At 41.7% G+C, this 288,358-nt stretch overlaps 8 protein-coding genes and 1 long non-coding RNA gene across 16 annotated transcripts; 5 read left to right on the top strand and 4 right to left on the bottom strand.

Moving 5' to 3' along the window:
* Positions 1–14,369: 14,369 nt before the first annotated feature.
* tmem161a (transmembrane protein 161A) lies at positions 14,370–20,089 on the top strand. Its single transcript, XM_028587171.1, has 11 exons — positions 14,370–14,536; positions 15,114–15,217; positions 15,321–15,404; positions 15,658–15,749; positions 15,967–16,123; positions 16,438–16,653; positions 17,280–17,423; positions 17,899–18,012; positions 18,161–18,335; positions 18,467–18,563; positions 19,268–20,089. Exons 1-11 carry the CDS (start codon positions 14,534–14,536, stop codon positions 19,570–19,572), a joined length of 1,491 nt encoding a protein of 496 aa, XP_028442972.1. The 5' UTR covers positions 14,370–14,533; the 3' UTR covers positions 19,573–20,089.
* A 5,627-nt stretch (positions 20,090–25,716) lies between these two features.
* On the bottom strand, positions 25,717–43,229 carry mef2b (myocyte enhancer factor 2b). 3 transcript variants are annotated; one of them, XM_028586785.1, is made up of 9 exons: positions 43,146–43,229; positions 33,615–33,695; positions 31,942–32,145; positions 31,255–31,383; positions 30,840–31,029; positions 29,381–29,529; positions 27,764–27,878; positions 27,041–27,152; positions 25,717–26,152 (listed from the first exon to the last, which is right to left on the bottom strand). In XM_028586785.1, exons 2-9 carry the CDS (start codon positions 33,666–33,668, stop codon positions 25,840–25,842), a joined length of 1,266 nt encoding a protein of 421 aa, XP_028442586.1. In that variant the 5' UTR covers positions 33,669–33,695; positions 43,146–43,229; the 3' UTR covers positions 25,717–25,839. The 3 variants fall into 3 exon arrangements, with proteins under 3 accessions (XP_028442586.1, XP_028442587.1, XP_028442585.1); XM_028586786.1 differs by lacking the exon at positions 43,146–43,229 and adding an exon at positions 42,908–43,128; XM_028586784.1 differs by lacking the exon at positions 43,146–43,229 and adding an exon at positions 37,481–37,637.
* On the top strand, positions 42,445–46,919 carry tmem221 (transmembrane protein 221). Its single transcript, XM_028586787.1, has 3 exons — positions 42,445–43,052; positions 44,517–44,602; positions 45,760–46,919. The coding sequence occupies exons 1-3, from the start codon at positions 42,742–42,744 to the stop codon at positions 46,284–46,286; spliced, it is 924 nt and encodes a 307-aa protein (XP_028442588.1). The 5' UTR covers positions 42,445–42,741; the 3' UTR covers positions 46,287–46,919.
* borcs8 (BLOC-1 related complex subunit 8) lies at positions 44,407–50,002 on the bottom strand. 3 transcript variants are annotated; one of them, XM_028586795.1, is made up of 6 exons: positions 49,658–50,002; positions 49,324–49,476; positions 48,068–48,132; positions 47,857–47,964; positions 46,948–47,039; positions 44,407–45,237 (listed from the first exon to the last, which is right to left on the bottom strand). In XM_028586795.1, exons 2-5 carry the CDS (start codon positions 49,411–49,413, stop codon positions 46,958–46,960), a joined length of 345 nt encoding a protein of 114 aa, XP_028442596.1. In that variant the 5' UTR covers positions 49,414–49,476; positions 49,658–50,002; the 3' UTR covers positions 44,407–45,237; positions 46,948–46,957. The 3 variants fall into 3 exon arrangements, with proteins under 3 accessions (XP_028442596.1, XP_028442594.1, XP_028442597.1); XM_028586793.1 differs by having other exon boundaries at positions 49,324–49,436; positions 49,658–49,993; XM_028586796.1 differs by lacking the exons at positions 44,407–45,237; positions 46,948–47,039 and having other exon boundaries at positions 47,853–47,964; positions 49,324–49,436; positions 49,658–49,995.
* Positions 49,323–52,093, top strand: rfxank (regulatory factor X-associated ankyrin-containing protein). 3 transcript variants are annotated; one of them, XM_028586790.1, is made up of 9 exons: positions 49,323–49,622; positions 50,181–50,285; positions 50,439–50,579; positions 50,683–50,748; positions 50,854–50,954; positions 51,041–51,166; positions 51,323–51,389; positions 51,479–51,559; positions 51,667–52,093. In XM_028586790.1, exons 2-9 carry the CDS (start codon positions 50,183–50,185, stop codon positions 51,717–51,719), a joined length of 738 nt encoding a protein of 245 aa, XP_028442591.1. In that variant the 5' UTR covers positions 49,323–49,622; positions 50,181–50,182; the 3' UTR covers positions 51,720–52,093. The 3 variants fall into 3 exon arrangements, with proteins under 3 accessions (XP_028442591.1, XP_028442589.1, XP_028442592.1); XM_028586788.1 differs by lacking the exon at positions 49,323–49,622 and adding an exon at positions 49,698–50,071; XM_028586791.1 differs by lacking the exon at positions 49,323–49,622 and adding an exon at positions 49,705–50,071 and having other exon boundaries at positions 50,469–50,579.
* Positions 52,094–52,281: 188 nt separating this feature from the next.
* nr2c2ap (nuclear receptor 2C2-associated protein) lies at positions 52,282–55,285 on the bottom strand. The gene is made up of 5 exons (XM_028586792.1): positions 55,158–55,285; positions 54,890–54,980; positions 53,611–53,716; positions 53,380–53,447; positions 52,282–52,425 (listed from the first exon to the last, which is right to left on the bottom strand). Exons 1-5 carry the CDS (start codon positions 55,193–55,195, stop codon positions 52,303–52,305), a joined length of 426 nt encoding a protein of 141 aa, XP_028442593.1. The 5' UTR covers positions 55,196–55,285; the 3' UTR covers positions 52,282–52,302.
* Positions 55,275–64,191, top strand: LOC114561090 (uncharacterized). 2 transcript variants are annotated; one of them, XR_003693311.1, is made up of 3 exons: positions 55,275–55,358; positions 55,466–55,547; positions 64,072–64,191. It is a non-coding gene; the product is annotated as an uncharacterized LOC114561090 (long non-coding RNA). The 2 variants fall into 2 exon arrangements; XR_003693312.1 differs by having other exon boundaries at positions 55,466–55,591.
* A 72,690-nt stretch (positions 64,192–136,881) lies between these two features.
* On the top strand, positions 136,882–265,503 carry ncanb (neurocan b). The gene is made up of 16 exons (XM_028587686.1): positions 136,882–136,964; positions 139,146–139,228; positions 152,283–152,512; positions 152,664–152,832; positions 161,593–161,767; positions 165,080–165,207; positions 169,073–169,366; positions 170,329–171,201; positions 178,108–179,310; positions 197,814–197,930; positions 229,226–229,339; positions 243,833–243,991; positions 247,902–247,984; positions 248,417–248,561; positions 257,719–257,901; positions 259,208–265,503. The coding sequence occupies exons 1-16, from the start codon at positions 136,882–136,884 to the stop codon at positions 259,336–259,338; spliced, it is 4,170 nt and encodes a 1,389-aa protein (XP_028443487.1). The 3' UTR covers positions 259,339–265,503.
* A 10,404-nt stretch (positions 265,504–275,907) lies between these two features.
* hapln4 (hyaluronan and proteoglycan link protein 4) lies at positions 275,908–285,078 on the bottom strand. The gene is made up of 7 exons (XM_028588032.1): positions 284,994–285,078; positions 283,552–283,684; positions 280,565–280,754; positions 280,086–280,258; positions 279,774–279,889; positions 279,175–279,361; positions 275,908–277,218 (listed from the first exon to the last, which is right to left on the bottom strand). The coding sequence occupies exons 1-7, from the start codon at positions 284,994–284,996 to the stop codon at positions 276,827–276,829; spliced, it is 1,194 nt and encodes a 397-aa protein (XP_028443833.1). The 5' UTR covers positions 284,997–285,078; the 3' UTR covers positions 275,908–276,826.
* Positions 285,079–288,358: the final 3,280 nt, after the last annotated feature.

Genomic DNA, 288,358 nt, shown 5'->3' with positions numbered 1-288,358 from the left:
GTTTTAATTAGGAACTTCAGAGAGTCTAATGGAAACAATGCAAAGACTGACTGAAGCATGACGGTACTCTCATTTGGACTACATCACAGCGACATTCCTGTATTAGAAGCCTATGCTGTGTTAGCGAATCGCCTTTAGCTGTACATGTTAAATGGAGCCCTATACAATTCACACTGTATGCTAAAACTGTATTAAAAAATTATGAATTTTATTTAGAATTATAGGTGCTCGTTATTTCAGACGCGAAATAACGAACCTCTTATCATAGCTTATTATGTGTGTGTTTGTGTGTGTGTGTGTGTGTGTGTGTGTGTGTGTGTGTGTGTGTGTGTGTGTGTGTGTGTGTGTGTGTGTGTGTGTGTGTGTGTGTGTCCTGTTTCTACTTGAATTTTAATCAGCCAGTTTTTTGTAGGCCTGCGAATAAAGCTGCTTCCTATGCGGAGGAAATATTTCAGGATAAAAAAAAATAAATAGGAGATGATCATAGGCTTTCTTAATAGCAGACACATAGGACATATTTTTCATCTTTTCAAATAATAAGAACCCCCATCCTCAATAATGTCATAATTACTAAGGCTACCTGCAGTCCACCCTTGTTTGAGAATCTAAAAATAGGACAGAAATCTCACTTTTTCAAATTATCTAAACTTCCAATGCATGCCGTAGCCTACTACTGTAAATAAGACTGACTAGCTAAAGCAGTTCAAATGTGTTTAAATTAAGTAGAAAGATAAGTAGATTTTTTTAAAGGTGTGTGTGTGTGTGTGTGTGTGTGTGTGTGTGTGTGTGTGTGTGTGTGTGTGTGTGTGTGTGTGCGCGTGCGTGTGTGTGTACTGTATCTACATTAAACCTGATTGACTCTGAGCTCTGCCTTTCATCAGCCTCACGTGAATTCTTCTGAACACGCCCCCCGACTACGTCACGTCCTGACAGTAAGGTGTGCACGAGCTGAACATACTGACTTAGAGTTTTCTATTCTATTCTCTATTCTATTACAGTCTGTGCGTATCGTGTTCACGGTCTTCTTCCTTGCTCACATTTGTCTTAGAAATCTCAAAATCGAAAATCAAACGTCAGATACCCAATAATGAATTCACCTGCCATATTCTTTTGTTTATGCTGGTTGTCAAACACGCGTAATTCACGTCGGAAAAGAAAGGATTCTTTCTTTCTGTCTTAGCAAAACTTCAAAACAAAATCTGAAAAGAGCAAAGATGCACGAGCAGGGACTAAAGCATGATTGGAAAACATGTTTTCATTTTAAATGTGTGCAAACTGTGGACTCCATTAAAGAAAACTGTAGAGACTCGAGTTCAGCACCTCCAGAGAAAATTACAGTCACTGTCCATGGTGCTGAAACGAATGAAAATGAGTCACGGCTCTGTTTTGCAATCGAAAGGTGAAAAGTTAAACACTGACATAGTTTGGGGGTTTTAAAGCAGAGATAAAAACCTAGTAGAATATAATCAAATGTAATAATATACATTTTTGAAATTAAAACTGAGTAACCGTATCAAAAGTGAACAAATATTTGTTTCATATTCTGATCGGAGTCCCAACCTCAGAATTCAACAGAAACAGAACCGATTACCTAATGTAACAGTTTCCCGTTTTTTTTTTTTTTTTTTATGAAAGAATGAAATAAATGAGACTGAGAATATTGATCTCAACAGATCTCAACAGACTTCAAGAAGCAAAAATATTGATTGCGATATTGTTTTCTTTTCCTGCAGTGGCATATATATATATATATATATATATATATATATATATATATATATATATATATATATATATATGATCAGAAGCATAAACACGATTTAACTCTAATAACATTATATCTAAATATCAGATGTATATCAGTAGAATTTTTCATCTGATGATATTAGTTGATACGTTGATTTAAGTTATTATGTTTATAGCGAAACTGTGTGAAAAAAACTCAAGTTAATTTAAGTTAAATCTCATGAAACAGCTAAATCCCCTTAGAATGAATATAGAGACTAATAGCCCAGTGCTGGTAATTCAGTTTAGAGTAGGCCTACACCTGTTGCACTATAGAAAGAAAGAAAGAAAGAGAGAAAGAAAGAAAGAAAGAAAGAAAGAAAGAGAAAAAGAGAGTGAGAAAGAAAGAAAGAAAGTGTATCTTTTAATTCTGTCTACATTTATTTTGCTTTTCAATTAAATTAAACTATTATAATGAAACACATTTATTTATTAAAATATTACCGTTAAATATAATACAAAATATCAGGTATTCAGGCCTAAATATGCAATGATTTGACGTAGGCTCACTATTAATTTTGATTTTGGGGGGCAAAAAAGATATGGAAATGTAACTCAATGAAAAACACTCCCGTAAGTGTCTTATCTCTCCCTTTAGAACAGGGCTGACGAAATAAACGTTAACACCAAAAGGCGAATAAAAGTGACTTTGTGTGTTTCAAAGAATTTGATGGCTCTCTATTGTAGTAAACTGCAAGGGCCTGATTCATTAATTTCACACTGTAGCTCCGGAGAAGATTGTCCCACAAACAAGTGACCAAACCTAAACAATTAAAAAAAAAGAATGAAAAAGAAAAAGAAAAAAAATCGCCCAAAGAAAGAAAGAAAAAAAGTCAACATCAAGTTCAACAACGTGCTGGTGCTCATTAGCATCACAATGCTGTCTGGGAGCTCACAAGTCTTCTTAACAAGAGGCTCTGGCGTCAAGTCCCTCCACCTCCCAGCCAAGGGGACATTTTCCCAGGCTCTGCTAACAATCACACAACTGTTTGCTTTATAATCGCCAGCTCTGGGGCCACTCAGCCCGCCTCATCACCACGCTCAATGGATGCTCCCGCTAATATGGGATGGAACAGCCTGCTGCCACTCATTACTTCAGGCTTCACTTTATAAGAAAGTGACATTTTCTGTTTCACTTTAACCATATTGTTAATGCAATGTAATATTATTCATTTTACATTATTTTCGTAATGTCTTATGACTTATTTCACTACTACTTTATATTATTAATAACGACATCATTAGTATAGGCCTATAGCAAATAGCCCAGCATGCACCTTTCTAATAGCCTAAATGTTCAAATCATAAATCCAAGAATTAAGCATTCGAAAGTCATACTTACAAGCCAGAAACTTTGAATAAATCCCGCACCTCCGGATCAAGTCCATTCAGTATTTTAACACGAGTTTGTACCAGCATCTCTCGAGTGTTAAGCGCCAGAAGTCCAGGGAGAAACCCAAACGTTGCACGCCTTCACTGACTGAGATTAAACCTGCGCAATGAGTTGATCCAACCCACAGAAGTGTTTTGTTTTTTTTAAACACTGGCGTTACTTTTGCTTCAGGGAACAAGGGCCAACCCGAGGCCGAGGCTATACTGCTGCCAGCATCTCCTCCTGCATCCCAACATCTCCTCGGATGGCAGTGTGCGTGCGGAGCTGCTGCGTCGCGTCGCTGGTCCCCTCCTCTCTCTCTGCCCCCCCCCCCCCTTCCCACTTCTCTCTCTCTCTCTCTCTCTCGCTCACACACACACACACACACACACACACACACACACACACTACACACACCGGCTGCTATGGACGACGTGTACAGAAACCAAAACACATTTCGCACCGCTTATGCATTGACCATTGTGAATTGGTGTCCATTGTTCGGTTTGAAGGACGCGTCTCCCTCTTCAGTTGCACCCAGCATCGTTTTTGGCAGCATTTGATAGACGTGTTGAGCGACGTGCAGCTCACGGCTGCAGCCTCTGTGGCTGCACGTCGGTGCAGCAAAAGGGTGCCGGAAGGCACCACTGAGGACCTTTAGGAGACAGATCCAGCAGACCCAAAATGCTGAGATCTTTCGGGTGGGGGTGGGGGGGGAGAAGGCATGAAAAAGGCTTTAGCTCGACGCCACGGAATGTAAAAGCACATCAGAGTGGCAGAGGGTGTTGGTCACGAATGTGCCATAGAAGCTACCTAGACTCCTCATCCCCGGCACACTCCATCCTCCCCCGGTCAAGCTGCACACTGAGGTCCCGATGGCACCGGGCAGAGAGTCAGTTTTGGGGCAGTGAAGCCGGCAGGAGAGAGACCTCGACTGAGCAGTGATCTCCAAACCTGCACCTTGCTAGACTGAAGCACCTGAACCAACAGCTTGCAGGAAGACCGAGCCACAAGGAGCCTTTAAGCAGCCGAAACGACTGTAGATTTAAATACTGTAGTGTCCTTACGTTTCTGAGCAGGCTGCAGGGCAGGGGGAAAGTGCGTAAAAGAGAAAGGATTTGTGAGAGGTGGAGACGATCGAAGCGCAGCACGCAGCAGCGGAGAGTGGTGCTGTTGCCGCAGCCTCAGCAGCGCCAGGAGAAGCAGATGCTTCCCCGGAGCTCCTGCAGGTCACGTTGCTTGTACGTGGTGCGACGTCTGCTTCCTTTCTGTGCGTAACGGGGCGCACGGTGGACATTCGTGTGCCAAATGTCAACCATGAACAGAGTGAAAACTACTGAATTAAGTCAGTAAAATCCGAACTATAAATTGCGCGTGCACACAGAGGAGAGTCGCCGCTGCGTGAAACAAAACTAGCCCTCGAAATAAGCGTAATCGTTTACGTGCTGACGTCAGGCGCCGGGATTGGTTATTCCAAATAATGATGTTATCCAATGCGCCTGTGTGTGGGATCCACGGTACAGGCTCGCTTGTTCGTGGGCTCTCAACATTTTAAGTCTACTTCACTAGCGCTGACACTGCTGCATTTATAGGCAGATTATTTTGTTGCATTGTTTTTTTTTTTTAAAGAAATACAAATAAATGTCTCTAAAAGGCATTTTGAATTTCCAAATAAATAAATCTGTGTGTGTGTGTGTGTGTGTGTGTGTGTGTATATGTGTTTGTGTGTGACCTGATGTCAATTTAGCAGAAGTCAGAATTTTGTGAAAACTAGACCATGATAATATTTATGTAAGGAACATTATTCTTCATCACTTCGAAGTCCGAAAAGATTTTTTTGGTGCAAATAATGATTGTAAAAATAAAACCTAACAGACCATCTACGATTAAATGTACACACAGTTTGTCTTTATTCTACTTTCTTTAATTCAACGTTTTAAAGCTAAGAAAACCGTATTATTATTATTATTATTATTATTATTATTATTATTATTATTATTATTATTATTATTATTATTGTTATTTTATTTTGTTACCGGTACAATACAACAATATTAGGCCTACAGTCTTCACGATTAGTTGGTGTAGAATCCAGTCTCACACATGAAATTAATAAATAAAGTTATATACTGCCCTTCACATTCAAACAGCTCTGGGAAGTAGGATGAGCTGAGCTGACAAAACTTTTCTGAATCACCACACAAAGCATATTATGGGAAGTAACGGCAAAATATTCAGTGTCCTCTAGAAACTCCACATCGCAGAAAGCTGTAAGACAAGAATGGCTGCGTAAACATCGAGTAACAGCGACACCTATTGGCTGAAAGGCAGCACTGAGGCTCAGGCCTGTGTAGGTCTGACTGGCCTAAATCCACAACCACGCATCTCCATTAAACGGCATCAAACATCATAACAACACTATTATAGAAACACAGCATCTACATTGATGCAGCGGGATCTATTAAAACTCTCCACCTTTGCAGATAAAGTGTTCGAGCATCTGATGCAGGAAGTGACAGGCCTTTCAAACTAAAAGAAATGCTGATAGATTAGAAACATCTCAAGCGATAATTAGTGTATAGCCTAATGATAGTGAGGGGTAGAAAGATTAATATTGTATTGTCATCTAGGTCCCTACATAAGTAGATATTATCGAAAAAAATAGCCCCGTTGGCCCAAGATGCAGAATAAAAGAAATCATTCTAATTGTACAACTTTGTTGGAAAAACAAAATGTGATTCATCTTGAAATAACGACGGACATGGAGAAGTAAGTCTGTGAGAGTAGGCCTACACTGTGTCATCAACATATTATTAAAAACAGCAAGGCTATGATCAGTGATAGTCGCTCTCAGAGCTGTAAAATCATAGAATATGTGATAATAGTATGGGTTGTTTTAGATTTATAAACATAGAGGAGGAATTGTTGTGTCTTTTTTTTGCTTGTGTTTTTATGGCTTCAGCAGGACAGCGTTTCTATTTATGAAAGTAATGGCACAGGAATACAGGGGTAGACCCTAAACACATTCCTCAAAGACTCTAATTATTGACGTTCACACTGATTGTGTTTAAGTTTAACATAGAAATCATGTCGATATGATTTTAGATTTATAGCAGCATAAAGCTAAAACAAATCCTGAGTTACTGAAAGAAAGGTGCATTCTTATCATATTATAATTCGGATTTATTTAGCCTATTAATATATAAAACTACACGTCTGGACATTTCTGGAATTAATACGTAAATAGATAGGCTACTGGGTTGTGCGGAGGTATGTAGCCGAATGAAATAATAGCCTGCTACAGTAAAGAATGCATCCCAGGAATGCATTGTTCTGTATAAAATACATTACAATAATAATTGTAAGTATTAGACTATATTTTGGTGTTTAAAGGCAGTAAAACGCAGAGATCAGCCAAATACACGGTGCCGACCAAACAATTAAAGCTAATTCAGCGCAATTGGACTTAATAAAGACCACTGAGGCTCATTACCTTCTGAATTACTGTAATATTATTATTTCTTGTTGTTGGATTTTTGCTTTTATTTGTAGAAAGCTGAGGTAAGACTTTTAAGGTTTACAAAACAATACAACTGTTTATAGCATATATATATTTTATTCAATAAATCAATGCGTTTATTTTTTTCATTCAGTAACTTATTAAGTCCCACTTACAGGAATTGTAATTTTCATTGATGTGACAAAATATTTCTAGAAGAATGTTTGATACTTTAAATTTCTAAATTTCTAGAAGAACGATCTTCTGATTATCTGTAACCTTTTTCATGAGAACAGATAGGCTACTGCTTTCAATCATGTTCTTTCTCACACATAATTTACATTTTTTATATGTATTTAAATAAATAAGTTGCCATTGTAACACAACACACACACACAAACACACACTGCTCAGAACATTTCGAATCCTAATTTTAATCCTAAATCTCCCAGTTCAAACATGCTTCCACCTTAAATTCATTAATTTCTTTCAAATTGGTATGATTTGCGTGACCACACCGAGCCCTGTTGGCTTCACTTATTAATAACTGACCAATTCAAGTGGCCACTTCTGGGAATTGTAATGGCCGCTCTTCAAAGAGGCTTGACCTGCCACAGGGACATAGAGATGTCAGAGGTCACTCATGAAGACCATGCAGGGAGCAAATATATGCCATGCCCCCAAATTAGCAGCAGTTAATTGTAACAAGTTATTATTTTGTGACGATGGAGGTTGCTTGTAGTGGTGGTGGTGGTATTACAAAGGATTTTAAATACTCAAATCCACAACAAATAAACACTAACAATTGTGAGCTATTAGACAAAATCCACAGATGTGTATTATGCAGCTACAGTAGTGTCTTGTAACACGTCTGGAGGAAATGACCGCCCATGATTTGAACAGCATATCAAGATAAGCAACAGCAAGGTGCCTAAACTCTCACAGCTCTCTTAAATCTATTTCTGAATGTCTTGGTATTTATGCTAGTGGAGCAACATGATACAGATATGTTGATTTAAGAAGTTAAAGCCATATTTTGTTTTTCTAGTTAAAGAGCATAGCAGCATGATGGGAGCATTTTCCCTTGAGAATAAAAATGCATTTCTTATGCAAGGCAATTTCATAAAAAATGGCAACAAATATAACAACAAATGTATTGTTTTCAGATGATATCTTCAATAGTCATTTGGCCATTGCAAATCCAATTCCCACAAAAGCTAATGAAGGAGACAGTTGGACTCTCAAACAGGTGAGTAAGGAGAATCTCATACTGTCAGCTTGCCATATATAAGCACCTAACAGCCTGCTGCATTATAGGCTGACAGCATGGCCACACACAACAAGTATACTGTACTGTAGATAGGCTACGCTCAGCAGCAATGATCAGCAAAGGCTTTGAGCGGAGCAACACCTCACTGTATCATCAAGGAATCAGCTAGACAACCTCCAGACTCATAAAAGTCATCAGAGATGTTGCCATGAAGCAAATGTCTTACATATTCAGGCGGAAGCTAGAGACAAACTGTACGCGCCATCATCATTCCCAAATCAACAATAAGGCTCACATTCATGAACAGACTAGCAAAACCGATAAGCACGAGGGATCTGCAAAATGGACAAAATTGAGTGAATTTTGTATGGCGATTAACAGCACCATTTTCAATCACAAAAAAATTAAACTTTAAAATGAATTTTAAAAATACATTCAACACTGTTCCAACTGAAGAAAACTTACAATGCAGCAGCTTCTTCTGATGCTCAGAGAGAGAGAGAGAGAGAGAGAGAGAGAGAGAGAGAGAGAGAGAGAGAGAGATGTTGGTTCATTCTCCGCCATGTGAAAACAGACTGGTGTTCTTACTGCTTTCCTGGTTTAATTGGGAACAGGCTGAAGTTTATGCTAATGAGCGCTGACATCAGTCTTAACAGCCTCCACTCCATAAAGGAGAGGAGCAAAGGGCCAAAGTCGCGCCTCTTTTCCCAGGCAATTCCGCCGGTCAAGTTCAAGCGCAGCGCCAGTGCGCACCGATTGTCATTCAAAACACGTGAATGCACAGAGCCAATTCATTGGGGGAGGTGGGAGGCCGGTTCCACTGTAGGCCTGCAAACACATTTACACACAGCTTATCAATGGTAATCGGTTTATCAATTCTCAAGAAGAAGAGTTCACAAAGAAGGTGGTGTTTTTTTTTTTATTCAAACAATTTTACAAGACAAAATGAGAACATTTTACAATTTCACTTTACAATATCTGGAGCAAAAAAACAGTTTGGACTGTTAATAAATGAATGAATGTATGCATGTTTATATGCGTTTTTAAAACTTGACAAATGCAAAACTACACAATCATTTCTATCCTGGGGGCTTTTTTTTTACTTTTCTTGAAAAGGTGCTTTTGAAAATTCAGTGAACAGCTTTTATTTTATAGATGGACACTTTGGTGCGGCCTGTTCTCAGAAATCCTCTCCTGGGCGTGCACTGCAGTGTCAAAAACATGAGGAGCAGATCAGCAGATGAGTCGAGTCATGTAAAAGCCATTATGTCATATATTTCCGTTAAATGAATAAATATATACACCCATCAATCACAGAGGAGGATATGTAGGCTAGATGAAGAAATAAAAAATGGATGAGTTAGAGATTTTAAATACAAATCAGTGAGAGCTTGTGTAAAGGGGCTGCAATTCAGTGATGAAAAGATGTCTAATATTTGGTTCATTTAGTGTTAATGATCATTTGTGCAAACATATTTTCATTTGACACAGAAAGGTAAAAGAAAATAGTGTAAAAATAAAGCCTATTGCCTAATTCTTTAAGTGCCAAATGACACTAGTGTATGTATTTGTGTGTGCATGTACATCATCCATCTGTGCATGCTGGATCATCCATGGCATCATCTATAATGCTAGAACGCTTAGTGAAATAAAATAAGCAGCATACATTTGGGTAATTACGGTGTAAGTGTGCAACGATTCATGTCGTCCAAATCCAGAATCTGTGTGAGGACGAGCCAAAGTAACGGCTTAACACATCACAGCAGTCAGCTAGAGCTAATTCCCTTCTGTTTGAATCCGTACCCAGAAAATAGACGAGCCATGCAGTGAGTGAATATGCAGATATGAAGCCTGTATGCAGATAGGCTTCAAATGGATGTGTGTTTTCATGTTTTTAAATCCACATCCTGCAGTTATACTGTAATGTAGGCCATTACAGAGGAAGGACTGTATCTGCAGCTGTGACACTACAAAAATGGCTTTAGGTGAATAACTCTTTTATTTATTTTTTAAAGGTATTGTTGTGGAATGACTTATTTTTTAAACAGGCCTTTGTCACTGAAGACATTTCAGCATGTCACCGTAGAAAAAGCACACGTATAAATGATCAAGTGAATAATGGCTGAATTCCAATTGGTTACTTCAGATGGAGAGACCTGGAGTCATTGTTAATGTTATAGAGTCTAAATATCTGCTGTAAAAAAAAATAAAATAAAAAAAGGCCTATATGAAATTATAGCAACATCTTATTTTAAAAACATGAGACTTCAACACTGAGGTTCTTGCCTTTTTCTTTTACAGTAGAAACTTGGACTGCAAGTTTAAACCAACAGTATAAAGTTCTTATTATTACTGTAATCAGCAAGACATGACACATGCTGAATGTTGGATTAGAAAGACAAGCGTCTGTCTGGCCCCATCATATCTGACACTTGTGACCCTGATATTTGGTTTGGTTCCAATCATAAACGTGATCAGGTTGAAGGATGGTGCATCACCTTTCCGGACTCTTTTCCTCTCTTCCTTATACAGTACAGGCTGTGTCTATGTAATTAACAGTCATGGGTCCCACTACTACATAAATCCCTGTGACAAAGCAGATCTGTCCCTCCATAGCTGGTTCCCACAGTTATCCCCCCACACTGCAGCAGTTAGGAAAAAGACAAAAAGCAAAAGAGCGGGGAAAATGAAGGGAGACAGGAGGAGGGGATAAGACACGGTGGTGGTGGTGGTGGTGGTGGGAGTTTCCTTTGACGGGGCACCATTGCAGCATTTGCATATATTCAGATCAGCCAATGAATACCACGCATGGGGGCAAACAAAGACGAGCCAATGGGAGGGCTGCATCCCTGCTGCGGGCTCCGAAGCAGCCGCTGGGGTCCCAGCAGCACCCTGGGAGAGACACAGGGAAGTGGTGTGGGAACCGAGAGGCCCCCCGAGCTGAGCAGAGGGAGGGGAGCCACTTGTAGCCCGTGGGGAATTAGCATTTTATTTGTGTCCATTTACCTCAGTAATTTCTGCCCCGCCACTTCAGCCACAGATGGCTAACATGGCAGGGGGATTAGCATTTGTGTCAAAGATGATGATTATGGAAGTGTTTTTCCACCCAGACAGAGACATTTCTTCTCACAGTGTGAGATGACGGAGACGTTGAACACAGGGTACAGAATACTGAACCGGTTTCTGTATATTTTTGCTGCTTATGATTAAAAAAAGTACATGTCGGATGATGTTATGGCAATGAATGAAACGGCTCTCTTGATGTTGCACTATCCGCCTGTAAAGAGGTCATACAATTCTCAAATGCTCTGGTTTGCCACATCAGTCCATACATACGGTGTACATTTGTATCTTCAGCAGCAGCAAGAGATGGAGAAACAAGCACCTTTATGTCTTTAAAAGGTAATGTGGACAAAATAAGATCCTAATTAAAATGTGATCGCTCCATTTCCCCTCGCTCAGAATGTCACAAACTAATTGCCTTTGGGTATAGACTGCAGTTAGATCAGCAAGACTCATAAGGATCAAACAACCACACAGAGTTTGATATTGAGTTGAACAACTAATTTGATGTGATTTATGTTTACAGATGCCTGCCCACTGGCGCATACATGCCCACCAGAGATGGTGTTGCTTCATCGCACAAAGCGAAATGTCATGCTCTTGTGCGCAAATTCACGGGGCAAAGGATCACACACACCTTCAGCAGAAGGGGTGTCCCCAATTAGCAAGAAGTGGGAATTCAATCAACTTCCGCAGACCACCCAAATAACATGAACGCACATGCTAAACACAGATTTGAATGTGGTGAATGGTTGTTGGTAAAAGATCTTTTGGAAGGCGTGCGGCTGGAAACACTCCGCACTGTTGGAGGCACACGGGCCTCCGCTTTATAGAGGATGAGCTGCCATTATAATGCATGTACAGGCCAGTGTGTGTGTGTGTGTGTGTGTGTAGACAATCATTCTCATCCTGAGTGACCAAGCATACCACACACGGAGGATGCATCAGTGCACCCAAGAGCTGTCATCCTTGTAGCACAATATTCCCCAAACACCTTGTGGTTTATAAGAAGGCTCAGAGATCATACAACATAGTATAGCAACACATTACAAACATACAGTATAAACTTTGTATACAGGTTTGAAGACAACGATCGTATTTCCTTATTTTTATTCATCTAAATGGAAAAATAAAACTTAAGTTCATGATTACATCAAATCCCACTGCGTCCTCTCTCACCCTCCCTGGCTTCTGTGTGTTTTAATGCCAGAGAGTGGAGAGAGGAGCATATCTGAGACTTTAAGCTTCTACATTTGCATAATGTTTGTTTTTTAATTCAATGAAATGTTAAGATACATGATGGTGGAAGCATGAAACACGGAGATTATCATTAGGAGGATCTCACAGAGGTGTTAAGGGGTATTGATGTAGAACAAGGAACTAAGACGGATAACATTTTACATTTTAATTAGAGATGAGGAGGGAGTGTAAGCATGGTGGTTTAATTAAAACTGCTCAGCTGGCTACATTAAAAGGCTACATATAAAATCTTTCACGATTTTTTTATTTGGAAGGGAATTATGTCTTAACTTGTACATTTGTCTGCCTAATATTTTTCAGATAAAACTTGGTATGTGAGCATCGGAAATAAAATAATATTGAGGCTGAGAAAGGCTGCTGAGAGCAGTGAGCTTTTAGATTAGGGTGACCAAACGTCCTCTTTTGCCCGGACATGTCCACTTTTTACCTACTGTGCGGGGCGTCCGGGGGGGTTTTATAAATTCATTAAAATGTCCGGTTTTCACTGTTTTTCATGGGACCATTAAGCGTGTACTTAAATTGACTGGCACTTTGCTCAACACAATACTTCGGTAGGCTACTTTGTTGTGTGACGTAATTCCCGAGAGGCTGCCTTGTGAGCGGCTCTGCGACGCGCACATACACAGGGACCAGGGCAGACAGACAGGGACCAGGGCAGACAGACAGGGACCAGGGCAGACAGCGGAGCAGCATTACACACAAAATGCCGAAGCGTTTCCTGCTAAAGATTTCCCACTGTGGTCAGAAAACACAGGGGAGACACTTTTTTTCTCTCACTATGACTCTAGAGTCGGGACTCGCTCCCTGTCACTCTCACTTCTCCCCCGCTCTATATCACCCACCCCCCCCCACACACACACACACACACACGCCGTCTCGACGCACACACTAGCGCACAAGTATAAACATCAGTCCACTTACAACCATAAAACAAGACTAGTGCAGCTTCACAGTTGAACTGCAAAAAAAATGTCCCACATACCGTTTTCAGTGTCTTTATTATTTATCTTATTACATTGAAAAGGTATTAAGAGATATTTTGTTGGCTGGATTTTCTAACACAGAAGAGGTCATATTTAGACCATTATTTCATATTATTTATTTATTTTAAAAGAGAGCTATTATTTTGTTACATGTTGTTACAGATTTTATTTTATTACAGAAGTTATTTTTGCACAACTGAGGCATAATAAAGCATGTTAATTAACCTCTGAGAATCACCACTGTCTGGATTTGTCTCGAGGCCAGGCCGAGTGTCCTCTTTTTTGAAAATCAAAATATGGTAACCCTATTTTAGATGCCCCTGTTGTTTGTGTTCATTTGTTGGACGTTTAAACAATTTCAATACAGCGGTTGGGCCTAGGTTTGGTTTTCACACACATTGAGTTAGTCAAATGCTGTTTCCTTCATTTATATTTATATTAATCTTGGAAATAAGCATTATTATGAAAAAGTTATGGGGCTTTCCAAAAAATAGAAATGATTGCAGTAGTATTAATACACTAATGCCAATTAAAATCACATTTGGTTGTCATTACTTAAGATGAATATTGTGTATGCATCTTTAGGACAGACGGCACAAGGATACTACTGTCTTTTACTGCCTATGTTTTAAATAATCAAATAGATTTAATTATTTTGAGAGAACACTGACTATAAACAAAAATGTAGATTCAATGAGTTCTTTTCTCTCAAAAAAGTGCAGAAAAGTTTTTTTTCATAAAAAGTAGGCCCTACTATTAGTTACTATTGACACATGGACGCAATAACAGGAACAGCAATAACCTACTACACGAAATCAAAAAGTGAAATTATGAACTATTACTATTACTGCGTCACAGGCTATTGCGTAGTTTACAATGTTATCTTACCTTGTGTTTTTTATTTTAAATAGGCCTAAATAATTTCGAAAAGTCACTGCACCAGTCCAATAAACGTGTGAAACATGTCTCGCGGTAATTAAAAAATAATGACAAGTACTTCGGTCATGCTAATGTCATCTATGTAATGTAATAAGAGAACGGGCTAATGTAGGCTACTTTACTTCCCATATCTGAGCAGCAGTTGTGCTCATAGATGTCTATGGTTGTGCTGGTAGAAATCAAAAGTCGTCCAATTTACAAAGCTTTCGAGGAGCAACTGAAGGCAGCGCGACTCCACTACCACATCCGGGACATGCAGCAGTTTCACATGTCAGATGGTTCAGCTATCAAGACTTTCATGCATGTGAAGAAGCTCCGGCATCTATTCTGGTTTTAACCACGTCTTTCTTTCGACAAAAGAGATGGTAAGTTAATTCACACACCAGTACACTGGCATGTGGTTATCAGCCTGCTGGTAAATTCGCCAGCGAGCTAATTTTGCTTGTATGGTGCCTATAAGAGCTAGCTAGTGTGCTAATGCTAGCTAGCTAGCTAACGTTTGCAGCAGCACTGACAGGTGGTGAAGTTAAGCTAAATTTAGCACGATAGCCATTTGCTAACTTTCATTCATTTTGCAGGAGCTTTCAACACATTATATGTTAAGGTTGTTGGACTTAGTTGTTATCGGTAGTTTTTTTTAGCATTTAACGTTTGACTTAGCTAGCTTCTTCTGCAGCCTGTGATATGTGGACAAACTTACCTTTCGTGTAAATTAGCTCAAACTAACGTTACCTATTCTTGAAACTTTCTTGGGTCTTGTAAGTCGAGTCAAAATGAAATGCTGTCTTGACTGACCGTCACAGTTGTGGGGAAGGCACACGTACTATCTGACCGTCTCTGACGCATTAACCTACTAAAGCATTACGCTACATGTTTTCGTATCCAAAGATGTGTTTTATAGTTGGATTTCATACTTAAACGTGTGTGTGTTTTCTCTTGCAGGCGCTGATGGGAATTCAGCTGGTGGTCAGCTTGCTGGCTGCCAGCATTATGCAGAGGATGGCTCCACACTGGTCATTTGCACGCTGGCTAATCTGCAATGGCAGGTATTATACTTTATCACCCTTACAATCAGGTTGTACATTATACACATACTGTGCTCGGCACTGTATGCATACATGTGCTTGTCGTTTTTTTCTTCTTCTTCAGTTTGTTCCGGTTCAAACACCCGTCAGAAGGAGAGCTGTGTGCATTGGCTGGGAAGCAGATGCCTAAACAGACCAGGAGAGACAGGTGGGAGTTGGGGGAGGGTCTGATGATTCAGAAAGGAGATACAGCAAAGTAATGTAATGCAGTCTGCAGGAAGAAATTGCCTTGAACAAATATAACTCATAGGTCTTTCACTCTCTGAAATAGGTTTACCCTTTGTTGCCAGTGCTGTACTTCACTTCTGAGCAAAAAAAGTGTCTTATCCAGACAAGCTGGCCTTTGTTTCTGTCTTTTTTCTTCTCAGTAACAGATTTTTTCTTCTTTGTTTGATTTCTAGGAGACAGAATGGGGAGAGCAAGCCTCTCACTGTGCCTAAAGACATTGACCTTCACCTGGAGAAAACTCCAATCAACGCTATTGACGCTCTTGGTAAAATAAACACTCCTTTTTTATCTTTATCACAGTGACATTGTGCAAGTACAAACACTGCTCAAGCTCAGGTATTGACTCACAATGCATATACAGTATTAACATTATAGTACTTGCCTTAAAAACAGTGTATGGATCACAGTTTTAATTAACAGGTAGAGCACAAAATAATCTTCTGAGCCTACCATTGTTTTTTCCATCTTGTTTCTACTTTCAGTGCTACGTTTTTTCCTGGAGTACCAGTGGCTGATAGATTTTGCAGTCTATGCAACAGGTGTCTTCCTGTTCACTGAGTGTTACTACAGTGTTGTGGATGCCAGCAAAGAGGTCAATATCGGAGCCATCTGGTGTGTCTTGACTGTTCTCTTCAGTCTGTATCCTTCAACTGTAACGTCACTTTGTCATGACGTATAAGTCTGTAACCATCATTACGGATTGATACTACAAAACACAATTAACTTGTTCTAGAGCTGCAGTCTCTAATGTTTTGCATGAACGATTAACAAACCCGATGAAGCATCAAGTCTACATCTTATTATTAGGATGTGTGCTAGTGGTAACACTTTATATTAAAAAGACTTTGGCTATTTTTAAACCAGTTAATAAAGATAAAGTGGCCTAGTATATGGGGATTGGACTGGATGGTAACCTTTTCCTCGTTAGCTTTAATTTAACCCACAACCCCCAGAAAGACCCTTCACACTCTGATGAGCCACTACTTCCGCTCTGAAGAGGGCGGCGAGCGCTCGGTGTGCCTTGCCTTTGGCTTCCTGTCTCTGCTCGTGGCCATGCTGGTGCTGGTGGTCAGAGAGGACTACCTGGAGTTCGGCCTGGAGTCGGGCTTTTCCAACCTCTTTGACAACTTGGAAGTCTTTGCCAAACAGCAGGGCTACGCTGACTGGTCGTAAGTATTCTGTCCCTGCAAAGACAACTTAATGACTACGACACCACCTTGGTTAAAGTGATGGTTCGGAGTAATTTCACCCTAGGGTCCTTTGCACCATGACCTCGAGCCAAACAACCCCCTAGAAGCTTTTTTTCACCTGGGTCGAACATTGGTCGAGTTAGCGTTATCAGCTGAATAGCTTAGTGCAGGCGCTAATGGATCCAAGAGTGTATCTTGTACATTACCCGACTTATAATGCCTGAAATGATCCCAAACTTCTACACTAGTACACATAGGTTATGTACTCATAAAACGATGGATTGGAAAGTTTGTAAGTACACCAGAAGTTTATTTAAATAACACTTGCCTGCTGGCTTCTGCTCTCTGCTGCTACTGCTACCAGCAGTCAGACGAGTGCTTAGGGACGTCTACAAATTACAACAATGAAAAGAGATACAACTAAAATATTTTTTATACTTTTCGGTGTGTGGCTCGAGGTCGTGGTGCAAAGGACCCTAGGGTGAAATTACTCCGAACCATCACTTTAAGTACTATGCATGAGCCAGTAACAGACTTTTACTTGACAAATATCTGTGCTCGACGCAGCTACATTCGGTTGTTGTTGTTGTTTTGACTCCCTCCAGAATCCCAGTGACCAAGCTGACAGTGAAGCTCGTTCTGGCTGCTATCTGTTCTTACATTGGGGCTCTCCTGGCCTTCCCCGGCCTGCGAATGGCTCAGACTCATCTAGACGCTGTACAGATGAACTCCGACCGACCGCTCATCCAGTAAGAACTGATGCGTTTACTACCACAGCCAGCAATGTACTCCATGTCTTATTGAACACCTATATTATAGGGCTGTGCAATTAATCGAAATGTAATCGTGATTATGATTTCGGCTCCCAATGATCACAAAAACAGAATAATCGAGTAAAAGAATTCTTTAGCTCATTAGGTTTTGCAAGTAAACTCTTATTTTCTCTTGTGTTCTGAATGAAAAAATAAAGTTTAAATAGGAAAAGTATTAAAGCAAATTTTACAGTTATGTTTTTTTTTTTTTTTTTGTTGATTTATTTAACTTTTTCCACTGTTTAAGTTCAGTAATTGCAACATCATTCCAGAAGTCAACGAGTAATCGTGTTAAATTATCGTGATTTCAATATTGACCGAAATAATCGTGATTATATTTTTCCCGTAATTGAGCAGCCCCACAATATTGGCAGTATTTCACTCTCTTAGATGTCTTTATTGTTTCCTGCAGGATTCTGCTGCATATGAGTTTCCTGTCTCCAGTCATTGTGCTGGTTCTGTGGGTGAAACCCATTGCACGGGACTTCCTGGCCAATGCACCTATGGGGAAGAACTCTGTCACACTGTGAGTGCACATACATATTTGCTTATTTTGTCCGTTCCAGCCCCTACTCTCAGTTCTCAAGACCGAAACAATGGGCACTAATGCAAGATGGCCTCCAAATGGCACATTTGACTTTTTTTGTGATCCCCTCCTAATGTCACGCTTGCAGAGTTTCCAGTGAAACATTTGACAGCATGCGCCTGTGGATCATCGTGGCGTTGTGTGTGCTGCGGCTAGCACTGACTCGTTACCACCTGCAGGCCTACCTCAATCTGGCTCAGAAGTGGGTGGAGCAGATGAAGAAGGAGGCGGGGCGTATCGCTGCTATTGACATTCAGAGGAAGGTCAGATATTTGAACAATGGCGGGTTAACCTTTTGAGTTCAGTAGTTTTTACATAAAGTGAAGGTTTACCTGCCCGTGGAAAGGTAACTGCACGTGACGTGTAAACTGACAATAAATGTGCTGTTTTTCAGGTCACACGTATCTTTTGCTACCTGACTGTAATTACTCTGCAGTATCTGGTTCCTGTTTTTCTCATCCTGTTCTCCACGCTGGCACTCAAGGCACTAGGTGAGTAAAATACTATACCATCATAAACGCTGCATGTGAGGAAGAAGCCACACTTGATCTTTGTGTGTTTGTACTTTTCCCCCAATGGCTCAAATGTAGATTTATGGGAATAGTTTGACATTTTCGGAAATGTGTTTTATTCTCTTGTGGAGCGTTAGGTGAGAAGATCGATACCGCTCTCATATCTGTTTAAATATGACTCTACAGGGAGGAGCCGGCTAGCTTAGCTTACCGTACAGCCTGGAAATGGGGAAACGGCTACTGCTTCTATCCAAAAATAGTCCAGCACGTAACCCCCTGTAATTACACTTCAGATTAAACAAACAAGATACAACATGTGAATAAGTGAGCTTTAGAGGTTCTAGTAGAGTTTGTTACCTATGCACAGAGCCAGGCTATCTTCTTCTAACCTGGATAGCTTACTAGCTGCTGGCTGTCGTCACATATTAACAAGACAAATATGAGAGTGGTAAAGCATATTTCCCAAGATGTCGAACCATTCCTGTAATATCCCATTGAGACATTTGCAGCTACAGTGGAGTTACATAGTAGAAACATCCATAGTAAGTCAAGGAATATCAAGTTTTTGCCTCGGTCAAACATAACAAGTAATGGTTTTCTTTTGAGCGCCTACTTACTTACTTTTTCCTCCCAAGTTGAGTGGTAAAATCCAAATATTGACTGATCTCTACCAATCCTAACAGGGGACTTTTCCTGGGTGGCCGGTGCGCAGCAGACCCCCGGGGTAACACCAGCACTGGTGATGCCCACAGCAGCGCCCGTGTTGCCCGGGGGTCTCGACGAAGATGACGAGGGCATGGAGGATATGGAGGAGGACATCCAGGCCACAGTGGCACACCTAACCGAGGCCTTCACAGCGCTGCGGTCCGTCCTCACTCCACTTTTCTTCCGAGGTTTCTTCGCCTTCCTGACGTGGTGGGTGGCTGCCTGCCAGGTCATCAGCTCTCTGTTTGGAATCTACTTCCACCAGTACCTGATGCAGAACTAACACGGTTCTACTATCCTTTGCAACAGCATAACAACAGATAAAGGGGACATTTCATTAAAAACGCGCAAATGCAGACAGAATGCACCTCGGTCAAGGTTTGTTGAGAGGAGACAGGTTATGGACACGGTCTGTTGCAATATTGGCTTGTTGCCCTTAGGGCTTTTTGTGGCCAGGAGGCTACTGGTATAAACAACACAAATACAGAGAGAACTACTGGGGTCTGTTTTACAAAGCAAGTTCAACTTAGTCTGGCTCTCTTTGGGTTACCCGGCTTCACCGAGTCTTTACATTGGCGGCCTTTGATAACCAGTGCCACAAAGCTGGTTTTCACTCTGGGTTAACTGATCCAGCTACGGGTGTGTTCACGTGAAAGAGGCACAGCTTTTGATTGCATGCAACATCCAAAGAACCGTGAGAGGATTACGTAATATGACACGGAACAACTCACAGGGAAATTAGGTTATTGTGCTAGTCAAAGGTGATACTCAGTGTACAAGTAGAATAAGATTAAAAAAAATAAAAAAAAAAAGCTTTAGAAATAAGAGGACCTATTTCTAAGTGTAATGCTGTGTTCCCACTGCTGTTTTGCACGACTTCTTGCCGACAGACTGAATTCAGACTTTTTACAAATCTGCATCACAGTGTAATTTCTATCCGTTTATTGCAACTAACAGGAGCAGGTTAGCTGTGCAGCATATAGATTACCATGGTGGTCTACCTTGACTGAAAGTGAGCCAGCTTTGTGATACCGGAGAACGACTTAAGCCCAAAGATATCCAGCTAACCCACTTATCTCGCTTCATGATACAGGCCCCCTGGTCATCGTCCAGCTGTTTGACTGGAACATTTTCCTGCAACTTTTCAGATGTTTCTATGCCAATGTTACCTGAACTGTTCTTAATAGAACATTTATTAAGTGGTACCAAGGTAGGTATTAGTACTTACTGCCTGTGTAGATAAGACTTTTTATTTTTTATTTTTGTGAGGGACTCTTTGTCCCCCTTAAAGAACCGATTCAAGAGTGCTAAATGGTTTGTTATCTTTTTCTGCTGAAAGCTTTTGATTGAAAACGTGTAGTAAAGCTTCTGATCCATCCTATTAAATTAAACGCCGCTGAACGTGAATCCTAACTGTGTTTTTGTGGCTGCGTATCGGCCAAGAACCGGAGAGATTTTGCTTTTTATCTAAGGAGTTTCCTTCAGTGCCTGGGAGCTCAGGGATTTTGAGTCCATTTTAAAATGTCCTTTCTCCCTAATCATGCCGTATTTAGACTGCCGTATGTTTTAGCTTTTATTTTCAAACACTACTCACTGGCAGCATTTTTAGTTGCAGTATCTTAATTAGCTCACAGTTTATTTTGCTGTTTTTATTGCCAATTAGTCATGTACATGTCAGATTTAGCAAAGCCTACTTTTGTGTCAGTGGATTTTATTTATTTATTTATGATACATCGACTAAAATAACGTTTGTTATTTTAAAAATGAGAGAGATGATGTAATTCTGTTTGTGGCCGTTTCTGATTTTAAGTGGTTTTTTTTTTTTTTTTTTTTTAGATAGTATATTTGAATTGAATGCTCTGAAATCCTTGTATTGTGAACTTTATATATGGAAAGTGTTACTTTTCTTCTGAATGCATGGTGTGCAAACTTTTGGCTGTAATCTGACATTTTTGTTTGTGGTGCTCCATAAAACATTTATTTTCCGTCTCGTGTCAGTTTGATGTTTCCATTTAATACTGCTTTCCCTCAAGGAGCGTGGGAGATACTGCCGATTAAAACTTTTCCTTTTAAAAAGTCGGTGCTCCAATTGACAAAGCTGTCGTGCATGACAATGGAGTGTCTCTCTGCTCTGCTGGGTCCTGATCTCTGACCCCCCCAACCTCCTGAAAAGATCATTCTTTAATCACCGATAATTACTATGAACCTGATGCCCCTCAAGAGTCGGGGAAGAACTAGCGTTTGTGGATGCTCAACTTGGCCACAAGAACTGTGATTTATCTGAACATCTTCCAAATCCTCTCCATTTGTCAGTGTAGCCTAAACTAGATTTGTAAGATCTATGAAATCAAAACCTTCGTGCCAGTTGTGTAACAGTTCAGGAATGTAACCTATCGTCAGAGCGAGGCTGGAAAGGCTCTTTGTCTGACAGTTGTCATCATTTATTGCTGATATCATTTGACCAAACTCCATGTCCAATCAAAAGCCACAGAGGTTCTCTTATTTAGGGAGAGAGACGGCCGCCTTGCTGTCTTTTAATGTGCACTGGGACATACTTCACTGGAGGCGAAGCCAAGTGAAGACATTTGGGAGGGTAACGGTTACCAATCTGACATCCCGTATATTATGGCTGTTTAAAGATTTATCATTGGGATGTTCTGTATCAATAGTATTACATTCTTTAAAGAACAATTCGATGCAAAAATATTTCTGTTATTGTTAGAAACCTTTAATCGAGGTGAACAATTTGGGCTTTGTACGTTGATCTGGAGCTCTGTGCCTCTCTGAGGCTGTGACAGGCCTGTGGGAGGCCTTATGAACTGGAAGGTGACAAGGTTGACATATCTATATAATCACATTCATTATGTGTGTCTGTGCTGGAGGCCTCAGGCCCCCTCAGTCTGAGCCATGGACTGCAGCGGGCCAAGTTAGGCAGCCATGGTTGGCTGTGGTTGCTATAGAAACCAGGATATGTGTGTGTGTGTGTGTGTGTGTGTGTGTGTGTGCAGGACATGGCCTACAGACTGGGGCCAGCCTAGTCTCAGGGGAGCAGACCAGACATGACCCCAGTGAGAGCCTCTTTTCATTTAGGGAGGAGAGACGACAGAGGTGGACTCACAGAAAACGTTGTGGCACAGTTGCTGTGAGACAACCAGCTGTGGAAATGGACCTCTTTGTGGCAGATGTATTTTATTTGCAGACATGAAGGTTTCCAGGCCTTTAAAGTGGTCCCTTCTTGTTCCTCTCATTTGGTGGCTGCATGGTGAGCTGCCCGACAGGGGCCAGACATGATAATGAGAGAGTGTGTGTGTTGAAAAGATGGAACAGAGGTGAATAAGACTAAATCAATGGACACATGAAAGCTTGATAGCCACAGCGGACAGCATTTTATCTGTCTTCAGATTCAATGTACATGAAAAAAAAAATATGGTCACGTTTTTTTAAAAAGTAAATTCCCTTTGTAGAAAAAAAAAAAAAAAAAAAAACAGCAGGGCAAGGCAAAGGTACAAACCAAACCGTTTTTATTCAAAAGGAATCACAACAAATCTGTCTTTGTTCCATTAGTAAAGCATTCGGCAAACATGTAAAAACTCAACCCCAAAAACATCAGAATACTGATCATTTGGTTCTTCATGCTGATATTACAGTAATCCACATACAAAAAAGAGCTAATTCCACAGCAGCACCTGACTTGAAGACCTGCACCGAGAATCTCTGCAGGGCTCGTCACGCGTGCATTAGTTGCACGTCTTCAGGGTGAACCCCTGAACCTAACCTGTGTATTGTCAAAGAAAATTCATCAGATAATGAATCACCAATAAGTTCAGCCTGGGCTTCCCTGCGCTGCACTCTCTCATTCAAATCCAAATTTTGTGACATAAGGATGACCCCATGTGGACAACAAGTGGAAATTCATCCAAACGCAAAATCCGAGTATATCGTCGTTTGCACACAACAACCAAAAATCGAATATGCCAAATTAAAACACGCATAAATCCAGTGCACAAAAATACAGTGCAAAGTACATTTACAGATATAATGAAAACCAAACATTCCTCAATAATAAATTAATTTGTGTTTTATTTTTTTTTATTTTATTAAATAGCCTATCTTATGAATATTTAGACTCATTCATTACACAGTGTTTCATATATTTCTAAATATCATAAGACAATAATGGCATTAAAGCTCAATAATATCTGCAATATGCAGTTACTAATTTAAGCCCTTCATTAAAAATAATAATAATATGGAAACCATTTTTATATTACTTAAATCAAATTAGACCCAATATAGACAAACATATAATGTCTTTGGCTGTTGCAGCTTTTGATTGCAATGCATAGGGCAATATTTATACACTTTGGTCTTTAGTTAAAGTAGAATGCCATATCTGTGTTGATGGGGTAAAGTAAAAATATGAAACCAGCAATTTTTGGAGGAATAATACAACTAAAGCTTAGCGTATCCACAGCTACAGTCTTACAAACAAACAGAAATAAGCCATTTTTACACTTCCCAAAGAAAACACCATCCAAGTCCCTGAGAGACACTGATGCCCAAAATTGTAAAGGATAGGTTTATATTTTATCTTAAGTCTTAAAACAATACCAACATGTAGGGCTGGGCGATATGGAGAAAATCAGATATCACGATATTATTGACCAAATACCTCAATGTCGATTTTGTGATGATATTGTAGCGTTGACAGTTGGTGTTTTAACAAAATATTTTACAATTACATTTTAGATAAATAATCATATATCTAGATATCTAGTCTCATATCATGATATCGATATAATATCGATATATTGCCCAGCCTTACCCACATGTCCATATGAACATTTAAACAGAGATCCCTAATGTGATTGTAATGTACAGTAAGAGACGAGGGACACAATTCACAGTCCTCCTCCTGCGTAAAATATGCATTCTTAACTGACTCTGGAGCTTTTGTGGGGCGTCAGCAATCTGAGACAAATCAAGTGGACATCTTGCAAAGTTACAGTATTTTTAGTACGACACTCCCTCTCTGTGTTCCTCTGTAACTTGGACTTGCTTCTGTATGACATTCTGCTCTGCAAATAAATTGGACTTGACTGTCCCTCCACCAATGCAATGAAACACTGTGCGACAAACACATAGAAGGAATTTTGTAAGATAACTTTGACTTATTCAGACTACTGAAGCCTCCTGTTAGCCAAATTTTTTTAGTCCATATCCTTGACGTTCCACCTCCGGGATTGCTCCCGTACGGCAGGAAATTCCGCCGGGTGCGTGCATTTTCCGTTTCCTTCTGCTATCTTTGTGATGGAATTTTAAATTCAGTGGATTAATGAGGACTATTATTGACTGCTTCTCAGATCTCTGCATGGATAAATTGACACATGTAGCTAGTTTTCTCTCGCTTCTCAACTATTTTGCGGCGGCTCTGTGCGGAGTTTAGCGCCGCCCATGACGATTCTGATTGGTTTAAAGAAATGCCAATAAACCAGAGCACGTTTTCCTCCCATCCCCGAACGCTATGTGGAGTAGCCAGACCCTCCTTCAGCGCGCTTTGAAGGAGGGCCTGGCAACGCGAGACTACCGAATTTTAAAGAGTGTAGAATTTATCCCCCATTTCTTATATTCATCATTATGGAAGTATCTTTTCACTGCCGGTATGGACAGTATGAGCGATTTCAGTAAACTAAAACTATTTCAGTGTGCTTCATTGGCATGTAAGAATTGTTTTAAGACAGACTCGAAAGAAATGTGAATTCATCCTTTAAAATGTCTCAGTGTATTTCAAAAAAAGGCCAAAGCTCCAGTGACGGGTGAACTGGTTTTATGTGGGGAGACCGTGTCAGTGATTTTGGGCCAAAGGCTAAAACATTAAAGCTTATATAACAGCAGGGACATAAGGTGTAAAGGTTTACTGTACACAGAGACTAAGTGGTTTATTCTGGTTGGTGTGATGAGTCATTTTCCATCTGCTTTTCACTGTAACATTTTTTTTTTACCATTTTACAGCTATTTTCCAATTTTCACACCAAAACCTCAGTCAAAACACTGAAGACCGTTTGGCAAGTCGAATATGTGCTTGGACGGTTTTACAGCTTTGGAGAAATGCAGCTGGTCCCGCTGTGCTGCTGTAGCTAACGTCAACAAAGTCACAGAAAAAAAAAATTTCAAATTGTATTTTTGATTCACGTTAGCTCCACACAGAAACCTTAACCTAACCAAACAAAAACCAAATGTCTGTATGCATCTGTCTCCTCAAGGGATCAATCGATTGATGCAGAGAACATTCTCCATCGCCCAGGAGAGACCAGCTCCGTGTGAGGAGACAAAGAGAGGCATTCCTCTCTGGGATGATGGGGACAAATCAACCCCATCTCACTATCTTCTGTGTGTGTGTGTGTGTGTGTGTGTGTGTGTGTGTGTGTGTGTGTGTGTGTGTGTGTGTGTGTGTGTGTGTGTGTGTGTGTGTGTGTGTAAGAGAGGACTGGTTTTGATGGAAGATAGATAGCTGATTAAATGGGAGATGGTGTTAGACTGCAGCAGCCAGCTATCTCTGCCACCCATCACTTATCTCTAACTGCCTGAGCGGCTGCCCTCCTTCCTCTTCGTCTTGCGGGTAGCCGGCTTTGGGAAACTCCTTCGTCTCATTGGCTGGACGGGCTTCTGGAGGAGTCCGGCGAGCCAAATCAGGGTTGCTCATTGGGGAGTGCTGCCGGAGGTGGTGTAGAGGAGGGGAGGTGGGCGAGGACATGTACTCCGGAGAGTTACGCTCCAATTTGATGCTGAGGTTGAGGGAGGGCAGATGTGGTGAGGCTGAGGAGCAAGACTGAGAGGGGAAGGAGCACCCTCCACTGGACATCCTGGAAACAACAAGACAGAAGAAATGTCCAATTATGTCTTAGGTGTATCGGGTGCAGCTTGATGAAAAGTTTGATGTAGTTAAAATCAATGTGCAAATGTGGCATTATGGATTAAACAGTGACAACGCTTTCTTCCATATAAACAACATGAAGTCAAATCCAGTAGAGGAACCAGCTGTAACCCAAGAAAACACAAGAATTTGTGATTCCATATTTTATGAAAATAGCTCAAAACGTCCATTGGCAGTTCACCTTCCCAACTAAACACAATCTTTCCACACTTATCATTTTCTGTATATCTTTAAATTTTTTATTATGTATTTAGATATTTATTTTCCTTTCCAATTATTATCATTATTATTATTATTATAATTCCTTTCTCTAATTTTTTTGTTTTTACTTAATATTCCATTAACTTTTGTTTTATTTCTTTGTAATTTATTTTATCATATTTTAGCATTAGTTTCAAAATAATATTTTTTCATTGTTTTTATTTTCTTATTTTACAGCATTTTCTTATTATTTTGTATCTATTTATTTTTTACTTTATTTATTAAATTTTTTTTATTCTTACTGTTTATCATATTATTTTGCGTTCCAGATGCTGACAGCTGTTGTCAATGAGTACTTTATTGTGTTCTAAAGCCACACACAGTATATGGTTGCCTTGGGCTGAAGATTACCATCAGATTGAGGATATGTGTGTAAATGTGATGTTTGTTAGTGCTCTTTTGCTCCTGATGAAGATCTGATTGATCAAATGGAATAAATAAGAGTGAATACATAAATCCTTGCCAGAGCCAAGAAGAGTGTGCAGATACAACTTTCTGCAATGATTCCATACTTTATCCTCATAGAGCTACCATATTACACAATAAATATCCTTACCCTGGGTTTATATGAGGCCCATGGGGCTCCTGAGGCAGATGTGCTGGCTGCCAGGGGTTCATTGTCCCTCGTTGTAGACTTACTGAGTGATAAAAACCAGGTGGGCTGTACTCTGGAAAGAAACATATAAATTAAAAGATGAAAAAAAAGAGGACACATAGATAGATTTTATTAAACCAGAATCAGTGAATGGTAGATTATCTTCACAATAAGAGGCTAGTTCAACATTTCAGGAGTTAGATGAGAAGATCAATACTACTCTCATGTCTGTGCTGTAAGCATTAAGATACATTCAGCAGCCGGTTAGCTTAGCTTATAGCTTAGCATAAAGACTGGAACCAGGGGGGGAACAGCTAGCCTGGACTCTAAATCTCACTAATTTACACGTTACATCTTAAAATGTTTAATCCATACGATAGGGAGATATGTGCAGGACTATTTATTTTATTTTATTGTATTTGGACGGGTGTAGTAACTTCCTGAAATGTTGACATCACTGTGACGTTGTCAGGCAACCAGTCGAGGTCACAGCGGCCCAAAAAATAGTGCAGCACAAAACCCCCTCTGAAAAACCACAACTTGTCGTTTTTGTACATGTGCTGTTTACAGTCTTTGTCGCTTGACTTTTAACACTTTTAGACATGAGAGCGGAATCAATCCTCTCATCTAACTCTCAGCAAGAAAGCAAGCCACCGTCGAACAGATGAAACACGGCAGACGTACCAGGGGCTCCAGGAGAGGGGAGGCCGTAGCCTCCCAAACTGTGCCCCAGCAGCCCTGCCTTGCTCATGGCTACCATGGAGCTGCTGCTGTGCAGGCCCTGGTACAAGACACCCCTCTGAGGAACAGGGAAGGAGAAATCAGTCAAACCGTTGTATTTAGGGCTGGGTATTGTTCAAACATTTCTGGTACCGATACCAATACCGTGACTTCAATATTGGTTCCTAAACAATGCTTTTTCCGATACCAATTTTATAAAACAAAACAAAATTACAACATAACATATTACGATACAAATCTTTTTATTTATTTTTCAGCTCCTACTGCGTGAGCCCGTCTCTGAGTTTTTCCCTGTGTGTCTCTACAAATTGTAACCAGTGGTGGAATGTAACTAAGTACATTTACTCAAGTACTGAACTTAGGTACAGTTTTTTTAGGTACTTGTACTTTACTTGAGTCTTTTATTTTCATGCCACTTTCTCCTACTACTCCACCACATTTCAGAGAGAAATATTGTACTTTTTACTCCACTACATTCATCTGACAGCTTTAGTTACAAGTTACTTTACAAATTAAGATTTCTGCACATAACACACATGTTGTTTAAAAAATAAGATGTTTCGTTATAAATTAAACTACCCAAAAATATAACGGCCTACAAGTCTGGCTGAAATGAGTAGACCATTAAACACTTAGTTGATGGACAGAACTGTTCGGATTGTTTCCAGTTTCTAAAATGTGAGGATTTTTTCTGCATTGAGTACTTTTACTTTTTCTATGCAGGACTTTTACTTGTAACAGAGTATTTTTACAGTGTGGTTTTAGTACTTTTACTTAAGTAGAGGATCTGAATACTTCTTTGACACCACTGCGTGTAACGTTAGACAGCCAATCAGCAGCATTATTAGATGTTGGTAAGAAGCATGCTGCATGCTGATTGGCTCACTGACGCAGATGACATTTACTCCTTAGGGATTCAACTTTGGTATTGAATGACGAGGCATTTTTCGATACTTTAGAGCAGGGGACTTCGACGTTTTTTAAGCCAAGGACCCCTTAACTGAAATAGTGACGGATCAGGGACCCCCAACTACATATATAATGAAGTTGCATATTAATCTGGTCCTACAATAACTTTTAGGGCAGCCTAAAGCATTTATAGATACCTTTTTTTGCATAGAATACTAAGCTATTCAAATAGCCTTAATATTTTTGGCATGATTTTATAAATAATGTTTTAATTAGTGACTACATTATTGGCAGTAAGCCTATCATCACTGGGGATTTATATTTGCTAATAATATGTTGGAATCATGTTAAGACGTATTTTTGAATGTTGAAAAAACTTTAAAAAATTAACAATAATTTGGAGGCCACCCTGCAGTGACTCTGAGGACCCCCTAGGGGTCCCGGAGCCCCTGTTGAAGATCCATGCTTTAGAGGCAAATTCGGTCGGTGCCTAAAAAGTTCGGATTGAAATTCGGTACCCAGCCCTAGTTGTAGTTGTAGTGATATAGAGTGACATCACGGCATGCATAAAATATGTACTGTATATCATATGTGTGAGAATTGTGACTCTCTGACACATTTAAGTGCAGCTCACACTGAGTAGTAACTTACAGCAGAGTTGTGGTTAGCACGTGTGGCCCCCATGCCCTGGTTAGCAGCCTCTCCCCGCAGGTTCTCACTGCCCAGGCTCAGAGGAGGAGGGCTTTTCATCTCCAGAGCTCGATTCAGGTTGCCGTGGGAAAACACGGAGTAGCCGATACCTACACAGCGAAAGAAAGGAGCAGGAAGTGAAAAGAGATGTGAGCTTGTTTCACTCACAGAGGGATAATTTATTCTCTGTGATATATTCTTCTGCTCGCTCCGTTTCTACCACAAGTGTGATAAAAATGAACTTCTTCTTTTAGTTTGATCTTTGAGGTGGTATCTGATCTTTAAGAACAATGTGCAGCTCTAGTTTACAAGTTCAAATTTGTAATATATTATCAGTGTATCGATGCCCTGAAGGAATCCATTTTGAACTAATCGCAAATGTCCGTGTCATTTATTAGAAAACGATGAACTTTACATCTAAAACACTACTGCTGTCAGTGAACAGTGTCTATTAATGACATCACAGTGCACACAAATAGTTAAAGAGCGTAAAAAATAAGAGGTTGACATGACTGGCAGGTGTGATAAATTCTGCACAGAAACCACAGAACTGCTTACAGCTGCTGTTACACTGGTAGAGGGCCAGTTTCACAAAACGCACCAATTGCATGTGTGGATTAGTATGCGGACACATGCACACACACACACACACACACACACACACACACACACACACACACACACACACACACACACACACACACACACACACACACACACACACACACACACACACACACTTCCTGTGAGTTCACAGCCAGCTGCATGAGAAGGTTGATAGTACACATGCATTTTAGAGCAAGCATTTAGCAAGACTAAGTGTTAAATAATTTAATCTTGCTAAATCTATTTTAAGGCAGAACAACGCTCATTGCTTAAAATGGTAACAAATGGTCATTTTCTGTCAAACATTCTCAATGTTGTGAACTGCTAATGTATTTGATGCCATTATATTTAAAAAAATAAATACATTTTTTTTTTTCAATTTAGTGGAAAGTTTAATGCCAGCAATCATTTTCTCATAGTGAGAGTCACATTTCTCAAATTATGCACATTTCATTTTGTAATGTAACTCTTTTTTTTTGGCGTAGAGTCATGTAGAAGTCAAATTATGGTACTGCAAATTAGTATAAAGTATGATAAACACATTGAGGTAATGTGATAGTTTGGTTCACTATTAAAATTAACTGCGGTTTCTCATAATAAGGGCCATTTCTGGCTGCAATTATGGCATAAAATATACAGTAATACACACATATACATTCTAACGATATGTATAGGTTACTCCCCATAGTATGTTCTGTCCCTTTGTTATCTGCTGGTCTTGAACAGACATGTGAAATGTCCTGCAAATCTTTCACTTTGTGAATAAAATTATTCTGGTAATGTTTCATACAGTATAGGAGCCACTTCTGCTCACCTGAGTGTGGAGACATGAACGCAGTGTGTGCGTGTTGTGCAGCAGGACTGGCAGAGCCGGGTCTGGAGCTCAGAGATTTAAAGCCTGGAGGTCTGTGGGACGCCATGTTGGATCCAGAGGAGTTGGGGAAGCCGTTCTCACATCCTGCAGACACCAGGAACTGGGCCTCCGGTGAGAGGAGCGACGGAGCCTGGAGAATAACAATCCATGTATAATAACAACATAAGAATTCAAGTTCAGAAACAGTCAGAAAGTGTCAATATCATATTATGTCTCTGGACCTTTCAGTCATTGTAAGCTGTTTCAATTCATTTAAATTGTGAGAATTAGGAGAATCCACATTAAAACACAGCCCGGAATGTATGTGTGTGTGGGTGTGGTGAATGTGCAATAGCAGAAGTGTGCGTGGACTGACATAGAAGCGTTGGCGAGCCACAGAGAGATCCATGCCCTCGCTGAGAGGATATTTGTCTGCAGCCACCTGCATGCTCTCCTCACTGTCCAGCTCAGAGCCGTCGAGATTGAGGCCTTTCCTACGCAGAGTCTGATGCAGAACAGAAGGCACGTTGAAAATGACCCACAACGATAGCATTAAGATTTGGAAAAGCAACATATGAAGGGTTTTCATCCAAAATACATGGCATGAAAATTTCACTTTATGAGGTTTTTTAACATTAATATGAGTTCCCCCAGCCTGCCTATGGTCCCCCAGTGGCTAGAAATGGCGATAGGTGTAAACCGAGCCCTGGGTATCCTGCTCTGCCTTTGAGAAAATGAAAGCTCAGAAGGGCCGATCTGAACCTTCTCCTTATGAGGTCATAAGGAGCAAGGTTACCTCCCCTTTCTCTGCTTTGCCTGCCTAGAGAATTTGGCCCACCCATGAGAAAGAGAGAGACATCATATTTTGGGAAAGAGACTTCAGATACAGTATTTAGGGGACCACTAAGGTCTACATAAAAGCATCCAAAGAGCACCACTTCATGGGACCTTTAAAGTTTGCAACCCTGAATTTCATGTTAATGCTTCCTGAAACAATTGACTATTTTGTTCATATTAAATCATGCTTCACTGTCATTTCCTTCCACAGCAGCTTGGACCGTACCTCCAGTATGTCCGTGTTGGTGCGACTCTCGTGTGGCTCGCTGTACTCTGTGTACTTGAGCAACACTTTGTCCATGTCTGTGCTAGCGTACTGGAACAGACGGTTGGTGCTGTTGAAGATGATGAGGGCGATCTCACAGTCACACAGCACGCTCAGCTCGTACGCCTTCTTCATCAGACCAAACTTACGCTTGGTGAAGGTCACCTAAAAACACACACACACACAGAGAGGTTTGTGTCATCATGCCTTTAACTACAGCCAGTTACTGATGAGTGAGAAGAATATAGACATCATAGTATTTCTATCAATCTAAAAGTCAAATATGTGAAAATGTTTCAGTGTGAACTCAAATATTCTTGCAGAAATGAAAACATTTTGGGCCAGTTTGGATTAGTTGCCATATAATCAGGGTAAAATGCTAAAGGTAGGATTGTGAAAAAAAATGTCTTGTGCAAAACACACAAATCCAAACTGATCGCTTCAAATACTTACGGTGTTGACAGTCAGGTATGTTTTATATATATATATAAAGCCTAAAATCACAAGTTTGTTTCAGAAGACTTTACAATCTGTACAGCATACAACACTTTATATCCTCCTGACACACTCAATTCAGATAAGGAAAAAGTCCCAAAAAACAAAACTTATCACCAAAAAAAAAAAAAAACATTCAATCCTGAAGCTCAGATATGAGAACCAAATAGTATTTGCCAGCACTCGGAGCACAGTTTAATACGTTTTTCTTCTTGTCTCCACTGACTCCTTGTGTGTGTTTGATGTGTGTGTTATTTTTTTCATACACACTGATTAACATATTAATAGGTTACGAGCATGATGTGAACATCTCGGTTACATTGCAGCATCGCACTGACATTATCTCAGTCTGTGGTGAAAATGTATGTAACTTCTGGCTGTAAGTTAAAGTCAACATCACACTATCAGATTCATCTTCCATCAAACGGATAGAAAAAAACTTCCTCTACTGTACTGTCAAATAAATCTTCTTTTTAGACTTCAAACCATATGTCCTCCTGCCACGTCGCTCTGTTAGAGTGCTCGGTCTATTTTGTTCAGTGTGAAAGAGCATAAGTGCCGTTACTAACCTTTTGGCACTGAACAAAAATAAAATTTTTACGGTTAGATCTTTCTGATTTTCTTAAATTTACGGCAAACTTTTAAGCTTTAACTCTCAATTTTCTCTACCTCTCTATTATTTACACCTCTGTGGCTCCAATTTGGCCCTTGATATGCAAGTGAGAAAATGAAGCATGCATACTGCAATTATTGTAAAATGTAACTATGATCGGACTACTGTCTCTTATCATTCAGTATTAAGAAATTATTCCTATACACATTAGCCCCTGATGCTACTGTATGTCCTTGCTGCCCAATGCATAAAACGCATTGTTATGTACAAATCAGTACAACTATCACATTGTGTGTGTTGTGTGCGTCCAAATTACTGAACTCTCAACCTTGTCTATATAGTATGACAATTTTAGGCCATGTTTTGCTGCATCTCCTGAACTCTCTTTGCACTAAACATGAGGTACTAATGTGTATGCATTTACAGCATGTCCGAACAAGCCTTAAAATGAAACTGTGCAAAAATGACTGAGGCAAACCTGCTGTATTAAAAAAAGGTTAGGGTAAATAAATGAAACATTGCCCACCTGTCGGTTCCTCTGGTCCAGAATACGAGAAATTTGTATTTTCTTTCTTCCCATTTTTTCTGCCGTCTGACACTCTGACACCTGTAAAATAATATATAACAATGTTACAGTGCAACACAATATGTGTGGGTTATTGGCATTCAAAATGTTGCAGTGAGCATCAACAAATACATGTGATATATATGATTTTCTTCTATATTTAAAAAAAAAAAAAAGTGATGTTAAAAATATTTCTTTTGTGTAACATTTGTACGCAGTGGCCACTGAACTAATGGTATATTATTGTGTATATATGCGTCTACATTTTACTATAACAACAGCACAAATATTCAATAATACTTCTCTTCACGCTCATATAATTCTGGTGGGAAAATGTTTGGTTTAAGTGACTCAAGTCCCTTTCCCTTTGGCAAGGGCAGGGTTTTTATTTTTAAAACCATGAGGCGATGCGGTCTAAAGTTAGAGCGGCCCTTGCCGGGCCAGCAGTCCACACGGTCTGACACCCCCACAGTCTGGGTTACCCCCGGGCCAGAAGCTCAGTGCTCGACTGCACCGCATGGCCCCAAGAGACGGGGTTAAAAATACAACCGATAGCTCCTTTTAAAGGTTCAGCAGGCAATAGCTAAAACCAAACAGTAAAAGGAAAACGGTGTGTTTTTGAAAGATGGCTGAAGCTAAAAGCCACCCACTCCTCTCTCATGCACAGCCAGGTCAGAAAAAAAAGCAAGCAGAAGGCTTGGATGGATTGGGGTTGGCTTGGTCCATTTTTGTGATACACACAAGCTGTTTGTTTTTTTGAAAGCCTGTCCCTAACAGAGATGGACACTGGAGAAATGTGAAATCACACCATTGTTTTTACTGACATTCTTTGCATTATGGGTGACAGCCATGAAGTGACTTTGATGCAAACTCATAAAACACTGAATAAAAAACGCATATGTTAATTTGCCGTATATTATTTCCATTTTACACACTTTGACTCCTCTGACCTGACCATACAGTGCTTCTCCACAGCCCGGAGCAGTTTTCACTGGTTTTTCCCCTTTATACTGGACATGTATTGGACTTTTCTATATTTAGTCCCCTGTCCCTCCTGAGCGGATATGGCGCCTGTGTTCCCACGACCCCTAAAGTTCCCTCAACGTAAGCTTGGCACAAAGGCATCTGGGGCATTTCTGGAGGAATCCACCTCTTTTTTTTTTGCCCTTATTATTACCTTATAAAGTCCTGCGATATCCACTGCACTGAATATGCTGCAGATATACCTCAACCTCACCTCAACAGCTATAGATGAACCCGTCATTGTCGTCATCTCGGCGGTAAAACAGGACAAACTGCAGATGAATAGCCTACGCTTACAAGTACAGGGACCGCAAAACCAGTACTGGTCTGTTGACTAACACCTCCAGCCACACCGCATAAAATTGAACTCGCACTACGTCAAGCTGCGCTGTCTCTCAGAAGTGAGACCATTTATCCTCATATCGAGGCCTGCTAATGGCGAGAAGAGAGGGAAGTGGGACATGTGTTCTAAACAGGGCAGAAAGATCTTTATCTCAGGGGTTTTACAGAAAGTTCCTCTCCTCTCAGATATAACCAAAGGAGGACTATCACAGCCGATCTGTTAAAACACACGACTAGCTGGGTATATATAGCTACGCCTCCACTCGAACTGGTGGAGTTAGCTACAGAACTCTATGTGGTTTAGTTTGTCGAAGGCCTAAAGGCCCAGACAGGCAGTAAAGGCCCGGCTGTGCCTCACACATCAGCTAATTCTGGATGTTTTCCCGCACGACAATTGCAGTTTGAGGTCTGTGAATGCACCAGAACACATCTACTGCCTGTGACCATTCATCTCTAAGCTCAACTCCTGAACCGCCAAACGTGGAAATTAAATGAAATAGCAGATTTTTTTTTAAACCTCTCAGCTAGTATCAAAAGCATATGAATGACATGAATGTAAAAACAGAATTGCTGTGTGTCCTGTGACAGTGCAGTGATTGCACACATGCACACTTGCCCCTGGGTCTCAGGCTTCTATAGGGATAGAGGACACCTTTGTCAGACGCCTTCCCAGAGGCGAGACAGTGGAAAAAACTGAGCACAGACACACAGCAGCACTCAGCATGCTCTCTGGCATACCCTGGGCGCTTCTGGCTAAACACTGGGGGCATCACTGGGACAACAATGCACATGCAAACTAAAAGCTTGTGCCTCAACAGACAGGATAATTTCAATAGGTTCAATCAGATCAAACCATAGACTATAAAATAGACTGAAATTTATGTATTTCGCACTGGTGGTTTTTCTTGCTGCAGTGAACTGCACGCATGAAAGAGAAGGGAAATAAGTAGGGCATTTGTAGAGTATTGGGGGTTCTGCTACGATGGTTTTCTTTCCATGAGTCATTTAGAGCATGATGGCTTGATAATGTGTCAACAACATGCTAAACACGTGCAAGCATATTAGCCAAAAGAAGCTACACTCTATGAGGGGAAAAGCAGATTCCTATAACAGCCAAGTCAAAGGCCAATGTTTGTGTTGAAAAGAAAAAGGAAAATGCAATAATCCATTTAGTTAACGCGATGACAGCATGCTTCTGCACCAATGTCTTGCTGCTGCCGCCGCCGCTGGGAAATATTATTTTTCATACATGTATTGATTGTACAATGAAAGCAATCAAAAGAGAAGATGCACCCCGCTGATCTAGTGAACTCTAAGTGCAGAGCAGGACTGCAGCTGTGTTGACAACACCTAACCGAGCTCTGGTGAGCAGCCTTGGTTTTAATGTTTAAGTCATTTCAGTCACTCCGGTGTTAGTCACATCAAAGTCCCGAGTTAAGATGGTAAAATGGGAAACCAGGTCCGAAATTGGAACCAAATTTTGCAAGAACCAAGACAGAAATCCAAAAGTTCACAAGGGTGACTGCCAAAGATCAAATCAAAACACAAACCTACATTATTTTAAGAAGAGAAAGCCGCCAACTCTTCTTTTGTGTTCAAAGCTAAAGAATATATTTTTAATATCAAAGCATTACTATATCAGAATAAATGCATGTGTGTGTGTGTGTGTGTGTGTGTGTGTCATCTTCAGGGTCGGACAGTCCATGGACTCACCAGGCCTTTGCAGAGTGATGGTGAGGAAATATTTGTCTAATTTTAACAGGAGATAATTGAATTGCCTTAATATAGCCAGAATAGTAATAGCACACGCAGGCACGAGCGGAACATCTCCATGAATAATCAAAATGTTTCATGACTTTATAAAGTTGATACACTGTGACTGAGGTATGAGTAACTGAAGATGAGAGACACCTTAATGACAACTGACAAAAGGACATTTCTGGCAGACTGCTACATTTGTTTAAAAAAAGTGACATCTTGAAGAATAATCTTATAGGCTACTCCCCAAAACATGAAAGCTAACAATGCACATTTTGAGCGAGACCCGGTGCAATTATTGAAAGAAAGGCAACAGGTTGAAGGGATGAGAAAGATGGAGGCGTCATGGGATGTGTATAGGCTATATCCAAAGGATGTATTCTGCACGGCACGCTATTCGACGCTAAAAATAAAAACAGTAAAAATAAATTGCTTAAAGAAATGTTAGCGGATAATTAGGCCTGATAAATTGCTGACGTCATTCAAAATAGACCGTTTAAGAATAGCCTGTCTGTCCCCGAGTTGCCAAGCATCCCTGTCTAATATAGCCTCATCTATACGCTGCGTTCAATGACACAGCAACAGGTACTTCACTAACGGCTATATGCCATAAATATGTCCACACAGGAAGCCTTAACAACCAGATACTAAAAAAAAACTAAATGCGCAAGCTTCAAAAGTAAAATAAAAACATCTCATCTCACCTGCTCTCGGTATCCTTCTCTCGGAGTCTCACCCGCTGGGTCGTAACCAAACCGAGAGGAAAAGTCGCAAATACAAAAAAACAAAAACAGAGATGTCTTGGTGAAGTCTTGTGTTCTGGTCTCGGGCTGATGTGAGATATTCACCTGGTCATTAGTAGCGGATGGTTCAGGAGCGCTGCTTTCCAACAGCTGGCTGCTGCTGCCCGCCTCTCTCTGACATCATGCCCCGCCTCCTCAGCCCCCCCACCCGCCTTCAAACGCACCAGTCACTCAAGGTATGACACCGAGTTCGCAGCAGAAATTACACTACACTTCACTGTGTTTTTATCAATGTGTAGGGCTCAAAGGTAGGGCTACTAAATTGATCCGTATTACAGAGCAGACACCAACCATTTGGTAAGATTTTTTTTTTTTAAGTAGTTTTGATTGAAAAGTTGGGGAGGGGACAGTTGCCAGTGGAAAGTCCTGTTCTGTGATGAGTGATTTGCATCCACACAATCACATTACATTACAAAAAAATGTAAATGTGCAAAGAAAATATGACTGGCTGATAGTTGTTATGACTGAAGATAGATCTTGGCCTATTGGAGGTTCCAGGACCACGTTTTGGAAACCACCACACGAGACTGGCATCATTGGTGATCTCCTAATAAAGCTTTAACGGTTCTTAATTAAATAAAATCTAGATCATCAAGACAAATAGGCTAAAATAATAAATATCAAGATAATAAAATCAAGATCAGATTGTGGTGAGGCTATAAATACTCTTGTTACAGTTTCTTCTTTGAGATTATTACCACTTGTGAGTAATGCAACAATCTTCTCTAATTCAAGAGCAATATAAATAGGGCAGTTTGGTCTCTTCGGTTTCTTAAAGGGTGGTGATGATTTAATGAAATAAATAAATGAGATGCTGGGTTACTTTGCGCTGGCTAAATTCTAATTCCTATAGGCCTACAGCTGCCAACTGAAAGTCCATCTCTGCAAAATATTTAACTGCTACAGTTGCTTGGAAAATAGCGATATGGGGCACTGAATTTGATGAATTTACTGTACGTCAGACCACAAATGAGACAAGAATTAGCTATCCCGCGGACCCCGCCTCACTCCCCGCCACTAGGAGACTACTTCGCCGGGAGGAGCGTGAATAGCAGCTCCGGAGATGGACCTTTAGTTAGTGGCTGTAGCAACTCAAATTCAACTGGCGCAATCCCCAGCACCGGGGGTCAGTACCGGACCGCCCCGACTCCCCGCCAGATCAGTTAACTTTCCGGTGAAGTAGTCTGCTACGGGCCCGGGAGAGAGGTAGAGGGAGCACTGGGTGTGCGAGCTAGCTAATTCTTGTTCTGTTGCTTTGGTCTGAATCTGGGAGATAACCACGCCCCATACATTTGAATATAACCCCATTCATTTAAATATAACCTATGGAAATGTAAAGAGCTGGGAAATAAATATGGCATCACAAAATAAAAGTCCCCTCAAATAAATTGAAATAGTCTTTTGGAAAATGTCCTGTTTTATATAATGATTTATACAAAAACATTTTTTATTTATTTAGGTCTATTGAACTACACTGACTCATTTATGTTTGTAATATACAGTTATTCATATATTTATTGCCTTTTTCATTTATTTCAGAGTTTGTTTCATAAGCATAGGCTATTTATATATTTCTAATGCATGTTTATTTCAATGTTTATATTCGATGAGCCCTTAATATAAAGTAATATCTACTTGCAACCCAACCATTTGCATGAATTATATTTTAGATTGATTTTCCCTTTAAGACTATTAAGATGGGAACAAAAAAATATATGTAATTTTTTGCATCAGAACTTTGCTTTTTCTCGTTTCCGACCCTGAAAGTAATCTTGTGACCTCTTAGATTTATCTCACGACCCCCAGAGAGGGGTCTCAATCCTCAGGGTGGGAACCCTTGCCCTAAAGACGCAATCTCTTATTACGATTTGAGTGGAATTTTGAATTGATGTGAGATCTTTTTTTTTTTTTTCACAATCTGAAAATCCCATACTGATTGAGGGTTTGAAGCTGCACTCGATGTGTGAAATTAGAGGAATTACCCAGGGACTCATATCGGGATTTTAAAGCAGTTAATGGCAGCAAAGTAACAAAACTAATTTTTTCATATCATCTCACATCAACATGTTATGAAAATGAATGTCTGAGTCATTTTAATCTTGGTGCACATCAAATGCTTTTCAGTAATGGGTTATTGGATCAATAATGTATAGTTGTAAAAAGTATGATTAGAGTTAATAAAAAAAAAAAAATAATACAGTTTTGTGTATTAAAGGTGCCTGCACATAAGAGTGGCCTTTTGGGTCAATAGACTATCCTTTAATCAAAGGAGGAAGGTTCAAGTAAATTGTCAGGCATTCACTCTGCTGAAGTGTCACTAATTCCGTACAGATGAATTAAGTGTCATATATGTATATATTTAGTCTCCCATTAACATCAGTATATGACCAGACCAGGTGTCTCTCCCCTACATTATGGTTCAATTCTGCTGTTTTGATTTGATCAGTCAAAATGCATTCTAATTGGTTATTATACTGAACCCTAACGAGGGCTGCGAACTGAAAGTATTTAGTCCACCTCTCTACATACAGGCCTATTGGTCGGACAAAATTACAGGAAAACCTAACACTAAGCTATGATTCATTTCAACATCACAAGTCACAGCCCCCGGAATAACCCAAGTTCAATCAACAACTCTGATAGTCTCAACAAACATTTAACACAAGCTTCAAAGCAGGGGGCAGCATCTGTGGCAAGGCTGCCATATTAGATTGCATTATATTGTAGTTATTGGGTTCACCTACTGTGCATGTCAAATGAAAAACACACAAATTAAACATGAATACAACTGTTGTATACAATATTTCTGTTTGAGTGCCATGTGTCCAAACTGCTGCATAGCCCATTTACTGTTAATATGTGTTTATTCAGTTTATTCGCTATCCCTGGGTAGCACTAATGAAAGTGAATGGTGGGACGGTAAAAGCAAAGCAAAGCTAAGACACTAATGGAAAACAGACATGCTGTCAGCTTAATAGATATATTTAGAGGTAATAACTGAATCACTGCATGAGCTGCATTATTGACTATTTTTGGGATGTGACACAATGTACTCCTAAAAATAATATAGCGACACATTTATTAGCACAGATCATCTTTGGAAGTGTGGACAACAACTCTGTTTCTCTCTCTCTCTCTCTCTCACACACACACACACACACACACTCTCTCTCACACACACACACACTGTCTCTCTCACACTCACACAGTCTCTCATACACTCTCTCTCTCTCACACACACACACACTGTCTCTCACACGCTCTCTCTCTCTCTCTCTCACACACACACACACACACACACACACACACACACACACACAGCTATGGACGTTCAAACACACACAGTAAAAGATCCCCAAGAGGTAACTCAAACTGTGCATCTGATGCAATAGTTAGCAACATCCCTTCAGACTGCCACAGCCTTTTTACCTCCAGGATTCATCGGCGTGGGTGCCATCAATCCGGCAGAGAATAGCACCAACTCCCGTCTGTAAATACAGCAAGCTAATCACCTGCAGGGGAAATTGTATTTCCCCTCAGAGTTCTGTTTACGCAAGTGTGTTCTTCATACGTTTATTCTAAACACGGTTAGAGCTCCAACAAGCCGGAGACTGAATTACAATACAATCAACGGATATTAAATATGACTAATGAATATAAGGCAAGAGCCAGCAAGTACAGAGATAATGGAGCTTATGAGAACTTTCTGCATCAAGTCCATTTTATTTTTTCTTCATTTTCCTGAAACTTCTCACTTCTGCTTTCGACAAGATCAGCCACGGTCCTTTTAGAGCATGTGGTGAGGCTGTCGAATTCAGAAATAGCCTCCATGGTCAGTGTACATGTGTGAGAGCAATTGTTCACATTGTGTACCTTTATAGCTACAGTCTTATCTACATCTCAACAGAATAGAGGGCTACACCTTTACTATCCCCCACCCCTCCACCAAACCCCAAACCTCTAACAGAACAATAAGGCCTCTGTAAAACAAGTCACAGACTTGAAGTATGTCAAGTTGTTTGCAGTCCAGCAATGGTATGTGAAGTATTAGCCTATATGAAGTTAATATTCAATTATGAATTCTAATAAATCAGGCAGATACTGGACAAGTAACCATTTTAAACAATATGGTTGCAATATGCATGTAAAAACAAAAGTACAGGGCATTGTTTATTGTAAAATAAATGGATGCAATGAAGAAAGAAAAAAAAAGCATCCCTAATAAAGTGTGCATGTTTCCATGGCAACTAGTGAAAAGGTAATTAGATTCAGAGAGTCTAAGGAGCTGGGCGAAGAATAAAAGGGGTATTCTACAATGAAGAGGGGTTAGCTAAGGTGGACGCTGCTGCAAATTCCTCAAACGTTTGCTGCAATGCCCACCTGCCACGGTATCCTCTTGCACGGGAACAACTTCAGGGCTATCTGGACTTGGAGTCACATTGGATTTTGCTTTATCATATGAACTGCATGGCAGTTCTTTTGTCTAGTGTTTGTAGCAGACAATTAAATCGCCTGTTGAAAAGGGCTGTATAATCCTTTAATCACTTTATGAGGATATAAAGGCTATCACATCATAAGAAGTAGGCTAATCTATTAGCCCATGAAATAAAATACGGCTTTCAATTCATAAGGATATATTTGAGTAATTTCAGGTCTGTTTTTCTTTAGTGACAGGCCCTAGAAGTTAATGCTTCCAATAGGCTATAGTTTGTGCAAAGTAACACATTATTAAAATGTAATTACGTACAAGTTTGATTAACTTGGTTGTGGGACTTTATCTTTTTTCCCTGTCACTGTGTTTTGGGTTTAGTCCGGGAGCTCTGCCTCTCCCAGGAGCGCGTCCACGCATTGTTTCCGCGGATCCAAGAGAAAAAGTCCATTGTTGTTGCGAAGTTTTTAATCTGGCGATTTAAAGCCCATCACATGCTCAGACTGAGCAGCGGGGCGCTGTACCACAACAGGCAAACTACTACAAAAATCCACGTTGGAGAGGAAACTATTCATCCCGAAAAGGACCGAGAAAGACATTGTATTCACACAGCAATGCCAGTGCACTTTTTTGGGGGGACTTTAGGATTGACGGAATAAGCGTGCCGACCAGCAAAAGCAAAAAAATAAAATAAAAAAAACTTCTGTAGGAGAAACCGGACCGCCTGAGATTTATGATAAAGATGACGCTCAAGTACAGCCAGCGCTCTCTGATAGTTCTGTCTTTACTGGGGATTTTATCGGCTATCATGTCAGTTTTATCGGTGATTTTGATTTTCCAGCTTCAGTCTCAACAGACGGCAGTGAAGGAGTCTCCCCCTTCCACCTCGTCGCTCATACCCGCTCATATCTGGGCCGTCCTGCTGCCCGTCTCCACGGTGCTCTCTGCTCTGTCCCTCACCCTCCATTTAAGCTCTGTGGTGGTGTGTCTGCTCCACAGCTACTTTTCAACGGAGGTCTGCAGAGGAGAGCAGGACACTGAAAGGTATTTAGCCTACATGTAACGCACCTCTACTACGCTACCGCAAGTTTAAAAGAAACAAACACCTGCGACACGCCTGTCAGCTGCTTCACTCACTGACTTTATGCTGCTCCAGTTTTTTCCCCAGAAAGTTCTACTCCGGTGACTTGTTCAAAACGCACCTGGTCGCGTTACTGCTAATTGCCGTATGACGCACATGGAAATGGCCAATTATGAGCAAGTGTAGGCCTGCTTTAACACTTTAAAACAACACTATACGTTTTACAATGATAAAAATAACACTATATTTTTCTAACAAATAAAAAGTTACATTTATAAGCAATAAAACCCACCCTTGCTCCGTTCATGTGGTCTGGTCTAGCTAATGTTGGCGAACGTAAACTTAACGTTCTTGTGTTACTGTTGCAATACTACATTTTAGCATTATAGTGTCTTGTGAGTGTCACTTTTGGCTACAGTGGTAACTGTTAAGCAAACGTTATATATTTACACATACCTACTTGTTTAAGTGCAATGAATGAACAGGGAAATACATACCCCCCCTGTGTTGTGTTATGTAATGTAGCCTAATCCAACACAACCCTGTAATAAATCCTGTAACATCAACTGTTGGTGTGTTTTTTGTCTATATATGTAAATGATAAAACGATCAATATAAAAAGGCAAAACAAATAACCACCCCGGATTCGAATCAATGCCTTCCTAAAAACATAATGGTTTAAGAATGGTATGAATTATTACAAGGCTATGGAACTTCATTGTATTGCATCCTAGGCTCCTATTTTCTGGTCACAGTCAGTGTACAACACCCTTGCTATAAGTGGGGGTAAAAAAAACTATACAATGTATCTGGTTAGTGTTCTTGTGCCCACACAATCTTCTTTAATTGTTCTCTGTAAACCACAGCAGACCCTGGTTGACTGCATTACGTTTCATTAAAAGTATAAAAGTGTCTTCCGTATGTGTCAGAGTGCAGAGGCCCGTACTGCAATGTTGTTGGCCCACCCCCACCTCTCAAACCCTATGAATCCCATCTAAACAATGGCCTTCCTCTCATTATGCACCCAGCACACAGCCTCTAGCTGGCCCTTTCCCCATGTCGGTTTTCAAATCCAACAGCATACCCCAGGACCTCCCTACTGACAAGGGGACATTCCAAGAAAATGTGAATAATAATGAGCTTTACAAAATATAGAGCATTTAAACATATCAAGCTAATTAATAATCAAATGCTTTAGGACTTAACAGTTCTGGTATACGAACTTATCAGGGGAGAAATAAAAAAAGATGAAGAAAAGTTGGATTGCATAGCAAAGAAGGTGCACTTGAGACAAAAAGAAAATTATCAACACAGAAATTGTTGCATTAAATCATCTTCATTTATGCACTGATGAGAAAAAAAACAAAGTAGCAATGTTAAAAGTGTAAACATGCCTGACATTAACCATATGACATCGGTTTCAATAGAGCAGACTGGTTCCTCTTGGATAGCAGAGCTGTACGACACGTGGCTATCGGACTGTTTTGCCTGGGGGTTTCTGTCTACTTGGCAGGTAAGAATGAAAAACTAGATTTTCATTTTTTTTGGTTAAGATTCTGGATTTGCTCTGTAAGAACATGTTGCCCAATCTGGCATTTGTCATATATTTAATCCTGAAATAAAGTAGAACTGGGCATCGGTTACTGCCTTCTAGCACATTTTTGTAGGTTTCCCTTGTGTAAGTGTGTTGAGCTTTTATAATTTGCATGCAGGGTACTCTTTTAGTCTTTAGCCTTCAACAACAAATTCACAAAGACTTGGAAACTAGTGTCCAAAACATTGGCGGTGCAGTGGATTTTCAACAGCAGAGGCAAAAGCAGCACGGCTGCTTTCTCTCTGGCCCGTCCAGCGAGTCCATGAGAACAATGCATTCTTTGAGCAGCGTCCATGACTTAAGTGTTTTTAATGCTGAACCTGGCAGTGCTCTGTTCCACTGAGCGGCTTGTACTGGGGGGGGGGGGGGTTACTGGAGGCAGTCCCTCCATTGTGATGAGGTGTCGCCCTTATGACCCTACTTCAGCCTCAATCAAGAGGTAATAGAGCAATGGACTGTAGAAGCAACACCAACAACTCAGGAAGTCACGTCACATCCCGGAGCCGTGCTTTTCTCCCCCTTCCTTTAGCATGCCTGAGTCCATGGTCCTTTTCCTGGAGATAAACATAGGACAACTCAGCTAAGAACAGCTAGCCTTTAAATGACATTACAACAACATTACATGCACTTTTTTTTTTGTAAAGCATCAAATTGCTGTAATGAGGAGAAAGAAATGTGAAAAAAAATAAAGCTTAAATTGGGGGGCAGCAGAAAACTCAGATGCAAGTAAAAAAAAAAAAAAAAAAAAAACTTTTGGGCGCCCGGGTTGCTCAGTTGGTGGAGCGGGCGCCCATTGTGTGGGGGTTTACTCTTCGACGTGGCGGGCCCGGGTTCGATTCCGACCTGCGGTCCTTTGCTGCATGTCATTCCCCCCCTCTCTCTCCCCTTTCATGTCTTCAGCTGTCCTGTCAAATAAAAGGCCTAAAAATGCCCAAAAAATTATCTTAAAAAAATAATAATAAATAACTTTCAGGGACTTTTGTTTAAAGTAATGTGGCCAAATAAAAGATGAACATTGCTTGCTGGTCATTTAGTGTTTCTGTGTATATAAATTCCCCTCTTCTCTTCCTTGGCAGCTATGTCCATCTTTATGCTCCTCATATTTGAGGTGGAGACGGGCATTGCAAGTGCTTGCGTACTCTCCTCTGGGATCTTAATCCTACTGGTCGTTGTGATCCACTCGCTGGTCAAAGCTTCTTATAGTGCCAAGCACTATCACGGCGACCACCTCGACACCCTCTTCCAGAATGACCACGGAAGATGCAACATGCCCGTCTCCCGCCACTGCGAGCTCAAAATTGGCGTGGACAAACCGCGGATGCAGCGCAGCCAGTCTCACCTCCAGCATCAGATCGCCTACCCTCAGTGTGGCAACCCGAGGCAGCAACAGCAGTACTCCCCTGCTGAAGGCTCCCAGGGCCACGCTAGCGATAAAGACGGCTACAGCAGCGCTGGCAGTGGCCCCCGAATGCACAGGACCCTGTCTACTGAATCTGGTTTACTGCAGGCCCAGGCTAAACCCTGGAACGGGGTCAACAATGAGATGAGGAGTGTCCTTGCACGCAAGTCAGGGATTTCCGCAAAAGACTCTACTCTGGTGTGACATAAAGGAAGCTGAGCTTGTGGTTAGAGAAACTGATGACCTTTTTAAGCATCACTAGAGGACTGCTAACACAAGTGTCATCTCAGACGGATGTAGAACGGTCAGTTTGGACCTTTTTACACACACACACACAAAATGGGACAGAGATTGAAAGGCGTACCCAAGTTTTCCCCTTTATCAACCGATTTCTCCTGTTCAGATTATAAAGCATTTTTAATTTGATGAAAGACATATTGAGCACAACGTCTGTATAATTTGTAGTGTTGTTGTATGAATGAGTTTGATTTAAATCTCCCCAGTGTTGCCCAAGTATCAACCTGGCAAATGTGTGGCTTTCATTGTAATAATGTCAATACTTTATTCCGCTGTATATGGTGGCTTGTTGCCAAATATTTGTGCACAATGTGCAGATGTGTTTTGTTATTGGTTGTTCAAAATTATTTCATATCAAGCATAAATTTAATTTTTTAGAATATATAATTCAGTTTAAAAGTAGGATGCTTTTTTTGACACCTGAAAAGGAGATTACGATAATGCTTCACAAAAAACCTGTTAACTTTAAATGTCATTTCAATACACGTGTAAAACCTTTCTGGAAAAAAATGAAAATGTATAATACAGGCCTGAATGTGATGATGTCATGTCTGGAGGCAATACTAACCTTGGACACCTCAGTCCAGAGGTAATGAGGAAGTGGATGGGGCATGTGGAGCAGAGACAAGGGGACTGGGTGAGGGGGTCACATCATGTAAGCTTCATGCAGGTGCAAAGGAAAAACATGGCAAATAAAACAGAAAATGTGAAGCTCCCATTAACTACAAAAGAGTTCAGAACAGGCCTGATAAATATTTTGCAGTTATTGGGGCCAATAAAACTGAAAGAAAAAAATAAAAATATTAGCTGATGTCCCAAAATATTACCTGATATACAATTAATAATAAATGGATTAAATAAAACTAAAACAACAAACAAAGGCATGATATTGTGCAAAGAATAAATGCAAATAGGATAAAACTCCAGGCACTGAGTCACTTACGTCTCTAATTTTACTCTCAAATAAGTCAAGTATGCAGAAATTCAGGAAAACATGATGGACAAGGACTCACAAGTGGATCTTGGACACTCTTGTAGGGGTGGGTAGTATGACCAAAAAGGTAATAACCTATAATAATCATCTGGCTTATTTAAATATTGGCAATAATTGTGTCAGACTATTTTTTGTTTGGTAAGTTTAATAAAAGTGTGTGAAAACCTCAAATGATGACTGTCCCTCGTCCAAATGGTTGACGAAACAATGTTTACAGGCACAAGTATTCAGCAGTGAGAAACACCCTTATATTACCCTTACACTTTTTGCAAAAAAAAGAAGAAACAAAAAGTTACTTCTTTTACACATAATTAACCTTTCAAAGTTGAGTTAGATAACAGCCCCAAGAACTAACTTTGCCACTTGACATATGTTGGTGTACATCTAAATTTGCACATTTTGTGGCTTTTTACCACAAAATGCCCCACCCCACACTTTAGACATCACTGTGGCTCAGTCAGCATGTTCACTGCTGCCTCCTACCTGCGTCCTTGAGAGTTGCTAATCTGTTCCTTCATGCTGATGGCTTGACGGAGGAGGCCGTCAATGTTTTTGAAATACAAGCTGCTGTTCGTCATGCTCTTCACGGCACTGCAAAAACCAACAGATCAATCAAAGTGTTATCAGTCATGACATGAGTGTGCCTGGGTTCTGCAAATAACTGTATGCAGGTCTACAGTATGCTTCTGCTCACCTGCATGCATACTCTACACTGTAGATGGCTCCTTGACTCTGCTCCTCCCAACTCTGCATGTCTGTCTGTGTGAGGTAGGACAGAAAATACTACCATCAATTATTCTGAAGGAGTAAAACTACATTATACTATTAGTTGCTGTCCAGAGCATTTGACAGCAAAGCATACATTTTACCACCAAACACACAATCTCCATCACTAATCCTGTCTTCTGATTTAAAAGTGGATGACAACGTAGTAATAAAAGTAATAAAAAGCAACCAAACCCAATGAGGGGAACTACAGGCTAAATCAGAATTCATACATGTTACTTCCTTACTATTGCATATCTCAGTTTTAACTACTTGATTTAAATATATCTGGTCTTTAAATGGGTAGCAAACATACTGATGATGTCATCTACAGACTTGTGAGTAGGGTTGGGCATCGAGAACCGATTCCTACTTGGAATCGGTTCAAAAATTACGATTCCATCGGAATCATTTCTTTATTGGAATCGTTTAGAGGATTTGGTTTCAAATTTGTTTTTTGTTTTTTGAACAATTTCTTAATGGGTTCCAAATTTAACATGCGCAAGTTTTGGTTTCTGTAGCGGCAAGGCGCTTGTTGCGTTGCAGCCTTGGAGCACAGTAAGTGTGACTTTATTTTACATTGAAAAAGCCCTGTCAAACTGCAACCCGCCTTTGAATCAAAATAAAACTTTCCTCTTATTTGTGAAATAAGCACGTGACCCGTTTCAACTCCACCCCTCAAAGAATCGGAATCAAAAGGAAGAATCGCAATTGGAATCAGAATCGTTAAAATCTAAAGGATGCTCAACCCTACTTGTGAGGGTTGTGTTGTTTACTGAGTGCATTATTAGTGCCTCCCTTTCTAAGTTGTGTGTATTCTGTCAAATCTTTTAAAAAGCAATTGAAGACTGCTATTCAAGCAGGCTTTTAGTTAGTCAAGGTTTTTTTTATGGTTGTTTGTTATATTTTCTATAATGTATTTTAACTTGTTGTATTGTATTACGTTTTATTGTGAAGGACTTTGTGATTTCTATCTGTGAAAGGTGCTATACAAATAAACTTTACTACTTACTTACTTATTTATTTACTAACTTACATGAACCACATATTGTGGTATTTGTTTATTTCTTAATACGCATATTACTCTCAGGTTATTGTAATAAGGCGATTAAAAAAATGTTTTGCGGTTGGTTATCCCTGCTAGTTAGTTCCCCCCCCCCTAACGATATGACACAGGGTGAATACCTTGTGTTGCACCAGTTCAGGCAGGGATCTTCTGACGTGTTCCTGCAGTCGGTAGAGAGCCACTGACGGCTCGTTAGCTAGCACGTACATGCTCTCCGTGAATTTGTCAGTCACTGTAGAATCAAAGAAGTACAGACAAATGCAGAGAAATACCTGACCAGTGTTAGAAAAGGAGAAAAAAACAGAGGAGAATCATCCAACAGCATGGGACATGAACAAACAGCGATGTAAACATAGCATTAGCTTAGCGGCTAAGGCGAGCTAACAGCTACTAGCATCGTTGCAAGGTGAACAATGAGGTAATTGTATGCTGATAAATTAAACTAATATTTACCTCGTCTAACTTTTAGTTGCATCTCCTGGTCCTCCATAATGCCGGGCTGCTTTATGTCAGAAACTGATAACGACACAATGCAGTTGTGCGTGAAATGTGTCAGCTGATTCTTGCTTCTTCCGTATTTTTGTTGTCATGTGTCACACGACAATATTCCGGACAGAAATAACGATTATGAAATATTAGTTCTTCCTTCGAGGAGTAACGCGGTGATGCGTTACACCGGTTGAATCCAACGTGTCCTCGTTTATTTTGTGAAAATGATTTATTAAATAGCTAATAAACTGAGCGACAAGTAATGTATCTCGGTACATTTCGTGCACTTCCAGCAAGACCCATCGTGCGACGCGAAATAATTTACTTTCAGTTTGTCCAAAAGGAAGTTAGCGCAATTAGACTCTAAGGCTGGATGTGGTGAGTGGACAACGTTGCTTGTGCTTTATGAACTAATTTTGGTTACTTTTGAGGGCTGTACCACTTTATTTATTAGCTAGTTCATATCTTGTCTTTTTTTTTATTGCAGTGATGATGCAGGCCAGAGGTGATGAAGAGGTTGCAGATGGCCAAAATAGTCGGTCATCTAACGCGAATGTTTGTCCTTCCGAGTCCAGAGATGAGAGGTCCAATGGTACCTATGCCTTTTTATATTTGATCTTTTAATATAAGTTGTCCGTGATCACTTTCTTGACACGTTACCTTTTTCTATGTAACATCTGTTGTCAACCCAGATGTTTGTAGTCTTAAAATAATCAGTTAAACCGAGAATATATTGCTTCCACTGACATGGCTGTGGTTCATCTGCTCGGGCCAGTGTCTCCAGAAAACATGGATGTGGATGAAGAGGGTTTGTTCATACACCCCACCACTCTGACCAACAAGCAGCGTGGGAATGAGGTTACAGTACGCCCAGCAACATTAGACTGTAAGTACTGGCAAAGGACAAAATTGTGTGCTAGACAAGCAATCATGGTATTTTCATTGTATTGATCGTATGAAGTTATTCAGATGTTATTTCCACCATGCAGCTCTGTCCATACACCAGTTGGCAGCTCAAGGGGAGGTTTCACAAGTGGCGGCACACCTTAGTAAAGGTGAGGAATTTGGATGTCACTAGGCAGCCTATAACAGAATGCAAATTTAGGCATTGAATTGTACAACATTTCGACTGATGGGCAGTGACCGACTTTATTTTGCAGACAGTTCACTGCTGAGCAAACAGGATGAACGGGGCTTTACGCCTCTCATGTGGGCAGCAGCGTTTGGAGAGAAAGCAGTGGTGGATTTTCTCTTGGAAAAGGTTAGAAGTAAGAGATTGCTGTCCAGAAAGACACGCACATGTCAAAATGCACTCGCTTATTAATGTTTATGGGATTTTTGTTTTAGGGCGCAGACCCCAAAGCTATTGCGAGGGAGCGAGAGAGTGCCCTGACACTGGCCAGCTCTGGGGGTTACGTGGACATTGTCGAGGCTCTTCTCAGACATGGAGTAGACATTAACACTTACGACTGGGTACACAATGACTTTCTTTATGTCTGACGTGCCATCACAAATCTACAAGATGTATTAGTTATGGCAAGCCAACACACATTAAGATAGTTGTAAAGTAACAGTAAAGTAAGTAAGAAACAAAATACAACTACAATGTGATTTGTATTTCATTCTCAGAACGGTGGGACTCCTCTTCTTTATGCTGTACGAGGGAACCACATCAAATGTGTAGAGGCACTCTTGGGTACATTGCATGCCTATGATGTAAAGTCATGATAAACAAATTCAGTTTGAATGATTTTTTTAAACTGCCATTACTATACTCTCTTTAAGCGAAAGGGGCTGACATGACCATTGAGTCGGACTCTGGGTACAGTCCAATGGCCTTGGCTGTTGCCCTTGGACACAAAAAGAGTATGTATTGTTTTTTGTATACCTGAGAAATACATGTTCTCTTTTTATAAGAGGTTACTGTAAAAAAATGTTTAGCTAAATTAACATTTTCATTTATTGTTTCCTAGTTCAGAAAGTGTTGGAGGACCATATTCTCAAACTCTACAAGCCAACAACATGACACTGGTTAAAGTCAATAACTGGAAGTCTGGGCTCACACAGTTGATCTCAGATCTGCAACCAGCTATCATCGATGGTGAGATGACCAAGACTTCTGTCACAATAACAAGTCATTGTAATACATCAGTTTATATGCAGACATTTAAACTAAAATGCAACATTGTGTAGCAGAATTATTTTGTTTGGCTGAAGGACAGCAAAAAAAGGACTGTGAACCAAGTTTTAATAAAAATTTATTTTTATAATGTGTGTTCCACTGGAATGGCGCTTCAACTTAAAAGGCACAATATAAGTTCAGAAAGCATCATTACAAGTGCTCTTATAATCACAAGAAACAAATTTAAATCTGCAATTAAAACTCAAATTTGGACTCCATGCCAAGCCTTCTGTGTTTGAGTAATGAAGAGTGAGATGGCTGGACAGATCCCCGAAAGCATCCATACCAAAAAAGGCCACGTTCGCATCAGTTCATGAGGTGGCAGCACAGATGACATGTTTACCAAGTGCCACCACACCATCCTGCATTTTACTCAGGAGTCATTTCCTCTCTCACGAGACAAAAAAAAAAAAAAAAAAAAAAATGGTCATGAGGCTTTTTCCCCCAGGACATCCAAGGAATAAACAATAATTCTCCCAAAAAAGTCGGCACTATTCTCAAACATTATTTTTACTTTGTCCACTGCGGGGGCCTCCTGTATGGGAAAGCTGTGGGTGTGGAGTTAAGAACAAGATAAGCGTGGCAATAATGAAAAGCATGGCAATAATGAAAAGCATGCCCAGGAAAATATTGTCCGATACTTATTATGAATCGTGTACAGCGGTAACAGGAAACACACTGTGTTCCAAGAGTGACAGGTACAGCTTCAGCTGCGGAAAAAAACAAACCCTGGTGTAGACCCACAGGCTAAATTTCAACAGATTAAGCCAGAATTGCATTTAGTATTACGTTAACTATCTGGTTAAAAAATATTGGTGATGGAACACCAATATTTGTCTGAGAGAGTGGTTTTGGTCAGCCTATTGATTGTTCACGGCGCACATCATTGGTTGTAAAATGATGATGATTAAAGAGTTAAAAAAAAGTAAAGAGTTAAATGTAACATTTAAAGTTAAACATGATTACTGGTAAATGATAGCCTGGGAAAACCCTGACGAACTTCCGGCAAATTTGAGATTTGCTCTGCAAGTCCGTCTGGCCAAGAGCCCATTCAAGCCCATTTCCAATTTTTCCAAATCGAGGCACCGATCACAACCGTTGAGGCGGGCTTTACACGATGACGATAGCGCAGCGACGGCGAGCTGCTTTTTGTTTACATTTAACAAGCCGGCCACCGAAGCGCAGCAATCCCTTGATGCCGCTGTCGCTGCTACGTCACGATTGGTTGAAGGACTATGCAATTGCGCCCGGAGGCATTTGAGCGGCGTCCGTTGGTGACGCCCCTTTGGAAATGGGCTGCGAATGAAGCTCGCCCAGACCCACTCTCAGTTACAACTGAGAAGGGTCTGGTGTCCACCAGGCTAGGTAAATGAGTATGTGTTGTAGAAAATATAAGGTTCCCTATTTTTAAATGTTGTTCCCCCCCTCCCCATTTAGCATTGACCCTTTACAGGGTTATCAATCAAATCTTGGTCCGATGCTGCACAGTAAGACTCAAGGATATCTGAAGAGAGTTGTCGTCCTCTGGATAAAAATGGCTGATCTCTGTAAAGGCTCCATCTTTTGGACAACCTGTGGGAAGGCACAAGTGGAAAATAATTGACCTTATCTTATCACACCTAACATCTTGTCTTTGAATAGTATGAAACACAACAAAACAAAATGAGAAGGCAGTGGATCAGGAAACAATTTGTGACGAGGTTCAAAGTTGATAAATGTGATCTCTGAGTTTTACCGTCTAGTCTGCACGTTTTTGCGGAGAAGCCTCCCTGGAACTGGACCTTTAACTCGGACACCTTGACAGATTGGGGGAACTCCAGACACACCCATTGACATTCACCCTGTCAAAGACATGATGCTGATGACTCCCATGAACATTCAGGTGTCTGTGGGAAGTCTTTGAGCATATTTTATATATATATATAAAAAACATTATTTAGTGTGTGCAATTAATCAAAATTTAATCGTGATTATGATTTCGGCTCCCAATGATCACAAAAACCGGATAATCGAGAAAAACAATTATTTAGCTCATTACGTTTTGCAAGTAAACTCTTATTTTCTCTTGTGTTCTAAATGAAAAAATAAAGTTTAAATAGGAAAAGTATTAAGGCAAATTTCAGAGCTATGTGTTTTTTTTTTATGTTGATTTATTTAACTTTTTCCACTGTTTAAGTTTAATAATTGCAACATCTTTCCAGAAGTCAACGAGCAACCGTGTTAAATTATCGTGATTTCAATATTGACCAAAATAATCGTGATTAGGGCTGTGCTCGATTAAAGAAATTCTTAGTCGACTAACACTCATTCAATTGTACCGACTAATCGATTAGTTGATTTAATCGACAGATCTGTAAATCGGAGTTTCTCCGCAAAGAGTCATGCAAAAGCACCACTTTAATTCTTGTGTTTACCAGAGATGTGCTCGTACGTTTATTGGAAATAAGTCATTCAGCATGAAAAAAGCATAAAACATGACTAATCGACTAAAGAAATCTAAGTTGACTAAGACCAAAACGACCGATTAGTTGACTAATCGACTAAGAGGGAACAGCCCCTAATCGTGATAATATTTTTTTCCATTATCGAGCAGCCCTAGCCAGTATGCATACTAAGTACAAGACTTTTGAGTATACTGTTGATGTACACTAGTTTCCCGCAATGCAATGCAGGAAAAAAAGAGCTTAAAACAAATGTGGATGGTGGTGATGTGACATCTCACAAGACTTTACAGAACCAGAGACAGAGTATCTTTGATATAACTAATACATTTTTGGAGAAAACATTTTACACTTCTAGAGAAGTTTAAGTATAGACTGTATGAGTTAAGGTGGCATTCTAAAGTCGCAGTTTGAGTATTATCATTTGTATCATCTGTAATAGTCTTAGCTAAGTATGTCGGTTTCATGTATACATTAACTGCAAAAATAGGGTAAGTTACCATTGCAATTAGTGTTTAATACATACGGTTTACAATAAGTATGTTTATAATACTGGGGCCGCTGCAGTATTACCTGGTCTGAGTTCCAGCACGTCTCTTCATTGCGGTCAAACAAATATTTCTTTCCATACTGCTTCACATCTCTGTTTAGCACTGAACTCACCCTAAAATGAGAGTGACACAATCCCAGTTGTTAGTTTGAACGTCTCGTGGCTAACGTGGAGCAGAGCATGTGTCATCTACGAGTCGTTTTGTATTGACCTAACGAGAGACAGCCGTTCAAACATGACATTTAGGTCCATGTCTTAATGAATAACCTTAATTAATTTACAGTTACTTACCTACTGTGAGTTTCGCCGCAAATCAAAGAGGATGCCATGTCTAAACAATTTCAAATGCCGTAAAGCGATCCAGCCACGCTGGTGCTTTCTTTACGACAGTGACGTACATAGGTAGCTGTTTGTCTTCCCGCCACTAGATGGAGGTCACGTTCCGTCCAAATATTGCATGGCGGTGTTGCTGTTTGCTGCCCAAAACTGAAGGTAAAGTCTTTTCATCTTCATCTAAGGTCCCGGCGGCTCACAATTAATAATAATGAGCATAAAACATTAAATTTAATTCGACTCTTTATAATCTGTGTGCCCATTAGGCTGGCCAGAAAGATGCTACGTGCTGTTCTCCTTCATGTTTCCTTGCATGTCTCACAGTTGTCTACAGGAGGAGACACAAAGGTCAGGGAGATAAGAATCGATTAGGAAGAGAGGATTCACAAGAGGTGAATCAATCGGCTAACCGATTGCAACCTTAAAATGAAACATGCAGAATAATAGATAAAAAAAAAAAAAAACAGCTTTAAATGTTACATGTGTGTTAAAATAAATCTGTGATTGTGTTCACATCAGATTGGTTAATCCCATAAAAGAACCAATACCAGCATACGTTGTGCTGCTTTTATCAGTGAGCATATTTCTATAACTCTCTTTCATAACCAGGGAAGCAATAACACAGCAGACCAAATATGTGTGAGGGAGAGAGCCTGTATTTGGCACATGGCTTATTGCAGATGGAGAACTCCTGCTGAGTTTTTGTCACAGTGCCCCTCACTGCAGATAATCAATAGGTCTGAAATACAAAACCTGATGAAACCCAGCCTCCGTAAAAGAAATTGAGCAGGGCAACCTGGGTATGACTGCATTACACACACACACATACACACACACGCACGCACGCACGCACACACACACACACACACACACACACACACACACACACACACACACACACGCACGCATGCACACACACGCCCTTCCACAATCAGCACCACACACTTTGACTTTCTAAGCCTTCGTACTGCAGGTTTGGATTTACAGCCCCCTGTCAAGTCAGATTAAGTATAAATTGTGATTTAAAGCTGCTGTAATATTTGTCCCGTATCTGTGAATGGCCGCAAATGTATATATCATTGGGAGTTTTGTAGAGTTGTTAATCAGAAATGCTGGCTCAACAATTCATTTGCCAGGTGCTCACATTGTGGCCTGTAGCCATTTTGGACCTTTCACTTGCCCAACATACCCATGTGGGGCCTCACATGGGTGAATGATGAGTTGGCATGGGAGGGCGTGAAATGTATGCTGGTGCCATAAAAGGTCCCATGTGTGTTTTACCCATGTGGGCTGCAAGTAGAGCCCACATGTGCAATCATAGGAAGAACCCACATGGGCTCTTTGTGTCCAATAAAGGAAGAGCTCGACATAGATCAGGTTGCCAGGTAACCACAGGAAGTTACTGCGCCCACCCGAGGAATATGCCGCGTTCCAGGCAACCCGTAACTCGTGTTATCACAACCTTCTACCCGTGAAAGTGCCCTGGAACGGCCGTCAAACCTGTAACTTACTACTCGTGAACTCGTACCAGATTGTTGTACTCCCAGTTACAGTTTTGACGTTTCACTCACACACACACACACACACACACACACACATAAACAACAATGTCGACCCCTGTTGATGCTGTACAGATGCTGGTGATTAACAGTAAGAAATATAAATAAATAGGCAACGTAAAGTAATTCCACACATTGTAATCAAAACAATACACCTACGATTGTGTACTACTACAGGTTATGTTTATTAAATTAAGCCCAAAATATGTTGCCGACTAGAAATCGCTAGTATCAGCTAGTGCGAGCTAACGTCAACGGTAGGTAGCTAACGCTAACGTTAACGCTAGCTAGAAGGGTTTGTCGTGACTTTGCCTGGAACGCTACCAAGGCATGAGTTGTGACTTGAAGTCGTAACTTACGGGCTAAAAATTATGTCTGGAACGCAGCATTAGTCCGGCCCCATAAAATCACAACTTGCCATTTTTACACATTTGGTTTTTGTACAGATCAAACAAATGACATATAATGTGTTAGTTAGTGAGCTTTAGAGGTGTTTTGAAAGAGCCAGGCTCTTGTTTCCTCCTGTTGCCAGTCTTTATGCTAAGCTAAGCTAACTGACTCCTGGCTGTAGCAAGGGGGTAAGCCTCTCCCCGTACGCGTAGCTCCTATGATGCCATTTTGATGCTACCAAGCCATCACCTCCCGTTAGCACTCCATTGACTCCCATTCATTTTGGCGCCACTTTGACAGCGAATAACTTTACATCTGAATCGTTTAAAGACTCTATTTGTCCATTGTTTATTTCTAAAGAAACACAACAATTAAAATTTTGAAGATTGTGTCATAACCAAACGACTTACTGTCGCATAGTAGAGGAATTACCATATAGTACAGGAGAGGCTCGCAGGCAGTTTTGACTTCCATTAGCTGTTTAAATTTAATTACTAATGTTAACTAGCATTTTAGTTAGCAAGCCTTTGCCTTTGTTATCTCCTTACATATACCTACACTCTCTGTCTCTGCAAGATTGGGAATGATTGAGATTTCTCTTGGCACAGCTACCAGAAGACTTCCAACTTTCAGACACGTTGCTCACATCACATCTACATCTTCAAGCTCAGTTGGAGTCTGCGTAGTAACGGTCAGCGCTCACCGGAAAAGTGCTTCTAATATCCTTCACTGGTCTCCGTCCAGAGCAACGGGATCTGTTGGTCCAGTTTATATATGTCAATGGGCTGTAGCCTTATGGTGTAGACACATATAGCCGACGGCCAAGCGTTGACAGAAAACCCTGTCGATATGATCAGTCGCGTGCCCGAGGTCCAAAAAACTGCCACCGAACAGACCAAAAAGACGAGAGGAGACGTAATACATCTCTATAACCGCAGGGGGCGCTAATCTGTAATGTTGCCCAAGAAATGAAAACCGGCAGCTGATTGGACGAACGCGTTTTCTCCGGAAATTCAAACCAGACTGTCATGGCGGCCGTTCAGAATACGATCTCATATTGTACTAAAATAGTTCACTGAAACGTGTTTCTGAAAACACTTTAAGCGAGAAATAGGCCATGCAGTTGCTAAATCTGTCTTCATTTCAGCTCAACAAAGGTCAGTTTAAAAGATTTTCGTCAGATTTTGAGAGACTCTAGTCACCTCATTCTGCTCGTCATTTCCGGGTGAGTCCCGACTGCCCTGCCGCCGACCAAACATGTCAGGTCGGCCAAAATGAACGGCGACAGCCCCTCAGACGGACGACGGCACGGGACACACCGAACAGATTTGAGTCACTGACCTCGCCAGACTGTCCCATGGCCGATAATCGGCCTGATGTGTCTCGGCCCTTATATTAACGGACACACATAAGAGTGATATTGATCTTCTGATCCAACTTCCCGAAAGAAAGTGAATAAGAATGTTATTTAAAAAAATGTCAAACTATTCCTTTAACCTGGGCTCATCACTGGGGCAATGGTGGGCTTAAAGGTGCAATATGTAATATTGTATGTAATACTGGCAGCTAGCGGTTAAAATAGTTACTGCCCTACCAATTCAAAATACTGGAGAGTTGTCTCCCCCGCCCCCTCCTGCTCAGACTCGAAGTTCACGGGGGTTGCCAGGCTGAGACCGCAGCATTCACAACAAGGTTGCTAGACGCTTTTCTCACATAGCCAGACATTACTCCACAGCACAGCGGAGTAGCTAACGTTAGATGCTAGTCTCACATAGCCAGACATTACTCCACAGCACAGCGGAGTAGCTAACGTTAGATGCTGGCTATATTGACAGTCATAAAAGCCCGTGCTCATGCGGAGCTCTGTTACCAACTGACAGACACACTTTTTTGGCTTAAAATTACAGTATGAACCGCTAAAAACACAACAACCTCACTCTCCTCTCCACACGCCAGTCAGGCACACTTCCTCGGCTTAGAATTACAATACGAAACGCTAAAAATACCACTACCTTGCCGACGGAACTCACTTCATTGGCTTAGAATTACGGCAACAATCGCTAAACACACTGCAAACTCACAGTCCCCTCTTTCCGATTTACAGCCCCCCTCTCGTGGCTTAAAATAACTCACCGTTATCGGCTCCAGCCGCTGAAGAGGCTACACGCTGTAAACAGCCATGGGCTGCATGCCTGGTCCTCCCGGTAACGTTAACAGTTAGCAGGGTTAGCATGGCGGCGTTAGCCAGGACCAGTCGGGATCACTTTACTGGCTATGTCTCAATTGTTTTTGCGAGTAACCAACTCGGTTACTCTAGCTATATAATTCAATGTGAGTACACAAATGTTGAAATGACAAAAAATGCCCATCCCTAGTAGCTGTGATAAATTAGCCTGAAGCTAATGCTTACATGTTCAGGAGAAAATAAGCCAACTCTGCGTCCTTTTGGGCTCTAAGCTGCCTCCATCTTTCAAATACATCTCCAATATTTACCAGGGGGTTGTTACGTCTCTGGTCACGCAACTGTTAGAAACATGCTGTTTTCTTTTTTTTATGTCATGTAGAATCTATCTCCGTTGATCCTGTTCGTTTGTTTGCTGCTTTCATGGCTGTACTAACGTTACAGCTGTAGCCCGCTGGGTTTACGTTTTTACAGGTATATCTGGCAACCCGGCCTGCCTGTCAAACTGGGCAGTTGATAACACACAGATCAAAACATAAACATAAATTCCGTCACGGAATGTAAATTTCAAAAAGAAAAAATACTGACATTAGCATTGTTGTCAGAAAAGATAGTATTTCAGTTTAACATGTTTCCTTAATATCTGATGAAGCATTGGTGTCATTTTTGGATTTATTACAGTACAAATATTACATATTGGACCTTTTTAAAGGGGGATCTTTATTGATGTCACAACTGTTTCAATTACTTGCCTCCAAAATATTTCACAATTAGTTTTGTTGTCATGTGGAAAAGCAGCTTTTATTTACACGTCCGGTTTAACATCTCACGGTCAACTTTATCACAATGAAACTTTTCTGTCCTTTCTTGCTCGCTGAGCTTGTTAGAGGATTACCTTCACCTCTGTCACTGACTCGGCCTAAACCCTCATGTTCCCTCAGCCATCTTTGTCACATTTTTACCACAGCGGTTGCCATTTCTCTCTATGTGTTTGTCACCTCTCTAGGTTATGACCCAACGAGGCAGTGGTGTTGGGCTTAACCCCAGCTGGCTTTTTGGTCTTTTACATGAAACCTCTTTACCTTCCGTGATGAAGTCTTAGCGGTTTCTCACTCTGACTTATTACAAAGAGCCTGTACCGAAGAGAGGTATCATGCTCAGAATGAGTAATCATGGCAAAACATTGCACCCTTCAATGGAGCCTCGGGAGAGCATCAGATTGTCTGTGTGAGCAGAACATCTTTTCATAGCCTCAATGTGACCATTAAATATTCTTTCATTGAAAAGCATGCACATTACACCTTGGAGATGGAGCAGTGAGATACATGAGGAAAGTCTGTCTATTCACTTTGGGAATAGGTACCAACAAAGTGTTGTACATATTTCTATTTTACGTAATGGAAATGATAACCATTAGCCCTTGTGTTGACTTCGGGTCAAATTGACCCATTTTCAATTTTTGTTTTATATCAGAAAATATGGAATGTAGAAATAAGTGCTGAAAATGTGTAGAAGAAAAATTTAACAATTTAAAACGTTGGAAATAGCAAAAACAAACTTTTTTTTCAAGGTTGACGGGAAGACAACTCAAGGATTAAGGCCACAATATCTTCAGTTTACCTCCAACAATCCGCTCCAGTCTTGGCAACAGAATCAGGGTCATTTTTGAAGGATGTACTGCTCATTGTTTTTATTTATTTTATAAAAGTGTTGTTCTTGAGAGAAGTGCATCAATATTAAGCATACATTTATTTCCTTGTTTGCAATTTCAGTGCAATTCCTCGGTCACTAATGTTGTTGAAAACGAAAATGTCCTTTTTATCGTTTACAGATACCTGAAGACAAACTATGTCTATCGCAATGAATAAAGATGACGGAGATAAACAGCCAGGGCCCCGTGTCATCTGAAATGGATGGGTAGTCTGAGAAGTAAATAAGCAGGTGCTTCAGGAGGTAAAACAGTCACTCTGGTCTATTCCAGAGTTTATGAGCTGTGGGCACTTGTGCAGATTGTCTTAATGAGTTAGGTGATTAATGCCCGTGCTGCTGTCAGTGGAGGGACACAGCTTTCGGGCTGGGGCAGCACCACAGCACATTAGGCTGTCCCCTTTTGGTCCACATGACAAACTGGCTCTGTGACTTCACTGAACTTTTTTTTGTGGTTTACTTTGATTAATGAGAAGTCCGCCTTGAAAAATGAAACTTTCTGGTGCGATGGGGGAAGTTTGGTTGGTGTGAAAACAGTAGGTGTAGTCACTGGTGGTGTGTGTTGAGGCTTAGCAAAATAGATGAATATATAACTATAACTTCTGAAGTTTAGTCGTTGGAAGTTTTACATGTTGCATCCGTCATCTTGGGACAAATTAGTAGTTGATAGCTGTAGTTAATGATTTAACACACTGCCTTAGGCCACAGACAGCATCCTTTCTAATCTGACTAGAGAATGTCGGAAATTAGAATGACATGATGCCGCTTAGTGGTCGTAAATCATTTATTTCAGGAAGACAACATTTGGCGTTCTTTGGGCTACAGCTAATTTGAATAAAGCAGGAAATGGGCAAAAACGTGAGGCACATCTGTCGACTGCTGCAGCAATTAACACAGGATCTTGAGTCGCGGTGCAGTTTGCTGGCAGAGCTCCTCATGTTGAAATTTTCTGCTCCAGTTTGAGCAAGGTTCTCTAATTAAATCATTAAAAAGCAGAGCATTTGCACAATATGCTCCGCTGCCTTCATTACAAAGCACAATCACTTGTAATTTATTCACTCACACAATTAAGGAGCTTTGGGTTTGATTCGTTGTCTGTGTGAGTTCACTCTCCTCTATTTTTTTTCTTCTTCTTATTATTCCAGGCAGCGTAAAGGTGGACATGCACGCTTTCACAGCTTTAAAGTGCCCATATTATGAAAAAAAAACACTTTTTTCTGGGATTTGGGGTGTTATTTGTGTCGCTGGTGCTTCCAAACGCATACAAACTTTGAAAAAAATCCATCCATGCTGTTTTGAGTGAGATATGGTTTCTGAATGTGTCCTGCCTTCAGCCTTCGGGTGAGCTGTTCAAAATCTGCACGGCTTTCTACATCACTAGCCGAAACGAGCTGGCTAACCGCAACCGCTAGCATGCTAGCGCATGCTACCTCGTTCTCAACTATTTACACGTGTGCCCTCGTTTAGAAGAAGTCTCACGGCTAATCCTGCCTTGTAACTGACCGAAGTTGAAGAAACAGCCTTTCTTTTACTGTCTATGGAGCTAGCTGACATGAGCTACGAACTGAGCTACTGCGCATGTGCGAGTGTAATCAAAGATAGTAGAGAAGAAAAGATGTCTCACTCTGTTCAGAGACCTGAACACAGGGTGAAAAGAGGAGCTGCAGCAGTGAGAGAGAGAGCTGTGCAGTACAACAAAAATATGGTGTTTTAAATTACTGAAAGATTGGGTTCCTGGGTAGCTCACCTGGTAGAGCGCGCACCCATATATAAAGGTTTGCTCCTTAACACAGTGGCCGCTGGCTCGACTCCGACCTGTGGTCCTTTGCTGCATGTCATTCCCCCCTCTCTCTCTCTCTCTTGTACTCCCAGTTACAGTTTTGACGTCTCACACACACACACAAACAACAATGTTGACCCCTGTTGATGCTGTACAGATGCCGGTGATTAACAGTGAGAAATATAAATAAATAGGCAACGTAAAGTAATTCCACACATTGTGATCAAAACAATACACCTACGATTGTGTACTACTACAGGTTATGTTTATTAAATTAAGCCCAAAATATGTTGCTGACTAGAAATCGCAAGTATCAGCTGGTGCGAGCTGACGTCAACGGTAGGTAGCCCCCTTTCATGTCTTCAGCTGTCCTATAAAAATAAAGGCCTAAAATGCCCAAAAAAGAATCTTAAAAAAAATTGATGGATGACTGGAGCATAATGGAACCCTGGGATTATTTAGCACAGTGTCCAAGCGGTTGGACACACTTTGCTGGCAGAATCACAGTGAGAATATACGGTCATTTTGTATACGAACAATACAAGGTGACAAGCAAGTATAGAGCATGAGTCAAATTTGTTCCCCCGGGCTTTGCATCCCCGACTATGTGCAGTGCCGCGATGGGCAGGATTTATGAAGTGTGGCCGCTTCTACTTCATGCTCGAGCAGTCAGAATCCCTGCTTGCTCATGATGTGGTTGGAGGCCCCCAGGATATGCCTCGCTCAACCCTTTCTCAGTCTGCAGCCTCGCTACCACAGGGGCATGCCCAGGCCTCTGATATCTCAGCAAGGAAATGGGCCTTCAGTAATGACTGGAGCACTAGCAGGCGCTCGCAGGAGATCACAGTGCAAAGAGAAGCCAGAGTGTATCATTTTACGGTGAAGTCACAGGGATTTGTCACGAGGAATAGCAGGGGGGATCTCACGGTTGAGGGAATTTCACTTTCATGTTCAGGTTATAGTGTGAGACTAAAACAACAGAAGATAAACTAGTTTGATCAAAGCAGTGGCATTCTGTTGTTTTTCGAAGGTGTGGATTTTGCAGTTACACACCAGTTGCATGCAGTAGTAATGGCATTTAAGACTACATACGTGGTGCTGAATAGAATCTTTGTTTTCACCTCTCTACAGTTTTAGCTGTCTAGACGAGGAAGAGGACTCATCCTCATACTCTGTATTCCAGCGGGCAAGTGCAGCTGCGTGTATGACCCCACCTCCCATCCTCCTAATCTCCTTGTCTCACTTTATTCACAGAAACACACCTTGTGAACATGAGCAGCCAAGCATCAGAGCAGCTCTTCACAGACACTCCTCCTCCTCCTCCTCCTCCTCCCTGTTTTCTCAAGGTAAGAAGAGGCAACGCACGCACTACATCATCAGAGATAGAGATGTTCCAATACCGATACCAGTTGGAGTTTATGCACCGATCCGATACCACGTAATAAAGCCCTAAAGAAAATCTACATTAAAGTAGTTTATTTATGTTCTTTTTCCGTTATAACTGACTGTCAAACTGGAGAATAAAAGAAAGTTCTGGGGCATTCATTGTTTGTGTTTGTTCATGTTTCACAAAGAGTTTAACCTGAGCCAGACCGACAACAAAGATAGAAATCATATCACATCCATACAGGGATAGTAGTATACAGCTGTTAAAACATAATGAAATATATGACACTCTGGTATCGGATCGGTACTTGGTATCGGCCGATACGCAAGTTCAGGTATCGAAATTGGTATTGGGAAGCAAAAAAGTGGTATCGGGCCATCTCTAATCAGAGATCACTCAACCCCTTCTGTCAGTTGTTGTTTTCCATGTCAGACTGGATCATTGGTGGCTGGTATCGGTCAATGGTATTGGATTTCCTAAATACTTAAAAGGTGTTAGTGCAGATGCCTTTAACTCTATTTACCTGCTGCATCTCAGTGGTTTGGTATGGTATACAATTCAGGTTTACCACCACGAGAAGCTGAATCAGACTGTTAACAGTCTCTACTTGCACCACTAGAGATAATCTACAAATGCACTTTTCTTAGCAACATCCAGATGTACATGCTTTTAATTATTCAGCCAATTTTCAGCCTAAAAATACTTTCTCTGAATTTTGTTTTCTGATACTGTCACAGGAGGAAAAGTGAAAACTGTGTGTGAGAGTGAGTGAGTGATAATAAATGGAAACAGACTCAAACAGACACCACTCACCCTCTGTACGGAGAACAGGCTACATGTTATTACCTTCTGGCTTAGGTTTTAGCACCCCCTCTTAAACAGAGATACAAAAACTCTTTTATTCCTCGTTCCATTCAGGCACTCAACTCAGCTCAGGAGGTGATAGCCCTTGCTTATAATAATGACCCCTTGTATTTATTTATCTTTATTATTATTATTATCTATTGTTTGAGTTTTTGTACTTCTTTTTACTTTCATTATGACTCCAACACAACTCTGCAACTATTTATTCTTTAACTCAGGCTGAAGCTGCTGTTTTTATTGTGTTAATTGTCGTGTGCTTTGTGTTGTATTTTCTTCATGTGATGTCTTCCTGCTGCATACAAATTGCCCTTTTGGGACAAAAAATAAACTGAACTGAACATACAACAAAATAAAAAAGGGAAGGCTTTGCCAACTACTGTAAAATCCCTGATGTTGGGTGTCTTTAGCTGCAGTATATGGAGTAGTAACTCCCCTTATAACAGGGAGAATTAATACTGCCACAATGCAGAAATAATGCTTCATAATTATGCATGTGAACATGAATGAATACACTTATACACAGACATATGTACACAAATACTCCCCCCCTTTTTTTAAAATCATTTGATCATGTAAAAAGACCACCACACTTAATAACCATGGAAAGAATGACTATATGTTTTTTGAGAGGCGTTATGAGGCTCATATAGTATATCTTATGGGCTCTCATACAAATATCACCCACCTCTTCCTGTTTGAGTGCTTTTCAGCGCTTGGTTTCTATTTTACGGCCCGCAACTTTACCGGTTATCGGGTAAACCCTTGTTTTGTGCTGTTTTAAGACAAATGGTCAGATTAACCGGTTGTATTTTACCTGCCCAGCATCTAACTGTTCTGTATTAAAAAAATAAAACACAGAACCAAAAGAGTTGTTAATCATGTGGATCGCCAGTCGCGGGTAAACGAAACAAACCAGGTCCGTCCCAACTGTTAAAAATGAACAAATCCCTAACCCTACTGCATATTCATACATAGATGCAAGGTAAGTTACTGGATGAGAGGACCACAAAAATCGGTCAGTAGGTAAATGAAACACCTTGAGAAAACATTATTGAAGCTCTGCTGACCACATACCCAGTGGGACATTACATTTTTAAGGCATGTTTTTTTTTCCTTTTAGATTATTTTGGGGGCTTTTCCCTTTATTATAGAGTGACAGTGGATAGACAGGAAAGGGGGGGAGAGATGGGGTATGACACACAGCAAAGTTCAGATTTGAATGCGCGCCGCTGAAGGACTCAGCCAACATGGGAGAACGCTGTTACTGGGTGAGCTAGAGGCCACCCCATATTAAGGCATGTTAAAAAAAAAAAAAAGTAGAGTAGTTTAAAATGTCTCTACTCTAAAAACGATATATTTTATAGATAGCTATACCTTTTGTGATGATCACACCACAATAGCACTTCAGATATGCTAATTTCAAAAGGAATGAATGATTTAATATTATACCCATCTGAAACGTTCTAGGCTTTGTAAAATATAGTAGTATAGAGTTAAAGGAATGGAGGGGGCAAATGAGGTAATTTGTTTTTTCAAGCACAAGGCAGTTATTCACACACAAAGTAGATAATGATGTAAGAGACAAGTGAGTGAATGATAGGGACATAAAAAGACTATAATAGAGAGAAGATTAGCCTGCTCTCTTGAGGTCGTGTCTCAGCATTGGAGTACCCGCAACAAAGCGAGGTCAGGCACATGAGCGGCAAAACCTTTCAGACAGCCGTGATTGGGTGGACACCTGAACATGCTCAGCTAAGTCTGGCACATTGTTTCTACAACAATTAAAAAAAAAAACTGGCACCATCAATTAGGAGCTCCCATTCTCATTACGGCTTGTTGCTCCCTGGATGTGACAGACAGCAGCGGCAAACACCTGCTCTGTGCTGTTTTTTTTATTATTATTATTCTGTGTGTTGGTGTGCGTAGACAGTCGATAGGGTCAAGTGTGTTGGGGCTGACAGACGTGTGCATACATAAGTGTCGCTGAGAGTGTCAGGTAAGGTGTTATGCTATGGAGCACAACAGTCGGGGGGATGTACATGTGCAGATGTCTGTAGGCTGATGGGGTTAGATTAGTCCAGAGTATGGTTTGCCTGCACAGCACAGTTTGTATGTGTGTATGTTGAAGTGCTTAGCTGCTGTCAGATGGGCTGCCTCTTTAATCTGTGCAGACAGCTTTGTAATTGGGGCGCTGCACAAAAGGGGGGCAGGAGGGGAGGGCTGCAGCTGATACACACCGACAGTCTGAAAGATGAAGAAATAATAGAGGGGGAGGAGGTGTGTGTGTGTGTGTGTGTGTGTGTGTGTGTGTGTGTGTGTGTGTGTGTGTGTGTGTGTGTTTTTCTGTGGTGATGTAGGGGTGATTGGTTGGGGTTGAGAGTACAAGGACTGGCGGCAGACGTCCTGGGGATCGGATCCTCGGTCCGTCGCCGGGGCAACAACATCATTGTCTGGGCCGATTCGCTCGATCCCCGCCTGTTCACCCACTCAATCTGGTCAAAACTGAATGAATTCCAATGGCAGCCATAAGAGCCTGCCCGGTTTTCATTCCAATGCATTTCAAACGCATTTCAAACAGTTTCACTTTCAATTCCCTCCCATCGCCGGGCCCACCATAATGTGGTCCTCTCCTCTGGTCCCGGCCTCCTCCCCCGAGTCCACCCACCGCACAGGAGATGAACTCACCAGAGAGGTGCCATACTGCTCAGAATGACAATTTGCCTTTTGGAAATCAGCCTCTGGCTCCATTGTGTTCCCTGAAATTGAGTTAGCCCATCAGCAGACACTCAACAGCTCCCTCTTGTCCCCTCCTCCCACCTCCCTCTCCCGATCCCCATCTCTCTCTGTGTCTGTCTCTGTCAGGTCCTTTAATGTTAAAGCTAGCGCAGGAGAGTGCTTCCATTTGAACGTGTTCACAATAGAAGCATATTTTAAATTGGAAGAGCATTGCATATTATGCAACTGTTAGGGAGATGTCTGTCATAAAAGGTTGTAATAAAAAGACCCGGACCATATGTGAGCAGGCAGCAGTAAGAGCAAAAATCATTTTCATGTGCACAAATGATATCGGTGCGGTCTGATTGCTTATTTTTATGTGATACAAAATAGACTGGTTGGGGTGGAAAAAAAACCCAGCCATCCTTCAATAAAGGTGAAATGACACCATGTTTGAAATAGCTAAGCCTCAGTACTGGGCTGTGACTAAAAGTGTATCCCATAGTCTCCTAAAAACAGCCATCTCCTCCGTCTATCAGAATCAGAATCAGCTTTATTCGCCAGGTATGAGGACACATACGAGGAATTTTGCTGTGGATTAACAATGTGCTTACTCATACAAAACAAACAGTACATACACACTATAAACAGAAACAATATAGACAGGTTGAGGCAGTAGTGCAATCTCCAGCAGAGCTGACTAGCAGCAACTCTTGACATGTTATTTATGATCAGGTCAGGCAGAGGGTCCTTGGTCAAGCCTAATTAATTACTGCGTCAAAAATCAAATGAGTTATCCATCAGGAGAAGTGGATGGAGAGATCCATCCATCTCAGGTCACCCTGCAGAACAAATGGTCAGCGATTAACTGTATTGCACAAGTAGCACTAACTAACCAAGTTACCGATGCAGCGAGGCTTACAGTAGTGCAACTATGGCAGGAAGGCAGAGGACCGCTCCGTTCAGTCGATTGCTTGGCCAAGTAGAACTTATTTGCAACCACTTGGATATGGGTTCTTGTAAAAACAAAAAAACACTTGCTGTGTGTGGCATTAGCAAACAACGACAAGCATGCAGCATAACATTAATATGGCTATTAGTTGTCACATTAAAGGCTTAAAATCTCTGTAAAGGCAGGTCAGGTTGTTTAGCTGAATGTAGCTGCTGTCACTCATTACAAGGCAAAACAGAGTTGTTTTTTTTATGTTTAATCTTTGATCACACTAATACACACCTCATTTACAGAATATGAAGGAACAAGTGGATATTCTTGAGGGAACTTTCTAGTGTAGAAAATGTACAATCAGCTCAGATGGACACTTTATGTTCACGGTCAGTCGGCCATTCTTTTTTATCAATGGACACATTGTGTAGCATCAGCTCAGTCCAGTGCTGTATTTTTTTTTACCACAACCACTTGAAATTAAAAATGTTGTCTTACCTAAAGATAGCAAATGTGTATCTTCAAGGCGGACACTTTCTTCAAATTCTGTGTTTTCTAATAGTATTCCTCTGTATGCGAGGTCCTGTTAACACCCATGTTTAGTAAAACACAGCCATTTATTTTATTTAGGTAGTTCCGATTTGGAATTGGTAAATGTGTGGAAGTCAATTGAAGTCAGCTCTAATCAAGTTTCAAGTCAGTCATCTGAAAGCACAGTATGTACACACATTACTAATTATAAGTGGTAGCCTGTGTTTTGAGTAGAGGTGTGAATCTTCACTGATCTCCCGATTCGATTACGATTATCATGTCAGCGATTCGATATCTCAATGCATCACGATGCATCAAAAACATTTTTCTATTAAAGCCATGTAGGATATTTGACTTGACAAACTTGCATTGTCAAGTGCAATGCCCAAGCTGCAATAAGTAACTTTGGACTGGAATGATGAAGTGTTTGGGTTAATTTCTTTAAGGTAGCTACCACGAAGGTTTACCTGTTTTTGATTAGTCATATACCACCCTACTTTTAACCTTCAAATCTATTGCGCTGTATTGGAATAACTGACCCAGACAGCTCTTTAACAAAAAAGGTACTGTTTACTGAACGATAACTTAAATCTACAAATATTATTTAGCCGTTAGATTGAATAACAAAAAAAAACATAACACAAATCACACCTTTCAAATATGCTAACTGCAATATTTCTTTAAATGATATTACACACAACTACCCCTTTACCCGTTTCTCTATCAGTTTCCACTTAAAACACTCCAGCTACACAAAATTATTACTCCTTACAGCAGTTTCAATGTAAAACTTACTCTTAAACCACTGTTACCACAAAGTGCCCTAGTGAACACCTCTTCAGCTTTGTCACTCCACTTAAATCTTCTCCAAGCTTACTATTCTAGTGTCTCTTGATGTTTCTCAGTGTTTTCTTTCCTCTTCTCGATTTGCGATTCTCTACACTCTCCTCCTTGTGTCTCCGCTCAGCTGTTTGTGTGTCTGTCTGTCTGTCTGTCTGTCTATCTGTCTGTCTGTCTGTCTGTCTGTGTGCATGTCTGCCTGCCTGTCTCTGTCTGTCTGTCTGTGTGTGTGAGAAACGAGTTAGGCTACTGAGAATGTTATTTTTCATTTGAGTGTTTATGCTGCAGCCGGGAAATTAACGAGCGACATCATTGCCTTATAATCGATTATGGTCGGCCACTGCATCAATGCAGCATCGTCCATGTCCGCATCACGATGCATTGATTATTTGATTAATTTCAACACCTCTAGTTTTGAGTGGGCTTTGTTTTCTAAATGAAATTGAAAGATGATTCATAAGTGCTGACAACAAAAGGGTCCATACTGGGAAACTGTCACCTAATGTAAAGGGGAAATTATCTATGAGAGCAGCTAATTACTTGTCTTTTACTTTCAACACTGTGTGTGTGTCTCTTTGCCTTGTGTAGAATCCAGTTGGCTGCTTGTTTTACTCAAGGCGGTGCTGTCAAGAGTAGACTACTTGCACTGTTTCTTAAAAGAAAACCACAACATTTACAGCCAAAGTATTGCTGTGGTGGTTTGGATATCCGTCATACTGTATCTGTCTGCCCCTCTTCCCTTTATATAACCGAGCAGTTAATGCGCTAACTCTGCTGTTCTAGCATCAGAGTATTCCATGTATTTGTAGTCTGGGGGGCATTTTTATGTATGTACAGATTGACAGTAGAGGGATGACAGGAAATGTAAGGAGAGAGATGGTGAATGACATGCAACAAAGATATGGCAATACTGCAGTTCATTGTCACCGTTTTCAAACTCCAGGACACAGGGACGCCTCAGAGTATTCCATTTTAAAGCGACTGGTTGTACTTGGGTACAGTGGTGCTATAAGCTAAATGCTAAAGTCAGAATGCTAGCATGCTCGCAATGACAATGTTTAACATCTGAATCCTAGCTTTGCCATTGTCATTGTTAACCATCTTAGTTTGGCATGCTCATATGCAAACAATTGCCAGTTAACATTTACCCTCGTATTATGTTGAAAAAAAATTACATTGATGATGTTACGGGTCAAAATGACCCGTACAGTGTAAATACACTCAAAACAAACTTTTTTTCCTCATCACAATCATTTTTTTCCCCCAATTTCTTACCAATTATTTAGTGAAAATATTTCCGGTATACACTTGCATATTCCATGGATAGCTAGATTTGGCATCCTAGGATGCCCATATTTTAATGCCATACTTGGCAGGCTTGTTGGGCATGTACTGTCAGAAGGGACAGGGCCCCCTGAATGGAACAAGGTGTTCATCTACAGTGACATGGGGACCAGTATTGTACAAGACAGGTAAAATTTTGACCCATTTATTCCATACATCTCTGATCTCAGCTAGTTTGTCTCTTTCATGTCGACCAGCTCTAATGTTGTGGAACACCCAAGCTTTCATATGAATTGACTCCAAAGACATTGTTGTTAGAAATATTGGCCTTCCACTCTCGTCATTCCACAGACTGGCAGTTGCTTCTCCCTTTGACTTGTACACTCCAGCTAATACTATTCAATTTAATTGAATTCAATTTGATTTATAGTATCAAATCATAACAAGAGTTATCTCAAGACACTTTACAGATAGAGTAGGTCTAGACCACACTAATAAATTCCAAAACCCCAACAATTACAGTAATTCCCCCAAGAGCAAGCATTATCAGTGGCTGTTGCGACAGTGGCAAGGAAAAACTCCCTTTTAGGAAGAAACCTCGGCAGACCCAGACTCTTGGTAGGCGGTGTCTGACGGGGCCGGTTGCTTATGTGATGAACAGTGGCAAATAATAGTCACATTAGAGATATTGGAACAGTGACTTCGAGGTAGTCATGGAAGTTCATGTCATAGCAGGGCACATTGTGTCGTACTGAGTAGTGCAGTCTCCAATACCGGATCCTGACTACTCTGTGCGTATGATCATCACAGCAGGGTGTTGCGGCATGTAATGTGGCGCTGCAGGACTAGGATTTCAATGTATGCATGCAAGTCAATCTGATCCAGTGACTTCCATTTCTCTTGAAATACACACCTCCCCTACAAGTTGGTCATGTCCACTCTGATCCTATCTGTTGGTTGGGATATGAAGAGATGAAATTGTGATTGAATATCATCAACTAGTGTGGCAGAAAATCTTGTGGGGCTTGGGGACATTTTGATGACAGTCAGTCAGTCTGTGTGGTGATGTTGACCATTTTATGTTACCATCTTTAGCTGTCCATGTTGAGGATGATTGCTGTCCATTGTTTTCAGCTAATGTATACTACACCAGACTAGTCCCTCTGACTCTGACTCTGAAATCTCTTCCTCTACATCACTATTACCATAAAAAATCGGTGCTGAAACTTCTTCAGTTGCAAACCTTTTTGAGCTCATTTTGTAGTGTGTGTGTCAAAGAGATGACATTACAACAAAGAAGAGGACAAGCGCGAGAAAGCTCCTCCTCCTTTACACACACACACACACACACACACACACACACACACACACACACACACACACACACACACACACACACACACACACACACACACACACACCTGGTTCTAAATGGGTGTTGAAAGTCTCTGGGTCAAAATGACCCGCAACATCATCTTTGTATACAAACTCTGAACAGACATTACACTACACATCAGTGTGTCCAGATTTTATGAACAAGTTCATGACCCTAAATGAGGAAATGTCATACAATTTCATGAAGAAAAAGATAGGTTAACCAGTATTTTGGTCAACACAAAAACGCAAATGGGTCAAATTGACCCTTAAAATAATACGAGGGTTAAGGACGTAAACACAAAGTGCAGGTACTATGTAGGTATTTGGTCATAAACCGAGCGATCACCAGAGTTGTTACAGTTGATCCTCTGAATGTCAAAATGGACGTCAAATCTAATCAATCAAATTCAGTCTAATAGTTGTTGAGACATTTCAGCGGTGGACCGACCGACTGACAAATATTGCCATCCCTAGAGCCGTGTGGCTAATAACAACCCATCCATCAGCTATAGCTGCTAATCCTGAGGGCTGCAGGGAGACAGTCAGCGAGAGGCGAGGAACACCCCGGACAGGTCGGCAGTCAATCACAGGGCTGACACACACAGGGACAGACAACCATTCCCGCTTACATTCACACCTAGAGGCCATTTTTATTTAGAGTTGCCAATCAATCCAACCTGCATGTCTTTGTTCTGTGGGAGGAAACCGGAGCACCGGCAGGTTTGAACCCCTTCTTGCTGTGAGGCGACTTCCACCACTGTGCCGCCCTTTATAATACGCCAGCTAAAATGTGAGATCTGTGTGTCAGTCATATCCACTCCATAAAAAAATGAAGCTATTTTGCACAGACATTAATATTAATCTCAGGACTTATTTAATGGATACAAGTTAAACTGGATTCATATTGTGTATGCATATGGGATTCCCTCTTGATCGTGATCATAAATGACTGAATGATCTACAGAGTTCACAATCATTTTAATAATCAATTCATTTAGAATTATAATTAAATAATTTATCAAGCTCTGGTTAAATTCCAGCTGGTGACCTTTGTCGTCATTCTTTTGTTTCCTGTCTGTCTCTATACTGTTTGCTATTAAATAAAGGCAAACATGCTGACACAATATTTAAAACAAATAATTGTTTGTTGTACCCCTACAAATAGTTAATGTTATGGACAAAGCATTTGTTAGATTAGCTTGGCAGAAAGAACACATCTACAGTATGTTCTTCCGTATATAACAGTTAAGACTGGATTATCATGAATGTTCTCTTTGAGCACAGCTCACAATGACTGATCTGTGTTGACCAGAGCTCTATTAGAGTCAGTCTCCTGCAATCAAACATGTTATTGTCTCAGACAGCATTATCTTATATGAGCCCCCTCTGGCACATTTTCAAAACTGGATAATTGCATTTTTCTGGTTTGTTTACATTTCAGATTTTTCTTCCAGTATTCAGGTGCTGGAATGTAAACCCAATTACTTGAGAAGTGAATGGGAATGTTCCAGACCAAAGTAATACATCAATGTCAAGCAGGACTGAGATCTGCTGGTGAAATATGATTTTCTCTCTATCTGTAGAAATAAGTTCCCAACTCAGTAAAATGAAAATAAACTGCTATATTTGCCAGCCACGGCCCATTTACCAGATGGTGCATGTGAACGGTGGGTAAATTGATTTAAAAACCAAAAAAAAAATAACTTGATGTACCTCACATCTACAGGAAGTAGAGAAGAATATGCTTAGTCCACAGTAAGGAAAAGACGTTACAGTTGATTCTGGAACTCAACGTTCTTCTTCACTAGCGCATACGATTTTAAAGAGAAATTGGATTTGCAGTTTCATCTCTAGAGACTGAGCTTCACGCTTTAGTTTAGAGAGCAGCACGTTTTATGTATGTGCTTTAATATTAAAGCCAGCTCACTAACACGTGAATGGCCATTGCAACACAGGAAAAGGTTTTAAACTGCAGTGATGATAACACTAGTGCCCAAGTGCAGAACAAAAACAGCTAAAGTGCATCACATACAGTATGCATCTGTTGTGAAGAGCACAATACCAGCTTCACTCATGTTCTCTCTTCCTCTCTCTCATGTCTTTGCTGTGTCTCTCACTCTACACTATCAAACAGCACCAAAATGCCATAAAAACAGTAACTACCAAACGGCAGACATTTTATTGTGGTGATGTTCAATGAACGTTGGCAAATAATAGGAGCTCAGAGGAAAGTAATGGCATGTTTTGGCTCATGTCCCTTATCTCCTCTCCACATCACCTCAACCACAGGCCATTTCCCTTTGCTTGAGTACAACCTGTAATAACCTTATGAGGGCCAGTAACCTAGGTTGAAAGGAGCTCACTGAGCTTAACTGAGACATCAGGCTTAAAAGCTATCCATTCAGTGTTTTGTACTGCTTGTCTTTGTGTGTGGGTTGATTTCATGCCACCTGTCTACACAGTTTTTATGTGTGGGGATTTATTTGTGTGATCTTGTAAAACACCTTGAGGGTACATTATTTCCAAGAATAGCTTCTTTTTTTTTCTCAGACTGAGGCATTAACAATGGCATCATACAAGGCAGAAAGGTAATTGAATTGGAAGTACTTTTAAGGGCATTTTTGCCTTTATTAGATAGTGACCAAAGCGAGGTGCCAAGAAATGAGTGGAGAGAGAGATGGGATCTGACCAGCAACAAGGATCCCTGTCTAGATCGTGTTCCTTATCTGTATACTGTATGCTATAGAAATAAACAATGGACAAATAGAGTCTTCAAACGCTTCAGATGTAAAGTTATTCGCTGTCAAAGTGACGTCTAAATGAATGGGAGTCAATGGAATGCTAACGGGAGGTGATCGTTTTGTAGCATCAAAATGGTGCCATAGGAGGTTTGAGTTCTGAAGCGAAGCTTACCCCCTTGGTTTGGTCTAGTCTATATCCTTGACGGTCCACTTCCGGGATTGCTCCCTAAAATTCCGCCAGATTTCACTCATTTAGGCCGGATATCCGTTGCCTTGGGCTTCCTTTGTGTCTGCATTTTAAACCCCGGTGGATTTATGAGGACTATTGTTAAACGTACAATATGTAACTTTCTGCCGCTAGGGGTCTCTCAACCAAAACAATGGACGGTAAAACTGGACTTTTGGTGACGTTGGGAAGTTGCGTGGAATTATGGGAGTTTTTAGTGTTAAACACCTTCGCTGCCGGTTAGAATGCATCAGTTCACGGACGAGTTTACCAATTCAAGTTTATTCACGTTACGTTTATTATTATTATTGTAATAAAATAGTTGCAGTTTCCCCAACATAATTATGTTTTTCTTGATTAGATTTTTATTTGTAGCTGACCAGTTAGCTAGTGAGCCAGCAAGCTAACAGTAGCCAGCAGCTAAAACACAAAATATTTCACATAACAATGTCACCTTTTGGATGATTTCAACACCGGGGCGGACGGGGTTTGTTGTGACGCTAGCTAGCTACTAAACGAGGCTGAGAGACGGGTGTGGGTGGAGATTGCCGGGGGAATCTCCGCGACAGCGAGCCAGGATGTTCGATGCCTGTTGTGCAGCAGCAGAACATCTCCCAGCTGCCCAGAATTATCTCCCCTTCACTTTTCAGTAATCTTAACTTTTCGTTTTGGTGCTTAACCCACCTTTTGTCGGGTTAATTTAGCTAACCGTAAAGACAGCTAAACGCGAAGGGGGGAGAAATTTGGCAGGGAGGAGATTTTCGGCACATACACCGGTAGCGCTACGGAGATGTAGCTACCGCTATGGATGGCCGCTGTTGTGACTCGGTGCTGGGTCTGATATAGTCTGTTTCCCGACGTTTAATTAAACTGCCGTTAGCGTCGTGAGCACCAGGCACTGGAGATAAGTTCTGGCCGGGGGTTGCTGTAATGAAAATAGCTGGCTGATAGCTGACTGGGGGCTAACGGTAACTAGCTAGCTATATGTCCTGGGGCTGTTGTCAGCTGTCATCCCGACTGAGTCTCTCTGCGCCACGGGAGTGAGGCAGACAGACCGGGGTGTGCTAGCTGGCTAAATTAGCATTAGATTAATCGTCTATCTATACAGCTAACGTTAACGTTACTAGTGAAGTTATTCGTGCGTTAGCTCAGTCCTGTTAGCTGTGGTCGAAACAGTCATACTAAAAATAACTTTATTAGCGTGTTGAACGATGTTGTAACCTCATAATGTTACCCACAAAGCATTAGCATCAACGTTAGCACATTGTAGTAACGTTAAGCTGGTATCGATATTGAACTTTCAAAATAGATAAGGTCTCTGTTGTATTACTTTGATAAAAAGTGGGATGTAAATAATCACAAAATGATGCTGTATGGCAAAAAAAGCAGTATTACGGTTACAAGTATTTTTTTTCTGTGACATTGTATGATTTACAATTACTCCTGAACGTATCATCTTGGTGCCAGTGTTCTGACGGAAATGGAGGGTGAAAGGTCATATGACGTCACTGACGGGCGACTAAAGGAAACGTGCCGTGTCTGAAAATAAAATAACAGATTTCTCTGGGTTTGACATTTGGTGGAAACATTTGGGATAGTGTAAGAACACAACTCATAAAAATATATAACATAGGTATGGTAGTTTTTAGACATTTTAAAGCAGAAATGTTACATATTGTACCTTTAAACATTTCTCAGATCTCTGCAGGGTAAATCCAGACAGTTAGCTAGACTATCTGTCCAATCTGAGTTTTCAACAATTTTTAAATGTACACGTTCCACAAAAAACAAGTTCCTTCCTGAGGCTATTTTGCAGAGGTGCCGTTGCTCCGTATGGCGCTTAGCGCCGCCCAAGACAATTGTGATTGGTTTAAAGAAATGCCAATAAACCAGAGCATGTTTTTCTCCCATCCCGGAATGCTGTGTGGACTCGCAAGACCCTCCTTCGCAGCGCTGTGGAGGAGGAAGGTCTGGCAAAGCGAGACTCTGTTTGGTCTGACCAACTCAGAAAACCCAGATATTCAGCTTGAAATTATATTTAAAAAAGTGAAGCAGCAAATGATCTCATTTGAGAAGCTGGAACCAGAGCATGTTTGGCAAAATTTGCTTGATGAGTGAGTTAAACAATTAATCAATTATCAAATGTTGGCTATGTATTTTCTGTTGATTGACTAATCAGTTAATTGACAATTTTTTTAGCACTTGTCCGGAATGTGCAATTCATTTATAAAGTTGATAACTCTTGATGTAACTCATAGAAACAATGGTACGTTGTCTGCCCAGTCACATTTTTGTTAGATTTTGTTGATTTTTCTGACTGTTATGAAGTATGACTGACTGGGCTGCTGGGCTATTTGTTATAGCAGCAGGGTTTAAGGAGAGCACAGGAAAACCAATTGTAGGCTTTTTTTGTTGTTGAATATTTCTCTGTTTATTTATTTCGCTTACTCTTTTTCTCCCTCATAGAGTACAAACACACATCCACATGGCACATCTGTGAGCTATGGAAGGAAAAATAATAGATTTTCCGATGCACTGTGATTGTGTCTTGAAGCATTCAGCATGCACAAACCTCTTTATTTGGAATTTTATTAACACTTTTTTTCCTCATTGAAAAGTACGCACAATACAAAAGAGATATAATACAATATAAAAGACTCTGAATCAAGATTCTATTTCTGCATTGCCTATTTCTGACCTCAAATGCTTTCAGAAATATATTTGATTGTGCTGTTTTGGCTGTAAAATGAAAAAGTTTGTGACCAAGTCGAGCCAAAAACCAAGCGGCGACCACCGGCAGACCAGCCAGAGAAAACTGTCTTATTTTTCAGCAGTACACTGAAATATGTTTCTGAAAACGTTTGAGGGAAGACCAGCACTGCCTAGTTTAACAGTTTTATCGCAGTTCAGGGGCAGTCATTGCCACTGCTTTGAGACCCTAGGCTTGGTTGTTTTCCTTATGCTATTAGAAGCACCAGGAGGAGGCAGAGGAACGGGATTTTGTTGTCACACAATATCTGATTCATGTACTGTCAGGAGGATATAGTGAAAGTTTGAGCAAATATGACAAAAAGTAAAAAAATTCATAAAAGTTATTAACTTTACTTCTTTAACATCAGACAAATTTAATATAAGGAAATGACAATACTGGACGCACGCAACACGCAACTCATCACAATCATTTGAATGAATGAATTTGATGCACATAGAACTTTAACAACACGGTAACTAAACTAGCTAAGCTACCATATAGGCAATGTAGCATGCTGTGGAAACATTGATCCATCAAAATGCATGGAGAATCGTTTTTCTAATTGAAGGGTAGCATTGCGAGATACCTCGAGATTCCCAAACTAGCTGTGCTCTTCTTTTATTCTTTATGTTCACCTGGGCATGGCACTGCTTTAGATGTGTGTTAGAAATACGATGCACTTGGGTTACAGGAGTTTGATCATGGATGTAAATATGCAGTTTGATGTGGTTAGTGTATATGCTGCTGTGTATCTTCTTTAGCTCAGATGCATGCATGTCAAGCTGTTGAGATCAGTGGTGTTGTCTGCTAGCAAACATTAGCTGCGACGTGGCCCCTGTTACTCTGTGTCAGCCTGCTGACTCGTTCAGAAACGCATATGTATTTTGACAGGAGCCATATATGTGTAGACAGCTTAAACACATATCAGAACTGCCAGTCACAATTTTATCAGCTGTCTGTGAAATTATCTGAATGCTGCAGCGTTGGTAGTTTTTGAAGTGTGGTGTGTGGTGTGTGGTGTGTGTGTTAGAGGATAATGAGTGACAGATAAAGAGCGAGAGAAAAGAGGAAAGACAAGAGAAACCAAGTTTCATACATCCTTAATTGTCCTCTGCCAACATCAAACAGCAGCAGTACATGGCGAATGAGATAGCATCTTGAAAGAGACTTCATCCATACTTTCAAAAGCAGCTCAACAATGCACTGTGTACAGTTGAATAAATAAGAAATAAAGCATGATAAGGGGACAGAGGAAGTCTGCCCACAATCAGTGGAGTTAAACAAATCCTCACCAAGAGGTAAACTGATGATGGATTGAAACAATCAATATTCTTTTCTGATCACTCCTGCACAAGCTAAGGAGCCTTTCTAGAATACTTCCTATAACTCAAACAGATGCTGCATGGTTCCTGTTGCTCTCGCCCAATGGAAACTCTTTGTTCAAAAAAACCATTTGTTTAATTACCCCCAGCGGTGGAGCCAATTAAGAATTTAAACTCAATTAAGTCTCAAGTGTGATTTTTTTCTTTTTTTTTAATTCTTTTACTTCAAGTCAGATAATGATGTGGCCCAGACAAAAGCCCCTGTGGTGAGTACAGTCATTTATATGGAGGATTGTTTACACATTTAATTACTCTTTATGGCTTTTACCATCACAAATAAGATACAGTCAGAATCTTCAACAGATTTGTTTTTAAAGCATATGTAGTGTCAGATTATACATCAAGAAACAATGAACAAACAATTTTTTTTGGCATTTGTGTGTGTTCATGTGAGTAGCTTTCAAGTCACTGGTCATTGTTACAGTTCCTCTCTGGAAGCTCCCCCCTCTGAACCCACAGGATCTGATTCTGCTCTGTGTAGCAACACCAACAGGCAGGTTCTTCGTTGAGTCTGCGAAAAACTACAGTACATCACAGTCTTGTGGCAATTTTAAGTAGCTGATTTCCAGCGGTACCAATCAGCTACTTCACCAACTCTTTCAATAATAAATGAGACACAGAATTATGCTTAAAATATGACGGCAGCTACAGACGAGTTTTCCTCGCCAATAAATGACAAACTGTTGTGCAAGACTAATAGTCTTCTGGCAACTTGTCTGTAGGGTTGCTGCCAGTGTGTGTATATGCTTGATAATGTTGTTTTGTGAGCAGACCTATTGTAATGAGCTTATTTTGCTGTGTGTACTCTTTAACCAACTGGATTGGAAAAATAATCACCTACAATAGCCAAGTTGACTATTCATAGCAATATATTTAGTTTATGTGAATGACCTCTAGGCCTGAAGGGGTTCTGTTATGATTACATCTCTTTTCATGCATTGTGTATTCATGTTAGGGCATAATGACAAGTCAAAATACATATATTCCCTTTTAAAAAAAAAAAAAAAACACATCAGATAGCTGGACTTTACCTACTGTGCAGCCAGCTGAGTTTCTTCTTGCCCTTGCCTAACAGTTGTGACAGAAATAAACACTTGCGGCATTTGTAGTTCTGGCCCAGAGCGCTTTGTAAACACAGCTGACGTACTTTGGTAATTGTCCGTTCGCTACCTCCGGTCCCCCCGAATCAAGGTTGTTTTAAATATTACTAATGTGATGAGTGCTTGGCCTTGCTCTCTGTCCCCTGTCTCCAGCCCCTGCTCACTTTCCCCAGGCCATGTACTCTCCTCTCACACCTGCCATCCTCAAAACATCCACTAGACCTACACACCTATTTCCACTTTCCTCATCAGCCCTGCAGTTACCTGTGTGGATCTCGATGGACCTTTTTCACAGCAGACATTTTGACTTGTCATATTAGGAAAAGCACAGCTGAAATTGATAACCTTAAAAGGATATGCCACCGTTTGTTGAAATAGGGCTTATCACGGTCTCCCCTAGCTGTAGATAGGTGGGCCAACGCATTTTTTGTGCATGCATTGTTTTAGTCCGGTGCAACACCGGCAGCACCGCCGCTAGTTAGCTTAGCATAGTGAATGAACGGGTGAATGAGTGATGTACTGTGAATGAGCATTAGTGAACGGTCAGATTGTCGGCCACCTCGAGCCAGGTTCTTTTTAAGGTTTCTGCCTGTTAAAAGTTTTTCCTTGCCGCTATCACGCCAAATGCATGCTCTTAGGGGAATTGGTGGGTCTCTGTAATTTATAGAGTGTGGTCTAGACCTACTCTATCTGTATGTGTCCACAGATAACTTCTGTTATGATTTGACACTATAAATAAAATAAAATTGAAATAATTCTACATCCAAACAAATTGGCTGCCAATAACGGCCACTTTCTCTACTTATAACAGAGTGACCTGTAAAGCGAGTGATTTTATGAAATGAATTGTGAGTTTGAAACATAGGCTAGTCAATCATGGCATTCAAGCTGTTTAAGGCTTTAAAACATATTTTTTAAATTATTTTAAAGTATTTGAATTAACCAGGGAAGATAAAAAGCATCAGGACTTAAAACTGTGATGTACAACAACATATTATTTACCTTATTTTGACAAAAATCCTCATGCCAGAACGCTCTCCTAATGATAACACAATGCTGAGATGAGGTGAAACACAGTGTGAAGAGAGGGCTGTGTGCGCAAGATTAAAGCTATGTTGATTTGACAGAAAGCTGAGGTTGTCTGGAGTTTAACAAGACACACACACACGCACATATACACATTCACACTGGCTGTTTGAGGACAGGACTACAAAGAATGATGCTGGTCTCAATGGACCAGAATTGTGGATTCCCTTCTGCCACTTCTGTCTCACTAACTCTATGCCTTTGACCTCCCCCTCTCCCTCTGCTCCCCTAAGTTCCCTGCCACCTACCCTCTTACTCATCCTCTGTCTCCTATTCTTAGCCAGCTGCGTTTGTTTTTTTCCTTTCTGCCCTCTCCGCTCCCCTCGAGCCTCGTCTCTCCCTCTTATCCCTCTCGGTCCATCTTACCTTTTGATTCTCTCCGCTCTCATTCTCCCCAAATACAATCGTCTGCATTTAGATGGTTAGGGTTGGTCAATATGTTGACCCAAACATTCTTGTAAAATATTTCTTTGAGTTGAGGAAATACTAAGGGCCAGCATCACCCAATTGATTGGCTACCAGCTGACTTGCAACATCCAATTTCCGAAACATTAAGTTACTTTCTCAGCATCTAGTTTTCATGAAAAATTATCCACTTTTCCTAATTTCTGTAAAAAACAATGTTTAGCTTAACTCACCAAACACAAGTAAACTTTTCCATTGAATGCATTTTCTGAACATTATCAAGCTATAGTTTTGCTATAGTTTTTTTTTTGCTTGCTAAAAGCAAAGTCTTTGCCAGGTATCTGTCTCATATAGCCTCCTTAATGTTCCCAGGGTACATCACACAGTTGTTTAGCTTTTATGGTTGCATTTACATTGCCCCAGATAGGCAGTTTAAACATGAGTGTACTAGTTTGCCTCCAGGTTGCCGCCGGGCCTCTGAAAGGGTTGTTAGATGGTTAACTGTCTGCTTTGCATCTGAGATGTAAAGAAGAGAAAATCTTCCAGATGAATTCTCTCTATACTCGTGATTTAGTAGTACATTGTTTCATACACATCTGGTACCATTCTTACAGATTCTCAGATTTTCATTATTTATTAAGTTATTAAGGCTTGGTAAAATGCTGAGATGACCAAATGTTGGCTACATGCATCCATAATAATTTTAATTACAATTCAAATCTACAGTATGTGAAGTCACCTTTCATAAAATAGTCCCTTAATATGAAGTAGTTAAAGAAATTTCTTGATGCTAAAGTCTCAGACTGAACTGAATAGGTTAAGGCTTTCGTGCTTTTTTGAAACAAAAACCTTTGCACCAACAGTGTTATTACCCAGAACTGATTAACAATATTGTAAAGAGTGATTCCTCCTGCGGTTTTTAAAATGAATGTGAAATTAATTCACTCAGGGACAGTATTATAATGCTATCAACATGGCATTTAAAAATCCAGGCACAGAGTCATAACACACATCAAGTGTCCTTTAAAAAAAAAAAACTCGCAACCAGCCGTGTCAGTCACAGAAATGTAATTCTCAGCACACTTAGATCCTCACATGTACAAGACGTCTGACTCAAGCTTGGGAAGTTTCAAAGGTTACGTGCTGACGGGTTAACAAAAGGCAAATGAAGAGGGAACATCTCTTTAAGAAACTATCACTTGGGATAGTTTTAAGAAGTAAGTGGCCGTTTTGCACATCTCTGGCAGAGTGGTTTACACCTGCTTTCCTGAAGGTGTCTATTAAGCTCCATGGTGGCATAAATCCCTGCCTAAGAAAGTGGAGTGTACACAGCTCTATCTCTGAGCCTCTCCCCCTGCGAGCGTCTAAGTCCTGATATTTATTCTCCAATGAGATCATTAGAGTAGGAAGAGCTGGAGGCAACCATATGGACAGGACTTCTGCTCAGCCATGCCATTATTTAAATAGAGATCCTGGTAGATAGACACCACCGGTAGGCTCTCTATACGTGTTGGCACGAGCACATATGTGGGATGCATGACAGTGACTGGATGGCTGCATACATTTGAAAAATTTATTGAATTTATGCATAATCTTTGGTTTAATATTAAAGACAAAAGAAATACAGGGCATTTTGTGCACGAGTGGGGGTCACATTGACTTGCAGGATTGAATATTGTTTCAGTTAAAAAGATGACACCATAGCAGCAGATACAAGAGCTGAATAACAATGGCATGCAATACTGGTGTAAGCGAGCGCAGTCACCTTTATTAGAAATGTCATGAACAGACAGACGTAATAGTCTGAAAGAAAGCAAAAAGGTTGCAAATTTGCCCTGAAACTGCTGTTTGACATGCTGTGCTCACAATATCCTGCTTCTCTTTGAGCCATTAGAGATCAGAGATCGGAAGATGTTTTGCTTTAATCGTGCCTAAACAGCTCATTTGAGCAGATGTTTTCAAATTCCATCATTCATACAGCTGTATATGACATTCGACATCATACATTACTGTAGCAGCATGATCACCATTTCTTTAACAATCACATAATAGAGCCACTAACACAGCAGCTTCACTGCTCTTTTGTTTTTGTTTGACTCCAGACAAGACAAGAGAAAGATCAACATGAAAAGGAAGCCAATTCATATGGCTCCAGGCATGCTTTTCATGCTAAAATATGCATAGGAAGCTGTGATTATTATGACTGCCTCTCTCTATGGAAACTAATGGAGCACGATTATTTGGTTTTTGCGTAATGTGCTTCTTATGATGCTGGTAGCAGTGTATAACTTTGACTGTAGAGAAAAACCTCTTTCATTAGGGAAAACATGAAATTCCCCAGTACCCTGGCAGCTCACCTGGTTGTGCGTGTGCCCTATGTACCAAGGCTTAGTCCTTATCGCAGCGGCCCGGGTACAGTTCCAACCCGCGGCCCTTTGCTGCATGTCATTCCCCCTTTCTCTCAGCTGTCATATCTAACAAATTCCAATAAAAAAAAAAAAAAAATTTAAAAAAATAATTATATATATATAAAAATACATAAAATTCTGTATTTTTATATCACTATTTAAGGTATTATAGATCATGCATTTGTTTGAACCAAAAAATATTCATCATTATATTTTAACACCAAATGTTGAATGACAGTGTGGCCTGTATGTTAATTTATGTACAGTGTAGATATAAGAAACTGACGGCTTTGCCACCGCTAAATCTGCACAAATAAGACAAAAAGAAACCGTGCAATTCTCAGAGCACCCGCACTGCCAAGCAAATAGCGTCTCGTCCTCCTGTTCGGTTTGCACGTATTTAAATGAGTTAATATGCATACGCTTGGCGCAAAATTGGCCCCTTATATGCAAATGAGCCTCATTGCAAAAACAGTCCAATTCGTAAAGATCACCGCTAATAGCTACACGCAGCTACAGTGAAATAATTAGCGTCTTCAGAGAGTTGGTGTTAACTGAAGAGCACCAACAACACTGACAGACAGGGATATTAAATCCCAAATATGGTTTTTCTCTGTTCCTTTTTTTTTGAGGAAAGCCTCTGCACCTTGTCGGTCAAGAGCTGTAGCTCACGGTCTGAAAATGTCAGTTTTCTTCTTCTCCCTGCCATTGTTCTGCCTACTGCGTTCTTGGCAAAAAGGCAACATTTATACTTTGCCTCATGGATAATTGCACTCAGTTGCAAAACGTAATGGCCGTGTTTGCGCTGTTATATCAATAGCCCAATATCTTTTGTGAATCGGATCTGAGACGGGGCAGATTGAGGATTGCAGAGTGATGCGCAATTCATGGTGCCAGCAATTCCCCTGTGAATGCTTAGGCAGGAATTGCTGGAGGTCAGAGAAAAGTACAGTGTGATGCAAGAGAAGTGGAAAAAGAGGGCAGGAGTGAAATGATATGCACGAGGTAATTATAGAGTCTGAAGTGAACAGATGAATAGAGCCAATCACCTCCCAATCCTAAATGAATGAGGGGCCCTACAGCTGGACACCAGGCCCTTGGGCTGAAATATAGCCACTCTTTTTCTGGCCCCTGACTGTACAAATTGTTCCCTGCGCTAGTCTATCTACACATGCTGTCTTTTCAGATAAAGCCACGCCAGGGGGGGCGGGATGGTGTGCTGCGTTTGGAGGCTTGATTATGCAGAGTGGCAGACTGAGAGAGGCATTTGGAGACGCTTTAGCAGACAGATCACTGCTGGGCCTCTATGGGTTGTGTTTTTTTTGCCGTCCAGCAGCCCGAGCCTTAGCGACAGAACTGCTTCCTTGTTGACTGGCAACTCCCCCACCCCAATTGCCAGAGCTCTCTGTGGCGAGCTGGAGAAGATAAGTAGGAGAATGGGTAAAGAGAGCACTGGGGAGAAACAAAACAAGAAGAAAGAGACAAAAAATTATACAAAGGGGAAAGAGATGTTGAAAAGGAATGGAGAGAGAAACATTCTACAGTTGGCGAAAGTATTTTAGTGAAATGCCCTTTTCTAAAATCAAAAGCAGGTTCTCCTCTACTTGTTTTGTTTTTTTCTGTCTGTTTTTCCAGAGTCTAACTGCACTACATCCAACATTTTCAGTACAGTAAGCAAAGCTAAATACTGCCTGGTGTTGACTTCCTTAACTCTGCCTTTTACTGCATCATATTTTTCTGTCATCATTTTCTTGCCATCTACCTGGTCATGAGTCTCCTGCAGTACAAAACAGCGGCAGGCAGCGTCCGTCTGGCTCTCTGCGCTGGCGATTTGTATAAGTCACACAGTACACTGATTGCCAATAATGATGAGCTGGCGAAGAGAGAGGCAGAGGGAAAGATGAGGTGGTGATTGCTGCTACTCCGTGCGAGTCGATAATGGAGAATATATGTCATGTGCAATTATGTATCTTACTGTGTGCCCATAACCCATATGCTAATTAATGCTGATTTATGCCTCATTATGTTGATTTATAACAGGGCAACAGGAGTGCCGTTGACTGACTGTAGAAAAAAAAAAAAAGTTGGTGCCATTAAAAGACATGACGTTAGCGTTACTCTGCCTTGCCGTTTTTAGGACGGATCAGGGAAGCTTTGTTTCATTGTTAAAAAAAAATTCTACTCCTACATTTTTTATGATAATAAAATATTATAGTTTGAAACCGATCCACTAAAGTGCTGCCAGTGGTTTTGCACATTTTAGCCCATTAAATGCAAATCATGTATACTTAACATTACTGCTGGCCATTTTCTAGACCATAACTTTGATTTCCTACTTTCCAGCCAGTGGTCTCCCTTCATTCCAGCCCGCTATGTAAATTAGAAACTTGAAACTTGAGAAACTGCTTCAGATAGGCAATCCATCACATGTAGTCACCCACCTTTTCTTTCCTGGTCACACTCTGTATATTTTTGTGGAGTAATTCGTTTGGGAGCATATAAACCATTTTGAACACTTTCCTTCGTGGTGCTTTTAGCGATATTCTGACATTCAAGATTTGATAATAAGATACTAAAGGGTACCGCTTTAATTAGCTGTTAGTTATCAAACCTCGGAAAATAGGGAAATGTAAAAGTTGTTTAACAAATTACGCAAATTTGGCAATTACCTGCATTTCAAAATACTGTGCATTGCTGTCTGCCACAGTGTCTTGAAAATATTGGCTTTAAAGCTGGATTAAAGTCACTATGCGTGACATCACTACATTGACATATTATTACCCTGGTAAGGTTGATATGGCAGCCATGTTGGCAAACAGTTGCTTATTTACACATCCAGCAGACATGGAGCAACACAAGCATTCATTTGGATGTGTATTTCAGGTCACATGACGAAAGTCAGTTCAGTATTTGCTCTCTCCTCAGCTTTGTTTTGGGCTCCACCAACTCCTGAGAGAAATGTCATCAAACCTTGCATGTCATAAACCCTTACCTTGCAAGGCAGCTGGATGCTCCAACCCAAGAATTTGCGGGATCACGAGATCACACAAAAATCGATCTGGTCCGGCATCAAGTAATGTGTTTGTGTCCAAACCAGTTTCCCGGACCAATCGGCGTCCTGTGACGAGCTACTGGCAGCTACGGGCGTAGTTTACTGTAGGTGTGTGTGACGACACGGAAAGGCGACTGTTCGTTCAAAACAAACAATGGCGGCTCAATAGGTTAGTGTAGATGCTGCAATAGCAATATCAGAACTGGCGAGTAGTTCTTCAATGAAAGACGAGCAAAGAACGGCACCGAAGGCTTTTCTTGATGGAAAAGATATTTTCTATATTCTCCAGGTAATACAGAAAACGTCATATCTGTTGATCCGACAGTTTCCACAGATGGTTCTGTGTAACAAACCATGTGGTGCATCAGGCTACATGAAACCAAAAGCTGAAAGACACTCTGTAGATCCTTAGGGGAACTGCACCGTTGGGGGATAATTCTTTGTGGGTTTGTCACTATGAATGAATATGAATTAGATCAGCTTTAAAATTTTGCAACATAGGTTTTTTTTTATCATCCTATTATGGAGGTAGAAGGGTGGCTTTATTTCGGGATATTGAAATAAATCTAAACTGATAAATTCAAAAAAAAAAAAAAAAAAGGTAAATGGTCAGCAGGAATGTAAAATATATGCAAGTTGTAGTTAATGCACTAAAATATGCAAACTACTGAGATGACTTCACTTCAATAACAACAGCTGCTACTTTGCAATCCCTTCAAGAAACAATTTGCACAACCAAATGCCAGAAAATGTCCACTGATTATACATATATTCAATTATAAAACAGTTAGGATTTCATTTTGGGCAGCAGGCTACACTAATGCAAAAAATACTCAACAAATATGATACTGTGTAAGAAAACGCCAACACTGGAGTCAGATCTTGCCACTCTCTTATCACCAAACTTCAATATCAAGCTCCCAGCCCTCTGGACCGTGACAGACACATTTACAGCCGGCTTATTCACTGAACTGTCCTCCTTACTGTTTTATTGGAACAGTCAGCACCTGTGCATTTGAAGGAGGACGAGGAGGTCCCGGGCAGTTGTTCGGGTGACAAGGTACCTTTTTAAACAGTAAGAGGATAGCACTGACTGTAGAGGTGGACAGAAATGAAAATGAGTGAGGATATTATGTTCTCGGGAGAGGAAGGGGTCTCTGGTGTTTTTGCTGACCGGGGCTGTTGAAGCAAAGCATCTCCTGCTTTAGTTTGTAATACAACCGGGCCTCAGGACACAGTCTTTGATCATGGCATTGTCTCTCTGCTCACAGCTATATATGAAATTGAGTTTTGTCTGCAGCCGATGAACAGAGGTGTGTTATGAAATGGGTCAGTGTTGGTCCGAGTGTTTTAGGAACAGTTTTCAATTGATTGGAAACCCCCTACATCCTACATCTTTTTTTTTTTTTGGGGGTTGTATTTTAGGCCTTTATTTGTACAGGACAACTGAAGACATGAAGGGGCGCCTGCGTGATGTTTTTTTAGGGAAACAAATTCTTAATCCTTTTTTTTTTCAATTGGGCCACCGTAATTGTGGTATTACTGATGCTATTAAGTCTTATTAACATTAAACCGCCTTTGACAAGGGCACAAGATAATATCGTCTTGGCCCACAGGGAAGCAAATTATAACGAAAGTTTGCACGTTGTTCTCTCATCCCAGAGTTTCTTTTCTAATGACACTGAGTCACAGCTGAATATAGTTAGTATTTTATGCACAGGGTGTGATTTTCTCTGATCACCCTTTCCATCTGTCAGCCGACAAGACAGAAGGGGGGGAGAACTGTCGTTAGTTTTGGATAAGGGCTGCCGGTAGAAACACAGCCAAGAGGTGGTTCCAAAATAATGCCCTCGAAATGGAGACACGTGTTAATGTTTGCCATGAGAACAGACCTGGCAAATAGATTTTTCTGACTAATTATGCCAAAGCATGAAATTTCCATCATCTATAGCATTGCTGGCCTTTCATTTGTCTGCTAAATGTCGTGTGTTCCTTTAGGATAGTTAAAATATTGAGCATGGAGGTTCATTCGTGATCATGGAAACAGGAGTTTGACCAAGAAAATGTTAACTTCAGATCAGTTGGAGCTTTCAGCCATATGTCAAGGTCATGATCTCATTCAGTTGTTATTCGTGACCATCTCCATGACAACCAAGCATACTAGTGACCCTAACCTTGTGAATCTTATCCACCGTTATTTCTCGGCAATCCACTGTGAAATGTTGTCTTTTAGCTTTCTGTCTACATCTGAAGTAGTAAGGTGTTGCCTTGTGTAAGTTGGTATCTGCTGCTTGTGATCACCTTGCGGCTGCATTTTAGCAAATATTTGACTGGTTTTCACAATATGGTGCCGGACGGCCCAACCCGTTCTCACTCCGAACTCGTAAAATACGGATGTTTGGACAGTGGCTGTCAGCGTCTGAAGCGACAAAAAGAAGCGCCCTTCAGCGTGTTTGTATAACGTACCGGGGAGAGCAGCGGCTACGCAGGGTTTGAAGATGACGTAACACTAAGAGCGACTACGGTAGCGAGTAGTATGCAAGGGGGTAAGCTTCGCTTCAGAACTTGAATCTCCTATGGCGCCATTTTGTTGCCACCTGGCCATCACTTCCCGTTAGCATTCCACTGACTAGCATTCATTTTGGCGCCACTTGACAGCGAATAACTTTAACGATTGTGTCACATAGTAGAGGAATTACCGTTTAGTACAGGATAAGCTTGCAGGCAGTTTTGACTTACATGAGCTGTTTAGGATTAATTACTAATGTTAACTAGCATTTTAGTTAGCAATAATTAGCCTGTGCCCATGTTATCTCCTTACATATACCTACACTCTCCTTCTCTGTAAGATTGGGAATGATTGAGATTTCTCTTGGCACAGCTACCAGAAGACTTCCAACTTTCAGACACGTTTCTCACGTCACATCTACGTTGTCTCTCTCAGTTGGAGGCTGCGCAGTAAAGCTGGCCATCACCGGAAAAGTGCTTCTAATATCCTTTACTGGTCTCCGTCCAGAGCAATGGGGTCTGTTGGTCCATTATATACTGTCAATGCTAGTATGTAAGGCCGAAATTCAGCGTAGGGAGGTTGGTCGGGGTGGTGGATGGGTCAAACAACACAGGACTTTTACCCAGGAGACCGGGGTTGGTGTCCTAAACCCATTATCCACCCCGTTATTCCCGCGTGTCACGGAAACGTAATCCCACCCACGACCTTTTCCTTAACATAGCTGTGTCTAAAGGGACGTCAAGAGTCCCGACCAAAAGGAGACTTTAAGAATCAATAACAACGACAAAGGCACCTGACCAAGCGTCCGTATTTTACGAGATGGGAGTGAGAAGCTGTTGGGCAACATCTGGAAGAAAATGAGAGACTTTCCACCGCAGTCTTACAAACATACAAACACGTTAGGGAGCGCAAATTCGATCAGTTTGTACTTTCACATGGGCTTTATTTTTTTCAACTAATCGATTACTCGATTAATCTTTGCAGCTCCAATCCAACCAAATGTTGTCCACACGTTTCAGGAAACAAAGGCTCATTTTTGTATCATCAAATGTCTGCAGGATGTTTTAAACACTTGATTTTTTAGAAATAAACAAGATCAGTCCAATTTTTCATGACATATACTTAAAAAATTGTGTATCTGAATATTATATCCTATTGTTAAGAAAATATGTTACATATTTTGTTTAAGTTTTTGATCTAACTCTGCAATCATTTGTAAGGCTGCACATTATTGTGTCCACCCCTGTACAATTGTACCAAAAACACATATTGGTACTGTACAGACTGGTTTTATTTGGAAAATAGCTGGTTATTATTACTGGCTTTCACCAATATCCACTATTTCAAAGGCTTTCAGCACATACCTGCTTTGTATTACGCCCATACATCATTACCCATCAAGCCAAACCTTCTCTGCTCCCAGCCTCTCCACCAGGTCAGTCAGAGATTCTCTGATTGGCCATCTCTTTATCATAGACCAATCAAAGCCCAGCTAAGAGTGTCTTGTCGCCACCCCGCCCGCCAACCCCCCCCCCCCTTCGGCTTCATTCATTATAGATCACCTGCCCCCCACCTGCACGGCTTCATTACTCCCTCATTTACAGCTTCTCTGGTCTGCTGACTCTTCTTTTCTCCACACTGCTCCTGCTGGTGCCGTCTCAAACCCCACCAGCGTCTCCCCGCTCTTTGTCTGCCTCTCCTCACATGCTTCTATCCTTTGTCTCTACCCCCATCCTTCCTTCTCATTTTCACCATTAGGTATTTAACCCTTCATGCAGGCGGTCATTCTCACTGACAGCACATGACCGGGTGCAGTTTGTTGATGGCCTTTTAGTGCTTTAGTCAGTCATTTCTGGGTCAGTGAGCTGCGAAAGTCTGGATCGGCACCATGAGTGACCCCTACGTTATCCCTCCCTTTGTCTCACACACACACACGCGCACACACACACACACACACACACACACACACACACACACACACACACACATAAACTGTTTGTAACCTCAACACAGCACTCTTTCCCCCTCCCTCTGTTGAGTTGTTCACCAATTTTGCTAACCAAAAGGCTCTCAGAGGAGTTGACAAAGCCAATAATTTAAAAAAAACGCCTCCATTATTGGCACAAGAGCCCAGAATCCTTTTCCTGCCTTGTTGTAAGTGCTCAAAAAGTTGGAGCGTATTCAACCTGCACTCGTGTGTGTAATATTGCAATATGAATAACAAACTAATCCAACATATTTAAGTATCATTATTGAATTCATTGACATTTTTCAGTAGGCTGGCTGTACTGATTGTTTTCCTGTCTTAATGTTCTCTTGCTGTTTTAGTGTTGAAGTTGGTGTTATTGTTTTTTTCACTGACCTTGTTAGGCACTCAGCAGGCAAGCCATCCACAGAAAATCAGTACAAACAATAAGCTTAAGGCCACATCACTATCATAAGTGTGTGTGTGTGTGTGTGTGTGTGTGTGTGTGTGTGTGTTTGTGGCATCAAGTTTTAACCCTGTCTCTAACATATTTAAATACAATAAAAGCTAGCGCAACCTCTGTCACCATTTATGTTTGTTTATTTAGGCTGGATGTGCATCAATTTCACCTTTTTTTTTAAATGAAGGCAGATGGAGTGAGTCTGTATCCTACCCTTCAAAAGATTAGCATCACTTCTTCAGGGTTGGTTATGTAACTTCTTAATTTTTTCCCAAAATGCGAGGATTTCTCAGGGTAATTAAGAGCAGCAGAGTGTCTGGCTGCACCAGATGTTTTTGTATTCTGTTGAACATATTCAAACAAATATTCTGTGAATAATAATGTGTTATTCAGTCTACAACTTTAGTCCAGACATTCATGGTTCCCAGAGGATGATCTCTGCTTTGGGGATTCCGTGACTTTTCATCTAGCGCCACCATGAGGTTGCCATTTTTGCTTCTTACTGAAATGCCTTCACACCTTTGTGAATGGATGACCATGACGTTCGGTATAGATATCCATGGGCCCCAGTGGATGAATCCTAATGACTTTTCTTCAATCGCCGCCATGAGGTTCACGTTTGTAGTGAGTGAGTGAAAGGTCTCAACAACTATTGGAAGGATTGTTAATTAATTGAAGTTTGGTACATTCATGGATGACTTGTGGTAACTGTGGCGATCCCTTAACCTTACCTCTAGCACCACCATCAAGTCAAAACTTGAATGCGTTCAATGCTTTGGTATATGTACAAATACCTGCAAGACTAATTACATTCCTATTATGACTTAGCTGCATTTTGTGTTTAGTGCTAATTAGCCAATCTTAGCACGCAGGCACGCTAAATTAATATGGTAAACAATATATCTGCTAAAGCATGTTGGCGTTTATGAGCAATTTAGTAATTTTGTTCAAAGCGCAGTTGTTCCTAAGTACAACCTCAAGGAGCTGCTAAGACTCTGTTGCTATAAATTTGCCTAAATGCAAAAAAAGAGGTATACAGTATATATAATCTTTGATTGATAGTCCCATTCGGTCTTCAATGCTTTCAAGTAATTGTTTTAAAGCTAGAGCTTACTCACTTGAGCATCTTGCACTCTGTCACCCAATCATTTTGTCGCGTGTGAGTGAAGCTGCAGAGAAGACGGAGCATTTGAGATTGTAAAACAACAGTGAATGTAACGCTTAAGCAGCGGAAGTCTACCTGGGCGTCTGGATGTCTGCTGACCTTTTTCATTCATTTCCACATCCCTCGCAGACATAAAAGAAGCGGCAGTCAATTTGTTTACTCGCATAACAAATTCATCTTGTGTTCATTATAAAAGAATGTCGTGTCTTGATCACTTTGTTCACATATCTTCAAGATCCTCGCCCACATGCTGTATCTTGAGATATTTTCACAGAGTTACTGCTGGGGGACGTGAAATGCTCTATTGTTGTCAATGAAGCTGATTCGAGCTTTATGATTGTCTTCGTGCAAACAAAAGCACAGCCTCTGTTTAAGACGAGGCGGCAGGAGTACACTTTATTCCCAAATCCTCTCGGGGGACACACGCATTTCTCTGCTGTGCCTAATTATTCCGTTGGGTTTCAGGGGTGGCTGGACAGTGTTTTAAGAAGCAAATTCTCCAGGGATTAATTTCTCTCATGGTTTGCCTAATTAAGGTATTAACAAAATGTAATAAACTCTTGCCAGAGGATGCTTCCAAGCAGTGCATTGCTTATAGCTCCAGCCACCACATCAAATATGTATTTAATCGAAGTATAATGTAGTGGCTACACAAGATAAACACATTTACCCAGGGCTATAAAGCCCAGGGATCAATATAAGCTGTTTCTTTGTTTACTCTCTTGTTTGTGGGTTGATTGCCTTGTGGTCATTCCAGGAAGTAGAGAAGCAGAAAGAGCAGAGAGGTAAAGAGAGCGAGAAAGCTAAGCAGAGAGAAAGGATGTGTCTCAGTAGTCTTCATCCTCATCTCAACCACCACCACCATCATCATCATCATCGTCATCAAACAGTTTTGTCCTTTTGAAGAGCATGTGTGTGTGAAGAGATCTGATAAGCTCAAGCTTTGGGTTTATGAGGCTACAGTCCTTTTGGTGTCAAGCCCACTGGAGAGTCCGACTGGCTTCAACTATCCTTCAGTGGCAAAGTCGGTCTCAAGCACACGCAGCCGACGTTAGTCTGAGTGTAACTCCTATGGGCTGCTTTGAACAGGATGAGCACTTCAGCTGTCCCTACAGCACAGCAATTATGCCATCAGTGAAGTGTGTGAAAACATCCAATGATTTGCATTAGATGAGTTGGGTCTTTAAACGTCTTTTCCCGACAGTGATCGTTAACGCTACGTCTCATGTTTTCTCATTTCGTCTTAAATCAAAATGTAATTCCCAATACAACTTTACTGTACAGTGCTGTATGCTTGTGCTGTTATGTACGTCACAGCGTGGTTGATTAAAAGTATTCTCGCGTGTGGAAGTTAAAATTGCACAAAAAAAAAGGCCAATGATGTGGGGAGTTAATTCATTTTGATGCCCCAAAACACTGCTTTGTACAATGCAAGGTTTTATGTCTTTTTTTATGTGTATGGTTTTTCATTCTTTTCTGAATTTTTATCTAAACTGTCTTTTGGAGTCTTAGAAATAATAATTTCGGTCGACCGAAATGTTGTATTTTTCTAAATAAATCATTGCTTGCGTAATGGTCAGTGTGTGGGACTTTCTCTAAGCACTTGATCTGCTACTTTTCATCATATCCTACGCACCTGCCCGACAAAAGAGGTGTGCAAAAAAGCTTTCCTACGGGGGTCTTAGAAATAGACATTTCTCACAGCCAGTTGCTGAATAACTTTTGTACGCATTTTGCTCTACCAGGCTCGACTAATGGTCTTCTTTCTGCTCCAACAAAGCTTTGAATAAACTGCAGACCATACATAATCCAGCATTACAAGTGCTGACTATGGCCAAAAGAAGAGAATACATTAGACCTGTTTTAAAGTCCCTTTATTTGCTGTTATTTTCATAATATACTTTAAGATACTACTCACTTTTTAAAATCACTCAGGGGACCAGCACCTGACTACATAACACTTGTGTTTCTAGGATAAGTCTCGTCTAGATCTCTCCATTCTTTGGCCCTTTAGCTGTTCCCTGGGCCAGGACTAATACCTGTGTTAAAGCAGGCTTTAGTGCCATGGTCATCACTCATCACCCTTAGAACAGCCAGCCAGAGGACCTGAGGGCATCGGAACCTGCTGACATCTTCAAATACAGTTCCAAGGTATACTTTGTCAGCATAGCATTTACATAATGGCATTTATCAAATTTGGGCAGCATTAAGTATTTTTAAAATTGGACTTCATGATTTCACTTTTTACTCTTTATTGTTATTGTAAAATAACTAAGTTTTCCAATTGCTTACTTTAGATCAGGTAAATCTGGCCTTTATTTTTTGAGATACCTTACAGTACCATGGACCAGGACAAGAGTAAATTTGGACCTGATGAGGAAGCATCTTTGACCTCCTTGCTGCACTCTCAGAAAGCGAAATCCTCGACCGAAATTATGTGTTGCATGTCAGAAATAGTGAGAAAAAGTGTGCCGTGTGGTATGCTCAGGCGGATTCCCATTAGCTAAAGAAGGGGGCAGGTTTTACTGTCTCACAGAATAGAAAAGGCTTTGTTTATCATGTCATCTAGGTGAGATTAAAGATGCCGTTTCATGTATTACTGCTCATTATATGTTTGTTTTTTTCAGGCTGCACTTTTTAGTAACAATGTCCTTTATTTCTGATGAATTCCGCTGGTTGTGTGATAGTTGTGTTGTAGAAAGGGAACTTTTTTTTAATGGCAGATTTCATTTGTAGGACAGAAGACAGTTCTTTACTAGTATGGTAATGTACTAGTAAAGTGCAAGACGTTATGTTGCTGTCTGACAAATGTTTTAAGCACTTCTACTTTTGGTTTCGCAGAAGTCCATGCTGGACACTTGTACTTATGTGTGGATGAAACTATCAATTTAATATCACATTGGAACATATATGAACACATATTTTTTTTAAATGTGTTTATTAAATTTGTTTTTTTGCTCATAAGAGCATGCGATTTTTTAAATGACAAATTAGATTGTTTCAACTAGGTTGCCTTGATCTAGTCATGTTTTCACATGTGGGTGAGACGTTCTACAGTCTAAAAAAAAAAAAAAACCTTTTGAAGCTAAGCTGATGGATGACATTTCACCATGCAACTTTGTGTGAGGTGGCGATGATTCCTCGTCTTACACATGGTTTCCATGTGACTGCCCTATTATGTTGCTGCTAAACCAGTTCAGAACCACAGACAGCTCCTTGAGTCCTGAGGGGCTTTGCACCGAAGCACTACTTTCTCCCTCTTCAGTGGCCTTCATTACAGCATCGCCTCTCACGTTATAAATAGTATACTGCTGGCTTATGGTGAAAATACACTGCATAAAAAAATGTGTTAAACCAACAAAAAAAAAAAGAATGCAAGCAGCCCGAGCTCTGCTTAAATTATACAACTCTGCTGAACAAAGCGTTAATCTCCCTGCACGCGGCTTGGCGTCTCGTGGGGGATCATTATTCTTTATATGCAACAAAGCGGTGGGTCGCTCCCACTGCCTATGCGTGTATACCAGCATCACTTTTACAAGCTCTTTTAAATGGCTGGAGGTATCATTCTGCAACTGCGCTTTTTTTAATTTTTTTATTTACAAGGATCATAATCTTCTTTATGTTAACTGCCATGCAACGACTACAATACCTTCAAGGCAAGCCGAGCATTGCTGTTTGTTTAGTTTTTTGGTCAAATCCTCAAGCAGGTCTGCCAACTAAATCCTTGGCAATTTGAGCATTAGGGTAATCTAATTTGATAGTCTAAGCTAGCCCATTGCAAGTGAATCTCAGGTCATAGCTACACTGCCAAACAAGGTAATTCCTATCCCTAAGGTTGTTAATTACAGCGCTCAGACAAAAAGCGAAACGGGATTATGGGCCCTACAGTTGGGCTGAGATGCCAAATCACGTCTTTCTAAACCAACCCTCCCCACACCTCCCTTCCTGTCTCATAAATTACAGCAAGGGGGGTGTACGGACTAATAGCTGTGTGGGTGTTGTGTCCCGCATCAGATCATTTATCAACCGCCGAAACAAACGATGACACAACCAGCGGGTCATCATCGGTCAGATAGACCGCGTGTAAATGTAGTTATATGACGCGCTTATGAATGAAGTTTTGGTGTCTGATGGCGTTAAAGATGCCAGGAACTTCTGTTGTTATGTCAACCCTGAGGACCACAAGCACCTCTTCTCCTCCTCTCTCTCTCTCTCTCTCTCTCTCTCTCTCTCTCTCTCTCTCTCTCTCTCTCCCCCACCGCCCACATCCCTCTACTGCTATTTGAATAGAGAGCCTGCGGAGCACCCTTTTGTTCAGTAGCGCTCAGCTGCTGGAGAGGTGAGCACCACTCTGGCGCTCATCCACTCGTCGCGGCCGTTGCCTCTGCTCGTCTCCAGGAAGAAGCGCGGTCAGAGAGACAGTCACCCCCACTTGCATGCAAAAGAGAAACCGTGCCTCCCGGTATCTGCCTCCCCGTCCTACACTCCCAACTGCTTCGTTTTCACCCGCGCTTGCAGGGCTTCTTATTTTTAAATTTTTTTTTTTACGCGTCGTTGGATGGTTGAGCTCCCCTTGTCTGTGGCGCTGTAAGCACCTGCACCGTAAAACACCAGACCGACGCTCCTCTAAGGCTACTGCATCGCTCTACATTCCTGTGGACTGGACCGTACTTCATCCGAAAGGTGAAGGCTTAAAGTTGTTGAAGCTGCTTTTTTGACATTTGCTTTTTGGCGAGATGAAAAGGGCGTTTTTTTAACAGCTTATGTTCACTGCAGTCTGTGATCATTTGGAGATTTGAGTCTGTCAATACTGTCAAAGACAAAGATCTATGATCAGAATTTCAGGTGCATTTTAAAGACAGGATTGTGTAGCTTTTGTAAGAGTATGGTTCATTCACTCCAAAAATTACTTTATATATAAATGAGGCTGCTTTTTCAGAGAAATTAACCATTTTGCCATGTTGGAAATGTATTATTTAGATTTGATAAAAGGCCATTGTTTTCACTTATCTTTTTTTTTATCAATTCGTCATTTTCTTGTAACCAAATTCGTGGTACCACCTGACTTAGGGAAATGAGGGTTATTGGAAACATAAAACCTACTTGTTTGTCTCACATGTTGTACCCCTTTCTTCATTTATCAGCCCGTTTGCATGATGTCATGACTGTCCAAGTATGGTGCATCTTTTAAGGAGTAATACATATAGCACCCTGGAGTATCATTCCTTCCTTTAGAAAGGTACTTATGTTGAACAACTTCAGTTTTCAGCCTAACAGGGTCGCTGTCTGATTTGGATCTGTGTGACCATCATTCCACCTCTTGTAGTAAAGCCCCATGTCTTTCCCGCTGTAAGCCTCCAGGTGAGCCAGATAGGGACGGAGGGAGCTGTTGGCTTGGGAGAAAGTCAATATAGGCAGCAGGGCTGTCAGTGCCATCAGGGAACCAGAGAGGGCAAACCTGAGACATTATCTGGGATGGCACTTACACTCAAATGGGTCTCTCAATTATGTCTGTTGGAGGAAACTTTGCTGCTGCACAGCAGCACCTCTAGGCTACAAACTGATCCGAGTGGAGGAGGACCGAGCACGGCTGCCTTTAGTGGGCGATCTTGCGATGAGGGATGTTGGTGAGGGTGGAAAAGAAAACAATGTTCCACTTTGCTTTTTTTGTCTGCTTGTCTTCATTTTCCGAGTGTATCGCAGTGTGTCAGATAGAGGATGGCAGCGAGGGTAGGAGCCGAGTTGCTCATGACCCCCTGGGAAATTAAGCAGAGATTCAACCAACTCTCTCTCTCTCTCTCTCTCTCTCTCTCTCTTTCTCTCTCTCTCTTTCTTTCTCTTGCTCCATCTCTTTCTCTTTCTTTAGCCTCTTATTCTGTGTTTCTCTCAATGTGTGTGGCTGGTATTAGCACACACATGGGCGCATCATGTACACACACAGTCTACCGACAGTATCTACAAGCTGTCTGTGGAAGAATTGATCCCACACTCATTTTCTCTGATATATCTGTCGTCCCCAATGTCATCTCACACATGTGTGATCCTGTATTTGGACTTAGCGTTGGCAGAGTGATCCGTATTGCGCGGGGCCAAGCCAGAACCGTCAGAAAGGCTGGCTGATGGATCAGGAGCTTCTGTTCCCCAGCTGATGCAGAGCAACACCACAGAGATCACAGGGCTTCATGTTCATTCTGTGACTGGCAGTAAATAAAAATTTCCCTTGTCACTGGTTGAGGTGTGTGTGTGTCTGCTAGATTTTTCTTCTCTCTGCCTCTTGCACTCTCATGCATATTGTAGAAGAGCTCCATGTTTGTCTGTTTCTGTCTCTCTCCCCTCTCGTCTGTCTGTTTCTTTTTCTCGTCTCGCTCCGTTTGGACTCTATCACTCTCGCACTGGATCGCAGGCTCTGCTGTTAACGCCATTGTTCTCCGAAGAGGTTTTCCTTGCCAGTTCACTGCCCCCTTTTTCACATCCTCTGTGTGATGAGGCATTACACTGGATGAACAAGATTCCTTTCGGGAGAGGTTCACCGCTTCTTGGTGGCTCTATTCCAACTGTGGTCAAGGCCAAGAGCAGCTCAGAAATGTTATCGCCACACCTCAGGAGAAAGAGAGAGAGAACAAAAAAAAGAGAGAGAGTCTGGGAGAATTTTACAGAAATATCTGCTCTTAGCACAAGGTTGTGTTGTTACATATTTCAATACTGTGCCTTTGCTGCCTGACTGCGCTCAGCTTAGTGCAGACACTTGTAGTGAAGTATGTGAATGGGCAAGAATTCAATTTTGCACTTGAGTAGTGTCCAAGCAAGTGAATGGGAAACTGTGAATTTTTACAAATGTGAGACATTAATATTCCTACAATGAACCTTCTGCTATGCTTAAGACAAACAAAGCCAGTCTGGCTCGAGATGAAACAAGGGAGAACAGCCAAGCAACTGCGCCGTATCGGCACGGAGGATCTCTGGGCTTGAGTTAGGCAGTTTGACTGGTGAGGGCCCCCAGCTACAAATCCTATAGTTGGAAGCTTGTGGTGTTATGAGTCAGTTGTGCTGCTTTGGCTAATGGCTTTAATCCTTGTAAAAAAAAAAGAAAAGAAATTCATTATTGAGTGTTGTTTTGTGTCTTTGCTGAAAGTTCAGTGCCATCGGCTCACTGTATATGTTACAAATGGATGTAGCTTTTTTTGGCTGTAGTGGTAGAAGGAGTAGGAGGGATGCTGGAATATTCCTGCAGAGACAGACACATTTACAGATTTGGATAACCCTGGTCCAATTAAAGGACAAATCCGGCGCAAAATGAACTTAGGGGTTAATAACAAATGTGTCTGAGCTTGACCGTTCTCTGGGATATGTTTTCATGCTAATCGAATGTGACCGGTTTTATCGCAAACCGCTAATTAGCTTATAACGCTAGTCGTCGGAGCACGGCTAAAGTAAAAAGAAATCGCTATTTCTATACCACTAACAAGGCTCAAAATAGCAACACACTTCCACGGTAGCATAATGAGGGTCCCTACATGTAAACCGAAGCATTGAGAACTTTGGAAGTGTACAGACAGTTTATTAAAAAGATAGTTTAGAAAGACAGTACCGTTCACGTATACATGCGGGCGCCATCTTGGGAAAACCGTCACGACCAGTCATACGACGAACGCCTTGGGAAACCACGGACCACGGGAGATTTCAAGTGACAGTTCAGCTCACGTCGCATGGGCGTTCGTCGTTCAACTGGTCGTGATCTCAAGATGGTGCCCCCCTGTATATGTATATGTCTTTTTTTCAGATTATTTTTTGGGGCTTTTCCCTTTATTACATAGAGACAGTAGATAGGCATGAAAGGGGGAGGGAGATCGGATATGACACGCAGCAAAGGGCAGCAGGTCGGACTCGAACCTGTGCCACTGCAGGACTCAGCCAACACGGGGTGAATGCTCTTACTGGGGGAGCTAGAGGCCGCTCCCGGTACTGTCTTTGTAAACTATCTTTTTAATAAACTGTACACTTCCAAAGTTCTCAATGCTTCGGTTTACATGTAGGGACCCTCATTATGCTACCGTGGAAGTGTGTTGCTATTTTGAGCCTTGTTAGTGGTATAGAAATAGCGATTTCTTTTTACTTTACCCGTGCCCCGACGACTAGCGTTATAAGCTAAGTAGCGGTTTGCGATAAAACTGGTCACATTCGATTAGCATGAAAACATATCCCAGAGAACAGTCGAATGTGCTTTTAACCCCTAGGTTCATTTTGCGCCCAGATTTGTCCTTTAAGCAGTGAAAACACTCAGAGCAGCCTACACACATATTCAATTCTGTTTTTACTCGGTTCGGATAAATGATCGGGAGAGTGTGTGCTTAGAACCGTTTGTTAAAGTTCAGTTTTGGCTTTGCACATGTATGTGGCGGTGGAGCCTGTTAGCCCATAGTTCATCTTTTAGGCTTGGTTCCACTTGGCCCGTCCCTTCCCCCAGTCACGGGGTGGTTTCATCGGCTTAATGAAGGCCGTACCTTTGCTCACCAGAGGACGTCAATCTCCTTGATCGACAGCTCGGCGTCCTTCCACTCCTCCAACCTGACACCGCCGAGCAGATGGAGCAGAGCCTAAGTGGGGCCTCTGCTAGCTTTGGCTAATAATATAATAGTCTGGCATTAGCCATATTGAACTAGCCGCCGCGTATAGAGCCAAGCAAATGAGCAGCGCAGCTGGGCCATCATGGCCAGTGGCAGAGCAGACAAAGGCCAGGAGGCACAGAGGCAGAAAAAAAAGGTAGTTCACCACAATCCCTCCAGACACACCTCGTGAATATTCATCAAAGACCCCCCTCTCCTTTTCAAACCCAGCTCTGCACCCTTCTCCCACCAAATGTATTATTCAACGGAAGCATTTTCCCTATTAAATACTATAAATAAATAACGACATATGGTAACAGTTTTTGTCTGCTGAATTAATGACAGGGGCACAGTCGAGTATCTTCCAGTGATTGGAGGAGGGGGTGTGGAGGGTGGATTTCCTTTCAGCTACCTTTCCTCTGCTGGCCTTTCCTTTGTCTCACCGGTTGGGTGCGATGCTTCCTTTTGTCAAAGTCAAGTGGCATGGAGTCAGTAGAGCTGAATTGAATGGCGTCTCTATCAGTCACCTCCTAAAGCACCCCGAAGAAGAAGCAAACACTACCCAGCTGTTTGTTTAAACATTATGCCAGTGTTTTTCCTCTCTGAGTTCATCTTCAGAAAAACAAAAAGCTCCCTGTGGGCTCCTTTTACATATGTGGTTTCAGCACCGGACAGCTCCCGAAGCATTGCCTGTTAAGTCTACCTCATAGCTTTTTTCTTTCCCGGTTAACAAAAACTTGACAGGGCGTATCTTCGCACACAATGAAGCACTAAAAGATGCATCACTCGTAGATATCAAGTATCTAATGTTGGCATCATTGTCGTACAGGCTCTATCTGTCAGACTCTGATGAGCTGGTAAACAGGGAGTGCTTGAGAAGCCTACAGATGGCCAATCTTTTCCACTCTCGTGTGCCACTGTTCCCAAAGGAGAGGCGCATTTTGTTGTGTGTGCAAGTGTTCAATTTTAATTTGTAGGGGTACAAAGTCATCCCCGCAATCTGAGGAAAATGGGAACTAAAGCTAAAGGAAAGCATGACATAAGTGGGTAGATGAAGTGAAACGTAAGCCATTGTTACAGAGAGTGATTTCTGTCTGTCTCCCTCTACCTCACCCCGCCTGCCTGGATTGAACACAGCACGGGCTATTTATGAAGCCAAGGCACCAGTGTGATACTTATAAAGCTCTCCTCGCTAATCAGATATCTAGCTCTGGGGTTGCAGAAACCAATCACATGGATTTATGGGAGAGATCATCAAAGCCGTATAATTAATTTCATTCAGATCCCTTGCACCCAGGTCGATTGATCCCTGCATGCTGACTTCCTATTGAATGTGATGGTTTTGTTTGTGTGTGCGGGTTTTTGCATGTGTGCAAGTGCAGTATTTGACTTTTGTTGTTATTGATATTGGTTGATCATTTTTAGTCACACAAAGTACGACACAATGCGACTTTCCCTCCTTTGTGTTATTCTAACAAATACTGAATGGTGACGGCTGAAAGAGCATTATGCCTAGAATGCCTCAGTGCATAATTTCTGTAACATATTGTGGCTTCACAAGGTTTGTTGTTGGTGTATTTTGTCATTTAGGAGAAGAAAAAAAAAAATCAGTTCTGCTTTTTATTCCATATTCCAACCAGAAAAAAACAGGTTTCTCTAATCCTCCCGTCTTGTCTCCCTGTAGGCACAGAACTGTGAATCATATTTTTCTTAAAGGTTTTTATTGTTGTGGTAATACTGCCTTTTAATGTTTTCACAACACTCAATTCATTCTTTTTTTTTTTTTTTTTTATCTTACTGCTACATACATTCTAATAAAGCCAGAGGCAGACAGACACACCCAATCGTTGTTTTCACTGAAAACAGAAAATAATGCTGGAGGTAAAGTAAAGGGATCAGTAAAGACATTAGGATTCTTCCTCTGGTTGAAATGGCAATCCATTTAATAGCTGCTGAGATACATGAATATCAGTCTGGACCAAAGTGGCGGACCGCCAGTTTGACAGAGCCATGCGGCTAACATAGAAACATTAAAACAACAAAGAGTAGGGCCCTTTGGTAAAAAAGCCATCAATAGAGATTCAGACAGATGAGAGACTGAAGGAGATACAGACATAGATAGTCCGAGAAAAAAAGCAGCGCCAGCTGGCCGACCTGCAGCCCTCACCAGGTGGATTGTTTTGTGTCCAAACTCAGCCTTTTTGTGACACTTGGATTTGTGGTCCATGTCGGTTCAGCCACCTGACAGATATCAGCAAAGATTCTCCTTCAGAGGTTTGGCCCTGTGTGTGTGTGTGTGTGTGTGTGTGTGTGTGTGTGTGTGTGTGTGTGTGTGTGGATGGGCCAGCGGGATCCAGAGATGTGCTAAGCTGAACAGAAAGAGCTATGAAGCTTAGAAAGAGGATGAAAAGGCCAACGTGAGAGCATATCTATCTATCTATCTATCTATCTATCTATCTATCTATCTATCTATCTATCTATCTATCTATCTATCTATCTATCTATCTATCTATATATCTCTAAACTAAGATGTAGTTTACCTTATGTCTAGTCCTCTGTCTCTCTACAATAAACAGCAGTGAAATTAGTATGTGTGACCAGTAGGGTTGGGCATTGTTTGGATTTTAACAATTCTGATTCCAATTCCGATTCTTCCTTTCAATTCCGGTTCTTATCGATTCTCGATTCCGATTGTCTGAGTGGTGGAGTTGAAACGGGTAACATGCTTATTTCACAAATAAGAGGAAAGTTTTATTTTGATTCAGTGGTGGTTTGCAGTTTTACAGCTTTTTCAACGTAAAATAAAGCCACACTAGAGCGCCGCTTTCTGTGCTACATGGCTGCAACACAACAAGCGCCTGGTCGCTACGGAAACCAAAACTTGCGCATGTTAAATTGGGAAGGGATGATCGGATTTGAAACCAAATCCTCCAAACGATTCCAAAACGATTCCAATAAAGAAACGATTCCGATGGAATCGCAATTTTTGAAACGATTCCGATTAGGAATCGGTTCTCGATGCCCAACCCTAGTGACCAGTCCCGACCAGACTTTGCTTCCTCGCTGAAATTTCCCTTCATCTCCTCCTCCACACAGCCTTGGGGTGCTAAATTAAAAAAAAGTGGGGGACACCTTCAAATTGATTTTAATATGGAATTTGTAAGGCTCATAGCGGATCAGATGTCCTACCAGTAAAGTCACTTGTCATTTTGCAGTCGGTATTAAGATTGCCAATGCTCTACTGTGTGGGTGTGTGTGTGTGTGTGTGTGTGTGTGTGTGTGTGTGTGTGTGTAATTGTCCTCCCTACCAGACTCAACCTCTCTATCTGGTTTCCCACAACTCAGGTCTCTCATTGTTTGCATCACACCTCAGAACATATCACTGAAACTCTGTCTCACATCCTAAATGGTTGCCATGCCTACAAAGGAATGTAGATAGCACGTCATGACAGACTAGTAGACCTCATAGTGAAAGACATATCAAATCACTTCCCTCCCTCAGTAAGAATGTACAAACATTCTCAGGTAAAACCATCCATGTTCCCCCACTGCAGTAGTACCTCTAGTACTCTCTTACACCTGGTGGCCAATACACCAGATGTAGTTATTATCAACGAGGAGTCCAGGGAGGCGCATATTTTAGAGGTAGGCTGCAGCTTTGATTCCAGCATGGAGGAGTCTTTCTACACCAAGGTAGTTAAATACCAACCACTCCTAAACACCATCTCAGAGCTGGGTTATAGGTGCACACTACTAGTTTTCATATTTGGTAGCCTAGGAAACACACACAGGCTGGTTGTAAGAGGGCTGCAACAACTTGGGATGGCCAAAAAGAGGGCGAAACGGCTTGCAAAGTACTGCGCCATATCTGCTATTGTTGGCAGCCGCCACATATGGCGGAGACGCTGCTACTTATATCCTATATAATATATATAAGAACTGAGTATTGTGCTAGTTATACTCTTAAGAAGGGAGTATTGTGCTAGTTATACCCTTAAGAACTGAGTATTGTGCTACTTATACCCTTAAGAACTGAGTATTGTGCTACTTATATCCTCGAGAAGTGAGTTTTGTGCTTGTTAAGTGATATTGTGAAAATATGCTGCGTGCCACTGGTCCATGAGTTGTCTTGTATTGTACTGCATCTGTAATATTTGTGTCCCTGTACTATTTTTCTTTATGTGGACATAAATAAATGGTTAAAATGTGTGTGTGTGTGTTTGTGGTAATTGTCGAAACTTGAAACTTTTGTACTTAGTTTGTAAACAGACCAAGAATTTTTGAGGAGGAAGGCCATTTAGTTTGCCAGTGTTCCTTGCATTGTTCAGAAGAAGATTGCATTTTAAAAGTGTAATTTTCATTCAAATTGCCTCCACTGTGTTTTGTCAACACAGAGCAAGCAAAGAAATAAAAACACAATTGTTTGCTTCCCAAATCAGGAGAAATCCAAGTCCGTCATCCGGTCAGCCAACAGACCGACTGAATAAAGAGGTCGCTTTTTGTGGTCGCACATTTTCATGCACCGGGCTGTTTAACAATTAGCATTTTGTGGCTTTGTGCAGAAGCTCCGCAGACAAATCCCTCTCGGTGGTTAGAGTAGCTGCTCTGCTCTGCTCTGCCGAATTCCAAATGAACTGTTGGGGGTGGTTCTAAGTTCTGTTTTGTAATTAAGTGTCACGCCGCAAAATGAATACAAAACAAAACATGTTGTGGAAGATGCAGAAAATGAAGAGACGCTGCTGCAGTCACTCAATCATGACTCAGTCAGGAATGATATTAATCAACTCTCTGTGTTGTGTGTGTGAGAATGTGTGTTTGTGTGTGTGTCCTCTCACCTCCCTCACGCGTTAAATAACGTTAAACCACGATAACCTACCTCCCCTTGTGTCCCTACTCTGCATGCGTTCTTTGTGCTTTTCCCCTCAGCTGCAATTAATGAGTCTGTCTGTCTGTCTGTCGGTCTGTCTGTCTGTCTGTCTGGATAATTACCCTTGGTGAGTAGTAGCCCTCTGGTTTGCTCCCAGATCTCTTTGATAAATTTGGCAACTGTTGCTGGGGGACCTTTAGTGACTTTGGATGCCTGAGACTTGGCCTGCGTGTGTGCCTGTGTGTGTGCCTGTGTGTGTGTGCATGTGTGTGTGTGTGTGTGTGTGTGTGTGTTAGATAGAGAGGCTCATCTGAGAACATTGCTATCCCCAAGTGTCCAGCTCTGTGCTCAGATTGATTGGGGACTGCTGTCTGTGATGTGTGTGTAATCATTCTCTGCACTGGACTATTGGCTTAGCTGTTGATGGCATCGTTTGGATTTTAACGATTCTGATTCCAATTCCGATTTTTCCTTTCGATTCCGGTTCTTATCAATTCTCGATTCCGATTCTTTGAGGGGTGGAGTTGAAACGGGTCACATGCTTATTTCACAAATAAAAGGAAAGTTTTATTTTGATTTAATGGTGATTTGCAGTTTATATGGATTTTTCAATGTAAAATATAGCCACACTAGAGCGCCGCTTACTTTTCTCCAAGGCTGCAACACAACAAGCGCCTGGCCGCTATGGAAACCAAAACTTTCGCATGTTAAATTTGGAAACCCCATGATCAGATTTGAAACCAAATCCTCCAAAACGATTCCAATAAAGAAACGATGGAATCCTAATTTTTTAAACGATTCCAAGTAGGAATCGGTTAAAGATGCCCAACCCTACTGACCACTGTCTGTCATTGGGTCGGGGTTGTAGTGGAGGGGGGGTTGGGGGGGGGTGGTTACTGTAGCTGCACCGTGTGACTGCTTTCATTCATAGATAATCATTGTTTTACTCTGACTGTTCTCATCTGTGTTTACTTCCTCAGTCCAGCCATTACATTAGCGTCCCATCGGCTTAGTGGAGAGCAGCAGAGGAAAAAAAACGTGCGGCTTGTTTTGTTTCTTTTTGAAGGCGTAGTTGTAGTAAAATGCCTCGCTCTGCTCATTGCCTGTCTTCGCTTAAATGTAGGCCGCGACTTGCGCTCTCATAACGCTCTGCTGCCCACTTGCTCGCTGACTTTGTCATGCAGACGTGCAAACCCTCCTCCAAAGTCCAAACACACTCCCACACACTGAAAAACACAAGGGCTATCTAAGCTTGCTGAGCCGCAGACACCTCAGGCGTTTGAGGCCGAGCCCTAATTGGACCTCATCTTAGCGTGACCTTCATTGTTTTGACAGATGGGGGATCAGAAGGAGACACTCCAAAGCTTTGGTTAGCACCTCTCTCCCCCCCTCAATGTCAAGCTGCCAGGCTCAGCAGCCATTAGCTGCCTCCCAAAGCTTTTCCAAAAGGGTCAAAGCTGTCTAAAGCTGTGGAGTGAAAGTTTTAGCACTCACCTCAGTGGGTTGTGTGTGTGTGTGTGTGTGTGTGTTTTGTTTATGTCTTGGCTGCGGTAGCGCAGGGACCGGCAACCCGAGAATTCCAAGCCGGTCCAAATAGCGAGTCAGCTCCGCAGCACGTGACGTGGTTTACCGCTGAGCCATTAGCAGTCAAGCGGTGTGTGCTTCAGGTCTTCCCAGAGGGAATGGAGAAAGAATTCTCTCCCCGCCACAAAGCACACTGTTTTTTAAAGCTCCCTTGTGATTTATTAGGGAAACATTTCTTCAGACGGCCCACCTTCACTCCGCTGCCGTAAGCTCGAACCTATAGATACAGAGTTTGCACGCACTCGCGCACTCACTGCTGAGGTGGCAGGAGAGCAATTTGGAGTGGATTTAAAGTGGCCAGTGGGGATTCACAGTGGATCATTGCAAAAGATTCTCTTCGCTGAACTGTGTGAATGTGTTTGTGTGTAGTGCTGCAAAAACGTCATTTAATCTCAATCACTCACTCACTCATTCTTTCTTCCCTCGTCCGTCTCCTTCTTCCCCCTCTCTCGCGTCTCTGTGAACGCAACGCATCAAGGTCACAATTGAACTTTCAAGAGGCCAATCCCGCAATCACGCTCCTTGATTGCGCTGTTTACTCTTAATCAGGATCTCAGACAGGACAGCGGCGTCTTCAGCAACCCGTCACCTCACACCGCAGCAATCACAGCGCTTGTCGTTTCTTATGTGTCGCTACAAACAGCCTTAATTGGCTGCTGTTTCTTCCCCCCTCGACCACGCTGCTCCCGCTGCTGCTGCTCGTGAAGAAGCTGCTCAGGATTAATGGCACTTTTTTTTTAACTGCAGACTGAAATTAGCATTGTAAATGAATTCTCAAGATTGCGATGTGGCTCTCAAGTGTCATTTCTAAACGGCGGCTTTTAAATGGAGGTGCTCTAGTTCAGTGTTGTGTGTCCCCTTGGTTTTATGTCTGGGATGAGCTTTGTTTAAACTGCCCACCTGCGTACCATTCAGCAGCGGTGTATGTCCAAGCGGCTATTACCTTTTCCTAAAGCCAGGAGCTCAGGCTGCTCATCTTGTCACAGCCGCCGGTCCAACTGCCAGCTCCCGAGGCCCCCTGTGGCATCTGCTCTTTGCATTTGCCTGCCAGATAAATGAGGTGTTTGCTTTTCTTCGGCGGAGCGGTACCTTTCAGAAGGTCAGCGAGGGTGGCTTCGCTGGGGAAAGTGAGCTCTGTTGATGTGGCTCAAAACTCAGCTCTTTTAAAGGACCAGTAGCTCTGAATGTGTTAGCCCATTAACCACAAATCATGTATGCCTTAGCTTACTGCTAACCAGTTCCCTTTTAAGCATGTTGATGGATTTCCCACCTTCCCCTCAGCACTTGGTCTCAATGCTGTACAGGATGAAACTTAGAGATCAGTAATCCATCAGGGTAGACATTTAGTCTAATTATCCTAGGTAATGGAATTTTTAAACCTTTGCGCATTTATGGCCCTTACAGTACAACCTCCATCTTTGGATAGTTTGTCTTCCAGACTCAATTTTCTAAAAGCACTGTTTCCTGTTTTTTAATACTTTTTTTTGGCTGCCTATTCTCAAAAATGTTGATTTGACAGCTTGCTTTGACCAATTACTGAGCAGAGTTTTCAAGAGTCAAGAGTTCCTGAGACAGAAATTCATTCTGAGCTGTGAAAAGTGGTTGAAAATAACTTTAAAAACATATGGTATGCTTTGGGAAACTGATTATCCGCACCCTAAAGTATTCCAATTCCTATTTTAGCAGCATGGCTCTTTGGATGGCTAGGTCTGTCTGTTGGTTGGTCAGTCTGTCCACCATTTTGGTCCAGACTGAAATGTCTCAGCAAAAATTGGACAAGTTGCTATGAAATGTCTTGACTTTACTTTTAGCGCCTCCAGCATCTCAAAGTGTTCAGTCGTCCAGTGAACATTTACTCAATGGATTGGCAAAAGAAATCTTGTACATGCTTGGTGCCGAGACAGTTAGTCACCATTACTTTGGTAATCCCCTGACTTTCACTCCAGCGCCACAATGAGGCCGACATTTTTAGTTTTGAGTGAAATGTCTCAGTAACTATTGGATGGACATAAGGAAAAACAGGGTTGAAAGCTTTGTGGCACAGTGGGAAAAACAGTAATAATGAGGTGGACTACACTGTGTGTTTACTGTAAGGACGTTTAGAGGAATATATCAAAGTGGGAGCACAGTGGGATATATTGTGGTATCCACTGTATGACTTAAACCGTAGGGTTTAGAACAAATGTCAACGGAATATCAATGCACATTTGTGACAGACTTTAATGAGTCTGTCATTTCTTTTTTTATCAGTATTTTTGGCCAATTGGCCCTTATACAGCAGAGAACTGACAAGGGATGACATGCAACAAAGGTCTCCACCAGGTTGCCCAATCAGTCTGCAATTTCAACTGCATTGAGACACCGACTTTTCAAAGAAAAAAAAAGAAATACTAAAACATTTGGGGCTGGGAGAAATCTGCTCTGCTAATGGGTCCGCCTGTTTAAAGCATGCGTCTACCTACAGAGAATCTTGCTTGCTTCTTTTTTTTAATTTTTTTTACAGGAATGCAAGAGATCTCTTTGTTGTGCCAACATCATCAGTCAGCACTCTGTCTGTCCTCAGTTAACAGATGTTTTTTTTTATATTCTTTAACTTCTCCGTGCTACATCAACCCCTCCACTCATCCATTTATCCACAGCTCCATATTTCCCTCCCTCTTCCGTTTCTTTCAATTAAACCTCGCGGCTGATCATTTACTTAGCAAAGCTCCCTCCGGCCCCCCCGTCACTCCGCTCAGCCTCTGTGTGGAAGTGCATTTTGAATTAGCGCCAGGTGTTTGTTTTTTCCTCTCTCGGTAAACATTGTTTGATGACTTAAATTAGCTTTGCTGACGCTTCCTCTTTCAGAGAGGAGGCCCCCTAATGGGAAGGACAATGTAACTGGAGGGGCCTGGTAAAGAAAACAGCAATGGCACACTGCTTGAACATCAAGCCTTTGGATTCATTGATGGAGTTCAGTGATGGAGTTCAAAGGCTCTCATTCTTGATGAGATGGTAGCGAAGAAAATAACAAATTCTTGGGGCTGCTGTGGCTCCGTGGTAGAGCAGTCGCCTGCCATGAGTGTAAATGTGTGTGAATGTTTATCTGATGAGCAGGTGGCCCCTTATACGGCAGCCTCGGCCACAATGTGTGAATGGTAAAAAAGAAGAAGAAAATAATGAATTCTCAAGTTAAGACTGTTCGTGCCTCTGTGCTTTGTGGCTTCGCTCACTCTGTGGCCTCACTGGAGGTTTTTCCCTCAGGTAACATTTACATCACCTTTGGTCTAAATGCTTGCTCTTGGGGGAATTACTAGAATTGTTGGGTCTTTGTAAAGTATAAAGTGTGGTCTAGGCCTACTCTATCTGTAAATTGTCTTGAGATAACTCTTGTTATGATACTGTGAATAAAATAAAATTGAATTGATCTAGCCTTGGTTTGCAGCTAGTTTCTTTTTGTGTATTATATTGGAGCAGCCCGGGCTTTCACGTTTGGTTGTCGGTAATTATGCCTATGTAAAATATGAGCATGTAAGGAGCTCGTCGCTTTAACGTGCGAAGCCTTTGCTTCTTAGCTTTTGTCTTATTGCTTCTTGTTTCTTTGTTTGAGTCTCTTTCACACCGCGGGGGAAGTCTGTAACATAACATTAACAAGACATGACAAACAAAAGCTTTTATTTCTTACAAATATCACACATAACACAGTAGAATGGGAGAGCACCAAGAGAATATCCATAACCACCAATCCCATCTGTCTCTCCTCCCTTCCTTTTCCCGAATCTCAAATCCACTGATGCCATATCACGTGTGTCATGCCAGCCACCTGTATCATGTTGTGCGGACACACTGCACCACAACACGTTGCACCACCGTTCATACCCTTTTTCCACCGTGTATGCCTCAGAGAAGTAGCATTTCCCTTTTGCCCCACGGCACATGCAGCTACTGTACCTTCACTTCTTCTCTTGTCAGGTGATAGCAGGTATTCTTTTGTTGTCTTGTAGCTGTCCCAGTGGATGATGGAATACTATTCTTAGGTAGAAAATGTCCAGCCCATATTTGGACCTCTTTTTTTTTTATATTATAAAGATACATTGAAAGTTGTAGTCAGGGAGTTCAGCGCAGCACACTAAATTCTCATAATGTGCTTCACGTTATGTGTCTTAAAGGAATTTCTTTGGTCCCAGGCTAGCCAAACTACCCTAAAGCCTATTGAGAGGCTTTATAACCGTGCCTTAAAAAATGTAGATAAAAAGCCCATTTGATTCCATCACTGTTACATTTTAAAGAAACATAAAATCTTAAACTTTGTTAATTTTGTTAATCTTAGATACATAAAGTTGCTTTTTAAATGTTTGACTGGACTTGCACCTGAGCCACTTTGTAAATTTGTGAACAGGGTGGAATCCTCCAGATCCACAAGAGCTGCTGCATGTGGGGACTGTAAAGTTCCATTTTGTAAAACCTCTTTTACCCAAAATGTTTTTTCTGTGAAAGGAGCCAATCTGTGGAACTGGCTTCCTACTAATATAAAGACTCTAACTAAATTGTCCACCTTTAAAAAACTATCAAAAGCATGGTTCATACAGCAGCAGCAGCGTGATCATGCCATATGAAATAGCTGTGTGTATGGGAGGTGTGCATCTGTGTGAGTACGAGTGAATGTGTTTATTTACTACACTTTTACTCATTTACTACATTTACTACAAATGTGACTCTTTTATTATTTTAAATGTTAAAACCCCTTCTAAGGCCAGGTGTTGTGAATTAGCCATGGCTATAAACACTGTGATACAGGCATCGGATTGTTCTTTATGTAATAATCTATGTTTTTTTTTGTATCTGTCCCTATACAAATAAACAACAAATAAATAAAATAATATTTGGACTTTTTTGGGAAATACACTTATTTGTTGTTATGCTCAGACAAATGAGCGTATGAAGCTACAGGCAGCAGCCGGTTAGCTTAGCATAGCATAAATCCTGAAAACAGGGGGAAATAGCTAGCCTGACTTTCCAAAGGTGAAAGAATTTATGATTTGGCTGTAGCTTCAAACTGCAAATTGTATGTATAATATGGAGGACATTTTGAGTTTGCATTAACTGGGAAGCAGGTGAAGTCTGATACAAGGTCCAAATAGGTTCCATTGAGGTAAATAAATAGAGAGAATGTACGATATATAATATGCGGACAAATATGAGAGTGGTATCAATCTTTTGATCTAACTCTCGGCAAGAAAGCAAGTAAGTGCATTTGCCAAAATGTTTAATTGTCCTCTTGCACAGTCCTGGTGACAAAGCACTTTCTTTTCTCTACTTCTACATGTGTCTGTCAACATTTTGATACTTTGATATTGTGCCACAATGCTCCCTGTTACGCTGTTATGATATGTTGTGAGCTGATCCTGACACTTTCTCTTCATCGTTATTGTGCGTGAAGAGTCTGTAGACGGTACTGAGATTGAACTGCTATCAGGAACACATTACCCACACCACGGGCTGGAAAATATGTCCCCTTTCTTTGTGATATTCTCTTTATTTTTTTCATTCAGTGCATCCTTCACTCCTTTTGGCTTTGCCTCTTCCTTTGAGTTCCTCTTTTCCTCCAGCCAATTCAGCTGCCATCATTCACCAAACAACGTGTCAGTACAGTCAGAGGAAGGGGAAAGAAAACACAAGAGAGGAGAGAAAACATTTTTAGAAATTTCTAGAAATGCATATTCAAAGGCAGCTGAACTTGCTGCTTGGTCTCAAAGATATTTGACCGGTCATCCAAAGTAGATATTCTATAACCTGAATTACTTAGAATCTTCATAACCATTTTGTTTTAAATCAATTGAACATGTATAAAGCAGCTATTAAAATCAAAATATGTCCCTGGGCTGCCAGCACTGCATCTGGGGAGAGGCAGGGTACGAAGGCAGGACAGCATCCATCAGGGCTTGATGGGCGACGGCAGGTTACCACGTATGAGCCCAGGGAGAGAGAGCAAGCTGCATCGATAAACACACATTCACACAAATATCACCCCGATATTTAACCCATCATTACTTGTGAAATGTGAGCGAAGCAGGTTGTTGTTCCCGGAGATAATTACAGACCATGTCTGTAATTTGCCACAGTTGTTGTAGTGGGACCTTTTATTCAATGCGTGACTACTCCGTCAGAACCGCAGATCATGCCGGTAAAGTCCCTCTACAGTGGTAATGCACGAGTACTGCCTCTGGCTGTGTGGTTGTGATGAGATGTGTAATTAGCCGAAGCAGCCTGACAAACTGCTGCAGGTGCATGAGAGATGAAGGGCAGTGAGCCAGGAGAGAGGTCAGGAGGAGAGGAGAGGAGAGGAGAGGAGAGGAGAGGAGAGCGTTATTGTAGCCTATAAAATTCAAGGTTGATCCAGTTTTGTGAAATCATATTTCATTGTTTTGTTTCTATCTCAATGCCAGAACCCATATCTAAACTCTCTCTCTCTCTCTCTCTCTCTCTCTCTCTCTCTCTCTCTCTCTCTCTCTCTCTCTCTCTCTCTCTTTATGTACACTATAGTCTCTTTCCATTTGCGTGATTCAAGGTCATTCTCATCAAGTTTGGATATACCGACCACTGCAGTAGTGCGAATAAATAGCAAGCAGGGGGCAAGGCTACAGTACGAATCAGCCAGTTAGTTTGGACCGCCAAAGGCTCCAGGTGGAAGAGGTGGGGGTTAACATCACCGATCAGGCTAATTAATTGCTCCAATTTAGTCATTAGGCGTTGAGTTGGAAGCGATAGCGGACACCTGCAGGTTCTCTGGAAAAATCGCAAAGAAAAAGAGAGTGAAAGACAGAAAGAGAGAGGAGAGAGGGCAGAAAATTGCCCATGTTGTTTTAAACTGTGTACATAAACAATGGATCAAATTTAATTGTGCTCACGAAATAAGTAATGTTACCCTCACTGTAGTAGGTATAGCAGATATGAAGGTGTGCGTGTGTGCGTGTGTGTGTGTGTGTGTGTGTGTGTGTGTGTGTGTGTGTGTGTGTGTGTGTGTGTGTGTGTGTGTGTGTGTGTGTGTGTGTGTGCGTGCGTGTGTGTGTGTGTGTGTGTGTGCGTGTGTGTGTGCGTGCAGCCCTTGAAGAAAATTCTGACAGGCACCTGGAGTGAGACCTTCACTGGGTCTACTTCTGCACAGACTCTCATCATTGCTCCCACAGAGAGGGAGGAACAGGGCAGGGAATTGGAGAGAGAGAGAGAGAGAGAGAGATGTGGATAAAGAGAAAGAACAGCAAAAGTTGGTAGAACCACATATGATATTAACCAAATATAATAGCTAATGTGCAACTACTTGAAGGTAATGTTATTCTGCACATAGACTTTCACAATAGTGCCATTAATAACAATGTATATGTTTCTCAAAGATTTAGTTCCAGTCATAATATACAGTTTGGCATTTCTTCTGTGCAGGTTTTCAGCGCTGCACATTAAACCACAGGATATGGAGGAGAAGTCTTTGTTAAAACAACTTTCTTAAGAGATCGTCTTCCTTAGAAGCATAATGTTTGCTAGAAAAACCGGTGACGCCAAAACCTATTTATGATGGACAATAAACAAAGGCTGTTCTCACCAGAAAAACAACAGCATTCAAACAAATCACTTTTGTTTACATTTTCCTGACAAGTGATGACTTCTCATGAAATGTATGGCTTTCTTTCTACTCTAAGACTCAAAGGCACATGTAACATGATGTTGCTGAAGTACCACAGAACTTCTTGAGGAGGTTGTTGTGGATAGTTACCACGGTTAAAATGCGGAAAGTTAAACGGTCGAAACGGTGTGGCTGTATATTTCACTCAGAACAATTCAAACAACGGGACGTGCAACAGTCTGCAGCTAAAGACACAGAGTAGCCTAGCTGAACTATTGTTTGTAAGCAATTGACTGGTAAAATAAGTTATTGTTATTACATTTCAAATACATTATTTAAATTTTACCATATGGCCTTAGCAATAAAGAAGCCATTCTTTAATGGCAGATTGTGCTCTTATTTTATTTTATTTTTTAAAGTAAACAATATATATATTTAAAAGTATCGCTTTAGCACAGTTATCGGAAAGAACCCAAATGATACCCAACCCTGCTTGTAAGGTATGAAGAGAAGCAAAACTAAAGCTAGAACGAGGATTATGAAATAAGGGACATTTGGGTTTAATGCTACAGAAGATATCGAGGAGAAGACATACAGCTAGAGAAGGAAGGAGATGAATGGCTAATATAAACAGCCCAATAAGTAGGGAGTCATCCAGAGAAATGGGCTGCTCCTAGGCTCTCCGTTTATGGCTGTTGTGCACTATTGGGGTTTTTAATGAAACAGATGGTCCGCAGGAACTGCCCTGCATCTCCGTTCCATCAGGTTGGCCCGATAAAGAGGAGAATGATGGTGTTAACTTTACACGCCGTCTCTTCTCCTAAATCACCTCCAACTTTCTAAACTTCTGTCCCACTCCTTCGGTCCTTCTTCTCTTCCTCCTTTCCGTTTTCTACCCTCCTTCTTCTATTCCTTCCTGCATGGTGCTCCTGGAGCTCCTTCGCCTCCTCTCATTGCTCCATAAACCCTGTGTTTCCTCTTGTGTTCCAGCACTGAGTAATTACTTTACAGGCTGGAGAAGGTTACGTTGGCACGCCAGCACTCTTTCTCTCTGATATTCAAATGAGCGCCTGCGTCTGCGACCTCGTTTGTCATCAGTTCAATGGTGTTTGTGTGTGTATGTGTGTGTGCGTGCGCAGGTGGCGTCTAATCTCTTATTTAAAGTATCACACAGGAAAGACATTAACATCGGTCGGGTGAAAAATTTGAACCGGGGCTGATTAATTCCCGGCAAAAAGGGAATTAAAGGGCGCTTCCCCGCCATGGTCTTTGTTGCAGGATTTACCTGCAGTGTGATTGAAGGTGGCTGCTCTGCGCTGCCACTGTCATTAATAATCACCAGCCTTTAGGAAGATTCATGCTGCCATGATCGAGTTGGTTCAAAACACTTAGCCATTACACATGACACCGAGGGCTTGATATATGACGGGCTAATAGCTCTGCACTCCAGCAACAATGCTGTGGAACAACAATAAGGACCATTACGCTTTTATCAAACAAGATTAGGAGAACAAGTTACAATTTAGCATAAAAAGCAGCTTGTCACGAAGCTGAATTAAAAATGAATGACCGTTACGCACAAGTAACACAGTTAGGTTGCTTTTTTTTTTTTTTTTTTATTTGTTTGGTTGAAATTGTTTTACCTTCTCTGTGGGACCTGTGTGTGTCTATATGGTGTGAAGTGTTATTGGCAAAACACACCGACACTGTTGACTCATCAAGAAAAAAAAAACAGCATTTCTGAGTGAATTGGTTTAGCTCTGCAATGTCCGCTCACAGAGTAAAAATTATAATCCCCCTTCTCCACTTATTCTTCTCTTGAGCATGGCGAAATATTATAAATGTGATCAAATTTACAGGCTGCTCTCCACTGTAAAGCAGGTTCATATTGCTTCCAATAAAGCAGCAGTAGAAACTAACTCACTTTATCACTTTACATTCAGACCGGAGCGCCTTCATTTTTCCCCGACTTTACTTCTGAAGGTGAATTCAGTGGAGATGAATAAGCACTTTATGGCTGCCTCTAATTTTCCCTGGTCAAGTGTTATGCTGCGGGAACTAATCTGTTTCATTACATTAACTCGGGTGATAAGGCCACCACTGGGAGATTGTGCCGGAAAGAGGAGTGTGTGGCGCTGCACAGCCTCATGCTTTGCCCAAAACTCCTAAAATGACAGCCACACGGACATATTGGCCCTCATTTATGAAACGTGCGTACGACCTAAAACAGGCGTAGGACGGGCGTACGCCGATTCCTACGCAAAGCTCGGTGGAGGAGACACGCTCTCCCTCAGCTGTTGCCTGGCTGGCTCATGAAAAAATACGAGTAAAATAAAAGACTCCACTACTGTTTGTTTATAAGCAGATTGCAATATAAGCCTGTATATTACTATAAGGACTATAGCATACATATGTCAATGATGTATAAATTAAATAAACTACGGCAACACTGAATCAGTGATCTCTTTTCATTCCGCATTCCAGCCGCTGCATTTATCAACGTACGACCATTCTTACGCTCTGATTGGTGTGATACGAACGTTTCATGAATCCCACGTGAAGCCTGTCGTCCACACTCATATCTGCACTGGTTTCTACGTTAGCTTGATAAATGAGGGCTATTGCGAGCAACTGCCTGTTGTTTACATGAGAGACAAAAGCCAGGTGATATATCGAAACACATGGAGACTTTGCATGTGTGCACACCGCAGAGGAAGAATCCGTGATCCGAGGGCTGTCAATTACTGATAGCAACACGATAGAGCCCAGCTGATCAAAGGCCTGCCTTATGTAGTCTGGCCTCCTTTGTTCCTGTCTCAAGAGATTGGAGGGGGGGGGTTCACACTCGAAGAGCTTCTCATCATTGCCTCCACACACACACACACACACACACACACACACACACACACACACACACACACACACACACACACACACACACACACGTTGGTACACTGTCTTTGTGGGGACCCGTCATTGACATAATGAATTCCCTAGCCCCTTACCCTAACCTTAACCATCACAAATAAATGCCTAACCTTAACCCTTACCCTAACCATAACCTAATTCTAACCCTAATCCTAAAACCAAGTCTTAACCCTCAAACAGCCCTTTAACCTTGTGGGGTCCAGCATTTTGGGCCCCACAAGGCTGTGCAGACCCCACAAGTATACTGTATTCTCCAGTTTTTGGACCCCACGAATATAGTAAAGCACGCGCACACACACACACACACACACACACACACACACACACACACACACACACACACCCCTGTCCAGATCAGAAAGCAAACATAAATTGAATGCACATGGCTGCACACAAACTTGCACGCACATTCATGAACACATATGTACCGACTCACTCATCTGCACACAAGAGTGCCCAGTGATTCATCACGTCACGCGTCCGTCACACCTGCGCACCCATGCCGGTGCATAAGAAAGCCTCAAACTGTGTAAAAAAACGATATCATGCGTTTTCCCCGTCGCGCTCCCAGAGAGACCTGCCAGGCCTAAGAGATGATCGCCATCCCTGAGATTGATTCCGAGGTTTGTTGCTAATTATGTTATGCCGCCGTTTGAACTGTCTGTTCAAATCCAATTATCAGGCAGCCTGTGTAGTTTACAAGATTGGGGCGGCGACGAGGGGAGGGGGAGGATTGGGAAGCGGAAAGAGAGATAGCAAGTCGCTGGGAAACACACTGTCTTGGCTGTGAGATGTGAGGAATTTCATTGAAGGAAAACCTTTCATACAAGAAGCTTAAAAACACTTGTTTACTTTGAATGTGGGCTATGCTTTATTTGCCTTTCTAGTCACCAGATAACCGCAGAAGCTTAAAGCAATAGTTCGACACTTTGGGAAATACACTTAATTCACTTCCTGGCAGAGAATTAAAGAGAATGATTGATACCACTTTGATGTCTGTACTTTAAGCCGGTTAGCATAAACACTGAAACGGGAAGAAACAGCTAGCCTGCCTCAAAATCCACCTACCAGCGCCTCCTAAGGCGCATTAATTAACACGCTATCGCTCATTTGTTTAATCCGTACAAAAAAAAAACTACAATTCCCTTACTATTCCCTGTTGATTAATAGTCTGGCATATAATCCCCCCGTGAATTGTTGTTTTTACACTTTAGATTAACGAGACAGTGTCAAAGGCGTCATGATATAGAGACTGTGACAGACAAAGTGAGAAGAAGCCTCTGGAGATCTCCATTGTCGATTAAAACATAAAAATGGTGACAGGGTGCAATTTGAAAGACTGTAAACTTTGCAGCAGGGGGTAAAGCACAGAGCTTGTTTTAAATTGATCCCTCTGGTAGCAGTCTGACTAACTCATAATGACATTGCAAAAACAGCCTAAAACTAACAATCAAGTGCACCACAAATGCAACTCCACCCCTCTGTGAAATGTCAATTTGCGTTGGCTGCCTTGTCTTGATTTATGGTTCATTTGCACGGTGTAGGTGGTCTGCTGCATGCTCAGTATCACACACACACACACACACACACACACACACACACACACACACACACACATAGATGCCTTCAAATTAGTTGTCATGCCTGGACATTGCGAGCTGCTGGGCCCCAGCAAGTAGTCCCATATTCTCAGACAGATAGGGCCAGGGCATGCACCAGGTGAATAAATAAATAAACCTTGGCCCGAGGCAGGTCTCATCAATTCTGCTTCTCCCAAATGAGCGTGCCCGAGAATCGATATACCTAGGGGATCCCAGGCGGTCTCCATCTCAGACCAGGGAATCGTGCTCGGACTGAGACCGGACTGCAGCGCTTAGCAATAAAGCTGGAAATAGCCAGGCTGCACGTTCATGCCCCTGACAGCCTCTCTTGCTCTCTATCACTCTTTCCCGTATCTCCCGTTATCTTCTCTCTCGCCAAGGTGTGTTAACTCTCCCCGCAGTCGTCCCTCCTCTCTGCATCTCCCATGGCTGCTCTCCCACCAGCGTCTCACACCTTCCCCGCCCTTCTTATTTACACTTTAGCAGCACACAGTGTTGCCGCTCCTAACAGGATATTGGAAACATCTGCAGACTTTCATGACTCATTAGCCATTCTAAGCGTGATTATTTATTAAGCACAGAGCATGCTGAAGCTACTGCTACTATCAGTGTGCTTGCCCCACACACACACACACACACACACACACACACACACCGGCGCTTCTTTTTTTGGTGCTTTGAGTGTTTCATTTCTTCCTTTTTCATTCTTACACTTCAATTGTCGTTCCCGCACGGTTATCACAGCGCAGTGTCTTTCTCTCCATGTTTTTTTCTTATACTCTCCGTCTCACCCTGTCAAAATCAAGTTTTCTTTTTTCTGGCCGCTGTGCGCTCCAATTCCAATTTCTGCTCCTTTTAGTCATTGTGCTTTGATGCTCCTCATCTCGTCTCACTTTTAAACTCTTTATTTCTCTCCATGAAGTCCAGTTTCTTTCCATGCAATTCCCTGGTATCTACAATCTGGTTCTTTTTGACAAAACTGATGCATTGTCAACGTCTAGCACACATCCCACCATCACACCTACTCTCTTTTTTGTCTGTCTCTCTACTAGGGATGGGCATTCGATTACATTTTCTTAGTCGATCGTCGGGAGAATTAACGATCGACTATCAATTAATCATTAATATTTTTATATTAAAATTAATTATTTAATTAACTTTTTATAAATTAAAAATGCAATGAAAATATAAAAATACAGCGTGTTTTTCCTCGATGAGATCTTAATTACAAGAACAACTTGTGGCAGTTAAACTGGAGGTTATAGATATAGATATAGATTATAGATATATGCGGTGCGGTGCTCTGAAACAGCAGAACCTGCAGCTGCGAGCCGGCGTTCTTAAACAGAGACCCTCGTTTGTTCCAAAATAATCAATAAAAAGAATCATGTTAAATAATAACTTAACCAACAACATAATAATATTATAATTTGTCAAAATGTAACTCAAAACTATCCAAGGCACGGACAAAGCCTAATAACAAAATAACCAGTAGGCTAACTCAGATACAACTTCTGCACCAGTCTACTGATGTTTGTTGAGAAAGATAAGCATGTTGACATGATCTGGGGTCAGACGCGCCCGCTACCTGGTGACCATCAGTCCAGCCGCCGAAAACACCCGCGTCGCCGGGATGCACAGACCGCTAACTGGGCCAGCCCGGGGAACCTTATTCCGTTCTTCGTAGTGAGTTTCTACCAGTCTGGTGATGGTACGTCGTGACGAAATGTGATATGCTGGTTCCAATATCCATGTCAATGAACTTGCAAAAATCTAAATGGTCCCACGCCACACTTGGCCGTGTCCTCTTCATGATTACTTTTGAAATCAAAACGGAAACTCGCAGCCAGGTAACTGAGTATGGAGTCAATTATTGCCCCCGGGTGGTAAAATGTTTAATTGCTGCCACACTGTGAAATTCAAATTTCATTGCTTCAAGACTCACACTACGCAACGCAACCAGCATTAGTGTAATCGATAACAAATTAACGTGATCGACGAAATTCGAAATTCTACCTGTTAAATCAGTATCCTCCTCCTTAGCTCCATTTATAGACTGGCATTACCTCCACTGTTTCAGCCCTGAAATATTTTAGTCACATCTCACTAACCACAACTCATTTACTCTATTTATATTAGGATCAAGCAAATATGAATTGTGTAGTAGAATTTTTTTTAAAGCAGAGCTGTAGAATTATGATTAACTTTTTCTTGCAGATTAAGAGATTCTAGATAATTGACTTAATGACTTTATGATCAAAAATCTTTAAAAAAAACAACCACATTTTTACTTTTTTGCCTTCTCTTCACTTTACTGTCCACCATGAGGTTCACATTTGTGGTTACGATTGAAATGTCTCAACTGTTGGATGGATTGCCATGAAATATGGAAGCAAAACGTAACGTCCCCCTTAGGATGAATTGTAATAACGTTGGTGATAACATTTTCATCTAGTACCATAAGATGACATTTTCAATTTGTTGTTTACGAACCAAATAGCTGCAACACTAGTGACATACAATACTAAATACCCCCATTGATCCCCCAGGAGGGAAACTGAGTGCCACCATACATATACAACAGACAACAGGTAAGACAATAGGAGAAGACATACACATCTCAAGACAATACATAATAAAAGGAGAGCACAGTAATAAATAGTTTGAGCATCAATGACTGACATCAAAATCAACATATTCATGCACACCAACATTACACAATCCTCAGTACAACCACTAGCCTGGTCATTACCATCAGATCATCATCATCATCATCATCATAACAGTAACAGTCAACGGCAATGTTCATTCAAACACTTTCACCCCAGCAGGTACAGCCTCAACTGTACTTTGTGTTTAATGCTATGAGCAAGAGTTAGCATGCTAACATGCCAAACTAAGATGGTGAACATGGTAAACATTATACCCGCCTTATATTAGCATGCTGACGTTAGCTTTTAGCTCAAAGCACCGCTGTGTCGACAGTAAGTAAAGCCTCACACAGCCGCTAGCATGGCTGTAGACTCTTAGTCTTGTTTTCACCCTTTAGCAGTTTCATTGTTTTAGCTTATCTGTCTTTATTTTAATATAGCATACAATTGTTTTAATGAAACATGACATTTTTTGTCTCACCGTCTTGTGTTGTGTCGTTGGAGCCAGAGTGTTTCGCCGTTAGCCGTCGGTCAGCCAGTAGCTGTTACACTGAAGGTGGACACAGTCCGGTCTGTCTGGGTCCTCATTGGCTCAGAAGCGTCCTCTCAGGTGGCCGCAGTGATGGATGAGACGCACACACGCACACATACATCCCACCCCCATGAACATGATAGAAACACACCATCTGTCTGTCTGCATCCTGGTGACTTGATTCTTTGTGCGTGCGCGTGTGCGTGTGTTAAGGACACCCAAACCACAGACTCATATGCTTCCCAGTGTGTCGCCTGCTTGTGAGATGATTTAATGAGCAATATAAGTGGATTGGATGGAACTTGGAACTTGAAGAGCTGAGATATTGGACAGGAGGAAAAAAAGACACAAACACACACACACACACACACACACACACACACACACACACACACACACACACACACACACTGACTGGGTGTTGTAGGGGTATCTATAAATACATATGTCTCTAGTTTTCAACATACTGTCTCTTTTTTTGACCCTCCAGTCCCTCCTCCCTCATATCCCAAGCTGCCTCTCAACTTACTTGGGGAAAAATACAAGATAAGATTAGATGAATTTCACACAGGCAGCTCTCATCCCTTTGTTTATTAGTCTTGTGCGAGTTGGGGGGGTATGTGGCAGGAAGGAGGAAGCTTACGCTTAATAAGTTGCCATTACATGGCTTTGTGACGACTTGACACACACCGCAGAGATGGCAGTGATAGATAGTTAACCGTTGTGCTCTGGGTTCATGAGTCCATTATGAATCATAAAGCATAAAAACAAAATTCCAGCAGCAAGGCTCTAGAGATGGCTATCAATCCACCACTTTGGACTAAAATTATCTCAAATATTGAAAGGATTGCAATTAAAGGTTGTATAGATATCCTTGTTCCCCAGAAAATGAAGCCTAAACTGTCTTTGGTTATTTTGGTTATTTGGTTACTTTTTATCTAACGCCATCATCAGGTCAAAATACAACCTGCAAAACATTCCCAGCATCCTTAGCAGTACTTTGAGTCCTAAACTTAGTACTAATTAGCAAAGGCTGCTATGCATATATGCTAAACTACAATGGCCATCATCTCAACATCATGTTACATTGTCATTGTGAGGATGTTAGCACGCTGAGGTTAGCATTTAGCTTTAAGCACTACTGTGCCTAAAGGTATAGCCTCACAGAGCTGCTAGCATGGCTGTAGTCTCAGTGTTGTTGAAATATGACATATGTCATATACAGTATATGACAAATGTTCACATGTAAAATTATCAAACGTGTGGGCACTGTGTTCCACAAAACTCAGATGTGAAAGAAATCTTAAAATAACGTATTTCTGTTTTTATTTTTATTTTTTATTACCGTTTGCTTTATCATTCAATCATTCATTTGGACACTATAATTTTGTTACACGATAACACAATATAACCATATCATCACGATGTGATATCACTTCACACAGACAATGAACCATAGAATTGAACATAGACTTTTCACTACACCCTTCTCTGTAATCCTACAAAAAATAAACATGCCTACATGTCTAAATGGCTGGAGTGAACTCGTGACACTACACATATGGTACCATCATGCTGATCTATAGGCTGCCACTGTATTTATTCTGATGGGGGATGTGGTGCAGAGTTGATTGTGCAGGTTTACTGACCGGCTCCTAGGCCTTTGCCCCTGCATGATTCGGTGTCCCCGCATCACTGACTTTTAATAACCGAGCAGCGAGAATTTACGGTATGCCATACATCACTGGATCCTGCGGACAGACAAAAGCAGAGAGGGAGACACGATAAAGCAAAGTGGGAGAGAGTGGGAACGCATAGACATACAGGCTGAAGCGGAGCGACAGAGAAAAGAAACAATGTAGAGAAGAGGCGATAAGAGTGTGAGAGAAGTGTAGAGAGGAAAAACTTGGCAGCCTTCCCAGTGAAATATGTCCTGCATACATACCTCCTGTAATAAACTGATAACATCCTTTCACCACAAATGTGCACATCTGTAGACAGTGGGTGTGTATGTGTGGCAAGGGGCGGTCACAGAAGAGGACATCATGTAATGTCTACATGCTTTATTGGTGTGTCTTGCTCTGTGTGAAAGATATTGATTAAGAAACAACCACGACAGCGACCGTACCAATATATCTTAGTATTGTCACGCCCCCTTGTAATTGTAACCAGTCCACCCATGGGTGAGCTGGATCGGACAATAATTAGCTTTTGTCTCTGTTTACTGTCTTACAGTACATCATTTTCTTTCAATTCATATGATTATTTTTTTTTTTTTACAGCATCATTAAATTAAAATTCCGCGTTGTGTTTTTTTTCTCAGTCACATGCTGCTTTGCTCCGATTTAGAAAACCAGACCGTTTCAGTCACTACGAAATAATGATTTCAGTGTTGCGGTGCAGAAAGATTAGCCAATTAATCAAGCAGTGGACTGAAATTGACAACAAACCTTTTTTATTCAAAAATGTCAAATGTTAACTACTTCCAACTTAGAAACTGAAGGATTTACAACTTTTCTCTGTTTTATTTCGTTGGACTTTTGGTTAAAAAAAAAAAAAAAAAAAAGAAACCTTTGGAGATGTCACATTGGACTTTGGAAACTTGTAATGAGCATTTTTCCCTTTTTATACTAATTATATTAATGAAATAATTATTCACTAATAAAAAACATTATTGAATACATTGATTAATACAGTAAACATCACTTGCACCCTTAAAACATTGAACCATGCAAAGCAAAGAGCATCCTACATTAAGTTATTGTCCTTCATCCAAATCCACATAAACATATGCGTGGACGAAGACAGCCTTTGTCTGCGTGAATCATGACGGTATTCTGCCTTGTATTTAAACTCTTGTGTACACAGTGTCCAAACTATTTTTTTCCTCTACTCTCTTCTCAAGCCACATTTATATTCCAGGCGAAGACAGGCAGGCGGCCAAGGGGACCTTGATGTGCTGAGAACAAGTTTAACATTTAACACCGTATAAAGTGGTTTTGCAACCCCGCAAATGAGGAGTCTTAGACATTTGAAAATTGCCTGGCCACCCTTCCGGCACGTAAAAAGCTTTCTGTCACCTCATTTTTCAGCGTAATCTCTCTCTCTCTCTCTCTCTCTCTCTCTCTCTCTGTCCCCTCCTTCTCTCTATCCCTTCACCGTGCCCCTTCCCTTCCCTTTTCTCAGTGCAGTATCTTACTCTTTCTCCGTATCGTTCATTTTCTTTCTCTTTCTACCTTGCCCGTTTTTTTTATTCACATGTGGTGTAGGGTGAGCTCACCTGTTCTGGTCGCAGAGAGCGAGGTAATATGTTTTACAGAAATGAGTGGGTGATGCTCCGCTTCCAACTGACTTTAACAGGATGCCTGGCTGCAATTGGCTTCTGGCTGGAGGGCGGTGTTGTATGAATAAGGGAGACCTGGGTGGCTTTCAGCTGTAAGTAATGGGTTTCTATATAGTTCTGGGCAGCCCTAGAGCTTATTCCCACTCTGCACCATCAGGGGGCTCAGCAATGTCACACCCGCTTTGTATGGTGGCGCTTGGTCAGCGCTGTGCTGCTTATGTGTTACACAGTCTCTCTCTCTCTCTCTCTCTCTCTCTCTCTCTCTCTCTCCCCCTCTCTCCCTCTTTCCCATTTGCCATGTGGACCATCGTGTTTATTTAATGTTGAAGAATTAAAGCAGAAAACATCTGAATACAACAAGTAGTCCACCACAATCACTTAAAATATGCAGTGTGCGTGTGCATGCAGGCTGTGCTGCAAAACACTTCACTGTAATTGACAGCACTTTTTAGCTCCATAGCGATAACGCCGGAACAAGGACAGTCTCATCCTTACTTTCATTCCCTCCTTCCTTCCTTTCATCCCTCCATCCCTCTTTGCCCAACTCCTGATTAACTGCACCTTTTCATGTGAGCCTGAGTAGCTCCTCATCTACAACAGAGCGTACTAATAATAATCTGCGTTTGTATAGCACCTTTCAAAATAACAATTACCAAGTGCTTTGCATAAAATAAAATGCATCAATCGCAATGTAACAATGGGAAAATAAAAATGCAATCACAATAACGAAGAAGTCCTATGAAATAAAATCACTTCAGTGAGTACAAATGGTCTACAAAAAGAAATGAAGTGTGTCTTGTATGAAAAGATGTGCAGTATGCACTAATGAGTAGATACCATGTGCTCAACGCTCACGAGTTTCTGCCCGTGTCATTCACACTTCATTCACACTCTAAATGCACAAGCACATTTGCATTCCCGTAAGTATTTTGTATGTTGCATATTCAATTTTCATAATATCGCAGACTTCATTATAATGCAGAGCTAGATGCAGAGCAAGTTCTCCTCCCTCATAACCTGCATCTTCTTCAGCCTCTCAAGCAGGAAGGAAAATGTTATTTCCTGTGTGTGTGTGTGTGTGTGTGTGTGTGTGTGTGCGTGCGTGTGTGTGAGAGATGGAATAAAACTGTCTCTGGCTTACGCTCTGTGTTTGAGCCCATATGGCAATGGTGCCTGATGGCAATATCTTCTTTTGTTGGCAGCCTTGCCATTTTCCCTCACATTGGTCTACCAGCTCCCATTCCCTTCCAAGCGTACACATACAGCGGCAGGTCTAGCAAAGCATCAGGGGAAATTTATGGCTGCTTAAGATTCAAGTTCCCCCCTTACCCAGTCAGACTTGGCATTTGAGTGGGGCTGAAATAAGCTTTGGCTTTTCTCCGTACCTCTTCCTGTCTCTCCGTTCAAGCTCTCTTTGCCTCACTTCCTCGTTCTCTCAACATCCCACCACCTGTTTTCCTCCCTCTTTCTCTCTCTCACCACGTTTGTCTTCACCTTCTCTAGCCCACCTTGATTCCTCCCTCTGTATGGATTGTAATTGAGCAGCTCAGTGAGTTATTAGTGACTCATAAGGCTGGTCTCTTGCACAGCATGTTCTGTTCTAGCCCACAGTACCGTCCGTTTTCCTTTTTTTTTTTTTTTGGAGAACTGCGGTGTTCTGCTGTTCCACCTCATACAGGTTTTATAAGCTGGGATGTAGCCGCCCACTCAGCCATTGTTTTCATTTAAGTGCTTTTATACTGTACAGTAACTCCCAAGCAGCGGCGGAGTGGGACCAAAAAAATCTACCGGGAAATTTCGTAGACCACTTGCCCTCAGGGAGGGTGAGGGGGGGAGGGAGGGATAAATGTTTGGATGGTGAATGAATGAACAACACACAGCACAGCAACACGATCCCTTTTGTTTCCTTTTGAGTCTGACCATCTCAGCTCCACCTTTCCCTTTTATTTTTTTTGGCTTTCCATCATTAGACTCACACACTGTCTTTTAACGGCAACTGAAACGTGACGAGGGGAAAAAAAAAGGTGTTTGATGGCTTTACGTCATAGAGAGCCGAAGTCACACCCCTTCCGGTGTACCTCATGGGATCTTAACTCAGAAAAAATATGAATGGTAGTGGATGGGGAGAAGCAAATTATTTTTTGATCCCATTTGAATTGAGCCATGGATTAGAAATATGATGTTCGTCAATTTAAAAGATAATTTTTCAACCGAAGAAAGTCTCAGTTAGCCGTAGGTTTGTCATATGACCACTTAGTTTTGTGTGAAACTGCCCCGTGAACTACATCTCGCACAGGGGCGGAGCTAGATCCTCAGTAGAGTGGGGGCGGAGCTTCATCATGGGGCCCTCTGCTACCAAGTCATATTCAAATTAAAACCTAGAAAAAGATAAAATATCTGATGAATGCATTTCACAATGTGTCACTTGTTGAGCCAAATAAGCCTATAAGTCAAATAAAACACTAAGAAAAGCCACATGTTTTGACAAGCTTGTATTGACGAACAAAGAAAGCAGTTTGTCTGTAAAGAAACAGTGTTTCAGCACCACGGACAGCGACAGCTGATGGACAGCGATGGTGCTGAACAGGCCAAGAGCGCTCAATCAGTGCCACACTATATAACTGACATGGCACTATTATATATATATGTTTGATAAGAAGAGCTGGATTATCACAACGTGAGCTCATATGCAGTAATGAGCTTCTTTCAGCTAATAATCTGCAATGTGTGACTTTGGGCCCCGTTCTCGTCAAGTGACGCAAGATCGGCGGCATTTGAAGGGCCCCTAATTGGCACAGGGCCCTGGGGCGGCTGCACCCACGCACCCACGCACCCACGCTCTCTCCACTACTGATCTCGCGTCTCACACAATCTACCTCACCTAGCTCTATGCTTGGTTTGCTCGCTAGCTAGCTAGCTTAGCTCTGTTAAACAACACATGTAACGTTATCTTACCTGCTGGGTTTTATCCAGTCAAGTGTTTTCAGCAGATAAGCAAAAGAACAAGCAAGATCCTCGGATCATTTGAGAAACGTTACATCCCCGGTACGATACACACAGACATCGTAGCTTCAGCCAGACGTCATCCATGAAGTGTAGTCTTTCTAATTACGTATTTTCACAGTCTTATACTTCAACAGTTTAACAATAAACTGAGACTTTCTTCGGTTGAAAAATAATGTTTTAAATTGACAAACATCATATTTGTAATCCATGGCTCAATTCAAACGGGATCAAAAAATAATTATTATCTCTTCATTGACTCTCGTTCATATTTTTTCCCATGGACCGGAAGTAGAAGGGCATGACTTTGGCTCTCTATAGGCTGACCAGGGCTATGCCATTTGGGGACTGATCCCCCCTATATTTCTGAAAATCCTCCTAGACATGGTTGTGACGGTTAGAGCTTTCTGATCGGCCTGGCAGAGGCCGCACAGTTTGACCAGCGGCCGCGGGTAACGGCCGCACCCCAGGACGCCGGATGGTGTTGCTAAGAACTTGCTATGTATAACTATTATCAGACCGGCCTCGAAAAACACTACCGTCCAACTGGGAAAAATCCCAACTCTCCCGATTGCCACCCCGCCTCTGCTCCTAAGCAACAAAAGAAACCACCACCAGGATGATGCATGCTCTAAGACCGGTGCAAACACAGAACCGGCCCTGGTGGCGCAGAAAATGTGAACTGCTAAAGCCATTTATGTATAACACAGTGTGACAGGTTCTCAAACCTTTGTAATATCCTCGCAAAAGGAAAACAGCCTTTTGTCACTCGAAGGGTAGCCTCATTTTTCACTCCAAGGGACTTGGACACAGACATTGATGGGACTAACTCCCCCTGTGAAACCAGCACTATTGTGCGTATGAAAGTGCGTGTATGCACGTGTGTGCTGCAGGAACAACAGCAGTGTGCAGTGATGGAGTGACAGACAGGCGGCCTGAGTGATTAATGAGCCCTCTTAATAATGCACCATGGCGAGGAAAGAGTGACGGGACAATTTGAGACAAGGAAAGGAAAGGAAAGAACAGAAAGAAAAATACATAAGGAATTGCGAGTCATGGATACAGATGGTGGCAGACGCAGAGTGGCAGCTACATTTTTTCCAAATATAGACAGAATATAGATAGAAATATAGAATGAGGTAAAAGGTGAGATTAAGATGAGATGACAGATTGGATGGACCAGATTTTTCCATGAAAGGCGGAGGTGGGTCCTGTAAAGGACTTTGAAATGGGTCAGCTTGGCTCTGTACATTTTTTTTTTTTAGCTTATATCTGTCTTTTTGTCCACCTGTGACCGTCTAGCTGTCGGTCTCCCGATCTTGTCTGCCAAATCTACAGTATCAGTGACAGACTGGAGAGGGAACAGTGCACTCATCTGACATGTTGAGATCTGGCTGGATCTTTGCCGCTGGTATTACACACGCAGCAGGAGTGCTTACACTGACTCTCAGAGCTACTGGGAGCTACACGCGTGATTTAGGTGTGTGTGTGAGGCGGCTGCAACTATTCCTTCAAAACAACAAAGGCGGACATGATAGACAGATGGTTCATCCAATCATCTGCCAGGTATTTTTTTGAAAGTGCCTGCCCTTTTCCAAACAGTTTCCAATGACGGCTTCTCAGATGGTTCTATGTTAACAAACCATCTGGCGTGTCAGGTTAGAAAACTCCACCTCCAGCTGACTTTGTAATATTTCCAGATGATTCGGGCTTACGCACATGATTGCTACATACGTATGTGATGACATGCTAAAAGACTGATGTCCCAGGCATCACAGTGGTTCGATTTGTGCTTTAATGTCTCTATTTTCCAATAGCATGCTTCACTTTTACAGAGAAAAGGATTTCAGGATGAGGAATGATTAATTAGTTTGGCAAATCACTGCCATCTAAAACAAGTTTTGAGTTGCTGGTGTGAACACACTCAAACCAAATACAGAAAAGGGCTGAGCCGCTACAGGCGTCTTTTCTTCGACATACCTGTCATTGGTATTGGAGATAATGCTTTACAGTAGTTAGTAGTAAGCTAGTTAGCCAGGCATGCTAATATGCACATCTTGCATTAAAGCACACAGACTCAGTTGAATCCATTCCTTACACTCTCGCTTGTGTTTTTGTTATTCTAAAGGCAATAAAGACACACAAAATAAAGACCCCCACCTTCCAAACTCTCGAGATAAAAAGTATTGCTTACATTACAGCCCCTTGCACACTGCACCAGCGTTGTGAAATAATTCAAAGCTTGACAGGCCTGCTGTGACTAGTTATAATTGCTAAGCTAGGATTGGACCATCTCCGTTCAGGGACAGGGTTTATTGAACATCAAAGCCCGTCCATACTGTATACATCCAATGGAAAATGCATTCTGCAAATTTTGGATCCACAGGCTATTGTCTCAGCAGCTGAATGTGTAGAAGAAGAGGGAACTTTATTACTCATCACATACCAGGGTTTTCCCTGCTATTGTATGGCTTAGGCACTGTACGATTGTATAGTACAATGTAGTGAAATTCAGTCCCTGCATTTAACCCAGCCTAAGCAGTAGGAACAGTGGAGAGCAACATACAGCGTCCAGGGAGCAATTTGAGGTTCAGGTTGTCTTGCTCAAGGACACTTTGACATGTAGCCGGAGGAGCCTGGGATCAAACCACCAACCTTGTGGTTGAGGGCTTGACCCGCTCCACCTTTGAGCCACAGCCAGTCATGTCAGGGCTGACTCAAATGAGCTGATGTCACTGACACTGACAGCATGTTGCCTGTCCCTTGCCATGACACAGACACACACACACACACACACACACACACACACACACACACACACACACACACACACACACACACAGACACTAAAACCATGTCCTAGAATATTTTTAACTGTATGAGTCATATTCTGGAAAGATTGCCTTGCATCAAAAAAGGAAAAAGGGGAAGAAGGGCACAGAACTGGCCGAACTGCTTATTCTGTTGCACTTTTAAATCACTACAGTACAGTAAATGTAAGCAAAATAAAGCACTGGAGAAAAAAAAAAGATCAATCAATAGCAGAATAAGTGTGCTAGAGAGAAATGACGGGTGCAGAAAATAAAAGGGTGTAATGTAATATCATGGTCACAGTAAACACAGCTCTGGCCCTGGGAGCACACATGAGTAGCTGCTATGAATGACCTGAAGAGAGAAAAAGAAGCTATGACAATCTCAAAGTGACTAATACGATCACTACATGCAGTTTGTATTAACACATTCTGTTTTGTTATATACTGATTTATGAAAGTTGCAGTTCAACACCCAAAATGTCATTTGGCTTCATTTTTAATAAACCAGATTTTACTTTCCAGTGTGATATCAAGTCTGTTCTCGGCATCGCCTCACTAATTAGTGCTGCTCAAATGAATTTGGTAATGTGAATCATTTGTCAGAGAGCGCCCCTGTTCTGTTGTAAAATAGTCATATTTATTCCCCGTCACAAAGCAACACATTAAAAAGGATATACCTACAAAGGTTGTCATAAAAATAAGCTTAATATCCCAAATATAGACTTTGAATACACTTCTACGGAAGCATTGTAAAAGCAACCGACTCAAACTGTTTACCAAAGGAGACTGTACACAGAGCTTTTAGATTGTTGAATTCATTTTTCTAACATTTCCTTTGAGGAAGCCATTTCTGTAAGTTCCAGCATGCTATAAGAGACTTTTGCTTCTTGAGTTATGTTATGTCCTCTTTAGCCTTTTTGTCAGTGTAATCTTAGTCTCGCTTTGCCAGACCCTCCTCCACAGCGCTGCGGTGGAGGGTCTGGCGAGTCCACACAACATTCGTGCTCTGGTTTATTGCCATTTCTTTAAACCAATTACAATCTTCATGGGCGGCGCTAAGCACCGGGGAAAAGCTGCGGTACTGCTGCAAAATAGCCTCAGGAAGGAACTTGTTTTGGTGGAACATTTACGTTCAAAAGTTGTTTTAGTCGTGCAACAGGAAAACTCAGATTGGACAGATAGTCTAGCTAGCTGTCTGGATTTACCCTGCAGAGATCTGAGGAGCAGTTAACCGTATTCCTCGTGAATTGACTGGAGTTTAAAATTCCAACACAAACAAAAAGGGGAGCGTGCCTATGTTCCCACAGTTCAAGATATTTTTCAAAATTAGGCCCTATGTTCCCACATTTCCTTTTTCATAAATTTGTATCATATTTTCTCCCCCTTTCTCCCAATTTGGTAGCCAATTACATCCAACCTATTATCCAGTAGCAATGGACTACAGATGGAATGTAACCCTAACCCTAACCCTAGGGCCTAATTTTAAGAAATTTCTTAGAAATGTGGGAACATAGGGCTGTGGGAACATAGGGCTGACCCCACAAAACGGAAGGTAACAGACATCCGGCTGAAAAGGGTGCAATCCGGCGGCGGATGGCAACAGAGCAATCCCAGAAGTGGAACGTCGCGGATATAGACTACAGTAATGTTAATGTTAAGTGGCAGTTTGGAGCCGCGACGAAAAGTCTAATGGAATGCTTAGGAAAAAAATCACACCAGTTTGGCAAAAAAAATGCTTCTTTCAACTGTGAGGACTGCTCTGGAGAGCGCAGTTCTTTAGTTACATACAGCATAGCATGGTCACCACAAAGGGCCAATGTGTCACCCTCACCGCAACCACACTCGGTAAAAGCACCCTACCTTCCAATCTGTCCAATTTAGTGATGCCCTCTAAAGTGGTGACCAGCTTTTCTTTATAAGAAAGGTGGAGAACAAAGAGGCTCAAGCAAACCTAAAAGAAATCTCCTCCTAAAAGGTCCATTATAGCAGTGGTTGCCCTGTATTCAAGTACAATAGCTCACCAAAAGTCTTAGATGCAGAAGTTGATGTAAGATGTAAATTTCGCTATTAAAATTACAGTAGCGGTAGTTCATAACCAGTGTTGGGAACGTTACTTAAAATTACTAATTACTAATTACTTAAAAGTAATTAGTTATAATTACTCACTACTTGTTCAAAAAAGTAACTGAGTTAGTAACTGAATTACTCTATAATAAAAGTAACTCGTTACCAGGGAAAGTAACTATTTGCGTTACTTTAAATAAAAAAAAAAGTTGCTATATGTCAAAGAATTTTGATTTTTTTTTAGCAGTTTTCACAAGTCAGTTGAAATGAGTAGAACAGACAGGTGTTTAACGTACATAACTTTCGATATTTATTGCACCTCGACAGACAGCAAGAGATTTATCCTGCAATTCAAGTATTATCTTTGTAAGAAAAGTAAACAGTTAACAGTTACACCATATAAACTTATATGACACATATACTTTTAACAACATACCTGCCTATCATATTGTTGACTTCAGCCTGTGTCATAGGTTTTTGTTGTGAGGCAGAAAGATCTAGCTTTTGCTGCTTGGAAGACTTTGCTCCGAGTCCTTCTTTGCTAGTGGATGGCGAGCTATCATCTGTGGTGGAGGTATCTGTGTTTTTGGCCACTAGCTTTGCAGATGTGTGTCGTTGTGAGATGCTTCATTAGATTAGAGTTGCTTACAACGGATGTCGACACAATTCACAATTAATTTGAAGTAGGGCTTATATCTCCACCTTGAAAATGCCAACTTTTCATCGGATTGCTCCTGACTCGCCATCTCTGCTGAATCTGTTTAGCTGTTGTATGTGTAGCGCGTGTGCTAGCATGTGTGTAAAAACACTGGCTCTGATTGGCTACCATGAAACACGACTCTGCCTTAGCCAGTCATAAACGCTTACCTCGTTATTAACCCACCTCCTCACTAGCTGTGAGTCAGGGGTGCGTTCGGATTACACAGTTTATTCAATCAATGCATGGGAAAAGTAATTAGTTAGATTACCCCGTTACTGAAAAAATAACGCCGTTACCTAATGCCGTTCTTTTAAACGGCGTTATTCCAAACACTGTTCATAACATCCCTTAAAAGGACTGAGCGATTTGTGAAGTTATGTGACTTTTATCTGTCACAAGTAATGTAAATCTACATCAAACAGCCAGAGTCTGTTAAATGAGCTTCTATTCAGCTGTGGCACAGCAGAGGTATTTGGTATGAGGTCAGTGTTTTTGTCCTTGGCTGTACCTTTGAGATTGAGTCAGAGTGACCAGCGCTGCTGTAACTGACACTGGCTATCTGTGTCCAGCATCTCCACTACCCCCATGCGCCCCCCACCCCCACCCTACCACCGAAGTCCTCTCCTGCCCTCAGTCCCCGCTCGGCCCGCCACGTCTCTAGAGATGCCGTATTCATTATTTACACTCTGGGTTTCTCAAGCACCACGGCAGGGGCTGACCTACCTCATTTGTTCTCTGTCTCCTGGCTTCTGTGACACACATATTAGCCGATAGTCAAATATTGATGAACAAACACAGATTTTGTGAGTATGAAATGACTTCAGCCTTTTTTGCTTGCTCTTGGCTGCTGTAAGCACAAGGGTTGGGCAATGTCCCCTAAATTGGCAGTTGACAATGTTTACAGTAAAACATGGCGATGGACGATGACATCGTTGTCGGTAGTTTAAACTCATTACTGAGTTTAAACTACATTCTCGCTTATGTTTGCACTGAATAACGCATTCAATGAACAGAAAAATAACTCTTGCAGCGCACATGAACAGATGCGCAATATTAGCTCACACATAAAATAGCACCCTCGTGAATTAGCCTACTGTTGCTAACGTACATTCATAAATCTTGCATAACATTGTCCCGTACCTACAGGGCCTCAGACTTACTTATTGATGCACGCACAGAGTAGTGTCGACAAACTTAGTCCAATGAGGGGAGAAAGGAAAGTGTGATAGCGTTCCACGTTTACGCTTTTTTCTCTCTCATTTGAGACCGCTGCGTCCAACGTTACTAGAAGGTAGAGCGAGCTACAACTGAAAGGGACAGAGAGAAAGAGATTGTATCGCTACAGCCAATCCAGTCTGCTCAAAGCAATGGTTCGATGATTCACAAATAGGTTGCACGTAAGGGGGGGAAGTAGCTTCCACTTAAGGAGCCCTATGTCTTGTCTTTGTGTCTTTGCTAAGACCAACTTGTCAATTTCCCGTCCAGCGCCCGCGACTAGGATTAGTGTGTTTGACAGGGTGGAGGGCGTGGCATCACAATGGTGGCTCTCCATCGTGATGACGATGATATCGTCCATCGGCACAACCCTAGTAAGCACATAACATAAAACTGAAGGGTTACACTGAAGACATTTTGGCTATAACACAACAACATTTCAGCCCCACAGTGTACAATGAGATTCTTCACAATCTAAGTGCATTGCGTGCGTGTAAGACTGGAGCAAAATTCCCCAGTTACTTTCCACAAAAATAACATCTGTCCACATAAACCTATGTAGACATACCATACAGTAGGTGGCTCCTCTCAACCTGGCTCTCAAATAGATATTTTTTTATGTTTAATGTGACAGCGTCTATGCCGCTTTGCTACTTTCCTGCTGAGTTTTCTGCATGTCGTGTGCAACATGGGAACCCAGAGGTCCAGCACGTTAGTTACACTCCAGTGCTCTTATTTGGCTGTTTTTCTATGGTCGAAATGCATCAGTATCTTTTCCTGCTGTGCAGTGTTTTTGCCCCAAAAAGTCTCTTGTTTTTCTGTACACAGCTGTGTTGGTTCTCTTTTTAATCCCACACCGCATATCAAACCAACTTTTATTTACAAGGTAAACTGTACATTGAATATTTCTTCCAGAGATGTTTTATCTCAGTCATTAATGGCAGCAGCTCTGTTATCAAAACTTTACAATTTTGGTACTTTAATCAAGAACATTTAAAATATTTTAATCACTTGGATAACTTTATGTAACTTAATGTAGATTTTCATTCCAAAGACATGCAAGCCAGGTGGTTTTGGTGGAGTAAGTGAGCATCTGCGTCTATGAAACACTGGGAAAGTTGCCAGCCCACCACAACCAGTCTGGTTTCTCTCGGCCTTCTCCCCAGTGCATGCTGGGATAGGTTTAACCATCCTGTGACCCTGAATAGAAATAAACGCGTAAAGACGAGAAGATTGCGGCCCTTTAAAACCGTCATTAGGGACAATACTCGTCTGTAAGGTGTAAAGATAATTTAGTATACTTTAAAAAGGTTAAACACGATGGTCACATTAAGTCGGCTTTATTTGTATAGCCATTAAAAGCCTTTAAGTACAGCTACAGTCTCAAAGTGCTCCAAAAGACTTCATTACTCCCACATTTTGGAATAGTAAATTAAAATGAAGAATGAATTGACTGCCCTCTATCCTAAGGCCCTCGCTGAGAGAAAAGAATAAATCCTATGAAAAGGAATTGCAACTGGTGACTCATGCGAGCATGCCACGTGTGTCGGATGAGCCCCACAAGGGCAATGTGTTGCCTTCACTTTCCTTTGTGTACTCACATTCCCTCCTTCTCTCTCCATCTCTGTCTCCAGGTGCAGCAGGATGCAGGGCGTACTGCCTGTGTGTGGACTGCAGCCCCTGCTGGCCCTCCTTCTGCTGCAAACTGTGGGCTGTGGTGAGTCCTCATTAAACTGTAGGCAGTCCCCGTCACCTGTCCCACTGTGTATGCAGTACATAACTCCATATAATCATGCACGCAGACAAATCTTCGGCCAACCTCTTTCATTATTTTGAATTATTTTTCTAAAATGGCTTTTTTTTCCAAAATGGAGCCTATGAACACTTCCTATAGTAAATATCAGAATCTGTGTGCAATCAATCTGGCATGTGATTCATGTCACACATCGTTAATACTAGTGGAAATTTTTTAAAAAATCAATGTTTACCTTCTAAATTGTACATTTGATAAGACTGCTTGTTCAACCCTTCTGCAAATCAGAACATTGGATCCCCTTCAAATTACCCTCTATAGATCAGGACTGTGCGTTTGGATCCACCTCCTGTCACATACCAGCTTCAATGCACAGGATGTGATGAATGATTTGCCCAGTGCAATTAAACTGGGATGAATATATCTGCTCAAAAACCTGGTTGTAGAGCAAAGGGGGGAATCGGGGTGGCGGGGGGGATGAGAGGCAGAGTGATGGGTGAAAACGGTAATCAAGCATGTGCTTCTAATCAGAGAGAAGCAAAAGCCACATCACCTTGAGGAGTGGTGGTTTAGTGGTGACGTAGTGGTGATGGCGCAGTGGATATGACACCTGCCTTTGGAGTGGGAGATGTGGGTTCGATTTCCAACTGCGATACATCAACCAATGTGTCCCTGAGCAAGACACTTAACCCCTACTTGCTTCAGTAGGCGCGCAACCTCAGATATGTAGCAATTGTAAGTTCGCTTGGCCGGAGGCGTTAGATTATGTTGTCGGGGTGTCCATCCATCCCATTCTTGTGAACGCAATACTTTAGGACCCCCCCCCTGGAGGGAATGTCTTCACATTTGGCACAAACATCCACTTAGACTCAAGGATGAGAATTTGATTTTGGTGGTCTCACAAAACACCTTGACCAGCTACAACATTATACGATCTTTTATTGTATACGATCGATTAAATATAAGACACGGCGGCAAATGATCTGCAGATTGTATTTCTACAATTTTGTATTGTATCAATTACTTAAGCAAAGGTACTTCTTCTTAAATCTTAGTACTTCTTTCACTGCTGCAAATAACCCCTTTTCTGTAATCTTTCCTCATGCCTGCCTCTGGTTTGTCACTGGCACAATTATAGCTCACACTGGCTAACACTACGTAGCCCGATTGTGGGGAAAAAATGAGCATTCTTGAGTGAGGGGCAGTCAGGTTAGGAAAATGAATGTCCCACCTACCAACGAATGAATGCTCACAATTCGTGACTGGTAGCCCACGGCACAGTTTGTAGCGTCGGTAGGTTAACTTGCTACATCTCCCCAGTGGCTTGGAAAATTTCCTGGTTTGTCAGCCCATTTATTTCTTTCCGTTTCTCTCCGTACTATTGTTTAAATCTTAGGCATTTTTGCGGACCTTCACAGCTCAGCTACCAGCCCACTTATTCCTCTCGTTTTATCTGCTCATAATTACCCCGACAGCAGGATGGGGCGAAAAGATGAGATGTAAAGAAGAAAGATAAATCTGAGATCTCCAAAGCTCACATTCATCCTCTTAGCCAAAGCTAAGTGAGGGAAACGATTTGGATATTTTGTTAAATCTCCGAGATATTTATTTCTAATATATAAAATATATTTGCGGAGCTCATTAAACTTTGCTTTTAATTCGGTTGAAAAGCTGAAGTTTAGGATCTTAATCCTCTCATTATGTGTCAGCAAGTTATCCAAACTCTGAAGAGAGACTTGGCAGTTTGCATTTGTTTGGATAATCATCTTACTGACTTCTTTTAAAGCCCTCGATTTAGCTGAGAAAAGGACAGGGTGACAGAGAAACACGTAACGGGGTTTGTGAAAAGAGAGTTATGGAGGCTTCGGTGTCATTAGCGACTTACACAGAAACTCCGGTCGCTCAACAGCCTCCCTATCTGTCTCTTTGGCAGTTTTATACAGAGCTCTGCAGGGAAGAGTATACAATACAAGTATTCACATCCCAAAATTCTTTTTTGCCCTCTCCATACTCTCCTTGTACTCCCTTGCTGTGTATCTGTCCGTGTATATGCATGTGTTTGTGCTTATGTAGGACAGACAATCTGAGTTTTCAGATTGTCTGTCCCCTTATTTCGGTGAGGGCTCTGATTCGCCGGCCGAGAGTTGGTAAAAATGGAGCCAACTCTTTCTGTGTGTGTGTGTGTTTGTGTGGAAACCCTCAGGTTAAATCTGCCTGGTAGTTTATTTATGCAGCCAACTTGCAGAGGCAGCGCGCATTGTGGCCCACACACACACACACACACACACGCTCACATCTGCCTCTCAAGAGTGTATATGTCATGCAAACAGACCCTCTCCGCCTCTGCTTTGAAGGAGTTCAGTTTTTGAGGGCATCAACGTCGCCCTTTCGTCTCTGTCTTTCTCTCTATTCCTGCATTTTGCGATTTGTTTTTTTTCCGTCTGAGTGACTCTGGAAATAGTCAATGGGAGGTAGAGGACTACTGGGAGGGTTGGCACTAAAGCTCACCCCGTGACCATTTTGCCTGACAACCCAGAGATTGGAAAGAGGGTGGGATGTGGGGGAGGCGGACAGATTACGGGTGATCTTTTTTTGCGTGTGTGCGTTGATGGTAGTATGAGCATGCCTGCACTTTTGTACAAGCACTCCCGTGCGTGTGTATGTGTGTTTATGAATTTTAAAATGTTGGCTGCGTGCCACACGAGATAAACGTATCATTATGCTTCAGAGGGTGCAGAATTAGTCACGGCAGCAACCTGCAGGGAGTTCCTGTGAAGCCTGACATGGCCTGGTAGGAGTCAGCTCATAGAGGGGGAAAACTGCAGTGAGATGGTTAGTATTTGTCACCAAGAGAGGACGAGGAGACAACACGTGGCAGTCTGGGTCACAAAGGGATGATTGGAGTGTGCAGTAAGTGTGGTGGGGGGGATGAGAAAATATGCCTAAACACCAAGGAAGGAGGTGAAGTGTCACCGTTACTTTTGACACCTTATTTTGATGTAGTTTAAATAGTAGTCTTTTGGTGTAAACATATATTATTTGAGTATATTTATTTCCCTTATTAAGTCATTTCATAAAGCCACATGATAAATACAGCTTTTGCTCAATTTTCAATTTTGGCTGCAAGCAAATTGGCGTCCAATCGTGTGTTGACTTTGTATGCAATTGCAACGCTTTTAAAATGTACTTGGCTGTGAAAACACAGTAATTGCTTACCTCATCTTACCGCAGTTGCCGGTGATGTCTAGTAGTGTGTGTAGAGCAGTGTGATCAGATTTAGAATCCTGATTCACGCCCCTGTTCACTAAAACACCACTGAATGTCTGGGTTTAAGCACGAGCAGCTGAAGCGTCTGATAATATTGACGCTGTGATATTTATTCGGCAGGTATCTATGGGAAGATTTAGATGGCTTACAGACGACATTCATTCTGCATTCCTTCTAACTGATCGCCCATAAACACACACAAAAAAAGCCTATACCTAACATTATATCCACATTATCCTTCATGATGTTACGTTAAGGTTAGCTTAGCATACAAACAAGAGTAAGAGAGAGAAAAAGGAGAAAAGAAAGGAACGTATGGAGAAGGGGGAATTAGAGAACAATAGAAAAGGAGGGAGCCACTGAGAGTTGGAGGGATGTTTCGGGGGGAGAAGATATTGTGCGAGAGAATGTCAGCATGCGTGATGTCCGCCTGGCAGACCTGCTGTGCCTAGACTGGCAACATGAATGTGCAAGGACAAACATAGCCACGGACACACACAGTGAGGAGGTACAGCTGGTCTGTACATCTGACTGTAACTTTGTGTCTTTATTTTTGGCGGGTGTGTGTGTTTGTGTGTGTATCTTTGCATATTTGAGAGTGTGTGTACTTCCTGCAGGGGAAAACCGGCTGCACTGCACAGACCAGTGATCAAACACAGTGGAAAAATAAGGAGGAATTGGAAGAGGCCACCTACAAAGCATAGTGTGTGTGTGTGTGTGTGTGTGTGTGTGTGTGTGTGTGTGTGTGTGTGTGTGTGTGTGTGTGTGTGTGTGTGTGTGTGTGTTCTTGTTTAACTATATTCGTGGGGTCCAAAAACCAGGACCCCACAAGTTTAAAGGGCTGTTTGAGGGTTAAGACTTGGTTGTAGGATTAGGGATAGAATTAGGTTATGGTTAGGGTGAGGGTAAGGGTTAAGGTTAGGCATTTAGTTGTGATGGTTAAGGTAAGGTAAGGGGCTAGGGAATGCATTATGTCAATGATGGGTCCCCACAAAGACAGTTAAACGCACTATGTGTGTGTGTGTGCGTGTGTGTGTGCGTGCGTGTGTGCATGGGTGCATGCGTGCGTGTTTTAATAAACAACAAACATATCAGGGTTTATGAGCAGCCGCCACTCATGTTATTTTCCCTGTCTCTTGTTTTCTCCGTCTCTGTGCGTCATTCAAGGTCTTGTTAAAAGGATGCATTTCTCCACATCCCGCAACAAAACATTAAGACAGCAAGCAATTTTGTCAGACCATCCACTTGCACACAAACAAACCCACACTCACTGCCGCTCTGTTCTGTCTTTTTCATATCAGAATGCGAAAATTATTCAACTTCTTCCCACAAAGTTTGTTCTGTTTTATTTATTCAGTGTATTTCAACAGGAACATGTCCTCTTCGGTTTGTAATGTTTCCTTTAGGGAGAATAAGCAACTAACTTGTACAAAATTGTACAGTAGTGTGAATGTAAATACGTTTTTGGGTAAAGCCCGTGGTTTCTTATATTTTCTTAGAAAGAAGCTAATATGTGACTGTAAATTCATAGGGAGGTTCCTGGAAAGCAGTATTTACTTCAGTACAATTTTTAGGGACTTCCTTTTTGTTCTACTAGACAGTATACTCCCACTCAACCACATTTTAGTGGAAAAAACTGTACTTTTTATTTTATTACATTTGACGGCTGTAGTTACTAATTACTTCGGAGATTTAGATTTAACATGAAAAAAATTTAATCGGCAAATTAAATGATATATATATATATATATATATATATATATATATATATATATATATAATAAAATAAAATATCCCACGGCATATATAGTAGGTAAGCCTGGCTTCACCTCTATTAGCTGCAACATGAAAATGCTTCTTGTAGAGACAGAGCGCATCACGTCATACTCAACAATCTGGGCTGATTGAAAAAGGGCCTGTAGCTAGCTAAAAACATCCGATTTAAGCATGTCAAAGGATTATATTAGCAACCTATGTCTACCAGAGAGGACAAGTTAGCGTTTAGTAAGCTAATATTAGCTATGTGTTAGCAAGACAAGGCACTTGCAAAGATAATACTGCATAGCTTTCTAATCATCCACATTTCCCTATAACACAAGTTGCGTACAAAATGCTTAATCTTAACTTACAGATATATAGTTATCCTAAAACTGAAATTTTGAAATATTTGACTTGGTAACAAAATGCTTGCTTCACACGTAACGTTCGGCATAGTTTCGCTTTGCCAGACCCTCCTCCAAAGCACGCTAAAGGAGGGTCTGGCTACTCCACATAGCATTGGGGAATGGGAGGAAAACGTGCTCTGGTTTATTGGCATTTCTTTAAACCAATCACAATCGTCTTGGGCGGCGCTAAGCACTGGAAAAAAGCTGCGGTGCCGCTGCAAAATAGGCTCAGAAGGAACTTGTTTTGGTGGAACGTGTACGTTTAAAAGTTGTTTTAGTCGTGCAACAGAAAACTCAGATTGGACAGATAGTCTAGCTAGCTGTCTGGATTTACCCTGAAGAGATGTGAGGAGCAGTTAACCAGAGTTTAAAATGCCAACACAAAAGAAGCCAAAAGCAACGGATATCCGGCCTAAATGAGTGAAATCCGGCGAATTTTCCGGCGCCAACGGAGCAATCCCGGAAGTGGAACGTCGAGGATATAGACTACGTCCGGCATAACGTTAGGTCAGTGTCAGGATCCCACATTCTCCCCATTCTTCCTGCTGATTCATCACGTCTGTATCCACTTTTGTCTTCATAAAAGCTCCGTTTTTCAGTTTCAGTCTTATAATATAATAATGATCCAATAATGTTATATAACATTCTGGAAGTGGTGATTCTGTCGTATGAGTACTTTTACTTTTGATACTTTAATCAAAATTTAGAATGCAAAGCTTTTACTTCTCACAGAGTATTTATACGTATGCTGTGGTATTGCTACTTTTACTTCAGTAAAGGAGCACTATGTAATTTGATACTTACTTTAGGAAAAAAGGAGACATTTATAAAAGTCGCCTCTATTTCTTCTATACTTAATTACATAGTTCTTTCCAGGAAAGTTTCTAGGAAGTTATAAAACAATTATGGACCTGTAAAAGCATTACCATTGACTCCATTTAATAATCCTCTCCTGCACTGCTGAAAACCACATCCATCATGCTCCAGATTAAAACCAACTCTGAATATAACAGAAGCAGTTTGACCTGGGCCGGCTGCAGTCCGGTTGTTTGTGTCGTTTTCAGCTGTCGTTTCTTAACACAGCGATCAACTAATAGCGGCAAGCCTCGGTCGGACAGCTCATCTGTCATGATTTATGACTTACACACACTTCTGCACAAACACACACACACACATAATCAGCTGACACGCAGGCAGCAGGAGTGAAGTGGTGTCGACAGAAGAGGATGCACTCGATCAGTCCCGGTAGCTCTTTTGAGTGGCAGGCTGACGGGTCTGATGTGGGCAAATTGAAGACAAAGGGGCCTTTATCACCGGAAAACCTATTGCAGGCACCTCTGTAAGAAAGAAAGGGAGAAAGAATAAGAAGGAGAGGGTGAGAACAAGGAATGATGTTTGCAATTGTGTTCCATTACTGTGAAAATGCCATTAGCGCCCACCCTGTGTCTGTTTGCAGCTCGGTGCCAGCCACATACAGGCTCTCCGACTGTGTTTAATAATTTGAGAGCACCTCTAAAGCGAAGACAGACGGGCCAACAGCGATGATCACGTCGTTGCCACTGTGAACCAGCAGAAAGAAAATAAGAAAATCTGAGCTCTATGTGCAAGACGTTGGAAGCAGAGCTTCCAGGAGGAGGTGGAGTGTCTGACCCTCCCAACACTCATACAGACATACAAAGACACAGGACGAGGTCAATAAAGAACCGGCTGTTAAGCATTTAACAAAGTCCCATCACGCTGGCATGGACTTAACTGTCCGATGAGATGTACTGAGCACGCGCGCTCTTTTGCTTCAGCACTTTTCTTGCTTTGTATTGACATTCAGCTTTAGTATTTCCTCTTCTTTTTTTTATCACGCAACAGCCTGGTGAGCCTTGTTTAGAAAAGGGTGACAGAGAGCAATATGAAACAGATAGATATCAAACAAAAGACAGCCTCTTGGGGGTTAAGCTTGTGATAACATTTCCATCTAAATGCAGATTTGATATAGCATTGGGGCCCTCGCTAGTTTACATTCATTACCACAGAGGAAGAGAACAATTTTTTTTGGGTGGTGTCCTTCACGTTGCAATTTAGGCTTTTCAAAGGGGTTCTGCAATTGATTTCATTTTATTTAGTTGTGCAAATTGCAGCACCAGCCATAAAACAAGGGCAAACAAATTTGTCCAAATAAAGGGGATAGAAAGAGTAAAAAGGAGGGGGGGGGCGTGAATATGAATGAGATTGTAAAGCTTGGTTGGCTTCATTTGTGTCTTGCCATTGGCAACATAACTAGCTTAATGTTACCCAAATGGTGCTTATCCAGGTGGAACCTGGCAAGAAACCGGTGAGCAGATTAAACATTATTGATGCCTCTTAGCCGAAGAATAAATTTGCCTGTTTTTTTTCCTAGCAAGCTCTCGGCAAGGTGGTTCAGAAATTGCAGCTCGATTGTCTTCTGGGAACGCGCATTACTGTGTGTCAATGTGTGTGTTTGAAGGGGAGGGGCACATGCGTAAGTGTGTGGTAAACAAAGATGAGTGCCACATCCTCGAGGGGGATAAAGCAAAGAGAGTGACAGCAGGGAGTGGAAACTGATAGCCTCTTGTGAAAGATGTGTTCTTTGAGTGAGTTTGTGTGAGGTGTGTGTGAGGTGTGTGTGTGTGCGTGAGTACGTACGTGCGTGCATGCATATGTGAGCATCAATATGTCACTATGTCAGTCTTAACACACTGCTCGCTAAATCACAAAAGTGCATCTCTACTTTTTTCCATCACATCCTCTTGACTCCTTTTCCACATCACATCACTCAATTTTCCCGTTACACAGACCTCCAGCTTTTTTGGTTTATGGGTTTTCCCTCACTTGCCTCCTTCCTCCGCTCACAATCACACACTGTGTTATGCTGGAGTCAACTGAGCTTGTTTCCTCAGTGTGAGAGAAAAGTACATTGCTTTTGCTTTTAAGTAAAACACATTCAAAGTGCATCAATTTTCCTCTACACCTATCCCTATTGCAGAGTGTGTGTGGACCACAAATTGAGGGGAGAGAGCCACTTCGTGGTCAACAATGTTGTGTAACTCTCAAAATTGTCATTTTCACCTGTAGTCACTGAAGCGTTTTGAGTGCCTTTGTTGATCAAATGGAAAAGTTTAATCCTGCGAGATGTACACGTTGGAAAAAATTGCAACGGTTACGGACGTAAAGCAATAGTTCAACATTTTGGGAAATAACATTTATTCGCTTTTTTGCAGAGAGCTTGATGAGATTGATTGATACCACTCCCATGTTTGTTTGATACAAATGAAGCTACAGCCAGCAGTCGGTTAGCTTAGCTTAGCATAAAGACTGGAACCAGGTGGAAACAACTAGCCTTGCTCTGTCAAGTTGTAACAAAATATAGATATAAAATGGCAATTAGGGAGATTTAAGCTAGGCTTTATATACAGTGGACTGAAATGAGAGTAATAGCAATATTCTCATTCAACTCAACCAGAAGTGTTTCCTAAAATGTTATTTGTATTTTTTATTTTTTAAGATATCTTTATTGAATTTCCAAGGGGGGGCATACAACATACAGTAAGACAGCGACGGAGTAAAGAATAAAGCCCTCATTTTAGCCCACCCGCAACCTCTTAAAAACAACTAAGACAACAAAAAAGCACAGGTTTGCACAGTTGAGGCATACTCAACATAATCAGTCAAAATGGCTTACTTAAGCCATGCTAGACCATAGAGGCCACCCCCTAAGGGTCCGTGCACCATCTTCCCCAATATAGCCCAAGACGGGGTCGAAAAAGCAAAAAGGCATGTCTCTGAGCCAGAAGCTAATAGCTTCTAATGGGAGAAGTTCGAACACACTCAGAGTCCATTGTGATATCGTGGGAACAGAGTCCAAGATCCACAGAAGAAGAATGCATCTCCTTGCATTAAAGAGAAGCACCTGCAGCAGCTTTAGTTTGGAGGAGCCGAGGCCCAATGTTTTAGGATTTAACCCCAGAATACAGCTGACGGGAGTTAGAGCTAGTTTTTTTCTTGAATATAACATCAGTTTCCTTACATATTTTGACGCAGAAGTCATTTAATAAAGAGGCACTCAAATATACAGTGGAAATATGTACCTTCAGAAATCTTAAATTTATTACAAAATGTCAGAGCAATGACTTAAACGTTTTGCGTTAACTATTCCTTTAAGATGATTTTTCTTTATGCACACGGGAAAAATTCCAATAAGGCTAGTCATTGTTGGCGACCCACAAAGCTTTACTAGTTTCTTCCTCTCCTCCCCTCTCGTCTCATCTTATCCTTCTGCCTTTGAAAGCCTCGTGCATTTTGTTTCACAGGTCGCCTCACTTGACGGGCTGAGCTCCTCTCGAGTGTGAAACGAGAGGCCATTTCAGAGCACAAATCCTGTTTGATGTGGCCATGCAGAGCAACATAGATCAGCTGGTGAGGGAGTTAGCGCAAGTAGCGCTTGTCTAAGACGATGTCACTGGGAGAAGGGAAAGAAGTGGGTATTTATGTGTGTTCATGTGTCTGCGGGGAGGAGAAAATGTGATGGGAGGGCTGATGTTAAGCTATCAGGGTAGAGGCACTCAGCCTCTTAGCTTGAGCAACTGCAACAGTATAACAGCTGCAGGAATGAGCAATGACAGCAATCTCACGCGTCTGCTATTTGTGTCTGCTCAAAGTCACATTAACCATCCAGTAAGAAATGACAAATGGCGGCTTCAAAGTGTGTGTGTGTGTGTGTGTGTGTGTGTGTGTGTGTGTGTGTGTGTGTGTGTGTGCAGTGTTGGGAACGTTACTTTAAAAAAGTAATTAGTTATAGTTACTCACTACTTGTTCCAAAAAGTAACTGAGTTAGTAACTGAATTACTCTATAATAAAAGTAACTCGTTACCAGGGAAAGTAACTATATTTGTTACTGTAAAAAAAAAAAAAAAAAATTGCTATATGTCAAAGAATTGGTATTTTTTTAGCAGTTTTCACAAGTCAGTTGAAATGAGTAGAACAGACAGGTGTTTGTACATAACTTTCGATATTTATTGCACGTCGACAGACAGCAAGAGATTTATCCTGCACTTCAAGTATTATCTTTGTAAGAAAAGTAAACAGTTAACAGTTACACCATATAAACTTATATGATGCATATACTTTTAACAACATACCTGCCTATCATATGGTTGACTTCAGCCTGTGTCATAGGTTTTTGTTGTGAGGCAGAAAGATCTAGCTTTTGCTGCTTGGAGGACTTTGCTCCGAGTCCTTCTTTGCTAGTGGATGGCGAGCTATCATCTGTGGTGGAGGTATCAGTGTTTTTGGCTACTAGCTTTGTAGATGCGTGTGTCGTTGTGAGATGCTTCATTAAATTAGAGTTGCTTACAACGGATGTCGACAAAGTCTTCACTCTTGGACATAATGTACACATTACATGCACGTTCTTGCCTTTGACCACAATGAATTTGAAGTAGTGCTTATATCTCCACCTTGAAAATGCCAACTTTTCCTCGGATTGCTCCTGACTCGCCATCTCTGCTGCTTCATCGAATCTCTGTTTACCTGTGTTTGTGTGTGTGTGTGTGTGTGTGTGTGTGTGTGTGTGTGTGTGTGTGTGTGTAAAAACACTGGCTCTGATTGGCTACCATGAAACATGACTCTGCCTTAGCCAATCATAATCGCTTACCTCGTTATTAACCACCTCCTCACTAGCTGTGAGCCAGGGGTGCATTCGGATTACACAGTTTATTCAATCAATGCATAGTAACGCACCGCATTTAACGTCCAGTAACGTTAACGGCGTTGTAACGACGGGAAAAGTAATTAGTTAGATTACCCCGTTACTGAAAAAATAACATCATTACCTAACGCCGTTCTTTTAAACGGCGTTATTCCAAACACCTGTGTGTGTCTGTGTGTGTGATAATTCCAGTGTGTGTGCACACACACACATAGACACACACCTTATATAGTAAATACACCATAAGCAAAAATAGGCAATCAAAGCTGAGGCAAGTGATTTAAAGTTGATCTAAATCATCATCAATGGCTGAGGGGGAACATCTAATCTTGAAAGGAACACAAAAATACAGCATATCTTTCCCTATAGGCTGAAGATAAAACAAAAATATGATTTCCAGTTTCCAGAAAACTAAATGAACTGAAGCTGGCAGGCGGTCGTACTGCGGGGGAGGAAGAGGAGAAAGAGAATGACAGGAGATGGGTAGAAAATATGACAGAGCAGACAGAAGGATGGAGAGGTTGGGCGACTCACACAGCGGTGTGCCTGTGACCGCTGGAAAAACATTGCTCCACAAATCTGCCTTTGGATTACAGACAGGAGGGGCCGTCCCTGTAGCGTGTAGCGCTTTAGCTTGCATCCAGTCAAACAGGAGTGGAGCAAGACACACACACACAAAGTGTGCAATGGAAACTGCCACTAATCAATATGCTCATTTTCTCCACTTTCAACCCTTCTGCCCACCTAGGGAGTGCTCCTTTTCAGTTTTGTTGCTCTCTTCGCTTCATCTTACGCTGCTTCACTCACAACCACAAATGTCATGGTTGCACAAAAGGGAAAAGTCAGGGCAGCACCAAAGTCATTAGGATTCATCTAAATACAAAATTTTATGGCAGCTGTCCAATACTTATCGACATACCGTATATATAAATGAGGACCACGCTGCTAGTGTGGCTTAATAGTGGCTATAGCTGATTGAAAATGTGTGCATTGATGGTGGGCTTTGGTGCAAGATTAGATGTACTGTAGTGACGTGTTTTTTTCCAGCTTTTTTTCCAGCATTTTTCAGTAGTGAGGAGAAAGGGAATAGTGACTGATAAGGAGAGCTAGAAAAGAATCAGATTAGGTTCAAGGCTTTACAGGTAAACCTCATTCACACACTGTGCACATTGGGTAAACAGATGCAGATTGAGCTCAGAGATGATAACCTGTATTACTGCAATGTAAATGAGCCACCTTTGTCTTTTCAGGCAAGGTGACACAGGATTAGAGTATAATGATAATGTACGATGGGACTCTACCAGTGTAAAATGAGTTGGGTGAAAAAACAACAAAGAAAAATGCAGTGGAATATTGCAGAATTTTGCTGTACAAAGCAGCTGAGACCAGAGCTCTTCTAAACGCACCGCACTCTGAATTTCTTATGATAGCCTATTCTGTCTGTCATCAGTTGTTTTGATGAAAGTAATATTTGTATCTTCATAGTGGTGGTGGTGCTTTAAGCTGCAAAGAGGTGGTTGATATTGATCCCATAATGCACATCCAGGTTTGATGTATGGCTTATGAAAATACTTTTGATATCTTCCCTCCTCAGTCTAGCCCTGCCTCCTGTTGTTCAGGTAGCACAGAAATGGTTTGTTGGATCAATGATACGATAATCAGAGAGCCACAATGAGCCTCTGTTCTTTCACTCTTACTCCACAACCAGTAGGATGTGATGGAACAAAGGAACGTGGAGGGGGGACATTTTTTCTCCAACAAGACGCAATTAACTAAGGTCTGTTCAGCGTAATCAGAAATAACGTCCTGTGGCTTAATTTACAAGTCGGCATTGATTGTCCTCTCCTTTTCTCTCCTCTCCTCTCAGGCGTAACCAACGCCGACACTGTGGTGAATATGCGGAAGGTGACCCATCAGACCATTAGCGAGGAGCTGTCCAAGACCGTTCTCCTTCCCTGCCTCTTCACCCTCCGCCCCAGTGCCAGTTCATCCCATGAGCCCCCCCGAATCAAGTGGACCAAGGTTTGGGGCCAGAGAGGCTCCGACGGCCTGCAGAAGGAGCAGTCGGTTCTGGTGGCCAAAGACAATGTGGTCAAGGTACAATAAATGCTGTTGGGGGGGACCACTGTGAAATCTTTTCTTTCAAGCTTTTTTTTGGAGAAACTACGAATGGATCAGTGGTGTATTGGTTCTCTCCCTTTCTTTTTTTTACTCCCCCCTCTCTCTCTCTCTCTCTCTCTTCCCTCAGGTGAAGAAGGCCTTCCAGGGCCGTGTAACGCTGCCTGGTTACAATGAGAACCGCTACAACGCCAGTCTTGCTCTGACAGGGCTACGTTCCAGCGACTCTGGTCTGTACCGCTGTGAGGTCGTGGTGGGCATCAGTGACGAGCAGGACACAGTTCCCCTGGACGTCACGGGTGAATAAAATGACATTTTGTTTCTGATTAAGGCAGCCATTTTGAATTGAAGTCACACTTGGGGTGGGAAATGTCATGCTAGAGCAAACCTAGCTGAATGCCAGTCACAATAAGCAAACATCAGGATTTTCTCTTTCTAATAATAAGTAATTAAAATGTATTTATCTTAAGGACTTTGAGATGCATTTGGTTCACATTTTAAGGAAATGTCGCATTATAGTCAGATAGCTAACTCAGGTAGCTAGCAGCTACAAGCCAGTACATTTGATAACTAGTTATTATTTCAAATGATTATGTAATTTCTAACTAAATAATTAAGAACACCCAACAGCTATATAGCTTGTCGCCAGGTCATGACACTTTACATTTGCAGTGCTGAACATCACTAATCAACAGGGACGTCGCCAGGCCTATTTTAGGGGTGCTGAAGCTACCCTAAAATGTTCCTAAGCCCCCCTAAATAATAATAAGAACAATAATAATTAGATTTTTTTGGTGTTCCAACTTGTCTGGATTACTTACAACCCCCTCTGTTTGTATAAAAGTATTGTTGGAACACATTGTGGTACCGTACCCTCGTGAGCATTATTTGAACAGTATTGTACTGCAGAAAGTAGTGTGTTGCTATAAAAATGGCAGGAAAAAGGCAATTAACAATGGAAGAGAGACAGACCATCATAACACTTAAGAATGTTGGTCTTTCCTACAGAGAAATTGTGAAGAAAGTCAAGCTGTCAGTGAGTATAGTATTCTTCACCATCAAAAGGCACTTAGAAACTGGGGGAAACTCTGACAGGAAGAGGTCTGGCAGACCCAAAGCCACAATAGAATCAGAAGACAAGTTTCTGAGAGTCAACAGCTTGCGTGATAGGCGACTCACAGGACAACAGCTTCAAGCACAGCTTAATAGTGGTCATAATAAGCAAGTCTCAGAGCTGCAGGTTTGATAGGTCGAGTTGCAGCAAGAAAGCCATTGCTAAGACGTCAGAATAAGAAAAAGAGGCTTGCCTGGGCCAAGAAACATCGTCAATGGACTATTGAAGACTGGAAGAAGGTGTTATGGACTGATGAATCAAAATTTGAAATCTTCGGTTCATCACGCAGGATTTTTGTACGCCGTTGAGTAGGCGAAAGGATGGTTCCTCAGTGTGTGACATCAACTGTCAAACATGGAGGAGGAAGCGTGATGGTCTTGGGCTGTTTTGCTGGATCCAGGGTCGGTGATTTGTACAGAGTGAAAGGCACCCTGAACCAAAATGGCTACCACAGCATTTTGCAGTGCCATGCAGTACCCTCTGGTATGCGCCTAGTTGGTCAGGGGTTCATCCTACAGCAAGATAATGACCCAAAACTTAAGCTTAACTCCAAGCTATGCCAGAACTACCTTAGCAAAAAAAGAACAAGATGGTGGGCTTAAAATCATGGAGTGGCCAGCACAGTCACCAGACTTAAACCCCATTGAGCTGGTTTGGGATGAACTGGACAGAAAAGTGAAAGCAAAGCAACCTACAAGTGCCACACATTTATGGGAACTTTTGCAACAGAGTTGGGAAGAACTTTCTGGAGAATATTTGATTTCCATTGTAGAAAGAATGCCACGAGTGTGTTCAGCTGTTATATCTGCCAAAGAGGGCTACTTTGTTGAGTCAAAAATGTAGAATACATGTTGGTTTATAAATTGATTCCATGATTTCTTTTTTAACTTAAATTGTTCATTTGTTCTACTCTTTTATTTCAGAGTACAATAAGACATTGAACTGCTTTGAATTTCAATAAAAACCTGGAAAAATTGGGGTGTTCTAAAACTTTTGACCGGTATTGTATATCCAGCTACAAAACAGCCGAAAAGTCGGAAGTTAGACAGAAGTACAAAGAGTAGTTGTGCTATCAAGATGGCAGCTTTCAGGGCGTTGCAGACCAGAGCGTTGCAAGTAACTGGAGGATTCACCTCGTCTCGTCGCTACTCTTTGGTCTGAACTCGCGCACGCACACATCGATACACACGCAGATGAATGGTGAAGGAAGATTGATTACACGTAGTGAGTGATACAGAGTGAAATTGTAAGTTGTTTTTAACGACCTGCTTACCTTTACCTACGTTATCTTGAGGTAAAGAAAAGGAGATATTTTGGTTTGCTATGGAAAACAATAATATGCAAATGATAATGAGATAATATAGCCTTTCTCTATAGTATTCTAAAACAATGTCAGTCCCCATAGAATGTTGTCGGTGAAAACTAAATGTCATAGGGTCCTGTTAATGCTATTGTACCGGTGTATCCTTCAATTCATTGAGCAGATGAATATTGGAAGATATTTTAGCAGAGAGCAAAGAGAAGTAGGAGATTGGCAGGGCAGTTGATTCTGATTGAGGTAGGTAGTGGTCTATAGGTCTAAGGAAATGTGGGATGTTTTGTTTTCTTCTAACAATAAGCATTTGATGGCAGGTCTAGGCACTAAGGCATAGCCTAAACTAAATTATTTCATTATATATGCTAGCTATATTCTAGTTATTTAATTTATCACAGCCAATGAATGCAGAAAGCTGCATTCATTGGCTGTGATAAATTAAATAACTAGGTAGATGTGGCCTAAATGTAGGCCTTAACATTCTGGTTCTTGGGTTATACTGTATGCAAGCCAAATTACACAGCGAAATTACACTCTGATTGAACCAATCCACAGCGCATTTACAGTAATTAGTGTAATTAAATAGCATTCTTTGGACAACTTATCTTATAGAATGAGGAATTAGACATTGTATGCTATTACTTTATCACACATTTAAATGAGCAGACAGATAGCATTTAAGTAATTGCTTACAGAAGAACTCATCAGGAGGAAAGTCTGGCCAAAGTACATTCCCCCATGTAGCTTAGGCAAGGCAAGACAAGGCAATTTTATTTGTATAGCACATTTCAGCAGCGGTGCAATTCAATGTGCTTTACATAAAACATTAAAACACAGTTAGAAATTAATAAAAATTAATACAAAATTAAAAATAGTTAATACAAAATTAAAACAATTCATACAAAATTAAAGCAGTTAATCAAAAATAGATTAAATAGAGGAATAAAAGAATAAAATACCCAATACAGTGCAAAGATTTAAATATAGGCAGTATCAAAAAGAAAGGTCTTCAGCCTTGATTTAAAAGAGCTGAGCGTGGGTGCCGATCTACAGTTTACCGGAAGTTTGTTCCAGATACGTGGTGCATAGAAACTGAACGCTGCTTCCCCCTTTTTTGTTCTAATTCTGGGATTGCAAGCAAACCAGTCCCTGATGATCTTAGAGGCCTCTGCGGTTCATAGTTCACAAGTAGATCCGAAAGGTAATTTGGCCCTAAACCATTTAGCGACTTATAAACCAGCAGAAGAATTTTGAAATCTATTCTTTGGGGCATAGGAAGCCAGTGTAGAGACTTTAGAATTGGAGTGATGTGATCCGCTTTCCTTGTGTTAGTGAGGACTCGAGCAGCTGCGTTCTGAATCAGCTGCAGCTGTCTGACTGATTTTTTAGGGAGACCTGTAAGGACACCGTTACAGTAGTCTAGTCTACTGAAAATAAAGGCGTGGCCGAGCTTTTCCAAATCCTGTTGACACATAAGTCCTTTTACCCTTGATATATTTTTAAGGTGGTAAAAGGCTGACTTTGTTATCGTCTTAACGTGTTAAAATTCAGATCAGAGTCCATAATTACACCGAGATTTCTGGCTTTGTCTGTTGTTTTTAACATTATTGTTTGAAGCTGGGCGCTGGTTCTTAGTCGTTCCTCTTTTGCTCCAAAAATGATCACCTCAATTTTTCCTTCATTCAATTTAAGAAAGTTGTGGCACATCCAATCATTAATTTGTTCAATGCACTTAACCAGTTTTTGTATTGGACAGTAGTCTCCTGGCGACAGCGTTATGTAAATTTGTGTGTCATCAGCATAACTATTGTAACTTATGTTATTGTTTTTCATTATCTGGGCCAGTGGGAGCATATAGACATTAAACAGAAGAGGCCCCAGGACAGAGCCTTGGGGAACTCCACACGTCATGTCTTTGTGCTCATCATCAGCTTAGATGTGTCTAAAAGCTAACATTACAGTAATTGTTGTTGAACAGAGTAGAAATGGAAGAAGAGGATATGTCTGTCACTTTTTACTTGTTAACATCTTGGTTTCTTGACTGGGTGTTGAAATAGGTGTAGCTCTAATACAGTAATAAATGATGTGAGTGCAAATATTTTGCAAACGCAAGTTGAAAATACCCTGGGGGCTAAGCACCCCCTGTCTTTAAATCCTAGTGACGTCCCTGCTAATCAATACCACAGCGGTTAGCATCAAATAACAAATTCATTGCAGAAACTAACACTTTACTGAAAGGGAAGAGGTGCATTGCAAATAAACCAACTAGCCATGACCAGTTACCATAAAATATATAATTCATATTAAAACCAAACTTTTAGCTATATTTAAGAGGTTTTGACAGAAAACACTTAATCCATCTGTTAATTTTGAATAGTCCTTGGCTAGCCAAGTACTTCAACATGTGAGCTGAGGGACAATGACATTAACAATGACCAACTTGGCTTCTGAGTTAATGATAGTTTGATCTACTTTCCTTCATTACTTAGCATGGTAGCACCCATAGCGGGATTTGTTTTTATCTGATAGCTCTATATTGTAATTTGTTGTACAGCAATTATAAACACTGAGCAGTCATGCCACTAAAGCGTAACTGGAATAGAGAGAGAAAGAGCGAGCAAGCAAGAACCTGCCACTACCCTCATGAACCTGATTATTGCTGTCATTCAGTATCATCTCTTTGCAAATGTAATATTACCAACAATTGATGAGCGGTGATACACAAAGTAATTCACTCCTTTTGTGTTTATTCTAGGCGTGTTCTCATGTTTTTAACTACACAAATTATTGTCTGTGGCGAAGCAACACTCCCACTCTTGGTTGTGTACAGCTCTCTCATTGTTTCAAACTCTGCCACTTTGAATAGTAATGACCCTGTTGTCCATGCCAGGCAAATACAGCCATTACAAGCAGGGCTGTTTATTGTCCGTGTAGAATCAGAATGATGATGTGGAAAAGGTGAGGGAACTAGAACACATTAAACATCATTGACCTGGGCCACTTAGGTGCCATTCATGCACTGAAAGCTTAATGAAACCAAGATGGTAGGAACCTAGCAGTGTACGCTGTTGTCAAATAGTGTAACTCAGAGCACTTTGTATGGCTCTCGCTGGCTTAACTATATGGGCAAAGCATTTACTGGATTATCTGTATCCAGGACACCCATACTTGTGGAATAACCAGAATACCTGGATGTAGCTCACTGTAGTAGAACCATAATTACTTTATCGGGGTATTTTAGCTGCAGAGCTTTCATCACGTTATTTCCAGGTCACTCACTAATTTTAATAATAGGCTATTATCATAATGACTACAGGGAATCACAAGATGCATTCGACACTGTACACTATGCTGCCGCTGCTACAAATCCATGCTAGTTTTGCTAACATCAGCTCTAAAGGCCCAGTAGCCTTATTATTTCACCCAGACACAGCACGGTGCATCGTCTGCCATTGATATGATATGATATAACACAGACACACGCCCCCACACCTTAGCTTTTATGTAGCTCAGATGTGAATATACTGTATGCAGGCATAATGTGTGTGCCTGTTTTTACAGGCCAATACGTCTTTACAATTTTAGCATTTCAGCAAAGATGCCATCTGGTTTTCTCATACTAAGAAGCACCTCATCTTTCTCCATAAGAACGGTCTAGTAAGCAAGACCCCTGTCCCAATGCTTGGGAGACCCTGCATCCTCTCCCCTTTTTGGCCAATCGATTGACACGCTATGAAAACCACTTCTTCAGAGAGAAACCAATTACGTAGCTGGCGAGGACTAGCCATCTCCAGGGCTTAGTCTTAATTGGCAGTCACGCTACATGGCAGACCACAGCCGTCCTCACACTAATTCTACAGAGTGCTTAACATATTAATTAGCAGATATTGATACTGCTCAGCTATATCAATATAATATTAATCCACATTGCTCTTCTTATAGAGTCATTTGTGTGTGCCTAAGCCCCGACGACATGTCCTTCCTCTTTTTCCATCTCTTTCTTAATTTCTCCCCTGCTGCCTCGCTCTTCTACTTGCTCCTTGTTTAGTCTCCATTTTCTTTCTTTCTCTTGGCACATATTGACTGGTTAATTGGCTGTGCCTCACCAACTACAGAACAGTGCCATTTACAGCTGTGTCAGTCGTTGTCTGTGGTGAGATACTGTATGGCTGCTCACCATTAACTGGTGTGAAGACAATAGATAGTATATCAGCACTGGGCATGGTCAAAAGCATATTCTAACTGTTTACATAACTTCTCGGGAGCCTGGCATAGCCAGACTAATTCGCAAATGCGCAATTTGCTAGTTAGTTGTGGCAAATTTGCAAATGCGTATTAGTGTGAAACCTCTCAGTTCATTTTCGATTTCCAAGGAGCGTTCTCAACAGTGCAGACCAAAATGCCCGTGGACGCAAATTAATAGACCTACAACCAATTAGAGCAACGACACGACATAGCCTTGAGTGACGCAGTGCTTGGTCTGTTTTGAGGCAGGAAAAACATGGTGGCCAGGTCACATATTGTCACATTACAGCTAAACAGAACACTAAAATGTGTTTCTGAAAATAATTTAATCGAGAAATATGCAATACAGTAAAAGAATCTTGATTTGTATTTGATCAGCACCGCCCGGTTGATCTGAGTTTCATGAGCCTGGTGCTGGATGGAGTATGCCGGTTACATTCTGTAACTGCGTGATGCTCCTCTGTCAGTCATCCGTCTTAAACCTGCCCTGTGTGAGATAAATGAATGTGATTGGCATGTCCAGTTTCTCTTTGGCTGGAAATCAGTTTAAATGGGACCTATCTGCCAGAGCAAATGAAACATGAGCTGGCAAATTCGTCTGATTTCCAGGCTAGCACAAGATAGTTTTAGCACTTTGCTTTTTGAGTTGATAGCGCCTCCTAGTGTTCTCCAGGAGACCTAAAAATCTAGTTCCATCCATGCTTAACAACACAATGAGTCCACCAAAATGTATAATTTTGTAGATGACTTAAATTGCTAATTGATTGATAACCAACAGGCTTGTTGAAAAGGGGGAAAACAAGGCTATGGCGTGCTCTTGTCAATCGTGCTCCGTGATAATTTACAGTGCATCTTCTAGCAACGCAAATGTCCAAGCTTAAACGTTTTTACAAATCTGTCCAAAATCAGGTTGATTTTCTTTTGAACAAAAGAGAAATACACACAGTACGGTAACTATAGTATCATTTTATATTTTTGTATGCAAAAAGTAAGGGGAGAATTCCAATTTCAGTTTGACTTCAAACTACTTTAAATGTAGCTACTGTTTAAATTGTAATGCAGTGTAGTGTACTAAACAATATTGCCAAGGGACAACTGCTCAACAGTGCTACAATGAGGGCAGCACACAGTCATTAAGCATAGGGCCTACCCACAAATGGTGCCTTCCTGTTCTTCTCTCCGGAGACTGTGTCGGGGATGTGTGAAGATGCAGAGGGTAAAAATAGAGGCATGTACTGGGCATCCAACTCTCATGTGGAATAGGACTGGGTTTCCCATACTGAGCGGAAACCCATTTGTCTCTCTAGTGTAAAAAATTGCCAGCGAGCTAGCATCTCTTTTTGGTAAACATCCCACAGCCTCCAAGGAGGAAGGATAGAAACTGGAGGAAAAAAAAAAACTTTTCTTGCTCCACAATTTTTGTGAAGGGGAGAATAAGACCAAGATGACAGAATGGCTAGATGGACTGTGGGAAATGTGTCTGTGTGCGTGTGTGACACACAAACACACATGGCCCTGCTTCCTTTGGTCGGCCGTAGCCTGGAGTGCTGATGCTCAAATTGCCATGTAGGCCTTCATCTCGCAGGAATCTTTGTCACTCTACCAGACAAAGCCGGCGAAGATAAAGGAGCCTTGTTAGTAGCAGATGCCCACTGGCTTTTTTCATGTCGCTGGATGCTCCTCAGGGGAGCAGCATTGCGTGAATGGCAGGCAGGGGTGGGAGGTGAGTTAGACTTCTGAAACTATTCCTTTCCCATTTAAGTGGAATATATGTCTCACTTTGTTCCCAGTTGATTTTTTTTTGACTTTTTTTGTATTCCTCTCACCCTCTCTTTCTGTCTCTGTAGTTCAATATGTGATGCATACAATTTGTGCATCGCCTTGAATGCAGGGTATCTCTATTTCTGTGTTTGCCTTCTTTGTCTTTCTATCATGAGTACGGTGACAGGCGGCGGTAGCAGCAGTGTGACGTGTGTGTGTGTGTGTGTGTGTGTGTGTGTGTGTGTGTGTGTGTGTGTGTGTGTGTGTGTGTGTGTGTGCACTCTTAAAGCAGTAAAATAAACATCACCAGTGTTTGTCGTACACCGTATCCAAGGGCAACACCTCTTTTCAAATGAGACTCACGCGCACAGGTTGTTGAACCTGAACGCCGTTGTTTCTTCTTCCGCAGACAGAACAATGTCAGGACAGGATGTGGATGTCTAGAGGGCTCTGTGTTGTTGTATCTTGGAGCTGTGTACACGCTCCTGTGTTGTTTTCTGGGTTTCAAGGTTGCAGTCCATAAATACCTCTGTGACCCAGAGGTCGCGGGTTGTAAAAAGCACGCGGTCGGTTTCTGGAGTAGCCGCTCTACTTTCCATTACATGCTGTGTCTCTTTGCTCCAGGTGTGGTGTTTCACTACCGCGCCCCTCACGACCGCTACGCCCTGTCCTTCGCTGACGCCAAGAGAGTGTGTGTGGAGAACTCAGCAGTCATCGCAACACCAGGCCAGCTGCAGGCTACCTTTGCTGACGGATACGACAACTGTGATGCTGGCTGGCTGTCTGACCAGACTGTACGGTAAGGTTTTCAACTCTGCATACGTATAGAGTATCAGGTGGTTGCTGTTGGAATAACTCTCAAGCGAAGTCTTTACTGTTACTTTGGGTACTATTGTGATACTATTGTGTCTTTGATGGCGGCGGCAGCATTAACATACAATTGAGTATGAGTAATGAGTAATGAGTAGAGTCGCAATTTTGGCCTGTACATTTTAAAATGCTGAGATTATTCCTTTGGTTTAATGATAGCTGGCAAGCCAACCACATCTGAGCTCCAGGGGCAGAACATTACCTCTGTAGTCCCTGATTATCACATACGGTGCACCTGAATATCCTGCGCTAGATAATAATAATCAGCAGTCTCGGGCTTAGAGTATCAAGGTTTGCTGGCAGATCTTGTTTGTTAGAGCAGGCTGCTATTTTAAAATCTCCATCAGACAGTGGTTTCAGCTTGATTTTCTTTTTTGATCATGTGCCACATGATCAAACGCTGTAAGAAAAATAAATGCACTCCGCTACAAATATATGCCTAAAACAGAGAACTTGGTCAAGTGTTCACTGTGGAACTATGAAGTATGGCAACGTGCAAGTCATTGACTGTAGATCTTTTTGGACTTTCTATAAACACAAAACATAATTGGACCTAATTGCTTGTTTGCACACTGGAAAGGCTGTTAACTACATCCGCCCCTTCTGAGCTGTCTGTAAGTCCGCCGCGTGTGCTTCAGCCCGACACCTTCCATAAAGTCCCTCTTAACATTACCAGTCAGAGGTCATCTCTCAACAGCGTTCTCCATATCTACATTTTAATTTCAAAATCGCTGTTGCTCCAGTCGCCGAGCAAATTGACTGTTGTCTTCCTGACATGTTGTTTTTCACAAGCTTCCCACGGCGCGGCTTCCTTCTCCTGTTTCTTTCTCACCTTCTGTCCTACGCTCCGTTGTTTTCACTCGGGAGTTATCTAATTGGTCCAGATCCAGGAGGCTCCGTCTGCACATCAGCCAGGAGGAAAGTGTCCAATTAATACGGTGGAAAAAATACAGACATCAGCCATCTCTTCATCCGCCACCAAGGAGAAAGAAAGAGGCTGAGGCCATGGACACTACAATACTTAGTTCTCTAGTTTTACTCGCTGCATAAGAGCTCTGCAGGTTTCTGGTTATGTGCAGGCACGTGTGTCTTCTGCATGTATGATTGTGTGTTTGTGCATTTGTGTGTGCATCTGTTCCTAGCACTTCATCGTTCCTAGTCCCTGTGTGCCAAGCGTAATCTTTTAATCAGCCTCGTTGCTTGTGCCCTGGTGCTGCTGAAATCAATGTTCTTGTGGAATAATTGCTCAGTTGGAGCATGAATATAGATCGCTGTTTTCTCAGCCCCATAGGCCTGCCAAGCCACTGAAGGAATTCCTGATTCTTTTAACCTCTCCTTGACTTCCTAACTCTACCTCCCTTTCACACTCTCTCTCTCTCTCTCTCTCTCTCTCTCTCTCTCTCTCTCTCTCTCTCTAATATCATAACATTACTAGAAGCCTTACATTGCCAGAGCATTAAAGTGTAACTCTCGTTTAAAAGCATATTTAGGACAGAAGCGCCACTTTTAAGATTCACCGTATCTTCGTTTTTCGGTCAAATGGCCTTTTGAATAGGAGTGCTAGGGGCACTTTTATGCTAGCCTCAAAATAGCTATTTTTAAAACACTAAGGCTACGTTCAGACTGCAGGCCAAAGTGGCCCAAATCTTTTTGGGGTCAAGTGACCAGGTCAGGCTTCTTCAGAAGTAGTGTGAACACTCAAATCTAGCCCAGATCTGATTTTTTCAGATCAGATTCAGGCCACTTCCACATGTGGTCCTGAATCCGACCCAGATCAGATTTTTTTCAATGCGACCGCAGTGTGAGCAGCCAAGGCGGATTTGATGTGACTTTTACCTCAAAAACCCTCGCTGCACCCTCTCTCCCCGCGGGGAGGGGCGGGGCCCCCTGCTCCCAGTGCGGCTGTTAACCGGGGCGGACTGTCCTCATTGTTACCCAACCGCGCGTCGCATCGCCAGGGCGGGGATCACGTAAAAAGGTGATGTCAGCAACACCCCCCCCCCCGACCCGCCTGTAAACACGGACCAAGGAGTTTAACGCGCTCGCAAGTCAGGGTCGCCCCGTGGTGCAATGAAAGTGAAAGCCGGCGTGCGCCGGCTGAGGTGGGATCCCGGTCCCTCGGGGTGGGGCGCACCACCGGCCCGAGTCGCCGCACCGCCCGAGGAGGTGGAGCGTGTCTGGGCGGCCAGAGTGGTGGAGGCCCGTAGCGGTCCTGACGTGCAAATTGGCCGTACGGTCACACAGACCTCTTTAGTGAAGCTGCAGCCATAACCCCGCAAATTTGTCTCTCTTTCTCTTCAGTCTTCTCCTCCTCACCACCTGCGCATTAATGTTATGGCTGCCATTACACAAACACAATACGGTTAAAAAGGTTAATACAAAATAAAAAAATAAAAGCTGAATAATAAATAAAAATGCTGACTTCCTCCATAACCTCCCTAACTTTAGCGCAACAGCGTGCTGCGTCTGATGTCATTGTTATTGTTCTTTTGCGCATGCGGGTCAGTTCAAAACCGCAAACAGTTCACACTGGAAACTGATATAGGCCACATTTTCAAAGGTCATGTGAACAGCCAAACAAAAAATCGGATCTGAGCAAAAAATCAGAATCAGGCATTAAGACTTGCGGTGTGAACGTAGCCTAAGAAGGCTCGACACAACATGAAACTTTGCTCGAAGTATCACCAGGGGCTCTACACCTTAACTACACCGGTCCACAAGGGATATACTAAATCTGTGGCTACTTGCATTCAAAAGGCCATTTGACCGAAAATGAAAATACGGTAAATCTTAAAAGTGGCGCTTCCGTCCTAAATATCACAAAAAGACCCTAGGTTGCATTTTGGCGAGAGTTATGCTTTAAACACATTTGGAAACGATTTTAAGTATTAAAAATTCTTCTGTGAAACTCACACTGAGGGCAGAATAATTAAAGAAAGCAAGAATGTATAACTCGCTTTGGCATTAAAGCCAGTTTCAGGGGGGATATTTATGTGTTTATTTTCCGTTATTCTTTGGGTAATGTATTTGGGTAATCTCTGGAAAGGAGATATACTTAAATTGATTGTGTTTAGGGCAGAAGATGATAAAAGTGTAGTTTAGTTTTTTAATCTTTATTTTGTATGCGTGTGAACACAGACTCATCCCCAGGGAGCCCAGTTTGTGTGTGGCTGCCTATTGCCATGGTCAGCTGTATTAATCTCCCTCTCTCTGTGTCCCTGTCTCTTGATTTTCTCTGCAGGTATCCCATCCAGTCGCCTCGGCCCGGTTGCTATGGTGATCGCGAAGACTCACCTGGAGTCCGTAACTACGGCGATAGGTCCCCTGATGAGCTGTTTGATGTTTACTGCTTTGCTAAGCAGCTTCAAGGTATAGGAGCTAGGAGCTTCATAAATGTGGGTTAAGTCATGCATGGGTTCACTAAGCTGTGGGTGCAGCGCGAGAACGCCGTGACCGGGACTTAATTCTCTGTTAGCACAGAAAGGAAGAGGGCAGTAGGAGAGGGCAGGTTGTGGAAGCGAGAGGGAGACAGACGAACTATATTGATTCCAGCTGTCATGTTACAATCTCCTGCAGGCATAAGCGAAGGTAGTAGTGTTATCCTAAAACTTTACTTTTCGATTCGCAATACCACAGGCAATTTGCTCTGTTCTAACGTAAGCTGTCGTATTAGATCGAGAACAATGCTGATCCTTTATTTTACTGCCTCCTAATACGGATCCTCAACTGGTGAGGAGGCTGAATGTTTACCTGGGACGTGTAGCTTTAGCCTCAGTCTGTAGTATGTAGCAATCAAGTGGATATTTAAAGGTCCCATGACATGGTGCTCTTTGGATGCTTTTATATAGACCTTAGTGGTCCCCTAATACTGTATCTGAAGTCTCTTTCCCGAATTCAGCCTTGGTGCAGAATTACAGCCACTAGACCCAGTCCCACAATGAGCTTTCCTTAGTATGTGCCATTTCTGTGTCTGTAGCTATTGAGGAGGAGAGAGGGGGGGAAAGGTGGAGGGTGGGGGTGTGGCCTTGACCAACTGCCACTTTGCTCGTTTGAAAGCAATGATGTCTCTCTCTCATGGGTGGGCCAAATTCTCTGGGCGGGCAAAGCAGAGAAAGGGGAGGTAACCTTGCTCCTTATGACCTCATAAGGAGCAAGGTTCCAGATCGGCCCATCTGAGCTTTCATTTTCTCAAAGGCAGAGCAGGATACCCAGGGCTCGGTTTACACCTATCACTATTTCTAGCTACTGGGGGACCAGAGGCAGGCTGGGGGAACTCATATTAATGTTAAAAAACCTAATAAAGTGAAATTTTCATGCCATGGGACCTTTAAGGCCCTTTTACAGGGCTCGCCTTTTTAAAAGAGTCAGCGGGAAGTGTTACTAAGTCAGCTGGAGACAGACCAGCTCAACCAACTCAGAGTTATCTTTGTTTAAGTTGCAACGGTACACTACAGTTGATATCATTTGCCATCTCAGCCATCAAAATCAAGGGTTGTAAGCTAGAAATGAGAAGCCTGCTTTTCTTTACTTTCTACTGTGTGAAACCCAAAACCCATCGCTTCAAAAATTCCCAAGAATTTTGAGTAGTAAATCTGCCACCAATTTCGCTGTAAACTGCATATGTGCAGTGCTAGAGGGGAAAGCGTGACATGCATAGCAACAGTAACTAAGGGCGGGGGATGAGGCTTAGAAAACAGGTAAGGTGCTACCGGGCACAGCCAATATGTAAGTCAGATCCATTAAAACTCACTGTTGCACCTTTTATAGACTGTTCAGGAGGATGGAAATCTATATTTAATCTAATCAATGTCCACCTAACTGGATGCCCTCGCTCCTCCATTGGGGCCCCCGCTATTTACTGTGTAAGATTAATACCATAGGCAACTGAAGTTTGTGGTTGGTTTTCCCTACTCCTTACACGTAGTTACTCCTTCGATATTTGACATTAATGAAGCGAACCCTGTAAACTAACTCCACTGCCACTCATACATCACCTACAGTATACACTGCAACATAGAGCCAAAGCACCCTTTCTATTGTGGAAGTGTACTTAAGCCAGCACTTGTGTACTTAAGCCAGTCACTGTCTTTTAGCCTTATCGCCAAATATATTCTACATTCACATCATAATCAAGTCAGCGACAGTGGACGGACTGAAATATTATTAGGAGTTGGTTATATTTGCATATTTCAAAAAACAATCATAAGCGCAGCAGGTTTTGTTTAACATCCCAATCAGACACACCGCAGGGGTTAGTCTATCTGGGTCACTTGTTATGAGGTGGTGCGAGCACGACTGTTAACCAAACATAATGGTAGTAGGAGTTACCGTACCAGAGCTATTTATAGATATGGACACGCTGTATTTGCCTGGGATGCGGAGTAGAGAACATTGCTTGACCACCTGTAGACTTTGTATCCAGCAGTTTACAATTTAATTCAGTGAAATTAACAACCTGATGGAAACAATCTGCGGATAATTATCTTCAATCAAACTGGAATTACTATCTGATACATAGCTAGTTTTTTTTTTTCTCTCTTATTCTGTAAAACAAAATACAAACTAGAAGCTGAATTAAAAAGCTCTGATGTTCAGTACACAACCATGTACTGCAACATATCGAAGTTCAATTTCAATTTGGCAAATTCTGTCATCATTTCTTTTTTATTTCATCATAAATCTGTAGTAATTAGCAACTTTTCACCAGCCTCCCAATACATATCTCATTAACTCATTGTCTTTGAGCATTTCTTCTCACACACATTACTCCTCGCAGAAACCCATTCTGCCTCTCTCTTCTTTTGTTTTGTTTGCATCTTTTTCATTTCATTTCATTTCATTTCATTTATTTTTATTTCGAACAAAACTAAAATATATATATATATATATATATATATATATATATATACACACACACATACAGTTTGTACCCATATATATATATATATATATATATATATATATATATATATATATACATACACATACACATATGCTTACAAACCCATGCACACACATATGCACACAAATACCCATACACACAGATATACAAACACACATACATATACATACACACATACATACCCACACATACAAAACAAAAAGTGTGTAGTAACACACAACGGGGAAAAAAAAATACATACAGTGCTTACAACGAATATTAAAAATACTATTGCAATTTCCAATTTCAAAAAAATAGTCCGAAAAGGAGCAGGATGAAGCCGAAGCTTTTAATGTTTCCTACCCCTCATTCACCCAAATTCGTTTCTTCATTCATCATACAATATACACAACAATACTTCGCCAATCCCTCACGATTCAAATCCTTTGTTCATCTATCTACATCGTAGGTAAGTCAACAACATTTTCGCAATCCATCACCGTAACAATCCGCACACCAACACACATCTTCACCCTTTACCAAACTCGTCTCAATTCAATAAATCAGCATCGCCATTCTTTACTCTTGGCATTAATCTCCTGGATCCTCATATTGAACTCCATCTGTTCTCCGCTTCTCATTCCCACTGTCCACTCCTCCGGCTCATATCTTTTTCATCACACACTGTCTTGCTGGTGGGTTTTATGATCATACTGTACTATTTTGTTTGTGTTGCACAGACGTTGTGGTCCTCTTGGGCTCTCTCTCTGTCTGGCTCCGTCCGGAACTATTTTTGCATCACTATTTTATCCACATCAACCCCACCTCTCTTCAGCTTCTCCTTTCTTCTTCTCCTTCACTCGCTGTCAGCATACTTGTCTTTCTTTCAGATCCATCTTTGCAACTGCTTTGAATTCAAAGAACTATCTTTATATAGTCCCTTCTTAGAATTACTGATGTTTTTTTAATCACTTTTATGAAAAAAATAAAGTGCATAGCAAGTAAAACTTTTCTTTTATCATGACTTCAAGCCTGCACCTCCTATTGCTTTGGCAAAGTTGAAAAGGAGGAAAAAGGAATGGCTGGAACTTATTGTATTTAAAGTAAAAGAAGTCTCACACACACACACACACACACACACATTACATGAAACAGACCCAGACTCAAATGTAGCTACATCACTTTTGTACAACCATACAAAGTGCAAAACTTACTCTCGAAAACCTGCAATCATAAGCCAACTCAACAAAAGAGATTTTAGTCTGAGGGCTAAAATGCCTTCAGCCTCCTAACCATGCACTGTAACACACTGAACTGAACCCCTCGCTTCTCTTCTCCTCCTTCTCCGCCCAGGTGAAGTCTTCCACTCCACAGTGCCCGAGAAGTTAAGCCTGGCCACAGCCTCTACCCACTGCCATTCCCTGGGAGCTCAGCTGGCCACTGTGGGGCAGCTCTACCTGGCCTGGCAGGCCGGCCTGGACCAGTGTGACCCCGGCTGGCTTGCTGACGGCAGCGCCCGCTACCCTATCAACGTTCCGCGGAAGAACTGTGGCGGAGACGAGCCCGGCGTGCGGACCGTCTACAACAACCCTAACCGCACCGGCTTCCCTGACACCACAGCCCTGTACGACGCCTACTGCTACCGAGGTACGGCGAGCTCTGTGATGATGAACTTGGCGCACCATCAGTGTGGTAATTGCCATGGCAACGACAGAGGGTTTCTGGGGACTTTGCTTTCCATTCTGCTTTTTAATTAGCACGGCATGTTTGTCTCACACATGAAGTAGTTGTGAAGAGATGACATTTGTGTCCCCAGTGATGGATTTGAGGGCTTGTATGATGTGAGTAGTGAAGAGAGAGAGAGAGAGAGAGAGAGAGAGAGAGAGAGCAACAGAAAGAGAGCGAGAGAGGAAGGTGAGGTAGAAAGAAAGAGAGATTGAAAGAGTGACAGCATGAATGAGTCCAACTGGAGTTTGCAGAGACTCTGTGTCTGACCTTGTCTTTTATCATATGCCAACTGAGACTGGAGTAAGTTAGTTTCATCTTGAGTCTGGATTGACCTTATACCACATTCTGTTCATTGATAATGTGTATATTGTAGGTTATCAAACTTATGATTTTGCATCTGGAGCTTACCCTAGGTTTTCTGGCTTCCATCAATTGTAACAGACTATACAATTGTATTTCCACAGATAGGGGGGAAAAAGGGACATTTTCATCTCTCACAATGTCATCTTATGAAATGTTCATTGAAGCGTGACATGTGCATAACCCAATCATTTTTAGTAAACAAAAACAGCATGAGAGCAGCACAGCAGAGCATTTGTCAAAACAAAGAGCTGATAGATGAACCTCTACATTGCACCAACAACGCAAAGCTGTATGCACATTTACATTAATATTTAAATCAAATGACGTCTTTCAGATTGCTAAAAGTAGATAAAAATGGTAATATGTTTTGTTTAATAGCATAAATGGGGTTCGTGTAAATAATATTGTTGATCCAATCTCATTTATATTGCATGAACACAATATATGCATGTTTGTTCATTTGAAAATGATTGGAATTTGTGGTAAAGCTGCTTTCGGTGTAATGTTGTGTGTTGCAGGCCGCCAGCCAGCGGGGGTCCAGGCTACAGAGGCACAGGCTCTGTACAAGGCCCCCAACCCAGCAGCAGAGGACATCTCCTCAGTCACTGAAGCCCAGCATAGTGCCCCTTTTTCCAAGACTTCCACCTGGACCGGATTGGTTGACTTGGACAACACAGGAGTCCACTCCATTGCTGGAATCAACAACTCCTCTGAGATTTCTGAAGAGCATGTAGTCATCCACCTAAGGCCAGAGGAGGGCTGGGATGAAAACCAGGTTGGACCCAGAAGCAGCCAGCTCAGCCAGGAGGAGTCTGACGGCCCAAAGAGTAGCAGCACCATGGGAATTTCTGACCTCGAGAGCCTGGAGAGCCATGGAGGTTCTGCTCATGAAGAAGAAGATGGTGGCTATTTCGGATCATCTGACACCCCAACATTATCCTCCATAGCTTCTTCCACTCCCCAGCCTCAGACCGGTAACAGTGTGTTGGCCGAGTTTGTGAACACTCTGATGAAGCCATTTAGGTACTGGAGAGGAGGTGAGGAGGTGGAGGAGACAGAAACCAGACCTTCTGTGCTTGAGGAAAAAGCAGGAGAGAACCAGACGCAGGGAGTGGCATCCAGCAGAAACCTGAGTATACCAAAAACAAGTGGAAACAAGGGCAGCATGGACAATGCCATTATGGAGCAAAGGAGTGGTAGTCTTTCCTTCAGGACTCCTACCAGTGGACCACAGAATCCAGAGGAAGGTCTGTCCGAGCAGGAGAAAGAGGTGATGCCACTGATTCGATTAGTGCCTGCAGTCCAAAGCACGGGGCAAAATGACACCCCCACCCAGCCAGGAGAACGAGCCTCCAGCGCATCTTCTGACGAGCCTCCATCCAACGGTAACGGTACGAGCTCAACATTGATTTTATTTCTGTGTGTTTTTAACCTTTAAAACTAAACTAATAAGCAAGCAAATAGAGTGAAATAGAAATGAGGGTCATTTGAAACGGTTATATTTCAAATACAGGCCTGGTGCATTTAAATGTCGCTGGTAAATATGGGATCTGTTTATGTCAAGCTTTTTAAACTCCCTCTGTCTCTCTATTCCACTCGCTCTTCTTTTCCCTTGAGTATGCTATAATATATTCCTCCGCAGGGCAATTTGAAGTATCAATGTAGATTTAATTAAACAGTAATTGCAAGCAAACAAAAGGGGCATATCACGTACAGCAATGCAAAATGTTTGAGTGAAGACTGTTCTGCCTTCATTCTCTTATTTAATGGCAGGATGCTTTGATTACAGCACAGGCTGTCAGAAAGAGTACAGGCGAAGCTTGAATTTGAATCTGTTTTGCAATAATAGGTTTGCCCGCATAATGTATATAATGTTAGTTTAGAACACAGCAGACCTGCATCACAAACTACAGCTTATTTTTTCGGAGTCAAAGAAGTATTAGACTGTACTGATAACGATAATAATTTTCTAACCATTTTACAGCACACACAAATATGTATTTTCTATCTTTTCTTTAATAGAACATTTTGCCTAGAACATGTTTTGAATGGATAATCGATCGCTATAAAATAGAACTATATAAATTACTCCTGGTGTGGGAAATTCACACACATCTAAAGTGCAATGTTATGGAAGAACCATTTCCTTCTTTTCACATCCAATATCCAATTAAAAAAAAATATATATATATATATATATATATATATATATATATATATATATATATATATATATAACAAATAAAAATAAAATAAATATAGCCTTGCAGTATAAAGATATTTCTCAAAACACACACACAGGCCTGTTTGAACGTAACAGTAACGTTACCTGAAAACATAAACGTCACCGCTCATTTTACACACAGTTTAGCAACAAACTAAACACTGGGGGAAGATTACTACGTTTTGTATGTGGTTTTTGACCAGTATGCATCCCCACTAACCTGGAAAGCATTTTAAACAGTAACGTTAATCAGAAAAAGGGGACTGAGTACCCAGAGCCCTTATGTGAGGAGGGCCCAAAGAGATGCTAGAATGAATAGCTGTGGATGCAGGGAGGGGCCCATAGAAAATGCCTTTCTACCGGGCCCAGAATTTTGTGCTATGCCCCTGACGTTAATACAGCGTGTCGGAGGAATACAGCGTCTCTTTTTTTTTTTTTTTTTTTTTTTTAATACAGCGTCTCCTGCAGCTGCGCGTTAGCGCAGCGTTCGCTAACGTTAGCTTCTTGTCTCTTCTGGGGTCTGATAAACAGTAAATTCATCAAAGTCAGAGTACCCAATACTATTTTACGATAAACTGTAGCTGTCATATTTCACGGGACCCGCGGTTTTCATGTTCCAGTTATTCAGCCTCAGAAGAGAGAGAGAGAGCGCCTGACCTTTCGCCTGAGATCAGTAGAGCAGACTGCTCTGCAGAGCCGTGTATAATTACGACTTTATAACATTTCATAAACAGCTGATTGAGCAGCGGTGCGCTGATGTTGCGCGATGTTAATCATGTGGCGCCCGATTGCATTTGACCGGCATAAAATCTGCATATGTCAGACTGACCTGCCGGTTGCCAGTCATGGCCGTTCACGTAAAAATTGGCCAAATCCGGTCACCGGCCGGTCAATAATGGATAGAAGTGTAAGAAGTCTGACACAAAGAGAGAAATGTTCTGGGGAGTATGAGAAGGCTTGGGGGTCCATCGTGTGTGTGTGTGTGTGTGTGTGTGTGTGTGTGTGTGTGTGTGTGTGTGTGTGTGTGTGTGTGTGTGTGTGTGTGTGTGTGTGTGTGTATCAGACAGGTAACATCCATAGTGTAGTGAATTACCCTCAGGAACGGTGCGGTACAACACACGGATAGAAAGGCTCACCAGGTCAGCGCTCATGTCTTGCACCCTGGCATGCTGGCACCAAACCCAAAATCACTTCCTCTAGTTTGTGATTTCAGGGGTAAAGGTGGACTGAAGATTAGAGGAAACAGCTCACGACTGGAAGGTTGCTGGACCAATAACAACCAGAGCAAGGCACCTGCAGTAAATTAAAGCTCAGGAACCTTATCGCTGGCCAAAAGTAGAGAAAACAAAGTGTACCACAGCCTTGGGTGGAAGAAGGCAGTTTTTTTTTTTCTGTAATGGCTATCACAAATAACACATCCTTGGCATCAGCAAAAGGGGAGGACACAAAGAAAGACTAAGATTCTCCCACAGACTGCCAGAAAAATGATTTAATAAAGGTGATGGGCTTTTCTCACCTACCAATTGCCGGCTTTATTAATATAAATGCTCACTGCTGTGCTACCTGAAATCCGATGCCGACCCCCACGGTACTAATGAAAATCCAAGCTTTAGTCCGCATGCATTATTCACAGCCGTATCCAATTAACGTGGAGGTTGGGCTGCACTGCCGTTCGCTCTCGCCTCCATGTATGTCTCTGCTTATTAGGCCCCGGCTCTGTGAAGGTAGGCGGTAATGATCACTACAGCGAGGATGAGCAACACAAGGGGGAGGAGTATACAGAGGAATAGGGAAGAAAGGGGAAGATAGAGAAGGGTGTGGGGGGGGGGGAGTCGTTTCTTTCTTTAAGGTTGCTGTGATGGAAAGCTGCCCAACTGATGTCTCTTCTTAAACAAGCATCAGAATTATGAGTTATTGCACACCGCAGGCTAGCCCTTGGATCTTAGTAACTGTTGGTGCCATGTTGCCTCTTTGATTGAGGGGGGCACACTGCAGCTTTGCACTGCAGATGGCACATTAAATTAATAAAAAAAAAAAATTTAAGCTTATTTTTGGGGCTTTTTCCACCTTTATTTGATAGGACAGCTAGGTGAGAGAGAGGGGGAAGACATGCAGGAAATTGTCACAGGTCGGATTCGATCCCTAGACCTCTGCGTCGAGGCATAAACCTCTCAGTATACTGTATGTGCGCTTGCTCTACCACTAATCCAACCCGGCCACACATCAAATTATTTTTGAAAATTTGAAAAAGACCTCTGAATGTAGAGCGATGACTTAATGATCTCCCCTGCAAATCAAAATATTTGGAACATTATATTGAATGAAGAATTATTTTGCAGTCCGCCTCCAATAAAACTCATGTCGAATTTGAATAAGCTCTACATGCATGTCCTGACTGTCTGTCAAGAAAATGCATGTCGAATTGATGTGATGGGAGGCAGTGGGTTCTGTGCGCTGACACTCAATGTAGATGCTCCTGACATGATTCACATCATCCAGCCCCGCAATAACTTCTCCTCAGTCTTTTTTTTAATTTTATTAGATTCCATATCTGCAGATGGGCTGAGGTGGCATTGGTGCCCTCATTCTGTGTGTCTCTCTCATTGTCAGCCTGCTCTCTCACAATTTAATATTATGTCTGCCTGACCTGAGGGATTTCTCTCAGCCCGTTTACTCCAGTAAAGTGGAGTCAACACAGCAGAACGGCTCACAGTGGAAGCACACAATTACCATCTGAACGGGGTTTATTAAAAGTTTGTTTTGCTGCATTTCAGTGTTGAGCTGTGGCTTTTCCACCAACAGATTCACAGTGTCAGAGCTGAACTTAAACCATGCTCAAATCATCCAAACCTATGCCTAATTGTCCCATTTTATTTATTACATGGGTCATTACATAGATGATCAAACCAGATTAATGTGTTTAATTATTCTCACTTTCATCAGTGTGTGTAGTAAAAGTATGTAATTAGCTATTTGGATTATTAATAGGACAATTACGCCGGCTTACACGGCTCTTAGGGAAATGAACTTCAGGCTCATAAACCTCACTTGGGCATAAGGCATCGGACCTTCTGAATAATTTACACACATTTTAATATTTTAAGCACGGACATATTTGTGTATGTTCTCCCTCTCGTGGTAATTTGTTGTGCCGGGTTGTGTTGCACACCCCCTGCCGTATTGCTGTACTTTTCAGACATGTTAACTGATCTGAAGACAGCCAAACGGAGCTGAGCGATGATGATGGTAGCAACACTAACTGGGCCTCTCAGTAACATGACTGCACTGCAGCCCTCAAAAAACCAAAAAAAAAAAAAACACCACCAGCCGTGACTCACACATGCAGACAGAATGAATTATTGATGGTGTAGACAGTGTCTGGTTTAAAGCTGTAAGCTGATAAGGTACAGTGGACCACTTCATCTAAATAAACAGGTCGAGATGGAGCTCGCTGTGCAGCAAGTCATTTGCTTATCGTGTTGCAATTGCTCCTGCGTTTTTCCGCATGACTTCTCTCACCACAGCCAAGTGTGTTCCTTCCCGCAGGAGGCTGTTTGGGCTAAAAGAATCCACAGGGAATAAGAAAACAGGGACAGAGAAGAGAAGTGTGAAATTAGTTTGAAGACATCCTTCCTTCCTTTTGGTTTGGTTGTGTGTGTGCGTGTGTGTGTGTGTGTGTGTGTGTGTGTGTGTGTGTGTGTGTGTGTGTGTGCGTGCCCAAGTGTGTTCATGGGCTTCCACAAGGGATGGCTCCCATCTTTGTCTCTCCAGCAACTTTAGTAGCCGCACTGATCAGCTCCACTGAAGAGAAAAGAGGCCCAAAAAATCCAACTTACAATAAATGACTAAATGATAAATGGCTACTGTCAGTTCACCAAACAGTACAGTTTGTCTACAGCCTAAAAACAAAACCCAGGGATGGAAGGGAAATTGAACCTAATTCCCAGTTACATTGTATTGTATTTATACTGTATTTGCACATGTACATCTTATTTAGACTTCAAAATGCACAACTTATATTAGACACTAAATACAATACAGGCTGTTGCAGGGAATTTGATGTATTAATACATACACTACCGGTCAAAAGTTTGGGGTCACTTAGAAATTTCCATTCCAGACAGAATACCAGCAGAGATCAGTTGCATTGTTTTTTTTAATCAGGGCAGCAGTTTTCAGATTACATTATGTGCTTACATAATTGCAAAATGGTTCTCGACTGTTGTAGACAGAAGTGGCTGAAGAAATGCTTGAAATTCATGCTTTTTGGTCTAAACGTCATACCCAAATTAAAAGTGGTACAGCTCCCATATACTTTGACACTTAGGGGTGTGCCTGATATCATTGGGAAGGAAACACTCAAGTTGTGTCAGGGTGATTCTAGGCCTTACTGACACAGAGTTACAGAGGCTAGAATGGAGATTTTTTATTTCTGTCCAAGTTATAAATCTGTAAAATTATTAAAATACACTGCTGTAAACACATCTGACAGGTGACAGACAACACAGCATTAGCCACGTCTCAGCTTACTACAGAAAAAAATTCAGAAGCTAAAAGACTCAAAAATGGATTTTATATGAATTCTTTTCTACAAATATGTCTGTGCGTTTTTTTATTTCTATTTGAAAAGGGCAAATAAAAAAGCCAAAAAACTACAAAATACAACACTTCTCAAATACACAAACAAACCTACATCAATCACCTTTCCAATGATATCAGGCACACCCCTGAGTGTCAAAGTATATGGGAGCTGTACCACTTTTAATTTGGGTATGACGTTTAGACCAAAAAGCATGAATTTCAAGTGTTTCTTCAGCCACTTCTTTCTACAACAGTCGAGAACCCTTTTGCAATTATGTAAGCAAATAATGTAATCTGAAAACTGCTGCCCTGGTTAAAAAAAAAAGCATTACAACTGATCTCAGCAGGTATTGTGTCTGGAATGGAGTGGAATGGAAATTTCTAAGTGACCCCAAACTTTTGACCGGTAGTGTAGGTCACTATGGAGCCTGTAGAGAAGAGAAAGTTCAATTTGAACATGAATGTACAGTATGATCACATTTATGAATGTGACAGATCCTGCATGTAAATATATGCATAAATTATTGCAACTTTTTTGGGGGGTTATTGGGCAAAGTTTCACATGTAATGAGGCATCTGCAAGAAAGGTTTTATTGTTGAGATGTAGGATTAGGTGTGTTTGATCTGGCCTCAACACATTTGGATTGGATTATTACATTGGATTATTTATCGCTAAAAACTGATGTGATTGGATAATTTGTATAGGAAATATTGTAGGGGTCACATGTTAGACAGGACAAGGTTTAAAGTCCCTGAAAACTCAAAAACAAAATCTTGACTAGTTTGTAGTTGACCGATCTGACTGATCCTTAATGAACACAACAGTGTTTTTGTCAAAGTCAGAGCAGTTTATATTCTTATTTGTGCTCTTTATCTGTTGTATGCTCCAGGCAGCAGGATTTGAATCAAAATGTGATTGTGAGTTTGGTTTTTTTTTTGCTAATGATATCCAGCCATAATCCCTGAGGATGTGTTTTTACAAACTTTAACTATGGTTGTTTAGTCATGAATAATGTTACAATGAAAAGTTTCAAACTTTTGTAGGGGATTTAAACCTTAAACCGTATTTGGCTGTTCCATGGTAAGCTCTATGAACAGGTGGGACACAATCCCAACGGATTTGAGTTCTTGCTTAAGTCTCTAGACAGAGTTGGGTCTATTAACTTCACAGTCCCAAAATATAAATTGGTTTGTAGTGTGGGCACAGAAAAAAAAAAAAAGAAAATTGTGCAATAAAAACAAATCCGGGACATACCGTACTGTAGTCCCCACATGATAGAAACCCAGTGCTCACACCGCTGATCCTAGCAGACTCGTGTTTTCATAATCATTTTGAAACTGAGCTCCCCGTAAGAGTTATACGGGGCTAATGTAAGCCAGTCTTGAGTTTTAATTGCTTATTCCACATCCAGAAAATTAAATCCACCCCCATCCTCTCCACCCCCATGATTTAAATCATATTAATTAGGTTCTGTCTCTGTGTTCCTTGTAGGATTCACTGCAACAGGTCCCAACGAGATATCCCCACCCAGTGAACATGTCAACCTATCCGGTCCTCAGGGTCCCAGAGGAGGCCCGGCCTTTGCTCCCGCCCCCAGCAGCCACTTTCGGTGGGCCATCAAATCCATGCGTGGGTCTAAATTAGGCCCCCCTGGAAATGTAGCCTATGTGGGTAAGCGTCCCACCTGGGAGCCTATGGAAGCCAAAGCAGGGCCACTCGAGGTGATGACCCTGCCCACTTCCCTTCGACAGGACAACTCGGAAAACTATTCAGGCCAGGGGAGGGTCCAGGACGGAGAGGATGCTAAGTCTCCATCGGCTGCCAGGTCTGCATCAGGGGAGGAGAAGGAGACCGAGGGGAGCAGTGAAGGGAGCAACTTTCCCGGCGGGTTTGAAATGAAAGCCAGCGACTTGGACGCCAGTAGCGTCAAACTGAGTCCCGAAACAAAGTCGTCCCTCAGCCAAAGCCAGACTGAGCTTGTGACCGTGGCAGAGCACACCACCCTGTCCAAGTGGCAGCTAGTGCAACAGCCCAGCACCCCAGCTCAGGGCTCCCAGCAGCCAGACACGGCAGGCGAGGCCAGGGGAGAGATCTTCTACGTCCACAGGCCCACTGACGACCTCTCGTCTGCTTCCTCACCAAGAGGAGAAAGTAGTTCCAATTCAGGTTTCACTCCTCTTTTAAGGAAGCAAAGCAAAGGCCCCAGCAGAAAGGAGGTGGTGACTCCCACACCCGAAGCCCTCATGGAGGTGCTGACAACCTCTGAAGTGACCACAGTGGAGCTCCTGACAACCAGAGACACACAGAGGACGGATCCTGTCACGACAGCAACCACCACGGAACGTGCCTCAGAGAGCGCCACCCCCGAGGAGTCGTCTATTTCCATTTCATGGGTTCCGGAAGAGCGGGAGAAAAGCCTCTCGGCCGCTCCAGCACCCGGTGACGGATCTCAAACGACTACAGGTGTCATTCACTTGACCACCCCTGCGTCAGACTCCAACGCTGGCGCCACAGAAATGGAATCCAGGTCAGCAGTGTCCGAGTCCTTTGTGGTTGGAAGTCGGTGGACACCTTTCAAAAGCACGAGCCCTAAGTCGGAGGAACCCAAAGCTCCGGTGTCTAAAGACAAGAAAGACACAAACAACCATTTCGGCATCCTCGTGCCCAACTGGGCCTTCGGGCTCTTCCCATCAGGTACGTGAGCTCCCCAAGTGTTCCCGGCGAATGAACTTTACTGTCGGCATTATCTTCATGATTATGAGCGATTATCTAATCAGTAGCGACGCAGTTGATTATGTATGCAGCTCGGCGAGAGCCAGGAACATCACTCCCATCGCCGCAGTCCTGAGGTGACATACAGTACGGAAACGGCAGCATGTTAATGCCGCTGAATGCCTTCCACCTGAGTTGAGTTATATATATATATATATATATATATATATATATATATATATATATATATATATATATATACAGTACAGGCCAAAAGTTTTGACACACCTTCTCATTCAATTGCGTTTCCTTTTATTTTCATGACTATTTGTAGATTCTCACTGAAAGCATCAAAACTATGAATGAACACATATGGAATTATGTACTTAACAAAAAAGTGTGAAATAACTGAAAACATGTCTTATATTTTACATTCTTCAAAGTAGCCACCCTTTGCTTTTTTATTAATAAGGGAAACAATTCCACTAATTAACCCTGACAAAGCACACCTGTGAAGTGAAAACCATTTCAGGTGACTACCTCATGAAGCTCACTGAGAGAACACCAAGGGTTTGCAGAGTTATCAAAAAAAGCAAAGGGTGGCTACTTTGAAGAATCTAAAATATAAGACATGTTTTCAGTTATTTCACACTTTTTTGTTAAGTACATAATTCCATATGTGTTCATTCATAGTTTTGATGCCTTCAGTGAGAATCTACAATGTAAATAGTCATGGAAAAAAAAGAAACACATTGAATGAGAAGGTGTGTCCAAACTTTTGGCCTGTACTGTATATATATAAATACATCTCTATTTCCTTACCATGTCTGTCTCCTGTCTCATTCTACATCGCCCCTCTCTCTCTCCTGCTCTGACACGCATCAGGCAGTCTTAATGCAGGCTTGTTCTCCCTTCCTCCTGCGTTGGTTTAGAGAGGCAGCTCCAGACAGCGAGGCGGTGCACTGAGGCGCGACCAACTAGGTCTTAGTGAAGTAATTAGCGGGTCAGAGTGAGTGCAATTAGGTGAACTGGGGAGAGGCAGAGATCCTAGTCCCCAACAGATCAATGTAGACACAAACTACAAGATGGGACTTGTAATTGACTGCGGCCTCTTCTCCTTTCTCATTTTTAAGTTTGTCCATGTTCTCTCAGCTCACTCTCCCGCGGTCGGCTCAACTTTCTCCTCTCGCACTCTATCCCCAAACTTGTTGCTCACAATAATAGCAAGTGTTTGCCTCAGCGTGCTCACATTGATTTCTTTTTTATAGCTAATGGACCCGCTACTGCGGCCGAAAAAACCCACCAGAGTAAATGAACAGAACGAACGCTATATTCTGAGGGCCACTCGTCTCTTCTCTTCGTCTGAATTTGTAATCTTAACAATCAAAATGTGTTTGCTTATGTTTAATGTATCTTTCTAGAATCGCTGCAAAATTTAGTGTGTGTTTCTGCCAATCTAATGTCTTTCATCCTCAGCTCAGTGCGTCTGGTATTTTCAGATTTTTTCAATCATTAGTCATACCACTCAGTAAAGTGCATTTTAAAAACTTTTTTTCTTTATAAGTAATCACATGGAGAACTCAGAGCTGGTAGGGGTTCAGCTGCATTTACTCTACACCGCTAATAATGAAGAAAAACAGCCTATTCAGAATACAAGCACCTCACGTTAACACCTCCGTCTTTCATACGGAAATTTGACTCGGTCCATAGAAGTGAAGTCAACAGTTGAAAATGTGTCATGAACTGTGAAATTACTTTGAATTACTGCATGTTTTTGGATTAACTGCACTCTTTTTTTACCTGCTTGCCCACTTGACTTGCGTCAAAGATCTTCTCCTGGGAAGATTCATCAGTTGATTGCCTCCATTGTTTGGTCATTTACGAGCACTTTCAACCATTAGTGACCGTTGTCCGAGAGGTATGTCTTTCACAGGGGAACCATCTTTGGTCAAGTTTACAGGAGATTGTGAAGCGGGGGACTCGCCTTCTTCCATTTAATAACAGCAGTAGGAGGATGTTCTGATAGAACTGTGGTTTCAGTCGAAAGGGCAGCTGTAAAGGCTCAGTGCTTACTGTGGAGCATGACCATGCCGTTATCATTTATTGTAGTGAACATACAGTATTATTCAGATTTCAGTCAGAAAAGAAAGATGTTGGTTCATGTAATTGCAGCTCAAAGGCACTCACTTTCTTCACATTGAGTAGTATAGTTTATTACAGTAGGAAATTAAAAGAAACCAGGAGTACATTTTTCTTCTTTATCAGTATTTCTGATACAATGACATTTGAGTTGCCCTGCTCTTGTTGAGTGATTAGAAGGCAGGAGACCCACCTCCCTCTGACTGACCTTTTGTAGTTGTCAGTTATAGTACAGAGAAAATTACAGCAATGGTTGTCTGCCCATTACAGCAGAGAGATAGAGACAGAGAGGAGGGAAAGGGCAGAAGGATGGACAGCTCTGGAGAAGAGAGGGGTGAGTGTGTCCTCTACTATGCCGTAGGTGGGAGTACATAAACCTCTTTAATCAATGATCAGAGACTACACTAACACAGTCCCATGGGCCTCCAGAGAGCACGTTGTTCTTCCTCATCTTTTTTTCCTTCCTTCCCTCCCTTCTTTCTTTACATTTCTTTACTTTCTTCCAATCTTAATTGTCTTGTTTGTTATCAGGCCAGTCTAAGCCCCTCTTTGTCCTATTTGGCCATATATCAGAGTGATAAGACACTGGTATATAACGCCGCATCCAGCTTTCCAATTCCACATTGCTCTGGCCTCCAGCTAAACCCACACAGATGGGTGGACATACGCACACACACACACACACACACACACACACACACACACACACACACACACACACACACACATACAATATAAATGTATGTGAGGAAGCACCAGCATGCCAAGCTTACTCAGAAGTAAACCTCCATAATCCAAACCACGTCTCGCCATCACAAACACACACACACACACACAGAATATGTCTTACTGTAATCCTTCACCGTGAACACTATGAGAAAGTAAACACATTTCATTTTTTTTTCACTTTTTGAATTACTCATATCTTGATTTCCATATTGTATAATCCTAAAGGCAGTGTTTAGTGTTTGTTATTGTTCAAATTGGTTATTTGTAACACCACAAAAAGTTACAAAAGTAAAAAGCTTCTAGTCAAGAGAGTTCCATCAGCTGTGGGCATTTACCGAACGGTTCAGACCACTGGCGTGGCAAGGAGAGCAGATACAGTGACGTGGGCTGTCTGTCCAGCCTTTAAATTGCCAATGCCAGTCTGAAACTTTGGCACACAGGGAACAGGATGCTTCTGAATTATAGCCTTCTTGACTAAAGCCTTGTCCCGGGCTCAAGATGGATCAGACCTCTGGCAACATCAATAACACAGCAGCCAGGCCTCAACCAAATTAGACTGTTACATTTGGAGGAGAAGAGCCTGTGTGTGTGTGTGTGTGTGTGTGTGTGTGTGTGTGTGTGTGTGTGTGTGTGTGAAGGAGATAATTGTAGACAGGGACAGGCTGGGGTGGCGTATTGTCAGTATGGCTCTGTGGATAGATGTTGAGTTTGTCTGCTGGCTATTGGAGTCCTTGGATATGCTGTCTGGAGCAGCGAGAGGACACATTCTCTATGCTGCATATAGAAGTCTATTGATTTTCCTGTCTCTCCCTCCGAGTGTCTCCCATCTTTTTTTTTTTTCTCTATCCTTCTTTCTGTCTCTCCTCTCTGTCTCTCCCCTTAGTGTTTTTTTTCTTCTTCTTTTTTCCGCTCTCCCTCGCTCTCCGTCTCCCTGACTTTATGTCTTTTATTACTCCTCTGGTCATTGTTATGACTCTCGCTGGCATAATGTTTTGATAGCCTCTTGAACTCCAACGTTGTACAACAGACAGCAGCCAATTGCCGTCTAACCGTATCTGTCCCCCCTGTACGATCCTCAGCCTTAGCAGGATCCTCGTCACTGCCTTTTAAAAAAAAAAAAAAAAGAAGAAAAAAAAAAGTGTCACCTCCCTTAAACCCATCCACTGCCTAATTTGTCATCCTGCTATCTGCTTCTTGTCTCCCAAGTTTCTCTTTTTCTTTCTTTTCATAGTGTAATTCCTCCCTTTTTCCATATCAAACACTCCCGCTGAATCGAATCTTGTGCTATTGGCTGCTGCATATTAAATGAATGGGATTTGTTAAAGAACAGCCTTGAGGGACACTGGGCTCCATCGTGGTGTGGGATGGAACAGTTACACACCACTTTGGCTGATTGAGCACAGGCTCTTTGTTTCCTGTTAACCAAGGAAATAACGAAGCAACTAAAGTGTTGAAAATGAGCTTAAGTACACTGTGGTGCGACATCACACTGAGCCTTTTGTGTACATCAGTGACTGTTGATAATGATAATGCACACCAGTTTAAAATGCACTGAATTTGCTTTAAGTTATGTCAAACTGTAAACAATGAAACAAAAAAAAAAAAAAAAAAAAAACTAAAATTGTGGTGCCCTTCCCCAGTAGGCTGTCCACTCTCAGCCGGTCAGAGCTGCTTAAAAAGAAGGCCAGTTATAAAAACCAAACCCTGTTTATTACAAAAACATATAAATCTGATTATTGTCTCTCACGGGAAAGGGACCAGAGAACAGTAATCAATGCCGACTCCACTTACTGGCCAAATCAAATAAAAAAAAAAAATAGGCTTTCCTTTGTGACCTCAGACTGCTTAATCTTCATGTTATGGGTGCCAACGTGGATGACAGTCTTGCTAAAAGCTAGTAGTGTTGTGTTCCCTGATTCTCCCTACACCAAGCCAGCGCCTTCAGATTAGCCTTTATGTTGAAAGCTCTGGCCCGGTAGCCTAGAAATCTAGTCACACCCTAACAGCAGCAAATGTAATTTTCAGCCAGGGTCAGTCTAGGAACTCTCTGGTTGGCTCGCGAGCTGGAAAAACCAAATTCTGGTCAGGCCAATCACATCGTGTATAGAGTCGGTGGGCGGGCTTAACATAAAGACGGCAGAGTAGCGACTGTTCCGCGTGAATTCCCTGCTACTTGAAAACAGAGAACATGGCTGCTGCTGCTGCTGCTGGCGAACAGCAGCCTTTCGAAACAGGCTTTGGCCGCGATTCTGGAAGACTTGGAGTTAAGAACTGAAGTCATTCTTAAAAAAGGAAGATGTGTTTGGAGTTTTGCCGACCAGATGCGGCAAAAGTTGAATCTATCAACTAGCGTTGCTCTGGTTGGCTATGAGTGCAGAGGGAATCTGAAAGACAAACGTTTATCCCGCCCCTTGGATTGAGCCTAGCCAATGGTGAGTTCCCAGACCCAACATCTTGATGTGGGTCTGCCAGACCTTCCTCCACAGCGCTGCGGAGGAGGGTCTGGCTAGTCCACACAGCATTCCGGAATGGGAGAAAAACGTTCTCTGGTTTATTGGCATTTCTTTAAACCAATCACAATCGTCTTGGGCGGCGCTAAGCGCCATACGGGACCTCCTGCGCCGCTGCAAAATAGCCCTGGGAAGGTTGTTTTAGTGATGCAACAGAAAACTCAGATTGGACAGATAGTCTAGCTAGCTGTCTGGATTTACCTTGCAGAGACCTGAGGAGCAGTTAACCATAGTCCTCAGTAATCGACCTGAGTTTAAAATTCCAACACAAAGAAAGTGGAAGGTAACGGACATCCGGCCGAAAATTGGGGACCAATCCCGGGAAGTGGAACGTCGTGGATATAGCTTACATCTAGAGTAACTTAAGCAGAGATAAGCTGTTCTAATTTACCAATACGTCTCGCGACAGCAAAGACAAACCTTCTGACGCTAAGATTGTTTTGAAAATGAAAGGTGACAAATCTAATGATGATGTAGACAAAGCACAGAGAGAATAACAGCCGATGCGGACAGAAGTAAAGAATAGAAAGAGCGAGGAGAATAAAACAGTATATGGAGGAGGGAGACAGCGCATAGACAGAAGTTATCCGTCTCTAGGAAGCGAGATGTGCATTATGAGGTTGTACATCATGTTCTCACAGCTGTTTTCAGCATTCAGGAAGTGTTGTACACACGTGTGTAAGCACAGCAGCCCATGATACTCAGTCTCTCCGTGGACTGCGTCAAGTGCTGTGCCTGGAAAGGTCGTTGAACATCACAGCAAGCTGCGATATGAAATGCAAATACTTGCTGTTTTGCTTAGTGCTGCTGGTTCTTAAACTGTTAAAGTAAAACACACAGACTGACTAAATAATTCAGTGAGGGGTTTTCTGTGTAGCAGGGTGTTCACTGACATTTTGGGGAATAGAAAGTGTTGATTTAATGTGTATATGTAAAAGTAAACGAAACAGGCAGCGATGTTTGTAAAGCTAATGCACCATCAAAATGTGGGTTTAATATTCTGCAGTGAGCCTGAAAAAAAACACAGAAAAACTGTCTTAAACAGCATTTTATGATGCCATAAAAATGCTTTATTATCTCTGCTGTCACAACAAAACCTGGTGATTATTCAGCCTCTAGGAGCCCCATCACAGGCAGCTGTATTTTATTTTCGAGATTGTATGACCCAGAGCTCCCATTATGGCAGATGAATGACTAAATCGGCTGTTACTGGTGGCAGATCCACAGCAGAACTGCAAAGCAAGTTTTGTTGTTGTTTTCGTGGAATATTTTCTCACTTCACAGCCCTCTAAAGATCAGTTGGGTGGCAGACCAAAGTGCTACGGTACGTTCACTTCAGTAACACAGGGACTGTGGATGCTAAGCTCCAATTTTCTCTTTCCCTGAGCGCAACATATGCTTTTTAATCATGTATTTGTTTATTTAGTGCAGTGCCTTATGCTCACATATGCACAAAGCATTGTTCTGAGAGAATTTGTGGTCTCTCTTCAGCTTCAACTTTCCATCACATGGTGAACATTTACTCCTCTTGGCTTTTAGAGACAGTCAAACCAACTGGCTCAATGAGGAATAAAACTGCCAAGAAAAACATTCAATCACACAGCAGATGAAACCATCAACTGCTTGTTGGAGCATTCAGGCATCGCTATCTCCTCTGATTTTATTTTAGTCATTTTCATTTAGCTGCCACTGTAAACCAGATAGGAAAAGACCTCTGCTGAGCCATATGTCACCCCATTAAAAACACAGACACGGATTCACTGAGAAGGTTTTTTTTTGTTTTTGTTTCACTTCTTCCACGATGAATCCCTATCTGAGTTATTATTGTCAGGCACAGCCTTAGGGCCCCTGAGGGTGCGTAGAGTTTCATACAGCAACGAACAACATCACCTTTGTGTGCCACCAATTGGGAAATGATGGGAGGGATGGCTGCAGACAGAGAGCTTGGCAGGGCGCTGTCAGAAAGAATATAATCCTCTGTGTGGAGTCATTGTGTCGGGATGTGCAGAGCGGGAGAGGCTAGCCTGGTCATGGTTATGTGAGGAACCGTTACAATGGAGCATTCAGGTGCTATCAGATTAGACGTCAGGAATCTGCTTCCTGTTAGGGAAAGAATATTTCCCCCACTCTATCTCTATCCAACAGGTCTGTCCTCTTAGAGGGCAAACAATGGAGACAAACTAGCAGTACACAGCCATGATGTTTTTCAGATCACTTTACACAGACTGCTTTTATTACCTCCATAATGAGAAGGATCTGGATATATTATGATGTGAAACTGCTCAGCAGACCCCCGTGGAAATATGGCTTCCGTTATGCCTGTAGCACACCCGAAAAAAGGTTTGAACAGCAGCGTCCTTGCCTGAAATGCAACTCTCGCATTTTCATTCTCCATTTGCAGTCAGGCTCAGCCAGTCACACGCGCGAGCACACGGCGTAGAAAGAAATGGAAGCCACCGCCTGCCATCAAGGTTAACAGTGAAATGTGTGATTTCAAATTTGAGGTATTTTCTAGCTACAGAGGAGTGGCAGCGAGAGGATGAGTGCACCCAGCTGGGGTTTTGGAGCTGCCGGATTGCCTGACTGACTTCGCTCACTCTCAACGCCGCTGAGGGCAGAGCGGGAGCAGTGGCAGGGCTCCTAGCGTCAGTCACAACACATCATGCAGCAGCCAGCCCACAGCGAGTGGAAGGGTTGTCAGACATGTAGGGCATGTCAGACACACCCACAGATATGTCCCAGCAGAGAGGATTCATAGACTGGGGAGGACAATGAAGAGGCGCAAGAGGAGGAAGGTTTCCTACCGTAAGTGGTGGGGCTAATGGATGTAGATGGTGTAGATTACAGAATCTAGTGAGCTATGAAGATTAAGGCTTTGCAAATAGCAATGGTGCCTTGAAGGAATTTTGGGTAGCAAGCTTTCTTACAGAGTTTCTGCAGGCAAGGGCACTGTGAGATCATGTAAAGTAGTTCTTCTTTGTTTTAAACAGGTCTCCAGGCAAACCCTCCTGCCCATAGCTTGCTTCTCCTAATAGTGCTGCTCTGCTGTTAGAACAACTGCTTGCTAGTAACCAAAGTGGAATACAAACATACAGGCAAGGGAGCATGAGATCCCCAATGTGTGTGTGTGTGTGTGTGTGTGTGTGTGTGTGTGTGTGTGTGTGTGTGTGTGTGTGTGTGTGTGTGTGTGTGTGTGTGTGTGTGTGTGTAATGGCATTTTTGCAACAATCTGCACACCATGCTAGGTCATGTGTGAGAGGTCAGTGAAGGTGTGTCCAAGCATACTTGCTATTGCTGTTTATATTTGTGCACAATATGTGCATGAAGTTTGGGAGAAGTAGAATATAAACAGAAGGGTTTAGTCAGTCGCATTATTGGTATCATTCCTTTGAAGCAGCTGTGCCAATCACAGTGGGACATGAAGAAAAAGACTCTCCATATGGAGAGAAGAGAAGAGTGCAAATCAGCTTTTCCAAATAAGGAAATAGTGTTGTTTTCTGTGATCTGCCTTATAGGACACAAACCCACAGCACTACAAATGTGTTGCCAAAGGCAGACGATGAGCCTTTGGAAATTTAATGTATATATGTGGAGATATTAAATGTCTGGCTGGTTTTTTTTCCACACCGATGCAAGGTTTTATTCTGAAACGCCAACTATTCTGTTCAGGTACTGCATAATTCCTGAATACCCCTATGAGATTTAACCAAAACAATCACACAGTCACAATTTCAGTCCATTTCAAGGTGAAGTCCATTTCTTTGGCTTCTTGCACCACATGTTGCGCCACTATATTTATTTCTAGTAAAAGTCTACTTCTCTAATTGTACCTCAAATAGGAACTCAGCTTTCATCCCTCACTTCATTTGAAGGCATACTAATCAAGAATATGTGCACATTAATTGCACCATGGCATCACTTGATGTAAAAATGCGTGTTCTTTCTAGTAATCATGTAAGTAACAATATGAATTATTCATTATGTATTAACAGTAATTGTTATTCCCTACTTTTAGTGCGTATAGAATATTGTTGGGTGATTTGAAAAAGGGGGAATGCAGTTGATTCAATATTCTCATTTCACAATGCCCCGAAAACGAGAGAACAGACACATTGAAGGTGTGGGGGGAATCAAGGTGGATAGAATGTGTTTGTGATGATAAGCCAGGATGGATTATTTTCTTGCCACTCTGACAGCCAAGATAATGCAATTTATTTAGGACGAATGAAGACGCCACAAGTGCCGCTCTTGTAACAATACACCCTCAATTTCTTCGTCAGTCTCGCCTTGCGCAGGCCTGCTGAATTGGGTTGTATTGAATTGCTGGCATGTTACTCCTCCCCCGGTCCTCTCCAGGCTGATTCAGTGTGACGCTCGGTTCACGAGGTGCTCACTGAGAGCGCATCGGCTGCTTTCTGCTGTCTCAGGCTTCTGGCACCGGAGCTAATTGCAAGTGTCATGTTTTTTCATTGTGTGTGTGTGTGTGTGTGTGTGTGTGTGTCACACAGAGAGGAGGAATTGGAAGGGAAATAGTATCAGAAACCGTCTATGTATTTTTGTTTTGTATATTTTTCATGTGAAAGTATATTCTAACTTTCAAGTTAGAAACTTCTTTTCTTCTTGCGTCTCCACAGCTCAATTTCTTTTATGTCACATACACCTGTAGGGTTGATTTTCACCTCAAGATATGACTGTCTATTGATAATAGCACTATGTAAATAAATAATAACTTGGACCGGTTAAACGGTCCAAGTTATAAGCCGTAGTTATTTTGAGTAATCCAGTGTTGATTGCAGCTTTCAGCATGCTCAGTAATAATTAATGCACTAACTGTAGTGGAATGTTTACAGACTGCAGTCTGCATCCAGTGTTGTTTTCACCCCTTTCACCCCTGGACACACACACACACACTCACACACATACACAAAGGTATGCAGCCAGACGCGGCAACGCATGTGGTCAGACAGACAGAAATAGCTGCTCCCTCCCCTGCAGTGCTCATCAATCCTATGTAGTTTGTTAGAGAGGCCTCGGTACAGTAATGACACTGCCACACCTGCTCCAGCCACAACCTTCTCTCTCTAAGATGTGAGCACATTCCCAAAGGATGCAGGGGGGCGTCTGCTGCCTTTTCAAGTGGTCAAGCTGGGTTCAAGCCCAGATTTGGCAAGTATCTAAGCTGTCAGTTGTCCTTGAGCACTGACTTCCTGCCAGCCTGGGAAGGCTCAGTAGCTGACCAGGTGCTCTGATCTCCCCGTGGTGAGGAGATCAAAAGACTATTACATTATCATTCTTTACAACAGCTGACTTCATACCGTATGTGACCCCTTGTGTTAACCGTGTGTAGTTTTGTGGTCTTAACAACCACATGTCCAGATTTATTATATCACTACACACACTGAAAGGCCCCTTTTATATTGTGCGGTCAATCAAAAACTGTGATTCTAGATCTCACTGAGACACATCCACTAACGGCAGATTTATAGCTTGAGCTACTAAAGACAGCCTGTGTTATAATTCTTCTACATTAAATGATGCAGAATACTCTTGTGGGCTAGTATATTGCTATTGCTAGAAAAGAAACATTTCTATATACAGTATATACTGTGTATATATATAATTGTATAGGGAAATCATGCGATTAATTTGCGATTAAAACTTTTAATTGTTGCCCGGCTCTAATATATATATATATATATATATATATATATATATATAAAGGGCATGATTTTTCATTTAGTGTGGGATTTATCTGGCGTACCACTGGTTTTGACTGACAGTTGGTGCAGTGGGCTAAAAGAGAGAAGTGGGAGCTTGGTTTCGGGGAGGTGAGGCACGCTGACCCTCCACGATGTGTGTATGACCTCATGGACTGTATAGCTGAAGCGTTTGGTGTAATACCCCTCACTGCAGACTGTCAGCCTCTGCAGAGTACAGACTGACTGCTGAGGCGCCGACATCATCAGCACCAACCAGAGCAGCTCCACCAACAAGTAAACGTAACCTCTTGTCTCTCTCTCCGTCTCGTCTTCTCTTCTGTTCCACCTCCTTCTCTGCCTCTCTGCCCTCATGTAGCTAACCTCTGCAAATCAATCCCTTTGAAGTAATCTGAGGGCCACATTGGGGTCTGCATCTTTGTGCTTCAGGGAGGTGTTATCTATATTTCAGCAGAAATCATTTTAATATTTTCTCCGCTGTGTAGTCAGCTTGCCATGGCAGTAATTGTAGCTCATCTGCAGTGAGCGACATGCCTGTTTGGGTACGCGCTGATACAGGGATCATATTCCTACCTGTGAGTCTCTGTCCATCTTGTCAGGGAAGAGATAGAAAGTTGGAGTCACTCGGGTCATACATACATTGCTGTAGCGACATAGTTATATAGACATAGTTGTATTTCACTCTCACCTTTGTCAGGCACAAAGTTTTAGAACACAGCCCTGGAAGTGAATGTCAAGCAAAACAGACAGACCGAGAGATGCACTGCAAGCTAGAACATTGACCTAATGTTCCTGTAATTTGCTGGCACCAGACTTGGAGAGAACACAAGTGGACAATTCACTCTCATAGTGTTTTTTCTCTTTTTCGTGACCAGGATAGTTCCGCGTCATCCTCTCGTCAAAGTTATAAACATTGACACCCGCTTTGACACGAGGGGAGGTGGGATCTTTGTGTAATTTGCGGGCCTTACGCAACTTGCTTAGTAAGCGTACAGGGCACTCGGCTTTGTTTAAAGCTCTCTCGTGGGACATTTCAAGCGCTCTCCTCTGGTGGCCATGGGGGACCCTGAGCAGGCAGTTATGCTCCGGGTCGCCTACAGTAAAGAAACATGAGCACCTGGGTTGGGGTGCACTGGTAGCCAAATAGTTACATAGTATTCCACATAACCGTACTGTCCTTGGTTTGATTCCATGTACCGGTACCTCTCACTCTCCACTCATTTCCTGTTGGCTATCCAATGAGGGTGAAAAATCTCGCAAATCATTTATTGCTCTCTTGGACTCTACTGTGGCTATATTGCTGTTTTCCAGATTTCAAAATGTACTTTGGTGAGGAAAACACCATCATAACGATCTGCAGGAAATTCTTGATCTAGTCTTGCTCCAGATGTGTTGTGGCTTAGGTGACATTAGGCATTGACAGAGCCACTTACACAGATGCATTATGTATGCCTTTTTTTTGCTCGGTAGCATCACTAAACACATTAAACACATGTTCGCAGTAGCCATCATGCAAATTACAAAATGAATATTTCACACTACAGCACAGTGATGATGACAACAACTGTATTTACGCCCATACTTTGCAGTTAAGTGCAGCTATCCATATGGCTCTTACTGTTCTGTGTGCCTCGGTACCTTTTAGAAACGCACTGTAGCATTAAATTTTAACGGGGCAGATTTTGCTGGGCCCATGTGATGGCTTATCACGCTCATAGGCTGGGAACACTTGAACAGGCCAAGGCATGATCTCTGTCTCAGCAAAGCTATTACAAGGTTCAGTGAGTCCAAGCACAGCAACGCGGCGGGTGATAAGCAGGTGTATATACAGTGTGTGTGTGTGCAGTTTTGGTGTGTGTGTGTGTGTGTGTGTGTGTGTGTGTGTGTGTGTGTGTGTGTGTGTGTGTGTGTGTGTGTGTGTGTGTGTGTGTGTGTGTGTGTGTGTGTGTGTGTGTGTGTGTCAGTTTATTCCTACAGAGTTCAGTGTTTCTGCCAGCACAACCTTTTCTGCAGGCTTTTTTTTATGTTGAATTTGCCAACCACTCAGCTCCTTACTTCATGGGATGCAAGACATTTCCCTCATCGCAATCCTCTTTTATGGTCCGTTCTAAATCCTGGGTGTATGTATGATCCATTGGGGAGTGGCTTCACAAATGTGCCACAAGGCTAAGATAATCTCTCTACTGAGAGGCATAGGAAAAATCTAAGATGGCCCCATGGAGCAGTAAAATGTCACACAGAAGAACATATTTAAAGAAATTCTGCCCAGGATTCAAGAGATGTTGCAGTATCCGTTCAATGTCAGGAGCGACAACCTGACATTATCTATTTGATTAGTATAAGTATAAATTTAAAGCTTAGACCTGAAAGCTGAACTTAAGTAATATGTCTTTCTCTCTTTTTATCTCCATAAACTGTAGTGCTACACCTGCTGTAGTCCTTCTCTTCCTCTCTCTCTCTCTTCCTCTCTCTCTCTCTCTCTCTCTCTCTCTCTCTGGCTTCGGCTTCCTCTCTTTCTCTCTTTTTCCTTTCTGTCTTTCGCACAGAAAAAGAATGACACAGTAGGAATGGAAGAGGCGACCTATTTTAAGACCAGTGTGTAATTAATCATAAGCTAGCAGCAAGCATTAAGAGAGGAGGAAATGTATGATAGCTCCCTCTGTGACTTTCTGTCCCTCCCTAGCTGACATTCTCTCTCTCTCTCTCCCTCTCTCTCATTCTCAGTCCATATCTCTCTCTCTCTCTCTCTCTCATACATGTGCTTCTCTATAATAACATGTAATTCGTATACTTGCCTCTTTTGCAAAGACCAGGGTCTCTCTGTCTCATGCCTTTTTTTTAATCTGTTTTTTCACTTGCATATTAATTTTTAGTTTCACATCTTTGCACACACACGCACACTCCTAATTATGAAAACCGCAAAATGTCATCCAACACCCTGTCGTGAATGTTTAAACACTAAACCAGTCACATTTCATTTTAAGTTATCTGCTGCATGGTAAGGGCTGATTCCGTGCATGTTCATCCATTCATGCGGAACATTTCTTTGGGCAGAGATGTTACCATAGTCACAATCCATAACTGCTGTCTCATTTCTGTATACTGTACATGTGATGTCACCACCAAGACTGCAGGCTGTTGGTGGACAGATGGTGAACAACACAGTCTCATTTGTGCGTAATAAGTCATTACTAATTGTCTGCGGATTGGATCAATGTCCTTTTCTGCTCCTGCTCAGCTCTTAGTCTGTATCACCACAGACTGGTAGATGGTAGCTAAGGAAAAGTCCTTTTTCATCTCATTATTAAGGCAGTTTTGCTGGAACTGGTCAAATGATGTCAATAAATGGTTACTTTTATAGAGAAAAATGGACCAATAGGAGATAGAAGGTTTTTAAGGCATTAAACGCATTCATGACAACACATGAATAAACACACTAGCTATGCTCTTATTTTTCAGTTGGTGATGCCATCCACTTAAATCATAAGGAGCTTATTGATTATTTTTATAAGATTTGTCACTCTCATTTTTCACGACGGCAAAAACCCTGTGCAGCATTAACAACACACAGAGCTGCAGTATTACTCTCTGTGGTGTGATGGACTCGGATAATTGTCATAAGAAGTATGGCCTTTTTGCTACTGACACCTCCCTGGCTAAGGCGACTTGATGACCCAGTCCTCAGCTGTCAGTTCCACTGTGTGCATCACTGCCTTTTCACTGCAGCAGAGACATGTCCGCCTGGGCTATGACTCAAAGTGGAGAGGCGTTTGTGTAGCTGAGGTTTTATATCAAAACTGCATGTAGAGATACTCACTTGCCAGACTTATCTTTGGCAGTCAAACAGATCAATGCATAGGGAGGGGTTTGTAGAGCACACAGGTACGTTTTGAGATGTTAGCCATTTAAATGTAAGTATTTAAAAACTGAACTGAACTCTTGCCATACAGCTTTACCTCAACATATCTGACTTTTGCTTTTGATGGAACCATACTGACTTTTGGTGTTTATTATTTGTTAACATTATTATTTTCATGTTGGTTCATTCTAGGTCAAAGTGCATCTTTTATTTCATTCACTGACACCTGTACAGTAGCTTTTTACAGTGAGCTGTAGCATTGCACAGCACTTGGAAAGTACTGATTAGCTGTTAGTGGATTCATATCCTAATTTCATCAGTGTCATGCACCACTAATATGATTATTATTTATGTATTGCTTAACTAGTTAAGCATCATGATTAGAAGCAACACAGACTTTTGTTTGTTAGTCGCCATTCATGGTCCCGGTAGAATAAATTCTAATGACTTTGGTGATCCTAAAATTTTTCCTCTGGCACCATCAGTAAAGTGTTCACTTATCAGATGAAATATCACAACATCTACATGCACCTGATGGATTGGCACTAACATGTTGTTCAGACGTTAATGGTCCCCAGAGGATGAATCCTACAGACTGTAGGTGATCCCCTGATTTTTCTTCTGGCGCCACCAAGAGGTTGACTTTTGTAGCTTTGAGTGAAATATATCATAATTTTAACTAGTTTGTTTAAAACCCAAACAATGAACTATAACTAATCAAAATGTAGTGTATTTCTGGTTTAGAGACAGCAGTTATGTTACTCTGCTAAAAAAGGCTGGCTACCATTAAGCTGAACTAGTTTAGCTTTTTTGTAATGTCTAGCGTTAGATTTAGCTAATTTAAAGTACAGTATGATATGCTTATGCTGTATATTATGGTTAAAGTACTTCAAATGACACATTCATACTATTTAAACTCCATAAAATGTCACCTGAAGCTGGCATTTCATGGATTTTATGTCACAAAGACATTGAATTTCACAGTGGATTAGAGAAACCGACTTTTCAGAATTGAAACTACTGTAGTAAGCATTTTTGTATCAAAGTGAAGCCACCTTGAAAAGCTTATTTTCCAAAATTGTAGCATTTTGACATTTTTTTATTCCACCCAGAGCGAGCGAGCGAGCGTAGGCCAAGTTTGAGTCAAAATGGCTTTTCACATCACATCACCTGATTTACCTGAACAGTTGCTGTGGACAGCAGCACTGAAAGTAGATTTAGGTTCATGCTAATAATCTCCCACCTTTACCTATTTTTTCCTCATGAAAACACACTGAAGATACTGTTGGTGACATGCTTTTATCCACCTTTGCTTGAAGCGACGACCGACTAGAGAACATAGTCGAGTTGTGAGCATGTGGCAACAGTAAACCAATCATTTGAGCATGCTTAAACAACACTGAAAGCAACAATGGAATTCACATTTTCTATGTTTTTGGAAACAAATTAACTTCATGATTTATCATAACTTACAGTGTTGAGGACGCTACTTTGAAAACAGTGGCTATTTAAGCTAGAAGCTACTCTTCATTGGAAGTGGTTAAGGTAAAAGAACACTACAAACTACCATAACTACTTAGGTTATGGTTAGGCATTGCCCAGATAACTGGTTGGTATTAGGGTAAGGTTGGATTGGTGTTAAGGTAAGAGGAAACACAAACTGATGTGGATGTAGCATTTTGTTCACACTAGCCCTAATACTGGAACCTTTGCATGATTTTGAAAATAGCTACATTACCCAAATGCTAGTGGCAATCGTAGTTAAACTAGTAGATTCACTATTTGTACCGTCGCTAGCCTGGTTGACACCAGACCCTTCTCAGTTGTAACTGAGAGTGGGGTAGGGGAAGGTTCACAGCCCATTTCCAAAGGGGCGTCACCAACGGACGCCACTCAAATGCCTCTGGGCGCAATTGGATAGACCTAAAACCAATCAGAGTGATGAAGGAGATGCCGCTTCAACGTCGCTGCGCTATTGTCATCGTGTAAAGCCCGCCTCAACGGTTGTGATTGGTGCCTCGATTTGGAAAAATTGGAAATGGGCTTGAATGGGCCCTTGGCCAGACGGACTTCCAGAGCAAATCTCAAATTTGCCGGAAGTTCGTCAGGGTTTTCCCAGGCTATAGCGTCGCTATTCCCCAACACTGATTTATCAGTAATTTACCAAAAACGTATATTTCAAACTATAGGTCTACTATGAATTCGTTATGTACACTGGAATTATCCACCCATTAATGGATGGATGGATGTGGATAGATTTCGACCTAACCAGGCACACACATTGACCATATCCTGCGTGTTTATATTTGATTTTACAAGTCATTCAATGCTCAGCGCTTACATATTTTACCATCTCCATCGGTACATCATTAACCTTTAAGCACTGTATGTTTTCAAATCACGTACAGTGTTGTTTTTTTCCTCCCTGCTGTTGATTTAAGAAATGAGCCTGTCTCTAATGGTTTTTCTCATTCAGCGAATCACTTTTATGTATTTTCAAAGGCAGCCTCTCCATCATCTCCCCTGCCCTGTGTATCAACAGCAGCCTCTCTGCAGCGGTGGGAGTCTATCAACCAGTTTCACAGGAAATTGAACACACGCTCCCATGTACTGAGTCAGGGTCAGACAACATCCAGAAGTGCACACGCATTTGCTTGCATGTGTACACACACATGCATAAACACACTCACACACACATACAAATGAAAAGTATTCCCAGACTTGCAGGGGAACTGCACTCTGTGTTCTGCACAGCGTCTCTCTGCTCAGACATCATTAAGTGAGTTTTGGTGTTATTATGGAGAAGATGCGGTGTATTAGATGGCCCGACAGATTGGATTGGATAATAAAAAGACACTTAATCTAGCTGGTTCCCTACAGTCCTTTTTTGCACAAAATAAAAAATCCTGATGCCCCCTATGAGATCTAACCGTCCTTGTCAAATTCTCCTCCTCCCTCTGTCCCACTCTAAAATATAGGCGCAATAATTACAACTTAATCTCCTCAATCTCGGCCATACATCCGCCAAAATATTTCCCGCGGAGAGTCACAGAGTTATAGCTCAGCAACATAAAATGTGTTTATTACCTCCTGCAGTAATGTGCCATTAAAATAGGTGCACGCACCAGTATGCATGACTGGGCGATGATCAGCTGATTTACGAGGGCTTTGGCTTATCAGGAGGACCTGGGATGAGAGGCAGGAGAACGACAGGAGGGGGTCGACTCAGCGCACTGTCCTTCGCCTGGCGAGCATCAGTCATGATAAACAGGGGCACGACAGACGCAACAACAGCCAATCCGTCACCTTGTAGAAAGTCATAGAGACCGGGACAAGTCTACGTACTGTCTGTCCCACTCTACTCCTTCTCTGTTTCTGTCAGAGGGCAGCAGGAGGTTGGGCCCAGGATAATGAGAGGGGCATAATGCTTGTCAAAGTTTGTCAACATTCGAGGCACTTTCGTAATGCTCTTTCTCTGTACAAAATAAACAATACATTTGTATTTGTCTCCCACTCTTTCTGCCTTTACAGTGGAGAATAACCCATGCCAAACCAACCCCTGTCTCCATGGAGGGAGCTGCTTGCAGGAAGGTGATGGCTATAGCTGCTACTGTCCTCAGGGCTTCTCAGGAGAGAGCTGCGAGATCGGTGAGTCACTGGCCGGTCATGGCAGAGTGGGGAGACCTCAGAGGTCAGCAGCTGCAGGCAGATGCTGCGTCACTGTGGCATAAGAGAAAGAGAGACAGGCATATGTTGGCTTCACATTTACCAGATGTACTTGACTGTGCAGGGAATTCACGAGGAAAGCACAGAGTTTCCCTATGTGGGGATTTGTTTCCTTATTTGCTAGCACGGCTCTGAATTCAATCCCAATGCACTCAACGCTAAGAGGAGCTTTCCTGTCAGGTCCAGTAGCATTGTATCAGGCTTTCTTTTTTTTCTTTTGGGCTTTTGTTTGTGTGTGTGTGTGTGTGTGTGTGTGTGTGTGTGTGTGTGTGTGTGTGTGTGTGTGTGTGTGTGTGTGTGTGTGTGTGTGTGTGTGTGTGTGTGTGTGTGTGTGTGTGTGTGTGTGTGTGTGTGTGTTTTTCACCTTCTGCCCCAGAAGTAGTTGGCAGCTTGTCTTTCTTCTCAGCTGTGTGGAGAATGTGGCTGTCAGAAAATGGCTGTGTGTGTGTGTGTGTGGACACATGGCCCACAGAGGAGCCATGATAAGGATCAGTGAGGGATGGAGCAGATTAAAGTGCTGAGGGAAAACAGGAAAAAAAAAAGAAGAGAAAAAGTGTGGCATTTGCAGAAGAAATCAAAGTGAATTCAGCAACACAAACCTCACTCGGTTTGATTGAGCTGTAACACATCACAGTTGATCATCACAATTCCTTTTCCTGGACTTCCTGAATTAGAAAAGACCACCAAGCACATTTAACCTTTTGTTAGTCCGACTTCTCGAGCTCTGTGTGTTCCATAATTATGCGTACAAAGACAACAGGCCGAGCTGAGGCATTAAGGGTCATTACTTATGGAAAAAGGACATAGAGCAGGGGTCAGAGGTCATGTTAGGCCTATTGTCCTGGGTCTGATTATCAATAACCTTTCATTCTTATACACAGAAAGAAGATATTATGCAGCATTTAGGTGTGCCAGGGCATTAACACCATTGGAGATCAATCAACAGTCTGCAGTTGGATCAATAATTAAATAAATAAATTATCACATGTTTGCCTTAATTTCGGAAGGAAAGAGCTTTCATAGTATATATATATATATATATATATATATATATATGTGTATATGTGTGTGTGTGTGTGTGTGTGTGTGTGTTGTTTACTGATTATTTCTTATTCTTCACTCAGGAGTTTTTAATTGCCTTTCCCAGTGTTACTACCCAGTGTTGTGATGTTGATTATGTTGCTAAACAGCTGCATATCTGATGTTTTTAATAATAATTATGGCCATAGGTTAATTGCTTATTACAGCAAATGCTTGACCACAATTTTACCAACTTCACACGGTGCTGTTCTAGAGGAATTAGGCCTTAAGGAAGTGTGCCTTATATTCTGTGTTGCATTTAATATCCGCAGCTACTATTTCCGTCAGTTCATCATTTGTGGTTGACTATCCTATTCGTTGTCCTTTAGATACACCCACCACAGCCCCATTATAGCCTATAGAGTGGCATATAAACCTCTATCCGCTGCACTGCCTCTGCTCTCTATGTGAAATGATTATTTAGTGGCACCACAGCTGCAACACACCTTCGAGGATGTCTCGAGAACATGGATTGTAGCTGCAATTATTTGGTAAGAAGCATTTTGGAAAGCTGCATTATTGATGGCCCGTGTTTCTACTGTGTGTCGTTAATATTTATGAGAATGAGAGAGAGAGAGAGAGAGAGAGAGAGGAGAGAGAGAGAGAGAGAGAGAGAGAGAGAGAGAGAAGCTGTGGACATCTCAGTGTTAACACTAGATCCTCATCTTTACAAAGTCCTTCACTTCATCTATGTTCCTGACTAATCTGGGGCTGTCAGTAAAGACACAAGGATTACAATCTGGAAAACACCATTATAAAACTCTAAGCTTTAGGCTTTAGTAGTATACCAGGACTGTTTGGTGGTAAAGTTTGGATTCTTCAACAGAATAAGTGATTAATGAGGCACAATACAGCCTGTCAGTTTGATGGCCATGTTTTGAGATACAATAATGAATAATATTTGGCTTCCCCACAGCTGGAACGAACATTTGTTCACATAAATGAGAAAATCAAAACAGAGATATAAACAAAATGCACCTCTGGGGTATTCTACTCTTCCACTGATTGTGAAGAGATACAATAGTCAAATATTTCAGTCTTAAAGGAGAACGCCGGCCGATTTTTATCTTGATCGCTAAATCTCAGAGTACTGTAGATAGGGAAATAAAACGACCAAAATTGGTGCTAGCAAACTGGAGTTGCTGCAGCTAATGGCCAGAGCTCCCAGTTAGCTAAAATACCAGTTGTGGGGACATGTTCTAGAGTGCCTTTGTGCCTCTTAACAGACACAAAATGCCATTAAAATGTCTGTGCAACATGAAGAGTGCCCTTACGTGACAACAAGATGCATTTTCAACTCAGACATTGTGAAGAAGTTTGAATTCAAAGTTTGTACTGTCAACTTGTGACAACTTTAAAAGTTTCAATCAGCTGTGCAGTGGGACCGCCCCTTAAACAGATGATGAGCCGACTCTGTCCCGGTGTTTTTATGTCAATGGAGGAGACGGAGAGCACTTCCTGGTAGTTGGAGTCAGTGGAACGTGATGGAGGGGAAGCAGTTACAGGGTCGGCGGAGCTACAGCTCAGTTGCAGTTAAGGTCGTATTAATCCCTTAAAAACGTTTTCGCCTAAATCGCCACTGACAGCTCCTCACTGAACGGCCTACCTTCAAACTCCGGATCACTTCACTTTCACCTTTCAGCAGCTCACCGACAGCGGTCTTCACCCAAAACTCCTGCTAAACTCCTGCTCAAAAAAAGACATGAACTAAGTTAAGAAAACCCGAGGCGGACTTTGTTTTTGTTGGAGTTTTGTGTGGATTTCCCAATTTTGGAATCTTGGACAATAAATTTCTTTTTCTTGTGGGACTTTGAGCGTTTGGCTTACCTTTTGTGTTAATTATATGAACTTTGATTTGAACCTTGGAATGTGCATTGTGTTTTGTTGGGTTTATCTTTTCGTTGTTTAATGTGTAGGGTGTACATTTTTATATGTGCGCGCTTGTGTGGTTTGACCTAGATCCAAAACTAAACATACAAAATACAACTGACCTAAACCTTGAACTATCTTATCTTAGATGTCAGGAGAGAGACCTGGCTGGCACCCCATTTAGAAAAGAACAAAACAAAACGTATTTAGACAAACTGTCACAACCTCTGATCCTGCCAGTAGCTACGACTACTACAGTAGTAGTAGTCGTCTTTTTTTCCTATCGACAGTACTCGGCGATATCTATCGGTCAAGATTCAGGTAAAAATTGGCCGGTGTTCTCCTTTTAATGTTTCCAGTTCTTTTAGACAAAAGTGTAAAAATGTGTCTGTCTGTCCTGCTGCTCTGGAAAAGTATTGAAAGGACATGTACTGCATAACTGTACATGTGGGAAAATTCAATGAATCTGCATGTTTTGCCCCATTAGACCTCTACTCATTCATATTAGAACATAGAATTTGGTTACGTCATGTAGTTCCTGCGTGGGTGTCCAGAGTTTTTGGACTGAAGATCAGTCAAGCTGTGCAACACAGTCAAAGTATCACTTCAGATGTTTTTGTACATTCTACAAAATAATTCAGATCAGACAGTATGCAAGAGCACATGGCGGAATTGTAAGAGTGTATAACCAGAATAAATGATGTATCTCTGTCTCTAAAACACACATTTACTGTACGTATAGCACTAGCGTCAGAAAAGTGTTTCACTAAAGTTAACTTAAAAAAAAAAACATACAAGCCCTTTTCAGACATTTTGAGATGTCATAGTAGAAAAAGCACAGGTGTAAATAATTAAATGAATGATGGTTGAATTCCATTTAGCTGCTTCAGTTTCAGGGTCTTGGTGTTGTACTGTACATGTGTACACCAAAATGTTATAAAGCCATTGTTTCTCGGTCCGTGTACGTTTTGATAGTTTGTTTTTTCGTTTGAACCACAAAACAAAATAACGAGAAACCAGCTGTTTTTCGTTTGTCGTTTCAAACCAAAAACAAAGAAACGGTAAAAAAAGAGCCCTTCTCCGTTTTTGGTTTCTGAATCCAAAAACGAAAAACGACTAAATCAAATTCAAATAACGGTCCGATTTTGGGTTTTTTAAATTCGTTTTTTTAATTTCTCCGTTTGAATATCTACATTAAAAGAAAAACAGGCTGGCCACGTGACCCGGAAGTAATAGTAAATAAAGCCTATAAAAATAAAATCCAAGCCTTTAGAACGGTCACAATATGCAGCACTAACGTTATACCAGAGTAACGTTAGAAGAAAAAAAATCAATCAATAAATAGGCTTATATAAACCTATATATAAACATAGGCTTATATAAAAATATATAAACCTGGACCGAAAGAAATAGGTTAGCAGCAGTAGTTTATTACAGTGATTTAATATCGTGCCTATCCATACACATCACCAGTCACGTTTAATGATCACATGCATTGGTTCAATACAGTAATAGTTAACCTAAAACTTATTGTGTGTGCAGAGTTGTTACTGTTAGCACTATATTATATAGGGGAGAGCCGGGACAGTTTTAATACTTTTTAATTAAACGTAATTTAATTTGATCATATCGCATTGAAAGCTAAATATTTTGTCCCTAGCAACCTACACCTGTCCTCTGTCAAATACAGTTGCATTTTCAGCTTTGAACAAAACCGTTTAGGAATTATTACAGCAGAAGTGGGGTGCGTTATGTTTCATTCGTCCCTGGTCGGCCGATTGAAACAGCATGGGGGGGGGGGATGAAACATACAATTTAAGCCATATAAACTTCCCACAACTTCAATATTTTACTACATATCATGAATGGTCCTCCCAAAAGGTGTTATTTTAGAAAGATTGTTGCTGGGCTATACGTCGGTGAGTTTTCCCGTTATCCTAGTACCGTTATCCTAGACTGACGGGCTGTGGGCACTTATTTGGATGTGCAGTGACCTAAACCCACGTAAAAACCTAGTGAAACAGCATTTTCCACAATAGAAACATGATATAAATGGGAAAACGTACTGTTCTAGCTATAAAAATGGCAGAATCATCCACAGTGAATGATATTTCAAAAAACGCGCTTCATAGGTGACGGCAGTGAGTTGTTAAGAGATATTCACGAAGACGTATAGCCCAGCAACAATCTATCTAAAATAACACCTTTTGGGAGTACCATTCATGATATGTAGTAAAATATTGAAGTTGTGGGAAGTTTATGTGGCTTAAATTGTATGTTTCATCTGTCCCCCCATGCTGTTTCAATCGTCCCGACCAGGGACAGTATATAATGGACCAACAGACCCCGTTGCTGTGGACGGAGACCAGTGAAGGCTATTAGAAGCACTTTTCCGGTGATGGCCAGCTTTACTGCGCAGCCTCCAACTGAGAGCATGTGACGTGAGCAACGTGTCTGAAAGTTGTAAGTCTTCTGGTAGCTGTGCCAAGAGAAATCTCAATCATTCCCAATCTTACAGATACGGAGAGCTTATGTATATGTAAGGAGATAACATAAGCACAGGCTAATTATTGCTAACTAACATGCTAGTTAACATTAGTAATTAAACCTAAACAGCTAATGTAAGTCGAAACTGCCTGCGAGCTTCTCTTGTACTATACGGTAATTCCTCTACTGTGCGACAGTAAGTCACTTGGTTATGACACAATCGTTAGCTTATATTTACAAAAACGTCTGCTACGGAGCCATAACGTGAGGTACAAGGTAAGGAAGCCTTTTATACATTGTCGTGTTTCTTTGGAACTAAACAACAGACAAATAGAGTCTTCAAACATTTCTGATGTAAAGTTATTTGCAGTCAAGTGACTTAAAAAAAAAATGGCGGTCAGCGGAATGCTAACAGGAGGTGATGGCCAGTTAGCAACAAAATGGCGCCATGATGGCTCGAGTTCTGAAGCGAAGCTTACCCCCTTGGTTCTGAAGCGAAGCTTACCCCCTTGTTTTTTTCAGCGGCACGCGACAAACCGGAAACAGGAGCCTGAATGAGTTCGCCGACAACCGGATGCCAGGATAAACTTACCGGGTTAAGATGAGCTCTTTTATGGTGAATGAAAGGCTTGATCCGACGAAGTAGGTCATTGAATCAAATCGAAGCATTAACAGCAATGCTGCTGCCAGTTCTGCCGTTGTTTACCTTTTTCTTCTAGTCTGTAGAAAGAGCAACGTCGGTAGCATTTGCTCATTAGCGCCACCGCTGTTCAGGAGAAGACTGCAGCTAGTGTCGCGAGCACCAGCGCAGGTATAAATAGTCACGGCGATCTCATGATGTCACATTTGTATGCGCCAGCTGGGCTGCGTCCAGTATTTAACGGCTTTCAGGCGCGCTAGCAAAGCAGACAGCCAGACAGCCTCTGCTACCGCAAGCGTTTTTTTTTTTAAAATCAAATATTAATTTTCACCTTTTCGTGAAATTCGTTTTTTAAAAACTATTCGAATATATATTCGGATTTAGAATATTCGTTGACAGCCCTAACTCCCACATTTATCACAATAGAAGAAAACACGGCAAGGTTACACTTTTGATCTAAATGGGACATCTTCATTCTTCATACCAACACGTTACCTTATATAACAGGGTTAATATGGGTTTTAAGTACAATATATTTAGTTTATTTAGATTCACGAACCCACAGATAGAATAATAAGTTGTTTTAAAGGTTAAGATACGTCATATACGTTGTTTTACATTTATATTGTGTTTGTCTTGTTTTCCTTTGTGGTTTTTAAAAATGAAATGCCATTCTTGTTGACAGCAGCAGCCATTTTCTGTTTAGTTCAAATGTGGTTTGTTGTGGGGAAAACGCATTAACCTGTGTCAGTCTATTGCTGAGGACGGGTCAACAAATCACTGTGATTCTACCTGGAGCAGGAGTTAGGCAAATCATTTCTGGTCGACTGCTGTTTGTTCTACAGAAAGAACTCCATCAGCCAGTCAGGTGAAAGGAAGAAAATGGGCATGAAAATTGTTTCGATGCTGTGAGACATTCATATGCATCTGGATTAACCAACAAATAGAAAGAGACACATAAATGCAGTGTTTTCTTCATGGCTTGTCGCAACAGAATCAAAATAGCTGGTAGATGTGTGCTTTTTGGATTTCAAATGCAGAACGTGGTGTGAGGTCAAGACTGTAAATGATCCTCTTAATAGAAGGAAATTACTCTGATCGCACTATTCTCTCATTCTGTCTTTCGACCCCTGTCCCTCTTCCTCTCCATCCATCTTTCTCATGGCTCTGTGTGGAGTATCCTCCTCCATTTTCTCTATCGTTCCCATGTTGAATTAGAGGCGATAGCAGTGCCTGAGCTGCCTTTTCACTCCGCTTTCCCTCCTTTTTCAGCCTTTTTGTTTTATTTCTCCTCAACTCCTAAAGCAAATCAGTCAGAAACAACAAGCAGAGCGCTGTGGGGCATAACACAAGACATGTGGGAAAAGGCATACACTGTCCAATCACTACCTCACAACACTACAGTAACATTCAGTCACATTCACAGGTGGTTTAAAGAACTCCCAGGTCAATTTCAGCAAAATAAATTGAATAGCAACATCCTCTATCTGTGTACACAGCAATGTCCTCAAGTTGGTTTTCTGCTCGACAGGGAGCACACCTGATGCTTATTCATTACTATTATTGTTGTACACCTCCCCATACTTTCTGACCTCATTTCCAATCATTGTGATTAGATCTAGAGAGTTTTCTCTCCCACTTCCTTCCTCTCTCCCTCCCTGCTCTGTACATTTTTATCAAATGTGATTTGTATTTCTCTGACTACATCTTCACCCCTGTTGCTACTCTTTCACCCACCCTTCTTCTCATTCTCTCTTTCATTAATCCTCAGTAACTCCTTTCTGTACAATTTTCCTTGTCTCCCTTCTATCACTCGTTTACTCATTTCTCTTTCCTGTTCAGCCCATCTCCCTTCCCTCCTCTCTTCCTCCCTCCCTCCTCACCCCTCCAACACATTGCTCTTTGGCAAGACCTACGGTATAGCGCTTTATTGAAATTGCTCTGCAGTGCCGAGATTGGGGTGAAAACAAGCCTGTAGCCCCCCAGCATTTTTTACCAAATAACCCATTTCATTTCCTGCCACATTTTCTCACTCCCCCACAAACCCCTAACCTCTCCCACCCTTTCTCTCTCTGGCTCTGTGCTTCCGTATCTTTCTCTCTCATGCTCTGTGTTTTCCTGTCAAAGGTCAATACAACTATTCATACAGAAATGCTTCTGTACTCATGCATAAAATGTAACTTATTCAAGCTCACACATTCACTCACCTGCATACTGAAACTGCCAATATGCTCACAAGGGTGAGCACAAAATATATTCTCCTTTGTACTTTTTTTTTTTCCCAAACTCTTTTCCTCTCTCTCTCTATCGATCTCTCACACACACACACACACACACACACACACACACACACACACACACACACTAGAGGATGGATACCCGAACCGGGCCGGGTTTATTAGAAATGATTTAGAAATGATGTTCGGGCTTGGTCACATCAGCGCGATAAGGCATTAAACATTTTAAATTTAAAAAAGCTTATTATGTAGGTGCGCACCTGTGTTAACGTGCACTTGTTGCCCCGTGTGCACTGATGCGCTCATCTGTTGACATTTCCAAATGCCTTCCTGCAGTTGCTTAATAAAAGCGCGCTTTCCACACAAACAAACATATGTGTCATTAGTATGAGAAAAAAAAGAGATTTTAACTGTGTCGGGCTCAGACATAAATATCTTAATGCCTGTCGGTTCGGTTACTGCTCTGTCAGACGCGGGCCAGGCTCGGACAGAAAAATGCAGCCCGATCCGCACTCAAACACACACACACACACACTTTCTCACACACACACACACACACACACACACACACACAACCTGTTTGGACCCTTATAAAATCAATATGTACTCAAGACTATATGAAGAGCTGATACATAACTCATGTTTAAAGAGGCCACAGAAACGCCCCCGCCGGGCTTCTGTATTAAACTAATTCATCCACTGAGACCCACTCCTCCCACATCAGCTCATATGATTGAGCTTGAAAGATTCATGAGGTTGCGGCTATTAATATCATCAGCCCCTAACCCACCTTACCGGTGTGTCCACAGATCTGAGCGATGAGGTCAAAAAGGATGGAATAGGAAGAACAGGCTGTGGCTGAAGATAATGGTGGTTGTATTGTAGATACACACAGGCCGCTGCAATATTTGTCAGCAGATCCCCCAAAATCTGGTGGTTTGAGGTGAATTGAGGCAGAACGTGAAATTGGTATGCTTAGAGCTAGAGGTATTGTATGTGATAAAGCTGACTTACTGTATAGCCAAAAGTGTAGCAAAAGTGTGGGACAAAGAAAGAAAGAAAGCTGCGGATACATAGTTTCTCAGTGAAATGCAAGGGTATGAAGAGGAAGACAGATGGAGAGGGCCGGTGCTGCCATGCTGCTCCCCTCAGGAGATCCCATTCAGTCCTTCATTAATGATGGGATGGATTTATGTGTTTGGCTCCAAATCCTCCAAGTTCTAGTGCTTACGTCAGTATGTTGTAGAGTTTCACTGCTATTTTTTTGGGCGTCTACCTTTCCTCCAAATGTAGATCCGGTGCTGGCCACGGGGTGAAATACTGCACCATTAGAAAATGATGATTCATGTAATGATGAGCAGTTTGATTGCTCGCATACGATACAGCACTGACAAGGATAGGGTTGAATACTGGAAATGGAAATTCTGGTATTTACTGGGAAAACTTAAAAAGATCAATTCCCTTTTCCCAGCAAAAATCTCCAGGAATTCGGATGTTTTATGTCTGTGTGCACCTTTGTGTTTTTTGTACTGAAGACTATACTGAAACAAGGTCACCTCCTCTCAACCTCATTAACACTATGCAAGCGTCTTACCATAAAATGTTGTTTTTCTAGTAATAACTGGATCTACTTTTCAACTGCTGTAGTTCATTCCAGTTTCTTACTGCTTAAACGGCAGTTCAGAGTCCAGCTGTGTGGGCAAAACATTTTGTAGGATATATGTAGATGAAGCAAAGTGTAATATTGGTAGACCAAAACTATGCAGGCAGTTCAACAAGTGGCTCAAAGGAATAGTCTAACATTTTGTGAAAAATGTGCTTACTCACATTCTTGCAGAGAATTAGACTTGAAGAAGTTCGATACCACTCTCATGTCAATATGGTAAATATAAAGCTACCGTCAGCAGCCAGTTAGCTTAGCATAAAGACTGGAATCAGGGAAAACCACTTGGCTGGCTATGTCCAAAGGTAGATTAACCAATTCACTAAAAGTATATCTCATTTGTCTAATGCATACAAAAACTGAATTGCAGAAACATTGTAGATTTTGAAAGTGTATTAAACTTAATTTTTAGTTAAATATTCTAGTTTTTTATAGGGCTGCGCGATATGAGGAAAATGTCAAATTGCGATTATTTTGAATGATGTTGCTATTGAGATATGATTCATGATATTGGAGGGAATGATCAATTTTTTTGGAACATCATTCTCATTGAAACACAAATAAAAAATGTACTATAGTCTTGTAGTGTAATTTTTGCAAGAATCTGTACCAAACAAAGATGTTTTCTTCAGTATGTAGGATAGGACTTGTAGGCCCAGGATGTCTCTGCAGCCCCACAATACTTGGTTATACTTGGAATGGTTGGACACATATTTTGCCTTTAACAAATATTGCAACCCGATTTCTCCGGAATCAGCCAGCGCGATTGATGTCTATATTCCGATTGGTTGCTGGCGTTTGCCACTGAACCACGTCATAGCTCATTACCATAAAGTTGACCAAACTTCAACTTTCTGCTTGACGCTCTAGTCGCTCAAGACGCCCAAAACGCAAAATATGAATGACTTCCGGTAACTTAGAAGCTCAAGTCGTCCCCGATGTTACCCCAATGCTGCCACAAGCATTGCCTGATTGAAGTTTCTCGGCCTGCATCTTGACTCAGGCGGTGATACATACACATTTGCATTCACAAAAGCAGTCATTCATACAATAAGAGACACACAAAACTGGTCAATACACATACCGTACATGTAGTCATGAAAATGCACAAATTCATTCATGATCTAACACAGAAATTCAACAACAGATACATGGAAGCACACAGATACAACCTCAAGCATCTGCAGGTGTCCAGTTAAACTCTGTTCCCACTATATGGGAGATGAGTGGATGGCATAATTTCCCGGTTTTCAATCAGCATGGACACTCCTCCTCTCCAAACTGCTCAGGACAATGAGAAACAAAGGACATACTGGCTGCAGAGTTGAATGAGCTTGTGTGTGTGTGTGTGTGTGTGTGTGTGTGTGTGTGTGTGTGTGTGTGTGTGTGTGTGTGTGTGTGTGTGTGTGTGTGTGTGTGTGTGTGTGTGTGTGTGTGTGTGTGTGTGTGTGTGTGTGTGTCGCATGCAGTATTTCTCTGGTATAAACATACCTGCAGATTAATAATCTCTCTCTCTCTCTCTCTCTCTCTCTCTCTCTCTCTCTCTCTCTCTCACACACACACACACACCCACACACAGTTTGCACTCTCTCATACTCACACATTCACACACTTGCCACCTTGACTTGCCTCATCTTTACTACTCTTCTATGTAATTGAGTCGTCAGCTGAAGTGTCGGGTACAGTGACTGAATATGCATGCGAGAGTCTGATATGGGTTTGGTTTAGCTGTGTGTGTGTGTGTGTGTGTGTGTGTGTGTGTGTGTGTGTGTGTGTGTGTGGGATGGATGAGCCAATGCCTCTGTATACACTGGGTGACAGCTTCAGGAGCAAGTGAAGCATATAAAGGCTGGCCACGTAGAAAGCGGGACAAATTGATTTCCCATGAAGGCGGGGAGCTGGGTTTTACACAGGCGGGTCTTATCAGTGTTCCAGAAACACTCAAGAACAACACACACATACAGACACACAAGCGTCTGCACACTGGGACACATACTTATATCATCAAGTGTAAAAATGGATCACAAAATGCTACATCAATATGAGATTGCACACAAACATAAAAAAACATGAGAACATGCACTCATGCAGCAATGCACAAATATGTTCTGGTCAAATGACTTTAAAGATACCCTGTGGAGTTTTGGACCACTAGTAGCACTAGCAGCGTTTTTATAAGTAGGTCCATATTTTGTTTGCAACAGAGCAAAAAAAATTTAATTTCTCCTTGCAGGATTAATAAAGTATGTCTTAATCCTAATCAAGTAGGACGTATACCCGTAACATTAGTTTGCTTTCACACATGAACAGTTTGGTCCATTTTTTAACCGAACCCTGGAGCATTTGGTCGAATAGTCCGGTTGGTTTAGGGTGGTGTGAAAAGCTCATTCGAACTCTGGAGCGGACCAAACAACCGAACTCTGATCCACTTGAATGTGCACTAGAATTCAGTTTCCTAACCAAACTATATGAAAAATGTAACAATGTTGTCACTTCACCCGGAAATTACACAGAATTTACTGAACTACAGATGTGAAAACTGAACTACAGATGTGAAAACACCCTAATAAACTTGTTTGCCATGTGCGTCAGGCGAGAAATTCTCATTAAAGTGAATAGGTGCTGTGGTGTAATTGGTAGCGATGCTGCGTTGCTGTGTGGAAAGGAATCCGCCGACACTGTTTCTTGATTATAAAGGTTTATTTACATCGAAGAAATCAGCATCATTTGACAAGCCCTGCAGAGCTCGGAGAGGACCTGTTTTCCCAATTCTCCAGTGGTCCTCTGACTTTCTTTTTTTAACATGGTATATATTCTATAATGTGTGTAACATAGATGGGGGAGGAAACAATACTTTGACCAATGGCTACAAGCCAACTGGCCTTATTTTGGAGGGGCCATTCATAATGCACCACAGATGTTTTCAAGAGAGGTGTCTTCTGAAAGTAGAGTAAAGTTCATCTGGGTTTCTTTGTTACCCAAAGCCCAAATACAAATCATATAGAATATGCAGATACAATAAGATGACAATATACCTCAGTGCCATTTTGGGAACCAGTATCCTGTTACTTTTATACATCCATGAAACAATCATACAAATGCACGGCGAAGCTAATGTTAGCTAATATTAGCTCAAGCAGCTACAGTGCAGAGTTCTCAACATCAAGTGTCAAAACATTGTTAGACATCACTTACCAGCAGTTTAACTGTGATTCTAATATTCTAATACCACCAATGTAATATTTTTATAAATATGAGCTTTTTTCCGACTGACTTAAGAAATAAAGCAACTTTATGTCATCAGATTATGTTCAAGATAATTGTTGATTATTATCTTCTTATTATAAAAATTGATTTTGCATGTTACAAACTTAAATTGAGTAATATACAGTATTATATTCCACAAATATTATTACTGGAAAATAACTGCAATGACAATCATCATTTTTCATCAAATCGATCAGCCCTAACCTAAACATAATCTAACTTTGACTATAAAGCAAGTCTTAAGTCTAAGACATCCTCTTTAAGAACCGGGAATGGTCAAATGTTCTTGCTTTTGCTGGATCTTCCTCCTCATTCCATCTGTTCATCTTTTATCAGGATGCGTAGATCCTCACAGATGTATGACCACATGTGTATATAGTCCATACATGTACACCCACGTGTACACAAACTGCACACCCTATAGTGACCTTGTCCAACATTACAAAGGGGATTTTTATTTTCTATCTCCAGAGATTGTGAAGAAAGTAGCAGGAAACAAGAATGAGACAGAGAGAGATATAGCAAGAAGTCATGACAGAGAGGCAGAGCATGATTGAGATGAGAGAGTAAAGTACTTGACCAGGCCTGCCCAAGTATGATTGACTGTCAAACACAAATTAGCTGAAAAATTGTAAATAGGTCTTCCTTAAGATTTACCAGAGGCCGTTTGTTTGGTTCATGAGCCTTTTCTTTTCAGAAATAGATGTAAAGATTCAACATCAGAGCTCCCTCTGCTCAGAAACACATCCTTATAATTTCACTGTCAGTGATTAATTGATTCTGACAGCAGTAAGAAAAAAATAGATAATTCCACTCTACTATTTCCTCTTTAAGTATGTCAGAAATAGCGACAGGAGGCAGAGAATAGCCTGTCATTCACCCCTCTAGGGAACTGCTCTACTTTAAGAGTAGAGTTATTGTATTTTTTAAGTGTGTACGCTCACAGAAGTAAGGACCAAGAGAGAAGGAAATGAAGAAGGAAGCAGTGAAGGAAAGCTAATAGGTAGGATGGAAGGTAAAAGGGAAGGAGGAAGAAAGCAATGAAGAAACGTAGTCTGAGGGAGGGTGCAAAAGGAAGGATTAAAGGATGCCAAAAAAAGGAAGCGAAGAGATGAGAAATGGAATAAGGGAAGGAAGAGAATGAGGAAGACAGATGGAGTAACAGTGACTACGTTTACATGCACATAATATTCAGAGTTTTGCCCTAATTCCGAAAAAGACAATATTCCGACTAAGCTGTTTATATGGCTAATGAAAGTATTCCACAAATATTCCCGTTTACATGTAGCCGTGCAAAACAGGATTTTTTTCAATGTTTCCCAGCAGCAGCGGACTTGTTGGAGCGTGCGAACACGGCGTCCATCTTTCATTCCTTCAACCAGCTTCTTCAAAAGGTTGACGTAGCGATGTTTGCACATATCCAAAAACCTGTTGATATCAAAGTCTTTGACAATGTTTAAAAGTAGCTGTGTTTATCTGGTCTGCAGCCTTGCAAACTGTTGGCTGGTTGGATTATTTACAGTAACCATAGCAACGCACAGAGCTGACCATAAGACGTAAACAGGCAAGATGCCGTAAACTGCGGTAAAACCCCCGATTGAGACGCATATTCCGAAAGTCCAAATACCGGAATACCCCAAATGTCTTAATCGAAAAATGCTATATTCGGAATATCGAACCGGAATATGCTGTTTACTAGTCTGGCTATCACCAGACCAAGCTCAATCTTTCAAGATTGAACATTAGTCTGGGGAGTCTTGCTTCTCTATCGTCATCGTGTTAAACCCGCCAATAGCGCGCCAGGTGGATAAGCCAGTTTGTGATTGGTTCCAGCAAATTTGTAACGGAAGCAGGATAGATAAACGTCCAGGTTTCCAGCCTGAGCTGCAGGGCGAAATCAAATCGCCGGCAGATCGGGCTGTGTTTACCCAGTCTAGCTGTTTACATGACATGTATCAAATTCGGAATATTGTCATATTCGGAATAATAGTGGAACACTGGTGTGCATGTAAACTGTACTGAGTGAGGGAGAGGATGAAGGAGGGGAAGAAAAGTAATAGCATAAGCGATCCATTTTAAAAGGTAGACGTGTAGCTCCTTTTAAGCTGAGGTGAGCTGTGTTAATGATCACACCCTGGGCATCTAGGGTAGATAAAGTTGTCAAGGAACAGGCCAAACCCCACACGATCCAGAGGGCCGCTGCCGCTGCTACCACCAGGAGCCCTAAAGGGACACCTGTAAACCCTCCTGACTCAAAGGAAATTAGCCTGGTGAGACCCACAGGGGTAAAGGAGGATAAACTTGCCATTTAGAGATCTCCAGAGGGAGGGAGAGAAAATAGAAGGTGAAGAGACTCGGAAGTGACTAATGAAAAGAAAGTATGGAAGGCAGTGAGGAAAGGAGGAAATGACTCTGGAGGAAGAGAAATGGAGAGGAGCTTATTCTCTGGCTCTATTCTTTATTTCCTGTTATTTCAAAGTCCTCCTCTCCTTCTGCGCGGAGACAGAAATAGAGAGCGAGGCTTTGTGATACTGGTGGCACTGTGGCAGCTTGCTTGGCTTCTCCTGTCCCTGGCTTCTTTTTCCTGGCCAATGGCCCCTTCCCACACGAAATATAAACAGGCACTGAAGATGGAGCCAGTGCATACAAAACACACACACACACACACACACACACACACACACACACACACACACACACACATAGCGTCAATGAGTGAAGTCAGACTGTCAGAACTGAGGGCTAGCAGAGCGATGTGAGATGTTGTGACACTTTACCTCATTACATTTTCCCAGGCTGTTATGAATGTTGCAGAAGTGCTGTCAACCAAAGCGAGGACCTGTCAGAAACACACTATTGGCACACACACACACACACACACACACACGCCTCTGACGCACGCATACTGACATATCAACCTTGCAACATGTGAATTAAGATGACTCTTTTTGCTGTTTTTGTATTTTATGTCGCCTTGTGATTTTTGGAAACGTCTACAAGGCAGGTTTAAGACTCACTTCAGATCTCATAAACCCAGACGATTTGGATCGTTGCCTGCGCGCCGCTTTCAGCACAATCGTCGGAGCTTCAAGATGTAATTGTGTCTGGGGCTGGTGGTGAGGTAGCATATCCCCGCTCATTCTAACATCTCAGCCAAGGAAAAGGGGATGAAACATTTTCTCTATCTTCACCAGAAACCCCAGGATGAAGGACTTTTCTCCAAACGCTGGATCCTCTTGATAGGTTGATCAGCGTTGCACTGAGTTCTCTGGAGAGCAGCACAGAGCCTTGGGCTGTACCAGAGCTGCTGTGTAGTCTGTCTGCTTCTCTCTGCTGATCCTGTTCCCTTTGTAATCCATCCGGACCCAAACACAGGGACTCGGGACACTACGATATACTGCTAGCACAGACACACACACAGACAAACACACGAGACTCAAACTACTTTACTAACCATTCTCTGCTATTTGCTAAACAGACATATCACATTTAATTTAAAGAAAAAGTTTGATAAAAGTGGAAATCCAGCATTGTGAAATGGTATCATTTTGTAGGATTTCTTTTCTTTTGTATGGCCACGTTATAGAAACTGAATTCAACCCACGTTCACGGATCAAGTATCTCTGAGATTAGGATGAACATGGAGGGACCTTCTGCAAGGCCCAATACGCAGTATCTTCTCTAAAGATATAATAATCCTTTAATTCTATAATAACAGCACAGTAATTCTTTAGTTATTGTTGGCTAGAAACTCAAACAACATATGGAAGGTACTTGTAAGGGAAAAGCTTAAAATGAACACCGGTTAGACTTTATTCCCAAACCTCCTATGCTTGGACTGCTCTAGCATCTTTTTTTCTGAGATAGCAGAAGAAACTAATTGTGGGACAAGGCAGTTACACACGAGAACTCCTGTACTATTAAACATCTGCTACAAGGGAAGGATATATTTTGGTCCCAGGACAATTTGATGGCCCCGACATCAATTCTGTGTGGACCTGCAGTTTTAAAGATTGTACAGGCTGTATTCTTTTCATGAATGTAGGGACACACTTGTGCAAGAAGATGCAGCAAAAATAGCAGCAGTAGTACCTAGTTTAAATTTGACCAATGTTGTCTCTCTTTGTTAATGTCAGTTAACAAAGTTGACGTCCATGGGTCGTACTATTAATGTAAGCTGTGGAGTGTCATTGTTTAATTCTACATCTTGTTAGAAAACTTTACACATCAAGCAGACACAGAGAAACATTAGCATTCATTTGGCTTTGTGTTTCTGGCCCTGTGGTGAATGTAAGTCTGATACTTGTTGGTGTCCACCAAAATCCTGAGGGAAATATTTGGTTCTTGCTGCTGAATGCTGCGCTATGTTCGCCAGCTAGTTGCTAACTTTAGTTGGTGCGCTTCAGTATTGGGCAGCTAGCGTTCAGTGGTGCTTGCTGCTGCTAGAAGAGCAGTGAGTTTCAGCAGCTGAAAGACTCTAAGGGCGTTTTCACACCTATAGTTTGTTTGCTTTGGTCCATATCATTTGATGAGTTTGTAAACTTGGAGCTATTTTCCCTTGGTTCGGTTTTCTTTCACACCGGGAAAAATCCAAGCGTACCAAAATGCGTGATTACAAATCACGCTAAAAAGTTCACTCACGCTTATTGGTCGGATGTGTGTGGGGCAGGAGCAAGAAAGTAAATACAGGAAGAAAGTCCTGTGTTCTGGACTTTTGCATCAACCCGGTCTCACACCAGGTCGTGTTTGTTTCGATGCGCTGGATTCAACCAATCATCGAACTTCCACCTACCAATGAAACGAGTTCTAGCCAATCAGATGCAAAGTAGGGCGGGTCTTTGCCGAGAGTGCGGTGCCCACAGAACAAGTGCCGGTGTGGTCTCCGTAGTAACGCGGCTAAAAAAAAAATGGAGACAAAGTTTATCAAACTTGGAGCATGTAGATACATTATATACTGTCTATGGTAGATACAGGAAGTTTTAGTTGAGAAAGTAGTTAAAAGAAATGGCGCTGGGCATGTATAGAGGACAAGAGGAAAAGAGTGGAGACGGGAAGCCGTTTAGCACTTGGTGCCTCAAACTGAGGGAGCCTGGTGCTTCTGCAGCGCATGTTGAAGGAAGACACCGTACGACAGTAGCGGTAAGCCAGGGCTTGCTAGCTAGTCATTAGATGCTAGTCACAAAGCTCTGTCATACGAGTACGTTACCGGCAACGGCCGCTACCGTTGCGACTGCGACTGTTCCTTTACTGACCGACCGTGATACAAACAATACGTGTGTGCACGTTCATAGCGGAACATGTCATTATTGTTTAAAAGCTATCTGAAGCCCAAACTGCCTTGATAAAGCTGTCAGTTGGCAGTTATTTAAACATAACTGAGTTTAGACGTCTAGCTATATGAAACCTTTTTAATAAATGTACATGACAACTAATATATAAATTCGCTTTTTTGATGATGACTTGGCCAAAGTAGTAAAGTTTAGTTTTTACAATGATTCATTGTAGGATTGTGATATTATGGCAATATGTAAATCCACATTGACTCTTTATTTAACATATGGTTGGAAGAAGTAAAAATGTATCTTTTTTTTCTTTTTTAGTTTTTAAAAATTATGACTTATTATTGTGTAATGTGTTAAGAAATATCTAAAAGACGTGTTTGTTCTGATTTCTGGAGGAAGGAGGAGAGGCTGGGGTCGAATTGAAAGTTAAGCAAAAGGTTTAATGAAACATCACGATGAAAACAACAGTCAAAACACAAATGTTACACTGCAGCTGACAGCGGACTGATCTCATGCTTCTCCTTTCGGAGTTACAGAAGAACAGTCCTGAATCATTCTCCGGATTACACATTTATTCCCTACAACTGGGTGGTTCTTCAAATTAAATCTTTCCCTATTGGTCAGATGTCTCTCAAAAGAAAAGGGGTACGTTTCCAATCAGTGTCTTGAGGCTACACTCGGTCACAGGATCTTACCGAGACGGTGTCAATTGTTTCCAAACTACAGCAATACTCGTTCTTTGTCTTAATCACGTCTGGCTCAACAGGGGATGGCTCTCAAAGTTGTTTAAACAATAAGTCTTCTAGAGCTTCTAACTTTATGCTAAATAACAGACATGACCTAATTAATTCTTTAGAAGATAAGTTTGGGGTGAGGCAGTCAAATGCTGATTAGGTGTGGTGGGATGAAATCGGTTGATTCAGTGCTTCCTCCAACTACAGTGTTTCATTCAACTAAAAGTTCATTTTTATCAGACATAAGTATAGTTTTAACTTTTTTTAAAACCTAACAAATGTCAGAAGGACTTTAACTGTTTTGCCAGTCAAATTAACTTTAATGAGTGCATATTGAAATATTACACTGTTGGTTGGCAAAAATTGCATCTCAAAATGCATCAGATTGATGCTTTAAATATCGAATATTTAAAATTTTCTTCTGGGGGAGCATGCCCCCGGACCCCCCTAGAGGGGTTATATCCTTCTCACCTTTTTCACCCCTGACCCGTTTTCATGCCTGAATACATTGCTTTAAAATTCGTAATCGCCACACGAAAAAAAACGACATTTACGTGTCCTGTCCACGACTTAATAGATTCAATAACGTGGAAATATCAAGAACTGCCATGAGACCGGGCTGTGTGCATACAGTATTTCCTGCATCTCCATGGTCAAACCAGCTCATTTCATTTAAATAATCACACATTTTTTCCCAAGCGACGTTACTGCGTATGCTCTGAGAGTGACGGACGGCGAGCTTGACTGCTGTCTACTTCTGTGAGAGAACTAGCAAGCTGCTACCAGTTTGCTGCTTTGCTGCATCGCAGATTGCAAAGCACACCTGACTACAGCAGGCGTTTAGGTCACGGTACGCTTGTTTGGTCACTTTTGTTGCACGAGTTAAGTGTGGTGTAGAAACTCTTTCTCTCCTGCACCTGTTCACTCACACAATCCTTACACAAACAGACACATTCATATACACATTTATATAATACACATTTTATGCTCATTAACGCTGCTGTACACACCAGGATCATAGTCATTGACACAACACAACATGTTCCATTAAGTGGGCATACTGTTTGGACGAACAGCGGTTCAATAGAAAGGTATCCGTCTTTGTAGAAGGGCATGGAAATGTCAATGCCCCTCAGCTAGCCAAAGGAAGTCAATCATCCAGGGTCCCGCACAATGAAGGATGACAAACACAAAGAGCCTTTCAGCAAAAACCTTTGTGTGACAAACATTTCCATTTCAAAGCCTCCATTTTACATGATGTCATGTCAATTTATTTTTACATAATGTCTGCTGTTGTTCAGTGGCAACTAGGCGAATGTAGAAAGAGTGACCAGATCTGTCACTGCTGTTGGTTGATAAGGTGGCAGACTGCTACCCTGTGTGTTTGCTAGAGTGTGTTTTTGTAAAGGTGTCACAGATGGAGCAATTGGAAGTTTGCTTGCATGAATGTGCGTTTTCTACTACTTCCGTCTTCCTACTAGCTGACAAAAAGTCTTCCCCTGCCGCATTAATATTGTCCCTTCATGCCCTCCATAGCACCCTGTCAGATGTGAATTCTCCAGGTGGCATTTACTGGTTCAAAGGTTCTCTGTGTAATTGATCAGACCGCTGTTTGATCTGTACGGCTGGCATTTACTCTACAGAGAAAAATGTGCTTTTCCGACTCTGTTGGGACAAACTGGCTGGCTTTCAAATGTCCTTGCTTGCCACCTACAGAAGTTTGGCGCGGATGGATCATATAGAGCGAATAATGAGATTTCCTTTGCTCGCAGTCCAACGTCTGCTTGTGTATCTGTACACGTGTACTTGCATGAGGAATCAACACAACACAATCCACACATTGTTGCTGTCCTGTTTATCTTTTCGCTTAATGAAGCACTTTTTCTCAGGGTTATTCACAATTTGCCGAAGCAAATATGTTTCTGAAAAGACATTTTCAGAAACAGGACTCTCGCTCCTTCAGAAATTTCCCCCAATGGCTCTGAAAATAAATAAATAAAAAGTCCCACTTTGTACTGAATTTCACTACTCCCAGCACTATTACAGTCATTAGGTTGACAGGCAATGGCTGCGATCTTGACCTTCGATATGAATGTTTGTAGTAGTTTGGGCTTTTTAACTGGGTAGCCGGCATCTTCACTTTCTCTTAAAACCACATTCAGAATGAACCTTTTAAGACTTCTTCAGAGGAAATTGTAGCTATTTTTGTGTCAGAGCCAACAAATGGCAAGTAAAAAAATATCCCAAATGCTTCTCGCTTTGACATTCTTTTTATTTGATGTTGTGGGTGAATATTTATGAGTGTGTGGAGCAGAGAAAGGGACATTTGAAAACAACTTACTGCTACGGAATCAAAAAGATGACCAAAAGAAGTCAGACGGGATTTATTTCATGCATTCACAGATAAGAATACAGACATTTCAGACTGTGGCTGTCATCAGTGAACTAGAAAAGGCTTTCTTTGTGCAACTAAATACCTAAGTAACATTGTGTTCCTGGTATCCATATATTGACCTCTGACATAATTTCACCAACCCAATATCCATGCATTATCTGAAACTGGTTATCCTATTCAGGGTCACAGAGTGTGGAGCCGATCCCTTTGGGCAAGAGGCGGGGTACACCCTGGACAGGTCACCAGACTATTTCTGGGTTGACACATAAGCTCCTTTCATACATGCACTGCAACCCTGAAAATATCTAGTATGTATGTAAGAACACAAATATCTGAATCATATGGACTGGGCATAAACCCTGCTAGCTCCCTAGTACATAGTCGGATTGAGGCTGTGTGTGAATACAGCAGGTCATTGTCAGGGGAATTCACAGCAAGTGATTGGGCGTGTTGATGACATTTTTATCATGCAGCTCGCACAAAATTGGTAAAAAAGAAAGGTACAGGGAGCATCTTGTAATTTCCACTGACGGGTCGAAGGATCAGGTCAAGTTGACCAGTTAGAGTAGTGCCAGCACCCAGAGATGGTACAACATATACTTGTGGCATGTAGGAGATATGGGGCAAAAAGAGAAGTGATGTTAACTGAAATGAGGAAAATTGGATTAGAAGATATCAGTAAAAAGTATCCTGGAGTGTGGAGGGAGAGGAAAAAGAGGAAAATTGTTGTTTAACTTCTTGAGAGACTCTGGACTAATAAAAATTATCTAATGTGAAGATGATACAGTAATGGGTGAGCTCCAGAAGGAGGCAGCAATGCAACATTGACGAGGAAGAAGGGTGATTTACACGAAAATGTCAACGAAAATGTCTCACTGGAGAGATGACGAGATTCCGAAACCTTTGGTGGTAAGAGCCGACAACGAAATTGTCAGACAAATTCAAGGAACAGCAAGAGACTCAGTTACGTAAGACCAAATCACTAATCGGCTACCTGTGTAATCTGAATCAGTTGCTGAAGTTTCCGGATCCCGGCGTCTTTCCAGTGCAGACTGATCTCATGAAGTGGCGTATGTATGACACGCCAATTCGTATGCTGTTTTGGCGTGTTATCGAGACGCATAATCGCTTTTTAGCGTGTTTATCAATTGTCATTGCCAATGCCACTGACCCACATTACGTGTACATTTTTGCCTTTTTTTTTTAAGCCTTCCCCAATGTTTCTTTCCTAAACCCAACCGTTTATTGTTGTCCTAAGCGTGTGACGTTGGTCACCGTCGTGTTTTTGCCGTTTTTTTGTCTTACTAAAGCCTTTACCTATGTTCTTTTCCTAAACTCAACTTTTTTTTTAGTGTGTGACGTTCTCGCGATAGTACGGCACGTTCTCGCGATAACGTGTATGTTTGTTAATGTATGTTTACATCGGCTGTATACAGCGTAGACATATACGTGGATAGCTCAAAAAGCGTACAGATAACACGCCATTTGGCTTGAGGAAAGTGGCGTGTATGTTTACGCAAAGTCATGATGCCATGTTGCTCCACTGAGACATTTTCGTTGGAGTCTTCGGCTATATCACCCTTCTTCTTCACCCTTGGATGTTGTCATGTCCTGCCTTCTGCCAGCTGTACCCGGGCATCAGCCTAAAAACCAAAAGTGTGTTTTCAGTAAGTAAGAACACGTCTGACAAAAAGACATTCACAGCTATGGGCAGAACTCCTGCATGTCTTTGGACTGTGGGAGGAGGCCGGATAAGCCGGGGAAAACCCCACATTAACACAGGGAGAACATTCAAAGTCCCCACAGAGGGGCCCAATCCTACCATCAGGTTTGAACCCAAACCCTTTTGCTGTGGGGCGCTAGTACTAACCACTGCACCTATTCTCATTTATGTCACTTGAGCACTGAAATGCAAGAATAGAATAGTTGGTGTTTAGCGTCAATTGTAGACTTTATAATCTTCATAATCCAGTCATGTCAGAATTTCTTGATCTTTACTCGTAACTTCAATGAAAAACTCTTGATTTTATCGAGCTTAGTCTCAGACAACATCTCATCACATCTCATGCTACTCGAGGAGGAATTTGTGGTTTAAGAAATTACCAAAAGGCTTCAAATCCATTGAGTGTTGCTTCTATGTTGTGTCTAAAGTGGGCTTTTAATTAATCCATAGACCCGTCAGGATTCTCTAATAGTTACTTAGAAAGTGTGATTTAAAGTGAATATCTTTTTTATCTGGAGATAAAGAAGCCTCGTAAATCTTTTGGAAAATCAGCCACTATTAGTCCGGATCCTGCCTCATTATTTTAGCAAAGGCTGTTGTCTCCACTTCCTCATTGGTAAAATAGACTGTATATAATGTGTAGTTTGTGATGTTATTATCTTTTAGAGTTTGTCCTCTTGCAGGTGTACAATATCACCATGCGGTACTTTTTATGGCAGAGTTACTAGACCACTAAAATAATATACCATGTTTTAATACACGCCAGTCCTTGGCTGAAATATTGATTCTTCTGTCCAAGCCTTTATTACCATCTGAGTGGACTCTCTCTTTCTCTCTCTCTGCTGGACTCTTCCTGGCCAAAGCCACAAGGATTCTTAACCATTAAATTGCTGATTGCAGAGCTCTTTACTTTTTATGTGGCCTGAGCATTTACAAACGCCGTGGCCGGAGCGTAAATTGAAAGCATAAATCTCACTGTTGTAAAGTAGAAAAAGACCCTCCAGAGGTGGCAAACTCAGAAACGTCCTTTCTGAAAGCGTCGGGGAGGACGGGACGGTGATGGAGTTGATCTTGGGCTGGGCATAGCTCTGATCGAGTACACAGGTAATAGAAATGTTATCTGATCTATTGAACTGACAAATAATCCCAAAGGGGAAATGGGGAAAGGCTGACCCAGGGCCTTCTCTCGCAGGGTTTTTGTTTGCTTCCCGTCTCTTTCTGTCTCTCTGTCTCTTTCCTGTCCCTTTTCAATTATTCATACCCTGGTTTCGACACATGCCTGCAGTAAGCCTCCAGATATTCTGTCAACCGACACCACCCCCGGTTTGTCTGGCTGCTCTCTCACTATCCTCCCCCATATTTTTCTATCTCTATTTCCCCATCCTCCGTCCTCACACTTGCCAGCTATCCTTAGATACACCCAGAGAGGCGGGGATAAAAAACAAGAGCGGGTTACATATTTATCCTGCAATCATACATTCCCACCCAAACTGTGTTTTTCAATCAGCGATGAACCACATTTAATCCTCCTCAGCCATTAGGTTAGTCACGTCAACTTTTCACATGCATTTTGCTGCCTCTCCTGACAGATTCAAATGACTTAAAGAAAAGCTCGTCTAGACTTCGTATAGTGTTTGCTGCACCCAGCAATTACTACGGTGGCTGGCACCTGTTCGTCCCTCCATCCATTTCTCTGCCAGAAGATAAGTGGAGCACTGCTCTCCTAGACTCCCTGGAGACTCTACTAGTGCCCAGGTCTGATTTTGTTGTACTGGGGAGCGAGCCAGATAGTCATACACACACACACACGCTGCCACCTGCTTAAGTTGGATGGTTCTCTCATTAAGCCAGTTTGGCAGAGTGTACATTGAGTGGGCTTTGAGTGGAGCGGCCTGCTGCGCTCTGGCCCTCAACGCTCCGTTTGAGTAGAGGTGAGGTAGACAGTGACATACACTAAGGAACAATGTGTTGTCAAGGCCATATGGTACACAGTGGTAACAATATCATTTTATGATATCAGTTATTTAGATTTAGCATGAACATGTAAGTCCCCCTCCTCTCAAAAATGTTTAGCTTGTTTTTACTTCACTTGGATGTGTGAGCGATGTATGCGGAGAGTTTGACACATTTATCTGCTGAAGAGAGAAAGTTTGTCTTTTCTCTTAGGGTTGAGTTTGAGATGTGTTGCTTACACAACAACACATGCTCACACAGTTTGAGATGTGTAGGTGTGAGCATGATTTTGGTTTAATTTAAAGTCGTGGTACAGTATGCAACTTAAACAAGTGTGATGTGGAAACTTGAAACCTCCAGTGCACATACACTGAGAATGGACTTTTCAGTAATGTACGCGTTGAGTCCAGTAGTAAATGAAATGAGCAATGTTTCCATATTCATAGATTCTAAATTTAAAGGTACAATATGTAACATTTCTGCATTAAAATGTCTAAAAATGACTATACCTATGTTATATATTGTGTTGAGTTGTGTACTTACACTATCCTAAATGTTTCCAACAACGTTCAAACCCAGAGAAATCTGTTATTTTATTTTAATGACACAGAACGTTTCGTCGCCTGTCAGTGGCGTCATAAAACCTCCGACCCCTCTAGTTACTCTAATTTCCGTCAAAAGTCTATGATCAAAACACAGCCACCCAGATGACCAAAATAGAATTTTTTTTTTTTTTATTACATTTCTATCTGCATTTATATCAAAACCTAGAAACTTTCAAACATCAACATGTCATTTATTAATATATATTTGTGTCTAAATGAAATATAAACATCTTTTCCTACTCTATTTTGTCTGGAAACGCTTCCAACACGCTTGCGTGTCGTGTGAAAAATAGGCATCGGTTCTATTCCTTGCAGGCACGCGTTTTCAGCACGTCTTGAGCCGCGCCTGAGACATGCGTGTCATGCAGGCAGTGTGTAAGCTCTAACCTGTTAATATGGGAGCCGAAATATAAACGGACACGCCACGCAGCTGACACGCTTGCGTGACGCATCCAGTGTGTAACCGGCCTAAGGGACTTCAGTCGGGATGAAAGCAGACAACAGCCCAGGGGACACAAAACATCCACAGTTAACCAGCAGCCAGCCACTATTATAAACTTAAAGCAATCCGAACCCAGCCAGCACAAACTCCAGTGCCGGGTGATAACGATGCTAACAGCAGTAACAGAAACAGAAACCCTTTTCCCCCCGGTGCTGAAAACATCCAAAAAGTGACACTGAGGTGAAATATATTGTGGTATTGTGGTTTTAGCTGCTGGTTAATGTTAGCTTGCTAGCTCACTATCTGGTCAACTAGCTAGCTAACGTTAGCTACCAATACAAATTGAATCAAGAAAACATAATTATGTGGGAGAAACTGCAGCTATTTTATCAGAATGACATGAATAAACGTTACTAAACGTAACAAGGATAAAACTGTAATGGATAAACCAATCCGTGAACAGATATATTTTAATCTGCAATTGTATTAAACTACAACTCTCATAATGCCACTACACGACATCATCAAAAGTCCGTGTTTACATCCATTGTTTTGATTGAGAGACCCCTAGCGGCAGAAAATTACATATTGTACGTTTAATTTAAACTTTTTTTGCTGAAAACCCGTATCACACTGTATATTAAAGTCTTAAAACATGTCTGGAACAAATCTTTAATTCTCAACCTTAGAGCTTTCCTCAGAGCTTTTTAGGACATCTCCAATATGGCATACTTGGGTCACGTTATGACATCTCAATGACAACAGAGCATCCATCCACTGATCAAGATGCTGTTTAAAACAAGCCAAAACACAGATGTGTGTTTTAATTGTAGCCCAACCGATCATATTTAAGGTTTAAGAAATCCCGTAAATCAAATCAACCACTCGTCTTTTTTTGTACATAAACACAAAACATAAATTAACATTTTTGACGATGATCCTTGAGTTTTGTCAAATTGTGACCATGGTGTACGGCATTTAATTATTAGTGCTCCCTGGTCAACAAACTATGTATTAAAGACACCTTTTCCAAATGATCTTAAACACATATTTGGCATATCTGTATTGCAATTTCTTGTCTTTACAGAGACCGCATTAGTGAAGTTTACGCCTAAATCTGATGCTACTGTTTGTTCCGCAACTGCTAATCTCACGTTGCCAGAGCTCCAGTTATTAAGTACACAAAGGCCAGCCATTTGATTGGTTGCAAGTGAAAATGCCCATCTCATACAATGAAGTTACCTTGGGTTGGCCTGCAAGTATTACTTTGGTGTATATTGACCACCTTTGAGAATTTCTTCAGGCATCTGTAAACTTGACAAGGTGAAGGTCAGTCTACGTCAGCTGCCAATGTCTTGAGTACCACTATGTTGGTTCCCATGACAATGCCCACCTACCTACAGTAGCCCCTCTAATAGCTGGTGTTCAGAGCTGTACTTTGTTGACCCCCAGTGATCTTAAAATCCAGGTGGTTCCTCCACTCCTTAACCTAGTGCTGCAGTGCTTAATGAGGCCAGATGTTGGATCATATTAGGCTCAGTAGCTGTTTTGGTTGTTGTTTTTGAACAGCTGTACTGACAACCTGCTCATCTGTGTAGAGGGATTCCAGTGTCTATCATTCATCATACATCCTATTTTAATTCTATGGAGTTTCTCAGAGGTTCATTCAAGGGTCTCTATTCATTTAGCCCTATTTAATATGGATTGTTTTGGGTCAAATCATTCAGTTTTGTCCAGCTGTACTTGTTATTTTCACCAGATATACTTAAAATGAAATTATATGGTTATGTGTACTTATTTTTTGTAAAATAAATATATTAAAATATATATATAATTTCTCTATCAAAAACAGTGAAAATTGGACCTGCTCTGTATTTTATATTTATGTCATCACACCTGGACTCCTGCAGGCGGTTTAATTGCCACAGACAAGTTTCAATGACTTGGTTGAAGCTTGAAATTGAAACTTAAAATTGAATGCCTGGTAAGATTAAAAATACTGCTGTTTGTCCTTTAATGTCAACATCACACCATTTAACAGTATTAACCCAGCGTGGCCTCTCTTCACTGCCAAGGAGTTCAGAGACTGGGGCCCCTTGTTTGATGGTGGTTAACTGTCACAATTGGCCAATAATCCTGAAGAGATGTTTTCACTCAGTGGTGATTGTTGGGTCTCAGTGGTGAATTGCAACTTTAAAGATCTCAAATAACGTTTGTATGTTTTAATTTTTCACTTTTAATGTTACACTGTAAGAAAGGCTCATGATGTACAGTACATAGCTTACGTGGCTGGCACAGGACACCTAATGCAGTTCATTATTATTATGAATCATCCCTGCCTTTTCATTCGGTTACCTCTGGCTTTATCAATAATATTGCAGTCTGTCAACAATTGTTATCTTTGTGACTGATCGTACTTATTAGAGTGCGGATCGGGCCGCATTTTTCTGTCCGAGCCCAACAGCCATTAAGATATTTATGTCCGAGCCCGTCCTGAGCCCGACACAGTTAAAATCTCATTTAATAGCCTAATATGCACGTGTTTCGTTGCCACAGCTACATAAACAAATTTCCGCACACAGGAAGACGGATGTTAGGGTAATATTTTAAATGTATTTTAATCACAAAAATGAACCTTTGCATCAAGTGAAACAGGCCCATTGGCTACCCACATAATTAGCTGTTTTAAATTTAAAATGTTCAATGCCTTATCGTGCTGATGTTACCGAGCCCAACCCGAACATCATTTCTAAATATCTGTCCGAACCCGTCGGGTCCCGCGGGCTCGGGTTGGGTATCCATCCTCTAGTACTTATGTCAATCTAGAGGTAAGTATCTCCAAACTATTAGATCCTTCAACAAAGAACAAACATTTAAAAAACAATAAAAAATTGATCTAAAAAAAAATAAAACAATTTAGTATTGAACTTTTTTTTAAAGTTGGGGGATTTACAAGAGACAGATTAAAAACAACAAAACTGAAAATTGAAGCATTAGAGGCTGAAATATCCTGACTTTTTATAACTGTCTTTTAATATGGGTCAAGCTCCATTCACGTTGGATCCTACAATTCCCTTAATGCAATTCAACAGCATGTTTCATTAGACCCTCCCTGTCTCTGTCCACACCTCCAGTTTGTAATGCAGGATTCCTGTTAAAAAATCAGTCTCAAACCCAATCTGAGATAACCCTGACGACATCACTGTGACATCATCGGGGTTTTTTGTTTTGTTTTAAAAGCTCTCTCCAAAGCCACTGAAGGCATTATGCAACTGTTTTTACAGGCTGAGTAGTACTCAATGTGACAAGTAAACTTAGCTTCATGTTTTAAATCAGTGGAGTGCCATTTAAATGTCCTGTACATGACATTCAGACCATTAATATAGCAGCAGTCAAATATTTTCTATGTAAAGGTGTAGTGCAGTAATGGCGTCCTGAGCAGAGAATGAAGGCACACTTTCTCTGTGTGTGTTGTAATCAACCAAGCTTCTCTGTTCTTTGTTTTGGTAGCCAGTCTGATATTTCAATATTTCAAGTACAGCACCTTTAAAGCTAAACAGTAATCAATGATTGGGCTGTGTGTGACTTTCTTTCTATCTATGCTGTGTTATTCCATTTCTCTATAATTTATTTTTTCACCCCATATAGATGGATATACAACGATACACTAAACCAGCACAAATGCCATCTCATTCTCACTCCTCTGGCTAGGTCTATACCTGATTCATCAAATTCAGCCTTTAATATCAGCCAGCCCAAAGCGGGGGAACCAGCAATGAAGCTGTCATGCTGTTTTATCCAAACAGACTCTTCCACCCCAAACGCTGTGTGCCTGCAAAGCCCCTGTAATCCAACCCTGAAACTTGCCAACTTCCCAAAGTCGTAGCATTGCATCACCTCTACGTCTTGTTTTCATTACCTCTCCTTCATTCTCTATGTTTTTGAGCATCTCTCTATCCCGACACCTTTCCTCACTCTTCAGACTTTCTCCTGCCTCCCCCAGTCTCCGTTCACTTCCACCCCCATGACCTCTTGCCCCAGGGACTCACTTGGTTGTTGTGATAGCGGTGGATTGTGGGATACCAGCTGCAGTTTTAATGATTTTGCCCCCAGGCCCAGATCAGCCAGAGAAACACAGTTACCACCTTTTCAACAGAATGAGAACTCTCACCCCAGCGACACCTCTGTGAAATGTGTGTGTGTGTGTGTGTGTGTGTGTGTGTGTGTGTGTGTGTGTGTGTGTGTGTGTGTGTGTGTGTGTAAATCTGTGAATTTGCATGTGAGCGTGTACATTGTGCACAAGCGTTTAGCCTTGTTTTTGACATAGCATATACAATATGCTGTATGACTGGTTGCATTGTTTTGGTCAGATTTTGTAGCTACTAGCTAGCGGCTTTGTGCATCAGTGTGGGCAGTGTTGTTGTGGAACATCAGAAGCTCACCCATCTGAATGTCTTCCTCCCTCTAATCTCCACATCCCTTTCTCTCCTTCTACCTTACACCTCACTCCGTACTCCCTCGCTCCTGCAGAACTGCAGCACGTCCTGCAAACACATTGCAATTAGCATCATGCGCTTCAGTGCATCTCAAACCGCTCTCTGATGGAGTTCAATCAATTCAATTTAATTATAACTTTCCCAGAAACACCTTTAATCTCTCCAAAAGTTTGATCTCTCGGGGTTTGTGCAGTAAAACGCTGTGGCAGGTTGCTTAAAAAGTAGGCGTTTGGAAAGTGCTCTGTGTGAGTGTGAGTGTGTGCGTGTGCGTGTGTGTGTGTGTGTTTGCATCTACGTAATCTGACTCGCCCCCTGTCTTTCTCTCTCTCTCTCTCTCTCTCTAGACATTGACGACTGCCAGTCCAATCCATGCCAGAATGGAGGAACCTGCATCGATGAGATCAACTCCTTTGTGTGTCTTTGTCTGCCCAGCTACGGAGGAGCTACTTGTGAGAAAGGTAACGATGTGGACAATAAACTCTCACTGCTTTCTCATTTCACCCGACAAAGGGGTGTGTGTTTTGTGGAAGCAGAGAGCGGAGGAGGAGGAAGAAGAGGATGGGGAGAAGTAGATAGATGGAGGATGGAGGAAATGACTGAGAGTATTAGGAGGAAAAATGGATAAAGAAGGAACACAAGGCAGTGATGGCAGAGAATGTTGAGACAAAGAAGGTGGAGAAGCAAGGTGATGTGACAGTGGAGGTAGCAGAATGAAGATAAAGAGGGGGAAGGGATGGGAAAGGTGCATGAGGCACAGCAGAGTAAAATGATGCTAGAAGAGCAGGATGTGGGGACAGAGGTGAAGAGAAAACAACAAGGTTGAGGAAGATGGAGTTAATGAGAATGTGGAAGTGGAGGCGGTGGAAGTGTGAGGAAGAGGATTTTGGATGTCGACAAAGAGGTGGGTGATGGAGAGGGAAGCCCTTTGGAATAATGTATCAGGTTTATACAGGACACCTCGTCCAGCTGGTGCTCTCTCTCATTACTGGAATTCCCCTGTGAGAAGGGGGGCCACATAGGAGGCTGTTCACAAACTGCACATTAAAACATGGCCGACATGTCCGTGGAAAACAACATTGAGGAAAACCAACAGCTGTTGTACACATTAGGGTTGATAATTTGGGTTTTTGACCATTTGAATGAAAAATAAAATACCTAGATTTCTTTTAAAGGAGTTGATTCGTTCAAAACTATTTGTACCTGGATTTTATGTCCCCAAAGTAAACAAGGGTTGTGACATTGGCAGTTGGCAGAAATAGAGAGAAGTGCACAATATGCTTCCTATTTTGTGCTGAAATAAATTATTAAATGGTTAAAGACTATTGCTGAAAAAAGTATTTTCAAATTTTTTTTTGTTTTTCATAATAAAATATCACTGATACAGGATATAAAAACGCATTCATATACTAAGGATGAATGCAGGGATACAATGGAAATTAAATAAATGTGTGAGTTTGGAGTTTCCTTTGTAACTAGCAATGCATTGACTGAATACTGGCAAATCATTCATCTCTTTAAACACAAGCTTTAAAATAGTACAAAAAAACATGAGAATAAAAATAAAGATAGCTAGAGACAAAGAGAGTGTGAGGTTTTAGCAAAGGATACATTTTTAGGAGAAGGGTGAGAGAACAGGAGAATTTCTGGACTGCTCTGAATTGCATTAAACCAAGCCAGATTCCACGGGTGTAGCGTGACCTTTGAGCTTAACTTTTAGAAGAGTTGTGACTTTGAATGCCCGTCTTTTTTTATGTGTCTGGCTTCCTGTGTTTCTCTCTGCTTTTTACTTCTCTGCTGTGGTCTGATGTGGCTGAGGGCAGAGCAATCGATAGAGAGAGCGAAGCCAGACAGAAGCAGCAGACCAAAGCAGGACATTTTGAATGCTGTAGAAACTGCACTAGGTTTGGCAGACTCTAAAAGAGCTTCTAAATTATTCTTTTCATGGCTGCCTCTACTGTGGTGCAGATCATACATACACAAGAAAAAATGTTTTTTTTAAAAGCCACAGAGGCTACACAGTATATACATTTGTTTGTGGTGCTGTGTTTGACTGTGTTTCAGATGGTTTTAAACTTCACCTTAAATGTGCAGCCACTTTAAGTCAAGGCAGATCATTAGAGTGTTGATCGATTGAGTCTCACAAGGTTGGATTTTACCAGCCTTCAGTATTGCATATTCATTCTAAAATGTGTGTTTTTCCCTCCGCTCCTTCCCAAACACATACACACCCATCACCAGAGTGTGTCTCTCATTTGACACGCAGCGCGTACTTTTCCTCTCCTGCTGTGCTGCTGCCTTAATGCCTGATTGGGAACAGCAGGTCTGATTATGTAGATCTAAAGTCTCTGTCTGCCTGTCACTTTTATCCCTCGCTGCTCCGCACTCGCAGAAAAACAGGATTCAGCTGTGAAAAGTGCAATTCGCAACAGGCGTCGCTCTGCCACTTCGTCGTGATCTCACTTTGATATCCAGAAGGGGGTCTGAACGCTGGAAATCAACTCATTTGTTCCACCCAGGCTTCCATCCATTTAAATGTCATCCAATTGGTCCCTGTCTCACTAAAGTGGTCCGGTTCTCTCCGTCTCATTTACTGTGTCTTCTTGAATGTGTGTGTGTGTGTGTGTGTGTGTGTGTGTGTGTGTGTGTGTGTGTGTGCTTTGACTCGTAAGCTAACAGCCTTGCATTCTGGGTAGATCCGGTCCACTGCTGGTTCCCTCTGGCCTGTTACCATGGTGATCCCATCTGAGAGTCAATAATTGTATGTTGACAGGGCTGAAGTCCTTCAGCAAATGTCCTGAGAGATAGAAGAAAATGGCTTGTTATTCTACAAATTTTACAGTTGTATTTACATTACACAAGTTTTTGTTGTTGATCAGTTTGGTTTATAACAGTTTTTTGTCTGTAACACACTTTGAAACTCGAGAGCTTTACAAGTTGACGATGTTCTTTTTGTCTTGAATTAAGTTTTCAGCATTTTTCGTATTACTTAGTAATCGTCACTGTAGTTGTAGCTGTGCGAAACAACCAAATCCCTCCTCTTGCAGTTATTTTTTCATCAGTTCTGTATCAGGAATGAATGTTGCCATTGTGATTAGAGTAATGGAGACATCAGCCAGTTGTTTCAGTCTCTTCGTATCCCAGCACTAAGACTGATTGTTGAGTGCGTCCTGCTGTTTTTTTTTGGTTCGCTGCCTAATCAGTGGAGGCAGAAAGCGAGTCTCTCTAAGCCTGACTGACTGAAGTGAAAAGCGATGGAGAAAGCATTAGCTGGTTTCTTCTCATCAACTCTTTCCCCCCAGTCTTTGTATTCATCGTTCACTCCGCGATTTGCTTCCTTCGGTTGTTCCAGGGAGAAAAAGGACATAATTTGCAATGTGTGAGAGTGTGGATGTGTTACTTTGCTATTCCACTACTGTACACACCGCCGTTTCATGTTGCCTTCCTCTCCCTACCCCTCTGCTGTCACTCCCTGCTCTACTTGCATCTTTTTGTGCCTCTCATCTCTGGTGAACCGCAGGAGGTTTCGTCACTCCGTGTGAGTGTTTGTATGTGTGTCGCTGTGTGAGTGTGTCTGTACAGCCTGCATCTGCTGTTTTGCAGTGAATGTGTGCGTGTGGAAGTTTGTGTGATGCTCAGTCAGAGATCTTTCAGCTAACAAACCTTCACACAGCAACACATTCAAATATGTTTTTTTACTTGCGAGGACCCTCATTGGCATAATGCATTCTCTAGCCATCACAACTATACATGTCTTACCCATAAAGTCTTAACCCTTTCAAAAGCCTTATGAAGATGTGAGGAACTGCCACAAAATGTCCTCACTTTCCCAAAAAGTCTTCACTGCTCAAGGTCTACAACTCACTTTTGTGTTGTCTACAAAAATAGAAGCACAAAAGTACACGCACAAACACTTAATTTCCCATTTGCTCTGTGTCTTATCTACTTTTGTGGCTTACTGATACATTATGTGCCACACACACACACACACACACACACACACACACACACACACACAGACACACACACACGCACACAAAACTCAGTCTACCTACCCTTGAACCCTTCCAATTATCAAAAGATTTTTTTCCCTTTGTTTATTCAACAGCAGCTTAGATGGCAGTCGAACACTTCCGACTCCAAGCAGTAAACTGCAATGCTGTGAAATAACTTTTAGTTACAAAACAACACGCCTAATAAAACAATAATCCTCTCTCTCTCTCCTCCTGTGTTTCCTAACAGAACTAATAATCTACAAATTAGAAACAGAAAGCTTGCGTTGAAAGGATTGTGTAGCTAATTAATCCCAAAGTATTTGGCTGCTGCTTGGTTTTATGTGAGGAATGTGTTTGCTCTCACAGGCAAGGCCAGCACTTCATCTTTAGCTCCAAAGCCTCTGTTCCTTGCCCTGCTTCCACGCATCAAATCATTAACATTTTTACATTTTTTTTATTTGGCTTTTGGGGGGAAAAAATGCTACATCCCCCAGTAGGCTGCACAGCTGTTACTGGCAAGTGTGACTCGACAGCTACTGGTTGCGCAGCATACAGAGGAAAACACGCAGGCGAGGATGGCAATGAGTTTAGCCTAGAAGTTTGTTGGTGTTGTTGCAGCCTTCAGAAAGTGCGGTGAGACCATTATACATCACAGCTACTACTGAAACCAATACAAATCCAGCAGAAGTCACAGTGTTCCAGGCAGGATGGCTCACTCATTCTGCTGGCATGAGATACTGCTGCCTGGCATACACACCTTAAAACACACTTACAGTACACATTGCATGCACACACTGACACATAAGTCTTCTGACAGGAAAACAAAAACTAGACAGCGTTACAGGAAACCTAAAGAAAAGGGGAGCACAACTTCCCACCCCCCAAAAAAAAAGGATGGCGGGTGAATCTGGGGCAGACAGATAGGAAGACTTTTGAGTACGTTGACGCCAACAGCAACACCAGTGCTGCAGATTGGAAGCAGGAAGCAGACGATGTAGTGTAGCCTACACAGTGAGACTAATGAGGAGGAGAGCAAACTGAGCTGACTAACAGCGGTGGGAAGTGCTTCTAAAAGTTCCACATGCAGTCGCTCTTTTTTTTTCTGACCTCATGTTCTACCTTTTCTCTCACCTGTGCATGTTTTCTTACAGTGAAGGTAATTTACCTGTAATTTAGAGTCAATAGGGGTAAATGCATGATTGAATTGAATCTTGATGATTGAATATGCTCTGGTTTTAACAGCTCATCCCAAGGAACTACTTCCACAATTCACAGTTTACGTCCAATGCCAATGTTCAGTGCTTATGCGTGATGTGTAGTGTATCTTTTATGTAGGGCATATCTAACAGGAGAATGGAGCTGGTATTCCCTCACAGACCTGCAATCAACCACTTTTTACCAACCATAACCACAACATTTAACCAACCTTACCTAAGTGTTTTACATTGCCTAACCCTAACCACGTCTCAAACATTTGTCTTAACCACAATTGTTTTTCGACCTTAAAGGGGAAATGGGCTGATTTTACAATTAAAAAGTTTTTAAGGAAGACTTCCAATAGCGACCCGTAATGGAGTAGACCCGTGGAGTCCCCATGAAGTCCCGTGGCTCCCGAATATTTTTTCTTTAATACCAACTCATTAAAAGTTCGGTAACACTTTACTTGAATGTATCGACATAATCCTGACTTGACAAGTTGATTGTCAAGTTGACATTAAATTTGTTTGGGAAGTTGTCATGACAAATACATCCTCTGGTAATGTCATCCTGGTTAATATTCAAGTTGTCATTACAAAGACATCCCAAACTAATTTAATGTCAACTTGTCATGACCAAGACAACTTCTGGTAATGCCACTTTGATTAATGTCAACTTGTCATAATCAAGACAACCCAAACAATGTCAACTTGTCATGACAAAAACCGAATGACACTTAATGAACGTCACGAACGTCACAAAGTAATGAACGTTTATGACATGTTTATAACGTTTATGACATGTTCATGACAGTGTCATGTCACAATTATGTCAATACCTTCAAGTAAAGTGTTACCAAAAGGGATTAATCATGATTTGATTACATACCTTGAAACTATTTTCACTATATGTAGCTATGTGTGCGTAGGTATATATGTAGATATGCATATGTGTATGCATGTGTATGGGGTTGTTTGTATTCCTTACCATAGAACTCTGGTGAAACATGGAGTGAAGAGCTTCCCATGTTTGACTGTATATAGTTACCTATGCACTAAAAAAAAACTTTGGAAGGCAACATTTGGATAATTGAAGAATGGAAAGTCTCAAAATATGTTGTGTGACTTTATTAGTGGTACAGCTGTAACTGTGTGAGATGATATGTAAGAATGTATTTGCCAAAATAAAAAAATAAAAAACTATTTTCACTATTGAATGAGGAGGAACAATATACAGCCGTATAATAAATACGAGTGAGCATTTAAAAGCAACAAAAAACAGTGTGACAACGGCAAGAAGTCACAAGATGGCGAAGGAGACCCCACTCACTCTGCAAACAATAAGATGTGAGCTACAGCTGTCCCGCCAAGCTTCCCTGGAAGATTTTAAGGGTGAAATTGGCAAGCTCCGTCATGATCTGAGCAGAGACATAAAAGCGTTGAGGACAGAGAAAGGTTTTTAGGGAGTACTAACTGCATATGTGTAAAAAGTAGAGGTGGGGGGGGAATCGATACAGCATAGTATCACGGACGTTAAGTTTCGATCTTTTATTATATAAATTGCACATGACAATTTAACTTTTTGGTACTAGAATGATCAAATCAATTTGCCTTGTCAGTCCACTAGGTGTTGCAGTTGAGGTTTCTGGTGATGACAGCAGGAGAAATTTATCTTTTTAGATTAAACAGACGTTGACAAAGTTTTGAAGGCATAATTTGAAGTTGGAAAAAAGGTAAATTGCAATATATCAGTAAACTGCAATATATCACAGAATATTGCAATATGTTTAAAATCGCAATAATATTCTATCGTGACATAAGTATCATGCTAATATCGTATCGTGAGGCCTCTGGTGATTCCCACCCCTAGTAAAAAGCCTTTTGTGGTCAAAGTCAACTCTGATAATTGTCCTCAAGTGGTGTCACTTAGCGTCATTTGGGGCTAAGATTACAAGTTTGAAAATGATGTTCGGATTGATGTTCGGATTGATCTCGGCTAGCGGCTGGAGTTTAAATTAGCTGCTACTAGCATAACACACCCGAATTTCCAAACTGTTGGTGACCGTGTGGTATTGTGGATAATGTAGGCGCCAGGTTTTGAAAAGGAGGAAGAATGCGTAATATAAAAAAAGATACAGACCAGGTTTTTCACCGGTTTCAGTCACTTCACCCATATCATGCTATTGCTTCTACTACAGAGGTGTTCACTGGTCAATTAGATATGTCACTCCTGTCCACGCTCTGTTGTTAAGCCACAGGACACAGAGCAGTGAGGCTGTGATCTACAAGCGGCAGTTTGATGTTCAATAGTCCCTAGTTATTTGTTTGTTGTTATTTTTATATATATACATATATATATATATATCATTGTTTGTGGAGTGGGTGCTTTTGTGACTCAGCATCTTCTTTCAGACTTGACAGAGAGGCTGAGGAGGAAGGTGTCTGAGTTCGGCGACTTTGCTGTGGTGCTTCTCTGCTCTTTCCCCGACTGCGCTGCCGCCGTCTAAACTGCCGACTCAGCAGAAGCTCGGGTCAAGATGAATTTTTGTGCATCCTCGGGGTCTTTAGAGGCTAATAATGCTAATGAAGATTCATGTGTTATAATACCATGTCGAGAGAGACACGTGCCAAGACTGAGAAGAGAGGGCCCTGGAGTCTTTTGGTTTGCCTTGCTCACAGCGGTCTTCTGACACACACACACACACACACTCACACACACACACAGGCAGGTACACAAAGAAAAATATATCCCAGAAGTTTTGCTTTAGCCCGGCAGAGGCTTTTCAAATGGAATAACAGGAAGGCATCACTCTCACTCCGTATGTTATGTGTTCGACACTTAGCGCTTCTCCCTCCTAACAGGAGAGCTGGAGAGATCATGGGGGTAATTTATTCTCATTTTAGGTACTTAATTAGACAATGTTCCTGAAGCAACTGTCATTCTCCTCTCCTGAGTGGAAGGAAGTTCAGGCAGAAAAGAAAGAAACCCAGAAGAAAAGAGAGAGGAAGCATCAGAGCAGGTGTTACAATAGATGAAAAGAGATAGAGGGAGAGGGGAGTCTGTGTTCCTCTGCTGTGCATTAATGAAGGTTTCTGAGCGGCGTGAAACACTACTTTGAGCTGTGCTCGAGGTTTAGCACGGTTCTTTACCACTTCTTTTTTTTATTATTATTTTTGGGGCATTTTTAGGCCTTTATTTTAACAGGACAGATGAAGACATAAAAGGGGAGAGAGAGGGGGAATGACATGCAGCAAAGGGCCACAGGTCGGAGTCGAACCCGTGGCCACTGCGTCGAGGAGCGAACCTCCACAAATGTGCGTCCTCGCCACCAACTGAGCTAACCCGGCCACTTCACCTCCTCTTTTTGATATGCACAAGAAAATTGCAAAAGTACTCTGAAGCGTGGCTCGTACTATTGTGCTTTCTTTTGTCTTTCATTTAGGCCCTGTTTACACGAATACTCTCGCGGGTGAAAATGACAAAATATTTTATCAGATGTGCCTTTCGTTTAGACGGCTACAGCATTTTTGGGGTTTAAAAATGTAAAAAAAGTGAAACCACCCTCCAGAGTGAAAATCTTAAAAACGCTCCACCATCTCATTCCCGTCTAAAGGGTAAAAACGCACTGTGTGTGTGTGTGTGTGTGTGTGTGTGTGTGTGTGTGTGTGTGTGTGTGTGTGTGTGTGTGTGTGTGTGTGTGTGTGTGTGTGTGTGTGTGTGTGTGCATTGTTTGGAGCAATAACTCCACCTCCTCGTCTGTACAGACAAAATTGTCAGTTTTTGTTTGCTTCGCGCTACTAGTGAGAGGAGAGGGAGAGAGGAGGAGGAGAGGGAGACAAGTAGAAGGAAGGTTCTACGCAGGCGCGCAGACTTGGTGGATCGCATTTCACACACCCCCCCCCCCATAACGCTTGTCTAAATGCGGAATAAAAAGTGAGAACACAACGCCACTATTGCGTTTTCTCTTCAGATCGTTTCCGCCTTACTGTGATCCCACAGTTATTTCCAGTTGTTTTCCAGCAACCTTTTTTCAGAACTCAGGAACTTAACCTGCATTTCAACCACAGGAACCTTGTTCCGTTTTTTTTGTCCCTGCCTACCAAAGTTTTTACTCCTGTGTGGTATTAAACTGTATGACTCTCAACATTCATTCAGACCAGCAAACTAAGGAGTGGCAAGAATCAATGTGTTTAAAAACAGTTGTGCAAAACAAAAACTAGTTTTTTTGGAATAATATTGATTCAGACAATGGAAATACACAAATCTGTTCATTGGGTGTACTGTCCTCACTGTGTCCGTTGGAATGAACTGGATTTTGCCTATTTACTGTAAGGGCCCGTGCTGCCCTCACTTTTACCTCAGCCTCCTCCATCAACATCAATGTGCAAAGACACGTCTACGGGCTAACTATGCATACTGGCATCAGTCATTCCTGTTGCGCTCTGTAGCTGTTTTACTGTAACATCCATTACTCCTAATTGTGAGAATCAAACTATTAAGATGTTCCATTAATCAACGCTGCACTCGTATCAACCATTAGTAATTCCACAGCCGCTCTCACATTCTCACCTTTTGTCGCTGGCTATCAGCAGATTCCCTCTCATCTCGCTCTCTCTGTTTCTCTCTCTCTCTCTCTCTCTCTCTCACTTACGTCCTCTCTCTCTGGACTGCTGTCATCTGCCCTCTTGCAAATGGCACGCTGAGCTGTCAGCCTTCAAAGAGTCACACAGGGAGGAGGCATAATGACAGCACACACACACACACACGCACACACGCACACACGCAAACACACACCCGTTTCATCATTCAGGGGATCTGAAAAAGCCGAGCAGTAGAAATATCACTTGGTGATGTGGATAAACGAGCCAATCAGTCATCTGGAAGTGTATGGCCTTTTATTTCCTAACTGCCGTTCACTAAAGTCTGTGGGAATATTAATCGCTGAAACATACCCCCTGCCTCTCTCTCCGCCTGACAGAGGGAAAAACGGGAGAAAGAAGACGACTTGAGTAATGTCTAAATATTTGAAGAGGTTGATGTGATGTTGGGCTTTGAGCCTAACTGTCAGCGAGTGGGAGAAGAAATCAGCAGAGACTGGGTTGAAGATCTGAGGGGGAGAAAACATGCCTGTTTACTTTTTATCTCTGCTTTTCTTTCTCTCTCTCTCTCTCTCTCTTTCAATTTCTGTGACTCTATCACTTCCTTATTCTGTCTCTCTCTCTTTTCTGTCCTCCCACTCTGCATCTTACAGTGTTTGATACACTTAAGTTTTTTGTCTTCCTTGGATGTCAAATTATTGTATATGCTTATGTAAATCCCAACTAGAAATCACACCAAGTCTGCATTTGTGTGTGTTTAGTTTGTAGTTCATGGTTGTTGTTTTTTTAAGATTATTTTTTGGGGCATTTTTAGGCCTTTATTTCCACCAGACAGATGAAGAAATGAAAGGGGGGAGAGAGAGGGGGAATGACATGCAGCAAAGGGCTAGTTCCTGTTTTTAAAGGCCTCAATGTGGCCAGCACCGGCCTTATACACATACAGTACAGACTCCCTGTAGTCAATGTGTGATTCACTGAAGTATGTTTCATTTATAGATGTGTGCATTTGTGTGTCTATTTTTGTCTCTACCCTGACTATCCCGTCCCTGTTGCTGTAGGTAATACCCATCACCCACCTTCATCAGCCAAACTGGACCCACTCCCAATGCTAATACAATGTACCAGCTGCCATGTGGGCAAACATTTTGAGCAGGTAGCTTCCAGGTCAGATGAAGGAGTGAAAAAGTTAGCCGTCAGCAGAGAAAATTACATCAGCAGTGACTGATTTATAGTTCCCATAAGACCAGAGATAACAGTAGTAACATGGTTCTAATGCTAATCTACGGCTCTGTGTTCAGACGCATACGGTCTGTGCTACAGGGAGGAGTATGGCTGCAAAATGCCGACTCTAACGCAGCCAGTCTCCTGTGAAGCTGTGAGATACTTCCAACATAAGACAAACCTTACCATATTGGAACAGACATAGGGAAACAACCTGCACTGGTCACCAGTCCATTAGTGTGGTAACATTTACAGCACATTTCCATATTGTCTAATTAGGTCTGTAGGCTGCAAAATCTACATAATGCTTAATGAATTAGTTTGGGAAATAATCATTGTATTAATAAAGCAGAACTCTAACTGTGGATTTAACAAGGCTCAGTAAAAGACAGACAGCTTGGTTTATGGATAGTTAAAGTGGTTCCTGAGTAGTGACAGGCTATTTATGTTCTTCCATAGGCCTAAAATTATACTGTATGTTATGAACTTTACTTACAATGTAATAGAAGATATTTTACACATAACAGGTAAGAATATCAATGTCAACATTGATATTCTTACCTGGTATGTACCTGGTATGTGTGTCATTGATATTCTTGAGAATCTATTTGTCCCAGTCCTAACCTTAAAGGCACAAAAAAGGTATTTTTTTATCCATAATCTCCAGCAATTTAAAATCCTTTTTAGGATAACAAGAATTTCCTAGTGTCAGTTTTCACTCATTTTCAAGCAATGGAAAAGTTGAAATCAAACCATCTTTACTAAACTGTTCTTTCTATTAAGTGATTGAGTTGACCCAGGTAGGTTCTCGCATTGCCAGACCTCTCTCCATAGCGCTGTCAGTGCTGGAGCAAGATCTGGCTGCACCGCTTATATATTCTTGGATAGAGGGGGGAAAAAAAAACACTCTGGTTTTGTTGTATTGCTTGTTTGTATTTCTTTAAACCAATCCCAATCGTCCCCCGGATGCAGCAACGGTGCCCTTGCAAGATGGATAGCTGAGATACAGTAGGGGAAAGGCAGGGACCTTGATGTCAGGCTTTATCCCAGCTATGTACAGCTGTTGAGCCAGACTAACCCAAGCATAATAGACAGATACTGTCTCGTATTCAGAAGTATGAGTTTGTTAGCATTCCCACTGTGCACTGTGAAAGGAAATCTATTACAAATGAAGAGGGTATGCACACAAAGGTCCAAACGAGAAGTTAAAACCAGGCTCATCTTGCGATTAAGGCAACAGGGCTAACCAAAGAGCCGCTGAGCCACCCAGAGGAGGCGGGAAAGGTTGAAATGGCTAACTGGCTTTCATGTCTTTAGCGTGTTTCGAGATCATCAGATTCAATCCCCAGACAACCAGGAGAAACTTGAGCAGGCAAAGTAATGAAGCAATTCTCCACATTTACAATAATTGTCGGAGCTGACATCACTGCTCAGAAGACACAATTAGATTCAGTAAGTAGTAAGTAGTTCAGTAAGAGGAACTCAGCACTAAACTTTTGTTTTGGACGAAGAAACAAAATAATTGTCTGGCACAGAGAATGAACATATTTTTATTTAAAAAACGAGAAGCATCATCAAGCGCTCGTTACTTCAGGGACCCAACATGCATCTGCTAAAAGGAGTACTTTAGTAATACTACAGTACTAAAGTGAAACACTAAGGTGGTGATTCACTACTGTAGTTTGTGTGTATGACAGATTTTGGTCTGCTAATGTTTGTAAGTATTTTGTAAATTGTGTTTAGTCATATGACTGACATGGATTTATGTTCTCAAAATGTCTGTGGTGTGATGAAGCTCATGTCATATGTAGAGAAACGAGAGAGATGTATTTGTGAATATTAGTTCATCCTTGTCTTGTGCATGCAGGAGCCTCTTATCGCAGTTGTAGTGAGTAAGCCATTAGTCATCACCCAACACAATTTGCTTGACTAGGGATCAGTATGATTTGGCATTTTGTAATACTAATGTGAAAGTACATTAACCAAGTTTTGGTACAGGTACCACAAGAATACTTTTTGGATACCTTACTTTTTCAAATCTAAAAAATGTCTTAACAAAGCACACTTTGCCTGTATAAAATACTCTATTTGAATCACTAAGTATCTGACAACAAGTAAAGCATTCAGTACTTGGCAGTTTTCAGACACATTTCAGTCCTCAGTTTTACCAAAAACTAAAAATGTGAGGTTTGTTACTTAACCACACCTGTGACTCACTGTTACAGTGGGAACAGGCTTCTTTTGTATATAGGACTCCACTTCCTCCAGACCTACTTTATGGAACTGAATGAATGCATATCAGACAGGCCAGCGGATGGATGATGGATTTCAAACAGTGCTGAATTGCAACAGAGCATCAGAGAGTGATAAAATCTGGACAGTCTCCTCCATAAATCTTCCAGATACAGTATATGCAAACAATCTCTTCATTCTTCATTGCTCTCTCTCTCTCGCTCTCTCTCTCTCTTTCTCTCACAAAGAAACTACCTTCTGAGCACAAGATGCAAGTATATTTTAACTGTTGCGTGTTGGACATGTGTTGGTGATACTCAACACTGTCAGTTAGTGCTTTTGTTACTTTTACACTTACTGGAGGCATTTGTGTACAGCTTGTGAGTGAGCGATTGCATTGAGCTGCCAAAAACAAAATATAGAAGTGTGTTTTAATTGGCAAATACATTGATCTGAAGCAGAGTGAGTACAGTGAGTTTGCAACACCTCGCTTTGAGAGACCAAATGTAGCTTCACCTGAGGAGGCAGTCCTGCTGTGACCCAGTGCCTTGCCTGTTGTGGAAAGGTGCATTTGCACTCAAACAGCCTTGAACAACTTAGTGAATGGAGGAAAGCCTAACAGTATGAAAAGCACTTCCTTCCTCAATGCAGTGTAAGGGTTTTCACGGCCCTTATTTTATATTAGAAGGGCTTTCATAATGGACTTCTCTCAACCCTCTTCTTTTCACGGCAAAAACTGCACCTCGCTGCATACTAAACAGGGCCACATACGGCCCAATTTGCACCACGCAATTTACTGATGTCGCTTCACATTTGTTGGAGGAAAAGCTGAGGCCTTTTCCCTGATCCCCACACTGCAGGGATGGAGGGAGTAAGGGGGTGAGGATGAGGAGGAAACCGGAGGTGGCTTAGCTGACAGATCGAGCCTGAACCACATCCACTCCTACATTTCCACATATTCCGGTTAACACACATTTGCACGCCCACAGCTGTGCACACATAGACAATCCAGCATGGAACCAAAAGCCACACACACAAACACACACATCAAATTTGAAATGTACAGCTCACAGTCACACTGCTAACCCCCAGACAGATGAGGGCCGATAGATGAGAGAGATGAAGGGAGAGAAGGAGCGAGGGAGAATCAGTGTGCTGACAGGGCTGTGACAGGGCTTAATTACCAAGTGAGCGCTGTGCACTGGAAGCAATTTCTAAGGATTGTTGTCATTTGAATAGATTAAAACACCCTTTCACTGGTCTAAGCTGGCTCACCGCCGGCTTGCCTCTGCTCTGGATTAAAAGTCCAAGTCAAATCAAAGAGAAGAAGACACAAAGAGGGATGGAGATGGAGAGGGGTGTCACAGAAGGCACTTAGAGCAAGATAGTACTGAAAAAGGAAAGGAAGGGGGAAAGGGGAAGAGGGGGAGGCAATATATACAGTAGATCTTGTTTGCTGCTAGAGCAGAGGAAATTGCTGTGTGTGGATACAAAAATAAATACGACAAAATGATAGTCATATCCCTCTTCTTAGTCCTGAATCCTCCTACTCCTTTCCTGTGCAATGCTGTTATTCTTTTGCATCTGTCTGCTGTGGGTGTTTAACGATTAAAAAAACAACACATTTCCCATATGGATTTCCCATTGACTAATCGCTGTCTTTTTCAATTACATCCCCCTTCTTTTTCTCAATCCCCCTGTACACCTGCAGACACTGAGGGCTGCGAGCACACGTGGAGGAAGTTCCACGGCCACTGCTACCGGTACTTCAGCCGGAGACACACCTGGGAGGACGCCGAGAAGGACTGCAGGGAGCACAGCGGCCACCTGGCTAGCATCCACAGCCTGGCCGAGCAGAACTTCATCAGAGGTGGGCGGAAGTTAAGGAGAAAGCCAGGACAAAGTCTTGGCACAGACAGTGTAGCCTGTGTAAATGTTTGTGAACAGATTACACTGCAGGAAATCTTAAATTAGACAGATAAGTCCTATTCGTTTTCTGTAATGTTATTAAACTGCTAGTTGGAGCATCTTTCACATCTTGATGGGCATAACAATCTTCTTAAAATCAATCAAATCTCCTAGTTGACCACATGCTCACAATGACAATCCTTACACATAGGCAGATTTGTTTCCCCTTTAAAAAATATGTTAGACAACGCCCTTCCCCAAAAGAGGTACAAAATAACCGTTTAGGAGGCTCAAAACATGTACGGAAGACCAGGACTGTGTCTACTTGTGCTACATCGGGGGGGTTAAAGAACACAACAGGGCCGTGAAAAACAAAGATGTGATTTAGCTTTAAACGTTGGAGCTTCTGGCTTGAACAAGGTCTCATTCTCTAACAGATTTGTTGTTGAGATGTACATGATTCCTAAAAAAAACATCCCAAAACACGTGAGATGTTTTGAACAATACAGGAGAATAATAATTTCCCTTTACATAAAGACTATTGCACCATAAATTGTTGCATACAAATTCACCAGAATGCAGGAAATTTAGTGTTTGACACAAAATGTTATGGCGGACGACCCACAGACCCCCCGTTACAATGTGCCCCCCCCCTCCAACTAAACCTATGCCCTTTTGCTAACACATTGTTGTTTAGCAGGTATAATGTTTACTATTTTTGCCATCTTTGTTTAGCTTTAGCATGCTAACATTTGATAACTACCACTAAACACAAATTACAACTGAGGCTGATGGGAATGTAATTTATAATTTTTTCAGGTATTTGGTTTTAACTAAATTATTGGACAAATAACATTTTGACCTGATGATGGATAAAAAGTCAGGGGATCGCCAAAGTGATTACAGTTCGTCCTGTGGGGAACATGACTATGTCATGGTACCAATTTTTTATAGAAATCTTTGAATTTACCACAGTTCTGCACCTCTGACTAGCTTTTTATCTATAGCAACAGCAGCTAAGGCTCATGGGTATTGCAGCATCTAGAGCAGGGGTCACCAACCTTTTTGAAACTGAGAGCTACTTTATGGGTATTGAGTCATACGAAGCGCTACCAGTTTGATACACTCTTCTGAAATAACAAATTTGCTCAGTTTGCCTTTAGTTATATATGATTATTAATGATTAATGATACTCATTTATGTGAAGACACTGGTCATGTTAATGATTTCTCACAATAATTATCAACAATGACTTAACAAGGTGGGTAACCGATAATATCAATATTCAATTTTCATTTTTAGAACAGGCCTGAGGGCTACTCATGTGGTCCTTGGGGGCTACCTGGTGCCCGCGGGCACCGCGTTGGTGACCCCTGATCTAGAGCCATCCACCATACCAAAGGGACAAAAAAAGGAACATGATTTCTCAGAATGTTCAAATAATCTGAACTGATCACCAGATCATGAACCTATAAAACCGTTAAAGCCTAGGTGTTTCTATTTCGAGGAAAGCTTAGAGTGTAAGAGAAAACTTTCAAATTGAAATTTAAAGTCATTAAAAAAACACTTATGGAACCAGCAGCTGTTCCCAACTCTATAACTCAAGAAATATCTGGCGACTCTCACAGCCACCAATCACATTTAAACAAGTCACCACTCAGTTTAAATAATGGCACTTAGATGGCCTTCATAATTCAACCATCTCTTTGCTGTCTGCCTGCTACACACTGCTTTTACTAGCAGTTGATGAATATCTACCCTTCTACCTTATTATTACCATACTTGGCCATGGCAGCTCTTGCCTTATGTGTATTCCATAACTCAGTGATAAATGTCTGCCCGGTTGTGCTCTGAACAGTCCTTGAAGGGGTTTATTGCGCTCCCCGCTGAAAAATCCCCTCAGGACCCGAGTCTGTTCAGCCAAATAAATGTTTATCACCGTTTGTTGCAATGAAAAGGTGCAATAGGCTCTGATCTAAGTGTCTGTGACAGAACATTTAATATACTATCATATTCTTTCTTTGGATGTCATTTGTCTTGAAACTTCCCACAGCGGGATAGGTAACTGCATTTGTAAATTTGAAATGCAAGTGTCAATATGTTGAAACAGGATTAAATAGGACCAGTATAAAGACAAAAATGGCACTTGATTTAATTAAGATTTTTGTGTGAAAAACATTTTTGTCACATGCCATGGGCAGATTTTTCTACTGTACCCTTGTATTTCGAAAAAGACAATTGAAATAGATTCAATGGTTGCCATGTGTAGCAAGGTCCACCCACCTACTGAATTATATTGCAAATGCTATTGATTTTATCTCATAAGCCTTCATCTCCTCACTCTCAGCCTTTCGCCACATGTCTTATGATCCCCAGTAATACTGGATCCACCTTCTGTCTAGGACAGATGCCAGGACAGTGCCATCCATCTTGCACCCATCTTTCTTGCACACACACACAATTACCAAAAAGTGTGTTTAATTGCCTCGAAAATGGACGTCTCCACCCCTGCAATAAGGGGATCAGAGCCATTAGAAAGATTAATGGGCCTGGTAATGATGTTAAGCAGATACACCATGATAGAAATTCCATTACATATGTGCGCGCCTATACAACTGTGCACACAGACGACCCCCCCAAAAAAAAAACAACCAACAACACACAAATGAGATTAACCCAAACCACCATTAGCAGTATTTCCTTTCATACAAACAAAAAACTCATCACCAGTGCATCAGAGACAGAAACAGTATACCTTACCATTAATGTTGGTCTCTCAGCTGTGCCTGCTGCTGTTCAGCTCCAGGACTGAGTCAGGCTTCATCTGTTGCACACAAAAAAAAAATAACCTTCAGCACAATATGTAACATTAATGAGCACTTTACTGATTTTACATCTACAGTCCAGTAAAGACTAGTTTACCAGTCATGGGAGAGTACTCAACCTGAGCAAACAGTATCATGTTTTCTGTGACTCTGGAGGAGGCTGATGTCATCTGGGGTCATTGTCTTGGCTTTTATAAGATAATGCCTATGTTACCAACTGGGGGTGTGGAATCTAAAAGTTGTGAGCATTCACTATGCACAGTTGGGCTAATGTAAAATTTCAGAAAGCATTTTGGGAAGTATATGAGCATTTTTGGAGCTTAATTCTTATTTTAACGCTAATCTCTATGACCCAACCTATTCTACCTAATGGATAATTTAATTGAATATGTGTTAGCACCATGAGTGCATACATTTCTAATGCATTAAAGGGAATTAAACCCCTATTTTCCAGACATGGTTGCTTTCGTACCCACAGAGAAATGCAGTGTCAGGAAATACAATAAAATGGTTGGACACAGTATTGTGAAATCTATTGCAATACCAAACAACTGTGTTTCCATTCACTTATTTTAAAGGCATTTTCAATTTGCACATTCAAAAACACGAAGAGGAAACGCTGTAAATTCGAGAAACAAAAAAGTTGTAATATCGGATTTTAAAAAATGTCAACTTGACTGAGGTGAAAAAATGTTGGTGTATCGATAAAAACAAAATGTGCTCAACTCTTAATATTCACCCAACAGTAGTGGATGGAAATGCATTTGCATTTTCTTTTGCCGATTATTTAGAAATGTGGTTAAAATTCAGGCTACATTTGGATGGAAACCAGACTAATACCTCTGTGAAAGACACTTTCTTTTTGTTGAGACTGTGCCAGAGAGGTGTTAACTCACATTTATACAAAGTTTCCAGACCCATACTTTTTCTGTTTGTATTAGATTTGTATTATGTTTTTAGCTGCTATTACTTGGTCTGTTGTTTGTGTACTGGATGCATGCTTGTTTTCTTTCTCTGTATTCATTTCCTCTGTTACCTCCTACTCAGGTCTAAGCCATGACAACACCTGGATCGGGTTAAATGATCGCACAGTGGAGGACGACTTTCAGTGGACTGACAAGATGGACCTGGTGAGGAACTAGTTGTGTCTGCTTCGTCACTTAGTCAGCTGTCGATCCCAGTGGAGTTTAAGGCCCTAGAGAAACTATGTACATATGGATGCTCAGTATCGCAGCTGGAAACATCCTGAACCAGAGTTTGCTTTTGCTGTACAGCTTTATCTAGTAATGAGTTCAGCATGCACAGGATGCACTTTTTTGTGCCATTAAGAGTTGTATTCTAATCTTCCACCGTTACATACAGAAACATCACAACGTGAAAAGGAGAACATGAAAAATAATGTTCTGCGCATAATTGATTTTTGTGAAAAAGTAGACACAGAGTAGTTTAATCAGTGACTAGTGCCTCATGCCAAGAAAAGTAAGTTTAATTGGAGACACCGAAAAAAAGACACCGATCTGTTTGTCTAACTTTGTGTCTGTTTTCTGTGCATGTGTATGCAGCAATATGAGAACTGGCGTGAAAACCAGCCAGACAACTTCTTTGCTGGAGGAGAAGACTGCGTGGTTATGATTGCTCATGAGAATGGCAAATGGAATGACGTGCCTTGCAACTACAACCTGCCCTACGTCTGCAAGAAGGGGACAGGTGAGAACCGAGAGGAGAGGAGAGGAGAGGAGAGGAGAGGAGAGGAGAGGGTGGCATACGCTTCAACAGGTGATTAAGATGACTTACAGAGAGGTAAGGAGGCAGAAAATAACAGGATGTAAAAGAGTAACACTGGAAAAAAAGGAAGAGGCTTGCTAGGAGACATCAGATTTAAAGAGTGAGACGATGAGATATCGGACAGAAGAAGGCAGAGTGAGATTGAGAAAAATGGTAAAGGAGAAACAAGCTCACTGTGCTGTCAGATCTTAAGTCGGAAATCCTATAAAGAATCATAGAAAGTGAAGAAAGATGACAAAATATTCTTAAAACGTAAAACGTAAAGTTTCATGTGAAGCAGCTCACAAGTGTTGTTTCTGACAGCACATGTACCTTCAGGGGAACATCCTGGCTATGTCATACTTAACATTAAACTCATCTCTGTGCAGCGGAAGAGATTAGCACCGAAACTCTTCAATCAGTCAGTGTACTTCAGATTCACACTCATTACTGCTCACCGGCGCTCGTTCTTCCATCTCTCATCATCCGCCAGCACGACTTTAAAAAGTTCTCCACGTACTACTCATACCACATTTCCATTTCCTCTGACAAATGTTCTGTTTTACTAAGGTGAAGTGAGGCACAATGTACTTTCTGCTTGTTCGGGAAACTTAAACTCAGCAAAACGAGGTGAGCAAACGTATTGGTTTGTTAAGTTCCTACATACGGCAATACCTCCGCTTCCCGTCCCCTGTTGCAGCTGCCCCTTCTTGGCGCTCGAGTTAAGCCACAACATGTTCCACTGAGAGCCTATTAAAACCTATTTTTTGCCACACATTTGCATACAGGTCAGGCTTATGGCCGATAAAAAGAGGCAGGTTAAGAGAAATACAGGGACAAAAGAAGCCACTGGTCGCCGTTCGGTTTTAGCTGTAGGCGTGTGGAGGTAAAAATCCTTCACTTACAAGTTTAAGAGTAAAAGCTAAATATCATAGATCACAGATTACTGCCGTACAGAACAGAGGTGCACACACATTTTTTGAGACATGGTTTGGAGTGATTTTACAAAACATCATTGGTTATCTGAAGCAATGTGTGTAAATAAGAATATGGTACTTTTAGCCACCTATTTGCAAGATATTTGAATATTTAATAGGATGGGATTTTATTGCATTTATCAGGGGTTCAAAAACCAAGAAAAAGTTTGGATTCATTTTATTTGCAATGTATTTTTACCCAGCGAGTTCGCTATGTACCACAAGCTCTCTCTTAGCTTTATTAGTGTAATAATTAAACAACTTTGTTAATCGCCCCCGCTTGCGAATCGGGTTAACTTTTTCTTCTTTAAGAGTCGTTTAAAAGCAACGATTTATTGCAGATATAACATCACTACTCTGAGCGTACACTTCATCAAACATGTGATCACTTGAGAGCTGCTCTTAAAGGTTACTCCTACACTTTGCTGTAAGTAGGTGCAAGGTTGCTCAGTATTTGTTGTTATTCTTCTCTTTCAGCAAAGAACTTTTTTACTCCAAACTCTTTAAAGCATCCTTATATTATATATTACATATTATATTATATTTTGCTCATTTTCAGGTTCATAATTGTATTGAGAGGTTATATTAGAATAGGTTTACATGGTTTAATTTTCAAAAAACACCATATTTTTGTTGAACTGCACATTGCTGCAGCTCCTCTTTTCACCCTGTGTGTTGAGCTCTCCATTTTAACTACAGAGTGAGACATCTCACTTCTATCCCATCTTTGTTGGGAGTTGCACATGTGCAGTAACGAAGTAAGGACTACTAGCTAGTCAGAAGCAGAGTATGAGGGCGTGCCATGCTAGCAGCTAGGTGAGCATTATAACGTGTGTTACAAAGTGTTACAAACGTTTGTCACGGAAGTAAAGGCTGGACTACAATAGAGCTGTTTGGAGCAGTTTGTGAACAGTGTTTTCTGTTGGAGATGGTAAGTCCCTTTGGGGTGGACTTTGGGCTTTTTCACTTTGTAAACTTATAACGTGCACAAAAAAGATATACAACGCAATAAAGGAAAGGGAAAAAGCATAATATGAGCACTTTAAATGTAATTCTCACTTTGATAAATGTGGGATTATCCAAATAATACCGTCTTGCTCTGTGCATATGTTGACAGTCGATGACGGTAATAGTCAGCTATTAAAAAGAATCTTCTACTGGGTAGGTTTAAAGTATTTGGGGAAGGAGAGAAATTTCGGACATTACGGTTCATTGTCAACATTGTTGTCATCTTAACCCCAAAGCTATGGGGTTGCCCCTACTGGGTGTGTTTGACCTATATAATAGAACTAATGAAATAGCTTCCCTAATCGACCCACTTTATCACTGAATATTAGATGAGCCTTAACATAAAAGCCCTTAAGGCCTTACTGATGGTCATTATGTTAATTTAAGCAAATCATTGTGCTTTAACAGATGGTTTGTCATCAGAGGACAGAAGCGTAGAGAGTGTACTTCTAAGGCCCCAGGCACAGCACGTCTCCTGAAACACCAAGTTCTATCCTTGCATGAAAGGAAAGGTATTTCCCTCACAAGCAAGGTGTTGCACCACCTTTGATGCACACTGTCACAAGTCCCCAGCGTCTAGCCCACCTCTGACCTTAATCAGTCAGTTGCAATCACCAGCGTCTTTTCATCTTCTCCCCGCCTCCCCGCCAGCCTCTTTTTTCACTCTCAGTAACCCCATGTAATGTCTTGTCTTATAAGTGGAGTTTGTCAGCTCCATGCTGAGTATTCTCTGCCCCGCTTTCTACTGCTCACAGCTCCTGGGATCTGTTTGTCTGTTCATCAGCAAGCCCTGGGCTTGATGGAGCGATAACAGCAGCGTGTGAGCCCAGTCAGGGTGATGTGTCATGCAGATGGTGACGATAGTTTTGACATATAACTGAAACAAGGTGAGACTGTCATCTGATGAGAAGATGTTCAGATAAAAGAGAGCCAGCCTCATCCCACATATTACTTTTAAAACCCACTCACACAAGCCCATAATGTTGAATCACACATCATATAGTGAACCTTGTTAAACCTGTTGATTTCCTACAAAAAGTCTTTACCTTGAGCTACTTAGCCAGCTTAATATCTGCATAAAGATGCAGAAAATGTAGGCTAACAGCTGTGGTTTTGTCTTCAAATGTTTTTAGATATTTAAAACATCATGTTAACTCTATACTGTAAGCCATTCAGAATACAGAATCTTCCCAAATAAGAATATATAAAGGGAGAGCTTTTTATCTGTGGTGGCTTTTAACCTATTATATTGATGAACAATACATTTTGTAGATTTAAATAGAGTAGTTGGTACATTTAAAATCAGTATTTCATTGCTGGATCATCCTTGTATAAGGAAGGATGAATACAAAAAAAAACCTTTACAAGTTTTACACTTACATTTGAATTCAAGTAACGAGAGAGTTGCGTATTCTTCCTCCTCTGAGTTCTTCCAGTGAGGACGAGAGGGAAATTGCCTACAACAGAACATGTAAGTATTATGAAATTGTTCCATTATTTTGGATGGGTATGTACGGAGACAGGAAATCTAATTCTGCATGACATACTCAGCGCGCTCTCAGAGTGCTTTGGGAGATGATAGGCTGCCGTCAGTGCCTTTAGCAGTTGATGTGTCCACTGGTGTGTAATGTAATCATTGCTAGATACACACTGTGTCGAGTAAAACTGCCATTGGTGTAATGTACTTTGAAAGAAAGGGGGAAAACAATTTGTATTTCTATATGAATTACCCAACCAGCTAGCGTGCATGTTTGGTGTACACACAATCCCACAATGCACAAGCAATTGACATTGTAGTTCAGAACGGACTGAGGGAAAAGACCGGTTCACCTGTGTGTGAGGAAGCCACAGTGGAGTGTTTGTGCTGAAATAGTGCACACACTCCCCCTGTGTTTAATTGAGGCACAACTCATTAACAGGATATATATTAGGGCTGTCAATCGATCATAACCCCCTTTATTCGCATGATTGTCTATAGTTAACTCGTGATTGATTTCAAATTAATCACGCATTTCTTAACTGTTACCGTTATAAATGTACTTTTAAAAGTGGTATTTCAGACTTGACGTACTTTAGTCTTCTCGAGAAAACCATCTGGAAGGACTTTGAAACTGAACCTGCCATTCACAAAGACCCTTTCCACTATCCATTTCTGCGCTAGGAGGTTAAGTAAGTAAAAAAGCCTGTTATTTAGAACGGGAAGTCTCTCTTTAGATTAAGGGCGTGGCTCTTAAAAGAGGTTTTTTGTGTGTGATTCAGGATCAGGTTTAACCTTCTGAAGCCCTACAGGGTGCGGCCCGGCCTCTTCAAAGCCTACACCACATCCATGGCAGGAACTGCCTTCCTCTCGGCGTGCTCCGTGTTAGGTGACGGCATTACGGATCACGTTCTCCAGGAACACCTTCAAAACAGCACGGGTCTCCTCGTAGATCAGACCGGAGGCGAGCTTCACTCCGCCGCAGCGAGCCAGACAGCGGATGGCAGGTTTCCCCTGGATGTTATCACGGACCACTTTACGGTTTCTGCTAGCCATCCACAACGTTATTGCTGCATCGCTTCCTGAATTCCCAAACTACGGAGCGGACCAAGGCCCAAATGACAGAACGTGTGTGCGTTAATCGAGCGTCAAAAAAATGTGTGCCATTAAAAGGAATTTGCGTTAACTCGTTATTACAGTATCACGTTCATTTTGACAGCCCTTTATATATATATATATATATATATATATATATATATATATATATATATATATATATATATATATATATATATGTTAGTATATATGCTATATTCCCTATATAATATTAATCCTTATGTTGATTTGTGTTTAGTGCTGAAGATGAATCTGTCCGGTCACAAACAGGAAGAGAAGGAAGGAGGAGATGAAGGTTCACTTCACCAACCCCACCTGAGCAGCCACAGACTTCCCCACAGGGACCTTGTCTTGTCATTTTGTAGACATCGCTGCTACAGATAGTTACGTCCTCCTCAGGGAGGTGTGTGCAGGGACACAGCAGAAGTCCACGAGCCAGGAGACCTCCAAGGAGCTGCTCTCTCTCTCTCTCTCTCACCGCACTACACTGCTCACTGGCTCGCATAAATCTTTGACAAAACATTCTCTGTAGAGATTTTGATTCATTACATAGATCCAGAAACGCTGACCAGTCCGAGCAGACTGGGATTTTTGGGAGGGGGGAGGGCCTTAATGAGACAGGCGCTAAAATGGAGCGTGTATAACCCCAAAATATAAGTATGAATCTGAAAATGAGCACAATAAAGGACCTTTAATGTTAATGGTGACACCTGTGCTTTTTTTTGTTTATCCATCCATCCATCCATCCATCTTCGTCCGCTTCTCCGGGGTCGGGTCGCGGGGGCAGCAGCTCCAGCAGGGGACCCCAAACTTCCCTTTCCCGAGCCACATTAACCTGCTCTGACTGGGGGATCCTGAGGCGTTCCCAGGCCTGTGTGGAGATATAATCCCTCCACCTAGTCTTCCCTGAGGCCTCCTCCCAGCTGGACGTGCCTGGAACACCTCCCTAGGGTGGCACCCAGGGGACATCCTTACCAGATGCCCGAACCACCTCAACTGGCTCCTTTCGACGCAAAGGAGCAGCGGCTCTACTCCGAGCTCCTCACGGTTGACTGAGCTTCTCACCCTATCTCTAAGGGAGACGCCAGCCACCCTCCTGAGGAAACCCATTTCAGCCCTTTGTACCCTGGATCTCGTTCTTTTTTTTGTTCAAACCCATTTAAAATGTGTGCTGTGAAAAGAGCGTTAGTTTGCTCTGTGATTTCAATAAAGTTTGTAGAAATCTTCAATATCATTTTTGTCTTTCTCTCTATTCCTATATTTTACAACATAATGCAACACTGGCATACTCTCATATACAAGGCTATTTTAGGTCTCCTTCCATCCTACCTTCTGACCTATATCAATGTAAACAGTACTGGGACTTACAATCTTCGTTCCCAGGATCTTTTCCTTCTGTCTGTTCCAAAGGTTAGAACTGAGCAGGGAAAAAGGCATTTAAGTTTGCTGCTCCCTCTGCCTGGAACAAGTTACAGAAATCCATGAAACTTCCTAAACTGGTCTTATTGATCGCTTTTAAGAGGATGTTGTTTGACTTTGATGGAATGACATCTGGCTGTAGATGTTTTACCTGATGTGTTTAGTATTCTGGTTGACTCTGAGGGATTTGCTGTTTCAGTTGTTTTATGTTCTTAGTGTTTTTGTGTATTTTGTATTGGCATGTTTGTGTGGTTGAACTGCTGCCTGCCTTGGCCAGGACACTCTTGAAAAAGAGATTTTTAATCTCAACGAGTTTCTTCCTGGTTAAATAAAGGTTAAAAAAAAAAAAAACTTGCAGTTGCAGTTTTATCCCTTGTTTGCAGATATACTTCAGAAGGTAAAGACACGCCATAGTATATGGCATATTGCATTCTAAGTATTTTGTACTGCATGGCACTCCAAAACATCACCATTTTCTGCCTTTCTATCTGCCAGGTGGTCTGGGCTGTCAGTGGCACCTCAGCAAACATCCACACAAACAACTCCTGCAGTTTGTCATTTAATCAGCAAGAATCCATATCTACTGTTTCCATGTGAGACTTTGCTCCCAGAAGTATTTCAGTGAGAATGCACACACACACTTTCATGTCTCTCTGATTCATTCTAACAGTGCTGCCAGTAGGTGTGCGGATGCTTTGAGGCTATGGAGGAGTGCTGAGAGGAACCAGCATCTCACTGTCTGCAGCTCTCCCCATGCCACCAACTCCCACTGACCCCCCCCCCCCCCTGCAGCACAGACACAGGCACACAGGAAAATACCTCTAGAAACATGCTGCTTTCAAGTATACAGCTAAAGAAGGAGTAACTTCTTAGCTTCTAATGTCGGCTACACTAAAGTTAAAATCAGATGCTGGAAATTACAACACCTATGCCATATGTACGTACAAGCAGTAATGTGCATTCTTCATTCTAGATTTTCCATTTGGATACAGACCGTACTGTGCTATGAAAACTTTTAAAATGTCCACTCCTTTTTCCTACGCACAAGTAAATCCCCTCTTCTCTTCAGCTAGTCTTTCTTCTCCATCTCTTTCATTTTCCATCTCTTCATCCACACTTGTCCCTTTTAAACTTCTACCTTTGTTCTTTTTCCAAGTTATAATCCAGACACTTTAAATTAACGTAATTTTTGCTTCTTGCTTTCAAAGACGGCATATTTGAATGGTTTGCTTTCTCTCAGCTTTGCAAATCACAGACTTAGCAACCTTACTCCACTCTCGCCAGCTATATTATTTGACAGATTTCACATTACATGTGATCCATTATTGATATAAAACTATTGATTATTGCTGCATTAACTATACCCACCGTCTTGAGTGTATTGGGTACTTAGTCTGAACTTTCAAAACCGGCCTGTACACAGAAAGCAACCCACAGAAGGAGAGGGTGTAGATATTACAGTATATACATAGTTTCTATAATCTCATCATGTAAGAAAAATGCTTGTTCTGACACAGTGTGTGTGACTCATCTGCTATAGACACATGCAGATACCAGGAGTGGCTGAATGTTTAGTCTCAAACAATCAGTGGTTTAACAAAAATCTACACTCAACGGTTTAAGTCACTGCTTAAAAGATTGAGAAGCAGCGTTGGAGTATTTTGAAAAGTAAATTTTTCTAAGAGATCTAGTTCCTCTCTCGGTAGCAGCCCCACTATTCAGGTTTTATTCTACAAAAGGCCTTTTCTGTCTTAAAGCGTCTCCCATAAAATCACGGCTCCATATCCTTTTTCTGAGTTTAGTGACATTTTCTTTTATCCATACTTCAATACATTCTGACCTTGCTTGCCTTGCTGCGAGAAATCATTCAACAGTGTACATAGGTTAGGGCTAATGGAAAACTACCTTTTAGCTTTCCATTTGTGTTGAGTGTGTGATCGTCTCTAGTGAGAAGAAAAGTGCTTTTTGCCCCTTCCATCCACAACACATTACACTGTAAATGTGGCATTAAACCTTTCATCAGAGTTAATGACACCTCAAACAAACTTTCACAACCTTAGCCCCTATAGTAGTTTTCTCTCTGAAAGGAGCTCAGGCTGTGACTTGTTTTAGATCTGATAAACATTTAGAAGATAGTAAAACAAAAAAACTAAATTATTTTCCGTGTAAATATGACATCAGACTCCAGTGTCTTTTGTGTGAATACTCTAGCCGTTTCAGCAGGAACTAATAGGGGAAGGACATTATAGCCACTTTCCGACTGGAGGGATTTTTGCAGAAGATTAACGTTCCTAAAACCCTTTTTTTCTCCTGTTCCGACTGGACCAATTTGGGGATTATTACGTTCCTCTGGCCACAGTTCCTGTAACTCTTTCGCTCCTACTTCAGGTCAGGGTCTTTTCCCTTTTCCGCATAGTGGTGGTTAGACGGCTGATTATAATAACAAAAGGTCAGTCCTTATGGCCACTTGGCCAGTGTGAATGCAAATGGGAAAACCGGTTTTGGGGGAGAGTAGTTAGTAGAACTGTTTAAAATGGGACTGTTCCTGTAATTACTTGGTCGGAAAGAGGCTTTTGTTGAGAGGCAGATCTGCCATGTAGGGACTCGGCTGCCTCCACCACGGGAGAGACTGGCACCCTCTGACAGGAGACTTAAAATACCTGTGAAGTTGTTTGAGGCTTGTCCATCCTGTCAGTCTCTGACCGGCGTGTCAGTCCTCTTTCCATCTCAGCTTATGTAAACATTTTTCGGATTCTACTTCTTTCTGTCTGAATCACTCACTGTTTGACAGCCGCCCACTCACTCAGAGACTTGGACAGACCGGCTGTCCTGCAGACACTAAATCCACATTTTCATGTTAGTGCTGTAAGTGGTTTTCTAAGAGATGTACGTGTGCCTTCAAATCAGAAGTCAGGATACACACTGAATGCAGAAACCAGTAGAGACATTTAATTAACTGTTGAAATCATGCACTCTGATAAGGTGAACTCAGGCGGAAGTCATTATTATTGGATATATATTTATCACACAGGAGGATATGAAGATAAACAGAAGTGGACGATCTGATTAATATTCTGTGCCGTCTCTTTTCTTTCCCCTCCAGTGCTTTGCGGAGCCCCACCCACGGTGGATAATGCCTTCCTGATTGGTCGGAAGCGTTCCCACTATGACATCCACTCTGTCGCACGCTACCAGTGCGCCGACGGCTTCCTGCAGCGCCACGTGCCCACGGCTAAGTGTCGTGCCAACGGCAAATGGGACCGGCCTAAAATCATCTGCATAAAATGTGAGTTTTACACAACAGTGTTTTCACACAGAGTGGGAGGGCAGACAACAAGACTTAAAGCAGTATTTCCATTTGTTAGGTCATTTTCACATTTACATTTTATTATTTTTAGCATGCCAGTATAGGTCCATAAGACGAACCACCTTCATTAACTGCCCTCAGGATGTGCTGTCACCATTGCTGTCGCATTCAGGCTCGCCATCCCTGCTCTCATTATTAATAATTGCAAGCAAAAAGATTACTGTAGTTGCCGTATGAATGAAACCCCCTGGGCTTACTTAGAAGTAGTAGGGTCTCCTTTGAAGTGCTTTACACTTTCTTTCTTTTTTAGACTTTTCAAAACAAATGATTTGCAACCGTTTGACCATTTTATTAAATACAAAGGATGTGTGCTAAAAACAAAAAAATGTTCAACCGGACTGAAATATGACATTTTTAGTGCAGCAAGTATTTCCATATTCATTCTCATGGAGCTTTTGAGTGAAATGATCACATTTGAAGCCACCTCTTATTTTAGCGCAGTTTAGCATCTAAAATCAGTCTTTCATTGTGCAGCGTTCACACATCTGATCTCCTTTGAGCCTTAAAATAAACTTTATTATTTATTATTATCTACAATCATTTTAAAAGGACTCACTCCGACTATGACTGAGTTGACAGAATAAATGTCCCAACATTTCAGCGTAATAATCTTGCTTCTTCAATATTCAGCAAACTGTCCCTTGTATTTCATTTCACTCAGCTCACAATGTGACAGTAATGATGAAATACTGAAATAATGTAGCTTCTGATGAAAGCGATAAAGAATTATTTTTCCTTTCTTTTTCTTTATCTTTACACAGAGTTGTTTTTTTTATGGCCCAGAGTTATGATGTCGTTATCATTCATTGCAGATGACATGTCTTTGTTGGCAAAATCCAGAAAAGGGACAGAGCAACCTAATTTAGCAGTACACCCCAGGAGCGAGCTTATACTGAGGCTGTGAGTGGGTGGCTAGCTTAGTGTGCTCTTGCTACGGGCTCCCGGTCTACTGAATGTCAGATAAAACAGATTCCCTCAGTGTGGTGGAAACAGCTAACCCTTCTGCAGAGAGCTGCTTTTTTTTAAATCCCTTTTCTCTCGTCTCTTACCTGCGCTTAACTCCCTGCGAACGCTTCTGATGCTCGTCAGTGATTTATCGCCCTCTTACATCGTTTTTTTTCCACTCTTTCTGACTCACTTCTCTAATAAATCACCTGGCCTTTCCTATTTCACCTATCTCTTCCTATCTCACTGTCTCCCTATCCCGCTCTGTTTGCTCCGCCAGCTCGACGAGCCCACCGCTACCGGCGCCACCACCACCAGGGCAGGAGGGAGCGCAGGAAGCACAAGAGGCACGGCCACAGAGAGAGAGGGCACCACGGAGGAGAGCACGGCCACAACCACGCCCACGTCTGAACCAAAAAGAAAAAAACAACAACAAAAAACACCACGTCCTTTCCTTTTTCTCCTCTGCTGCCAACAGCGGTTTGCCTGTCTCCCTGTCGTCCCTTCCTCTCGCCCCCTCTCCCCAAACACTACTTCCCACCCTGCAGCTCAGAACTCTCCGCCCAAGCCCACTCTCTGCACTGCACTGCCCTGCCCTACGCTCCACTCCCTGGCTCCCCGAGTCAGCCTGTATCATAGTCAACTCCGAGGCCTGCCAAGGTGCTGCCCGGCGTCGCCGGGACGATAACAGATCCCTTTGTACTCTTTTTACTTTCCTTTCTCTGTTTTCCTTCCTCGTCTTAACTCCCACCTATCCTCTAACTCGACCCAGTTACTCTCCCTCCGAGCTCAACGATGACCTGAAACATGGGGCTACGCTGACCTGTTTTTGAAGGGGTGGGGGGAGAAATGAAAAACACCTTTGAGATCCACACCGAACATTCTTCGGAGGGAAGCAGTTTAGTACAAACTATAAATAGGGACGACATCAATGAAAACGCCGTATCAATCCGTGTTATCATCCGTGTTGTTGACTTTGAGCCTTCTGTCTGTTGAACACATATTATTTTTTACAAATACTCAGTATTTATTTCTTCACTCTGCTGCTTCTGGTTGGCTCTTTGTGAGACATTGTACTTGACTTAAGGCGAGTCATTCTGAAACAGTTTAAAATGGATTTTTCTGTCAATCCGAGGCAGTTGTAATTGAATAATTTGATTGTTAGCGTATCGTATCTTGTCGTCAGTGTGGGACAGTTACTTTAGATCAGATGCTAAACCCCCAGAGGAAAATGGACAACACATCTTAATTCAGCTTCATCACACAACATTCTGTCATCAGTCACTTTTCAGTGAAGTGTCAAAACAATCTCACACAGCTCTTTTTGTGTCAGACATCCATCCCTGTCATTTTCCAGGGTTAATCGGAGCCTTTGATGTCAGTTTTGTCTCAACTCAGCTCAGCAATCCCACGTTTGCTTTGCCTCTTTTTACAGTACGCGTGGCTGTAAGAATGTGCACTGGGCATTAATGAAGGCGATGCAGCACGGCAAAGTTCCTCTCACTCATTAACAGAGTTTTTACGTCTTGGGTTTGATGAGGAGAAGTGATGCCATCAGCCTGGCACAGACAGACGCAGAGAGAGACGGAGCACGTTGTGTCTATCCAGTAGCAACCTCATGTGTCCCAGCAAGCACAAGATATGACAAATACACACACAAAAAACATGTCATTAAAAAGAAATCTCCAAATTTGACTTTCAGCCTTTCAAAACCTTTTCCTAAAACAAAACTGATTCTGCAATTAACTTAATACTTGTTTTCATGCTTTTCCATATTGTGTTAGGATTTTTTTCTAGGAAGATAGTCATTATAATGAAATAGGACAGATCCCTGTTTTAGTATAAAGAGTAAAAATATAATTCTTGAAGAAAACAACAGCATTGGTGTTTTGTTCAATAATGACCATTATAATAAATAATACAAATAAAAGAATTCTCTCATTAGCATTAGCATCCCAATAGCAAAAATGGAAGTAATACATTTGCCATTGCCAAATTGGTCATTTGACTTTGTCGCTCATATATGAGGACATGTTCTTAAAACAAGATTTGTGTTACCCCAATGGTTGATTTTTTATTTTTTTATTTTAAATAATAATAATGTTAAGTCTTTAACCTGCAATAATTGATTTCTTTGGCCACTTTGTACCCGCCAACATTGGTAGCTGTTAGCTGTTATGGCTAACATGTTAGCAAACAGATGCCTATTTACACATCCAGCAGATATGGAGCAACATTAGCATTCACTTGGTGTCATGACACCAAACAAATGTAGGTCCAGTATTCACTCATCAGTTAAATATCTGGCCCTTTGGCAAGCTAAATGCTCCAGCGTGTTCACCAGCTATTTGCTAACTGAGCAGGGCAGGTAGCATACATTCAGTTCATCACAATTTATTTGGCTGAAAACAACTGCTGAAGGGAGCGATGAGAGCGAATGAAAAGATTAAAGTTAGGGGCCGTAAAACCAAAATAATAAGAGGAGAAAGGCCAGGGTGAGTTGGGGAACAGGCATAAAAACTAGCAGAGACTACATGTTGATGAATGAAAGGTGTGTGAATCAGGATAAATATAAGGCAGAAGACACGTAGATGCTGAGATCTCTAGTTTGTGTGTGTGTGTGTGTGTGTGTGTGTGTGTGTGTGTGTGTGTGTGTGTGTTGCGTGTGCGTGTGTGTGTGTGTTTATGATTGAGGATGTTGACAGTGGCTGAGGTCCCAGAGGATGATGATAGAGAGGGTCAGCAGAGATTAAAGCTTCCCATTTCTGGGGCAGACCGAGTCTCACAGCTGCTCACACCTGTGTTCGCTCCTCCCACTTGTCCTGCTTTAAAGAGGGGATTGAGACGGATAGAACGAGCGCTTTGCTCTCTTTTCCTCCCATTTTCCTGCCGGGTAAATTGGTGTTTTTTAAAGCCAGCACTTGAGGTTGGAGCTTCTGGGATTATGTCCACTGACTCCAGCACTTTTATCCTTTATGTTTCCCCCTCTTGTTCTTGGTTTTTCCTTCACCACCTCTCGCTTCAGTGCTTTTCGTTTATCTTCCTCACTCGACATTCTTTTTTTTGGCTTTCGCTGTTTTTTAAACAATTTAAAAGTAGTGAAGCACCTAAATTCACTTCAACCAGATCTTTTTTCAGGCTGTTTTTTTTAGCAGCCTTTCACCCATATTATAAAAAAAAAAAAAAAAACACTAAAGCATGATCAGGTTATATAAAGCTGCATGAGGTAAGAAAATCAATCCTGTGCACATTAATTCCCTGCCTTTTGTTGTCTCTTCTCACCTTGGCAAGGACAATACTCCTCTCTGCACGGAGAAGGAAAGTGAACCTACACCTCCGTATCAGTTTAATTAATCTGCTGCATGCCTAATTAACAAGTTGCATTATCTGCAGAACAGCGGAGCCGCGATGACAAGGGAAGGGTTAGGTTGACGGACAGCCAGTGAACGGTTTAGGGTGACGGACAGGAGACCCAGAGAACTGTCACAGCCGTCACACCCCTGTCTCTTCTTAGATGTCAGGCTGCAACGGGAAAATGGATCGAGCACGGGTGGTTGAGTGAAAGGGCAGACAGAAGCCCCTCTCACAGTAATTCAGATCAGAGTTGATGCCCAGAGACAGTGTAATTATAAGCTGTGTAAATGTTGAGCTGTGTGACAGGAGTTGAAAACTTTCTAAAAAGTAAAATTTGGGCCGGAGAACAGAGAGCGAGGAGACATGATTTGACAAAATTGAATTAATGATGACAAGTAAATGAAATTACATTCCAACGGATCTATGTTGAGGTGAGGAAAAGATAATCTGTTTAAGTCATGTTTAATCTGCTTTTCTGTCTTCTTCGCCTCTGCAGAGATTTTTAGGCCTAGCACAAACACACAGATTTGTGTTCAACTTGTGTTCGTGCGTGCGCGTGTGTGTGTGTGTGTTTTGTCTCTGTAAAGGGACAGCTTGTTTTTGGTCCGTCCTCTAGGAAGTTTTTTCTCACTCTCGCTGTTTTCTGAAGGTGCCAGACTTTCTGACAGCTTCTCTCCGACCCTCTCACATAACGCTTTTAGTATTAAATTCATGCAAAAACAAACACACTTTCACACACATACTTTTCTTCTTCACATTTCAAACACATTGACCCTCGCTTTCAGAAGTGTCTTGTCTCTCTTCGCTCTTGACTCCCTCTTTTCATCTCCTCGGCTCACACCCGTCTCTCCGTCCCCCGCTGGTCTTTCTAGTGGAAGCCCCGAGGGTGGGCAGACATTCAGGGACCGAGCCTTTTAATTTGTGTCCTAATTGTGAAAGAGTGACTTCACAGAGGTTACTGTCAGCTGTATCTGGTCTCAGCAGCCTGAGAGGGGGAGCGGCAAGCAAACAATTGAACGTCTTCAAAGCCAGCAGGCCTCTCCTCAGGCTCAGCTACCTATCCTAAATGTGACATGTGACAATGAGTCATTCCCCTCGCTCCCAGTTGAAGTCCTCAGCGGAGTTTGGCAGAGATGAGATATGAGTGGGATTGAGGGGAGTGAATCTTTACACCTCTGTGTGCTCTTACTTTAGCTGTGCAATTTGGTTGCACTCTGTCTACAAAAAAAGCACAACTTGTTTAGATTAGTTGTGTATGTTGTGAAGAAAGTGTGTGTCTGGTTGAATCAGTGGGACAAAAGTGATACAAACGAGTCATTGGCAATTGACGTTGGGTGCTCAAAGGCAACAGCAAGTGTTTGAAGCAGCATTCAGAAACACACCAACATCATATTTTCCTTTCACATAAAAAAAAACAACATAACACAACAACAAAAATGAAGGTGAGAGGGAAAAAATGATTGAAAGGGGGTTATAGAAGGCTGACCTAATATCCAAGTATGAAATTAAATATAATAAAACAACAACAAAAAAGCTAATTAAACCTCAAAGTTAAAAGCAAGTACCTTCAAAGCATATAAATGAATACAGGCATTACAGGGTAGGCATTTAATAATACAAAAACAAGAGCAGTAATTGACTTTTCTCAAAGCCCCCTTAGTTACTGTTGCTATGTCTTCCATGTGAAAGGTGTCTTAAATATGCAGTTGATATCTACGTACATGATATCATGCAAGCAAAGACTAAAGCTACAGGTTAAACATGTCGCAGTCAAAAAGTTAGCATCCACGCCCGTTGATGATAAGATGCTCTTAGCCTTTGTGCTTTGAAGAAAAATGTCAGACTCTTATTTAATTCAAACATGACCCTGTTTAGCTTGCATAGCCTACTTGGATTTGCATTTTTAAACAGTGTGTTTGACTTTTAACATTACAAAAGAAAAGGCTTCAGGACTATTGTTTATTGTGAACGTAGGGTTTCTGGAGTGTGAACTTCCCTAAATCCAAATAGAGCAGGACAGAGCCGACTAACGTTAGCCCACACTCTGATATAGTATATATATCAGAGTATACACACTGAAATACTAGAGTGATGGATGTGCTTGTCGGACTCTTAAAAACTTTTAAATACCTTTTACGTAACTTGTAACCTCACAAAATAATGTGGAATGAAACGCCCCTGTCCTTGGAGGTAACGCTAGGTTACAAGTAGTAGTAAGCTGAACATGCTTAACAAATGCATCTTGTGTTCACTGCAGAGCAGTATTGTCAAGAGAAATAAGTGACATTTGACTGTGTGTGGGAGCGTGTGTGACTGCGTGGGCCTATTTGCAAACCGTGTGAAAGAAAATTGTACTGTAACAACTGTTTATGACGTGATGCATTGAAATGCAGTGCTCATCAGCAATGACAACCTGATGAGAGCGGTAGAGGCTGTTGGGTTCAGTGGCACACAGACGGACTATTGATTCCATGATTAAGCTGTCTGTCTTGGTTTCCAAATAAGTCCGTCGATGGCATTGACGGCACAATAGCGCCGACTGACCGCTGGATGTTTTCTAAATGACATGGAAAACGGACTGTCATGGCTCACTGCTGCTTCTGCATGATTTGTACCATTATCTTCTTCTCATCAGACCTTTCAAAACTCTTTTTTTCCAGCTGTTCTGCATCCGATGCACGAGTACACCCCTAGTGGTGTTTGTATGGCATTGCGTCTCTGTCTGATATTGAGTTGAGACAATTCATCATCGCCGAGAAACCGGCTGCATTCGGTTGGGAAGTATGAATGGAAAGATGTTACAGTGAGAGAATGAGAAATGAAAGAGACAAGCGAAGAGCAGAAATCAATGACAAACACTCTTTCTCCTCAGTGATGTAAATACTCTGAGGTATTTTCTTCTCTTTTTTTTTTTTTGAATCCATTTAGACTCTGGGTGTGTTTTGCTTAGCCTTTCTGGACCATATTCATACAGCCTCAGTGGATCCCAAACCCATCTCCCTCTTTCTGTTTTTCCCCTTCTGCTCACACACATTGCTGTTTTGAACTGCTGCATTCAGACAAACAGAGACACACACTGATTCTTTACCCTACAGGGAAATATCACTTCTTTTGGCTCCGTTCCCTGCACAATACTTCAGTTTGCAGCTACACTGTGTTCATGTCGGCTGTGAATCTAGATACATATAACGCCAACTGAGCCTGTCTACGGCTGTGTGAATGTGGTCCACAAGTATTTATCCATATTTATTGATGTGTGTTCTTATGAATTTCAGTCATGTCATTGTATTATATTCTTTACAAGACAAATGACCATTAAAGGAAACCCTTGTTTGGATCCGTTAACTGTCTTTGCTGGAGTGATTATTTGTGTTCATTTAGTTTATTTGAAGCCAGTATGTGTAGAATTTTGTACGTGATTAAACCTTCCTTTAAATGATACTGATGGCACACGGTTGTTTATTTGGATGAAAAATGATACAATGGTTTGTGTTGCTGATTGCCACAGTGACTTTTCATACAACCCATAGGGGCTGCCAAAGTTAGATTTTTTTTTTGAATGATTTTATTATTAATAATAGTGTCTGTGCAGCGCTTTTCTTAACATTGCTTCACAGTGCTTTAGCAGAGGACATGCAAGACAGTAATTTCAAATATACATTAAACAGAAAAAGCAGCTAGCCTGGCTCTGTGCAAAGGTAACAAAATACACCTAATGTAGCAGCACCTCTAAAGCTCATTAAATATCACTTTATATCTTGTTTGTTTGATCCATACAACAACACCAAAACAATTTTGCCAGTCAAGAAATAGCCAAGACCATGTAACCTCCCATAAAACAGTGAATTGTCATGTTTACACTGGTTTTTGTACAGATTGAACACAAGAGACATAAAGTATTAATTAGTGCACTTTAAAGGTCCCATGGCATGAAAATGTCACTTTATGAGGTTTTTTAACATTAATATGAGTTCCCCCAGCCTGCCTCTGGTCCCCCAGTGGCTAGAAATGGTGATAGGTGTAAACCGAGCCCTGGGTATCCTGCTCTGCCTTTGAGAAAATGAAAGCTCAGATGGGCCGATCTGGAACCTTGCTCCTTATGAGATCATAAGGGGAAAGGTTACCTCCCCTTTCTCTGCTTTGCCCGCCCAGAGAATTTGGCCCACCCATGAGAAAGAGAGAGACATCATGACTTGCAAACAAGCAAAGCATGGCAGTTGGTCAAGGCCACACGCCCACCCTCCACCTTGCCCCCCCTCTCCTCCTCAATAGCTACAGACACAGAAATGGCACATCCTAAGGAAAGCTCATTGTGGGACTGGCTATAGTGGCTGTAATTCTGCACCAAGGCTGAATTTCGGGAAAGAGACTTCAGATACAGTATTAGGGGACCACTAAGGTCTATATAAAAGCATCCAAAAAGCAGCATGTCATAGGACCTTTAAAATTTGAAATGAATAGGTGCTGGAAAAGAAACACAGTGTACTAGCCAAAAGCATTATTCCTCAGTCTATTCCTCACATCTATAGAATGATTGAGTTTGTTACTCTTAACTTGCAAATTCAATTTTCCCTCCGCCATTCAAAAGTGTCTTCTCTCGCTATCATCGCGTTCCTCCACACATGAGGTTCAGTTTTGCTCTAAGCTGCTGATTCTGTAGTCGGAGAACAATCTGCGCCTCTCTGACCTTCGTGTGTTAAGGAGATGCATTTCCAAATCTCTTTGGATTAGGTAAAACATTTCTCCACAGCCAAGATTTCAAGAACGCAAATAACATTTTGCTCACATTGTTTTTTTTTTTTTTTTTTTATATTTAAAATCTGCTGCAGAGAGTTTAAGCAACAGAGTAGGTCTCCAAGGGCACAAGTGAAAAAGAGTAGGAGGCAGAGAAGGAGAGGGAGGAGGATGCAGAATGAGTGAGAGGGATCAAAGGTAAGAGAAAGGAGGGCAGAGGGAGAAAGAAAGAAAAAGATATTCTGTTTTGGCAGAGAATAGTTTGTGAATACGCCTACTGTGGTACTGTCTAACCTCAGAGACCTTCACTTGAACTTCCCCTGATGAACTGAATATGAGTGTCCTCTCTTATCAATGGGTGGTTTCATTGCCTCACAGCACTCTCCTGTAAAAAAACACAACCTCCTCTCTCTCTTTCTCTCTCTCTTTCTCCCTGCCTCGCTCTCTCTTTCTCTCGTTCCTCTCATCTCCTTTGATATGTGACTTGCTCATTTCATCATTATTATTCCGAAACATCGGAAGAAGCCAAACTGTCGGGTTCTGTTTTCTGTCGACAATCAATCACGCTGAACATCGCATCTCTTTTACATTCTCTCCCTCTGTTCTGGATGAGTGGTGTTTTTTCGCTCAGCTCGGTGAGTTCCAAGGACAGTGCTCATTAAGGCTGCTTACCGGGGAGTTTCTCTTAGATTTACAGCTGCAAATGACCCTCAGCTCTCCTCTGTTGCTGTGCAGAAGTTCCAAATGTGTTACAGCCACTTGGAGCAACGCTCCAAACAATCACTGACATTGTGTCCTAAGCCCTGCACTGTTTGGGGCCCGAGGACCAGCATGCACTTGTGGCCTCTTGAGTGGAGTTTCCGTGAAGCTTACATAAGCATACCCATGGATCTTTCTTGCACAACTTTCTAATGATAACCAATGAAACGGCTTAAAAGCGTAGTCCAGATTTGTCCTGATTCTTGTAACTTTGAGATAAACAGATGAATTACAGGCACGAAAAGACTGCTCATCATAACATTGTTCTTGGGTCGATATCGGTCTCATCTGGCAGGCATGGCCAATCGATGGGGATCTCTGGTATTATCCTGCATTATCTCCTAATGACGCTGCCAGAGTTCAAGAAGATTATGAAAAGCAACAAGGGGTTTAGCATCATCTTACGCCGCACAGTCCCTTACTTAACCCTGACATCGCCCTGCCTGTTTTCCTTCCAGAATTACTGTGTGTCTTTATCTCCCACATAAACATAAGAGGCATGCGGGCGAGAGCCACACACACACACACACACACACACACACACACACACACACACACACCAAGCCGCTTATCCAAATCAAAAAAAGATGAATGTGCATCTTAACCCTGTTTATCTTCCTCGTCTTTATTGCGGCCAGGTTGTTGAATAGCTTCACCCATGAATCTGCATTCACGCTAGTCCTAATGACAGCTGCAGATGGCGCCGCCTCGGCTCACTGACAGCTTCTTTTACAGGCGTCTGTGCTTGTGCTCGTGCGTGTGCGTGTGCTCGTGCGTGCGTGCGTGCATGCGTGTGTGTTCAGCCCGAGCCAGGTCTTTCATACACCATCAATCTCCCATTTTGCTCTACCAGCTGTGTGTACACTGTGCAGTGTTTTGTAACATGACTATCTGGAAATCTAGCTTTGAAAAGCTGCCATTAGCACATCCCTCAAAAGTGGTGGGAAGTCAATAAGTACATTTTCTCAGGTACTGGTACTTTGAATATTTCCTTTTTTCGCAACATTATACTTCCACCCAGCCACATTTTAGAGTGACGTTGTACTTTTTACTCCACTACATTTATCTAACAGCTATTATTTATTGATTTACCAGGGACAGTGCACATAATCAACATTTCAGTTTCGGACCTCAATGTAAATGTGCCAGAGTTAGCTCATTATTTTAATCTGTAGTCCCTGGGAAGGTACTTACATATTAGTGGCCTAATGTTATCAATACAATGCTTCAGCAAGCACTACAGTACAGCACAAAACAATACAATACATTACAAAAGTAGCAGATATATGTAAAATCAATGAGAGTATGTAAAGGCAGTGCCATAGATGAGGTAGTATGATTACTCATGATTGCAAGGTTGGTTTGCTTTCAGCCATCTCTTAAGTTAATGTTTAAAGGCAAGGTAGTTACTGCTCTCTCTTAATTCAATTGGGAGACTATTCCAGTAGTGGGTGGCTCTGACAGGAAAGACTGTTTGTCTTGCCCAAACTTGCTACGTCTGTATTGTATAACACAGTCCCCTCGGGTAGTTGCCCATTCATTCTGCATTATGAACATTGCAGTTATGACAGTGTGGAAGGTGCAATCCAATGTAAAACCTTAAAGATGGGGCAAATGTCTTTAGTGTCTTTGTTTGTAAAGAGACTCAATTTGTCTCAGAGTTGTCATGCTTATGTGGCAGAAAATCATAGCATGCATAAAGAGGCTGGCTGCCTCTGCTGTTAGCTATGTTCATATATCCCTAAAGTTAGCAAGGTGGAATTTGACAGTACTGTCAAAGACACCTTTTTAACATTCTTTTTTAATGATTAGATCTAAATCTAGAATGATTTTCAAAATAGACACCATTGCCCAGACAGTTTTTTTAACATCGCCTCTTGGTTAGGACCCCTTGGCGGCACGTTTTTAGCGCTCTCGGTACCCCTTTGGTATAATTTTTCAACATGCAGGGTATGGTTAGGTTCAGGGAACAAAACCACTTGGTCAGGTTTAGGAAAATATTGTGGTTTGGGTTAAAATAAGCACATTGGTTAACTTACGTACGTGACGTTAGTCAAATATAAGTCACAGTTGAAAACACAATTAAACACAGTTCATGTTTTTCATCCAACCGGACAAACTCATGAGAAATTTAGGACATATTATTAAAATGCGTAGCAACTTGAAATGGACTGACATTGATCGTTGATAAAGTACATGTTACCGATTACATTTTTGAATGCAAGACTATTACTTGTAAATTTGCAATGATTGTGGTATTAATACTTGACTTTAAGGATCTGACTACTTGTCTCTTCACAACTAGATTTCCACACCTTGAAAGCAGGAAGGCGAAAAAAGCCTTCTTTATTTTGCTCTCGACATTTCCAGAACTCTTCTGCGGCCCAACTGTTCTCTGGACAGGTTGTTTAACAGCAGTGCGATGCAGTAGGCCTAATGAGCTTGTGAAATATTAAATAAGAAAGATGTGGGATTTAGCCGCTAAGCAGGCAGCAGTTTTCCTCTTTACTGCGGCATCCTCAGGGAAGTCACTCGAAATTCCTTAAAAGATGAAAGTGTGCACGAGCCACGAAGTGAATTGTACTGTAGGTGTTGTGGGACGGGGGTTTGTGACCGAGGTGAGATAAAGTTCAGGAGCCACTCAATTCCTTCTCTCCCCTGCAGGACCACAATAGCTCACTGACCAGTCAATTTCCGCATGCCGTTGCAGGGCCAGATATCTTTTAGTCTTCCTGCATTCCCCTGTACTCTCCATCCCAGCCGTTTTTCTGCCTTTCCCCTCTTTTCATCTTATCTTTCTGCCTTCATTTTATTCCCTCAAACCCACTTTCTCCCACCTATCTTTCTTCCACTAGTCTTATTCTCTGTGTTGCTTTCCCTGCCTGCCCTTCACTCTGTCCTTCCTTGTGACTTTGTGTTTCTGCTGAGGCTGTTTCCTTTCCTTCATCTTTTCCAAAACTAAAGCAAACTTTTTCTTTAGAGGCACCTATAGATGACAGGGCAGTCTCTCCCATTCATTAGCCACAGTGCACATTAGATGGTTACCACTTTCAATTAACTCAACACTGCTGCCTGTTTAATATGCCCCGCACTCTAGGAAAACCTCACACAATTTGGTCAATTACCCATCTCTACAAACCCACTACTTTCAATGCATAATATGTATTAGCAGCAGCACGCTCCAGCTGAAATACTCGAAATGCAAAAGGCATTAAGGGAGATAATTTAGGGAGATGGGGTAATTTCAGAAGCTATTTCCAATGGGCTAATGCTGTATGGATATGACTTATATGTTTGTGTGTTCAATCGTAACAACGTTGAGGTCTGATGGAAAGTAAAACTAAATTCCTGTGGGGATAATCTCCCAATCATGTGATGAAACATTTGTGGAGAAGAATGGTGAAAGTTTCAGATCTTAATGAAGACATTCTTTAGTAAAACAGTAATGGGTTATGAATCAATAAATTATTTGCAATAAGGTTAAGGTTATAAGTGCCTATATATTATTCTACATAATATTACTCTTGGCACTAGTGAGGGTATTTACTTACTGAAATGTGGCTTAATGTATATGTTGGAATAACAAGACAACAATTGGAAATTCATATTTCAGAATAAGTGCCATCAGAAGACAGGATGCAGCTTTTTTCTCGTACTGTAACATAACACTTTCTGAAACAAAACCACACCATCTGTAGGTTTTTATCCATTCATCCATCCATCTTCGTCCTCTTATCCGGGGTCGGGTCGCGGGGGCAGCAGCTCCAGCAGGGGACCCCAAACTTCCCTTTCCCGAGCCACATTAACCAGCTCCGACTGGGGGATCCCGAGGCGTTCCCAGGCCAGGTTGGAGATATAATCCCTCCACTTAGTCCTGGGTCTTCCCCGAGGCCTCCTCCCAGCTGGACGTGCCTGGAACACCTCCCTAGGGAGGCGCCCAGGGGACATCCTTACCAGATCCCCAAACCACCTCAACTGGCTCCTTTCGACGCAAAGGAGCAGCAGCTCTACTCCGAGCTCCTCACGGACGACTGAGCTTCTCACCCTATCTCTACAGAGTCGCCAGCGACCCTCCTGAGGAAACCCATTTCGGACGCTTGTACCCTGGATCTCGTTCTTTCGGTCGTGACCCAGCCTAGCATAGGTGAGGGTAGGAACGAAACCGGTAGATCGAGAGCTTTGCCTTCTGGCTCAGCTCTCTTTTCGTCGTGAATGTAATACCGCCGATTCTCCCACTCCATTGTCCCCTCACTTGTGAACAAGACCCCAAGGTATTTGAACTCCTTCACTTGGGGTAAGGACTCATCCCTACCTGGAGTAATCACTCCACCGGTTTCCTGCTGAGAACCATGGCCTCAGATTTAGACAGTGTTGTGCCTGAACCCGTTGTTGCCGTTCATATTTTGGGGCGAATGTGAACTGAACGTACTGTATTCCTGCCTGATGAACGTTACTGTGAACTCGTTCATTCTGGTGTCTGTGAACAGCATGCTCTCTCAGTTTAACTTCATTCAATAGGGTGCCAGATTTCTATAGAGCCTTCCAGGCAAAAACCCGGCTAATAAACACCGTAAACAGGCCTTTATATGTAGCCAAAATCTGGCAACACCAAGGGGTAAGCTTCGCTTCAGAACTCGAGCCATCTATGGCGCCATTTTTTTTGCTACAAAGCCATCACCTCCTGTTAGCATTCCGCTGACCGCCATTTTTTTTTACATCACTTGACTGCGAATAACTTTACATCTGAAGCGTTTAAAGACTCTATTTGTCCGTTGTTTAGTTCTAAAGAAACACGACAATGTATATAAGGCTTCATTACCTTGTACCTCACGTTATGGCTCAGTAGCAGACGTTTTTGTAAAAATAGGCTAACGATTGTGTCACATAGTAGAGGAATTACTGTATATTCAGGAGAAGCTTGCAGGCAGTTTTGACTTACATGAGCTGTTTAGGTTTAATTACTAATGTTAACTAGCATGTTAGTGATCAATAAGATTGGGAATGATTGTGCAGCCACTAGAAGACTTACAACTTTCAGACACGTTGCTCACGTCACATGCTCTCAGTTGGAGGCTGCGCAGTAAAGCTGGCCATCACCGGAAAAGTGCTTCTAATATCCTTCACTGGTCTCCAGAGCAACGGGGTCTATTGGTCCAATATATATTGTCTAGGGTCAACACCAGCCACGTCATCATAACAAAAAGAAGCATGGAGGCGACAGCAGCAAGGAGACTTTGTATGATCATTTAAACAAGTTTTATGACAAGGTCGGTGAGGATGGGAAAAATTACATTTCTGTGCAAACTTTGCCCGCCGCCTTTCAAAAAGAAAATCTGAACTTCAGTCACATCCACAGCAAACCTGAAACGGAGCATTGAACTGAAGCACCCGGGTAGCCTTTCAATTTTGAAAAATAATAGCTCGCAGCAACATATGGAAAAAGTGAACTAGTTCATTTTTGGAACTGTGAACTTAGTTCAAAATTTTGAAGTATGAACTGAACTAGTTCATTTTAAAATTTGTGAACTGAACTTGAACTAGTTCATGTAGAAAGTGAACTTTCCCAACATTGGATTTCGAGGCGCTGATCCTCATCCCAGCCGCTTCACACTCGGCTGCGAACTGCAACCCCGACTACACCTCGATATCCTGTCCATAAATATTGCAAATAGGATTGGTGACAAAGCGCAGCCCTGGCGGAGGCCAACCCTCACCTGAAACGAGTCCGACTTACTGCCGGGAACCCGGACACAGCTCTCACTTGGGTCATACAGATATTGGCTGGCCCTGAGAAGGGACCCCCTCATCCCATACTCCTGCAGCACCTCCTACAGCATCTCCCGGGGGACCCGGTCATACAACTTCTCCAGATCTTTTACATTTTATTAATTTAATTCATTAATCAATTTTCACAACATTAACACCCACACAAGGTGTCTGATTAGACCTCCGGTAAGGTTAAGGTTGGGTGGAGCTGTGCTGCAGATTATGTGAGGGAGACGTCATTAATGGTAGTTCCACCTGCAATTTTCCTGCTGTGAGAGGTCAAAACATCTGCAGTGAAAAAGATCTATAAGGATAGCAAAGGTGTAATCTATCCCACCGTAACAGGTGCAAGAAAACCACCAGGAGAATCAGGGAGACGTCAATCAGTGCGTGCAGAGAAGCGGTCTAATCAGGCTTGAGTGTAAACACCTGTGAGGTGCACCAACAGCGTGTGCACTGCCTTTAAATTCATTTCCATCCATATATTTGGCTACTTTTAATCTTATTTTATTCTATTTCTCATGCCACTCTTCTGTGACTTAACTCCTCTCTGCATTTGCCTCGGGGCTATTTGGAGACCCTGAACTCTGTCACAAGCTGATAAATGAGAGCCAAGCGACAGCCAGCGCAATCCCATCCCTTTGTATTTGATCTGTGGCAGTACTCTGTTGTTATAGGGTCATCTAATTTCATTTCATGCTCAGAAGAAAAGGCGACAAAGAGGCCTGATGAAATAGCATCAACAGCAATAGTCATCTTCTGAGCAAACTGGTTTAAAGGGTTCAATCACATTTCTGCAGTGCGTCTTTGCACCATCCTTCTACCTGTCTGTCTGTCTATCTATCTGTCGTTTCTCTTCTGTCTGTCTTTTCCCTTCTGTCTGTATGTTGAATGTTTCTCTTGTCATTAAACAGTTGGAGTGTGACGAAGCTTTAATCAAGGCCAGTGCCTCTCTAATGTTCTGCCTCATGAGGATTTTCTACTGTCTGGCCTGTTGAGCTCACCATCTGTGGAATGTGTAGTTCCTTTGAGCACTCAGTTGGTCCAATATGTAGCTATATTATTACTGTTATTATTCTTGTGAACAAAAGCCTCCTGCATATACATCTGTCATTTCTGTTTGCCGAAGCACTGGCAGTCAAAATGTGAAGTAGTGGCTGTTATTTATGATGACCTTGCTCTTACATAAGATGGAGTTTGCAGCTAAATGCCATGCAAAGTGAATTTTAAATGAGTTACCATCACAATCTTGAGCACATCAAAAACATCTAAATTACTTCAGTACTGAAATGCGGAATACATAATCCTCCATTGATTATAAATATTGTAGTGCATCGAGCGGGACTTTGCTTATTTATTTAGTGGCTGTGACTCTAAATTCACACAGTAGAGCAGACTAATGGGGCTGGCGAGTGTACTCATCAAATCACTGAAAACATCAACTTTGATCATGGAGGTCATTTTAGAGTCTCTTTTTGCCTTAAAAGAAGAGAAGAGAAAACAAATCACGAAGCTGTCAATAAAATCACAGGTCGAGTTCGTCACTCACAGCTATTATTTCATGATGTTGGACTTGCAATGAACCTGACTATAATTACATGCTGCTAGTTGCTATGACGATGACATGGTTTGTTCTGATGTGTTGGCACAACACCAACGTGCTCCCACTCAGAGACGGGTACACCTCTCAGCAGTTTCTCTCACCGGCAAACACTCCAGAATGAAAGCACTCATCAGCTGTAATTCCTACTCACACAATGTATTAATAAATATTAGTAAATGATTGTTACATGGAACACAAAGGTATTCATGACTAATCATTAGAATCGTAGCGTTGTCATTGTGAGCATGTTAGCATTTAGGTCAAAGCACCACTTACAGGGCCGGTAGCATGGCTGTAGACTTGTTTCAATGTATATCCTGTACATTATTAACTTTTTAGAGACACTGTAGGCTGATAAACTGGGCGACTGTGGCTCAGTAGGTAGAGCAGGTCGTCCATTAAACTCAGGGTCAGGGAGTTGATTCCCTGAACTGTCCTACGGTAGCAAGATGAACCTCCAATTGCTCATCATGGTTAGGCCTGAGCCTTGTATGGTTGCTCACTGCCATTAGTGTGTGTGTGTATGTGAGTGTGTGTGCACGCGTGCGTGTGTGTGTGTATAAACTAAAGTGCTCTGGATAAAAGCACTGTATAAATGTCAGTCCATGTCCATTAAACTCATCGGAACATTTACTGCACCTTCCAGCCCTTTACGGAAGTGAATTTGCTAAATTTCTCATATAATCAGTGTTTTTCTTTTAAATTGTCCTCCAACAATAGATCTCTTGATATAGAAAAAAAAAAAACAATTTACCCGAACGCAACAATTTCAAGACTTTTATTTTTTTTTCCCAGAACATTCATCCATTCTGTATAGTGGCAAACATACTCTGTAATAAAGGTTGCTGCTTGTAACATTTATAGTGCAACTGGTGGCCCAGGTAGCTTACGGGAAATAGCAATTATTGTAGCTTTGTATTTCTGCTTGTTCAGCCTCAGCAACTACTCTTCAAGCCAATCAATACATGCTTGCTTCAGTCTAAGCTAAGATGCTATCACAAAATAAAGCTCTATGTATTTAAAGTGGAAATCTTTTTAGAGCTAGTGCAATATTCACTACTTGTGCAGCTCTGATGATGATATTGCCAAGTCTTAGTTAATGAGAAAAATGACTCGCATTGTGCCAGAGTGTTGCTAACCAAATGGCACCCGGATACAGGCAATTAAACGAAAAGTACAGTCGGGTAGATCATCCCGTCTCACACAGTAATGGATCTTTTCACCCTGGCACTGGGATTCTGGCTCAGAATGGAGCTCAGAGCTCAGGGGCCACAGCAGGGGGCAGAGATATGATACACACAAACACACACACACACACACACACACACACACACACACACACACACACACACACACACGTAAACAAGGATATTCATTGCATCTGATCTGATGTGTGCCTGAGTAATGATCAAGCTCTTGTTTAACCTCACAGTTTTCAGAAGTGCTAACATACTCCTTAAGATGATTGACTGACTGGAGATGGAAGGAACATCACCCTAATAAAGATGTCACCCTTAATTTTATACAGCCTCGCTTCTTCTCTCTGGCAAATCTGCAAATGAGTACATCTTGTCTGTAAGTGTTTTACTTTAAAAGCGATGAATGGAGTCGGCTGCTAGGCGACAGTTGTTACTGTCAAATTTAAATTGCATCCCCCCCCCTCTTGCTCTGTATCTCTAAACTTTAAATCACACTGGAAGCATTCACAGGGATGCTGCGGCTGCTCTTTCTCCTTGTCATACTATTTGTGGGGCTTTTTGTCGTTTCAGTACCACCTGCTGTTTCATCCTCGTTTCTGCGGAAACAGTAGACCCCATAGAGGCGGAATTTTTTATCAGGGAATCCCAGGTGTCGGACGCCTGGCTGGGAACCTCCACAGCGAGAACGGGGGTTGACTATGGGGTAACGGATGCTGCCATCCTCCAGCCAGCCGGCTTCACAGCGGTCCAGGAGCTGGAACTTCCATGCAGCGTACAGCTGACCCACTTTGGCCACAGCTGAGCCATCTCGAATGCAAGCCTTCACCGCCTCCGCATAGTTCACCTTCTTGAAGCGTTTGAGGAAGTACACTTTGCCTATGGGGATATAGAGGGAGAGGAGAGGATGTTTGTTGTAAGAACAACTGAAAAGGTGAAAGAAAACAGAGCAAGTGCATTGTTCAGGAGGGTAAAAGGAAAGAAAGAGAGAGGAGTGAATGAGAGAGCGAAGCCCCAGAGACAAGCCGAGCCCTGAGGGAAGATATTCTCAGTCTGTCTGTGTCTGTGTTCAGAATATCAAATCGTTCCAACAACCGTCTGGGCAGCTGCTCAAAATCGAAAAGCAATACTCTAACTCAAAATTACTCCTAAAACGCTTCCATTTTTGCTTTCATCTCACCTCTGGGGAGACTTTTTCGCCTGGCAGTATTAAAGCAATTGGTGTCCTGATTGGCTGAATTGTTTCAACTGAACTGAATCACAAAGTAAGCTTCTCCTCAGAAAGAAGCAAAGGAAAATGACCCAAACCACGAATAAAGAGGTTGGCGTTTTCTCTAAACAGCCACAACTGCTATCATTAAAATCATGTCCACAACCTCAGGTTTGCACTTTGCTCAGCTATTGATTTTATGCTTGTTTATGTGACTGCTGGCTATTAGAAAGGCAGAATATTGTCTCATATTCCCCAGGGGACGCTCAGTAAATACCTTCCAGCTGGACAGTATCGGTCACAACCACTGCTGAAAGCTCCTGCCCGCAACAGACTGTCCACAATAATTAACACACAGGGGAAGCCACGAGCAACCGTTTAAGGTTCCTTTGTTCCAGTTTAGACTATCCCAAAATTGTTTATTATTCATTGTCTTTTATTTAGATAATAAAATGCCTATTTAGTTTTGAGAATGCATGAGAAGATTTCAATTCTCTTTCAAACTTCAAAGAGGCACAAAGTTTTTTCCAAACTGCATTTTTAAAATTCCCTGTTAACCGGTGATGTACTATGCTTCACTAATATGGCCAATGTTTTTGTTAGACACTTCATTTCTGTACGGTAAATATGAAGCTAGCTCGCTTAGCTTAGCATAAAGACTGGGATCAGGGAGAATCAGCTAGCCTGTCTCTGTCCGGAGGTAAGAAAATGTGTCTACCAGCACCTCTGAACTAAACAATATGTTACATCTCATTTGTTTTGTTTTGTTTTGGCAGCAGCAGGGCGCACAATACCTCCTTTCCCTCGCTGTGGCTTCTGTGGTTGCCATGGTCAAATGGCGAGCTTTACCCAGAACCAGGCTAGCTGTTTCCCCCATGCTAAGCTAACCAGCTGCTGGCTGTAGCTTCATACCTAGTGTACAGATATGAGTGATATCAATCGTCTCATCTAACTCTTGGCATAAAAGCAAATAAACGTAATTCGCCAAATAACAACCTATTCCTTCCATAATGAATGGTTTAATATTGATTACTAAAACATTGATATCTTTCAGCAATAATCAAGTAATGGAGTAAAACCTTTTGTTACACCTTTTTCTCCTACATACATGTAGACTTGTTCAACTGCCCTGGGACTCAAAATAACTTTCATGCTGCAAAAACTAATCCAGCCCCTGATTTCCCCAAGTTTATTTGAGCTTATGATGCTGGAGGTGTGTGATGGAGACACTATAGCAGACTTTTTGTGGGAATGTGATGTAAATCAAAGAACTGGGAGATGAAAGCTGGTGCTTGGCACCCAGAGGACAATGTGGCCCTTGCAGGGCTGAATCAACACAGCCTGATTTAAATCCAATGGCCTTAGGCCGGCAAGATCACAGGCAGAGATCAGAGACATGGGCCTAATTTCCCCACACTCATGATGTATCCTCTTTCTATACAGTACCACAACAATCCAGCTCCGCCAATGTCTTGTTCTCTTCCAATTATGAGCCACAGATGCTTTATTTTCAGTTGGATGTTTGTATTTAGTGATCATATAGATGGACTACAAAGTGTTTCTGATCCAGACATGCCTGTGCACACAACAAAGGCCGCCAACCTACATCCTTCTCAGTTTCTCACCATTGAGCTTGGAAGTAAAACAGAAAGCATCGTAGCGCTCATCCTCTTTGTGCCTGTAGCCATAGTTACGGACGCCAGCGGGGGTGTCCTTGCGGCCGCACTGGTCTCTGGGATGAGAGATAGGGTACTGGACTGAGCCGTCCTCCAGCCATCCAGCATTACACCAGTCTAGTCCTTCCAGCCAGGCCTGTGGAGGGAGATAATGTATGTCAGCAGGTCATACTGAAGGATTAAATACACTATTAAGAGGAGAAAGAATTTGGTTTATCTCTTCTGACATACCTCCATTACTCTGGACTTTAAAGCATATGTTTTTTTAAATAGGAAGATGGGCCTACAGTAAGATGTCTGGACTGGTTATATGCATAGTCTTAATTTCAGACTTACTGCTGCTCCTAAGCAGTTTATGACTGAGGATTGTAGCCAGTAAGTGCATTATTGCAACTAAAAGAGTAGCCTATAAGTGAATGTGCTATGGAAGGTGTGATCTACATAGCTCTAATAAATCCTTGGGAGTGACCTGTGCCTTCTACCCTAGTCTCCCTTAATCTGCCTTGAACATGACAGACATTAGGTCCAAAGGAAAGGCATACACTCACCTTGTGCAGTTGAGAGTGAGAAGCCAGAATGGCGTCCTGCTGTTTGCAGGCATCCTCCCCCTCGTGGTAGTTGAGCTTATAGCGCCCCTCACGGGGGTAGTAGGGAAAGACCACTCCTACAGGTGACAGAAACAGACCTACTGTTGAATGTTAATCAATAAGTAAAGGTGAGTCAGTAAGTAAATGTATGAATTTTACTTGGATCTCATGTGAAGCAGTATATCTCTCTGGCCAACTATGACAGCCAGTCGAGCATTAGAGATGTCAGAGCTTCAACAAAATCTCTTCCAGTTTGCATCTTTAAATCCTGACCTTCTAGGTCGAGGTTGACAAATCCTGTATCGTCTTCCATGTCATTAGTGACTTCGCACTCAAAGCGTCCGTAGTCCTCCAGTGTGACATTTTGGATGATCACTGAGGCGTCGCCTGGGCCTGCCTGCTCCAAAAACACACGGCCTTTGTACGATCCAAACACACGCTGCTGGCTGGAGACATTTGACAGAAATGTAAAAGTATCCTTTTTTTCACTCAATAAAGTGGCTCTGAGGAAAACAATCAAGAAATGCTCTAACTTGAAAAAATGGACTTACTTTATAGCCTTATACACAGACATATGAGTGGGTTTGAGAAAATACTTACATTATACTAGATAGTGAATGTGTGCTAAGTATCTACGGGGCAGTGAAATAAATTAAAATCTATCAAATCAATATTTGTTGGATTGATCAAAAAGAAAAAGAAGAAAAAGGATTAAAACAATAGATACAAATTGAATGACTCAATATGTTCACCTTCCAAGTGCCACAAAGACATCCTCAAACTGCAGTGCATCAGTCACTTTGGTCCATTTAATCCGAATGCGAGCAGGATCGGTGTTCTCCGGCTCATGGTGGAATCTGCAGGGCAGAGTGATGGAGCCCCCGCGATGTGTCACCACTTTACCAGGAGCTGTCTGCACAATCACCGCACCAGTGTCATCCTCTGTGCAAAAACAAATACTGTATTTAAGGAATGATAATGATGTAACATTTATTTTAATCTTGCTGGTTCTGCTTTCTAACTATTTTTATACTTTTTGCAAATGGGTTTCGATTAATGTTTCTGCTTGCCACTACAGCACTTCCAACTTGGCCATAAATCTATATTTTGAGTCATGAAACTCTGTTAAATGAAGGGCAAATAATAATATAAGTGGTGGATACAAGCAAATGCATAAGGAATTATGCATTGCCATGCAAAATATGTGCAGTCAAGTCCTTGTAATCCTGATTGCAATCGCCCTCGAGACAGCCAATACTTAGTTACTTATTAACTCCTCTAATCGTGAAATTAAATCTTTGATTCCCTTTGTGAGGGATACACAGTCAGGCGCTCGCAACATTTAATAAAGCGTGTGCTGTTTACTTGTGCTGTCACATCAGTGCCTCAACATCCAGCATATCAATAGTGGAGAAAACATGTTGGTCAAATAGTCCAGTGTGTAGCTAACTCGCTCCTCTGCCCAGATCATTCATCAGATTACCCCCACTCCAAATTTTAACCTCAACCTCTCTTTCTCGGGAACAATTCACCAAAATGACCCAAGACTAATGGTAACCATAGGCCTCTTCTCCTAATGGGCTTTAACAAGACCTAGTTTGCATTTTGGCAGACATTTGCTCAGAAGCTGTATGTGTGTTGAATTGAATTGAATTTGAATGCCTTCATTGTCATTGTACTTTACAATACAGCGAAATTAAGAGCGCTACTCCACTGGGTGCATAAAATAAATACAATAAATAATCCTTAAAGGACATATAAAACAGAATAAAAACAATAAAAGAATAAAAACAATACATTTAAGCACCTGTGTGTGTGTGTGTGTGTGTGTGTGTGTGTGTGTGTGTGTGTGTGTGTGTGTGTGTGTGTGTGTGTGTGTGTGTGTGTGTGTGTGTGTGGGCGTGTGTGTGCGTGTGTGTCGAGGCAGCCAAGGACTACACGCACACAACAAGTGTGGTGCAAACATTTAATGAGCTGCTGCAAGAGGTTTTCTGCTATGTTGTGACCAGATAAAGGCACCAACAATTATCCATGCCAGCCAGCAATTAGTCATCACCCTGCTAACCGCTCTCTGCAAAGTTGTTTATCAGCAGCAGCCAGGAAAGCAAAGTGGTGTTTAATCAAAACTGTAGGCATATTATTTCCCAACGCTGCAACAGTCTGATGTTAAGACAAACAACTCCATGTTACTACTGACTCCTGCTGGTTATTCATAGTGCCTGTGTGAAGGGTGTTGAGATCTAAAGATGGGATAGCATGCAACTCTACACTGTCATGGTAAAACTGGCATCTTAGAAGCAGCAGGCAGCCGTTAATTAGTGCAAACAAGTTCTAATGAAACCCCTGTCCAGCAGCAGACAAGCAAAGTTAGGGACTACCTAGAAAAGAATGTCAAACATCTAAAGACCCAGATATATTTCTTAGAAGTTGGTGGAGACCAAAACAAGAGTAAATACAGGAATTCAACTCATCAGGTGGTCACGACTCTAATGGCATGATCATTTTATAGGCAACTATTTGCTAACATATTAGCCATAATGAATTTAGAAGACAACAAGATGTCAGGGCTGTGTGTCTGTTAGTCTGTTGTGGAGTTATTCTGACCTCAACTGTTTCCATTTTATGCCACTTTATACTTGCAATCTTCTATATTTTTTTAGAGGAAAATATACTTTTCACTCTACTTTATCATTATTAATCGTTACCTATATCATTGTAAATAGTATTGGGACTTACAATCTTCGTTCCTTCTGTCTGTTCCAAAGGTTAGAACTGAACTGGGGAAAAGGCGTTTAAGTTTGCTGCTCCTTCTACCTGGAACAAGTTACAGAAATCCATGAAACTTAATGAGCTGGTCTCATTGGTCGCTTTTATGAGAATGTTGATTGACTTGGAGGCAGCCACATCTGGCTGTAGATGTTTTGCCTGATGTGTTTAGGATTGTGGGTGACTTTGAGGGATTTGCTGATTCAGTTGTTTTATGTTTTTAGTGTGTTTGTGTATTTTGTGTTTGTGTGGTTGTGCTGCTCCCTGTTTTAGCCAGGACACTCATGAAAAAGAGATTTTTCTTTTCCCTGGTTAAAAAAATATTTTTATTATATTATATTAATAAAGATATTATCTAATGGCTGATGTTACTAGTTGCAAAGTATCTGCAAGAATGTATAGATAGATTTACATATAATGCATATCTACGGGGCATCTTTGTTCACTCATTGGAGAATGTATATTCTAATGAAGAATGAAGCTAAAAGCCAGGTCTCATGCAGTAGATTAGTTTAATCCCTGTCATTAATATTTATAGTGTTTAAATGTAAAAGTCCTCAAGTGAATACTTGGTAGTAGTGCTAGATGGGATATCAACAACTTTGATAATGTATTAATATTCTACAGTTACAACAGTCTTGGCACACGTAATGAGCTACTGGTGGAAATATTCTGCGTGTTTCTGTGCATACACCTACATACAGTTTCAAAATCCTTCATTAGATTCTTTTGAAGGCTTGAGCATGCTGGTTTTCTCCCTTTTTTTACTTTGGATCTTTAAGCCCTGGGTAAGACTTAATAAGGGAATTTTTCCTGGTTTCAAAGGTGTCATCTTTATAACTCTGAGGTAACCTCTGCAGACAGTGTATCCTCCATCTTTTCTAGCACATGCTGTAACAGCTATGCAGATCCGTGCAGAATGAAGAGCTCCTGACTTTGCAGCTGAAATAGGAAGGAAATCATTTTTCCCTACCGAGCACGTGCACCACCTTTCTCCGTCCCTTGTCTATGTCAGACGGCAGGGGAGTCACTGAGAGGGCAGAAGTCAGGATGAAAACCACAAAGGACATTTTTCCAAAGGCCAGAGGCCACAGCTGCTTTGAGAACTGCAGGAAGGGAGAAGACAACAGACAATTATGGTTATCGCAGGTTAAACGAAAACGGAGAAGACAATCGAGACCTTAAAATACAAAGGTGAAGAGTACCAAAGACATCTTCAGTGTCAGAAACAAGGGTCTTAACCTAATGGCAGTGGCAACTTTAGTATGAAAATTTCTGGTTGGACTAACTGTACATACATAATGAAAGACCATAACCACACATATAATATATCTCATGCAACTGTCTCATGCCCTTCAGTTATGCAGAAACCCTACCAGAGAACTCACACTTTAGGTGTTTAAATGTCAGGTAGTTTAGCTGGTCAGTGAGCAAATCAAAAAGTAGCAGATAATTGATCAGTTCAGCTTTCATAAAATAAGGTTAGCCGACTGTGACTTGACTGTGTTTGGTTTGAGATACATGCTTTCAAGTCACAGTCTGCTACGCATAGCAGTTTTAAACTGCCAGCTGTGTCGTGTGAAAAGAGAAGATAGTCCTCACAGGATAGTCAAAATTTAAAGCTTGTTTGGCACCTTTTTTATAATCTTTACTGCCAAGCGCCAGTTGAAGGAAAAGGAAGTATTGGGAAAGTTTTGAGGGAAACAGACTTGGCTCAGTAGAGGCCAATAGTAAACAAAGGAATATATGCAGACATGAAATCATCACAATTACTGAAGAAGAAATAAATAACATATATATATTAGACATTAGGAAGGTCAGAAAGAGACTACAACACATTCTGAAACTGTCATCAGAGTATGTGAAAAATCTCCCCTGGCAGTGACCAATGAAGGATCACCTTGCTGAAACACTTCTGGAAGCTACTGCTGCTTATTCTGGTCAAGTGCTCATTATCTTTACGAGCTTTCTTTAGCTGTACTTTTGACCCAGCATGTTATGTCCCCGGTGGTGCTGCATGAATCAATGATGGATTGCAAAGCCTTGATAAAAAAAAACTAGATACATAGGGTGGGTTTCATTGTGGATGAAATCATCATAACGTCAAAATACAGGAGCCAAGCTATGTGCTGCAGCAGTGTGCACTGCTAGAGGTCTGCATTGTCAGTGTCACCTGTGAATAACCACATCCTATATGTAACACGTAACAGCACTGCTGCAGCAGACAACATCTGAACAGGCCCGATTGAAGCAGAGGTACTAAAGCAGCCTCTTTACATGCACATTGCACACTATAAACAGCTCTGCTGCATCATTTTTGTCAAGGTTAGTCCAATAAACATCCCTGCAGTTCCCACAGCAGCACAGCGAACTGCAGAGCAGAGCCGTACTAATGGAGCACAGAAGTGAACTTACCATGGCTATCACAACAGGATTAATGCCTGGATGGAGCAGATGTGCTGCTGCGCGCCGTTTAACTCCTCAGTCAGGCTAAATGTTGTTCTGCAGCAGCGCTCACCTCTCTCCCTCCCTCCCTCTCTTTCTCTCTCCTCCCTCTCTGTCCCTAGTCCCATCGCTGATCTCTCGCACTGCAGGGGAACCACCGGTGTTTGTGGGTCCCGCAGTCCTCCGATGACGCAGCACACATTTGACTGTGCAGGCTGCATGGATAAGTTAATCACAGCGATGATTTCACACCCATTTCATGTTTGTGAATGTCTTCTCGTGCGTTATTGAAGCCCATTAGAGTGTCACTTATTGGTTTGAGTGTCACACAGTTTGTAGCAGTTAATGCAGTGAAACCTCGTTAACTTTCAGGCGGAACATTGTTGCTATTAGAGACCAATTGAAATAATGGAAGCTGTTAGTGTTAAAAGTATGACTGCAGATTAAGACTGATTTATGTCATCAAGTCAAATCATTCATCCAAACAACTTTATTGCTGAGACTAATAAAGAATAGACTTTCAGCTCAAATTTCCCTATTTGAATACATTCTAATAATGGTACAGTAATTAACATTAATAAACAATGTCAGTGGTGGAACGTAACTAGCCTGCATTTACTCAAGTAACTGTATTAAACTACACTGAGGTATTACATGCTTCTACTCCACTACAATTCAGAAGGAAATATCTTACTTTTTACATTAATACATTTATTTGACAGCTTTAGTTACTAGCTGCAGATAAAAAAATAAAATAAAAAATATATATATATATATAACTGTACACACTCACAGGGGCCGAATTATGAGGTTTTTTTTTCTTTTAATACCATATGCACATGTTGCTAATAAAGAATATATACTTTTCATGGCTGGGTTGGTTCATTGGCTAGAGCAGGCGCACATGTACTGAGAGGCTTATGCCTCAATGCAGAGGTCCAGGGTTCGAGTCCAACCTGTGATGATTTCCTGCATGTCTTTCTCACCTAGCTGTCCTATCATTTAAAGAAAAAAAATAGTCTTTAAAAAAAAAAAAAAAAATACATACTTTTCAATGTTAGTCTTTTACTTGCAGTGGAGTATTTTAATATTGCGGTATTGTTAAGTAAAAAATGTTTACTGGCGTTGACTGCAGTTCACTTTTTGCTGCTTCCAACGTAACATGATTGCTTGATATAACAAGCAAACTTTTCTCCACTTTCCTGGAGCACGAGCGGATATCTGACAGGAACATCGAGTTGAAAAAGGTTGAGAAACACTTCACACAGTGTTGCAGTCTAATGTATTGTAGTGGGTATGCTGTTCTGTATATTGGCCAGAATCTGCATTTGGGGAAGGAGGGGCCATATCATCGAGGGGGGTCTGGGTGTCCTCCCCCAGGGAAGTTTTGAGTATCAACGACTTCATTTCCTGTATTCGGATACACTTTTATGCACCAATTTACAGTGGAAATACCTTTATTTAGCCTATGTGAAGAAGAAAAACATAGATGACAATTCAAAATATATCAAAAATATAATGGAAAGTATGTTGTTGCGTGTCATTGGGCCTTTTTAAGTGGATATATGGAAATCCTGGAGCTTTCTTAGTGGGTATACTGCGTATACCTGCGTATCACACAGACTACACCGTTGCCTTCACAATAAAAGCCCAGCTTAAATTTACTACTTTACAAAATAAATAGCAAACCAAAGCCAGACACTATATCGTATTAAGTTGCTGTGAGCTGTAAAATGCGAGACTCTCGGAGCTGACCGGGAAAAGACAGCAGTTTTCATTAGACTCACCCTGGGTCCGTTAATTAAGTGTGCTGCTAATAACATTACCGTCGGCAAAATACCCCGCAATCCATTCTTCAATGTTAACCATCAAGCCACTAAGCCTGCTTGGAAATAAAGTGTTAAATTCGTTAACGATAATAATGACGAGACGACACAGCAACGCCGTCATTAAACACTGACTGTGGCAATATCAACATGCAATATTGTTGACGAAAAAGACAACACTAAAATGTAGTTGAACTTAAACTCTTTATTTGCATTGCCTTCCACCTTTTCTTCCACCCCCTCTGTCTCTCTTTCTCTCTCTGCGCACACACACACACTCTCACATTCTGGAGCTGGGTGAATGTGAGTCCATCTGTAGCCTACTCGGTACAGTTCTGGTGGTTGATTTAAGCTCCATTGTATAATTTTTTGAGTTGATTCTTAGAAACCCCTTTGTTCTTTCACAAATATGTGCTCATTCATGTGTAATTACTTCCACCAACTAATCAAAGTATTCTCGTATGCGTAGAATCTGCCATTCAGAATAATTCAGAATACATACGATCGACTAGCTCGAATGATGGCCGCCATGTTGTGCCTCCATATTTAAAATACATTAGCCAAAGAGGGACATACCTCCGCCTTTTGCGCTTTTAAACTCAGTGGCACAGAGACAAATTCCAGGGAGGGGGAGAAGATAATGGAGTTGCCAAGGAAATTAAAAAGAGTATTAAAACGACAACGCGACAGGCAAAGCAACAAGACCAAAGTTAATATTTAAGTAGCTTTTCCAAGATGGTAAGAGCTCATAAGGAGCAAGGATTTTTTAAAAGGTGACCGAAGTTGCCTGCTTTCTTCTCTAAAGGTAATTCTGCCTATTTGTGTCAATTCAAAGTTTTATAGTTGCTTGGCTAACCATAGCATGGTTGTGCATAACGCTAGAACAACGTCTAGGATACTTTTCCTCGCGTCAATGATGAAAAAGGATTGCCTACCTTGTAACATAAACGTAATCATATGTATCGTGATTTCCCTGGCAGACAACTCACGTCATGTGCAGTTGTAACACAGACTAGATACAGCTAGAACAGCTGCGTTTAAATGATGGAGATACTTTCATTGACATGATTGTTCATACTGCTCAGAGAAATATATTAAAAACACAAACCTCCGTTGCTTCTCTCCTATGCTGTAAACATGGCCTTACACTATTAATCTTGTACAATATACAGAATAACGATAGCACTGATACTTTACTAACATTAGCTTGCATATGTTTGGGAACCTGATAGCTGATGTTAGCAACGAAATGGTACCAAAATAACGTAAAACTATTATTACACTGGAAGGAACACTCACGGACAAAGTCATATTTCTTGGAATAATACGACAACTGTAGGAGTTAAAATGCGATTGGAATGGGGGGTAAAAAATAATATTCAGTTGTTTGTTATGTACAATTTCACCGCTCGATGAGAGAAATTCTTACACAATGCAGCTTAAATGCAGCTTTTTGCTGATTAGCTCTCATAACGGGCCGGATGGGTAGGGCACTGCCATGAGTGCATG

This window comes from Perca flavescens, chromosome 9 (assembly GCF_004354835.1).
Source record: "Perca flavescens isolate YP-PL-M2 chromosome 9, PFLA_1.0, whole genome shotgun sequence".
NCBI lineage: Eukaryota > Metazoa > Chordata > Actinopteri > Perciformes > Percidae > Perca > Perca flavescens.
The sequence above is the reverse complement of the archived record's forward strand: the minus strand, read 5'-3'. Positions and strand labels throughout refer to the sequence as shown.

Bases quoted from the DNA above. Each gene is read 5' to 3' on its own strand.
- tmem161a (XM_028587171.1), top strand. The intron at 16,124-16,437 runs GTATCCTTCAAC...CACAACCCCCAG, and splicing joins TTGACTGTTCTCTTCAGTCT to AAAGACCCTTCACACTCTGA. The intron at 18,013-18,160 runs GTGAGTGCACAT...TCACGCTTGCAG, and splicing joins GGGAAGAACTCTGTCACACT to AGTTTCCAGTGAAACATTTG.
- mef2b (XM_028586785.1), bottom strand. From the start codon at position 33,668: ATGGGAAGAAAGAAAATACAAATTTCTCGTATTCTGGACCAGAGGAAC. The intron at 32,146-33,614 runs GTGGGCAATGTT...GTGTGTTTTTAG, and splicing joins TGGACCAGAGGAACCGACAG to GTGACCTTCACCAAGCGTAA. The intron at 31,384-31,941 runs GTACGGTCCAAG...GTTCTGCATCAG, and splicing joins CCAACACGGACATACTGGAG to ACTCTGCGTAGGAAAGGCCT.
- tmem221 (XM_028586787.1), top strand. From the start codon at position 42,742: ATGATAAAGATGACGCTCAAGTACAGCCAGCGCTCTCTGATAGTTCTG. The intron at 43,053-44,516 runs GTATTTAGCCTA...CGGTTTCAATAG, and splicing joins GGAGAGCAGGACACTGAAAG to AGCAGACTGGTTCCTCTTGG. The intron at 44,603-45,759 runs GTAAGAATGAAA...CTTCCTTGGCAG, and splicing joins GGTTTCTGTCTACTTGGCAG to CTATGTCCATCTTTATGCTC.
- borcs8 (XM_028586793.1), bottom strand. From the start codon at position 49,694: ATGGAGGACCAGGAGATGCAACTAAAAGTTAGACGAG. The intron at 47,965-48,067 runs GTGAGCAGAAGC...TGGTTTTTGCAG, and splicing joins AGTGTAGAGTATGCATGCAG to TGCCGTGAAGAGCATGACGA. The intron at 47,040-47,856 runs GTAGGAGGCAGC...ACCTGCATGAAG, and splicing joins AGCAACTCTCAAGGACGCAG to CTTACATGATGTGACCCCCT.
- rfxank (XM_028586790.1), top strand. From the start codon at position 50,183: ATGATGCAGGCCAGAGGTGATGAAGAGGTTGCAGATGGCCAAAATAGT. The intron at 50,580-50,682 runs GTAAGTACTGGC...TCCACCATGCAG, and splicing joins ACGCCCAGCAACATTAGACT to CTCTGTCCATACACCAGTTG. The intron at 51,390-51,478 runs GTACATTGCATG...ACTCTCTTTAAG, and splicing joins ATGTGTAGAGGCACTCTTGG to CGAAAGGGGCTGACATGACC.
- nr2c2ap (XM_028586792.1), bottom strand. From the start codon at position 55,195: ATGGCATCCTCTTTGATTTGCGGCGAAACTCACAGTAG. The intron at 54,981-55,157 runs GTAAGTAACTGT...CTCTCATTTTAG, and splicing joins TGCGGCGAAACTCACAGTAG to GGTGAGTTCAGTGCTAAACA. The intron at 52,426-53,379 runs ATATCCTTGAGT...CTCCACACCCAC, and splicing joins AGGACGACAACTCTCTTCAG to AGCTTTCCCATACAGGAGGC.
- ncanb (XM_028587686.1), top strand. From the start codon at position 136,882: ATGCGCCCCCCACCCCCACCCTACCACCGAAGTCCTCTCCTGCCCTCA. The intron at 248,562-257,718 runs GTGAGAACCGAG...TTTCCCCTCCAG, and splicing joins CGTCTGCAAGAAGGGGACAG to TGCTTTGCGGAGCCCCACCC. The intron at 257,902-259,207 runs GTGAGTTTTACA...TTGCTCCGCCAG, and splicing joins TAAAATCATCTGCATAAAAT to CTCGACGAGCCCACCGCTAC.
- hapln4 (XM_028588032.1), bottom strand. The intron at 280,259-280,564 runs GTGAACATATTG...AAATGTCTCCAG, and splicing joins GTCTTTGTGGCACTTGGAAG to CCAGCAGCGTGTGTTTGGAT. The intron at 277,219-279,174 runs GTGAGAAACTGA...ATATCCCCATAG, and splicing joins TTTTACTTCCAAGCTCAATG to GCAAAGTGTACTTCCTCAAA.